Below are 248,920 nucleotides of genomic sequence, written 5' to 3'. Positions count from 1 at the left end.
GTAACTACCACGGTAGCAGCTGCCACAGGGCCCTACGTGTCAATTTGAAAAAAAAATATATATATATTTTTTTTTTTTACTACTGGAAGCTCGCCAATTTCACAGAATATAGGGGACATGTCATTTTGGCTGCACAGTGAACGCTGTAAAACCAAAGCCCGTAAGAAAGTCGCAGAAATGCACTTTTTCTTCAAATTCACCCCATTCTGAATTTTTTTTCCAGCTTCCCAGTGCATTATACAGAAAAATTAATGGCGGAATCATGAAGAAAAATTTATCCTGCAAAGATTAAGACCTCATATGGCTCTGGGAGCGGAGAAATAAAAAAAGTTATGGTTTTAAAAGCAGGGGAGTCAAAAACGAAAATCATAAAATGCCATTGGCAGGAAGGGGTTAAAATAATACCAAATCCATCATGATAGTCCTTACAGAAATGGGGCGAGTGACTGGTGAAATCACAATTCGGCATTGAAATCCCATTGCAGATCTCAATTTCTGACAGGTTTTTAGCAGCAAATGGTTAGGGCTTTGTATGTTATTAATTTTAAAGACAAGATTCTCATCTTTTAAAATAAATCCAAGCTCATCTCCATATATCGCTAATGCATCCTGAGATATGGGGTTTCAAGGCTAGGTTCACATCTGCGATCTGGGATTCCGTTTCCTATTCCAATTTAAAAATGCAAGCAGGATTTTTCTCTCCCCATTTTCTAAGCAGATTGTGTTTCCGTTTTTCGGAGTTTCCTCCCAGACCCGAAAAGCAGAAACCCAAGCACAGATGTGAACCTAAAGTCAAGTGTCCTCCCCACTCCTGCCTGCATGGGCTGTGCATAACTTGTATGTGACTCCAGGTGGATGGGTAGTATGGACTTCTGTCCATGTTATCCCCCGACCTAATAATCGTCACATAGAGGGACAATGTAACACCCCTTTGAGCCTAATTACAGGGATATACTTATACAATCAGGAAGTTCACTGGCTCTCCGACCCAGACGTTTACCATCGTCCAGGTCTCAGCCCCAAAAGAGTTGCACCAAACATAGACATACACAAAGTCATCACTAAAGTTTACATTTGACCCTATCATGTCCATGCCTGATTTTTATAGCCAAAAATACTCCGACTGCCCCTCTAGTGATAACCATTGCACACTAAAACAATAGCAATATCGATTATTACTAGAGATGAAGGTATAAAGTTCCATCAGTCAGACAACACATTTTGACCCTTTGAATGTTTCCACATAAAATCCCAGTTTTTAGAAGCTTTCAGCTGGGTGTAATAGTATTTTTTGTAGCCACGGTACAAACAAAACATCTGGACTTCCAGAACCGCAGGAAACCAGCTTTATTTATCACATTAGTTAGGTATAGAGATTATAATTATTCATTAGAGTTATAATTTTTATAGGGGGATAGAAAATAATATTTTTATGTAAACCCTTATTTAATTTGCATGCATAAAATGGGATGGCGCATTTCTGCGATATTGACGTTTCTTTAACACCCGCCCCTGTAAATATATACATGTGTGGTATGTATGAACTCCTCACATATTGCAGTTTTTTGGAAAGTACATTTTGTACTTGAGCCGGCACTTTCGTGGCAAATTTGAATTTCTGTGCAATTTTTGTTCGTAATCTCTGTTTGCTGCAAACTTGTATGAAGGTGGTTGTATATATGAAATATTAAGTTGTGTTTTTATATACGGTATGCTGTGCAATCTCAGATTTTTAACATATTATTGAATGACAGCAAAATATTGCTCGTCTTCTGTATCAGTGTTTTTGAGGATACAAGCTCTTGTTGTAGTTGTTTACAGTGTAGATATAAATGCGTAAATGCATGTATATGTTTTAGTGCATTTTTTCAAAATGCTCGGCGTCTAAATAACCAAATAACTACGTGAGAACTAGCCCTTAAGCTATTTTTAGTCTGTGTCCTTAAAGAGGACCTTTCATGTCCTCAGGCGTGGTTTTATCAGCGTTCCCATTATGTGCATCGGGGCTGGAGATATCATTCCTTACCGCCCAGCCATAGCCCTAAGCTGAGGATTGCCCACCCTGACTGTACTCATCCATAGACTAGTACGGGGGAAGGGGGCCGTTCTTCACAGTTTGGTGTCATCGCTGGGTGGTAAGGAACGCCCCCTCTGACAGTACAGGACTACTGACGAGCACAGGAACGCCCTTCTGACAGTGGGCGGAGATTGGTGTCGAAACTAACGGCACTGATATTTACAGCCCAGGGGCACAAAATGGGAATGAGGACAGTGCACTGAATTCAGCATACTGTTGGCTTTCTAGCGGTGTTTAAAACCTCATATGCCCAAGGACAGCAAAAGTCCTCTTTAGGTTGAGGCCCCATGTTGCAGAACCGCAGATTTTTTGGCTGCAGGTTTTTTTAGCCATTTTGCAGGTGATCGCGGCGCCTGGAGCATGCTCCAGGGCCGACGTCACGTTGCCATGACAGCCAGGAGCCTTTACAAGGCTCCCAGGCATGTCTGCAATCTCTTTCTTTTGCAGGCTGCTCTATTCAGCCTGCAAAAGAAATGATGATTTATTGCACTGCATTAGCATTGTAATGCATTGCATTAGTGATCAGACCCCCTGGGGTTCAACACCCGTAGGGGGTCTAATAAATGCAAAAATAAATAAATAAAAAAAAGTAAAAAAAAAAAAGTATTAAAAATTCAAATCACCCCCCTTTCCCTAGAACACATATAAAAGTAGTTAAATACTGTGAAACACATACATGTTAGGTATCCCCGTGTCCGAAATCGCCCTCTCTACAAATCTATAAATGTATTTTTCCTGTACGGTAAATGCCGTAGCAGGAAAAATAGTCAAAAGTGCCAAACCAACGTTTTTTCACTGTTTTGATTCTGATAAAAATTTGAATAAAAAGTGATGAAAGCAATAACATTTCCCGAAAATGGTAGAACTAAAAAGTACACCCGGCCCCGCAAAAAAAAAACGCCCTATGCATCCCTGTACACTGACGTATAAAAAAGTTACGGCCGTCAGAATATGGCGACTTTTAGAAAAAAAAAAAAAACTGGGAAAACCTGATGCGGCCCAGCCTCACCCAGACTCTACCTCCAGTGGCCCTGGGGTAATTTGAGTTTGAGACCCCTGCCCTAGAGAAAACGCAAAAAGCATTTTTGCCACTTATATCTTCTCTACTCTTACACTCCTAGTGCTCAGTGACTTATTCTGTATTGAAAAGCTGACTCTAACTGGTCCTATGGTTACTGCAACAGCAAAGCTATCCCATGTAACTGTGTCTATGCTAAAAAAAAAAAAAAAAGTCCTCCAGTGGTCTTTTCTTTTCTCTGTGGCACAACCTTTAAAAATAGCATTAAAAAAAAAACAACAGTCAATGAAACCTACATTGTTCCCAAAGAGAAAATTGCAAAAATCACATCACTAGCACAAAAGTAAATTATAACCATTAAAGTGGCTTACTCTTTTATGGCCTAACCACAGGATAGGCCATAGCTATATGATTGGAAGGGTTCTGACCAGCTGTACGGAGCCACTTTTGACTCCCATCCTGTAAACAATACAGGGCCATGAGCAAAAAGCTCCACCCACTGGATGCTAGGCCCCATATTTTGTTCTAGATGGGCGCCGGGAGTAGATATCTACAGATGGTCCGTACGGGTGCCAGGTTGTCAGCCCCCTATCGATCAAATATGTATATCCTGAGGACAGACCATTAAAGAAAAAAAAAACCAAACAAAAAAAACAGCCTGGACAACTCCTTGATATGAGTATGATATAATGCATGATATACCGTATTTTTCGGACTATAAGACACACTGGACTATAAGACGCACCTAGGTTTTAGAGGAGGAAAATAAGGGAAAAAAAATTTGAAGCAAAAAATGGTAAAATATTTAATATATGGGAGTTGTAGTTTTGCAACAGCTGCAAGGCCACATTGTATTCTAGGGACAGGAGGTGATTTAGAACTCTTATTTATTTCATTTTTTTTTATTATATATTTTTAAAGCTTATTTTTTTTAACTATTTTATTAGTTCCTAGGGGGCTTGAACCTGCAGTCATTTGATTGCAAGTCCCATAGTCAGCAATACAACTATGGGACATTCTGTATATTACTAATACGGCTGGTCATAGACTAGCCGCAATGGTAATATAGCAATGACAGGCCTGGGAGCCTTCACTAGGCTCCTGGCTGTCACCCGAACAGGTTGGCTCCTGCGATATCGCCACGCAGGAGCCGGCCTGCAACTTTACAGGTATGGGGCCGGTGGGGACCGGCCTCGGGGGGGTAGTTTACACTTACAGATGCCGGGGAGGGTTAGACGCTGACACATGTGTCGGGGCCTGAGACATCGCTACGCTCCTGCCCTGCATGAAGCCAGCAGCGGCAGGAGTGTTGCTGCTATTGCGGGGAGGGACGGAGGAGCGGAACAGCAGCATCGTTCCTGCCGCTGCTGGCTTCATGCAGGGCAGGAGCGTAGCGATGTCTCAGGCCCTGGCACATGTGCCGGCGTCTAACCCTCCCCGGCATCCGCCTTTCTATTACACCGGATGCTGGGTCTGTATTGCGGCCACATTCGGACCATAACACGCACCCTTCTTTCCCCCCCCCAAATTTGGGGGGAAAAAAGTGCGTCTTATAGTACGAAAAATACGGTACATTGGACTATGCCTAAACTGGGGCTAAAACTAAAATTATTTCTTGCTTGCTGAAAGCTTATTTTTTTTTTTACTCTTTCTCTTAAATTTTATTTATTTTTATTTTATCTTTTTTTTAAAGCCATGGCGGGACCATCAATGGTGAAGCTTGACATTTTTTCAGTCTTCATGTGCAAAGAATGCAAAACCATCCTGGCAGAAGGTCGAAATGCATGTGAATACAATGAAGTATTGAATGTAATAGCCTTCATATCAGCTACTCTGCAAGTAGAGGTGGAAGAAATAAAGAGATATGCTCTAAGTCCCGATCTACAAGGCTGTGTTTATTCCTACCTGAGATGCAAATTCTGCACAGCCAAAGTAGGCATGTTTCTGTTTTGTGCCGTTGCAGAAGTGGCACACCTAAGAAAATTGTTTTGTTTGTTTATAAATTCCGTTCTGTGCTATTCAATGAAAACAAAAAAAATGCTTGAAGGAAATCGGCTTCATTTTAATTTTAGCAGTTGTGTAACACAGCTTCGAGAACTGGAGCAAGAGTTGTTCGAAACACACAAACGTGTCCAGGACTTGTCTGCCCTAGTACAGGGCCAACAGTCACTTCCGGCTGAAGACTGATGAAAGAAAGCCAATGTAGCCAAGTAAACGTTTTGTTTCTGTTAATAAGGTTTTCAACACCCTGCCTAAAGGCATTTATAAAGATCCATGTTTATTATACCTGAAGAATGTTGATTTCTCGTAGCTTGTTCTTCATTCACAGAGTAAATCCGTCTGGACGATCTCTGAAGTTCCTCTCTAATAGCTTTGTGGACCACACTGCCAAGAAGCCTGGACTGGTATCTTTGTATGTTATGTTGTTTGCACCAACCCTGGTCACTTAGCCTGATTTGTATAGCACACAAAAGACTTTAAATGACTTGACTGTGTAGTAAGATTTCTAAACTTGACCAGTCCATTTATGAGTGTTACTTTTGTTAAACTATTTTATGTGAACATACAGCTGTTTTATTGAACCAAATCAGTGTTTTTGTCTTTCTTTCACTTAACTTTGCCAGTTTTCTACTAGAAATTAGAATTCTGTTTGTAAAATGTAGATTCTCCTGTCATAGGAGCAGAAAAATAGAGGTGGAGTGCTGGGTCCAACACAATACCGAATACCACAAATGCCATATTTATATGTATTTTCCAAATACAAGTTGAACTGCCTTTTAGCAGAAACAAAAATGTTTTATCATTTGCATTGTTGCTTTATGCCATAATGTAATGCATTGCATTAGCCATCAGACCCCCTTGGGTTCAAGAGCCCTAGGGAGGCTAATAAATACAGTACAAAAAAAAATTAAAAAGTATTAAAAATTCAAATCAACCCCCCTTTACCTAGAATACATAAAGTAGAAAATTACTGAGAAACACCTATATATTAGATATCCCAGTGTATAAAAATGCCATGTCTACAAAATATTTATTAAAATATTTTTCCCATACAGTGAAAAGAAAATCAAAGGTGCCGAACCGCCTTTTTTTTTCTTTTTTTTTCTTGTTTCGCATCTGATAATTTTATTTTATTTTTTAAAGTGATCAAAGCAATAACATTTCTCAAAGTGGTATAACTAAAAAATATACCTTACCCCGCAAAAAAGGATACTCTATGCATCCCCATACACTGAAATATAAAACTAACCTGTCACAAAAGTGCACAAATGCACTGTTTCTCCAATTTCATCCCATTATGAATTTTTTTTTTTTTTTTTTTGGTCCCACAAACATTAAGCCCTCACATGGCTCTGTGAACAGAAAAAAATAATAAAGTTATGGGGTTTGGAAGTCAGAGAGTCAAAAACAAGAAGTTGATATCACTAGTAGAGGCTTAATGAAAAAAATGTAAACCTTTATAGGTCTTAGAATATGGTGACCCAAAAACAATATTATTTTTTTTGTTGTTCATTTTAATAAAAAGTCAGGGAGCCTTTGCAGGGTGCATATGGCAGGAGCTCATTTCTGTAGCAGGGAAGATCCTTGTTCTGTACAATGATGAGCATGAAACTGTTTATGCATCTCTAGCAAAACCGGAAAATATCTAGCTATTGACACTCCCCATACAACCTGAGAGGATCGGCCGCTTGGAATGAGAAAAAAAATCTCGAGTTACAGGTAGGCCAACTTTTCTGCTGAAGAAGTCCAGAAGCTGTAAGCACGGTAAAAGTGAAAGTGCTTTACAAAGTAGTGACTAAGGCTCCGTTCCCACATAGTAATGTGCCGCTCATTTATACACGTATCAGAGCGAGGCGCTTCAAAACAGATCCCATTGACTTCAATGGGTGCTGGCTTACGCGCACTACCCATTGAAATCAATAGATTATAAAGCCTCTCATTGATTTCAATATGTAGCATAAGCTGGCACCCATTGAAGTCAATGGGATCTGTTTTGAAGCGCCTCGCTCTGACACGTGTTTACATGTCTAAATGAGCGGCGTGTTACTCCGTGAGAACGGACCCTTATGCTGCTTTCACACTACCGTTAGTATGTCGCTGTGAGGCAAGAACTCCTAGCATCATGCATAACTATAATGCTGGGAGTGCTTCCTGGCGTACTGTTAAGGACCAATTCTCACTGCTGAGACTCATTACTTGATGATTAATAAGAGGGCGTTCACACTACCGTCGGTGTCTGACAGGTAGTGTCCGCTGCTAATCTTGCACAGATATTAGTATTGGACACTAGCTGTGTCCGTGACATTTTGCATTGATTTAAATGGACATCGGGTGCATTCTTTTACTGGAAAACCAAAAAAGTTAATTCCAGCTCACCATATGGAGAATCCCTTCTAATTTCCAGGAGACAAAGAGCCGCTGTGTGAACTCAGACCAGGTAACGATAAGAAGCTTTGGATAAAATGCTCTGCTCAAGACCGGAAAAGGATCCAAGAGTCGTCCAATATGTAAAATTTAACCTTTATTTCATTCCATTAAAAGGGTTACACGAGCTTTCAGATCAAGATTTTGCTACGCGTTTCGGTACCGTAGTACCTTCCTCATGGCATACCCGACATGTAGGTTTTTCTGTCCGCTTGAAAAGTCGGACATCTTTGGGAACGGACAGTTAAGGACAGGCACGGACTGTAAAAGAACGCACCTGATCTCCATTTAAATCAATACAAAATGTCACAGACACAGCTAGTGTCCGCTGCTAAAGTCTGCGCCAGATTTTGAACGGACATTAGCAGCGGACACTAGCTGTCGGACACCGACGGTAGTGTGAACGCTCCCTTACTGATTTATCTCCACCTGTATTTTAGGTGATGAATCCCTTTTTTTTCAACATTTTAATGGCATTCTTGTGATTTGGATACCAGATGACAAAGACTTGGGATGCTGGATCTTTTATAATTTCTCTGCATTAATAGCACTAACAGACAGACAATCCCCCCCCCCAAACAGAGACCCGAACGGAGATGTGAACGCATTGCGATTCTTTCCGCAGCGCTTTTAAGAGAAAGTTCACAGAGTTTTCCTCTGTGGACTTTCTTTTAACATTATTTCTATGGGAAAGCCGCCGGCGTTTCCGTAGGTATAACTGACATGCTGTGATTTGCAAAGCTGCAACAGCTTTGCAAATCGCAGCGTGTCCGCGCTGTGATTTCTTCCGCAAAGTGGGCATGGGATTCGCATGAATCCCATCCACTTTGCCAGCACTGTACAACGCCGCGATTTTTCCCGCAGTGTCTACGCTGCAGGTAAATCAGAGCATTTACGTCCCGTGGGACCCCGGCCTTAGGTTGCTTTCACACGGTCAGTGCTTGGTCAGTGATTTTCATCAGTGATTGTGTGCCAAAAATAGGAGGGGGTTAAAAACGCAGAAAAGGTGCAAATATTTCTATTAGGGTCCATTCTCACGGAGTAAACGTGCACTGATTTTTGCAAAGTACACGTGTAAAAATAAGACTCCCATTGACTTCAATGTCATTTTTTTACACGTCAAAATACACGTGTAAAATGTCATTGAAGTCCAGGGAGTCTTATTTTTACACGTGTTTTCTTTACACGTGTATTTTGCCAAAATGAGCATGCGTTTACTCCGTGTCAATGGATCCTTATACCTGATCTCTGTATAGTCTCCACTCAAAATCACTGACCAAACAGTACTGTGTGAAAGCAGGCTAAGGCCCCACAGGCCGTAATCACAGCGCTAAGAACCGCGGCGTGAACGCACTGCGGTTCTTTCCGCAGAGCTTTCAACAGAAAGTTCGCAAAGTTTTCCTCCGTGGACTTTGTTACAATTATATTTATGGGATAGCCGCCGGCGTTTCTGTAGATATAATTGACATGCTGCGATTTGCAAAGCTGCAACGGCTTTACAAATTGCAACGTGTCCGCACTGCGTTTTTGTCCGCAAAGTGGGCATGGGATTTGCATGAATCCCATCCCCTTTGCTTGCCCTGTAAAACACCGCAATTTTTCCCGCAGCGTCACTGCTGCGGGCAAATCGCGGTGTTTACGTCCCGTGGGGCCCCAGCCTAACGCATAGTATTTCATTAGATAGACGAGAAAAAATAAGTGGGCCACACCCTGCAACATGTTAACTCTAGAATCACCTTATTAAAGGTTAACCCTATATATCAAACCCGCAGTCATGCCATCAAAACATCGTTATAGTCCACAGAAACATGTACATTATTAATGAATATAAATACTTCTATAAAGCATGCATATAATACATTCTTTTCAGAAACATCCAAAATACACAGTGAAATACAGAAAGATGGATTGTGTCAACCATCAGATATCTCAACATAACGTGCTGACAAAGTGTTATATCATTTGAATACTATCCAGAAAAACTTTTTATTTTATTTTATTTTTTAAAACCATAGACTATAGAATGAATAAATCCAATTAACTTACCACCTTGTGCCCACACTACTCCCGATTGAACGGCGGACTACAGGAAGTAAAACATGGTCATGTGGCCGATCATATGATTGAATCTACTCTAGAGGGCAATTTTCAATGTCATATAATACAAACTCTGCATATGGAGACAACTAACACATTGCCTTAAAATGTAACCACACTAAAATAAGAAAAATCAATCCCATATGAAAACACATCCTAAACACATACCTGTTATATAAACTTATTAAATCTGTATATTGCTAGTATGAAAAGAACAGTAACTCTATATAAACAGCAAAAGCTGTTATAGGCTAGGTTCACATCTGTGTTCGGGGGGTCTGCTTTGGGCCCCCTGAACAGAAACTTTACCTGCAGGCTCCATAGACTATAATGGGGTCCAAGGGGTTTTTGCTCAGTTTCTGCCCGAAAAAAGCAGAGAGAAAAGTGCTGCTTCCGTGGAAATGAAAGAGGAATGGAATCCCTGTATGGAGAGGCAACGCTGGTGTGAATCCATCCCATCAATTTCATTCACAACCTACCTAGCAGTAAACCTCCATTCTTCTAACATGGGCTTTATGTATATAGTCTGCTATTACAGTAGTTACAAATATTTTTATATCGTAGTAGCAGTGTGTTAGCATAATGTAAACTTGGTTAAACACTTCTAAAAATATGACAATCATGTCAACGTAATGGGAATCATTATAACTGTATACTATATCAAAAATCATAATATCTAAACCCACAAACCACAATATCGTATAACACATCGTAGTATGAAACTATCTGTATGTGAATGAATACTACTAGATATATATGCATATTCATATCATTATTTCAATAAATGTATGCCTGAGCTGATCTAATATTCCATCTGGATATCTAGAATTTATCTTCAGAATCCAATAAGCTTCTCTTTTTAATAACACTTTTTGCCAATCGCCACCTCTGGGCAGTTTTAACACAAGCTTAATGCAAAAAAACAAAAGAAAAGGATGAAGTATCTCCATTTTGAATAATCAGCAAGATATTCTGAAATACGGATTGTAATCGCTCTGATAGATCATCGTAGATACAACAATTTACAAAAGCCACGTATAATCACATAAATAATATGGTGGCTGTTGCAATTCATGAAAGTTCAAATTTCTTATAGATGTAAATACCCTACTGCATAGAAGTTGATTGGGGGTTTTTAAGAAAATTTACATCTACTGTGACACATTTGCAAAACCTCTTCACATCCAACCATCTGGAACAGGCCTGTGTGTTAGAGTTAAATAAACTTGGGAACAAAATATTGAATAGTGAATGGCCAAGTTTCACCACATATTGCACACCATCTTGTAGAATTTTCTTGACTATAGGGTTCTACTGTAATATAGGTAAATTTTACTTAATTATCTGTATAATTTTACTATAATGGGCACTAAACAGTCAAAAAAGTAAGTTTGTTGGTCATATTTTTCTTTGAGCTATACACAGTGTTTGTTTCTAATTGGGATGTTCAAGATCTATTGTCTACAATATCCTCATTCCCTAGTGAAGAACAAGTTGGGATATCCTCTCTTTAGCCTTTTTAGGGTAAGTTCACATTGCCGTATTCGCCTCAAAATCATGACCAAAAAGACGGCTCCCATTGAAATCAAGGTGCCTCGCGATTCGGCCTGAAGACACATCCTCCTCCAGACTAGGCCCATTCATTGGGCCTAATCCAGAGCGTAATGCACGACTGGATGCCAGTGCAGTGCACCGGCTTTCAGTCGCGGCTACCCGGCTCAGGTTCAGATCCAAAAATCCCCATGTGTACTTACCCTTAGAGTCTGCTCACTTTGGGCTTCATACTCGGACTCCAATTAATTCCCCTACTGCAATAGATTTCAAAGTATGTTTAGGCTGGGTTCACATGGGGTTTTTTGGTCCGGAAAGGGAGTGCACCAGCATTAAGTCGCACACTTCGCTCCGGGTTAGGCCCAATGAACGGGCTTAGTTGGGAGGAGGGAGTGTCTTCAGGTGGATTTGCGAGGCGAGTCTGCCTGAAGAATGAGCATGTCGCTTCTTTTTTCCGGGAGCTGGAACGAATGGCTCCTGGGAAAAAGAACTGAAATCAATGGGAGCCGTCTTTTTGGTCAGGGTTTTGAGGCGGATATGGCCTCAAAAGCTTGACCAAAACAACCCCGTGTGAACTCAGTCTTAGGGTGATCACTCGATGCCAGGAGAATAGTATTCCCCACCAAGGTTTCCTATACAAGGATGTATTAACTTTGTTGTTATCGCTGTCGCCCACCAACGTAACATCCATGTTTAGACTTTGAAGAAGAAATAATCCCTAAATTTACATCTTCCTTGAAAATCTCCTGTAATGATTGTGAAAAACTTTCAGAAGGATCCTTCTCTAACTTTCTATATGTTGTGATGTCCTCCAAGATTTTTAAGCCACTACTCTTTATTCATGTTCATTATTTTACCTCACTTATCCACCACTTTTATAACTATTTCATTATTACATTTTAATTCAAACATTGCCTTTCTTTCCCGTTGGATAAAATTATAGCCAGAGGCTACAGGATTAATAGACTCCTTCAATTTTTTTCTTTTTAACTGTGATATTTATTGAAAATTTTTCATAATAAGAGAAAAAGGCTAAATGAACAAGGCATTAAATGGTAAATTCAGTGCAAAAAGCAATAATTAGATAGTAACATGAAGGCAATAGGCAACAGGACTAAAGACACACACAAAAGGAAAATACAAGGATGGGAAAGGAATGGCAGGATAATGGGGAAGGGGGAGTGTGGTCACAGAGATGTCAGAGACTTTGCAATGTACAGTAGGTGTCCCATGGAGCCCACATTGTATCAAAGGCAGGTAAAGTCTTGTGAACATCATTGACCCTGCCTTGAAAGTCAATGTCCGATAGGAGAGTACCGGATTTCCATCGCAAGGCAAAGATATAAAAATAATTGAGCAGACCTCTTGCCAATCTTTTAGGTTTAATCAAATTTGTTTTGAACATTTTTCAAAAGAAAACAAAACAGTACAGAACAGGAGCAAGTTTTGTGCTAGGGGGCCACACAGTGGCTCAGTGGTTAGCACTGCAGCCTTGTAGCGCTGGGTCTTGTTGTTCAAATCCCACCAAGGGCAAAAAACCATCTACAAGGAGTTTGTATGTTCTCCCCGTGTTTGCATGGATTTCCATCCCATATTCCAAAAAGACATACTGATAGGGAAAATGTACATTGTGAGCTCTATGTGGGCTCACAATCTACAAAAAAAAAAAAAAAAAAGGAGCAAGTTTTGTGCTAACAAATGATCAGCTGAGGCCCCTGGGGGGCCGACACACAGGAGATCAGTTGAAACGTATCACAGACTGGTGAATCAAGGAGAAATAAAGGACCAAATGACCAAGGGGGAAAAGAGGAACCAGACAAAAAAAACGCAAAAGGGACAACCAGACGGGGGAAGACAAGATACAAGAAGGGTAACAAAGGACACAGAAGGGCTACGAGGACTTGCCAAACTTTTAGGGGGCAAATTGAGTAAATATGTCAAAAGGATCAAGAGGAACGCCCCCTGTATAAACAATCTATCAGTGACTTCTCTAATCCCTCCTCTAATAGTCATACAGTATATCAGTGAACAAGCCCAGAATATATGATAGAGTGTGCCCACTATAGTGAGACACCTCCAGCAAACCTGGACGACTAGATTTTTTCAAGTCACTTTCAATTGGCAGATGATACTAAACTTTGTAAGGTAATCAATAATGAGGGGGATAGTAGAATATTACAAGGGGATCTAAGGAAATTGGAAGTATGGGCGGAGGCTTGGCAAATGAAGTTTAATGTTGACAAATGTAAGGTAATGCACATTGGTCGAAGAAATAAAATGTATGACTATGTACTAAATAGTAAATTACTGGGTAAGACTGCCAATGAAAAAGACTTGGGGATTTTGGTGGACAGCAAGCTTACCTTTAGTGGCCAGTGCCAGGTAGCTACTGCCAAGGCAAATAAAATTATGGGATGCATTAAAAGAGGTATAGATTCTCATGACAAGAACATAGCTATGCCGCTATACAAATCACTGGTCCGGCCACACTTAGAATAGTGTGTGCAATTTTGGGCCCCGATATATATGAAAGACACAAGTGAACTTGTGAAAAAGTGCAAAGACGGGCAACCAAAATTATTAGGGGAATGGGTGGATTAGAGTCAGTGCCGCACCTCTAATGAGGTGAGGGGAGGCACCCACCGAGGGGGGCGGAAGCCCAGACAACTTTTTAATTTTTCTTAACTTTTTTTTCCTTGAACCAGTGCAGGAGAGCTGCTGCTCTCCTTGCGCTAGTTCAGATGTCTATGTATCGGCGTAGGTGGCGTCATCACGCCGCTTACGCTGATACGTAGACATCTGACTGCCGAGAGAAGAGGATCGCGGAGTATAATAACATTTTTTTTGTTTTATAATAGGCCGCTACCTGCTGGAGTATCTACAGCAGGTAGCGGCCTACTTACCAACCTCCTCTGTGACCTGCTCACTGCCGCCCCCCGCTTCCCCTTGTATTATAGGCCGTGGAGGCTGGCAGTGAATAGCAAACTATTGAAAAAAGAAAATAGAGCTATTTTCTTTTTTCAATAGTTTGTTACTACTTTGGGTCCTGTATAGCTAAGACCACCAGAAATAATATATAGAAATTTATTTTTAGCATGATGGATGTTCATGGAGAAGTTCGTAATAAGAAAGTGGCCTCAGTATTCGGATCTCACAGTATGGATGATATGGGAAATTTTGGGGCATATGAACAAACTAAGGAATACATCAATAAAAAACAGAAATTGTTGACACAAGAACTTAAAACCTTTTGGGATAGAACCACGTTAAGTCAGTACATAAGTAAGAATATGATACCAAGAGGCTTACGCCTCAAAAAATATCCTACATTTGTTTATGAGGACATATTTTTGGAGAAATGGAACGAGATCTTGACAAATTGTTCTACCAAACGTATGGAACTGATTATTAATTTTGAGGATAAGAGAATAAATAAAATCCAAGAAGAGATTAAGACTGTACAAAGAAAAATTGATGATACCACACTTATCCCTTCCCTGAAAGAAATGAATGACAACATAGAGAAAGATTTGGAAATCTTGGAAAAGAAAATTATGGAAAAGAAAAAGAAAAAGTTTAACAGGGATTTAGAGGATTATAAAAGTGGAAACATCTACAAAAGACCGAATGTACAATTTTTTACCTCTTCACCTTATCCAAGGTCCATTTTAAAATCTAACAAATACAAGGGTGCACGATCACACCCCAAACGTAATGTCTCCTTCAGTTCCTTCGGGGAGTCGGAAGAATCAACACAATCTGGTTACTCCAGAAACACCTCCAGACAAACCACTGTATGCTCCTCTGATTCAGCTGACTCACCTCCCCATCACTCGAACAAGCAGGCGTCAAAAAACCAAGCGTGGAAAAGAAAAAGATCAAGAGGGGAGGAAGAAGGAATAAACACAAAAGGGAAATATCAGACCAGATCAAAGAGGACACTATTCACATAAAAAGTCCAGTGGAGAAGTTTCCGTCTGTGGTGAACCTGTCAGGGATTGAATTGGATGACATGCAAATGAGCGTGTTAAGATAAGATAAGATATTCCTTTAATAGTCCCACAATGGGGAAATTTCAGTGATACAGTTTCATAGATGGTACAGTAGTATATAACAAGAGAGAAACACATAGAAGCTCATGGCAGATAGAGAAATCCTAGGAATCATAGCAACTAAAAAAGAAAGAAACACAGACACACTGCAGGATCATTTAGTTCTCTGTGCAGATTGATGTTAATAATAATAATTATAATAATAATAATACAGCCGACTTGGTTGTAGGAAACGAGGAGGGGGGTCACAGCATGTGGATATAACAAGCAGAAATTTTTTCAGAGGTGGGGGACATATGCAGCTATCATGATAACATGTGGTAGTTCCTTTGGTAGGTGGTGAGATCTCCTGCTCACAGCTGATAGTTCGGTATCTTGCATCAGCACTATTGTCCTTTTAACCACAAAAAATGCCCCAAATGTCCTTCATCACAAGCCTAGAAAGAGGACTTAATTTTGCCCCCAAAAGGGACTTTAATTTACTGAATACAATCCTAGACATTAATAAATTTGTGAGAACTATAACTATTAGGAAACATTTTTTTGATGAATCTAGTTCTGATTCTAGCTGTGTTAATGACAACAGTACTTCTATACCTAATATTGTGTCAGAAGCTATGTATTCTCTGCCCTTAAACAGTTCCGTTATGGAACATACAATAACAGGAGATCTGATTGACAGAAATTATACAACTGCTACTCGTACAAAATCAGAGGATAGATTACCCGTTAAAAGATCCAACCCTAAGTTTTATCCTTTACAATCCAGAGCCAACAGTTATCTCTTATTTCAAAATAAAATGGAAGAAGACCTTAGAAAACTTGAGGAAACAACTAAAAAACAAAAAGAAAAAAATAGATCTAATATGTCGTGCTATGAACATCTAGCTCTTAAACAATTGAAGGAAAATCAAGATATAGTAATTAAGAGATCGGACAAAGGGGGGAAGACAGTCATACTTAAAAAAAGATTATGACAACAGTTGTCATTTGATATTAAAGGATACTAAAACCTACAGAAAATTAAGTTATAACCCCACATCAGAATTTTCCACGATACTCAGGTGTTTAGTGGAAGAGGGAGTGGCCTTGGGAATTTTTGGGGATTTGGAAAGTGAATATTTGATCAACAACACACCAACAGTACCTATATTATATGGTTTACCGAAACTCCATAAAAATACACTTCCTCCCCCCTTCGTCCGATTATTTCGAGTAGGAACTCGCTCAATGAGAGATTGGGGAGCTGGTTAGACGACATACTGTAGCCTCTAGTTAGAAGAACAGCAGGGTACATAAAAGACAGTAGAGAGGTCTTAAAATGTTTTAATAACTTTAAATGCGAAAAGGATTACAGCTGGCTTATATGCGATATCTGCGCATTATACCCGAATATTCCACACCAAGAGGCATTAGATGCTTTGGCATTCCACCTCTATAAGTATAGTGATCTAGTAGAGCCAGTATGTGAAATATGTGATTTCTGTCACATCATATCTCCTTAAACATAATTTCTTTTTATTTCAAGATGTTTTTTATTTACAGTTATGCGGAGCGCCCATGGGCGCTCTGTTTTCTCCATCGCTCGCTAACCTCTTTCTTGCTTTCTGGGAAGAAAAACAAATTTTCTCTGATGTTAACCCTCATCTGTCCTCTCTTCTCTGGTATGGGCGCTACATCGACGACCTACTTATTGTGTGGGTTGGAGATGTAGCGCCCATATATGTATATACCATATATATATATTAGTGTTTCTCTGTTTTGATTTCCTCCTCCCCTTTTCCCCTCCCCTCCCCTCTTTCAAGAAAATAGGTATACTTACCCATATGGAGAAATCGTATTGGATAGAGAGGTGGAGCATGGTATCCCTCCCACCTTTTGGGGGAGGTGTTTTCAGTCACCCACGTGGTGTCTATATTTGTTTACCTTTGTCCTGGAACTTATCAGGTAGATATGGATCATTCGCCTATTCGGACATCTGTGTAGCGGCGATTAAGAGATATTTGAATTTTAGATATCGACAATTGTGATATATTTAGTTATAGATACTGATATTGTATTTCTCTTCCCTTTCTGTGAACAGGTAAGCTCTATTCATTAACCATTAAATTTACATGGTAGAGCGATATGTTAAATATAACAATTAGTATCATCTCAGAAATACAAATATCCAATAGAGCATGTGAGATAATATGATTGATATGGGTTGTATTTTAAGTATTATATAGAAAGTAAATTTTGTGAAGGATTTCCCCATACAGGTTTTACGAAGGTCACGTGGGATTACACAGGTGATCCCAATTATTATAATGGTATATATATGGAGCAGCAACATTCGTGTAGTACCTATGCCATGACTAAGAGGTCTTTACCTCGAAACGCGTTGGCGTTTTTTATTGCTATGGGCATTTAATATTTTTTCAGTCCTTGTCTGTTTGTGGAGTATGTCTCTTTTTGTTTGCTGATAATATGTACTTTTAAAACGAACCATTAAAAGCTAAATTTTATTGAAAAGATGAGCCGTGGGAATTGCGGATCAACTTTATTGTATCATCCAACTTGGCAGTGAATAGGCCTGGGCCCGGCCGTGATCCCGCTGCCGCTATTATTATACTCGGGGGGGGGGGGGTCTTTCCAGACCCCCAAATATAATAATCGGAGCCCCAGGGGAGGTGAGGGAACATACTAAACACTGTTACTTACCTCTCCGGGATCCAATGTTAATCCTAGCAGGCTTCGGGCCTATAAGGTATTGCCCAGACGTCACGTGGTCTGGGATATTACCATATAGGCCCGAAGCCTGCTAGGATTAAAGTGGACCTTTCATGGGTTTGGGGCACAGGCAGTTTTATATACCGCTGGAAAGCCAACAGCGCGCTGAATTCAGCACACTGTCACCTTTCCCGATCTGTGCCCCGGATAAAGAGCTTTCGGTGCCGGTACTGTAGCTCTTTACAGTCAGAAGGGCGTTCCTGACAGTCTGTCAGGAACGTCCTTCTTCCCAGCAGCACCTATAGCGCTGTACAGTGTGAGTGGGGAGGAACGCCCCCCTCCCCTTCTCATAATACTCATCTATGGACGAGTACAGTCTCTCTCACAGTACAGCGCTATAGGCGCTGCTGGGAAGAAGGACGTTCCTGACAGACTGTCAGGAACACCCTTCTGACTGTGAAGCGCTACGGTACCGGCACCGAAAGCTCTTTACCCGGGGCACAGATTATGAAAGCTGACATTGTGCTGAATTCAGCGCACTGTCGGCTTTCCAGCGGTTTATACAACTGCCTTTGCCCAAACCCATGAATGGTCCTCTAACATCGGATCCCGGAGAGGTGAGTAACAGTGTTTATTAAGTTCCCTCATCTCCCCTGGGGCTCCAATTACTATACTCGGGTGTTTGAAAAGACTTCTGAGTATAATAATAGAGCTTGAAGGGTCCACTGTGGCCCCTGTAATCTCTATTAAGCCTCACAGCGGCCTCCCTGCAACATATATATATATATATATATATATATATATATATAGGGGTTGGGTGCATGGAGAAGTGAGGAGTCAAAGATGTTTGTGTTTCAAACTTTACAGAGTCAAGTCACAGCTGAAAGAAGTGGTCATGGTGGTCCAAAGTATTACTGCATTGTATTTATTGTAATGTTTCCCCTCCCCCGCTGTCTGAGGCAGACGATCAAAAGATGAACATCAATACTGTAGGGAATTGTAGGGTTATAGGTTGGACTTGATGGACTAATGTCTTTATCCAACCTCATCTACTATGTAATTGGGTGTTGAAAGTGGCTAAATGCGGATACCCGGGATTTTATAGGGTAAAATGAAGGATTACTAGCCTCAATTCTCACATTGTGAATAGATCTATCACATAATCCCTAAATTTGTTCCTGCAAGCTAATCAATACCAATATAGACACCTGTTCCCTAAATGATATACCAGAGAACACATTTGATAAGTTCACATTATGCTAACACTGTTACTGTGATATAAAAATTCAGTGAGGAATATGAAACCAATAGTAAACTATATGCATAAAGCTCATGTTAGAAGGATGGAGGGTGACTGCTAGGTATTTTGTGAATGAGACAGTAAGGGTAAGTTCACACGGGGTTTTTGGTCAGGATTTTGAGGCCGTATTCGCCTCAAAATCCTGACCAAAAAGAAGGCTCCCATTGAAATCAATGGGAGCCATTCAGGTGTTCAAGCAAGATGCTCATTCTTCAGGCCGTTTTGCCTCGCGATTCAGTCGCGGCTACCCGTTTTTTTTGGATCGGAACGGCGCCTCAGGTTCCGGTCTAAAAAACCCTGTCTGAACTTACCCTAACTGATAGGGTTTGCTGTTTACATAGAGTTAGGGCAAGTTCACATCTTTGCCCTGTCTCCGCTTTAGCCAATCTGGCCGGTTTCTGTCTTCTACCCCTAGAAACTGGACAGGGGATGGAAACCCGGCAGTCAGTTTTCCAACCCATTCACTTGCCGGGTTTCCGTCTCCTGTCCAGTTTCAATGGGAGATGTCTTTTTGGTCAGGATTTTGAGGCGATTACAACCTCAAAACCCTGACCAAAAAACCCCGTGTGAACTTACCCTACGGGAAGGAAACTAATGAAGTCCAGGGACTGCCTGGTAACGGGTAATAAAGTCAATAGCAGGAACACCTGCTTACTAAACAAAAGGTTCTCAACAACAAGACCAGGGCTAACAGAGAACCAATTGGTAGGTAGTGGTAGTATACAGAGAACGAGGCCTAAACCCTGAGTTAATAAATACAGGAGACTCAGCAAACAACAATGTCCATGTCAGGTAGGCTGTAATAAAAACAAAGTCAGATACTCATTGTGAAGACACAGTGGGCTCAGCAATGGGTGGAGCAAGGTTTGGTGGTCGTTTACACGTCGGCATCCAGGAGCAGAAGGGTCTTTGAGGCAGTGGAGCAGCAGGATCTGGTTCCTCCATCTATAGCCCTTCATATCATAGAACTTGGAGGTTGTCTTTCAGGGATTTATTGAGATAGTCTTTATACTTGAGAGGCCAGATGGAAGGGGATGCCCTAATAGTAGCATATTTTGGCTTTTTGAAGTGCTATGGTGAAAGGGCGCATAGCCCTAAGTCTGTCCACAGTAGCCGGAGTCAAATCAGTGAAGAATTGGACCATTGGGATCATACCAGATAGAGGTTGCAGGTTCCGAGCTGCTGAGAGGATTTGGTGGTGGAATTCTGAGTAATGGAGCTTAAGGATAATTTCCTAAGGCACAGTCAGATTCTTGGGGCGCCCCAGTGAATGGTGAATGTGATGTGATCCATATGCAGTAGTGTGAGGTTGATCTGCGGGAGTAAGGTAGTAAACAATGTTGTAATAGACTTATGCAGGGTAGTAACTAGAGATTTTTCAAAAATTAAAAAAAATTTGATTCGGCCTATTTGCCCCTTCCCGACATGGTTTCACAAAGGCCCATTTGCACAACTTATTACTTACCATTTATACCAATTACCTGAAATAAATCACAAACACACCAAATTCTTCATTGGATGAAAATTGGCCGCGATGCCTTTATTAAGGGGTTACATGAAAAGTTAAATAACCATAAAATACAGTCCTATGAAAAAGTTTGGGCACCCCTATTAATCTTAATCATTTTTAGTTCTAAATATTTTGGTATTTGCAACAGCCATTTCAGTTTGATATATCTAATAACTGATGGACACAGTAATATTTCAGGATTGAAATGAGGTTTATTGTACTAACAGAAAATGTGCAATATGCATTAAACCAAAATTTGACCGGTGCAAAAGTATGGGCACCTCAACAGAAAAGTGACATTAATATTTAGTAGATCCTCCTTTTGCAAAGATAACAGCTTCTAGTCGCTTCCTGTAGCTTTTAATCAGTTCCTGGATCCTGGATAAAGGTATTTTGGACAAACAATTCAAGTTCAGTTAAGTTAGATGGTCGCCGAGCATGGACAGCCCGCTTCAAATCATCCCACAGATGTTCAATGATATTCAGGTCTGGGGACTGGGATGGCCATTCCAGAACATTGTAATTGTTCCTCTGCATGAATGCCTGAGTTGATTTGGAGCGGTGTTTTGGATCATTGTCTTGCTGAAATATCCATCCCCGGCGTAACTTCAACTTCGTCACTGATTCTTGAACATTATTCTCAAGAATCTGCTGATACTGAGTGGAATCCATGCGACTCTCAACTTTAACAAGATTCCCGATGCCGGCATTGGCCACACAGCCCCAAAGCATGATGGAACCTCCACCAAATTTTACAGTGGGTAGCAAGTGTTTTTCTTGGAATGCTGTTTCTTTTTGGACGCCATGCATAACGCCTTTTTTTATAACCAAACAACTCAATTTTTGTTTCCAAAATGAAGCTGCCTTGTCCAAATGTCCTTTTGCATACCTCAGGCAACTCTATTTGTGGCGTACGTGCAGAAACGGCTTCTTTCTCATCACTCTCCCATACAGCTTCTATTTGTGCAAAGTGCGCTGTATAGTTGACCGATGCACAGTGACACCATCTGCAGCAAGATGATGCTGCAGCTCTTTGGAGGTGGTCTGTGGATTGTCCTTGACTGTTCTCACCATTCTTCTTCTCTGCCTTTCTGATATTTTTCTTGGCCTGCCACTTCTGGGCTTAACAAGAACTGTCCCTGTGGTCTTCCATTTCCTTACTATGTTCCTCACAGTGGAAACTGACAGGTTAAATCTCTGAGACAACGTTTTGTATCCTTCCCCTGAACAACTATGTTGAACAATCTTTGTTTTCAGATCATTTGAGAGCGGGCTGTCCATGTTTGGCGACCATCAAACTTAACTGGACTTGAATTGTTTTGTAGAAAGAAATGGTCCAAAATCCCTTCATCCAGGATCCAGGAACTGATTAAAAGCTACAGGAAGCGACTAGAGGCTGTTATCTTTGCAAAAGGAGGATGTACTAAATATTAATGTCACTTTTCTGTTGAGGTGCCCATATTTTTGCACCGGTCAAATTTTGGTTTAATGCATATTGCGCATTTTCTGTTAGTACAATAAACCTCATTTCAATCCTGAAATATTACTGTGTCCATCAGTTATTAGATATATCAAACTGAAATGGCTGTTGCAAACACCAAAATATTTAGAACTAAAAATGATTAAGATTAATAGGGGTGCCCAAACTTTTTCATAGGACTGTAAATATTTTATTAAATAATAAATAACCAATAATTAACCAAAATCAATATTAACCAATTAATGATCACCAAATCAATTAATTAAACACAGTCCCCCCAGCATTAGCTAGGGGACAATTCCCCACTAACAAAGCATCGCGACAGGTAGAAAAATAGGATCCTCAAGGGAGGGGGGGGGCGGGTGCTGTTCCATCTGGATCCTGGGTAAGCTGCCACAGATCCCTCACAAACTGCTCCTTATAAAGCTCCATTTTCCCGCCACTGAAACCAACGGACCAATCATCTGCTGTATCCGCTACCAGGCAGAATACCCTCATAACCTGCTCATGCCTTAGAGACACAGCTGACCCAATCAAAACATCTGCCACAGCTTCCAGCTGTCCAATCAGCTGATGCTCCTGCTGCTGGGCAAACTTCAAGAAACTTCTAGAACCTGCTCATGCCATGGCACAGCTGACCCGAAGATGACCTCCCATAAGGTAAAATCACTGTGAACATAAAATAGGGAGGGAGAACACACAGAACTACCATACCATATAATTAACAAATTCATCAAGACACCGTGCCAGGGCCTGTGAAACCATGGGGCCCATTCCTTATGATTCCATGGGCCCTAACATTCACCCTAATAGTACAGCGCTTCCTGGAAGGAAACCGCAGAAGCATGGTGCAACTACAGAAACAGAAATGCTAGTCCATGCCCTCATAATTTCTCTCTTAGAGTATTGTAACACCCTTCTCCATGGCCTCCCAGCAAATACTCTCGCCTCCTCCAGTCCAGTCCAAATTAAACTGTGCTGCTCGCTTAATACACCTCTCCCCCTGTTCTTCACTCCCCCAATCCCTTCACTGGCTACCCATTGCCCTGCGAATAAAGTTCAGGTTGCTAACGCTGACATACAAAGCCATCCACAGCCTGTCCCCTCCATATATCTCAGACCTAATCTCCCACTACCTGCTCACATGTAATCTCCAATCCTCCAAAGACCTCCTACTCCGCTCTGCTCTCATCCACTCTTCACACAACCATCTCCAAGATTTCTCCCATGTATGTTCCATATTCTGGAACTCTTTACCAAGACACATAAAACCGACCCCCACAATCACAAGCTTCAAGAAGGCCCTGAAGACTCGCCTATCGAGGAAGGCCTAAAACCTCCAATAACACTACTGACTCCACACCGCCATCTGAACAGTATCTCCCCTCACCTTCTGTCTCTATCCCTCTTCCCTCATAGACTGTAAGCTCTTGCGGGCAGGGCCCTCTGCCAGTCGGTCATTGTTAGTATTTTATTTGTTTGTATATTTTGTGTTCTATACGTAAACCTTCAAAGGTAAACGTATGTTCACACAGAGTTTTTTGCAGGTGGATTTTGATGCGGAACCCACCACAAAATCTGCCTGCAAAAAAGTCTCCCATTCATTTCAATAGAAGTCCTTCGCATTTTTTTCCCACTACCAATTTTTTTCAGCTAGTGGGAAAAAGAAACGACATCCCCTATCTTCCCACGGATTCTGCAGATTCCCACGGCTCGAGATTCACTCCTGATTAGGCCCATTCCTTCAGGCCTAATCAGGAGCGAGATGCATCCCATTGTGCCTGGCCACACGGAAAAGTCACAATGCGGAAATGGTTTCTGCCATGTGAACATACCCTAAAGCACCATGGAATTTATATAAATAAACAATAATAATAAAAATAATAATAACTGTGTGCGCACCCTGCTTTGCTGTCCTCTAACACCCCCGGTTGGAGCTCCAATTACGGGTGTTAACCCCTGAGATGCCACGGTCATCTCAGGTGTTTTATTATATATTGGAGTCCCAATCAGCTTCTCCGCGAAGTTTTTTGGGGCTGTCGCTGCTCCTGTTCAGCAGCCCGGGGTCTGACCAGTAACTGCTGTCCATCCGCATACCTGGTTGATCCTGCCTTAAATGGAGACTGTCAGCCTATTCTTCTGCATGGGCTAACCGCCTCCTATACACTGCAATACATGTATATTGCAGAGTATATCTATTGAAGCAGCGATCAGAATATCGCTGCTTCGATCCCTTATGGGGAAAAAAAAATGTAAAAATAAAAGTAGTGGCCCTACACAGTATTATATGCTCCTAAGACTCTCTTCAGACCCCAGAGTATAATAATCAGAGGCCCAGGGGAAGTGATTAAAAATAATAAACACTTATACTCATCTTACCTCACCTTCTTCCTTGCAACTGAGGTCCTGCTCCTCAGACGTCACTGTTAGGGCCTGTGATTGGTCCCCACCAGTCATGTGGAGCGCGCTGACATAATCACGTCATCATGACCCCTGGGGCCCAATCACAAGCCCCAGCAGTGAAGCCTGGGGAGCAGGACCTCAGACACTGGATGGAAGAGCTCCGGAGTGGATGCTGAGCCCAGGACAGGTAAGCATCAGTATTTTTTTATTTTGAATCACCTTCCCTGGCCTGCAATCTAATGAAAAGGGGCCTGGCCTCTTCATCAGCAGTATGTATAGCGGTCGGGGAACCAGGCTTTCCCCGACCACTAACATGGTGGTCTGGGGCCACAGCCATTTCCAGCTGGCTGCAAGCCTCGCACCCTATGCCTCTTCCAAAGCATGGCGGAAACCCTTGGATGCCATGGTCATGCCGTGGAGCTGTGCTCCAACAGAGAATTATGGAGAAGGGTGTTAGCTGTCAGTTACATATCAGTAGTTAACTAGATATCAGGGGTGTGGTAATCGTACACCAAGGAGCAATTGGAGGCATGATTGAGGTCAGCAGTGTACCTCGGTCACAGTTAAGCATGGAAAGTTCAGGCCAGTATTCCCTGGAAGGAGAAAAGAGCTGTCCGGAATATAAAGGAAAAATCCAAGATGGTCTCCCGAAATGAGGTGCTGATATGTGAAGTCCTCCTGGGAAAAGGGAAGCAATATGGTATAGTAGTTAATTCCCAGTTGAAAAGTCTAGGAAGGAAGGCAGTCCAGAAGGCAGGGAAGATCAACAAGGCACGAGGGGGAAAACCGGAAAGTATGCTGAATTTTGTAAGTGGTTTTAAATCAGAACATACCTTAACAATGAATAATACACAGCTTTCAATTTATACCGATGCACTGCTACATTCATAAGTACTTACATCTCCATGAGTACAATACTATGAATTTCATGACAGATTTCCTTTAATCACATAGTAGCCTGCTGTGAAATGATCATTAGTATTGCAACTCTGAAAGGTCACAAAATTGACTGGCTGTGAGGAAACCTTATGTAACTTGTCATTAGAATTACAGCTTGTATCCTTATATGTGAAATTGTACGTCTCTTAAATATGTCTTCAGCTTTCCAGATTATTAACACATTGATCTTTATGACTTGATGTTTAAGTGATTAACTCCTGTATGCACCCTTTGCTATAATCTTTGAATCAAACGTCTTCTGCTACTTGGGGTGCTCTGAGTGTGCGGTGCTCTCTAGGCGGTTGCGGTTTTGGGTCCCAGAATTTACCAAGTTCAACTCCACCATCAGGAGCTTTGGGGCCTGGTTCCGCTCTGGTTAGAAGAGTGTTGTACACTCGGTGCTGTTTGGCCTTGTCGTGTGAGGATTCTGGTTGCCCAGGACTAACTGTCCGTTGTTGTTGTATCAAGTTCCTAACAACTAGTTTTTGGACATAATAATGGTAAGAAGATCAGAACAATAAACAGACCACTAAAAAAGCAGACACATATGGAGCCCAGTGGACCACATTGTCAGGCGTCCGTTGTTTTTAGATTTTATTGAACTTTTTCCAATTTCAAAACAGAACAAGACAAATGATAAGCCACAGCATATATAAGGAATCAGACAAGGCTAAAATGGGGCCATCACATAGGCTGACAAGCAATTCGTTATGAGAACTGGCAAAACAAAAATAAACGAGAAAGGGGAACCAACAAAATCAGAACGACTAAGGGAAAACAGGAATAACAGAGCGGGGAACACGAGGAAGACAAGGACACAACGAGGATGAGACACAAAAGGGAACAATAAGAGTCTTAGGGCAGGCTTCAGGTAAGAAAAGGGACCTAAGGCCCCAAGGAGCCAGTAGGGGAAATCCAGGAGCAGGAGGGCTTATGCAAAAAGGGAAGAACACCGCAGATTCCTGGAACACAACCCACAGTTGCCAGAGGGCTTCAAACTTGGACGGATCAGCAGAGTCCTCCACGACCAAAACCTCCATCTTCCTGATAAGGAGGAACTCCTGAAGGCACTCCATCAAAGAGGGGGTTGTAGTACTACGCCAATGCTGGGGGATAACCCTCCTGGCAGCCACGAGGAAGTGACGCAGGAGATCACCCTTTACCTTAGAGATCCTGCCCGGGACGAGAGAGAGAGAGAGAGAGAGAGAGAGAGAGGAGAGCCAGCTGGGGGAGGGAAGTCAAAGAGCAACCGCTGACTATCGCATATAAAAAAAACACAGAGGATGAAAAAAAAAACCTGGATCTCCTCGCATTTCCGCCAGATGTGGAAGAAGGAAACAACCGCAGCACAACAGCACCAACAAGTATCAGAAACAGCGGGGTTGAATCTGTGGAGGAGGACTGGACAATGGTACCAGCGGTTAAGATCCTAAAGTTTTTTTCCTGGGCACTGCAAGGCAACGGTAACTTGACAAATAACATTAGCAGGCACCTGGTTCAGGAGAAAGGGGGTTTATCTATGCATCCCCAGCTGCTAATTGGATAAGTCCAGAGAACTTCTAACACTGTAGAAGCTTCTCAGGTCAGTACTATAACTTTAAAGGAATAGCAGCTGAAATGAGATTCCTGATAGATATCTCCAATCCTGGGTATTTATCTCCTTAGATGCTGCAGTCTGTAATAACTGTAGCATATAAGGAGTACTTCACAAAGGTGTTCCTGGCATTGCCAACCAGTGCCTGCTTGCATTGTAACATAGCAACAATCAGAAAATCATAAAGGGGCTCTATTACTAAGAAAAGTCATTTTTAACTAATCATACCTTTGTATAGCCTTTAGAAAGTCTATTTCACACCTACCTTTAGTATGTAGATTGCCTCAGTGGTTTCTGAATAATGCTAGGTTCACACTAGCGTTCTCCTGTCCGTTCTGTGGTTTCCGTCTTCTGCATGCCAGAAGACGGAAACCACAGACCGGGTCTGGCCGTGAGCGGCGGTGAGCGTTTTAGGCTCTCCGCCGCAAAACCGGATTTTTTTATCCGGACACAGAGTACTGCATGTCCGACTCTGTGTCCGGATTATAAAACCCGGTTTCGCGGCAGAGAGCCTAAAACGCTCACCGCTGCTCACGGCCGGACATCTCTCTCACACATTCAAATGAATGGGTGAGAGAGACTCCTGCAGGTTTCCGTCTCCTGCCTCTGTTTTAGGCAGGAAACAGAAACCTGAAGTACGGAGTTCACAACGCTGATGTGAACGAGCCGTAAGTCCGTTTTTATTCATATGCTAATTAGACTGTTGCACGATACATCGTGCACGCCTCTCCTGTTGTTTCCTATGGGAGGCTGCTGCTACTGATGATGGTGACTCAGCTTCCTGTTTGCCACACACATAGGAGATAATAGGAGAGAGGAGGCTGCTGGGATCTTCCTGTGCTGGCTGGAAGCTCATTAGCATATGAATAAAAACGGACTTATTCAAAAACCACTGAGTTCAGCGCACTGTCGGCTTTCCCGATCTGTGCCCGGTGTGAAGAGCTTACGGCCCGGTACCGTAGCTCATCTATGGTCAGAAGGGCGTTTCTGACCATTAGCCAGAGACGTCCTTCTGCCTCGCGGCGCCAATCGCGCTGTACTGTGGAGCGGGGAGGAACGCCCCCTCCCTCTGCTCACACAGCTCGTCCATAGACGAGCATTATCAGGAGCGGGAGGGGGGCGTTCCTCCCGGCTCCACAGCACAGCGCGATTGGCGCCGCGAGGCAGAAGGACGTCTCTGGCTAATGGTCAGAAACGCCCTTCTGACTGTAAAGCGCTACGGTACCGGGACTGATAGCGCTTTACACCGGGCACGGATCGGGAAAGCCGACAGTGCGCTGAATTCAGCGCTCTGTCAGCTTTCTGGCAGTATATAACACTGCCTGTGCCCAGATATGGTGAAAGGTCCTCTTTAAGGTGTTCAGCTTATGTTTATAGTTTAGGCATTTTTAGACACAAGGATGCCTCATATCTTTATTATGTTTATTTTTGTTTATTTTTATATGCATGCTAGGGAAAGGTGGTGATTTGACTTTCTATACTTGTTAACTTTTTAATATTTTGAAAACCTTAAAAAAGGTTGTTTTTTTTGTAGCCTCCATCCTTCAAAATTGCTGTACAGCTATTGAAACCTGCCACAAGAATATCTCAAGCATCAACTGATTATAGTACAAGGACTAAGCAAATTAAATGACATATGGTGCCAAAACCAACCTCAGGAAACAAAAAAAAAACATACTCTGGTTGAAAAAAAAGTCCATACTGTACCCTGATTAAAAAAATCTTCCTGATATATTAATGCCTGAAGCTTATTCTTTGATTATGAAAAATGCCACCCACCAGTGCCCCTCATTATAAGAAAAAAAAAGTGCTCCGCATAAAAATGTCCCCATTGAGCGCCATGAATAAATGTATGCCACAAGGTGTGCACTAAATTGAAGCAGTGCCATACCATTATAGAATACTCACCTCCCAACAATTCTACTTGTGGCTGGGTTCCAGTGAAATAGCATGGGTGGTGCAATGATATCATTGCAGTGCCTGCATCACAGAGAAGAAGCCGAGTTGTGGTGTAACTGCAGAGCTACTTTGTTTATTTATATGTATATGCAGTGTCCTCCAAAAGGGTCACTGCTAGGGACTTTACATTTTATCAATGTAAAACATGTTTGCACTGTTTTATACTGTTCTCATACTTCCTATTAGCACTTTACAGCTATTTCAGTGTCACTGTCAGAGCATAAAGGCTTACTGTATGCTCTGGGATTCCTAGAAGGTGGGAGTAGGTTAGTGGTTGCTAGGAGCCCCCTCATTTAGCCATGGAGTTACTATACACATATTTATCTCAGACAGATGTTAGTGTTAGATGAGGGAGGTAACAACTTCAGCTCTGTAGGTTAGAGAGTGCCAAATAGGGTCAATGGGGAGACAATGTCACCAGACCTGAGGCTCCCAGAATAAAGACTTTGTGAACCTGCTCATTATTGAACATCATCACTGCTAAACACTACATCTGCATCACCCCAATAGTGGATAGGACAAACTGTGCCAAGTAAACTGAGCTGAGAGCTAAACCTCTTTAAACCACCTGTCCTGTCTCCTATGCCTTCATTCACACCTAACACCAAGTGCACTTTGAAACACCAATCTATCCATCCATCCATCCATCCATCCATCCATCCATCCATCCATCCATCTATCATCTATCTATCTATCTATCTATCTACAGCACTATGAGAATAGTTTAAAGTAACTGGGGCAGTGATAAATTCTGGATGCCAAAACTGATTCGAAAATGCAGGGGGGGGGGGGGGCGTCTAGCATGGCATTACACTGTACAGGTGGTGAGTGACGTGGCATTAAATTCTTCAAGGATTAAAAGCACGATATTATGCTGTACTGGAGGAAATTAACATGCATTATACTGTACTGGGGGAAACTAATATGGCATTATACTGTAATATAGGTAGCAGTAACATGGCATAAGACTTTGCAGGGGGCACTAATGTGGCATTATACTGGGCAAGGGGCACTAACATGACATTATATTGTGGGTGGGGGAGTATTACAATGTGAGTGGAACAATGCCTCATTGTTGTGCCTCCAAGCAATATGATCTCTAGTATCCCCCCCACCCACAGTATAATTTCCCATTAGTGCCCCCATACATAAGCCAGGAATTTAAGATATTTCTTAATATTAATGTTATATAGTAAACTGCCACTACAGGGTTAAATACAGAATGTAACACTGATGAGTTGCTGACCACAGACCCTATGCTGTACTTAGCGTGGCTTGTGCAGACGTGAGCACTAAAATCCCTCTCATATGACAAGTGAGTTTGTTTCCTCTCCAGAGCTCAACAGCCTGACTTTTGTTGTATTTTAGTCCACTAACCATAAGATTTATCAGAGCATGTGTGTTAAGGGTTAGTGCCGTAGAATAGGTTTCAATCTCAAGTAGATTTTAATGTAATTATTGATAGAAAAGATCTGTGTCTGGGGGAAAAAGAGGATTCTGGGTAACAGTGGGTGTGAATTAGGAATAATTGTACTTTCCGAAAAGATATTCTTCGTAAGTTAAAATTGTTGTAAAAAAATCATGCATAAATGTTGGAATTTTCTAAACTTTATTAACTCAACCCTTTATCGAGGGGGACAGACATTGTATAACATATAGTTCTTGTTGACAATTAGGGCTCCTTCACACAGAGTAAACAGAGAGTATACAGAGTAGTATTTTTGACAAAATACACGTGTAAAAAATACACGTGTAAAAATCAGACTCCCATTGACTTCAATGGCATTTTTGTTTACACGTGTAAAAAAACACGTCAAAATACACATCAAAATACACGTCAAAATATTCGTGTAAAATGTCATTGAAGTCAATGGGAGCCTTATTTTTACACGTGTATTTTTACACGTGTATTTTGCCAAAATACACGCGCGTTTACTCCGTGTGAAGGAGCCCTTCCACTGTGTGCAGAATTATTAGGCAAATGAGTATTTTGATCACATCATCCTTTTTATACATGTTGTCCTACTCCAAGCTGTATAGGCTTGAAAGCCAACGACCAATTATGTAAATCAGGTGATTTGCATCTCTGTAATGAGGAGGGGCGTGGTCTAATGACATCAACACCCTATATAAGGTGTGCTTAATTATTAGGCAACTTCCTTTCCTTTGGTAAAATGGGTCAGAAGAGAGATTTGCCGGACTCTGAAAAGTCAAAAATTGTGAGATGTCTTGCAGAGTGATGCAGCAGTCTTTAAATTGCAAAACTTTTGAAGCGTGATCACCGAACAATCAAGCGTTTCATGGCAAATAGGCAACAGGGTCGCAAGAAGAGTGTTGATAAAAAAAGGCGCAAAATAACTGCCCGTGAATTGGTGAAAATCAAGCGTGAAGCTGCCAAGATGCCATTTGCCACCAGTTTTGCCATATTTCAGAGCTGCAACGTTACTGGAGTATCAAAAAGCACAAGGTGTGCGATACTCAGGGACATGGCCATGGTAAGAAAGGCTGAAAAACGACCCACCTTTGAACAAGAAACATAACATAAAACATCAAGACTGGGCCAAGAAATAGCTTAAGACTGATTTTTCTAAGGTTTTATGCACTGATGAAATGAGAGTGACTCTTGATGGGCAAGATGGATGGGCCCGAGGTTGGATCAGTAAAGGGCAGAAAGCTCCACTCCGACTCAGATGCCAGCAAGATGGAGGTGGGGTACTGGTATGGGCTGGTATCATCAAAGATGAACTTGTGGGATCTTATCGGGTTGAGGTTGGAGTGAAGCTGAACTCCCAGTTTCTGGAAGACACCTTCTTCAAGCAGTGGTACAGGAAGAAGTCGGTATCATTCAAGAAAAACATGATTTTCATACAGGACAATGCTCCATTTCATGCATCCAAATACTCCACATTGTGGCTGGCCAGTAAAGGTCTAAAAGAAGAAAAAAATAATGACATGGCCCCCTTGTTCACCTGATCTGAACCCCATAGAGAACCTGTGGTCCCTCATAAAATGTGAGATCTACAGGGAGGGAAAACAGTCCACCTCTCGAAACAGTATCTGGGAGGTTGTGGTGGCTGCTGCACGCAATGGTGATCGTAAACAGATCAAGCAACTGACAGAATCTATGGATAGAAGGCTTTTCAGTGGTATCGTAAAGAAAGGTGGCTATACTGGTCACTGATTTTTTTGTTTTTGAATGTCAGAAATGTTTATTTCTAAATTTTGTACTGTTATATTGGTTTACCTGGTGAAAATAAACAAGTGAGATGGGTATATATTTGGTTTTTATTAAGTTTCCTAATAATTCTGCACAGTAATAGTTACCTGCAGAAACAGATATCCTCCTAAGATAGCCAAAACTAAAAAAAAAGAAAAAAAAAAAAAAAACAACTTCCAAAAATATTAAGCTTTGATATTTCTGAGTCTTTTGGCTTGATTGAGAACATAGTTGTTGAACAATAATGAAAAGAATCCTCTCAAATACAACTTGCCTAATAATTCTGCACATAGTGTATTATCAATAGAAATTATTTCAATCAGTAATAATTATGAAAAACAGAAAAATCATAGCAGACCTGCCACAGCTATTGCCAGCGATGACCTTGCTATGTATAGACTCTTTGTCCATTTAAATTTAGAATTTTAAATTCAAATGGACCAATCACAAGAGAGCTATAGCTACTATGATTTTTTTTTCTTTTTTCACTCACTGCCGCCAATTTATTATTTTTTTACTATCCCTGTACTGTGACATCATAGTGTCCCAATACAGGGATAGATGATAGCGGGACCACTGCCGCTCTTATCAGAGGTATACAATATACTAGGAAGCTGCAAACAATTGGGGGATATCAAAATGACATGCTACCCATATTCTGCAAGTTGTTACATAGGTTTTTGTTTCGCTTTAAAACCTTAACAAAAATCTAAAACTTTTCAAAAATGATTTCTTGGAGTCGCCATATTTTGACATTTATATTTCTGGCCTACGTAAGGTGTCAATTTTTTGCAAGGCCATTTGTACTATTTATACTATTTGAGGTAATTTCTCAAGTTTTGATCGTTTTGTATTAAAATTTTTTTGCAGGAAACAATACTGTGAGGAAAAAAATTAAGCAGTTCAGCCATTTAGATTTTTTGTTCTATACAGTGTTTACCATGTAATTCACAGACTGTCCTAGCAAGTGAATGGCGTACCCCTGCAAGGGTTAATTCACTCCACTTACTCAGTCTTGCACTCACCCTTCACTGAGGCTGCAAATTAAGTGTAATTCACACCCCACAACTGTCCCACAAATACGTGACCACTACTACTGAATTGAGACTAAGCTCAGTAGAAACTCCACTCACGTATGCAAACACACATCAAAAAGGGTAATGGGCTCACAGAGCATAAACAAAGTACCTTTGAAATGCTCAGTGTTGATTTACATATAAAAAGAGACAAACAAGATGACAAAGAAGCAAAACAGTTTTTAACATAAAAGGGAGAAAAGACAAAAAATCTAATGCCCGGTTCACACATGCTGATGTGTTCCGTCCGTAAGTGTCCACATGAGGACTGCTACGGACAGAACACAAGCGCAACTGCAAGCGCTGTGCAGTTAAAACACACGGCCCCATAGACTATAATGAAGTCCGTGTGCTTGCCGCACACTGCCCGCACGAACGATTTGTGCGGGCAGTGCTCTAGCTTTCACACCGCTCCGTCAACCGAAAATAATATTAAGGCAATGAAAATATGAGGACACAAACATTTTTTTTAAATTCATTTATTGTGCAAAAGTAGTAAAACATGTAATTTCTAAAACACAATGAATGATTTCAGTGCATTATTTGTACCCCAAAATGTTTGGCATTGAAAATGACAGCTTGTTATGTAAAAAGTAAGCCATATATCATTTAAATGAATTGGCTTTTTACACATACAATTTCAGATTAACTTTGGTCACACATCTGTATGTGAAGAGGTACTCTATGACCCTATAGGTACATTGTAGCATGGAAGAGGGTATTAAAGGTAAGATTCTTCGTTCTTGCTCACACACCTTTTTGCAATGTGTTTTATTTAGGAATCACCATCATCTAGTGATCATTAAAATGCAAAATGATTACAGGTTGGACTTGATGGACTAATGTCTTCATCCAACCTCATCAACTATGTAACTATGTAATACACTTTGACATTTAAGTTATTAGGCTTCCATTTATTTAATATGGCTTCCATTTACTGTACGTTTCTCTTGAACAATATAATGTTGAAAGATTAACAGATCACAACTACTTTATACTTATATACTGCATTTCACTGGTCTGTACTGTACAAAGAGCTGTGAAAATTATAGAGACCTCATGTCACACTTCACATAGATCATAACTCAATGGAACAAAAATTAGTAACTGTGTATTCCTATCACAATCAACACTACCAATATCCTATTGGTTTGACCACTAGTACCTCATCACTGCCTAAAATGAGGGCACTGCAGCTCTCTATAAAAACTGATGCCTGGCTTTTTATCATACAATGCCCCTACAAATCATGGAATATGTAAGAAGTGGAATATAGCTACAACTTATTGTGTGTGTGTGTATATATATATATATATATATATATATATATATATATATATATATATATATATATATATATTAGTAAGTAGAGACGTACTCCAAATACGGTGGACATCCAGGGGACAGGCATTGAGATAGTCAAGACCTATAAGCACCTGAGTGTACTCCTCAATAAGGCTGAGGGCCTTTGGAGACCTCAGGCAGAGCGAACTGCGCGTGCAGGGCCGCCATCAGGAATTTTGGGGCCCCATACAGCCTACGTGTCTGGGCCCCCCCCCACGTGACAAATTTAACCCCGCCCACTTTTCTGTTGACTCCGCCCATTCATTTTCATGTGCTCCCACACAGTATAATCCTCCTACAGTCACCTGTAAATTATATACCCCCCATCTCTCCCCCAGTTTCATATACACCCTTCCTCTGCCCCCAGTTTCATGTCCCCCCTCCATCTCTGTCCCCAGTTTCATGCTGTTCTCCCCCTTTCAACAGTTTCATGTCCCCCCGTCTCTGCCCCATTGTCATGCCGTTCCCCCCTCATCTGCCCCAGTGTCATGCCATTCTCCCCCCCCTTCATCTGCCCCAGTGTCATGCCGTTCCCCCCCCCACTTCATCTGCCCCAGTGTCATGCCGTTCTCTCCCCACCCCCTTCATCTGCCCCAGTGTTATGCCATTCTCTCCCCACCCCCTTCATCTGCCCCAGTGTCATGCCATTCTCCCCCCCTTCATCTGCCCCAGTGTCATGCTATTCTCTCCCCCTTCATCTGCCCAGTGTCATGCCATTCTCCCCCCTTCATCTGCCCCAGTGTCATGCCATTCCCCCCCTTCATCTGCCCCAGTGTCATGCCATTCCCCCCCCCTTCATCCCAGTGTCATGCCATTCCCCCCCCTTCATCCCAGTGTCATGCCATTCTCCCCCCTACATCTGCCCCAGTGTCATGCCATTCCCCCCCCCTTCATCCCAGTGTCATGCCATGCTCTCCCCACCCCCTTCATCTTCCACAGTGCCATGCCGTTCCCCCCCCTCCCCTTCATTTGCCCCCCTGTTTCATGGGCCCCTTCACTTACCGCTTCCATCGCTTCATGTCACCCGCCGCTCCGCTCTCATGCCACTGAAAAAATTTAGGCGCGATGTGATGATGTCATCACATCTCGCCTACAGACGCCGAAGCCGGACAGCAGCGTTTAAAGAAGGAGCTGAGCTGTCACAGCTCCTGCTTTAATCGCGTAAGTATTCAGCTCATCGGCGTCCGACGGACGCCGATCAGCTGAAATCGGGACTGGCAAGTGCTGGGGCGGGCAAGTGCCGGGGGCCCCAAGAGGCTCTGTGGGCCCCGGCACTTGCCCGACTATGCCCTGCGCTGACGCCGGCCCTGAATGACTGGTGCAGGCGCCAGGAGGCCGGCACACGGTGGCGGGCCAAAACCGGGCCCCCACCAGTTTTCAATTTGGCCGGGCCTCTGACGCCAGTACCAGTAATACTGGCCTATCGGCGGCCCTGTGCGCGTGCCTGCGGTAATTTTACTGTGGCTGCTTACACAGTAAACTGGTGTAAGCGGCCATTTTCTTGTGGCTGCTTTCACAGCTGGGTTAAGCGGCCACAAGAAAATAGCCGCAGGCATGCGCAGTCGACTCTGCCCGAGGCCCAACGGTAGAGCCGATTGCACATGCCTAGAAGTTTGAAGCCAGTGCCGGAAGAAGATGCAAGGAGAGGCTGTTCCAGGCCAAGATAGAGGCGGTGGTGGAGAGTTCTCTCACAGCATTGGGGATGCCTCCAGTGCTGTTTGAGTGCTGGAAACCACTCCCAGTGCTGCGGGAGAACTCATTTGCATACAGAAGCCAACCAGGATTTCTACCGAAAGGCGGCGCAGAGAAGACAACTAAAGGTAGAAGAATAGCCTTTCTTAAGGCTATTCCCACGTGTTAGGGACAAAAAAATAGCATTTTAATGATAGAACCCCTTTAATGTCTCTCACCAGCTGCCCCCTTAGTTTAATGTCCCCATCCAGTTTCCCCAAGATTAAAGTTCCTCTCCAGCTGTCCCCACAGTTTATTGTTCCCCTCCATTAACTCCCACAGTTTAATGTCCCCCTTCAGCTCCCCTGCAATGAAAAGACCCTCTGTTACATATTTTCCGTCCTGTGTTTTATCTTTTGTGTATTACACCTTGTTCATATTAACCTTTTTGGCCAGGAATGCAGTATTTCTGCTCTGTAAGCAAGCCCTGTCTGTTTTATCAAAGCATGTCAGGGCTCTGACTTAATCATGTGCCCTGAGATCTAGGAGTGAAGCCCCAGCAAACCAAACTACAAACTCATTATGGTATTGTTTCTTTCCTACCTATTATTCCCATTTTATTTTATGTATTGTATTGTTCCTTTACCTTTATTTGCTTTACATCCACTGATATGTATTTCTGTATATGTTAGTGGATAGTTCCAACCCACTCGGGTTAATAAATATATAAAATGTATAGATCTCATTTCATATTACCCTATGAACTCAGCAAACTCACTGGAAGTAAGAAGGGTGATTGCGGGTGCGCCAAGCAGCTTGGCAAAGGTGATATTCTTCACATGCCCCCACAGTTTACAGTCTCCCAGTAGTTTCCCCCTCAGTTAAATGTCCCCTCCAGCTGCCTTCAGTTTAATAACCCCTCCAAATGCCCCCACAGTTTAAAGTCCCACAGCAGTTGCTCCCACAATATTATGTCGTTCTCCTGGTACAAAACATTAATTTAAACCTAATATTCACCTCTCCTGATTCCACTACTGTTTATGCTCCATGAGGTTTCAGGGAGCTGCAGGCGCAGTGTAAGTTATGACATCACATCGCACCTACAACTCCCGGTGCAGAGATGGGTCGGCTGAATGGCGATGTAGGGAGCAGACAGCTCCTTGCTTTACAATTCATTGTATTAAACTATTAATTCATATTATTCACCATTCCCATTTTTTTAACTCATCGGAGTTCTCTCCAGGCACAGATGAGATGAAACCGGGTCATACCCCCTGGTGTGTTTTTCAGCCTTATTGTAGGCATTGGGACTTCATTCATATGGAGGATGCAAGGGGCCTTTCAGTTCTCCATTCTCTTGATTTCAGGGACTCACAGCAGCTGGACTTGCAGCGAAGTGAAACACCTGTGCATATTGTATAAGTGCCCGTAATGGTACAACTCACTTAGGCTAGGGCCCCATGTTGCAAAATGTAGCTAAAAAAATACTGTGAAATAAAACACAGCGAAAACACATTGCCTTTTTTTCCTCAGCAGTTTTCATTGCGTTTTTTGCGTTTTGTTTTTCCCTTATTAAATCTATACAGAAAAATTCCATTGATATTGGGTTTAGATGCTTTGGTTACTTGAGTAACTTCAAGGTCAACCTCTCCAAGAGTGAGCCCTTCAATATCACCCTGCCTCCATCGGAGGCTGCTCACCTTGGAGTTAATTTCCCATTTAAGTTGCACTCTGAGTCTATCAAATGCCTGGGGATTCAGATTATGTTACAGGCCCGCAGTCCCATTATGTCTCTTTGACTTTCGTTACCAAGGCACGAACAAATAGTGGGTCTCTATAGAGGCTGAGGCTGCTCTCTGCCCATCTTCTATCCATGCCCTGGGTCCAGGTGCACTACCGCCCAAAATATACACTGAAGGAAATAAGTATTTGATCCCTTGCTGGTTTTGTAAGTTTGCCCACTGACAAACACATGAGCAGTCTTTAATTTTAAGAGTAGGTTAATTTTAACAGTGAGAGATATGAGAGAATATCAAAAATAAAATCCAGAAAATCACATTGTATAAATGTATTTGCATTTTGCATAGAGAAATAAGTATTTGATCCTTCTGGCAAACAAGACTTAATGCTTGGTGGCAAAACCCTTGTTGGCGCGCACAGCAATCAGACATTTTTTGTAGTTGATGATGAGGTTTGTGCACATATCAGGAAGAATTTTGGTCCACTCCTCTTTGCAGATCATCTCTAAATCATTAAGATTTTGAGGCTGTCGATTGGCAACTCAGAGCTTCAGCTCCCTCCATAAGTCTTCTATGAAATTAAGGTCTTGAAATTGGCTAGGCCACTCCATAACCTTAATATGCTTCTTTTTGAGCCACTCCATTGTTGACGACATACGTATCCACTGTAGGTTTGGGAAACAAAAACGGAAGTATGTTTGTTTGTTTTTTTTCACTGATACAGATGAATCACATTAATGGAAGTCCGTGGGTACATGAAAAAAAAAAGATGGCATTTCTGTGTCCATGAGGGTAACTACCGAGCATCTGCTATGGAGCCCAAGAAATAAGTGGGCCCATTCTCAATGTGAATGCGATCTCGGGGGCAATTATTAATAGCTATGGATGATGGAAAGGTATGTGGAAAAGTGAATGCATCTCCATTACTATACAGGGACATACCGTATATACTCGAGTAATGTGAACAGCATCCTGTGAGATGGCGGTGAGTTTTTTCCAGCAACTCCCACAGCTCAGGTGAGGTAAGCTGAAGGTGCACCAACACTACTTTTGTGAGTGAGCAAGTTCCTTTTTAAAAAAAGGTCTGTAAGGAAACAGACTTTTATGTTGAGTGCACCGGGTCTAGAGGTCAATGCTGTTTGTACTCTACCCGAAGGCTAGATCTGCCTGCAGCCATCTACGACATCTGCCTGTGGGCTGCCTACCACTTGCCTACTAACACCCACTGTGTCGGCTTGACTACCTGTTGCCTTCTTGGGCAGCCATCTGCAGCATCTGCCTGACTCGGCTACTGGTCTCCTAGTGATGGCTACCTGCCTTGAGTACCTGCTACCTCTGCTCCTGTAGGAGAATCATGAGCAAAAGCATCTTGCTGGTGCAGATTATAGACCCTCTACAAGGAGGTGGTTTGGTGAGTACGGATCCGGAATAAAAGTGAAAGTATCTCCTCACTTCTGTTAGACATCCGTACTTCCGTGTCTCAGCTCGCAAAGAAGCCTTGCCCTGAAAAGCTTTCCCTGTCGCTCCACTCTTTGAAGAGGCTCCAGGTGGGCGACGACTCAGAATCATCTGATAATGAATCTATTCATTCCAGCAGACCTATCTTCTATTATGCTACGAGGCTGCTGAAGTCCATCCGTTCTACAGTTGACCACGATGTTGACAGGGAAGCCTCCACGTCCACCTCTGGGGGGCACATTACCTTTCATGCGGACGCATCTCTGGCCAGCATCATGCATCAGCAATGGAAACAACCTGAGAAGGGACAATTCCTTTACGAGAGTCTTTGTAACATCTCTGCCTGTTCAGGCCTCTGCGCCACCCTCTGCTCGCATGCTGCGGCGCAGGAGGCGTGTGCAGTTTGATAATCTGCTTAAAGTTTTTAGTTGCACTGTGTGAACACGGCTCTAGTGTTGTAATTGGATTTGCACCACACCCGTCTTCTGCCCTTGTTCCCTCTGCCCATTCAGTGATTGACAGCTTTCCTTCCTATCAGGTTCAGGGCGGGTTCTTCCTCCCCTATTTAGTCTTGGCTCACAGTCACACTGGTGCCAGTTATTGCCCTAGCTTTCTGGTTTTTCTTGCTGTTATATTACTTGTACTCTAATCCTTGACCTCTGGCTTCTCTACTGACAATTCTTTTGGACTCCGTTTTGGCACTGCATCGCTCTCCTGTTACCGAACCCTGGCTAGCTGACCTCCCTTTGTTGTTGTTCGCCTTGTCTGCGTTTTGTGTTTCACGTATTCAGGGAGGGACTGTCTTCGTGGTTGTCGCCTATTACTTAGAATAGGGTCTGGCAATAGGAAGGGAAAGCGGGGGGCTTCAGTTTAGGGCTCACTGTCCCTTGTGCCCCTCCCTCCAGGGTTCACCAGCAGCTTCTGGGGAATTAACGTCTGCTATTCCCTAACAGTCTTCAGGTCCCTGTTCCCCATGGACCTATCACAAAGGGACAAATGCCCCCATTTGTGGGGGGTGGACCTCGCGGTGGCTAAGCTATCACGTCAGACTGTAGGGGATCAGAGAGGCGAATCTTATATTCTCCTGGGCAGAAAAGAATCTGACCCAGTTATCCACTGTTCACATCAAGGGCTCCCTGAACATAGTAGCGGATCAGTTGAGTCGGGGTATCACCATATCAAGAGAATGGTCTCTCAGTCCAGACATATTTCAACAGATCGTCCAGAGATGGGGTCTCCCAGAGGTCGATCCTATGGCAACCCGACTCAACGCCAAGGTAGGGACCTTCTGCTCTCTGTACTAGGAGGACAATCCCTTGGAAGTGGATGCCCTGTCCATCCTGTGGAGGTTCAGGCTGTTCTACATCTTCCCTCCAATTCCTATCATACCGAAGGTATTGCTAAAAATAAGACAGGACCAAGCCTCGGGAACTGCCATAATCCTGTTCTGGCCAAAAAGGGCTTGGTTTGCCCGACTCATACAAATGAGTTAAGGCATATATTGGAAGCTTCCCCCCCTCCCAGACCTGGTAACCCAAGGAGAGCTGAGATGCTAGGATTTGAGAAACCGCAACCTGACAGCCTGGAGGTTGACCAGTCCCTATTAAGGAATAGAGGACTATCTCAAGCCGTCTTGAAGACCCTTGCAAGTGCCAGAGCAGAGTCTAGTAATAACAGCTATCGAAGAATTGGTAACATCTTTAACGCCTGGTGTCTTCAACATGAAGTGAACTCCGACGATCCCCCAACTAGGGCGATCCTAGATTTTCTTCAAGATGGCCTAGACAGGGGTCTGGCTGCAGCCACATTGAAGGTACATGTAGCCGCTCTGTCCGCCTATCTGGGGAGGCAACTAGGCTGAGACCGGTAGTTACTACCCCTGTCTACCAATGGGACCTTAGTATGGTCCTTACTGCATTATTTGCACACCCATTTGAGCCTCTGGAAGAAGTCCCGCTTAAGTTTTTAACTTATAAAGCGTTTTTTTGTTGGCACTATCTTCTGCCAAAAGGGTCAGTGAGCTGTAAGCATTGTCGTCAGAGAAGCCTTATATCTCCTTCTTCCCTGACCACGTGCAGCTCCCATTTCTCCCAGGGTTTAGACCCAACGTCCCATCTACAACAAACATCAATCAGCTGATTTCCCTTCCAGCTTTTTTTTCCCTCTCTCCTCGCCTGAGGAGGAGAAATTCCACACGCTGGACTTGGTGAGGCGCTTACAGATTTACTTGCGTGCATGCATTGTAGAATCACAGCAAAGGAAAACAAAATCATTTCAAATTTTAAACTTTTAAAATTCTGATCCTGCTGCTTAGGGTGGTCATGGTAGAATGAGGCCCTATTACAAATTTCACTATTGGGATTACAGTTTATGCCCATACGTGTGTCATCTATACTTCATGGACCCAGAGACATTGAAAATTAAAAGAAATTTTTAACCTCCCCCGCCCGCTGGCATGAGCTATACAGGAAATTTAAGCAAGTCCCTGACTTTGTGAGTTCATTGAACAAGTTCAAAGAGGGCCTGGATACCTTTCTTGAAGAGAAGAGAACAATATTACGGGTTATGGATTCTAGATTTTAAGGAGACGTTGATTCAGGGTTTTTATACTGACTGCTGGATTGTTGGGAAGGAATTTTTTTCCCCTGAAATGGAGCAATTGGCATACGTCTCATAGGGTTTTTGCCTTCCCCTGCATCAACACTGTAGGGATTGTAGGGTTATAGGTTGGGCTTGATGGACTGATGTCTTCATCCAACCTCCTCTACTATGTAACTGGGGTAGAATTCCAATTTGGCGCATAAGTGTGCATCTGATCTATGAAAAAAATCCAGTATGCCACAATGTTGCTGACCACACCTCACCTCTCAGGATATAACCTTGCTGGCTACATCTCACCATTAGGCTAAGGCTCCAAGTAGTGGGCTGCAGCAAAAAAGCGCTGTGGGAAAAAATGCAATGGAAATGCACTTTGCGTGACTGTTTTGGAAATTGCAGCATTCCCGCTGCTCGTATTTTTCTGCAATGTGACTGTAATACGCTGTGGTTTTTGCCGGCCTTAAAGAGGTTGTCCAGCATAATGGGGTGTTTTCATTAGGAGGGGAAGGTAACAAAAAACCAAACCATACCCGCCTGTCCCCAGTGCTCCGATGCCTCTCAGCGTGGTGCGGTTCTGCTACTCTGATATTTTCTTGCGGCTGAAGTCCTCGCCGGCTGTGACGTCCCGGGTCCCTTTCTGTAGACCTTTAATTGGAGTTCCACCAGTAGAGAACCCCGGAGCAGCAGGACTGGTCCATGAAGAGAGACACCGGTATGGTATGGTCCTTTTTTTGTTTTATTTTTTTCAACCCTTCAGGGTAGTTTAATTTTTTTTTTTTATTCTGGACAACCCCTTTAAGCTGATATTGCGCATGTAGAAACATATGCAGGTGTAAGAGACCTGTAAAAGGAGCTGATATTTGGGGAGGCAGTGGCTGCTGAGCTCTAGAGTAGAGGGCACGCAGCATCTCCTCATCTGTGTAATACATCAGCGCCGCACAAGAAGGACGAGAGCGAGCAAGGCGGGCGGGCCCGAGAAGCGAAGGATCTAGCGTGTTTAAGGCTCCTTGCTGCCTGAGTGTCCCTTTGTCCCTCCTCTCGCTGCACAGCCCCAATGACAGCGGGGACCCCCGGACCCATGCCATCCTGATCCCGGCCCCAGCATGCCGGACACAGAGCCGGACAGAAGCAGAAAAGCCCAGCCAGAGGGTGAAAGGACAGACCCGGCTGGCAGCCAGCATGGCACGGCTGGGGTCCTGGGTAAGGCTGGTGTCAGGTTAGAATATACGGGGGGATTTGGGGACAAGGTGCGTGCCGCATCGCTGTTTCGGGGCGCTGTGGTGGGCAGGGGTCATGTGGAAGGAGACGCTGTGTGGCTTGGCCTCTCTGCAGTGCCCTGGCCATGCTTTGTGATGGGCACTGCTAAATCCACTGTTTGAGGTTACGGAGTGAGGATGCGGGAGGGTGAGCTGTGACATTCATGTGGCTTCCTGTAAAGTCATGCTTTGTGTACGGGGTGTAGTGGTGCTGAGCCCCGCCGGACCCTCCGCATTGTTAGGACGCGGCGTCTCCCCCTCCATGGCTTCTCACCACAAGCTGTGTATTTACAGCGGACTTTCTCATTGTGTGTACTATGGCGTTGCGGTACCGGAGAGGACCCCCTTGCGGTGACTACATGGGACCTAGGCTGCGCTGTGCAGTGCTCTATGGCAGATGTGTACAGGGCTCTATGACAGGAGATGTGTACAGTGCCCTATAGCAGATGTGTACAGGGCTCTATGACTGGAGATGTGTACAGTGCCCTATAGCAGATGTGTACAGGGCTCTATGACTGGAGATGTGTACAGTGCTCTATGGCAGATGTGTACAGGGCTCTATGGTAGTAGATGTGTACAATGCCCTATGGCAGATGTGTACAGGGCTCTATGGTAGTAGATGTGTACAATGCCCTATGGCAGATGTGTACAGGGCTCTATGGTAGTAGATGTGTACAATGCCCTATGGCAGATGTGTACAGTGCTCTGTGACAGGAGATGTGTACTATGCCCTATGGCAGATGTGTACAGGGCTCTATGGTAGGAGATGTGTACAGTGCTCTGTGACAGGAGATGTGTACTATGCCCTATGGCAGATGTGTACAGGGCTCTATGACAGGAGATGTGTACAGTGCTCTATGGCAGATGTGTACAGGGCTCTATGGTAGTAGATGTGTACAATGCCCTATGGCAGATGTGTACAGTGCTCTGTGACAGGAGATGTGTACTATGCCCTATGGCAGATGTGTACAGGGCTCTATGACAGGAGATGTGTACAGTGCTCTATGGCAGATGTGTACAGGGCTCTATGGTAGGAGATGTGTACAATGCCCTATCGCAGATGTGTACAGTTCTCTGTGACAGGAGATGTGTACTATGCCCTATGGCAGATGTGTACAGGGCTCTATGGTAGGAGATGTGTACAATGCCCTATGACAGATGTGTACAGGGCTCTATGACAGGAGATGGGGGTCTGACTTATGTGTACAGTGCTCTGTGACAGGAGATGTGTACAATGCCCTATGGCAGATGTGTACAGGGCTCTATGGTAGGAGATGTGTACAATGCCCTATGGCAGATGTGTACAGGGCTCGATGACAGGAGATGGGGGTCTGACTTATGTGTGCAGTGCTCTGTGATAGGAGATGTGTGCAGTGCTCTATAACAGGAGATGTGTACAGTGCTGATGTCACTGACAGCGGCGGCGGACCATGTGCGACCCAACCTGTGTGAGGATGTGTCTGTCGTCGGTCACTCGGTCTGCCTGCCTCTAATAGCTGTCTGTCTAGGTTGGGCTCACATGTTGCGGTTTTGTTGCTTTTTTCAGTCAAAGCATTTGAAGAGCTGCGTGCAGTTGTGATAGCAGTGATGAGTAGCACATGTTACTGTACGTTTCAGCTGAGTAGTACATCATTCCCATGGCAGTAAGGGTTTATTGCCCATTCATTATAATGGGAATATGTGTGCGGACCATGACGCTCCATTCTACTCTATGGATCTCAGAAAATCAGGAGGACGCGGATGTCATGTGGGTGTAGTCAGTCCTTCACATAGCCCGAGCCATTGTGAAGTATAGGAAAATAAATAGATCCATTTATCATATGGGTGAAATACGACGTAACCAAGGGCAGCACATGACCCAAAACTAAAGCCGGATCATGTGTGTCTGTGTTTACCTGGATATCACATGCCCACTATGAGCGGACAGCAGTATAATGGCGGCCACTATGCATCTCACCTGTACAGTAACATTTGCTACCCATTACAGTAATTAAAAACTGTCTGTAGTTCTTCAGAAAGAAGTGCTATGTAAACACGGCCTTAAAGGGGTTATCCAGTGTCTAATACTGATGACTCATCCTTAGGCCCCTTGCACACTACTGTATCCAGGCCACGGGTCAGATGGGTGGAACACGGATGTCATCTGTGTGCTGCCCATGCACCGCCCGGGCTTCCGTGGCGCCATTCATTCAATGAATAGGAGCAGCGCAAGCCCAGGTACAAAATAGGGCCTGTCCTGAGTTTTGCAGCCCGGGCAAGAGTTGTACAGTGTGCACCACACATATCAGTCGCTACAGCACCAAAACCCCCAGCTAGGAATCGCACGATGAGTCAGCAGCATGTAAACATTACCGGGAGCTGCACTATCCCCAAATTTAAGATTTGCAAGGTTTTTGATTGTCAGACGTTATGATAACCTATCCTAAGACCCTTTGCACACAGCCATGTGTTAGTTTAGTTTGCCATCTGGGTTTTTCCCAGATAGTACACTGACCCATTCATTTCTTTGGGCCCACATACGTGACCGCGTATTACACAGTTCCATCATAACTACATTCAGGTGCATAGGGGCACATGTACTAAGACTAGCGTCTAACAGCAGTCTTCATAACTCTGCAGCCGGCAGAGGGTGTTCCACCTCATAACTATGCACCCCCTGCCGGACAGTGTTTGTGGAAGGAAAATGACCGGTGCAGATTTCTGGCTGGATTTCAATATGTCACTTATAAGGTAAATGACCTGTGACCTCAGAACTGAGTGCAGTTATAACCATATCCAGGTACACCCCCCAAATACACTGAAGTACAAGTCCCCGGGTCTAGATGTGGCTGTAGCTTAATCCTGGTAGATTGTGTGTCACATGTAGATTGTGTGTCACATGTATTTCACTTGTATGATAATAGCCACTAATGGCATAGTAATAATGTGTAAGTCAGCTATGGATCGCAGAAAATCGGGAAACGGTCATAGATGTCATCTGGGTGGAGTCAGTCTTTCACAGACCCCAAGCCATTGTAAAGTATAGTAAAAATAGATTGGACCTTTTTTTTCACATGGATTAAAAACGGCTTAAGCAAGGGCAGCAAATGACCCAAAACTAAACAGAAGCATGTGATATCTGTGCCCACTATGAGCTAATGGCGGATACTATGCATTTCACTTGTATAGTAACATTTGCTACTTATTACTGTAATTAAAAACTGCATGCAGCTCTTCATTGATAAAGCATGGTGTAGACTCAGCCTCGAGATGTTGTAATTGAAAAACGCAACACAACTGTACCCAGCTCTAGGCCCATTCACGTGTTCCAGCAGAAAACCCTGCTCAGATGTAGCTGCACATACTGCACCTGCAGTGAAATTTACACCGCCATTGAGCTGACATAGATTTTCGGGATCATCAGATTTATCATCTTTTACACCCAAAATGAGGTAGATTCAGTTATGAACTGGTATAGATTCCCGCTACAGGAGCACAGCCCGGCCTAGAGTGTGCCTAGTCATAAGTGATGCGCACTCTCTCCTGACTTAGGGGTTATGAAGAATGGCGTTAAAAACTCCAATCTTCAAAAATCTGAACCATAGTCTTTATTTTAAGCCTATGTATTTAATAAAACAAAATGGAGCACCCCTTTAAACATGGCTTGGATAAGCATATCTGTGTCCTAACCGCACTCCGGTTTTTACTGCAAATTGGGCATGGGAATCAATAGAATCCGTTCCACTTTGCTGTGACTGTAAAACGCTGTGATTTTTTCCCATGGGGAAATTGCAGTGTCTACGCCAAGTGGGGCCCCCGGCTGTAAAAAGGAAATAATATAAGGGCAGACTAGATAGACTGCTGTCAATCTTCTATCTATTTCTACCATATATCATAGGGCTAGTTCACACGGGGCAAAATAGTCAGGATTTTGACGCGGAATCCGCGTCAAAATCCTCCTCAAAAAACCGCCTCCCGATTGCGGAAAAAAGAAGCGAGCTGCCCTTTCTTCAGGTGAATTCTGCGGCTGATTCAGCCGCAGACGTCCACTTTGCGAAACCACCCTCCGGACTAGGCCCATTCATTTGGGCCTAATCTGGAGCGGAAAACCTTGACGGGATGCTGGTGCACTGCATCGGCACCCTGTTGCAGCAGCCGCGACGGAATGTGTTCACGTGTAACCCCGTGTGAACTAGCCCTAAGTTAACATCATTGCTATATCCATTGCTTTGCTGTGTCACGGGAGTAAAAAAGCGAAAATAACAGCAGTGCCACAACTATCGCATGATATACATGACACCATTGACTATATTGTGGTCTGCCAGGCTTCCATAACAAAACAGCATACCACGGTGCAGTATTTTGTCAAGCATTTTGAATAGGATCGACGTCAACACAAATGTGAACAAAGACTTAGTACGTGTATGTGACATGGATTGAGAGTATGGGTTGGCCAATTTACCTTTGACAATTCAGCTCTTGGGTAAAGTTCATTCCATAAACTTTATAGTCTAGGATGTGTACGCATGACTTTCAGTCATTTAAGTAGCCATTTTTCGGCATCTGTTGGTTGCTAATTCTAATTTTTTTTTCCTCGTGTTCTTTTTTATGATAGAATTTTAAATAAAGGGGTTGGAAGGGGAAGAGGTTGAAAAAAACCAAAACATTAAGAAGTACTGACCATTTGGACGTTGCCTCTGCTGTGTACCAATTCTGCCACATCTGAACATGGCATAAAGCTTTCCAAATATCAGTTAAAATCCCTGTGGCACAGTTTCCTGAAAAAAAAAAAAAACAGCCATATTTTTCTAATCCCATAAAACCCCTTTAGGCTCCGTTCCCACGGAGTAACACGCCGCGCATTCAGACACATATACACATGTCAGAGTGTGAGCGTGCAAAACAGATCCCATTCACTTCAATGTGTGCCGGCTTACGGGCGCTACACATTGAAATAAATGGGAGGCTTTTTAACCCATTGATTTCAATGAGTAGCGCCCACAAGTCGACAAACATTGAAGTGAATGGGATCTGTTTTGAGTGCTCACAGTCTGACACGTGTATATGTGTCTGAAGGCGCGACGCGTTATTCCATGGGAACAGAGCCTTAGGCTAAGGCCCCACATTGCGGAAACGCAGCTTCTTTTTTTGCAGATTTTGCTGTGGTTTTTTGAGCCAAAGCCAAGAATGGCTACACAAGGAATGGGAAATATACAAGAAGTTCTTATACTTCTCCCTTCTGCTCTGTCCACTCCTGGTTTTGGCTCAAAAAACCGCACGAAAATCTGCAGCAAAAGAAGCTGCATTTCAGCAACGTGGGGCCTCAGCCTGACACTAATGGGCAGACTTACTAATGAAAATGTGCCAGAATTTCGAAATAATTTGCAACAGAAAACTGGTGTATACACCCTACACATCTTTTATTATTTGTTGTAGACTTGTGCGCCCAGGAAGTGGACACAGGTTATTGGGAAAAAGACATGACGGAACAGGACAGGGTCGCAGCTTTACAGCTCAAGACCAGGCATTCTTAGTACATGTGGTTTAGAAGGCCGTAATGTGTTTTAGTTGTTTTGCATCTATTTTTGGTGATGCACTGGGCTTTATTTTCATATCATTTTATTTATGTATTTTTGTTTAATATCCAGGATGTAAAATGTAAAAAAAGGAGATTTGTTTTTCACCTATTTTTCTCTTTTTAATAGCACAAAGTGCCACATGCTCTTCACCACATTTATTACGTCTTCAACACCACCTTTATTTCCCTGCCTCAATTAGCATCGAAAGGACAAGGCTTACGTTGCAACAGTGGCCCAGGTTTACCTGTTGTGGTAATGACTAGTGACTGACAAATGTGGCACATATTTGGCACAACTTGACACATCTAGTTTGGGCTAAAATATTTCCAACTGTGGGGGTGCCAAGATGCTCCAAAAAAATTCTGTGTCAAAGCCAAATGAAAGGTGGTATGAACTTAGACTAGACAGTCTTAAAAAGCTAGATTTACGCTAAGGCCCATGTTGTGGTATACGGCCAAAAATGCAGTGGAAATGCGTCATGTTTTTTTCCGCAGTGTTTTTCATTTTGTTTTTGTAGTTTGTAGAGAAAATGCAAGCATTTCCGCAGGTAAAATTGACATGCTGCATTTTTGAAAACACAGCTTTTCCGCAATGCATGGATGAGATTGACCAGAATCTCATTGACTTTGCAGATACTGTAAAACAAAGTTTGTTTTTTTTCTTGGTGTGTTCTCGCAATGGAGGCCTTTTTTGTTGCAAATTTTTTTTTTTTTTTTTTTTTTTTGAGACAAAGCCAGGAGTGAATGTAGAAGAAGGGAGAAGTTTAACAACTTCCAATATATTTCCCATACTTGTTGAAGCCACTTCTAATTTTTTTTTTTTTACTCATTGTATTGTCTATATAGCCACATCCAGGTACATTGTCTGATACCACCCTTATATAGTTTGCCACTTCTAGTTCTTCCTTTAACATTTTTTAAAGAGAGCTGTCATAATGCCCTTTTGGGCTTAAGGCTAAGGCCCCACTCAGTGAATCGCTGCCAAAAAACACTGCGGAAATGGCGTGATTTGCCTGTGGCGGAAACAATCGCAATGTTTTACAGTACGGGCAAAGTGGATGGGATTCTAGTGAATCCCATGCCCACTTTGCGATAGAAATTGCCGTGTGGACACACCGCAATTTCCTAAACTGGCGCGGTTTTGGAAATCACAGCATGTCAATTATACCTACAGAAACGCCAGTGGTTTCCCCATAGGTATAACTGTAACAGAAAGTCTTCAGAGAGAAAATCCGCAAACTTTCTGTTAAAAGCGCTGCGGAAAGAACTGCGATGCGTTGCCGCCACAATTTTTCCCTCAGCGCTTTATTGTTGCGGGACATCCAGTGAGGCCTTAGCCTGAAGATGCAGCACCTTCTTCTCACTTTGAGATAGCTGAAGTGAAGCAGCCATAGCGGCAGGGTTGATGGTCCCATTCAGGCCCAGTTCACATCAAGGTTCGAGTTTCAGTTCAGGGAGTCTGCTTAGGAACCCCCTGAACAGAAACCTATACGTATTAAAAAGCAGTTACCTTCAGGGGTCCGGATGGATTACACTCGTTGTCCAGACGAAACATGCGGAGAGAAAAGTGCTGCTTGCAATACTTTTCTCTCGACATTTTTCGTGTAGAAACCACACGGTTTCCACAGGTTTCCCAGGTAACCCCTTTTGAATTCATATTGGTTTCCATTCTGTAGGTCCCCAAGCAACTCCCCGAAAGGAAACACTGATGTGAACCGGGCCTCAGACAGATTGGGCTAAAAGAAATGTAAAACAATACTCACCAAGTCAAGAATGCGAGGAAAAGTTGCTTCTGAGAATCCACCCCAAGATACATCACAGTGTCACTGCCCACTTGCCTAGTAGATCCTAATTTACTCAAACACTAATGGGGTTTATATCATTTGAACCTCAGAATGAATTTGGATAAAGAAATGTTCAGGGTGACAGCACGCCTCAGATGAGAGAGGTCACTGGGGTTTTGGGATTTAGTGACAGGTCCTCTGTAAGTGCATGTGGAGTAGAGTTGCAGGAAGCTTGGCGGCATTACTCCCTCTTTTACTAGGATGGTTTTATTAGCATTGTGTGACAAGAACATATAAGAGACGTGTATGTGCTTTAGTAATCACAGGGAATTAATTGTCGGGCATTTGTAATCCCAGGTTTAAATACATTGAATGGTTTTTGATGTGGAATAAATGCCAGCTTGTGCTTTAGGATATATGCACGTTCTGCTTTGAAGTGCTTGGATGTAATTTTACTGCTAGGATTCTGTCTCTTGGTTAGTTAGAGCAAATCTTTATCTGCATGTTTGGGGGGGTTTTCTGTTTTTTTTTTTTTTTTTTTAGGCTTTCCTATTACAGTACTTCATGTCTTCAGAATGTATTTTATTGCATATTGTCCAATTCTTTGCCCTTGAGAATGTCAGTTTTTTTCTCATAGTTTTTTCAGATCCATATAAAAAAGGAAGGAGGTTAATTTAACAGATCTATATATTCATATAAGACATAAGATACATTATAATTTTACGCACCAGCCTTTTGTCGGCAGAAATGAAGTCAGTATTTTTGAATATATGCTGGGTTTTGACATTATATCGATCAATGTATTACATCAATTTTTACTTATATCAGATACATGGACCAATGGGTTGAACAGTTCTGCACCAAAGTATTTAGTGACATTAGAAACCATATGTGTCAGCATTCCTAAGGGCATGAACAAGTTGTAGAAGGAACACTTTCGATATATAACCCCTGTGGTCTTAGATCAGACAGTCCTTCTCTTTAACCCTTTCTCGCCAGAGGATTGTTTGTATTTCCCGTCTTTGACTTCCAAACCCCATAACTTTGTTATTTTTCCGTTCACAGAGCCATATGAGCACTTAATGTTGTAGGACAAATTGTTCTTCATAATTGTACCATTTATTATCCTTTACAATGTAATGGGAAACTGGAAAAAAAAATTCTGAATGGGGTGGAATTGAACAAAAAGTTTATTTGTGCGACTTTCTTACAGGCATTGTTTTTACGGTGTTCAGGGTTTTTTTTTCCTGCTACGAAGTTCACCGTATGGGAAAAATATTTTTAGAAGTTTTTAGACCAAGCATTATTTCAGACACAGGGATACCTAATGTGTTTGTGTTTCACAGTAATTTTTAACCTTTATATGTATTCTAGGGAAAAGGGGGTGATTTGAACTTTTAATTCTTTTCATATTTTTTGCAATTGCATTTATTAGAATGCAATGATCAGGGGTCTGATCACTAATGCAATGCATTACAATGGTAATGTATTGCAAAATATCTTTATTCAGCCTGTTATAGAAACTAATGCCAGACAAGCCTGGAAGCCTTCAATAGGCTCACGGGTGTCATGACAATGGGGTGCCGGCCCTGGATCACACTGTGGGTGCTGGCGACTCCCAACAAAATGGTGGCTCGCTCAGCGTTACCCGAAGCATGAGCGACCTTTATGCGGGCACTGACTGAGGGATTTAGCACCACGTCTCTGCTGATGTCAGGAAGGGGTTAAAGGGATTCTCCAGAAAATATTTGTTTTTGCGTTTTTTTCATTAAGAAAAAAATAAAACCAAAAAAAACAAAACAGTTCAGAATGCTTATAAAAATGTAAATAAAAAACCCACTTTCCCTGCCATGGATGTACTGTATATCATACATCCTGAGAGGGTCGTACTTTAGTAGCCAAAGATGTATGTAAAATGTCCTTGTTACTAAAGACAATATCGCAGGATCTATAAAAGCTATCTGCATGGTCCTGGATCTCATCTTTAGGCCCCTTGCAGACAACCGTGGTGTAGTTCAGTGTGCTAGCTTGGTTATTCCTGGTAAGCACACTGACCATTCAATTTTGTCGGCACATGAACATCATTACACGGGTGGCACACGGATGACATCAATCGCCGTCAGCGGCGAGCACACAGTCGTATGCAACTAGCCTTAGGCCGGGGGCCCCACATGGTGTAAGTGCTGTCTTTTGTGGCAAGTAACCCTGCGTTTTACGGTCAATGCAAAATGGTGAACCCCATCCACACATTTCTAAAACCGTCGTGGTGGGAGAAACGCTGGCAGTTTCTCCCACAGCAGTTTTTTCTATTTGAAAAAAAAAAAAAGCCTGATGTTATATATACTCATATATAACATCAGGCTTTCAGATTATCGTAGAAAACAGGATTGATTGAAGCTTTGAATGCAAGGTAGAATATGGCAGACTTTTATCATCAGTTTTATCTCCTGTGTGTCCAAGGCACTCAGCACTGACAAGTTGAGTAGTTCTGTATCCATCTTCTAATACAGCTGCTGATATATGATATGTCAAGTAAGTTTCCTTATGGGCTGCATACTCTTGATGGCTCAACTGTATGTAATGTATAAAGCAGAATCACTGTTATATAAAACCAATTTCATTATGCCCAAGTAGTTTTTCAACGTTTTTGCAGAATTTTTTATAGGGCGAACTTAGAAAGCTACATATAGTTCTGTGAGTCACATGTCAGCGTAAGGATTAGAGATGAGCGAGTACTGTTCGGATCAGCCGATCCGAACAGCGCGCTCCATAGAAATGAATGGATGCACCTGGTACTTCCGCTTTGACGGCGGCCGGCCGCTTAACCCCCCACGTGACGGCTACGTCCATTCATTTCTATGCGAGCGTGCTGTTCAGATCGGCTGATCCAAACAGTACTTGCTCATCTCTAGTAAGGATCTGTTCCCAGTAGCCTTATGGACCATTGGCTTGTCTAAACACTGACAGTCATTATACCATTATACTGTATATACACCTATATAAAGTGGCTTGCAAAGTATTCATACCGCTTGAAAGTTTCCACATTTTGTCACCTTACAACCACAAACTTATTATATTTTGAGATTTTCAGTTTTAGATCAACATAAAGTAGCAGATAAATGTGAAGTAGAAGGAAAATGATACATGGTTTTCATAACATTAAATAAAATCTGAAAAGTGTGATATGTAGAAGTATTCAGTCCCCTTATATCAATACTTAGTAGAGCCACCTTTCACTGCAGTTACAGCTGTAAGTATTTTGGGGTATATCTACCAGCTTTGCGCATCTAGAGACATGTTTATGCCCATTCTTCTCTGCAAAATAACTCAAGCTCAGCCAGATTGGATGGAGAGCTCCTGTGAACTGCAATTTTCATGTCTTGCCACAGATGCTCAATGGGATTTAGGTCTGGACTTTGGGCCATTCTAACACATGAATATTCTTTAATGTAAACCATTCCACTGTAGCTCTGGCTGTATGTCTAGGGTCAATGTCTTGCTGGAAGGTGAATCTCCTTCCCAGTCTCAAGTCTTTTGCAGCCTCCAATGGGTTTTCTTTCAGGATTGCCCTGTACTGTTGGCCCTATGGTTAGAGCGGCCCGGACCAAGAGGATGCTGTATGACAGCGTTGCAATGCGATTACACCATTGCTCATACCCTCAGCTGGCTTATTTAATCCTGGCTAACACAATATGGCCCCACACAACTTCTTTTGCTTATATTGCACCATGCACCACTTTTGGTAAGTTGATATACTCTTCTCCGCCTACATTGATTTCTTATCTTGTTCTCTGGTCTGGCAAAAGACAAAACCTGCTGGGTGTCATAGCAGCCAATTGGAGATTGAAAAGTGGCAAGGGAAATGCCCATTTAGATGTTGGGGGACATCATTCTGGCATCTGAGGAGCTAGATTGACAGCATATTCTGCCACCATAACAGGAACAAATTTGCAGGCTTTCATTTTACTTTTGTTAAATCGGTTTTATCTTCCTCTGGGTCAACACTGTAGGTTGAATGTGATGGACCTGCGTCTTTACTTAGCTTTAGGATTTATATATGTATTTGATCATTTTCAAACTGCAGAAATAACCCAACATGCCACATACCTTCTTTCCCAGAAATATGTTGGTCTTCAGAATTGAAAACTTTCCTTTACATGGTCAGCTTTGGAATTGCAGAAAAGATATGTAATCTCTGGTCTGGGGTATGCTGTGTGCGCATATAACGTGTCTTGCAGGTACATCTTCAGAGCTATTTTTGTGATGTGATCTTAGACTCCATGGCTTCGTGCTGAATTTGTATGTTATGAAGGCTGTGCTCACATTTGCTTTGGAGGCTCTGTTAGATTTGGTCTAAATCGGTACATAGTGTGCCATGCTGTTTTGTTTTGTAAAATGCTTTGCTGACAGATCCCATTGTAGTCATTGGGATCCACTGATGTAGCTGGATCCAACACTTCTGTGATTTTTGGTAACTGGGTATATGCGTAAAGCTGATTACTGATAGTGCTGTTAGTAGGACATACAACATAAAACAATACAATCTAAGGGTGCATTCACACTGAGTAAACGCTAGCTTATTTTGTAGAGTAAAATTACACTTGTAAATTTTGCTATCCCATTGATAGTGAAAATCTAATGTGTTTTGGTTTTTTTACCGGCTGTCACACAGCTACATTAAAATCCATTCAAGTGAACGGGGCTATTCATGTGACTAATTTTTTGATGGTCTGCTTTAATGGACCATCAAAAAATGGGTCATATCTATTTTTACCTGTTTTCACGGATCTCTCAACAAAATCAAAACTGTGAGGAATCTTAGAAAACGGGTGTCCGATCGAGTGCAAAACGTTATATCCCAGCCGTGTGAATGTAGGCTAAGTATTCTGTCTTTCTGGTTTCTGTGTGGTTTATTACTGCTTTAATGTACTCCTCTGTCCTTGCACAGCAATTGTATTGAGCCTTTGTCCATTATGAGAGTACGGAAACAGTGCCTAGTCATACTCTGGAGACATGGTCTCATGGGGTTCCTTACTCTTATTAAGTATTCTTAGCATCTGCAAGCAACTATTGTCTCAAGAGCAACCTCTTGACATATGAAATACTAGGACAGATCAAAGTGGTTCTGGATTCCTGATTAAACCATAGTACCTCTAAATTGGTGTCCTTACTCCTCACGACTCTTACAGATCCAACTGTCTGTAGCTGCGGCCTCCTCCTCCTCTGCACGTATTCATCGTGTTTACAGCCAGGGAATAACATTACAGCAACAAAGCTCTGCAGAGTAGTCCTCAGTTACTGCGAGCTATGGTTATTTAGCCATAGGGGGTTATTTATCATGTCCATTTTTGGCCATAATTTTTCACCAGTTCGCCTTTTTTTTATAGACTAGTTTTACTCTGGTACCCATTTATGATGTAAGCGACCGTTGTTAGTAAATGTGCACGCACATGTTTTAGTTTAGGTGCACCTTTATAAGCTAGTACACTTTGTTCAAAAAGGTGCAATTGCTCCTTTTTTTTTATTTTTAAAAAAGCCATTAAAAAGACAACAAAAAGGCACAATGTCGAAGGAAGGCGTAAGTAGCTTAAAGGGGTTGTCCAGGAAAAACATTTTAAACATAAGACCACCATGCAACCCCTCCAACTTTCTAAATAACATTTATTACAAACTCTTAATTTTACTGTAACATACCGGATTTTCCGGCGTATAAGATGACTTTTTAACCCCCAAAACTTTTCTGAACAGTTGAGGGTCGTTTTATACGCCGGGTATAAGGTGGAGGAGCAGGATTGCAACCTTCCTGTCTCCGCTGGCTTCCTGCAGTGGCAGGAGTGGAGCGTTGCTGCAGCCCCAGCCTCCACAGCATCCGCCGGGTATGTAAAGCTAATGGAGACCTCTCTGCTGCACTTGTGTTGCTGTCTATGGGGACTTGCAATCAAATGATTGCCGGTTCAAGCCCCCTAGGTGGGGGCTAATAAAAATAATTTAAAAAAAAGTTTTAAAAAAATATATTAAAAATAAAGAAAAGTTCTAAATTACCGTATATACTCGAGTATATGCAAACCGAATATAAGCCAAGGCCCCTAATTTTACCACAAAAAACTGGGAAAACTTATTGACTCGAGTATAAGCCGAGGGAGGGAAATGCAGCAGCTACTGGAAATTTCAAAAATTAAAATGGTCGGAGTTTTGGGTGCAGTAGGTGCTGGGAAAGGGGAGGGGGTGTTTTGGTTGTCTGTCTGCCCCTTCTTTGAGCTTGAGGACTGGGGTTTTTTCCCCCACTTGGAATTCAGCCTGGCTGAATATTGAGTATCTGCAGTGCTCCTATTAGTGTGCCGCTTCCCGACAGAACAGGAGCACTGCAGATCCCCTATATTCAGTAGACTGGGCACTTTCAGAAACAGGGATAACTAATGTGTATGTGTATCACAGTACATTACTATTGCGGCTGGTCATAGACACCCCCCCCCCCCCCCAAAAAAAAAAAAAAAAAATATATATATATATATATATATATTTTTTTTTTTTTTTTCAGCACAAAAACTATGCTGAAAAACTAGGCTTATACTATACATTCCTCCTTTCCCTAGAATACATATAAAAGCGAATACCTCGCTCCATAGGAATGAAGGGAAGCGGCTGATGCCGGCGCTTAACCCCTTGGTGTTCGGCCGCTTCCATTCATACCTCTGGCAGCGAGGTATTCGAAAATATAGTTTCGAGTACTATTCGTTCATCTCTATTCGGGACTGGAAAGCAAATAAAAAAGCATTAAAGAGTATGCCAAGGGGTAAGTATGCATTAAAAAGAGGTACCCCACAGAAGAGGGGTAGTCTTATACGGTGAGTATATATTCTATATATACTCTATATTTTAACTGGAAAGTTGGGGGTCGTCTTATACGCCCAGTCGTCTTATACGTCGGAAATTATGGTATGTGGGTCATGTGACCTACATATATTCAATTTTTTGCTTTTCCGGGACCTCAGTGGAAAGAAGCCTGTCACCTTGCCCCATTATACTTACTATTTCTCCTCGGAATATCCGGATCCTGGGACTTCATTGCTGGAAGGTCGTCTCTTTTTTGTGTGTTCCTCCCACCCGTACATGCGCAATACAGTGGGTGGCTAGCACATGTAATGTCGTCTGGGCACACAGGCTGTTAATGACACCCTGAGTCTGAAGCTGAATGGAAGCAAAGGTAAGCGTAATGGGGCTGGGGCCAGTTCAAAGAGGAGATCCCAGCTGGTACATGTCAAAACAAGGAGGTGCCAGCCAGAACCTCCATAGAGTGGGTGGCAGGGAATCCTGCTGTCATGTAGCGCCATATAATATGGACTGTATATGTGCAATCCATATTATACTGCGTGGGGACAACTGTGGAACATATTCTACTGTGCGGGGGCCAATGTGGACCATATTATACTGTGTGGGGGCCACTGTTGAGCATTATACTGTGCAGGGGCCACTGTGGAGCATATTATACTGTGCGGGGGCCACTAGGAAGCATTATACTGTTCATGTATGCATGTGTTCATAGATAAATAGATTTTTACCAAATGCCAAAAAAAAGCATCAAGAATTTATTGTTGGACGTGATTACAATATTACATCCAAAGAAGGAGGTTATAAAGTGAGAACTAGGAGTCTAATAATGGCTGCTGAGGGTATAATGGTGGGATAGCTAGAGAAACAGGGAAAAGGGTGTGAGTGAGAAACTGCAGACCAAGGAATCATGGGAGATGTAGGAAAGGCAGGGCACAGGAAGAGATGGCAAGGTAAACAAATGCAGAGAATGCCAGGAGCTCCCAGAGAATCTAGAAATCTCTCAAAACACTACTACAGCTATTTGGGCTCACGATTAACTTAATAATAACACTAACAGACCTTTTTTTGAAAATTCATTTTTTTTTCGCTGGAAAACCCCTTTAATAAATGTGCCCCAATGTCTGAAATTTTATAAACCCATTGTAGGGAGGGGAATTTAACATTAGGGGAATTTTTAAAGTCAGTTATTCTGGAACTGTGTAATTTGCACCATATTTATCAAATGTTGCACAATTGTTCATAAATTAGATGCATCTGTTTGACATCTGTCCTGAAATCTCCAGATAAACAGCGCTCAATTTTACCAACAAAAAAGCAATGTTCACATTAGTGCCAGCTCTGTCTTTTGGATCCATCGAATTTCGTCAGTCTCTGTTATGGAGTCTGCAACGGAGACTCCACAAAACAAATGTGAATCCAGCCTAACAAGTCTGTAAAAACCATTAGGCACAAGAGACTAGATAAATGTCCCCCACAGTCTGTCCGTTGTTTTTCAGAAGAGCTGTGGGGTGTGTAGAGGCAAGCAGGCCTTTTATAGCACATCTATATTGTGTCTTGAGGATGTTTGTTTGCAGTAGGACATACAGCATGCTCTGGATTGATGATACTGTGATGACGGGTGATGTTTTGCTGCTTGTACACCAATTGGTAGCACCTTTAGTCTATTGATCTTCCTTTCTACATACTAATTAGCCATAAAGTAATTAGCACTGATTATCTTGATTCAGTGGCACCTGTCATGGAGTGGGGTGCACAAGGGGGGGTGACACACTGATACACAGGGAATAGAGCAATCTGCTATCTGTCCCTTTCTTTGTGTACCAGCTGCTAAGATTGGCTAAGTGGTAGGGGTGCATGGTGTCAGACCCCCATCCATCTGATATTAGTGACTTTAGGATAGGGCTCATAATTGTTAGCCTGGAAAGCCCCTTTTACAAGCATGGCGGATCTTGTGGGATGCTCCCAGTATGTAGTAGTTGCCAACTACCCAAAGAAGTCCAAGAAAGCCCAGAAACAGAGGTAGGGTCATGGGTACACAAGGCTCATTGATGCAGTCATCACAATATTGGGCTGGTTACGGCTGATCAGTATATACCACACCGTTCTTTAGACATAAACAAAAAAGTCTTTTATATATTGATGACTCCTTTATGTTTTTGCAAGGTGACATAACACTGGAATAGGCCTTAGGATACAAATATATGTGATACAATGTGATGAGGTTACGCCAGGGGAGATTGTAGATATGTATTTGCATATGCTACTAGTGCATTACATTATACTACACTTCTTTTTTCTGGATTATTAGCTTCAGACGACACTGACCTAATTTATGACCTAGTAGGATATGAGTTTAGATGTGTAATTTTTGTTGGGAACGAGGGAGATTGGTAATCTGTGTGTGGCAGATTTCTGTCAGAGCTGGGCCTGCATGATGCAGTGGGGGGAGAACAGCAGTTTGTGTGACCTTAATCCGAGGAACCAAGGTGAGTTAGGGGCTCTGGAGGAGGGGATGGGTATGCATGATGATGAGCAGCACAGGGCCACAAGCAAAAAAAAAATATAATAAAACCATGAGGAAAGTTGACCGAAAATATTGCAGCAAAAAATGAAGGTTAGAGATGAAAGTGTTCCTGTTATTGGCCTGGGTATATCGGTCAAATGCAGCAATATTCTACAGTTAATAATATGTAGAAGCTGCTATATGTGCACCGTGTATCTCTGTAAGATTTTATTTGATTCTCTCTGATGTAAACTCTGTAGGTTGCAGTGCAGCCTGTTTAGGAAGGAGTGTCAGTGAGGTGTGACCTATAATCCAGAACAAATTGTCACTACCCGTATATTGTCTATTTCTTGTTCTGATTCTTCATGCATTCTTCTATACAATTGTGAGAAGCTGCACACTAAGCCTAGATTCACATGGACATTGTGCAAAACCGCCATGAAAAAATATATTTTTTTTCACGTCTGTTTTGCTCTAAAGGGGCGTCTGTTTTCACGGTCCCTGTGAGTGAATTGGGGGATCTGTGAAAATGCACAAAAGTAAAACATGACTTGTTTTTGAGGGTGTGTTAAAGGGATTGTCCAGAAAAAAATGGGCAACCCTTTCAACTTTTAAATCAGCCGGGAGCATTGAATAAAATAAAAATGTATACTCACCTGTCCTCAATGCTCCAGTGTCCTCCCGCACATCAGTTTTTCTGCTCCGATAGCTTCTCGCGGGTCTCTTTCAGAATTCCGCTTGCAGTGTCACTACCATTTTTGCCTGGACAACCCCTTTAACATGGACTATTAAAAATCGGTCATGTGAATTGCAATGAAGGACAGACAGTGCTTCTCTATTATCCAATTTTCTCTTGGCTTAGGCTTCAAAAACTACATAAAAATAAGTGAAGGGTATCGTTACGATTAGAATGATAGTCATTATCTGTGTAACATTATTTCAAGTATATTCAAAGCAGATCCCCCAATGCTAAAACTACTCTACATAAATGAATAGAACAGGTGAAGAACCGTTTTAGGGCTAGTTCACACGGGGCAAGAGGGAGCGGATTTTGGTGCAGAATCCTCCTCAAAATCCGCCCCCTCACAATAGAGGTCCATGTAGATCGCTAGCAGAACAAAGAAACAAGCTCCCCTTTCTTCAGGCGAATTCCACGACTGATTCATCCTCTCGATGGCACCTTCCTGACTAGGCCCATTCATTTGGGCCTAATCCGGAGCTGAAGGCCGTGACGGGATGCCATGCACTGCATCGGCATCCCGTCGCGGCAGCTGCGACGTAATGTGCACACAATCCCCGTCTGAACTAGCCCTTAGGCTGCTCTCCTCCTCATCTTCACTCAGGCTGTTGCCCTGTATAGAATCTACCTCCATGTTTAGCCTTACACACAGAAATCTATGCAGAGGGGAGTATTACTACTGGGATCCCTGTGCTATGGATAATGTGTGCAAAGATCGTTAGCACGTTTTATCATTTATAGGAAGGCTTGTGCTTGAGGTTATTCCACAAATTCATTGGGACTTTCAGACAACACTGTGTGGCTTGAGGCTTAATCTTTTACAGGGAAATGCCATTGAGTTTACAGGCAGCATATTATAGAGCAGAAGGAGCTGCACAGATGGATAAATAATTAGAAAAACGTCCTTATAACTTCTCATTTATGCACTTAACCCCATTTCCTCATTTTGAGATTAGTAGACCAATGGCTGTTGCTACTTAATGATATACACTCATACAAGAGAGGCTGTCTATGTAGAGATAGCTCAAGGATCCAACACATGGCTACTTAGTCTAGACTGAGTCAGCGCCTGAATGAATAAATGGCATAACTGTGGTACGGATAGGTCATTAATAGACGGATCTTTTCTCAGCAGCTGATACACAGGAAATCGAGCAGGAAGCAGACAGCTCTGTTATCTGTTCTACTACCCAGACTAGGTTATGGCAGATCAGCCTCCATTGACTTGAATGGAAGTTAAGCTGCAATCACTTGGTTCAGCCACTATACAAAGAACAGAGCTGTCTGTTTCCTGCTCCATTCTCTGTGTATCAGCTGCTGACAATGGATGATCAATGGGGGTGCTGAGTGTTAGACACCCATCAGTCTTATATTAATAATCTATCATTTCAATGATATTTTAACCCAGAAAACCCCTTTAATCCTCCCCTATATCAATCTGTCCAGCTCCTCCTGCTCTATACCATTCTGCTTGCATTACCTTTTCCATGTGACTAATTCTTCTTAAACAATACCATGCTTCTTCATTGTGGGATTAAATTTTGTGCACTGGTGGCCTAGTAAATATATTATAAACCTAATCACAGTACCTTGTATAGGGGGTTTTCTGTTTCCAGATAGGTCTCTTGTTGTACAGATTTGGAGCCTCCTTTCCACTTGCATATGAATCAAAAAGGGATTTAAATGAAAGCTGAATAGGAATTTGAAAGTTGTAGCATCTCCTCGACAAGGTAACGGGATGACGTTTAATAACCTATTTACTGCCTTTCTTTAAAGGGGTTGTCCAGGAATTACATATCTCTGCCAGGAGGTTGGGGAAGGTGAAATCTACTTGCCTGTCCCTGCTGCTCCCATGCCCCATACCGCTCTCCGGTCCAGCAACCAGGGGCTTGATCTGTCAGAAGTCCTTGCTACATGTGACAGTTGAGGCCAATCGGTGGTCTCAGCAGTCACAGAAAAGGACATGGGATGTCACTCACTCACATACGTTACTAGTGACATCTTCCAGGACAAGACCTCAGGTGCCGCATGGCCAGACAACAGCAGGGGACAGCGGAGCGCCAGGCACAGGTAACTATGGTTTGTTTTCTGTTTTGCTTTTTTTTTTTTTTTTTTGGGGGGGGGGGGGGGTTCACTTTCCCCGGCCTCCTGGCAGAAACCTGTACTTCCTAGACAAGCCCTTTAAGGTGTCTCCAGTACACAAAGTGGGGATTGCTATTGTTGGCCCAGTATCTGGCACTTATTTGTGATGCTTATTCATCTCGGTTGGCTTGTAATACCTATGTCTGCAGCGTGTTACTGTTGCTAATTTCCTTTGCGGCAGGAACAGTAACTTGAATATGTTCTATTAAAGACAGATTTATGATTTTTTATTTTTTTTTTGTAATCCCCCTTGGAAGTCTTAATATGCCAAGGTTTTGTGGTAAAGTAACAATTATTGATCACAACGAAGCAAATGTCCAACTTGCAGATGTGGTGGATTGAGCCAGCTGCCTGGCACTGTGTAGAAGACTTCAGCTCTTACACAATAATCCTTTGCTGTGGCACACCAGCGGTTAAGCCTGGTGCTGTTCTGTGTGACTTTGTCAGAAGGATAGCAAACACATTGTACTGCAGTCACATTCCTCAGACTCCTCCCAGCAGCATGAATGGAACAATTCACACTACAGAGAACTGACTCACGAACCAAGATGTCCAATCATGTGAAGGGATCTGGATCCATTCACCGCATGCAAAGATGCTAAGCTGGTTGGGCAGGTATACCAGGATCTGAACTTGGTGTACAAACAGCATTCCTGCACGCAGCTGCCACACTGCAGTATGTACTGCTCATATCACTGTATATACACAGGAAGATTTACTAATGTATGATAGTAGGTATTTTATGGCGGTTATACACCATATATAGGAATATATATAGAAAGTCTACTACTGGAGCTGGATAGTAGGGAACTGTAAATATTCCCTACACCTATTCTAAGGGTTTTAATACACTTCACTGTACAATAGGGTAAACCAGATGAGAATAGCCCTTTAATAGACCGTGTCTTGTGTTCAGGATTCTCTTGGTTTGGCCAGAGAGGAGAAGGATGAAAAGTATAAAGGAGAGACGTTTGCTCCTGGTTTAGGCACGTCACTGATGCAAATCAGTGACTAAAACAGTGACGTGTGAATAAGGCCCAAAGGTATCATCACTGAGGGTGATTAGTCATCTTCCCCTTTTTTTGACCATACTTTTTGCAGGTGTGCCTTTTTTTAGACTCATTATATGGCTTCCCAATGAGTTGCTGGAATAATCACGGGCACAACACGAGAAATGAGTTCAGCAGCAGGCCAGCTTGACAGCTGCCGAAACGCCAGAGCAGGCAGATCATCAACCCCAACAAACAAGCTCATTATATGACGTCACAGTGAGCTGCCGAGATGCCGGAACAATCACAGGCACGGTGTGAGGAACAAGTTCAGCAGCAGGACAGCTTGAAAGCTGCTGAAACGCCGGAGCAGGCACACCATCGATGGGAGCAATTTACTGAATATAGACGGGTCATGGACACGAATAACCCGCAGACGAAGACGTGGGCAGATGCTAGTTTTACTGTGGTGCTTATATATGATGTAGACACATCTCTTTGGATGCGCCTTTTTAGGCCGTGTGCACTTTGCGCCATTTTTGTTCAAAAAGGCAACACTTGCTAAAAAGTTTCACAATTGTCTTTTTTTTTTGGCTTTTTGACCTGACGGGCTCTTTTACGCTATCCATTTACTGAAGTGTATTTGGGCCCTTTTTTGCCCCTTTAGATGCTAGTTCTAAATATAACCTGAAAAGGATCTCCATTTAGGTCACCTCTTCTCTCAATTCTTCATGAATAAAGTGCAGGGCAGAAAAAGGCCTCCAAAACGGTTCAATTTATGCCAAAAAAGGCACAAGTAGCTTAATAAATGTGACCCAATGTGTTTTTGCCGAGTTGTCTTCCTGGAAATTCATTCTTCATTCCAGCACATCAGCAAGAGATTAAGAGATTTCCAGTCAGAAAGCCTTTCTAATGGCTTCATATACTGTTGGCAGTATAAATCCTACATATTTACAGTAAGTCTCTACATCTAACATCAGACGTATGACTATTTGTCGTCAAAACACAAGCCTTCTGAACCCTAGATCTGTAACAGTAGAGATTATCTAGAAATAACATTATTGATGCAAGTTATTACATACACACACACACATTATATATATATATATTATATATATATATATATATATATATATATATATATATATATATATATATATATACACACTCACCGGCCACTTTATTAGGTACACCTGTCTGACTGCTCGTTAACACTTAATTTCTAATCAGCCAATCACATGTACGTCGAACTTTGAGGCAGATGGGCTACAGCAGCAGAAGACCACACCGGGTGCCACTCCTTTCAGCTAAGAACAGGAAACTGAGGCTACAATTTGCACAAGCTCATCGAAATTGGACAATTGAAGATTGGAAAAACGTTGCCTGGTCTGATGAGTCTCGATTTCTGCTGTGACATTCGGATGGTAGGGTCAGAATTTGGCGTCAACAACATGAAAGCATGGATCCATCCTGCCTTGTATCAACGGTTCAGGCTGGTGGTGGTGGTGTCATGGTGTGGGGAATATTTTCTTGGCACTCTTTGGGCCCCTTGGTACCAATTGAGCATCGTTGCAACGCCAAAGCCTACCTGAGTATTGTTGCTGACCATGTCCATCCCTTTATGACCACAATGTACCCAACATCTGATGGCTACTTTCAGCAGGATAATGCGCCATGTCATAAGGCTGGAATCATCTCAGACTGGTTTCTTGAACATGACAATGAGTTCACTGTACTCCAATGGCCTCCACAGTCACCAGATCTCAATCCAATAGAGCATCTTTGAGATGTGGTGGAACGGGAGATTCGCATCATGGATGTGCAGCCGACAAATCTGCGGCAACTGTGTGATGCCATCATGTCAATATGGACCAAAATCTCTGAGGAATGCTTCCAGCACCTTGTTGAATCTATGCCACGAAGAATTGAGGCAGTTCTGAAGGCAAAAGGGGGTCCAACCCGTTACTAGCATAGTGTACCTAATAAAGTGGCCGGTGAGTGTATATATATATATATATATATATACTAGCTGTTACCCGCGACTTCGTCTGCGGTGATTGTAGGAGTGGGTATATACAGGCGTGGGTAAGGTTTTCGTACTGTGTATAAGGGATGGGATATGAAATGTAACTTTGTATCTTGTTGTTTCTGTAATTCAGAGAATACGTGAGACTTTTGTGTTGAAGGTAACTTGTATTTGAGCTGCTATATATACGGTGTTGTGAGAAACTTTACATAGTGACTTTGGTACAGAAGTATTTGAAGTTAACCCTTTCCCGCCGATGGCATTTTTTGATTTTCGTTTTTGACTCCCCTCCTTCTAAACCCCATAACTTTTTTATTTCTCCGCTCCCAGAGCCAAATGAGGTCTTAATTTTTCCTGGGACAAATTTTTCTTCATGATGCCACCATTATTTATTCTATATAATGTACTGGGAAGCAGGGAAAAAATTCTGAATGGGGTGGATTTGAAGAAAAAATGCAGTTCTGCAACTTTCTTACGGGCTTTGGTTTTACGGCATTCACTGTGCAACCAAAATGACATGTCCCCTGTATTCTGTGTTTCGTTACGATACCAAATTTATATGGTTTTATTTACATTTTGACCCCTTAAAAAAATCCCAAACTGTGTTAAAAAATTATTTTTTGAAAAGTCGCCATATTCTGACAGCCGTAACTTTTTTATACGTGTGTGTACGGGGATGTATAGGGCGTCTTTTTTTGCGGGACCGGGTGTACTTTGTAGTTCTACCATTTTCGGGAAATGTTATTGCTTTGATCACTTTTTATTCAATTTATTATCAGAATCAAAACAGTGAAAAAATGGCGGTTTGGCACTTTTGACCATTTTTCCCACTACGGCGTTTACTGAACAGGAAAAATATTTGTATATCTTTGTAGAGCGGGCGATTTCGGACGTGGGGATACCTAACGTGTATGTGTTTCACAGTGTTTAACTACTTTTATATGTGTTCTAGGGAAAGGGGGGTGATTTGAATTTTTAATCCTTTTTATTTATTTTTTTTACTTTTTGTAAACTTTTTTTTTTGCATTTATTAGACCGCCTAGGGGTATTGACATGGGTGGGCGGTGTCGCGGATTGTCAGAGCGGTGGGGGTCGGCAAACATGGCTGCTCCGGAGCGTTAAAGAGAGCCTCCTGGAGTATCGTTAAGGTGAGGGGCAAAGTGGTAAAGTATATGTATATGAGATTGTGTGGGGTTAGGGGCTAGGCTGTAGAGGGCAATATGAATTTTGTGGCTTGCTATGGTCCAAAGTGTGTGAGATTGCAGAGATGGTGGTGTGAGTTTGAGTTTTGTGGGGGTCCTGGCACAAACGTATGTGCGCTATTGTGACAAAAAGTAGCCTATTGCGCAATCGGGTGTATTAACTATGTTTGTGGAAAATTTCAGCCAAATCGGTGGAGCGGTTTTTCCGTGATTGAGGAACAAACATCCAAACTCACAAACCCACAAACTTTCACATTTATAATATTAATAGGATATATATATATATATATATATATATATATATATATATATCTTAGTCTTTGCCCGCAACTTCGTCTGCAGGTTGTTGGAGAGGATGATCTGCCTATATTCAGCAAATTGCTGGCGTCGATGGTTTGCCAGTTTCTGCGTTTTGGCAGCTTTTAAGCTGTCCTGCTACTGAACTTGTTCCTTGCACCGTGCCCGGGATTGTTCCAGCATCTCAGCAGCACGCTGGAACGCCATATAATGAGCATGTTGTTGGCATTGATGATCCGCATGCTCCGGCATTTCAGCAACCCTCAAGCTGGCCTGGCACTGAAGTTATTTTTCGCAACTGTTCCTGTAATTGTTCCAGCATCTCAACAGCTCGCTGCAATGCCATATAATGCATGTGTTGTTGGCGTCGATGATCCCCCTCAGCTCCGCTTGAGGAGAACTCTGTTGATTTATGGCTACCTTCATAGCTCTCGTTGTTTGCAAAAAATTAGATTTTCCTTTTCCAGGCATTGTTTAAAATTGACAAATTGCCAATTTGGATTAAAGGTGTTTGCCCATGTCAGTAGTACCTGGAGCAGATCAGATAATATGCAAATGTGTGTAGACACTGAGGCTTCTCAGAAGCTGAGATAAGAACATTGTAATATAGTATGTGAACATAATTTCATAACAGTCGCAAAACCGTGTCATTTACCAGGATAAAAATAAGCCTATATTTTAATTGAGGTTACAATCTATCTATGTGCCAAATTTCATTCAAATCTGTTCAGCCGTTTTTGAGTAGGATAGGATAGGAAGGATAGGATAGGATATTTTGTGCAATTTATTCTTACTGTTTCTCGTGTTTCATTCTTGGCTCTAGTATAGAGTGGTTGTTATAACCATTTTCATTACCTTTTTTGCAAATGCACTGCGTTCCAAATTAATATGCAAATTGGATTTAAGTGACATAAGGGCTAGTTCACACGTGAACTGCCCGCGCGGGTTTTGACACAGAGAGAGACGCGGCGAGCCGCGTCTCTCTCTTGTCAAAACCCGCCCGCCGCGACCATCGCTGTCGCGGCTTAACCCTCTGCTGTCGGCTCAAATGAATGAGCCGACATAGGAGGGAGCTGCGGGGGGCGGAAGCCGCGCGACTGAGACAGCGCGGCTTCCGCCTGAAGAAAGGACATGTCCTTTCTTTTCTCCGCTAGCAGCAGCTCGCCGCTAGCGGAGAACAGAAGCCCGGCGGTCTCCATAGACCACCATTATAAGGGGAGGTTTTGGACGCGAAATCCGCTGTCAAAAACCTCCCCTTATACTCACGTGTAAACTAGCCCTAAAGATTACATGTTTTGATTCTCAATTAAACTCATGGATAGTGGAAAAGTTTTGCCTGGATAATCATCATATTGTGAAGAAATTTGTGGCTGATTCAGGACACAGACGGGTTTGTGCAGATAAAGGCATAATGGAAAAGGTTTCTGCTTCTGCAAGACTGTTTTGAAATGGTTTTGTTTACTGATGCCACCCTGGATGGCCCAGATGGATGGGGTAGTGGATGGCCACCAAGTCCCAACAAGGCTGCCACATCAGAAAGGAGGTGAAATGTGTGAAAATGACCTCTGAAAAAGTATCTAAAGTTTCTGACTGACCACTTTCTTCCATGGTACAAAAAGAAGAACTATGCCTTCTATAGCAAAATCATCTTCATGCTTGACAATGCACCAAAGATACATGCAGCATGCAGAAACGAATAACTCTCAGATGTTGGCTGCTATGGGCATAAAATGAGAGAAACTCATGGTGTGGCTACCATCCTCCACTGACCTCAACCGTATTGAGAACCTTTGGAGTATCCTCAAGCAAAAAATCTATGAGGGTGGGAGGAAATTCAAATCAAACATCAGCTCTGGGAGATTATTCTGACAACCTGCAAAGAAATTCAAGCAGAAGCTATCCAAAAACTTATAAGTTCAATGGATTTAAGAAGGTGATATCAAAGAAGGGGTCCTATATTAACTTGTAAATTGTCCTGTTAAGTTGCTTTAAATTGAAATAGCTTTTGATTTCAGTTAATGTAGTCACTTAATGCTGCAAATTCAACAAATGACCATTTTCAGTTCTTTACAACCTATAAAATGTTTAAAAACGCTGTTGTGCATAATAATTTGGAACCGCGGACTTTGACTTTTTAATTTGTGAATAAAAATGATATCATTGGGATATTTGCCAAATAAAATTTGATATATTCTCTAAAGCTAGATTCACACACAAAAGTGAAAATGGGTCGTGTGACGTTTATTATTTTTTTTAACTTGGAATTTGGAACACCGTGTAGTCCTGTCTGGGACGAACCAATGATTTACTTTCCTCTGTAAAATATTAAGCAGAGGGATGTAAAATGAATAGAATGAGTACATAATGGATGCATTTGTTCTATAGTATCTAGTGGTATACGTAGATTCAATCTTCACATGACTACAGGGTTGTGGAGACGGTAGGTCAAAGAACCAACTGTGGCTCCTGCTTAGACTTCTTCATAAATTTCTGTAAGCCTTGGAGAGTCACAATCTTCTAAGTCATCAAAAAGCCAGTGATTCAATTCCTATGAAAGGAAACGTAGCACATTATGCACCTGTTAATTATACCATATTAATAATTGTATAATTTAATTTATAATAATTAATAATTTTATCTTGGAGCCAGAGTCAGTAAGGGTTTTTACAACTCTGACTATACACCCCTGCATGCGAAGTTGCATGGATTGTGGCTATGGCAATGTAATGTTACAAATTTCTTTCAAAAGCTGGTTATTGTACAGAAATATAGTAGGGCATACATTGACTTTTTTTTTTTTTTTCTTTGATGCTAAGCAAATTGTGGCATTTTTTTGGGAAGCCATATAATGGGGCAAGAGTCTCTTAAAGCATTGTTTCTTGATAGAAAATGTGTTGCCCAATAGTGGCATGCCTCACCCATAGGGATTCATATACAGTTAAAAATGTGGAGTCCTTTGTGGACCCGGACTGAGGACAGTAATAGAAAGTAGTAGTCATATGCCATCAATGTGATGTCACCCCTGCGTCCCTGTCAACAAACTTGCCAGAAGAGAATGAGTACTGAAGTGGTGAGAGATTCAGGCGTTAAGTACAGAGGTCCCTCAAGTTGCAATGCAATGGATACAATGGGGAGAATTCATTCCTTCTAAGCTAGTTTTCTTGCAAGGCTGTTTCTTGCACCAAACGTGTGCCCCAAGCTCTGATTCAAGCCTTGCCCGTCACATTGTGCAAATGTGGGTGGAACAGGAGAGTCTAAAGAGTGACTAAATTTTTTTTCATTTTTTTTTCTTCATAAATCAATAAAATGAGTGAAGGTAACAAACGTTGTATATAGAAAAATGGATGTTTCTTTGTTAATTTGTGCACAGACTGAATAGTTAACAATGAAGTCTATGGGGATGGGAAACTGGAAGTCCAAACCCCCCCCCCCATTGCCTTCTGAATAAACACATGAAATGAATGGGTACTTATAGCATGCGTATGTGGATGTGGCCGAAGTCTCCATCAGCTCATCTTCCTCATCTCCACAGACTTCCACTGTCTACAGCTTTTAGATGAACAGGTGTACGGGTGTGATCATGGACAGAAGGAGGGAAATAAGTGGAGAAGTATGCCTTTTTTTATTTCATTAAAATTTATAGTTTTTTACGTTCACCTATCGGGCTATTGATATTTTTAAATAAATATATGTTTGTTTGTTTTTTATCTTTATATGAAACTAGAAAACTCCTTTGAGCATGGATCTCCACAAAGTGAATACTGTAAACGTATAATAAACTTACAAATTTATGGTAACAGAGAATGGGCTTATTTTTCTAAAATTTTGATGCTTTCCCTTTATCATGAATGGTCTATATTTTGCCTGCCTATCACAATACAGGGTCACCAACGTTACTGAAATGTTTATATTTCTCTTTTCTCGGTTGGCCGTCCAGTTAATCTACTTGATCCTGTTTGCATCCCTAACATTTTATACTGGGGATAAACCAAAATGGAATGCAAGCACCGTAGGGATCATTGATTTGAAATGCGATGCTTTTAGTCCATGCATTAGACTAAAGTATATTCCATAAAAGGTCTTTTATCCTTGATCCCTTCTAAATGAACCCTTTTAGATTCATATCACTGCAGCCATGGCCGTACAACCATCACATGTATTTAATTATTAATATCATAGACCACAAGTTGATTCTGTCTTCAGTTTGTACTGTTCCATGAACATGTAATACTGCAGGTCACTTGTCACAGGTTTTCTTCTTGGGATATAGTTTTCCTTGGTATGTGGTTTTATAACATGGGTTCAATGTGAACAGAATGAATCGCGGTAATGTTCCCACAACATAACACTATATGGAAACGGCATCATATTCCTGACAGGATGCCAGTTCTGTCACCTAAGGGCTAGTTCACACGGGCACAGAGGGGGCGGATTATGGCGCGGAATCCATGTCATAATCTGCCCCCTCACAATGGTGGTCTATGGAGACCGCTAGGCTGAGGCCCCACGTTGCGGAAACACAGCTTCTTTTGTTGCAGATTTTGTTGCGTTTTTTTGAGTCAAACCCAGGAGTAGATTTAACAGAAGGGAGACGTATAAGAGCTTCCTATATAGTCTCCATTCCCTCTGTAGCCATTTTTGGCTTTGGCTCAAAAAAACGCAACAAAATCTACAACTACAGTAACTGCGTTTCCGCACCGTGGGGCCTCAGCCTAAATCATGTTTTCCCCTAAGTAGTATAGGATTCCTATATTTTCAAACAAAATTTTGTCTTATTTGTGGATCTATTTGATCCATACAGAGTAGGGGGAGAGCGCTTGTATACCAGTTGTCAGATAAAGTATATAGCTATGTCCGTGCCAGGCAACATGGGAAATGCTTGAACCTAGTAACAATGTGTTAGTTGTTTGTATGCTAGGCATCCTCACACCAACAACACTTCCAGTGACTCAGCCACACATCCAGCGGAGCATTCTGGATTGTTTCTTGTCAGCAGATAGTGTCTGTCAGCCAAAAATGGCTAACTTAATGTGATGGGCTTTGGTCATCTGACCTGTAAAGCTGTCGGAAGAGATCTTGCTATCAGAAGCAGCATCCTTGTGAGTGACTTTGAGCGAGTGTGAAGTCTTTAATTCCAGCGCACCACAGTTATTTTTTACTGTAGAAGTATTTCAGGTTAACAAGTGTGCAAAGAAAAAAATGTATTTTATCATAAGATGATTATTGACTGGGTGTTTTGTGGAACTGCGGGGCCTGGGAAATATACAGTATCAAGATGGCCTATAGTTTCTATTTTTTTTTATACATGTATTAATGACTTTCATGTAAGAGATGTAAGATTTTCACATGACAAATAACAATAATGTACATGGGTTGCTCTATAAAGATTTGAAATGGCATCAGAAAAGAAAAATATTTGCTAAAACTAAGGTGGTGCACATTTGGTGCAAGGTTTTTCCTTGCACCAAATGTGTGTGTCATTCACCACTTTCTGTGAAAGAAGTCATGGAGGGCCAGGGTTGAGGCACCTAAGCTCTAATTATTTTATTTTTATAACGCCTGCCATTTTTTTTTTTTTGGCATGAGCTGTACAGGAAATCTGGCATAGAAAGTCTATAGTTGGGGCAACACGGTGGCCTTGCAGTGCTGGAGTCCTGGGTTTGAATCCCACCAGGAACAACATCTGCAAGGAGTTTGTATGTTCTCCCTGTGTTTGCGTGAATTTCCTCCCATTCTACAAAGACATACTTAAATTAAAATAAATTAATAAAATGTACATTGTGACCCCTATGTGGGACTCACAATCTACATTTAAAAAGAAAAAAAAGTCTAGAGCATTTTGATAAATCAGGTGCATCGTACCAAGTCTTAAAGAGGACCTTTCATGGGTTTGGGGCACAGGCAGTTCTATATACTGCTGGAAAGCCGGCACTGCGCTGAATTCAGTGCACTGTCGGCTTTCCCGATCTGTGCCCTAGGTAAAGAGCTAACGGTCCCGGCACTGTAGCTCTTCACAGTCAGAAGGGCGTTCCTGACACTCTGTGAGGAATGTCCTTCTGCCCAGCAGCGCCTATCGCGTTGTACAGTGTGACCGGGTAGGAACGCCCCCTCCCTCCTCTCCTGATAATACTCATCTGTGGACGACCGCTGTGAGCAGAGGGAGGGGGCGTTCCTCCCCGCTCACACTGTACAGTGCTATAGGAGCTGCTGGGAAGAAGGACATTCCTTAAAGACTGTCAGGAACGCCATTCTGACTGTAAAGAGCTACGGTACTGGCACTGAAAGCTCTGGACCCGGGGCACAGATCGGGAAAGCCAACAGTGTGCTGAATTCAATGCACTGTCGGCTTTTCAGCAGTATATAAAACTGTCTGTGCCTCAAACGAAAGGTCCTCTTTAATAAATCTGCCCCACTGTTTCAGAACCCTATACACTGTAGATTGTAAGGGTGCCTTCTCACTTTCAACTATTCGCACTCTGCGACTCAAAGTTTTTTAGGTTTGTTCTACAAATCTCATTAAGATGCTGCAAACTAATTTTCAGTTCCATTCATTTTCCATTCAACACCTGACTTTGGCTCAAAAAATCTGCAAAAACAAAACAAAAAAACGCTGTGTTTCCTCAACGTGTGGCCTAAACTGGATTTACATACAGAGATGTCAGACCTACTTCATTATTATGTGTAAGACTGGACTGAAATGGAACTTTCCAGATGGATATTCTGGTATATGGCAAGTCCACTTTTCCTTGCTATGCTTGGTCATTGGCAGACTTAGTTTTGTGGCAAACATTTCATTTCACACCAGTTGGTCATTTACACAGCAATGTACGTGAATCGGTTTCTACTACTATATTTCTAGAGATTCAGTATGGAGGTAGACTAATAGCTCATTCTATAGGAGGTCTCTTTAAGAATTCTTGTACCAGAAATACTACCCTGCTCATGAGCCCTAAGGGCTCGTTCACACGGAGTAAATGCGGCACACAATGTGCCGCGTTTACGGGATGTTTGCGCCGCGATTTTGATGGTGCATGTTTGCGGTCGCATTAGCGACCGCAAACATCCACTGTCAAAATTGCGGCGCAAACATCCTGTAAACGCGGCACATTGCGTGCCGCGTTTACTCCGTGTGAACAAGCCCTTAACTGGTACATAGCTGAAATGTCTCTGGTGCCCCCTTCTGGTGTTGTTTATCTGGGTGCAAGAGTGATGTCATGTTCATAATGTGAGCCCTGCAGCCAATCACATGCCTCAGTGGTACACAGCTGACGCCATATGAGTGGCTGCAGTGATCAAGTGTATGTGATGTCATCACTGCAGCCAGATTACCAGATTGTGCTGGAGAGCATCAAGGGCAGCAATAGAGCAGCAGGGTATTCAACAGGTAAGCAATGCTTTATTTTATACAAATGCCTGCCTTTATCTTTTTTTTTCTTTTACAACATATGTCAACATATGTATATGCTTAATTGGTTTTACTACTTAATAGACTAGTTTCGGTGATCAGTTGGCAGCATCATTCATTTCTAAATCATTTTGACTGGCAGTAAATAACACTTGTGGTTGGCAGATAGGACTGTTGACCAACGTTGGTCTTGAAGGAATACTAAGAAATAATACTTTGAATTCATACTTAGTACTACAAGATACTTGGCTGGCATTCAGACTGTGAATCTGAGCTGAGATTAACCATTAAACTGCTAAGAAGGTTCTTCATGTGTTATGCTATATATAACCAGCATCTTCTTGGGTATCAGTATCAAGTTCCTTTGACCTTTGCGCTATCCAGACATCATCCCTGCTTATAGTTTTCCAGATTTTGGTCTTGGGAAAACTCTATAAATTAAACATTGATTATATGCAGTTGTGCCGCACAATGTTTTATACATTTCACCTGTCTTAAAGGGACTCGATCATTGGGAAAAGTCATTTTTAACTAATCACATCCTTGAATAGCCTTTAGAAAGTCTAATCCACACCTACCTTTAGTATGTAGCTTGCCTCAGTGGTTTCTGAATAAGTCCGTTTTTATTCATATGCTAATTAGACTGGTGCACAAAACATTGTGCACCCCTTTGTTATTGTTTCCTATGGGAGGCTGCTGATGATGATGATGACTCAGCTTCCTGTTTGCACACACACATAGGAGATAATAGCAGGGATAAGTGCTGCTGGGAACTTCCTGTGCTGGCTGGAAGCTCATTAGCATATGAATAAAAACGGACTTATTCAGAAACCTCTGAGGCAATCTACATACTATAGGTAAGTGTGGAATAGCATTTCTAAAGGCTATACAAGGATGTGATTAGTTAAAAATGGCTTTTCCCATTTTATATTGTTGTGCTAAAATGGATCGGTTGTCATTTTATGTACCTATTTACACAGATCCACTATAGCATTTGTGAACTGTTTTAATTATTCTGTCTCTCGTGTCCCTATAGATAAACTTTTCGGAAAGCGCCTTCTGCAAGCTGGCCGATATATCACATCCCATAAGTCCTGGATGAGGACAGTGCCCACGGAAAATTGTGATGTTGTTATGACCTTCCCTGGTAAGTTGCTTTATTTCATGAACAGTACACCCAGTTTTAGCTAAGGTGGCTGTGCACTTTAGATTATAGGGATACCATCTTAAAAACGCATAGGCCACGAGAAAATGGCCGCTTACAATACTGTGTAAGAGGTCATTTTCTCGTGGCCTGTGGGCATGCGCAGTCTGCTCTGTCCGAGGCCTAGAAGTCTGAAACCTGCGCTGGAAGAAGAGGATTAAGAGGACGTTGCTGACGAAGATGGAGGCGGTGTTGGAGAGGGTTCTCTCACAGAGATATTTGTCAGCTGTGTATTTACCCTCTCCACATTGAAAGCACATGCACAACTATCTGAACTGAGCTTGCATGTGTATGGGAGATAACATTAGCAACATCTATTGGAAGTGTATAACCACCTTTAGGATAAGGCCCCACACGGCAGGAACGCATTGAGGTTCTTCCCGCAGCGCTTTGAACAGAAAGTTCGTGGAGTTTTCCTCTTCGGACTTTGTTACAATTATATCTACGGGGAAGCTGCTGGTGTTTCCATAGATATAATTGACTTGCTGCAATTTCCAAAATCGCGTCGGCTTTGGAAATCGCAACATGTCCATGCTGCGGTTTTAAATGCAAAGTGGGCATGGGATTTGCATGAATCCCATCCACTTTGCAGTTACTGTAAAACGCCGTGATTTTTCCCGCGACGTTTCCGGCCTGTGGGTTCTCAGTCTTAGGCTGAAGCCCCACGTTGTGGAAAAGCAACTTTTTTTTTGTTGCAAAGTCTACTGCCTTTTTGTGAGCCAAAACCAAAAGGAATGAGAACTATATAGAAAGTACTTATACTTCAACCTTCTGTTCAATCTACTTCCAGCTTTGGCTCAAAAAACCACAGCAAAATCCATAACAAAGCTGCGTTTCCGCAATGTACGGCCTCAGCCTTTTATTCACACTGAGGGTTTTTTTTTTTTTAGTTTATTCTAACTTTGTTTTTTTAAGAAAAAAATCTTTAAGGCTGAAGTCCCATGGGATGACCCACAGCAATAAAGAGCTGCGGGAAAAACTGTGTTGGGAACGCATCGCAGTTCTTCCTGCAGCGCCTTAAACAGAAAGTTTGCGGAGTTTTCCTTCTGTTACAATTATATCTATGGGGAAACTGCTGGCGTTTCCGTAGCTATAATTGTCATGTTACGATTTCCATAACCGCGCCCGTTAAAGAGTTCCTTGATTTTGAGGTTTTCCTGCTGGCAAAGTTCTGCCATTTGCTTTGCTGTTCCATTAAGATACCATTTCTGATTTGCAAAGAGCCTCTGGAGTTTGAGGCAACATTCACTATGCCTTCCAACTTGTGGGTCTCCTGTTATTGTGAAACTACAGGATCATGCCTTGACAGTGTTGTATGTCCACAGCAGCAGATTAGTAGCTCCTGCCATAGTGAGGACCTATTTAAAGTTGTAGTATTGGACCACACCATTACATGTTTTGATATAATATTTTTCTATAATTGCAGATACCACTGATGACCATACTCTGCTCTGGCTGCTAAATCATGTACGACTAGGAATACCTGAGCTAATAATGCAAATTCGCCATCATCGACATACGAGAATTTATGCCTTCTTTGTCACAGCCACATATGAGAAGTAAGTGTCTAAAAAAAAAAAACAGTGTGTCTGAAATGTTTTCTTGGTATCTCGGCTTATTTTATCAGACAAGAATAATGAGAGAGTTCTATGAACATGTGTGTTTTCATCATCAGTTACATATCTCCTATGCCAGTAGAGGGTTCGATTAATCTCTTGCTGGATATATTAGCTAGGCCTGTCAGCCTATACATATATCATCTTACTGTCCAGCACTCTACATTCCAATATAGAAGTATTGAACAAGCAATCAGAAGATTTGGCGAAAAAAAATGTTGAAAAAAGTTTTAAGAGGTAAAAAATATTGAGTATTTCAGTAAATTAATAACCTCTCCAAAATACAACTTTTGCCATATCTAACTAAAAAAAAAAAAAAAAAAAAAAAAAAAGGTTAAAGAAAAAAATGAAAGGCTGCTCAAAAAGTCATAAATGGACTAAAATAGTACTAATATAAAAGCACGTGTCCTGCAAAAAATTAGCCCTCTACTAGCTCCGTCAACAGAAAAGTAAAAATATTATGCCTTTACATTATTTTTAAAATAAACCTGGGGAGTGAATATTCTAAAAAAATCCTCCTGAAAGAATGAGCATCTTGCTTCTTTTTCAAACGGCTCCCGGAAAAAAGAACTGACCGGCCCCCATTGATTTCAATGGGAGCCGTCTTTTTACTCAGGATTTTGAGTCGGATACGGCCTCAAAATCCTAACCAAAAAAAACCCGTGTGAACTTACCCTTAGTAAACTTATCTTTTAATGCTACAGTTTTGTGGGAGCTTGGAGCTTTGCATCAGGAAAACAAGGTCCAAACCACTGAAAACAGATATTAAGAAATGTATTAGCAAAGACTGAGCCTAAAAAACGAAAAAAAAAATCTAACTGGGGTTCAGCAGGGTCACATGCTATAAAATCACTATCTCCTACGCTGCACACAACATTTTTACATTTTTAGTTTTTGTCCTTGGAGTTGGCTATTTATATCTATGTTTGTGCCAATTTGCTTGTCTTTGTTGCAGTTTACTCCGCGGTGCGGAGGAGATTGGACTTCGTAAGCCAGTAAAAGCAGAGTTTGGAGGTGGAACCCGTATTTTCTCATGTGAAGAGGATTACATTTATCAGAATATTGAAAATGAGCTGAATTTTTTCACATCTCAGGTATATTCTTCCCATTCATTTGCAGGGCATTATCGTGTGAGTTTAAAGAATATGTAACGTACCTGTTCTTTTTGCTGTATGTTTGCATCTTGTGGACAACTGAATGTAAAGTCAGAACCAATACATGTACTAGACCCATGTGTCTTGCTATACATTATATTTGTTTTATAACGTATGACTTTATAGACACACACAACTGCTAAGGACTTGTATCATTCACCTCATATTTTCTATCATTTTAAAGGAACGCCAGAGCATCATCAGGTACTGGATGGAGAACCTCAGAGCTAAACAGGGGGAATCTCTACACAATATTCACTTCCTGGAGGGCCAGCCAATCAGTGAGTGAGCTTCTGTATACTTTGTACTTGGTGTAAGAAATAGCAGCTGATAATGGGATCATACAAAGCAGTGTTGGACTGGGATGTCTAGGGCTCACCAGTGGAATTGTATCTAGTGGCCCACCGCCAGGACCTCTACAGATCAACTGTACCGAGACAGTGTGGCTACAGGTAATAACAATACCATGCTGTTCACCCGTCATACGATGCACCATTACACTACCTAAACCCACCACTACACTGTATGGAAAACAAGTAGAATGGAATTGTTAACATTACCTGTAGGCGCATTGTCCTTGAAAAACTGTTCTGCAGAGGTCCTGGCTGTTAGACCTCTGTGGATGTAATATTGATAGCCTATCCTAAGGACAGGCTATGAGTATTAGAAAAATGGTTGAGGACCATTGATGGGGCTATTATATTGTGTTTGGCGGCAATCGGAAAGTGAATGCAGCCACTTTTCCTTCTTCTACGATCTGGTTGTGTTTTTGACAAATAAATAAAACACAACTTACTGATCACCACTCCTGCTTGTTGCTTCCTCTTCAGCCTATAATGGGACCTGTGTGCCACACAACATGTTGCAATACTATAATGTGTAGCACACGGGGGTTCCCTGGAGGCTGAAGAGTAAAAATGCAGTGAGTAGGAGCAGGGATAGGTAAGTTTATAGGGGCTGTTACCGGACTCCCACTGTCTTTTAAAAGGAAGCAGTGGGGTTCGGTAGGGCCTCCTAAAGGCATGGGGGTCCCCTGTGGCGATTCCCCGATATCCTGGTGGGCAGTCTAAGCCTGATGCAAATGTTTTAGTTGGACCTTCTGCATTGTCTGTTGTCTCTGAGCCTAAGGCAACATAATAGTCTTTGTCAAATGTCTCAGAATTGTGAGTGCTGCAGGACAGCACCTTGTCCTTTTGTCATTAGCTTGCCAAGAAGTACTATACATCTTTTAGAAGTCACTAGGGCAGTCCAGCATGACACTCTGCATACATGTCAAGCCAAGTATCCGTATATGTGGGAGGGGGTTCAGAGGGACAGTCAGATGTATAGTCCCTGATTATTGGCTGTAGTTTTGTTTGTAGTTCAGCAACACATGAGCAAGATGGTAAGGTCAGGATATTATCTGTTATCTAAAGGAAATATCCATGCATTCCCATGAGCAAAGACGGCACTCCCTGGTGCTATTGTAGTTGACCGTACGCATATACAGTGGGGCAAAAAAGTATTTAGTCAGTCACCAATAGTGCAAGTTCCACCACTTAAAAAGATGAGAGGCGTCTGTAATTTACATCATAGGTAGACCTCAACTATGAGAGACAAAATGAGTAAACAAATCCAGAAAATCACATTGTCTGATTTTGTAAGAATTTTTTTTCAAATTATGGTGGAAAATAAGTATTTGGTCACCTACAAACAATCAAGATTTCTGGCTCTCACAGACCTGTAACTTCTTCTTTAAGAGTCTCCTCTTTCCTCCACTCATTACCTGTAGTAATGGCACCTGTTTAAACTTGTTATCAGTATAAAAAGTCACCTGTGCACACCCTCAAACAGTCAGACTCCAAACTCCACTATGGTGAAGACCAAAGAGCTGTCAAAGGACACCAGAAACAAAATTGTAGCCCTGCACCAGGCTGGGAAGACTGAATCTGCAATAGGCAACCAGCTTGGATTGAAGAAATCAACTGTGGGAGCAATAATTAGAAAATGGAAGACATACAAGACCACTGATAATCTCCCTCGATCTGGGTCTCCACGCAAAATCTCACCCCGTGGGGTCAAAATGATCACAAGAACGGTGAGCAAAAATCCCAGAGCCACGCGGGGGGACCTAATGAATGAACTGCAGAGAGCTGGGACCAATGTAACAAAGCCTACCATCAGTAACACACTACGCCGCCAGGGACTCAGATCCTGCAGTGCCAGACGTGTCCCACTGCTTAAGCCAGTACATGTCCGGGCCCGTCTGAAGTTTGCTAGAGAGCATTTGGATGATCCAGAAGAGTATTGGGAGAATGTCCTATGGTCTGATGAAACCAAACTGGAACTGTTTGGTAGAAACACAACTTTTCGTGTTTGGAGGAAAAAGAATACTGAGTTGCATCCATCAAACACCATACCTACTGTAAAGCATGGGGGTGGAAACATCATGCTTTGGGGCTGTTTCTCTGCAAAGGGGCCAGGACGACTGATCCGGGTACATGAAAGAATGAATGGGGCCATGTATCATGAGATTTTGAGTGCAAACCTCCTTCCATCAGCAAGGGCATTGAAGATGAAACGTGGCTGGGTCTTTCAACATGACAATGATCCAAAGCACACCTCCAGGGCAACGAAGGAGTGGCTTTGTAAGAAGCATTTCAAGGTCCTGGAGTGGCCTAGCCAGTCTCCAGATCTCAACCCTATAGAAAACCTTTGGAGGGAGTTTGAAAGTCCGTGTTGCCAAGCGACAGCCCCAAAACATCACTGCTCTAGAGGAGATCTGCATGGAGGAATGGGCCAACATACCAACATCAGTGTGTGCCAACCTTGTGAAGACTTACAGAAAACGTTTGACCTCTGTCATTGCCAACAAAGGATATATAATTATATTATATATATTTTGTTACTGACCAAATACTTATTTTCCACCATAATTTGGAAATAAATTCTTACAAAATCAGACAATGTGATTTTCTGGATTTGTTTTCTCATTTTGTCTCTCATAGTTGAGGTGGTCTACCTATGATGTAAATTACAGACGCCTCTCATCTTTTTAAGTGGTGGAACTTGCACTATTGGTGACTGACTAAATACTTTTTTGCCCCACTGTAAATTTCAACTCAGCCTGCCTACAAAATGTACAACTCTCCAATGTGTATAGAGATATCTTAACTCTACCTGGACAGCACTTACTGAGAGAGATAAGGAAGGACCAGTTAGATGTTACAATTTTTTTTTTGTCACATTATTGCCATCTTATTTGATATATTTACTATGATTAATATATTTTCCCATTGTCATCACAGTTGTGTGTCCTTCACAATCACATTTAGTTTCCCGTTTTTTATGCAATTAATATTAAAATTATAAACATTTTTTCCATTGATGATTCTTTATTTTTATTTTATATACTTCACATTTTTTATTTTCCATTTTTCTATATTATTTCATATTTAAACTTTTTATATTTTTTATTTACATTCTTTTTCCTTTTTGTTCTTTTTTTCTTTCATTAATTATTTGAATATATATATATATATATATATATATACATACACAGTATATATATATATATATATTCTTTGCTCAAGGATACAATAGTAGGAATTTATTTTATGAGTCTGACAATGTTTGTATAAATGAGTGTGACAACTAGTAGTCTGACTTGATTGTATGTATGTATGTATGTATGTATGTATGTTCCGCTGTCTCTGTTTCAACTATTGACAGAGGCTTTATTTGTAGGCACCACATATAATAGTCCTTGAGCCTGAGCCAAATACTATCAGTGGTTTAGCGTGATTAGGTCGAGGCTGGGCATAGTATATTGTTTGCAAATGAACAATACAGACAAAACCAGCATTGGTTGTCTCCTTGCTGATACTTTGGAGATTTGGAGATAGACCCCCCCCCTCCTTTTTTTTTGCTGACTCGAGTATAAGCTGAGGGGTGCTTTTTCAGCACAAAAACTGTGCTGAAAAATTCGGCTTATACTCGAGTATATACGAGTATATGTGTTTTTGTGTTTATTGCTTGATCCATGATTATACTTGTGTGTATTTAGTCTAAAGTTGTGGAAGTAGTGCTGTTGTTATTGTTGCATCCTAGTAAAATTAGGGATTTGTAGGTCAATAAATAGATGTCAACATGCCTGATCCTTTTGTTCTCGGAGATAAGCCGCTGCCAGAAATGTGTGGCATCAAGTTTCTTCCCTCTTCTCATTCACTACACTGAATAGCTCAGCCAAACCAAACATAGGGGAGATTGGGAAAGGCAGTTATCTAATGTGTATGGACAGCTTTATTGTATGTCTTGTGCTGTTTTGGGAGATCACTCCCCTGTTGAGAAGGGGACATGCCTGAGATTGTTTACCAAAATATGGCGCTGTTGGCAATTATTCATTTATTTTAACAAGCAAAGTTACACAAGCACCCATATGACCAGGTAAAGGCTTTGAACCCGTCTGCAGTATGCTTAGCAGCAATAATTGCAACCAATGTTTGAGAGAGATCCGTATGCAGATGAAAATTGTTCTGTGGCTGTGTGATATAAGAGAAGCTCTTGTCTGCCATTTACAGTATCTTAACTATATTTCCTCTGTATGGAGTAGGCAGTACACTGGATGCACAGTAATCCTTGTGTGTAGAAACAATAGCTCAATGGTTTTCTTTATATGTTGTTTTCCAAAAGAATCTCTCAAAGCGAATATTTTAATACTATTGCTTATATGAATAGTACATGAGTTAGTTTTCCAGTGAAAGCCATGTATGGTGTATAACTGTTTAGATACCATTATTCTGGACTTTTGAGAAATCCACCTGTCTTGAGAACACAACTTTTACTAGTGGAAGACGGTAGTGAGTTTCTACAATAGTAATATGTGAGATTTGCATACAGCATAGGCTTTAGAGGAAAAACTCTTTATGTGCACCCACTCCTATGTGAGGGGGAGAGCAGATAACCCTTTCCCTAGGTATCAGTGTGGGTTCTAATAGTCAGATCTAAGCAGATCAGAACAACTTGAAAAACAAATTCACTACTGCCAAGGTGCAAAATGGCTGTGAAAAATGGGTGCACTTTATGGGTACCCATTTTTATGGATGCCCTCATATATCACAGTGTATGGTGGGACTGATTAAAACGGACAAAAATAGGACATGACCTATATTTCGTCATTCTGTTACAATAGTGTCAAAATACGGATCATGTGAACTGCTCCCATTAACTGACATTGACTTTAATACTGCCATGTGATGTCCATTAAAAAAAACAGACATGACACAGCCTTTAATCATTGTTATGTGAATGTTGCCTAAATCCAAACTTCTGGAAAAGGTTAAACTGCTGCAACTTGATATTTTATCACAGAAGACAACAAAAAGCAATGAAAGGTCATTGAAAAATGTTTTTCCCAATAATTTTTCATTGTTTTTTGTGGTGTTTTCTGGTAAGATATCACACTGCAGCTGCTTGGGTTACCTCCGCTACATCTGTACCTTGATCTCCTAGATGAGCATTAGTACAAATGTCATATTCATATTTCATTGTCTTTGCTATGCATCATTGACTGTTCCATATTTTAGTCCCAGAGCTTGCAGCGCGTGGAATTATCCAGCAGGTCTTTCCTGTGCATGAACAGAGAATATTGAGCCGGCTCATGAAGTCCTGGGTCCAGGCAGTGTGCGAGAGACAGCCCCTGGGTAAGGGATTCAGTTTGTGAATAACATTCTGTTGTCATATAGTTTATGGCTATAGAATACAATGTATGCTTTGTTGTATAATGTTTATAATGCAAAGTGTCCATTCTTCCCCTTTTTACAGTATACGCCTATTTTGTACACCCACTCAGTGGTGCTTGTAGTCTGTCATTGGTGTTTGTAAACTTCTGGATTGAGCAATAACTTTCTGAGCTGTATATAATTCTCCCTAGGTTATGTAATAACACAACAGGGACTTGATAGAAGCCTGCATATCATCATGTAAAACATATGTGTTGTCCATACCGACAAGAACACAATAAGCATTCCAGCACAAAGATGCCTCTTGTTTACACGTACTTGTGTGGTAGAGATATTTGGAATTGTTATCTTGCTCCACCAACACTGTTTATATCATTTCTGTTTTTAAGAATAGGGATATAAAATGGCACAAAGTTAAATGAAATATGAATAAAATGGTCTTAAGATTAATGTAACTCTAGGGGTGTGGCTTGCGCTCGTATGCAGATGGCCGCATGTAGCTAGAGCTCCGTCCTGAGCCAGCTATATCATCCTGAATTTCAGCCTGAAATCTGGTGCCCCGGGTTCCTCTTGCTGTGGGACACATACCTGCTTCGGTCCCTCCATCTGCGGACCTCCGCTGCGGTGTTGCCGATCCTGAAGTCGTCTGGAGTAGCTGCGGCTTATTCTCCTCACACGAGGCCGGAGGCCATTTTCTGGATCATCCGGCGTGGCAGCCTGCTATACCTACCCGGCTTGCTACCCGGACCCTGCCAGTAGGCGACCTCCACTAGCCTGGATCACAGCTATTGATATCCCAGACGTCCCCAAGTCTCTGGTGGCAACTACTGCAGGCTTCGGCCTAGACACCATTTGTGACCGCGTTGCTGGTGAGTGGGGATCCTGCAGGGGACTTGTGCTGCCCGGACCATCCTACCCCCCTCATGCTTGGTTGGATATCATCACTGCCTACCTATTGCTGTGTGCCCATACTCTGCTGCTATCCATAGACTTTCTGTTTGGAGTCCCCTCACTAGTTCCTCCTGGCAGCTCACTAGCACGCGGTGGGGTGTTATATTTTGGTGCAACAAAGCTGCCTGCTCTCTCCTGATGGCCCTGCGAGGTGGCTAATATCTATCTGATTGCCCATCTGCCTGCTTGGATTGTATCTCCGTTGTCCCTCCTGGCATCCTGCTGGTGTATTGCGGATTATTGTACTTTCATATGCATGCTGCCTGCCCCGTTTTGTATTATTCTCTCATAGTCCTGGAACTGCTGCTGTTTGCCTTTAAGTGGACTCTCCTTCATATATATGTATGCTACCTGCTCCTTTTTGTGTTATCTTCTTATAATATTGGGACTGCTGTGGCCTACCTCAGTGACTTCGGACCTACTTATCCGCCATCATACCTACACTCACAGCACGCAAAAAGGGCGGTGGCAGACTCTCCACAATGAGTCGCCCGCAGTCATCCTCTACGTCTGAGCGCCTACGGGGGTTCGCTAGGCCCGCTACTCCCCCTGCTGCTGCTTCACGTGTGGCTTCCCCCCCTGACCTGCCTATGGAGGATGCTGTACCCACTCTGAAACAGGTGACTGCGCAATTGTTGGAAGCGATCCAGGCCGGCACCTCCTCCCTTACTGGCAAGATTGAGGAGGTCAAAATCGACCTTCGCCTGCTCCGTCAGGACTTTCAAACTTTGCGGGGCAGGGTGAGTGAAGTGGAGGATCATGTCTCCCAAGTGCAGGACTCTGTTCAACCCATTCCTGCTAAAATTCAGGAGTTGGAGCGGGCGGCAAATCTCTGGACACAGAGAGCCGATGACCTGGAGAATAGACTACGCCACAATAACCTGCGAATCCTGGGGCTTCCTGAACGGGCGGAGAGTGCTGATCCTCAATCTTTTGGTGGTTTCAAGATACTCTACCAGATGCACATTTCTTACCTATATACGCTGTGGAACGGGCCAATAGAGTCCCTGCTAAACCGCCCCTCCGTGCCCCTTGTTGGCTCGTCTGATTAACAGCACTGACCGGGATACTGCACTGTGGGCTGAAGGTCAATTCGGAGAGATTAAATTCAATGGAGCAACGGTGGCGATTTTCCCGGATTTTTCAGCTGCACGCCAGATAACCCGAGCATCCTTTGTGGCAGTTAAGAGAAAGCTGGCGAAAGGGCCATTCAATACTCTATGGTCTACCCGGCAAGGCTCTGAGTCATCCATGGTGACCACTCCATGTTCTTCACTTCTCCTAAAGACGCGGAAAACTGGCTGTCTCTTCTTCCCAGATCCCTGCAGCGTTGAGTTTGTGTTCTGCTGGTGAGAGGTCCTGTTGGACCATATTGCTGGACTTATGGGTTTCACAGTTATTCCTAGTTCCACTTTATCTGACATGTACTCTTCTCAATTTATTGCACTGATGTACATTATATTGTTCTAGTTGACCCATGGGCCTGGGGTACCTAAACTGTTATGGTTTTACACTTTCGGCTTTGCTACATGACCACGTTTTACTTTACCACACTATTTTATTGAGAGGGTATCCTGTACACCATTTATGCTGGGTGCATTTTCTCCCCCGTTCCCTTTAGCCACAGTACTGGTATGTCCAGTGTCTTTCATCTGTTTGTACAGTTTTTTACACCTCCTGTAGGTGTATTGTTCTGTTGTATATATGTTTTCATTTGGTTTCTGATCTGCCACACGCTGTTCTACCTCTATGTCCTGATGCATCTATTGCCGGCCTGTACCTCCTATCTGGGGTCTTGGCCCTTTAATTATAGAGATGCAAATTGTTATGCCGTCACTTAATATTTTCTCATGAACCGTGAGGGGCAGGGGCAGACCGCTTAAGCACTCCACTATTTTCTCCCAGGTTAGATAGGCTGATCCTCATGTTGTATGTCTTCAGGAGACGCACCTAGTGCCAGAGCATTCCAGATGGCTTCAAAAATCATGGGTACAATGGTCTGCCCACCACTTTCTCTAGAGGAGTGTCGATATTAGTACACCGTAGACTTAGATGAGAACCGGGCTTGGTAGAGAGGGATCCTGAGGGACGTTGTGTGTATGTCCAGGCCTGGATTGACTCGACTTTATATGTAATGCTGGGTGTATATTTGCCTCCTGCATCTGATTTTTCTGTACTCCAGGGGGCGACGCAGTTTGTGGCTAAATTTCCTGGGTCAGTGGAGACTTTAATAAGGCAATGAATGAATGAATAAAGTCTGGGAGACTTTAATAAGGCAATGAATAATGCTTTGGACCGGTTTTATACTGGCTCGGATCCTCTGCCCCCTCCCGTCCCTCCTCTATGACCAAGTTGATCCAGGAGTTGGGATGGTGGGATCTGTGGAGGATTCTGTCTCCCGACTCTAGAGTATTCTCTTGTCATTCTGCCCATAGGCATGCCCTATCCTGTATTGATTACAAATTTGGGAATGTGAAATGTTGTTCTATTTTGCAGTCGGCATCTTATTTACCCAGGGCTGTCTCAGATCACTCCCCTCTTTTGGTTATCCTCAATCATGGTGAAACCGTTGGACTGTGTCAAAGTTGCCACATACACCCCTTCTGGCTCAAATTATTTTTGCTGAATGATAGAATACCTGACCAGTTGCAGGTTTTTCTAACTGTTAATTCCCCTGATACCTCTCCGTCCCTCCTGTGGAGACCACTAAGGCGTACCTTAGGGGCTGTGTTAAATCCTCCATCTCTTTTATTAAGAGGAAGTTCTCCCTGCTGGAGACTGGTTTAGCGGCTCAGTGTACCTCCCTAGAAGCGGCTTATGTTGCTAACCCAACTGATGAGATCAGATCTCAGTGGTTACATGCGGGTAGACAATATTTACATGTGCTACATGAGAAAGCCCACAGGTCTCTGTTTTTTAACAAGCAGAGATTCTATGAATTGGGTAATCAATCAAGCAGTCTATTGGCCCATCTGGTGCATCAAAATACGGCTTCCCCTGCCATTCTTCAAGTGAACTTGATGACGGGTGATACCCTATCTAACAGTCGGGACATCTGTGACAGGTTCCACCGGTATTATAGTGAGATGTATCTTTCCAAACTTACGGTTAGTGATCAGGAGCTGGTTGCTTACCTTGACTCCATCCCCTTTCCCACTTTGTCAGACGACCAGCATGCTTTTTTAGACTCCCCCTTCACTTTGGAGGAATTGACGGAGGCGCTGTTGGATATGGCATATATGCCATTGCTGTTGGATATATATTCTCTGAGTTAATTTTTTCAAATGAAATTAAAAAATATGCAATGTCCAACCTCTGATATTTGTTCTATTGTGAATAAAATATGGTTATATGAGAATTCCAAATCATTGCATTCTTGTTTTCTTACATTTCACACAGGGTCCCAAATGTGCAATTGGGGATGTATAAATATATAACTTGTCCTTATAAAACCCAATGCATTAAATTATTTGTACCGTAAACCAAACAAAAAGTGAAAGCTCACTGCTTACGCTTAAAGGAGTTAAAATGTCTTATTTATGATCTAGCCTTAGGATAGGCCATAAATATCTGATCACACAAACCAGTTGGGAAGGAGAAGGGGGGTCTGGTCCGTGTACAATATGTTGCATGGAGCTGGAACAGTGGTTCTTAACCTTGTTTGAGGTACCGAATCCACCAGTTTCATATGCACATTCACTGAACCCTTCTTTAGTGATAAATCAAATATGATTTTTTTCCAAATTCAAGACGTAGGTATATGTTTTTTTTACTGGTACACAAAATGAACCATGCATATAGCCTAGGGTTCGATCGAACCCTGGTTAAGAACCACTGAGCTAGAAGCTGAGAGCTCCATGCCCTGTATAATAGCTGGGCGGCATTACTGCAGCTCAACTCCCATTGACTTCAGCACCTCTGGGGTTCCCAGATGCATATGAAGATTTGAGCCTCAATGCAAAATATGTTCCAGGCCCCCATCTATAATGTATTAGACCTTATATTGAGAGGAGATACCCTGCAACTACACCCTCTGCACCCCCTCAAGGTGCGCTACTGGTTCCCATCAATTACCGTATTTTTCGGACTATAAGACGCACTTTTTTTCCTCCAAATTTGGGGGGAAAAGAAGGGTGCGTCTTATAGTCCGAATGTGGCGCCTGGCACCCGCCGTAATAGAGAGGCGGATGCCGGCAAGGGATAGACGCCGGGGCCTGAGACATCGCTACGTTCCTCTGCCCTGCATGAAGCCAGCAGCGGCGATGCTATTCTGCTCCTCCGTCCCCCCGCCGCTGGCTTCATGCAGGGCAGAGGAGCGTAGCGATGTCTCAGGCCCCGGCACCTGTGCTGGCGTCTATCCCTCGCCGGCATCCACCTCTCTAGTATAGCGGATGCCGGGTCTGTATTGGCGGCCCCTTCTCCCCCGGGGCCGGTCCCCACCGGCCCCGTACCTGTGAAGTTGCAGGCCGGCTCCTGCGCGGCGATATCGCAAGAGCCGACCTGTTCGGGTGACAGCCGGGAGCCTAATGAGGCTCCCAGGCCTGTCACTGCTATATATTAGTATTGCGGCTGGGTCTATGACCAGCCGTAATACTAATAGACAGAATGTCCCATAGACGGCAATACAGTTGTATTGCCGTCTATGGGACTTGCAATCAAGTGACCGCAGGGGAATAAAATAGTAAAAAAAAAAAAAAAGATTTAAAAATATGAAATAAATAAAAGTTCTAAATCACCTCCTGTCCCTAGAATATATATATAAAAGTAGATTTTTTTTAATACAAGGTGATCTAAGCAATAGATATTCCCCAAAATGGTAAACTAAAAAGTGCTTATTATATCATATTATTTATATGTTTAAATTGGGCTCTGCAGCTTTTTTGTACTTGGGAATTCTAGAGGGAGGGACTAAAATCAAGTAAAATGTGCCATCACAAATAAAATTAGCCAGTTGGACAGTCCTTATGATTGTAAGCTTAGTAGCCATGCCGGTTTATCTCTAACTCGTGAAGGTTCTGGTTCATACAATGTCACTTATCCAGTGACGACATTGTCATACAGCTATTAAAAGCAATGTGTCAATTACATACAGCCTCTCCTAATGTGTCTAGTGTCTGTGTGGTACACAAATAGTTAAAATCATTCTATACAAACCAATGTGTTCATTCGTATGGTTTATGGCTGTGCAATTCATTTAATTAATTTGATTAATTTGCCATTTTAAAGAATGGTAATTTTGATAATTTATTTCTTTTGCTTTCTGTAGACCACCGTTAAACTCTAGTTGTAAGTTAATAGCAGTTGTTTAGTGTCAAACAAGTTAATGATGGTAATGTTATATATTCAGCACTTGTATATTTTCTTTACAGATGACATTTGTGAGTATTTTGGGGTGAAGATTGCCATGTATTTCTCATGGCTTGGCTTCTACACTTCATCACTGGTTTATCCAGCTGTCTTTGGCATGATGCTTTGGTTCTTCACTGAATCTGACCAGGTAAACGTTGTTCTTGACACAAAGATATAGTTTTGTTTAAATTGACTCTAATTATTATTATTATGCAGTAATCTATCTATCTATCTATCTATCTATCTATCTATCTATCTATCTATCTATCTATCTATCATCATACACACACACACACACACACACACACACACATTAATCTTACATTTTGGGATTTGTTTAATAAGCAGATCATGACCTACCTCTATAGCTATTTTATCTGAAGTGTTGCTTAACTGCATAACAATGTGTTAAAAATATGCTAGTAGTATTAGGAAACTAAGGCTATGAAAACTGTAAGAATTCAGGTGTCACCCTGTCCCTGACAAGTTTGAAACGCATAGTAGAAGGTTGACACTGAGATCAATGATCTGGTTTCCAGCTCTAGTTTAGTGATGTATTCTGTCAAAGCTGGCTGAGCATACTCAGAGTACACTGTGGAAAAAACAACTCTTACTGTTACTGAGGTCTTCATGGAGAAGAAGCTGCAGCTAATAAATGGTATCATAGAGGAAGGGAAAATGATTTCCTGCTAGGAGTTTGATCTCATTGTACGGGTACGTAGTGTTTATGCCCATAGGTACAAGGATGAGGGACAGGTCTTGGAAGTTTTCTTCCCTGTTTTGATCCACTGATAGAATAAAAGCAACAAGGCATTTAGATACTACCCTATATCAGACTGGACCAACATATAGCCTGGAATGGTATATGTTTCCATGAGCATCTATAGTGTATAACTAGTCATATAATAATAATAATAATAATAATAATTTTCACTTATATAGCATAACATATTTCTGTACATGAACAGAGAATATTAGACATTACAATGTGACAAAATAATTGACCTATCAAACAGGATTGAGGGCCCTGCTTGCAAGTGCTTACAATCTATGAGGATATAGGGAGACACAAGAGGTTGGAGGCCTTGTGTTGTACAATGGTCAAGTCATGTTTTGATAAATAAGGTCATATAACCATTACCAGCCTGTATCGGTGAATATACAGACACTAAGTGTATGCAGTGCAGGGTAACTTCAGGATGGAGGGGTCCATTTCTGAGGAAAACAGAATCTGTGTACCAGTTTGACAGAAAGAAGAGTCTGGCGGCTGAATTCAGGAGAGATTGTAGAGAGTTTAGTAAGAAGAAGCTGAATTAGAAGAGAATTACAATAGTCACGATGACAGTGAATCAGGGCGACATTGAGGGTTCTTGATGTTTCCCATGGTGAGAAAAGTATGGATTCTGGAGATGTTTTTGAGATACAAGTGACATGAGCGTGCAAGTGTCTGAATATGTGGGGTGAAGGAAGGGTCTGAGTCAAATACAACCCCCAGACAGCGGGCATGCTGTCTTAGTGTAATAGTAAGGCCACAGACAGAAATGGAGATGTCAGTGCTAGGTCGGTTAATGGATGTTGGGAACACAAGAAGTTCAGTTTTCGAAAGATTCAGTTTCAGATAAAGAAAATCCATGATATGAGAGCCAGTGACTGGTGCTCTGTAGTAGCGCAGGAGTGATGTCATAGGATGAGGTATATAGCTGGATATCATCAGCATAAAGATGGTACTGAAAACCAGATATGGTGATGGTTTGGCCAATAGGGGCTGTGTAGAGAGAGAAGAGGAGGGGGCCTAGGCCGTAGCCTGAGATAAATTGACGTATGCTGATGTTTTAAAAGCTTATAACTTGACTTATTCAGCAACAGAAATCAACTGAAATTGTATAATCCGTGATTGTTCTGTTACTAATCTGTTGCTCCTCGCCGAACTTTTATCAGTATCTGTACTTGATTGTTTCAACGAACTATGTATAATTGTAAAATGTTCAATAAAATCAGAATTTAAAACAAAGAAATCTTAGTGAGGGACACCATAGGAATGGTTATTACTTGATGTTACACATGCTGGGGCCAGTTTATAGTAGAAAAACCACCTGACAGGTTCCCTTGTAAACCCAAATTTCTTGCGAGTACCATATTTTCTGTTTCTCTCTCTCAGACCAGCCGTGACATCTGCTGTGTGGTCTTTGCACTCTTCAATGTAGTTTGGGCTACTCTATTTCTAGAAGGATGGAAACGGAGAGGAGCAGAGCTAGCCTACAAGTGGGGTACATTAGATACCCCTGCAGAATTTATTGAAGAGCCACGACCACAGTTCAGGGTAAGTGATGAAATATTTTTGGGAGATTTCTTAGTTGTTTGGATACCTTTCATTGTATTAGCGATAAGGTGAATAGTTTTCTGTATACAGTATCTGATATACTGTCTTTTTATAGTAGCAACGGCAACATTTTCTCTATTTATAATTTTTATAATGTTCAATAGGGTGTCAAGAGGATCAGCCCAGTGACCAATTGTGAAGAATTCTACTATCCCCCATGGAAACGACTCCTCTTTCAGTCCTGTGTCAGTCTACCTGTCTGCATGTCCTGTCTCTGCTTCGTCTTTGTTGTGATGCTTGCTTGCTTTGAGCTGCAGGTAAGTGAACCTTAAACTCTCTCAGTCTCTTCATAGGAGCTCAGTCATTATGTCATACCTTAACCCTTTTAACATCAGTCTTTTCAAAGTAGTGGTCTTTTGGAGAGGTTTCACTATGTAAGAAATAAAAAGGGTGGTGAGCTATGATGAAAGTCCGGAGAAATCCAGGGAAATCAAACATATCAATACATGTCAGGACCTGAAGGACCCCATTTTCTAAAAGCATTTAGCTTTGGGGTTTTTTGTTTCTATCTCTTGCTATTGTGTCATTTGCATTTTCTATATTGTCAGCCCTAACTGTCTGATATCACTAGCATAGCAATTGCTTATAGTTAGCTTTAGGAATGTGTTATGTTATAACTGCTGACACCAGACAGATTGAGCTGTGAGGCTGTATTATATGCAGAATGTATAAATCATATAGAGAACTGCGAGGTTTACTGTATTATATTGTATAAATCTAGAAAAGTTGCTCCAGTAAGGTCTAGATTTCGGCTTTAAGGGGATTCTACCATTAAAATCAAATTTTTTTGTGCATCACACATAGGAATAGCCTTAAGAAAGGCTATTCTTCTCCTACCTTTAGATGTCTTCTCCGTACCGCCGTTCAGTAAAAATCCCGTTTTTTGTCAGTATGCAAAGGAGTTCTCTCGCAGCACTGGGGCTGGTCCCCAGTGCTCAAATAGCACTGGGGGCGTCCCCAATGCTGTGAGAGAACTCTCCAGCCCTGCCTCCATCTTCTTCAGGAACATACTCTTCACGCATCTTCTTCCGACGCCGTGGGTCAAACTTCTAGGCCTCTGGCAGAGCCGACTGCGCATGCCCACAGGCCACAAGAAAATGGCCATTTACTTACTATGTAAGCATTCATTTTCTTTTGGCCTTCGGGCATGTGCAGTCTGCTCTGCCCGAGGCCTAGAAATTTGACCCACATCGTCGGAAGAAGACTTGTGAAGAGGATGTTCCTGAAGAAGATGGAGGCGGCGCTGGAGAGTTCTCTCGCAGCATTGGGGATCGCCCCCAGTGCTGTGAGAGAACTCATTTGCATACTGACAAAAACCAGGATTTTTACCGAATGGTGGTGCGGAGAAGACATCTAAAGGTAGGAGAAGAATAGCCTTTCTTAAGGCTATTCCTACGTGTGATCCACAAAAAAAATCGATTTTAATGGTAGAATTCCTTTAATGAAAAAAAGCTTGAAAAAAGTCTTACATTTAATGTAGAATGAAAATTCATTCTTTTAGTTTTTCCTGTTTTCTTTTGTAGTAATACTAGTAAAGCAAAATTGTGAAGCCTGTTGGAGCCCATTGGATGCATTTCTGGCAGAACAGATGTGAAAGCAGATAGGTCTGATTGTAGTTATTTAAATAAAAAAGACACATGATCATAGGCCAAAAAGGTTGATCCAGGGGAAAGCAAAACAAGAACTTCTGGTGTCACTAGCCAAAGTTTGTTTATGGGCCAAAAAAAAAAAATCCTTCTTGACCACGCGAGGATGGACAGATAATTTGTCTGAGTCAACAGGATAACCCCACCCTATAAATGATACATTTCTGTGTACTTTTAGTCACGAGATTAAAATCTAGAACTTAATATTCTGTAACTGTTTTTCCATCTCTTGGAGAGGGTTCACAAATCTGAATTTTTTAAACTCTTGTTTTGTAGGAGTTCGTCCTCAGTATCCGAGAGCTCCCAAGGCTTGTGCGATTCTTTCCCAAGATCCTTCTGGCTGTTATAGTTAGCTCCTGTGACGAGGTGTACAGGAAGATTGCATACTGGTTAAATGATATGGGTATAAGCCATTAATTTGCTTGTTACTGCCATGTCTTACTTTTCTCCTTTTCATCCTATTATCATTTCCAACTTTGTTTTTTATCTTCCCTGCATTTTATTACAGGGAGTCTGTCAGCAGCAATATCAGTATCAAACTAATGACAGTACCTTGTAGAGCAGCTTCTACACTTTCTAAAGATGCCTTTCTTATTTCTGCATTGCAGCTCCATTGTAATGAAAATCAGTGTTTTATTTTTACGAAAATTAGCTGAAAACAGACTTTATGGGCATTTCTTCTCCGGCTGGGGCTTTATTCTTTGCTCTAAATAATCATTCCTAACTACTTCCCAACTACTCTGCATTTCTTGAGTGACATCTGCCAATTTACCACATTTTGTTTGCATTTAGAAGTGGTTATCTAAAGTAGAGATCATAGACCCAACAAGGGAGGAAACACACCTAAAGCGCTTTTTCAGCGAATCTGCTTAATAATAATAAAACACAGAATTTCATGACAATGGATCTGCAATGCTGAATAAGAAAGGCATTTCGGAAAAGTGTAGAAGCCACTCTACAAGGCACTGTCATTAGTTTGATACCAATTTTCCTGCTGACAGACTCCCTTTAAGCTGAATATGAACATTAGACTTGACTTGGCACTAAAGTCTACGAGACCTTAACGAGAATAATAATAATGATACTCCTATCTGCCTGAGGGGGAACAAAATTCAGACAGATTGTATTTTTAGCCGTCAGATTCTTTGATTTCCCAAAAGAGACATTCCAGGAAGAGTCCGGCAGCAACTTTTGGAGGCGTTATCCACTTTCAAATAATGATGACCTATCAGTAGGATAGACTATCAATATTAACGGCTTTAGGCAGGCCATGAAAAGTCTATGGGGCAACGCCGCAGTACCTTAACCCGCCACTATAATTTGTACAGTGAGCAGTATGGTCCCGAGCATGTAAATATTATTGGGTTTTACACTGTCCCAGGATTGATCTGCGGATAATATGGGGTCCTGGGTGTAAGACATTTGCTGATGTATGTATTATTGATAGCTTATCCTAAGGATAGTCCTTTTAAAGGGGCTCTATCATCGAGAAAAGTCATTATTAACTAATCACATCCTTGCATAGCCTTTAGAAAGGCTATTCCACACATACCTTTAGTATGTAAATTGCCTCAGTGGTTTCTGAATAAGTCCGTTTTTATTCATATGCTAATGTACTTCCAGCCAGCACAAGAAGTTCCCAGCAGCACTCGTCTCTGCTATTCTCTCCTATGTGTGTGTGCAAACAGGAAGCATCAGCAGCAGCAGCCTGTGCTGTATACACCCATAGGAAACAATAGCAAAGAGGGTGCATGATGCATCGTGCACCCAGTCTAATTAGCATATGAATAAAAACAGACTTATTTAAAAAACCACTGAGACAATTTACATACTAAAGGTAGGTGTGGAATAGCCTTTATAAAGGCTATGCAAGGATGTGAGATCCCCTTTAATATTAGAAAGTGGATAACTCCTTTATGCTAGGTTCACACCAGCGTTTGATCTCCGTTCTGAGGTGTTCGTCTTCTGCATGCAGAAGACAGAAACCTGTCAGACCGGGTCCGGCCGTGAGCGCCGGTGAGTGTTTTATGCTCTCCGCGGCGAAACCGTTTTTTTTTAAACCGGACACAAAGTCCTACATGTACAACTCTGTGTCCGGTTAAAAAAAACAGGTGAATGGGTTTGAAAAATGCCTGCAGGTTTCTGTCTCCTGCTCAGTTTTGGGCAGGAAAGGGAAACCTGCAGAACGGAGACCGGGCACAGATGTGAACGAGCCTTTAACTGAACTCAGATTTGGTTAAATACTCATGAAACTAATTCAATACAATATAGCTATATTGTAGAAAAATTCACTACACTGTACTAGTCGCACTTAGATACATATAGGATATTACTTTGTGATTCAATATAATGAAACAGTGTTGTCTTGAAAATTTAATCTTGTGACACAAATAGTGAGGTGCTTGAACGTTTGTGAACCCTTTTTCTGTATTTGTGCATAGATTACACATAAAACTACCAGATTTCACACAAGTACCAAAAGTAAATAAAGAGAACCAATTCAAAAAAAATCAGTCATAAGTATAACACTTCTTCATCTATTAGAAGAAACTGTGAGTGCCAAAAGCATTCCTTTTTCTTTTAGTACTTGATGTGACCCCCTTGTGCAGCAATAACTGACCTAAACATAATTGTTGATTAGTCTATTGCTCCATACAAAGCAGCATCAACTCTGTTATGCTCCTGCCATGAAGTACTCATTTCAGACCCTTCAACGACATTCCTATTGGATTAAGGTCAGGACTTGAGTACTTAGGGTTGTAGTCTTGCTGCATGACCCACACTGTTGAGATTTAGCTCATGGACAGATGCCTTGACATTTCCTTTAGCATTTGCTGGTGTAATTCCGAATTAATGGTTCCATCACCACCGTAGTTCACAAATGGTATGAGATTTTTATGCTGATAATGTTCTCCAAACATTACACTTTTCATTCAACACAAATAAAAAAAAAAAGACGTCTACCTTCAACTGTGTTTCTTCTTCTTTTAGAAGGTGTCTCTAGGTGCAGCATGGTCGAAAGAAATTTCACATTAAATTATAAACATAAAGCTACCTCTGCACTCAACTAGAATTTATGGGAGCAGTTACTGTGCAAGCGTCTACTTGCAGACAATCAGAGTCCAGGGAAAATACAAGGAATTTCCTCTAGCTTGACCTGGCCTTTCCACTGTTTATTTGTCTCTACACACCTCTTGATGTAGAAAGAGATTGTGTGGCACAGCTTCAAGTGGTTAAAAGAAACAGTTCCAGCTTTATTATTTTCACAAACATGCTTTCAGGCACATCAAGTAAAGTTAAATCAGATTAAAAGTCCAACTGGAGCATGTGCTAGTCTGCAGGCCGACTTGAGTATCATCTGCCATCTTCTGCTGATGCCCTAGAAGACTTTATTTGCCTAGGAGGAGACTCCTGCACAACTATTGATCCCATAATTAGAAATGAGCGAACACTAAAATGTCCGAGGTTCGAAATCCGATTCGAACAGCTGCACACTGTTCGACTGTTCGAACGGATTTCGAACCCCATTATAGTCTATGGGGGGAAATGCTCGTTTCAGGGGTAGGCAACATTCGATAAAATCATACTTACCAAGTCCACGAGTGACGGTCGGGCTGGATTCTGCTTGAAGTCTTCTCCCGGCGCAGGGTCCCCGCATCTTCTTCCGGGTGGAATGCGCAGTCGGCTCTGCCTAGGCCGGATGCCTAGGCAGAGTGAATTCCACCCGGAAGAAGACGCGGGGACGCAGCGCGGAGAAGACTTTGGAAAGGTAAGAGAAGAACCAGCGTTGATTGGCAGAATGTATAGCATTCTGCCAATCAACGCTGGTTCTGCATCGAACCTTAAACTTCGAACAGCTAGTAGTGTTCGATCGAGTACGAGTATTTCGAGTACCATAGTATTCGATCAAACACCTACTCGATCGTACACTACTCGCTCATCTCTACCCATAATCTTTTGTTGTGTGCAGAGGTAGTTTTATGTTTGTACACCTCTTTTAAACCAGAAAACTCTAGTTTGATCTAGTACATCCCCAAAAAAATTGTTCCAGTAACCTTCTGGCTTGTCCAGGTATTCTTTACCAAACAGCAGATGGTCAGCAATGTTCTTTTTGGAGAGCAGTGGCTGACACTGATGAGCCTCAACAACTCTTCTTCTGCGGACCTCAGAAATCTCTTGTTCATGTCACAACAAATTTCCACAAACATGTTATGAAGATCAGACTTTGATAGATCACTTTTCTTTAAACAAAACTGGTCGCCCATTCACCATGATTGTCAATCCATAGACTGAAAACACTGGACTTTAATTTCACAATCAAATTATCTGATTATCCTAAAGGTTCACCTACTTATGCCACTTACAAATATGTGATATTGGATCACTTTCCTCTCTAAATAAGTGACCGAGCCTAATATTTTTGACTCCTTTGATGTGATCTCTATATGTGATGTAGTGAGACTCTCGTGTAGTTTTAGGTCAGATTTGGACAGAAAGAAAATTCTGAAGGGTTCTCAAACCTTCAAGCACCACTATATGTGGACATGTCTAGCCAGAGAACAATAAAGAAAAAAAAGGCCGGGGGTATATCCGAGTGCTACTAGGAAAATCAGAGAATTGTAAACTCAGTGATACTAAATACCATTTATTCCACATAAAAACCCTCCACACAGTCACAGTGTAAAATGGCAACGCATTTCGATGTCTGTTGGATGTCTTTGTCACACCAACATTAGGAGGCTCAGGGGAGTATATGTCCAACCAGGACACACATGTACCTTCCTATCTGTACTAAAATAATACTAAAATAAATGAAGTTCTGTTTGATTTTTACTGCCCACTTTTCAGGTACCTATTGCTAGATTTATGACTTTGTTCATACAGTTCTAGAGATTTTTTCCTATTCCATGCTAATCTACCTTCTCTCCTCTTCCATATTTCCAGAGAATTACCGTTTACAGAGTGCCTATGAGAAACATCTAATCATCAAAATTGTTTTAGTAAGTAATACTCCAAATAAGTGGGTTGTCTGAAAGGTTGGGAAAAATTTAAGGGTATGTTCACATATATCAAATGAATCAGTATCAGTTTTTTTTGTCATTTAGTCATTACAGCAGATGCAAAAATGCATTGGTTGTCATCAGGCTTTATTTTTCCCACAAACTTTTACTCCAAAACTCTAAGTTTTCATCAGTTGTCATCAGTTTTTACCATGATGGTCCACGAAGCATGATGGGGCTGTCATGGTCATTAGAGTAGTACTGAACTATTATTAGTAAAGGTCCATTGACTGTGGTGTGCCATCAAGTAAAGGTCCGAGTTGAGCGTCCAGTATTTACGGTATTTTTAGGATTAGGCCGGGGGCGACTAATGTGGCATTATACTGGGTGGGGAGTGACTAACATGGCATGACTCTGTGTGGGGGGGTGGCTAATGTGGCAATATACTGTACATGGGGCAACTTACATGGCATTATACTGTGTAGAGGGCACTAAGGGGGCATTCACACGGAGTAACGCCGGGCGTGTATCACAGCCGTACACGCCGGTGTTACAGCAGACTGCCGAACACTTCCCATTCACTTCAATGGGAGCGCTCGTAACAGCGGCGTTTACGAGCGCTCCCACTGAAGTGAATGGGAAGTGTTCGGCAGTGTGCCGTAACGCCGGCGTGTACGGCTGTGATACACACCCAGCGTTACTCCGTGTGAATGCCCCCTAAGAAGCATTATACTGTGAGTGGGGGCTTTAAGGAGCATTATACTTTGGAGGGCTCTGATGGGACATTAGTGCCCTCACACCAGTATAATGCCCCATTATTGTACTTTCTCAGTATGCTCCTTAGTATCCCCCACTCACTGTATAAATCCATGCATTGTTACATTATTATTCAAATTATCCATGCATAATTTACATTAATAGCGTTCGGGAGGAACCTTCACCTCCCACCCACTGTCCTTCCCCAAGTCCCCGTCCCTTACATTAAAAAGCAACAGGTTTTGGCATTCATCCCTGCTCCCTTCACAAGTGCTCACGTTTGAAGGCAGCAAGGATGATTACCGATCCCTGCTCCCTCTGGTGCAGTGAATCGGGGTTTGAAAAGGGACAGTGGGTGGGAGATGAAGGATTCTTCTGCCCACTGTGAAAATGCTCCGGCACAGTAGTGAAGCATTTGCTGGCTTTCACCACTAGATAAGTGGGGGTTCGGGCTGCAGCACCTACAGGAGGAGCTGCTGAGCCCAGAAGATCAAGCCCTGCTTGGGTACAGTAGTGAAGTCAGAGGGAAGCTGATAGCTGTACACTCCAAGGGTATATTCACACAGACTTTTTTTTGTATTCTGTAAAAATCTGCTTCAGCAATTAGGAAACATTTTTTGATGCAATTTTTTTCAATGATGCCGTTTTTATTGCATTTTTCGTCACCGTTTTTTTCCCCATCAAAAAGTTTTATTAGATTTTTCAAAACGTTAATACAAACACAATCCATAAAAGAAAATAAGGCAAAATAATTCCAGAACGTCCGGCAAGGTAGAATGGGAAAAACTGGATGGAAATAAAGAGGAATGATGAGACAAGGGTAAAAGAGATCAAACAATGCAAAGGGGATTGGGAATACGAAGGGAGGGCCGCTTCTGATGCAGCAGGGCAATGTACAGTAAATCAAAGAACAGCAAAATAGAGTTACTACAAGAATATGTATAAGAAAAAGGCAAAATCACTGAGACTGAGAAGGGGCTCTAAGAAAAGGACTGGAAGGAGGAAGAATAATAGAAGACATTCCATACTTTGTTTTGGGCACTATGATCCTGTTGGAAGTGCTGCAACCAGGTCCTCTTAATGTTTAAGATCTCCTGAAGCCAAATAGGACATAGATGGGGTGAAGTGGCTTTCCAAAGAAAGGGAATGACAGACCTGGCCGCTATCAGCATGAAACCAACCAGCTTACGAACTTTCATTTGTATCTTGGGAAAAATAGAAAGAAGGAGAGGGGCTGGTCCTCCAGTGCTACACCCATAACACCCCTAATGACTTTACAGACCTTGTGCTAAAATGGATGGAGATTGCAACAGTTTCCCCAAAATTTGCAGAATCGTAGCCAAAGATCCTCTCTAACATTGGGCGGAAACAGAGGGAAACATGTCATGGAGGACAGATGGGACTGTATACCACTGAGAAAGGATCTTGAAATTATTTTCCTGCTTTGTCACCACAGCTTTGTCGCAGTTTTTGCTGCATTTTTTGCTACAGAACACTGTATGGTCCTGGAATCTTCCCTTTTAAAAAAAGAAAAGTCTAGCAGTTTTTGATGCCAGTTTTGCAAAAACTGCATTAAAAAAACAAGGTAGAATCTGCCTGAAGATAGAGGCCTTTTTTTTTTTTTTCCTCTAGCTGAAAAAATCTGCTACTGACTTCCATTTGGAATGAGTGAGGAGTGTTTTTTGAGGCAAATTCTGTCTCAAAATCAGCCTGAAAAACTCAATGTGAGCATACCCTCAAAGGGGTATTCCCATGAACATAATCATATCTATATTTGTAGACAATTAAAAGTTAAGCATTTTTGAAATTATAAGTAGAGATGAGCGAACACTAAAATGTTCGGGGTTCGAAATCTGATTCGAACAGCCGCTCACTGTTCGACTGTTCGAACGGGTTTCGAACCTCATTATAGTCTATGGGGGGAAATGCTCGTTTCAGGGGTACGCAACATTCGATCAAATTCTACTTACCAAGTCCATGAGTGAGGGTCAGGCTGGATTCTTCTCCCTGCGCAGCGTCCCTGCGTCCTCTTCCGGCCTTGAATTCACTCTGCTAGGCATCGGGCCTGGGCAGAGCCGACTGCGCATGCCCGCACTACAAGCGGACATGCGCAGTCGGCTCTGCCCAGGCCCGTTGCCTGGCAGAGTGAATTCAGAGCCGGAAGACGCCGTGGGGAAGTTGCACGGAGAAGACTTCTAAAGGTAGGAGAAGAACCAGCGTTGATTGGCCAACTGTATAGCATTCTGCCAATCAACGCTGGTTCTGCATCGAATCTTAACTTCGAACAGCTAGTAGTACTCGATCGAGTACGAGTATTTTGAATACTGTAGTATTCGATCGAACACCTACTCAATCGAGTACTACTCGCTCATCTCTAATTATAAGTAGTTAAAAATTTTGCAGAGTTTTAAAGATTTTCTCTAACTATCTTAGTGGTGACAGTCTGTTGTCTTGATCAGTTGCCAATGGATACGACCACAAATGCCGAAAATTTCTGTGGTCTGGGACTTGTCAAAAACCCAGCCATGATTTTCTTAATGTAGCTGAGTTATCAGGCAGGGACACTACATGTATCAGGAGATATCCCGGCCACAATAAGGAAATAATGGTGGGTTTTCTGACCTTAGAAAGGTCCAGCATTTGTGGTCGTTTCCACCAGCAACCGATTAAAACAACAGACTGTGACCACAAGATATTTAGAGAAAATCTTTAGAACTCTGCAAAATGTTTAATTACTTATATCTACAAAAATGTTTAACTTATAATTATCTACAAATTTAAAGAGGACCTTTCATCAGATCGGGCACATGCAGTTTTATATACTGCTGGAAAGCTGAATTCAGCGCACTATCGGCTTTCCCGATCTGTGCCCGGTGTAAAGCGCTATCGGTCCCGGTACCGTAGCGCTTTAGTGTCAGAAGGGCGTTCCTGACAGTTAGCCAGGGACGCCCTTCTGCCCAGCAGCACCTATCGCACTGTACTGTGGAGCGGGGAGGAACGCCCCCTCCCTCTGCTCACAGTGCTCGTCCATAGACGAGTATTATCAGGAGCGGGAGGGGGGTGTTCCTCCCCGCTTACACAGTACAGCGCGATAGGCGCCGCGAGGCAGAAGGACGTTCCTGGCTAAGTGTCAGAAACGCCCTTCTGACTGTAAAGCCCTACGGTCCTGGGACCGATAGCGCTTTACACCGGGCACAGATCGGGAAAGCCGATAGAGCGCTGAATTCAGCGCACTGTCAGCTTTCCAGCAGTATATAAAACTGCATGTGCCCGATCTGATGAAAGGTCCTCTTTAAAAATGTTTATGTATCTGGGAATACCCCTTTAATGGGTGATCAATGTCAGGATGGCATGGATGCTTCTCTCAGCTATATTTGTAAAGGGGAGCACAGAAGTTGCATGAGCTGCCTATAATTTAGAAGTCATGTAATAACACTTTTTATGTGTACTCCATAATATGAATTGTGATTTAATAAAAGGACTTCCACATTTTGAAAAATGAGTTCTGTCTTTGGACTGAGCAGGTATTGCAGTTTAGTCCTGCTCACTTGAATGTAGTTAGCCTGCAATACCAGACACAGCCTATGGACAGACTTGGCACTGTTTCTGCATCAAAAAGATACTTTTTCTAACATGTTTTAAGACCAAATCTTAAACGTTTATTCAAACAGTGCTGTTTTTCTTTATTTAGTTCCAGTTTGTAAATTCCTACCTGAGTCTTTTCTACATTGGTTTCTACCTCAAGGACATGGAGCGACTCAAGGAGGTTAGTGGGAGCATCCTTATCCAGCATTACCTGTTTGTTTGCATTTCTAGATAAATGGTGTTGGTCTTGTGATGATTGACATTGGAACCATTGCTTCTTAACATTTTTATGAATCTGCTGTATTACCACTGACCTGAGAGCACTAACATGACATGTTTTAACCAATAAAACATGTTTTAGCTTTACTATTAAATTAAAGCCAAGATCCACTGTATGGCCTTAGCAAGGGTTGAATGAGACTATATACACACATACTTAGCGTAGTCTATTAGTATCGGCCCAGTGACATGGTTTGTAGGTTTAGTTCCTAATTCCATCCCATTAGATGTGTAATAAGATTGTGATTAGTATTGTCTGAACTTTCTGTTTGATTGTTTATTTGGTTATTCATGCATCTTTTATCTGGTGCAGCTCCCTTTCCTCATCCAGCCATTTTATCAGCTTCTTCCTGCTTTCATCATGTACAAGGTCACTGATGGGGATGGACATGCATGGCTGGGAAATGAAATGGCTTACAGGATAAGTTCAGTGTTTGTAATTTTTTTTTTTTTTTTAATATAAATACCCTGCTTATGTAAGGATTATTGTACTATAGAATGCCCATCTCTGGCTGTACCTTATCTTAATTTACATTAGGTGCTGAGTCTTGCTTCTCTTAGGTTGCTATTCAGGGCTTGATTTGCACAGTCAGCTTGAATGCCGCATTCCCTGCCCCCAGCTTTGTATTCTGGTCCCGGATGAATTGCAGTTAATCATCCACTGCTTTCAGTCAATGCTGTGGAGGATCAGAACTCAGTTCTTTATGATCAGGCTTACAACCAGACGTGTGCATTCTCTGTATGCATGTGGTAAATGATATTAAATTCATTGTGCTGCCTTCATCTTGATCAACAGTGATCGGTTAAAAACAGAATCACATGTCACAGGCTTTCCACTGAAATCTCACTTTGATTCCTGAAACTTCAATGGTCCCCTGTTTGGAGAAGTTGTAGTAACACTAATTTACCTGACTAGGCAAGAGAGCTATTTAGGCTAGACCTACACAGCTATTACATGTCCAAAGATCACTGTCCTGTCCTGCAACATCACAACTAATGTAAGTGAATGGGGCTGCATTGTGACCCCAAGGTTATTGTAACTGACTTTCAGGGTTGCAATGCAACTCAATTCATTAAGTTTGCATTAACACTGCCATTATCTGTCCATTGTCCTCATCTGTCAGAGAATCAAAACAACAGAAAGAAAAGGATTCTCTTATTAAAGGGGTATTCCCATATCTCTTGTTCTGCAGCCTGCAGGCTCTGTGCTCTGTTCACTTCCTGGATTTCTTGGCACATTGGTGGGCGGGGTTTCACTTGCTCTGCTATCTGCTATGTTTGCAGTCATTAATGAGGGATCTAGCTGATGTAGAAGCTGATGTAGCAGAGCAGTTTTGATAAAGCAATGTATTTAGGAAAAGTCTTAAATCCACATAAACTAGCAGTATAGATAGGATGCTTTTCATGGGACAACCCCTTTAATTGATACAAACAGAAGACTTTCCATGTGTCTGTCATAGTTTGATGCAATGTAAAACTAAAAGTGGATAGGTCCTTCTTCCCCATTTCTATTTTTGATTTTTTTTTTTTTTTTTTTAGACCAAAAGAATAACACTTCTGTCTCTGTTCTTTATTCTGTGTAAAGAACAAAAAGGACTCACCCATTTTTATTTCTGACATTGAGATGAATAAAAATGGCACCAAACAGAATATCTTCCATTTGTATCCGTTAGGTTCATAGCATTTTTATTATATTACTTACTATTATTATTATTGTAGTGGGAAAAAGAAAGAAGAGATAAGGAAAGTTTGTATCCATTTATAAGGAAAACTCTTCTGAAAGCAATGACAGTGTTAGGGTGCATTCACACGATGTCTTTTGGCACGTAATGTGCCACGTAGACGCCGCGGGATCTTTTGCGGGCCGTATACGCTCCCATTACGTGCATTACGTGCCAAAAGACATCGTGTGAATGCACCCTTAGGCTGCGTTCACATGGAGTAACGCCCGCTCATTCTGACACGTAAACACGTGTCAGAGTGAGCGCTGTAAAACAGAATCTCATTGACTTCAATGGGTGCCGTCTTACGCACGCTACACATTGAAATCAATGGGAGGATTTTTAACCCATTGATTTCAATGCGTAGCGCGCGTAAGACGACGCCCATTGAAGTCAATGGGATTCTGTTTTTCAACGCTCACTCTGACACGTGTTTACGTGTCAGAATGAGCGGCGCGATACTCTGTGTGAACGCAGCCTTAATATAGTCTCAGCCGTCATGCACACGACCAAGTGTGCAGGCCAAGCGAGTTCTTCAAAGGAAAGCACTCTGATCACACTCGGATGACATCTAAGTCTCATCAGAGTTCCTTTTCTATTACATTTATAGTGTCTTGCAATTCTGTCTCCTTACAACCACAAACTTAAAATCCCAATAAAATACATTTAAGTGATAGACGAACACAAAGTAGCAGATAATTGTAAAGCGGAACGAACATGATACACTGTTTTCAAAATTTTAATCAAATAAAAATCTGAAAGGTGACATGCAAAAGTATTCAGCCCACTGTACTCTGATACCCCAAAGTAAAATCCAGTGTGATCAGTTGCTTTCATGGGAAGAATATGCAAATCTGTCTCCCAAGATGTAAATAGGGAGACAGTGCCTCTGTTATGCTGCCCTCTATAGCAAGCACCCTGAACAACATGCCCGACTTCCCAGAAGCCTTCACTGCATGATGCGAGGTTATAACCAAATCAATTTCTCAGCTACGGACGGCACTGTTTCTGTCTCTTTGGACTTCATCAGCGCAGCCTAGAGAGAATTGATTTGGTTTAAGTGAGACCCTGTTCAGGGTGCTTGCTATAGAGGGCAGTATAACAGAGGCACTGTCTCCCTATTTACATCTTGGGAGACAGATTTGCATATTCTTCCCATGTTCCTTTGCAATGGAGCAACTATGGCTGTATAAGTCTCCACACACCTGAGAAGGTGGTCTCTCCCTAAGGATAGACGTTATCCCCACAATCTGGTCTCAGCCTCACACTTAAACCAAATCAATTCTCTCTATGCTGCGCTGATGAAGTCCAAAGAGACAGAAACGGTGCCGTCCGTAGCTGAGAAATTGATTTGGTTATAACCTCGCATCATGCAGTGAAGGCTTCTGGGAAGTCGGGCATGTTATTCAGGGTGCTTGCTATAGAGGGCAGCATAACAGAGGCACTGCCTCCTTATTTACATCTCGGGAGACAGATTTGCATATTCTTCCCATGTTCCTTTTCAGTGGAGCAACTATGGCTGTATAAGTCTCCACACACCTGAGAAGGTGGTCTCTCCCTAAGGATGGATGTTATCCCCACAAACAGTTGCTTTCAGTCACTTAATTAGTTAAGAGTCCAGCTGTGTGTAATTTAGTCTCAGTATAAATACACCTGTTCTGTGAAGGTCTCAGTGGTTTGTTAGAGAACACTAGAGAAGAAACAGTATCATGAAGACCAAGGAACTCACCAGAGAGATTTAAAGCAAAGTTATGTTATAAAAACATATCCCAAGGTTTCAGCATCCCAAGGAGCACTGTTCAATCCATCATCAAAAAATGGATAAAGTATTCTACAACTGCAAATCTTCCAAGACATGGCTGTCCACCTAAACTGACAGATTGAGCAAGGAGAATAGCCATAGACATAGCCATAGTTGAAGAAATCCACAGCTCTTTGTCCACAGGACAACTACACTCACCGGCCACTTTATTAGGTACACCATGCTAGTAACGGGTTGGACCCCCTTTTGCCTTCAGAACTGCCTCAATTCTTCGTGGCATAGATTCAACAAGGTGCTGGAAGCATTCCTCAGAGATTTTGGTCCATATTGACATGATGGCATCACACAGTTGCCGCAGATTTGTCGGCTGCACATCCATGATGCGAATCTCCCGTTCCACCACATCCCAAAGATGCTCTATTGGATTGAGATCTGGTGACTGTGGAGGCCATTGGAGTACAGTGAACTCATTGTCATGTTCAAGAAACCAGTCTGAGATGATTCCAGCTTTATGACATGGCGCATTATCCTGCTGAAAGTAGCCATCAGATGTTGGGTACATTGTGGTCATAAAGGGATGGACATGGTCAGCAACAATACTCAGGTAGGCTTTGGCGTTGCAACGATGCTCAATTGGTACCAAGGGGCCCAAAGAGTGCCAAGAAAATATTCCCCACACCATGACACCACCACCACCAGCCTGAACCGTTGATACAAGGCAGGATGGATCCATGCTTTCATGTTGTTGACGCCAAATTCTGACCCTACCATCCGAATGTCGCAGCAGAAATCGAGACTCATCAGACCAGGCAACGTTTTTCCAATCTTCAATTGTCCAATTTCGATGAGCTTGTGCAAATTGTAGCCTCAGTTTCCTGTTCTTAGCTGAAAGGAGTGGCACCCGGTGTGGTCTTCTGCTGCTGTAGCCCATCTGCCTCAAAGTTCGACGTACTGTGCGTTCAGAGATGCTCTTCTGGCTACCTTAGTTGTAACGGGTGGCTATTTGAGTCACTGTTGCCTTTCTATCAACTCGAACCAGTCTGGCCATTCTCCTCTGACCTCTGGCATCAACAACGCATTTCCGCCCACAGAACTGCCGCTCACTGGATGTTTTTTCTTTTTCGGACCATTCTCTGTAAACCCTAGATATGGTTGTGCGTGAAAATCCCAGTAGATCAGCAGTTTCTGAAATACTCAGACCAGCCCTTCTGGCACCAACAACCATGCCACGTTCAAAGGCACTCAAATCACCTTTCTTCCCCATACTGATGCTTGGTTTGAACTGCAGGAGATTGTCTTGACCATGTCTACATGCCTAAATGCACTGAGTTGCCGCCATGTGATTGGCTGATTAGAAATTAAGTGTTAACGAGCAGTTGGACAGGTGTACCTAATAAAGTGGCCGGTGAGTGTATAAGTCATGCACTCCATAAATCTGGCCTTTATGGAAGATTAGTAAGAAGGAAACCATTGTTGAAAGAAAGACATAAGAAGTGCCGTTTCCAGTTTTCCATAAAGGGGACACAGCAAACGTGGAAGAAGCTGTTCTGGTCAGATAAGACCAAAGTTGAACTTTTTGGCTTAAATACATAGCACTATGTGAGGCGGAAAAGTAACACTGCTCATCACCCTGAACACACCATCCCCACTGTGACACATGGTGGTGGCAGTATCATGCAGTGGTGATGCATTTCTTCAGTAGGGACAGGGAAGCTGGTCAGAGTTGATGGGAAGATGGATGGAGCTAAATACATGGAAATCCTGGAAGAAAACCTGTTAAAGGCCGCAAAGGACTTGAGACTGGGAAGGAGATTCACCTTCCAGCAAGCCAGTGACCCTAAACATACAGCCAGAGCTACAGTGGAATGGTTTAGAGAAAAGAATGTTCATGTGTTAGAAAGGCCCAGTAACAGTCCAGACCTAAATCCCATTGAGCATCTGTGGCAAGACATGAAAATTGCTGTTCACAGACAATCTGCATCAAATCTGGCTGAGCTTGAGCTATTTTGCAGAGAAGAACGGGCATAAACATGTCTCTAGATGGGCAAAGCTGGTAGATATACCCCAAAATACTTACAGCTGTAATTCCAGTGAAAGGTGGCTCTACAAATTAATGATATGGATGGGTTGAATACTTTTACACATCACACTTTTCAGATTTTTATTTGATTAAAATTTTGATAACCATGTATCATTTTTGTTCCTATTCACAATTATCTGCTACTTTGTGTTGGTCTATCACTTACAATTTCAATAAATACACAAGCCACTGTATCTGTATGGGGGGTTCTGTTCCAATCCAGTTTGGACCTGCTCTATAATTATTGTATTATAACGGAGCATCGGAGCCCTACAGCAGGTTGTGTATGAGGCCAGGGAATGGTTGTGGTTGTGTGAATGGGGATTGCATTGTGACCTTGAGGTTGCCGCATAGATGTATTTTAGTTGGGATGTTGCAGGGCACACAAAAGCTGTCATGGCCAAAGTCGTTTTGTGTAGCTTTAGCTTTACTTTAGCATTCATAAAATGAATGAAATAATTGGATATGGTAATTGTAGCACATTACACAGCTTGTATTAGTTAGACTTCATTGAATATTAGCTGGCACCGCTAAGTGATGGCAGATCTGTCACAATGAAGTGATGCCTTTCCAACTCTGACCAGCTTCCCTGTCCCTACTGAAGAAATGCATCACCACTGCATGATACTGCCACCACCATGTGTCACAGTGGGGATGGTGTGTTCAGGGTGATGAGCAGTGTTACTTTTCCGCCTCACATAGTGCTATGTATTTAAGCCAAAAAGTTCAACTTTGGTCTTATCTGACCAGAACAGCTTCTTCCACGTTTGCTGTGTCCCCTTTATGGAAAACTGGAAACGGCACTTCTTATGTCTTTCTTTCAACAATGGTTTCCTTCTTACTAATCTTCCATAAAGGCCAGATTTATGGAGTGCATGACTTATACACTCACCGGCCACTTTATTAGGTACACCTGTCCAACTGCTCGTTAACACTTAATTTCTAATCAGCCAATCACATGGCGGCAACTCAGTGCATTTAGGCATGTAGACATGGTCAAGACAATCTCCTGCAGTTCAAACTGGATCCAACTGGATCTCTGACAGATGGCTTAATACTAGAATCATTCCCATCCCTTTTTCTCTTTTTATAACTGTCAAGGCTGTAGCCAGTGAACAACTGTCATGCCAGTGCTTATGTGCAGAAAAGCATACTTATGTCATGTATGTAAGTTATTAGGGCTACCTTATCTGAATGTAAATGATATCTTAGATAACAGACACACTTTTACAATGAGGTTTCTTATGTACAGTGTTTAACACGCTTGTACAACAATCACCCCATTCTGTCTCTGTTGCGATGACCAGGTTGAGACAAGAGACCTCCATTCTGGGGACATATGTAGATCCCAACGGTGGAGCTGCATGTATCAGACATTTATGGCAGATTCTGTGGATATGCCATAAGTAAAGTAATGAGATTCTGCACCCCATATGTATGGTCATTGTTCTTACATTACTAATGTTATCTGTAGTGCCAGTACTCTTTGTGGTATAATGTTACTGTTACACTTTGTATAGCACACAGAGCTGTCACTGTTACTTTATCTGGATGGTTTTCATTTAACTGTTCTGAATATCCGAATAATAATACGGAGGAGACATCTTTAAATCCTAAAGCAAAAATATAAAGGTTGATGCAGCAAACATAAATACATACACAAATAGATGGCTTTTAACAGTCTGCTGTAACAGAACTATGGTAATGCGGCTCCTGTTGTTTTAGCAGCAGCAGCCTCTGTAGTGCTATATCACGCTGCTCCTTCCAAATTTCACATGCTCAAGTATGGATTTTGTGTGCCAAGTTTTAGAAGCAATCCTGCTTAGTACGTATTTTCTAGAAAAAAAAATTAGGAAATCCTTATAACCCAGACATGTGATTCTGTTTTAACCCTTTCATTTCTCTTCTTTTCTTCCACTTTTCATTATTTATTCTCCTTTTTTTTTCTTTCTCTCTCTTTTCCCTTATGTTTTCCTTTACCTTTCACCTTCCCTTCCCAATGTCCCTGCAGCTCCTGCTCGTTTTCTCTCTACCCCACAGCTTCACCCGTCAGATTAAAGATGCCCTTCTCCCTTTCCTCACCCTCCAGTTTCACCTGTTCCTCATCGTCCTCAGGGGGCTTCTCAGATCAGCCCGGCGCTTCACCAGGTCTAAAGTATGAGAATGGGAGATGGAGTAGTGGATCCATCACCGGCTACCAATGTTAAAATGTTTGATACATTTCATTTAGGAATAGGCAAATTGTGTTCAGATTCCTCATTTTGTGCCAAGGTAGTAGTTCTAGGTCAGTCTTATTTAGGTGTGTTCACTGATCCTTTAAGTTCTTTAACGTCCTTTAAAGGAAAGCTCTAGTTTTGTACTGTAGGCGGGAGCTACATGGCAATTTTTGTAAGAAACATCTATCATGTGACCAAACATCACAATGTCACCCTGTAAGGGAATGGGTTCTCATTGTTAACCTGATGTTGCTGCAACTGTGTTTCAATCTTTGGTTGCAATGCAGAAGTTGTGGCCAAAATCACTGTGCTGATCCAATTCTCAATCCGATTTTCTTGTTACTAGTGCGCAGTACTTTGTGGGAATTTCTACATTAAGGATCAGTGCACAAAGAGTTCTATTGGGATTCTTTTTTGGAGGCTCATTTTGAGGCAAATTCAGCGTCAAAATCAGCGCCAAAAAACTCTGTGTGCACTGACCCTTAGAGAAACTTTCTTGGGTAATATGAATGTCTGATTCAAGCAGACGTTGGGATTTTAGAATAAAATGTAGGTTAAACTCACATTTAAAAGGGTATTCAGATCAATGACATCTAGGACATAAGAATATCACATAGCTGTCTGACCAATGATATCTAGGACATAAGAAGGATATCATATAAGCTGTCTGATAGGTGTGGACCATAGTTTGCTTTGTTAGGACTGACCATTGGTTGTTACAGACAGGCCGGTATCAGACAGCGTTTTCCAGACCAAATGTCAGCTATATTTCCTGGATCAAATATTGTGCAGGGACCCAGACACCAAGTATCACGGTCATTTATGGGCCTAGGAGTCCCTGCATCCCTGGAGAACTACTGCCCCATACTGAAAAGAAAAAGCTGCAAAAAGGAGGGAACTTCGCTCCAGTGCATAGACAGCATAAATGCCCCCTCCCGAAATATCTGACAGCATTGAAATCACAATATCCATGATGTGAATTTTCTACAAGATTTTATGATGCAGTTGTGCCATGTTAGTAAATAATGCACAAAGAACAACAAAGTATAAAAAAAAGGCGCAACCCTCAAAAACATTGCGCACCTTTGACTCACCCAGGAGGGTAGAAGATGCCCTAGAGAGAATATCTGAAGGAGCGCAGGAAAGCTGAGGGAAGGTGGGTTTGTCTGTTTATTATTTTTCTGCACCTCCCTTGCAGTTCTCTAAAGAGCCCCCAGAGTTAAAGAGGACCTTTCACCACTTTGGGCACATGTGGTCTAATGCACCGCAAGAAAGCCGATATTGCGCTGAATTCGGCTATCGGCTCTGTCGGCTTTCTAGTGGTGTATTAGACCGCATGTTCCCTAGGAAGTGAAAGGTCCTCTTTAAATAGTGATTAATTGGTGCCAACCCCTCAAAAAAAAAAAAATCCACTTTACTCATTTCTGGCAATTGTGACCGATCTAGTGTCTTGTGTGAAGATCAGATAATTTTAAGATTTTTTTTTTCTGAGTATATGTTGCTTATTATGTTTCAACTAAAAATACTTTGGTAGGGTTCATGCTACCATTGGTGTCCGCTCAAAAATTATTTTTTTTTAAAAACAGACACCTATCAGAACGAACACAAACGGACAGTAACTGATGGCTGTCAGTTACTGTCCGTTATATGTCCGTTGCCCATAGACCTCAATGTTAAAAAAAATAGACACTAGCTGTCCGTTTTTTTAAACGGACAGAAAAGTCCTGAATGTGGGATTTTTTTTTGAAAAAACGGACATGGTTGTAAACGGACACTAAAGGACACAAGAAAAAAATCCCATTGAAATGAATGGAAATTGCAAACGGACCAGCGAGTTTCTGTTCCTAAAATATTGTACGGACAATAGCCACAAAGATAAGATAAGATAATCTTTTAATAGTCCCACATTGGGGAAATTTCAGCATGTTACAGCAGCATAGTAATACAGGTACAGGATAATACACAGTAATATAATACAGACGTAGGCACGCATATGCTGAGAAGAGAAGATATACTAGGAGTCCATAGCAGCTAAGGAAAAACGGAAGAGAAAGAGGAAGACCTCATGGTCATCGTCATAATCATTAGTTTTCTGTGCGGAGTGATCTACGCTTGGTTTGATGTAGATTATACAGCCTGGTCACGGTTGGAAGGAAGGACCTGCGATAGCTCTCCTTCTCACACTTGTGGTGAAGCAGACGGTCACTTACAGTGCTGCCAAGTGCCATCAAGGTCCCATACATGGGGTGGGATTTGTTCTTCTGCATGGAGGTCACCACAGACAGTATCCTTCTGTCACCCACCACCTGTACTGGGTCCAAGGGGCTCCCCAGGACAGAGCTGGCCCTCCTGATCAGCCTGTCAAGTCTATTTCTGTCCCTGGTTGATATACTGCTCCCCCAGCAGGCCACACCGAAAAAGATGGCTGAGGCAACCACAGAGTTGAAGAAGGCCCTAAGAAGTGGCCCCTGGACTCCGAAGGCAGGTAGAGTCTGCAAACACTGCTGAGTGGACACCAACGGTAATGTGAACACCCCCTTAGAAAAATGTCGATATGTCCACATAAAGCTCAGCTTCTATTTAGGGAGACATTAAGCAAGAACGAAAACACTACTTTCTGAAGGATAACAAACCTTTTTGGCAGTGCTTTTTATTCTCAACTAGTGATCTACAGTAATCTCAGCATTTGATTTACAAGCTGCATAGGATAAAATGGGATTTTGTGAGATTTTTTCAAGAGTACTAGGGTTTATCATTGCCTGAAGGAGCTAAAAACTCTTAATGGTTATAGTAAATGCACAGCGGAACACATTGAACACAGTAAACGAACCAAAGATAAAGCAGGTAAGGCTGCATGTCCAGAACAAACCGGACTCTTACTTGTGGTGACAGCTAAAGCTCTTAGGCTGCGTTCACACGGAGTAATGCGCAGCTCATTCTGACACGTAAACACGTGTCAGAGTGAGCACAGTAAAACAGAATCCCATTGACTTCAATGGGTTCGGTCTTACATACGCTACCCATTGAACTCAATGGGAGGCTTTTTTTTACCTATTGCTTTCAATGTGATACGCGTGTACTTTACTGTGCTCACTCTTTGTCAAAATGAGTGGCGTGTTACTCCGTGTGAACGCAGCTTTAAGGCTAAGGCCCCACATTGTGAATCACTGCGAAAAAAATGCAACTGAAACCCATCCTGTGACATAGTCAAATATACCTTTTGCTTTGTCAAAGAACAGTGTTGCGACTGAGAAAATCAACTTTTAATCCATGTGCAAATTAGGTTTTTGGTGCTGTTTGACTGCATCTGCCCTAGCCCCTGTTTATACCCCTTAGGTTTGAGATTCTGGAACATGAAGCGCAGGAGGCACATCTTGCTTAATCGCATAGGAGTTCAAGAATGGCATAGTGAACAGATCGCTGCAAATGCCTGTTCATGACACGTCGGACTTAATGTTTTGAGGGTGGTGACCATAAAAGTTAAATGAGAGCTCCACCCCAAGTGCACCAAATTCCCGTATGGAATAAAAGTTGAATTTTTCATCTACAAGACATATAGAAAAACCAAGATGGCGTCTGATCAGGCGCGAGGAGAAGCTGGATTAGAGGGATATGAGAGCAGTATACATAAAAGAAGCCTGGAGAGGGATAGGACTTACATAACACATTTATGACTGTCTATGTGCTCAGTTTGGCAGTTTTTACCCACTGTGATGCATCCCCATTCTGTTGAAAATTTTTCAGAGTATTATGGTGGCCGATGAATCAAAGAATGTGAATATGAACATAAATCTATTCTCATAGTATAGTAGTGTAAAATAAGAGAAAATGATGGAATGCTGTTTGGAATTTAAAGAGCGATCCACTGTAAAAGCTAATTATGGTATTCATTTCAAGGTGTAAATTCACGTCTCTAACTTTCAATAAGAAAATGAGTTCTCTATGTTGTATATAAGCTATTTTCATTTACAGGCTGGATATTGCCTTTATTTCAGGTTTGGCAGAGCAGAGGTCTCAACTTACTGCAGTCCTTTACTTACTCCCTGCTGGAAACAGGTGGAAACTCATCACGTTTTTTGCCATAGCATTTTTATTTTCCTCTGTGGACTCTCTGCCCTTACTATACCTAAAGGGAAAACAGCAATATTTCCACAGGTATAATTTTATAATGCAACTTTTCCGCTGCAGATTTCTTTTCCACAGTGATGGATGGGATTAGCTAATCCCATCCTCACATTTTAGAAAAAAATCTGTGGTGGAAATGCATTTTCAAAAAATGCTGCGTTTTTATAAATCACAGCATTTCAATTATACCGATGTAACCACTAGTGTTTAACGTATAGGTATAGTAGAGGCAGAAGGTCCCCAAAGGAAAACTGTTTTTGGCTGTGGTTTGTTATGCAGGGCCTTAACTTTAAAAGCCATACATAATTTAAGGCATGTCCTATTTATTGAGAGGAGTATAAGGTGCCAGGTAATCTATTTACACAGGCTTCTGAGATGCTGTGTATCCTGTTTTGGATATAGCTTAAAGGGGTCTTCCGGGCAAAATTTTTTTTATTTTTTTTTAAAAAGGTCTGTTAATGCTATTAATGGGTTAATAAGTGCACACTAATGCCTTTAGTAGTGTTTTGAGTGATTTCTGGGTTTCTCTGGGAGCTCCTGGCATCTTCTGCATTTGTTTATATGGTGTAGCTTTCTGCTCTCCTATCCTACAACTACCATGATGCATTGCTCTTCACTTAGATTACTCCCTCTCGCACACCCCTTCCCTGTTTCCCTAGCTAGCCTGCAGACTACTAGCCCTACCTACCTAACTCAGTACACCCCATCATGCTTACCTCTCTTCCTGTTGGGATCTTCTGGGCACATGAGATCTTTCGGTTCTCCTCCTCTTCCTCTTGCCAGCTCCTGCACAATAGAGGGGGAGTACTCTGGCTCTGTTGCACAGGCATGGAAGGCTGGCTCATTCTCCTTGTCACATCTGTCAGTGTCTTACATCATCCTTCACTTCTGCCAGCTCCTGCAGGCAGCTCTATTGCGCAGGCCCTGGCAGAAGTGAAGGAAGTGACGATTCGTGCTCAGTATATCACATAAAGAAAGGTAAGTATGATGGGGTGAGGAGAGTATTTGTGCTGTTTCGTTTCCAAAAACAGGGAAACGGAACATCATCGAATAATCAGAAAATGTGCCTGGGGCGGTCACGTGACTGCCCCAGGGATATGGGTAAATATACATTTTTGTTAAAGTAAGCAATTTAGACTGTATGCAGGGGAAGGTGCTTGGATTACTGTAGAAATTGCATTTTATCCCGGACAACCCCTTTAAGTAACTTTTATATTTTACCAAAACAGTACATTTTTTTCACAGACAGTTTGTGATTCTCTAAGTCCTGTGATTCCAGCAGTTCCAGTGCTGATTCAAGCCTGCATTTCTCTGTGCCTGCAGAATGAAAGAGGATAGAGGATTGCCAATTGTAATATGAGCTTGTAGATTGAGTGACTGGGACTTGGATGTAGCTCCACCATATCTGTCATCTGTTATGATAGTAACTTTCTACATCACAAAAATACGGAGCTTTGAAGGAAAAAGGCTTTACGTTGATCTAAAGGTGCCTATACAATTACTAGCTGTCATAGGCACCTCCTGCGGGTGCAGAACTAGCAGCCACATACAAGGTCTTGGTGCCCAAAGGTCACTCTGCTACATGACAAGATACCATTAGATAACGCATGGAGTAAGTGGGGGTTCTGTTTCAGGTTATGTTTTCGGGCCTAGAGGCATCAAGTTATGACTCCGAATGGAGTATTGAGAGTCATATTACGTGAAGGTTAGGTAATGCAGTTAAAAGTGGAAGCTTGTTTGTTGAGGAAGCATTTTTGTTAAGGTAATCATAAACCATGTTAGATTATAGTTCTTGGTGTTCCAGTTGACTATACTAGGTCATTGCACCATGTATCATCTTGGGATACTTTATATGACTACATTTGTGTAACTAACTTCATGTGCACTTACAGTCCTATGAAAAAGTTTGGGCACCCCTATTAATCTTAATCATTTTTAGTTCTAAATATTTTGGTGTTTGCAACAGCCATTTCAGTTTGATATATCTAATAACTGATGGACACAGTAATATTTCAGGATTGAAATGAGGTTTATTGTACTAACAGAAAATGTGCAATATGCATTAAACCAAAATTTGACCGGTGCAAAAGTATGGGCACCTCAACAGAAAAGTGACATTAATATTTAGTAGATCCTCCTTTTGCAAAGATAACAGCCTCTAGTCGCTTCCTGTAGCTTTTAATCAGTTCCTGGATCCTGGATAAAGGTATTTTGGACAAACAATTCAAGTTCAGTTAAGTTAGATGGTCGCCGAGCATGGACAGCCCGCTTCAAATCATCCCACAGATGTTCAATGATATTCAGGTCTGGGGACTGGGATGGCCATTCCAGAACATTGTAATTGTTCCTCTGCATGAATGCCTGAGTTGATTTGGAGCAGTGTTTTGGATCATTGTCTTGCTGAAATATCCATCCCCGGCGTAACTTCAACTTCGTCACTGATTCTTGAACATTATTCTCAAGAATCTGCTGATACTGAGTGGAATCCATGCGACCCTCAACTTTAACAAGATTCCCGGTGCCGGCATTGGCCACACAGCCCCAAAGCATGATGGAACCTCCACCAAATTTTACAGTGGGTAGCAAGTGTTTTTCTTGGAATGCTGTTTCTTTTTGGACGCCATGCATAACACCTTTTTTTATGACCAAACAACTCAATCTTTGTTTCCAAAATGAAGTTGGCTTCTCCAAATGTGCTTTTGCATACCTCAGGCAACTCTATTTGTGGCGTACGTGCAGAAACGGCTTCTTTCTCATCACTCTCCCATACAGCTTCTCCTTGTGCAAAGTGCGCTGTATTGCTGACTGATGCAAAGTGACACCATCTGCAGCAAGATGATGCTGCAGCTCTTTGGAGGTGGTCTGTGGATTGTCCTTGACTCTTCTCACCATTCTTCTTCTCTGCCTTTATGATATTTTTCTTGGCCTGCCACTTCTGGGCTTAACAAGAACTGTCCCTGCGGTCTTTCATTTCCTTACTATGTTCCTCACAGTGGAAACTGACAGGTTAAATCTCTGAGACAACGTTTTGTATCCTTCCCCTGAACAACTATGTTGAACAATCTTTGTTTTCAGATCATTTGAGAGCGGGCTGTCCATGTTCGGCGACCATCAAACTTAACTGAACTTGAATTGTTTTGTAGAAAGAAATGGTCCAAAATACCTTTATCCAGGATCCAGGAACTGATTAAAAGCTACAGGAAGCGACTAGAGGCTGTTATCTTTGCAAAAGGAGGATGTACTAAATATTAATGTCACTTTTCTGTTGAGGTGCCCATATTTTTGCACCGGTCAAATTTTGGTTTAATGCATATTGCGCATTTTCTGTTAGTACAATAAACCTCATTTCAATCCTGAAATATTACTGTGTCCATCAGTTATTAGATATATCAAACTGAAATGGCTGTTGCAAACACCAAAATATTTAGAACTAAAAATGATTAAGATTAATAGGGGTGCCCAAACTTTTTCATAGGACTGTATCTATGTATTGTGCCTTCTGTGTATGCCTAACGGTCTGTACATACTACACTCCCCATGTACTGTTGTTTAAGGAGTCTAGTTGAATATCAGACTGTCAGCTTACTGTGGATCTGACGAAGGGGTATAGCCCCGAAACGCGTTATCCTAATAAATTCAAAAAAAGTATATACAATGTTTTTTGGTGTGCGCCACCAGGTTTTTTCTTTTCTTTTGTTCTTATTATCTATGTATTGTGTTAGGTTTATCCCAATTTATTGTCTGATTTGAGTACCTTTCCTTTTGTTATGGTCCGCTCACTGTATTGACATAGGGAATGGCAACACTCAGTTATCCATTTCTTAATAGATTTCCAGGAAGAACAGCACCATGCAGAGGATAGATTCTCTAGAGTTGAAAATTTCTGAGAATACGGGAATTTAACAAAACAGCCAAGTCAGGCGAGGAGACATGTCCTGTGTAAAGTGCAGAACCCATTTAAATAAAATATTCAGGATAGCGTACTTAGTTGATAGCACCACTGCTATTTCTATTAATTGAGAAGAAGGAAGAACTGTTTAGTATCAGAGACTAGCTTGGATACAGAACAATATTAGGACCTGTCCTTTGAAACTTGTGTACCAGCAGTGTCTATCATCATAGGGACTAATGATGGTAACGGATATAGTACTACTGTTAAATGGCAATACAAATAAACATCATTGTGGGGTTTTTTTTATATTAAAGTTGTTTCCATCCAGTGCAACTCCCCGGTGTTCTCTTATTTCCCAGTTTCCCTTGACCCACAGGAAGAGACTGCTCAACTGATCGCTGAATGAGATGGGTCACTACTGTGGCCATTCCCTGGAAGCATCAGAATCACACCGGCACAGGCTCTGTGAGATGAATTACATTTATTATGTATTATACACCATTGTAAACATATAAAACATATAAATGGCTAGACAGTCTATTTTAGGCTCCATTCACACAGAGTAACGCCAGGCGTCATTTGTATGTAATTTGTGTGTCTTTTACGGCCGTCATAAAACGTTTACATAGAGTTCTATAGGAAAAGACGTCTGTAATTTACGGCCGTCATTTACGGCCCTCATTGTAATGACGGCCGTAAATTACAGACGTCTTTTCCTATAGAACTCTATGTAAACGTTTTATGACGGCCGTAAAAGACACACAAATTACACACAAATGACGCCTGGCGTTACTCTGTGTGAATAGAGCCTAAAGGTGTTGTCCATTATTAGATTAACATGGTTGCTTTCTTACAAAAACAGCACCACTCCTGTCCATGGGTTGTGTCTGGCATTGCAGCTCAGCTCCATTGAAGTAAATTGGACTAATTATGCAATATTTTTTGGAAGAATGCAGCCATGTTAATCGAATTCTGGACAACACCTAGAAAAGGAATTGTCCAGCCAGTTATATATATTTTGATATGTTTAGAATGGCATATAATACAAAATAAATGTTATTCATCTCACTGATCCTGTGCCGCTCAGGTTCTGACCCCTCCAGGAATCCAGCTTAGGGTAAGTTCACACGGGGTTTTTTGGATTGGAACCTGAGGCGGAGGCTGCATCAGGTTCCAGTCCAAAATACGGGTAGCTGCGACTGGATGCCGGTACACTGCATCGCGCACTCCGCTCCAGATTAGCCCCAAATGAATGGGCCTAGTCGGGAGGGATTGTCTTCAGGCGGATGTTACGAGGAGAATCCGCCTGAAACAACGAGCATCTTACTTCTTTTTCCGGGGGCTGGAACAAACGGATATGACCTCAAAATCCTTACCAAAGAACCCCGTGTGAACTTACCCTTAAGGTCACAGCAGTGACCATTTTTTGTCAGTGATCAGATGATCAGTCTTTTCCTGTGTGTCAAGAGAAATAGAGAACATTTGGGAACCAGGAAGCCTTGGAATGGGAATGCAGGTGAGTAATGCTGCTTCTCTTTTATATACCATGCTGAGAATCTTTTTCTTTTGTTAAAGTACTGGATGACAACTCCTTTAATGAAAAGCAGAATAATAATGATTTTTTTGTATTGCCACATGTATTAACATTTAACAGTAGAACCATATCCGTTATTTGTAGAACCCATAATAACATTTTACTTGTCTTTCTTTATTATTACTCCATAGATGCTGGCCACACTCCTGGTCATACGTCAGTTCCTACAGAATGTGAAGGAAGTTGCGCAACCCCATTTGTACCAGAAAGTTCAGCAAGGAGAAATTAATCCAAGATCGATTATTCTCTTTGTTCGGTATGCACTAAGGAGGCTTGCACAGAAATACGCACTCCATCAGCGCCCAGTACGGACACCCGGGGATCCTCTAGATCCTGGCTTTGGAAATCGGAAGAAATGCTTGAATGGAGGTTGTGGTGTACCAGAGGAGGAGGAGGAAGGAATCTCAGAAGAAGACGAGTTAGAAGAAGAAAGCATCATGGATTGTGGACTGAAACTCAAGAGGGTTAGCTTTTTAGAAAAAGAAGAGAGGCGTGTAGAAGAATGTATATCATCTCAGCAGGATGATGATATTGGCTTTTTACAAGAAGGGAGTCCTACACTTGTTGAGAAAGGCAGCGACCCAGCATCCGTTTTTCAGTTAGGAGAGGATGAGGAAGATGAGAAAGAAGTCAGCGGGGAGATGCAAGATATTGAGGAGCAGGAAGCTGCTGTAAAGCTGAGGCCACATCGGAGGAGAAAGAAGAGGCTTAATGTGGAGCAGGAGTTGGGCAAGGAAGTTTATGAAGAGGATGAAGAAAGTGTAAGAAAGCAGAAAAGAGAATCATGGATGGATCCTCCAGAGGACCACTATCCTACAAAGCTGACACAAGCTGAGGTTGAAAGCTGTATGAAGAAGTATGAGGTGAGACATGGTGAGATCACTGCACTGTACTTAAAACCTTAACAGAATTCTATTAACTAGGTTATCCAAGTACTTAAATCTATGAATCCACCTAATTTACATTGTATAGCACTTAGAAATGTGTTTTTCACTATTATTTACCCTTTATTATGCATTGTATACACTTTCTTATACGATGACACATTTGTGGTTTAGAAAGAGATCATTTTATTGAATTATGGATTTAAACCTTAGTAATATTAGCAACCTTTGAAACCAGCTGGATTTTGCAGTGGTCGGATCTGCCATGGGATGTTGGCTGCAAACATTCAGCTGTGAGTATAACACCTGTAGTCTTATCCTTGAAGGATAAAAATTGTGCTGAAAAGAATTTTTCTAAATGAGACCACATAAAAAATTCCTACCCTTTTGCAGAATTGTTTGAGCACCACAGTCTGTTACAATCACTTCCTTGGTGTTCCTGATCATGTGCCTTTCATTATGCATTAATCAGTTGTTATATGTCCGTTGCCCATAGACCTCAATGTTAAAAAAAATAACGGACAATTGCTGTCTGGTTTTTCAAATGGACAGAAAAGTCATGCATGTAGGATTTTTTTGTCCGCTTGAAAAAATGGACATGGTTGTAAATGGACACAAACGCACAAGATAAAATCTCATTGAAATGAATGGAAATTGCAAACGGACCAGCTAGTGTCCATTGCTAAAATTTTGTATGGACAATAACCACGGACACTGCAGAGCGGAAACCAACGGTAGTGTGAACACCCCCTTAGCAGCGTTTGTCTGAACTTTACTTCCAGGGCAGGCAGGAGGAGGTGGGGATGGTCCTAATCCAGCACCTTCTTCACACATGTAGATGATCAAGGAAAGTTAGACACATATTTTATTTGTTTATCTGTAAAGGGGTATTCCCATGTCCCTTGCTCACCAGTCTTCGCTGCTGCAAAGCCTTCTTTCTTCCTTTCTTCGTTTTTGTCAATTGGTGGGCGGGGTTTTATGTGCAAAGCCACACTGTCCGACTACTTCCAGTTTAGCTCCACCCACCACATAGCATGATCCTATGGGACGACTGAAGGGCCTGTGATCTCATCAAAGGTCCTATAACACTTGGATTTAGCTTGTTCTATATAGAGTTGGCTAAATCCTAGTGGGCTAAGGGACCAGGTCCTTCTGCCCACTAGCTTTTAGCCTGCTCTATATAAAAAAGCTAAATCCTAGTGAGCAGAGAGACCAGGTCCTATAGCCCACTAGGATTTAGACTGTTTTATATAAGAAAGCAACACTCATTTCTCCCTCCTTTATCTGAGAGCAGGAAGCTAGGTCACATGTGTGGTGTAGACACAGGAACAGCTACAGACACAGGCTCGCTCCCGTGCACTTAGCCCCTCCTCCTTCCCCCCTGAGAGCAGGCAGCTACATCACTTGGGAAATGAGCAGATAATCCCAAGGGCCATAGAAACGCAGTGTCAACAATGAAGTGAATAAATTAAGATAGTGGACAATCAAAGCAGTTTTGCTGAAGCAGTGTATTTAGGAAAAGTCTTAAATCCACATTAACAAGCAGTATAGAGAGGATTCTTGTTATGGGACAACCCTTTTAACTATTCAAGCCTCTCATCTGCGTCCATTGGACATGCATTCTACCATGAGTTGGGGGGATGGTTTTATGAGCACTGACAGGCTGGCAGCACAGTAGATGCATAGAGAGAGTGAAGGAGATGAGCAACATGTCAAATAGATGTGTGTGCTTGATTATCAGCATCAGGTCCTGCTCTGGCTGTGTTCACACAGTGTATTTTTGCCCAAAAATCTGAAAACTGCATGTGTTTTTGAACAATGTATACCATTTTTAAAACCGCTTGCATTTTAAAACAAAACAAAACAGATGCATCATGTGAACACACCTGGTGGGAATGATTGTATCATGGGACCAGATTGTGTGAAATGGGTGAAAAGTCAGGTGGTCTCTCACCTTAACAAGTTGTGAGCTTGGCTACAACTACCATATCAAGCCAAAAGCAGCGGAAGCTGCAGTGAAGGTATCCTGGTCTTGAAGTAGCAGCAGGATCCAAAATAATCTCCTTTATAACCCGCCTTCATTTTATGATAAAGTTTATAAAGATACAAATATAGATGGCAAATAATGATTATAACAGTATCTAATAATGTCTGTATATATGTGCTTTTCTTAGGATACCTTCCAGGATTATCAAGAAATGTTTGTGCAGTTTGGATATGTGGTCCTCTTCTCGTCTGCTTTTCCGCTTGCCGCAGTATGTGCCCTTGTTAATAACATTATTGAAATCCGCAGTGATGCCTTCAAGCTGTGCAGTGGACTTCAGAGACCATTTGGTCGCCGTGTGGATGGTATAGGACAGTGGCAAGTAAGGAGCTGGTGGGTGTGGACAGCAGTGAGAGATTTCTAAAGGGCTTCAATGTCTTTTATTCTAGTACTAGAATAGGAGAATTGATGTACAGTATGTTGCAAGGCCTGCAGCTTTATTTTGTGTATATACATAATCCAGTAGGTAACAACCAAATATTTGTTTAAAAAAAAAACAACTAAACTGCAGAAAGAAAGCCTTTTGTTTAAAGAGGACCCCTCATGCCGTTACTGATCTCTGCCCACTGTCAAAAGGGTGTTCCTGCCAGTTTAACTGGACTGTGAGTAACGCTCCCCCCCCCCCCTCGAGTGTACTCGTCCATAGTTCTGTACTGTACTGTCAGAGGGGGCGTTCCTTACCATCTAGCAGTGACGCTGAGCTGTGAGGAAGGCCCCCCCCCCCCTCCCCCCCGTCCTCCCCCGTCCCCGTCCTCCCCCGTCCCCCAGTACAAGTCTGTGGATGAGTACAGTCAGGAGGGGCGTTTCTCACAGCTAGACTGGCTGGAATTTCCATCTGACAGTGGGCAGAGATCGGTGCCAAAATTAACAACATTGAAATCTCGAGCTTTGGGGCACATAACAGGAAAGCTGCCAGTGCACTGTCGCCTTTCTAGCGGTATATAAAACCGCATGTGCCTGAGGACATGAAAGGTCCTCTTTAAGAAAGATTATGGTCATGATTGATGCTAAGGTTTGTGTCTTTGTATTGCAGAATGTGATGGAAGCAATGGGCGTCATTGCCATTATTGTGAACTGTTACCTGATTGGACAGTGTGGGCAGCTTCAGAGATTAATACCATGGCTGGGTCCTGAATCAGCCATCATATTTATTGTTGTCTTAGAGGTAGGTAACCATGTCTTATGTGCATTATAAGATGTAGTAGTATGTAGTTACACCCATTATTCCTGCTTGTCTATTCTCATGTGTCATTCATAGGAACACTGTAAGAAATTAAGTTAAAGCAATGGTTTTGTTTACAAGGTTACATCTGACACATATATGGAATAGCCACAGGATATTCCATAATTTTTTAACCCACAGAAAAGGTGAGATCAGAACAGACAGCCTTGGCTATTTGCATTGGCCCCAAACAGAGGTCAAGGAATTCCATTTTTTTTAACTTTTAATTACCGTTAATTACTCGAGTATAAGCCAAATTTTTAAGCACAGTTTTTGTGCTGAAAAAGCCCCCCTTGGCCTATACTCGAGTCAAGCAAAAAAATAAAAATTATTTTTTTGGGGTGTGTGGTCTATGACCAGCCGCAATAGTAATGTATAGAATCTCCCATAAAATAGTGAAAAAAAAAGTAGCTTTAAAAAAATATAATAAAAAAAAAAGTTCTAAATCGCTCCTTTCCCTAGAATACATATAAAAATAGAAAATGCCTGTGAAACACATTATACACATTAGGTATCCCTGTGTCTGAGAGTGCTCGGTCTACTGAATATAGGGTATCTGCAGTGCTCCTGTTCCATCGGGAAGGGGTTAATAGGAGCACTGCAGGTACCCTATATTCAGCCAGGGTGAATTCCAAGTGGGGGAAGAAAAAACAGTCCTGAAGCTCAGGGAAGGGGCAGACAGACAACCAAAACACCCCATCCCCTTTCCCAGCAACTACTGCACCCACAAACCATTTTAATTTCTGAAATTTTCCAGTAGCTGCTGCATTTCCCCTCCTCGGCTTATACTCGAGTCAATAAGTTTTCCCAATTTTTTGTGGTAAAATTAGGGGGGTCAGCTTATACTCGGGTTGGCTTATACTCGAGTATATACGGTATTTTAAATTGTCAAAATTTTGCTGTTAGTCACAATATTTCTGAACCTAACAATAGACCGAACCTTCTTGTTCTGTAGTTGTCACTTTTCAGTAATACCATTAGCCAAACCTGTATAAAAATTTTATGTTATTTAACAAATTTACATTAAAAGAATACACCGGTTTAATAGAATTCTTTAGTTCCTACTTGTATGTTTTAATGTTTATATATTTCACGCTACGTTTTTATGCTATTTTTTTGCACATTTCAGTAGTTTTTAAATAGTTGCATTTTTCCCTTTTGTAGCACTTTGCACTGCTTCTGAAGTATATTATACATGTGGTGATTCCAGACATCCCTGGGTGGGTAGCTGAAGAGATGGCAAAATTGGAATACCAAAGGCGAGAAGCATTTAAGGTACAAAATTTAACTTGTATTGGTTTATACGCCCTGACAGTCATTGAGATGTTTACATTGGTGGAGGAAAATTTGCAAGAAATCCAATCATCTAAGTGAACAAACAACATCTTACTGTCTCCTCTGTCCTAAACAGAAACATGAACGTCAGGCGCAGCATCGGTATCAGCAGCAACAGCGTAGGAAGCGAGAGGAAGAAGAGCGACAACGCCACGCGGATTATCATGCTCGAAAAGAACGGGAGAGGGGAGGAGAGGAAGGAAGGTCTGGTCAGGATTCTCAAACACATGAGAAGAACTCAAGTAAAACTAAGCAATGTGGTTCCCAAGGAGGGAGCACTCATGACAAACCGAAGAGGCCCAGCTCCCTGCTGGCCAGCAATAATGTGCTCAAACTAAAGCAAATTATACCCCTGCAAAGCAAATTCTTGTCGGGGACCAATGCCAAATCCCCACAGTCTCCTCCAGCGGGAGATACCAAAATACCTAGCTTCCTGAGTTTCAAGTTTTTGAAATCTCCTGAAACACGTAGAGAGGCAGCACCAGAAAGGGCCCATTCTCCAACCAAACCTTTCCACCCTGGGAAACTGTTTAACTTTGGTAAAGGTGAAGGGCAAATGGGAGGCAATGGTTTAGGAGCACCTATTTCAATGCAGCCTCGGGGGGCAACAGCTGTAATAGCCTCATCAGATGGGACAGTTCCTGGAAAGTCGCAGCTAAATGGTGTTTCAGAAGACATGCCTGTTGTGGAGGATGCGGATGACCAGGGGAGGGCACATAAACAGTGAGCGCCTTTGACCTTTTAACTGCCTCCATCCCTTTAATAATACAAGGGCATGGAAGCACTGCAAGTGGTGGAGGTGGGTTACTATTACGGGGAAATGATTTCCCTTCTGATAATGTCTTGAGTGCATATCCGAGAGGATTCCAATGGTCTGGAGATGCCATCTTGCGTAATGAGCTACGCCGGTGCAATATGCTATATACACATGTATCACCTTGTGACAAGAAGGTGCTGCGTTGTATAATGATGCTAAGTATCACTATACACTTCCAGCCTTACTGGATAATGAACTTTCTGTACTGTGTTATGATGCTGAGTATCCATATACACCTCCAAGATTATAAATGAGTGGATTTCATTATTCAGACATACTGAACGGTACCATGATGATGATGATGATGATAAGTATCATACACATATTGAGTCTTCTCATCATAATGATGTCATGGTAAACACAGTAACATATTCTATCCAATACATATCTGAGCCCATAATAGTGAAATTCCTGAGGTGTATAATGATGCAGAGTAAATCTTTACTGAACATTACCTTGTCTATTTCCTTCTGATCAGATCCAGATGGCAAACCTGAACTAAGCTCTTGCTGCATGGCAGTGGTTATGGAATGGAGAAGGTGGTAGAGCTGGTACCCGCTCCTGCAGTGCCTTATTGCAGGCCAGTCTGGCTGTGGAGAGGACATTAGCCTTGTCTCTACAACAGTTTACCATTGACCGGCTCCTCTCCACATCTCTGTGTAATAACTCTAACACCTTCTTCAATCCTGTAACTCACTTGCCGATCTAGAGGCCATATATACATTTCAGTAGTAAACCGCCAACAATAAAGCAGAGAGAGTTGTTCTTTCTTTTTTTACTATTCTGTTAGGGGTGTCCTAAGTATATAAAGTGTATATGTAACAGTCTTATCATGTCACCGTATGATAGTTATGGGATGGGTGAATGAAAAGAACTATACAGTGAATGATGGGGGTTGTACTTCTGAACCCCTTACTACACTTTTTTCCTCTATTACGTGATGACTTCAGTCATTCACATCTTGTATAACTTATCTGGAGACATTTACATTACAGGAAGCAATTTCACTTATCATACTTGGCTTCCTGTTCTGTACTAAAAAATGTGCTTGTTCTTTGCTCATCGTTGTGTCCCATACTCGATACTGAACGGTTTGACACCTTGTTGTATTTATTTTTCCAGGGTGGGATGTTATAGGTTTCGTATAATGGGTTTACAAGAATGGGTCTTGAGACAAGATTTGCTCACCATTATTTAGCTTCTATATTGGTGTGGCATAAAGCTCCATATCTGTATCTGACATGTAGTCTTAAAGTGCACCAACATTTTGGTCCTGTTAGTTTGCCTGTCTTTGCCAACATTCAGTCAAACTGTAGGAGGCTGCAAGTACATGAGCATTAGGTCGATATTGATAGTGGAGCATTCAATAAGTTGAAGCTACTTGCTTGCGTCCATAATGCTTTGTTATAGAGAACATGTCACCTTAACTGATATTTTTTTTAAGTTACTTTATAGCACTAAGTGCAAAAAGAAACCCTGCTCGTGTAGGCAAGCATGTCAGCTCATGGACTGCACGTTTCCCAACAGGCTTTATATAGTCATTAAAGCAATAGAGATCTGAGCGGTGGTCCTGCGGCCATAGACATGCACACATGGCACAACTTGGAATGAGTTCACAACTGATAATTTATCTTACTTTGCTTTACTATTGTGATATACATCAGTGGTGGGTTTGAACTGGCTCTTAAATATCTCTTCTAAGATACGCACATTGTGTGTGTTCCACACTAGAGGTTAGATCCGTCAAACATCTAATGTGTATCAAGGTGGTCCCTGGTTTTCTCCCTATGGCACTTCAATATGCCCAGACCTTATGGTTCTCGTAGTAGATGAGCTGCTTCCAGAAGCTTGGGATAAAAACGGCTCATGAAAAGGTAACGTGTAAAACATAAAAAACAAACAAACTGAATACTACTTCCTTCCTAAAACCCCTGATGGGATGGGCTGCCGCACTGACAACATGACAGCTAGTGACTGCTTTAGGCCTTAACTCTGAGGCCCGTGAATGGCTGCAGTCTATCAACAAACACTGGCATTGGAGCAGCAGGGGGATTCAGAGGGTAAGTAGTCCACACATTCCCTGCCCATGGGCTATATATATATATATATATATATATATATATATATATATATATATATATACCTTCAAGCCACATTCCTGCTGCACCATTCTACAGCAGTGTTGGCATTAGCTTACTGATCCCAGAACAAGTGTAATGTGCCTTGTTATGGGCTAACTGGCCCACATTTACTAATGCTTAAATACAGGCAGTCTAAGGCTGAGGCCACACATTGCGGAAACGCAGCTTTTTTGGTTGCAGATTTTGTTGCGGTTTTTTGAGCCAAAGCCAAGAATGGCTACGAATGGAATTGAAAATATATAGAAAGTCTTTATACTTCTAATGTCTGCTCAATCTAGTCCTGGTTTTGGCTCAAAGAAAACACAACAAAAAAAAGCTGCGTTTCCGCAAGGTGGGGCCCTGGCCTAAAAGTGCACCAGATTTATAACAGAGGCCGGAGTCTAGATTAGGTATATCTTTAGACAGTCTAGTCTGGAGTCTTATGTACATGGCTGTGCCATTATTCATGGACCTAATGTCAGTGAAGAACAGCTGTCTGTGCAAGTCCATGCTGATGACCAGGATGATGTTGAGGTTTGCGTATACAATTTTTTTTCTACTGAAAAGGTGAAAGCATTCAGGGAAGGTTTATACTTGTATCTTTAAAGAGGTTGTTGAGCCTTTAATATCAATATCAGATTTGCGGCATCCAAAACCTTGCACCCCTACTGATCAGCCAGTGTCAGCTGCTGCCAGCACTGGAACTATACAGTGTAGAGGTGGAAGCAGATGGCTCCATACACTATGTAGTGGCCAATGCAGATTATTGTAGTTTAGCTCCTATTCAGTTGAACTGCTAGTACTACTACAGACTACTGTGGTGGCAAAATGAAGAGGTAGGAGATATTTCTAGAACAGCTGTAAACATTTTTCCTGAATGTGGGGATAAATGGATGCATTGAGAACAAAATACAGAAGACCATCGAAAATGCAATTGAGTAGGGCTAGATATATATATTCCATTTCATTCTGGTAACAGACAGACAGATTCATTATGCATATAATATCCATGTAAATGCAAGGGGATTGAAATATGGAGAAGCAGTAACATGTAAGTTATACTTAGGTGGGATTCAGCAGCCACAAGTAAATACTCCGAGATGTTACAAGGGAGGAAGTATTTATATAAGGACAGTGCAGACTAGTGAATTGTATATTCATAATGCAGGACAACAGGTCTACCAAGACTTGTAGGGGCAGGAAGGTGCCTTGATGTTTTGGGAGGGAGAATCTCGCCAAAATGATGAATACGTATTTTCATTGCCAGCCTTTCCTTGTGCCATATGGAAGGTAAACATTGTCTCTGTTGTCTGACTTGTTCTGCAATTCCCTGACTTGAAGATGTTAAGTTTAGGTTAAATTTGGCGGATTTTTCTTTTGTAAAAGTTACAAGGCAAAGGATCACCAATGTGAGACAAGTAAAAATGTCAAAGTAAGCTGATTTACTATTAAAGCCTTGTTTTACAACATGCTGTACCCAGTGTTAGACATTTTACTTCAGCATGTTAGGCCCTGTTCAGATTACGTTACTGGGCTCAGCTTAGTGTGTATGCCAGGAAAAGCTACCAACATACCTATTAAGCATGTCTGAAGAACTCCATTAACCCAAAAGAAGTCATCAGAAAGTCCTTTTGGCCTCTTTTAGGTTGGTATACAGTAAAACTACACAGTGTATCATTTTTCCAAATAGGAGCCTATGGTTGATGTATTCCATTGTACCTTGGAAGCTCTTCCAAGCACATACATTACATTATCATGATGTGAACATGGCCTTAAAGGGGTTGTCCAGTTTCAGACAAATATATTGAGCAACAAATATTACTGTTTGTATAATGAAGTTCTGCAGTTTTCCAATATATTTTCGGTATTAATTCCTCAGTTTTCTAGATCTGGAAGTAAACAGAAATCTAGGAAACTGTGAGGAATTGATATATAAAGTATAGTGGAAACCTCTCATATATAACCTCTCATTATACAAACAATAACCTTTGTCTCTGTACGGGCAAAGTGATTGCTGATCTTGGCAAGTTGATGTTGGTGACTTGCAGAATTGTAATATACGTGTTTTATGGCTAGGACTTGTATGTTTAGGAGAACTAGGCCATAAAGGGGTTTTCCGACCACAAATGGAATCTTCAAACTGATGTCCATAGGATGGGGCATAAGTATGTGATCTGTTGGGGCCCGTAACCTGAACCCCACAAGCTAATCTGTTCTACTGTCCTAGAGGTGCCAGAAGCTGTTACTGGACAGAGAGTGAGTGTAACACTGCTTCTATATAAAGACGTTCTCCAGGCAAACCTTTTATATTTTAAATAGGCTGGGGAGGTGAAGGAAAAAAAATAAACTATACTCGCCTGTCCCTGGTGCTCTGGAGTCTTTCCAGCATGATTCGGGTCTTCTGCTGGGATATAGCTGTGACGTCCCAGATCCCTTCTGCTGATTGGCTTCAGTGGTCACGTGACCGCTGAAGCCAAAGTGGCCTCAGTAAGAGACTCCGGGACGTCACGTGCCGCCGCTGAGGCTGATGATTGGCCTCAGCAGTCACATGTGTCAGAAGTTAACAATGGACTGGGAGGACCGGACCCCACATCGGGGGAAAGGCGAGTATGATTTTTTTTTTCACCTCCCTAAGCATATTTTACATTTTGCCTGGGCAATTCCTTTAAGCAATAGACGCAATACAGCAGCCCCAGTAAATTGTTCAGCCATTGCTATTACTTGAATAGAGGCGACGCTGCTTGTCCATTAGCAGTTTTTGGTGTGGCATGTGATGTATGTAAGCATCGGTAAAGGGTTATGCATGTGGTCTGTGAAGGAACGTTAGACAAAAGTTGGTAGTAAACTTTGGAACATAATTGAATATATTTCCAGATATTTTAAGGAGAGTATACGGCCCACAGAACATTCTCTGTAAGTGTCAAAGGACAGAAAACAATGTCATTAATGGGAGACTGACTATGGACTAATTGAGTCTAGAAGAAAGATAATGATCTCTTCATCCAACATTCAGCCGCAGTGTAATGGACAGTTGAAGGGGTATGTCTAAGCCTGTATATGAAAGATAAAAAATAATAATAAAAACCCAGGATATCTATAGAGCGCTACTGTGTGACAGTAAAACAGAAGCCAATTGCATGAAAAAATAAAACCAAATTATTGAGTCTTTATTGATTCCAATTGACAGTAGAAAAATAGGCAAAAATATAGGCTACGCGTTTCAACGCCGAACGGGCCTCTTCCTCAGGCCAAGATGTCCTAAACTGTCAGAGCATGGGAATCAGCGCTGTATATGGCAGAGATTGGAAGACCCCTCTCAGCAGTGGCCTGAGGTGGTCAGGAGTACACAAACAGCTGGGGGAGCCATCTTACGCCTTATTCTTAGCGCAGTGAAAAACGCATTGGAGCAGATTTATGAAAACTATTTGCCCTTGGCAAACAATCACAGCATTGCTTTCATATCTTATAGTGCTTTTAAAAAATTCAAGCTGTGTTGTGATTGGTTGCTTTGGGCATTTTTTTTGTATAAATCTGCCCCATTGATTTAATTGGGGCTATTCAATATGCTGTATTTCAGTATTAAATGTCTGATAAATAGAAATCCTATAGAAATTAATTGACTGTGATATATGTGCATTTCCTTACGCAGTTTCTCAGACATTTTGAAGAATGTATATGCATGAAATAATACTTCTAAAATAAGCTGTTGCTGAATGAACACTCACACAGTACTCCTATAGGCCAGCCTCTGCCTAGTGGTGTAGTCTTTTATTGTGTTCTAGGATATGCTATAACGCCCAGATCTGTGAGAGGTCTGAATGCCGTGTCCCCGCCAAGCCTTAGAATGGAAGGCCTGCAGTACTAGTCTACTTCTCTTACTCTCTATATAGGTTACCCTGAGCAGTAAGGCTCTTGGCCATGCGTTGTGCATATAGCTACTGGCCTTGAATGGAGGTATACTGAAGTGCCCCACCAAGTGCATGGCCCTGGGCACCACTATGTAGGAGAAAAAGTGATAGGGTCTCCATCCTTTCATTCTCAGGATCAGTGGGGTCTTAAAGGGATATACCAAAACATAGGGTCGCCGCATTACTCTAGCCATAAAGGTTGTTCTGGTCACTATCAGAATATTTGATAGATTAGTCTACATGACATATCTTTCATAATGATGACATCATTGCGTTTCTTGTAAATATCATCCATCTCTATGGCTCTTTGGGAATATTTTTGGATGATCGCAGTATATTCATCACATTAGATCTCATGCACCTTATCATATCACCAATATGTGATTCATGGACCATTATACAGTACAAAATAACCTACTTAGGGCCCATACTGTCCTTTGACAATCCAGAATAAAAACAAATATGTGGTATGTTAGCAATGTTTCTTGGGGAAGGCTATGGCAACTCTTTAAAAGTCTGTTTTCACACTAACTAATCCTCAGATGTGAGATTTTCTCCAAGTGTGAGCTTGGTTTACCGGCCTGTACACGGTGTAGGAAGATGGACTCCTAACATTATAGTTATCTATAGTTATCTATAATGCTACAAGACCCTGCCGCCACACAATATACTGTCCTGGAGTGATTACAGTATGTAGCATAGAGGCAGAGACTCCTAGCATCTTATATCACTAAGCCCCTATGCACCTGAATGTTTGCGTTGTCAGTGTCCTAGCCATACTTATAACATCTCACACATCTCATAGCACACAGACATCAATACAGGCCTTGTACACCCTACCATGTATTATCACAGGTCTGTGTGGGGGCCATGAGCCCGGGTGTAAAACTCAGGACACCTCCTATTCCTGTCTGTTTTGCGGCCCAGGCTCATTATCAAGATGTATGGGTCACAAATGGTACACAGATATCACCCATGTTATCTCACAGGCATGTGTATGGACACATTTGTATACGAGTCGAATAATACTAGGAGTCTGTCTTCAGACATTGCGTACAGGCTAGTAAATCTGATGCACACATGGTCCAAAGCCTCATGTCCGAGACTTGGTTAGTGTGAATCTAGACTCATACAAGTAGATGAAATTGACATTGTTCAGGAAGGTTTACCGCTAGGTTTAGCGTTCTAGTAAGTCGTCGTGTTCTCACCATTTTTGGAAATAACTCAATTGCTGACATGGAGTGCAGTAGCAATGGGAGAATTCTGTCTCTTTATTGGGCTTGTGACAATAAGTGGAGTCCTATAATAGAGCTTGTGTCCTGAGGAGATTAACCTCTCATGTTAAGCTGGTGAATCCCTGCTTAAGTAGGAATCTGGAGAGTTGGCCCATATTTGACCCTGGCAGTCAACAGTTGTGTACAGGGGTTGTGCCATTTTTTTTTTGTCATGAATGAAACCTGCTTTGTCATCAGGGCAATGGACGCTATTGCCGTGTTATCTTTCTCATGTTTCTGTCCGCCACGGTAATCTGTTTATATGACTATGACCTGGCCTGCTTGGATGTATGTCTTCTATTTCTCCATAAGTCTCTATAAGCTGGCATGTGTTGATAAGACAGCCCTTTTCTCTTATATGTAAGATAAGAGCCAATATCACCACCCAACTGTCTAGAAACCCATTAGGAACCCCTTAGTTCTCCTAATGTGCTTAACTTCTATTACAACTAATGCCTCCAACACCTTTCTGGAAGGTTGTGTGTTTCAGATGACAATACAATCTCAGAGTTAAGCTAAAAATCAAAGAATCTATGCAAGGAAAAAAATAAACTGATGTAACTACTAGTGCTTAACACATATGGAACGGAAATGATCTATGAAGTCTTGGAGCCATTTTTGGTAAACTTATAACCATCTACATCCGCTATAGGTGTGGAGGTACCAAAACTGTTACAAGTGTACTTGAAACTCCCGTATCCAGCAAGGGGAATGACAGCTTGTTCACAGTTATTTCTTTTGCACAGTAATTCCATATATTTGTGTGAAAAAGTACTAAAGTGGTAGTCACAATGAAGACTTGGGCATCATACATTTTGTGAAGACTGTGTCCTAAGTGACCTTGTGTACTAATGATTCTGTGTGACTTTGTAATGAAAAACTCACCTGGCCCCAGACAGAAAAACTAGAGCATACAAAATGGGACGCGATTGTTTTTTTTAACCATGTTTATTAGAAGCAGGAGACCCGCCGTTCCCCAATTATACAATTTTCTAATATACTTTTTTGTATCAATTCCTCCTTTCATCGGATAAAAATCATGCAAGGCCCGGTTCACATCTGCTTTCAGGTTTTCGTTTGAGGAGTCTGCCTGGGGACCCCCTGAACGGAAACCTAATCTGCATAAAAAAGCGGTTACCTAAGGAAATCTGCGGACCCCATAGACTGAAATGGGGTCCATGTGGTTTCCGCTCTGTTTCTGCACAAAAAATGCAACAAGAAAAGTTCTGCTTGTAGGACTTTTCTCTCTGCATATTTCATGTGAATAGGGGAATGGAATCCCCAAACATAGATGTGAACGGGGCCTAAGGGACACAAAAATGCACAGCTTGTTACAATACTGAGCGGACTTCTGTGCTGGGACAAGCTGTGTAAGGGCTAGTTCACACGGGGGCAGGTGGGGTGGATTTTGGCAGCAGGAGCGTCACTCTTGGGACAAAACCCGCCTGCCACGACCGTCCCGGTCGTGGCTTCCCCCTCCGGAGTCGGCTCAAATGAACGGGCCGACACCGGAGGTTGCTGCCGCCAGGCGGAAGCCGCGGCTCACCAAGCCACAGCTTCCATCTGAAGAAAGGGCAGCTCCATAGACCACCATTGTATGGAGGCAGATTTTGAGGCAAAATCCGCTGTCAAAATCCACCTCTTTGCCCCCGTGTGAACTATCCCTAACTGTGTATTCATGGAATGGAATATACAGAAAGTATATTGGAAAATTGTGTAACCTTTTAGTATACAAACCTTTATTTACTGAAACTGAACAATTCCTTTAAGGCTAAAAACCCCAAAGTTGCCAAAAAGTTCTTTTTTTTTGTTACAGATTTTGCTGAGGTTGAGCTAAAGCCAGGAATGGACTTAATAAAAAGGAAAAGTATAATTACTTCCTGTAGATCTCCCATTCTTTTTCAAGCCATTCTTCACTTGGGTTAAAAAAAAATGCTGCAAAATCTTCAACAAAAAGTTGCTTTTTTGCAATGTGGGGCTTTAGCCTAAGGCTGAGGCCTCAACGTTGTGGAAACGCAGCTCTTTTTGTTGTTTTTAAGCCAGGAGTCGATTTGGCAGAAGCGAGAAGTATAAGACTTCCTATCTACAGTGGCGGCCAAAAAAAACGCACCATTTCACAAAATGTAATGATTGTAGCGAAAATGTTTTCTTGTCTTTTTCCATTTCTATCTTCTTCTCTCCTGTATGACGAGTATTTGAAAAATGCCACGTGACATGTACAAAATTGCCAGTCGATTTTCGTAGTAGGAGGTATACATATCATCTGCAGGGACTCAATTTATACACATCACATACATTGGACAAAATCCACTGGTGGTGCATTTTTTTGGCTACCACTAGAGATGAGCGAACACTGTTCGGATCAGCCATTCCGAACACCACGCTCCCAAAGAAATGAATGGAAGCACCTGTGACGCTGACTTTGCCGGCGGACGATTGCCGTGCCAGGTGCTTCCATTCATTTCTATGGGAGCGTGGTGTTCGGAACGGCTGATCCGAACAGTGTTTGCTCATCTCTTCATCTCTAGCTACCACTGTAGAACCTAAAGCAGCTGAAATACTTCATGTATATGCCCCCCCTCCCTCCAAGTCCATGAATGCTGGGAAAGCATAGCTAGTGACTAGTGGAAGGCTTTATTTACTTGAATAGGGCAGAAGATTCTTTTGTCAATGGAAAGACACAGATGGCGTCCCCTAGAGGCCGTACTTCATACACTGCATACTAGGATACTGTACTGATAATACTAGATGTCTGTCATTAGTACACATTGGTCCTGGGGAATATTAATAAAGTGTCGTTGCCACAATGTAACAGTCATAAGTGTATTAAACCTAGAGAGTTGTGCTCAGCCTGAGTTTGGCTCCTGTGTACTATAGTCTCTTGTCACTGTGCAGTAGCTTTGGCCTGACACAAGGTGGCACTGCATCTAGATGGTAACTGTCTACATGATTTCTAATGCGCCATCACAGAGAAAAGTAGTTGCAATTCTTCCATAAATGTTCTTTTTGCTGCAGCGGTACATTTAGCCTTCTTATTGGTCTTATAGTTAAGCACTAGATACAATTGATCAGATAACAAGCCTTGTCTCTACTATAGGCCTGCAGAGCTTTGCGTGATATCCTTTATACACCTCCCACGGTGGAGACCCTGAACACATACTCAGCTTACCTTCTTTAAAAAGGAAAAAAAAAAAAAAAACAGCCTGGGATAGGGGATATTTATTTCTTTAATTTATTTTCTCATATTTTTGTAAAATCAGCAGAAATGCAATAAAATTATATTTCAACAAAAGCCAGTCTAATGGTTTTATTTCTGAGCCCTGCTAGAGACTTCCAGAAAAAATGTGAGCTGGGAACAACTATAGTGTTACACTGGATACATGTTCACGTAGAAAAACATGAGCATGTATCCTACCGACACCGTGTTACAGATTACAGTGATAAACTGTATACCTTTCTTATGTACGTCACTATTGTAGATTTGGAGAAAACCACTCTTCTACAAATAAGGCACTTGGTGCTCCCAGGAGAACTGCTCTTACCACTCAGACCCCTTCCATCTTCTGTCTGCACCACTCATCCTACTTAAGCAGAAAGAACAGAGCTGCCTCATTTGCGTAACACTTCAAAGTTTTTCTCGAAATCTACATGAGGTGACCTGCATAACAAAAGGTATGAGACTTATCAATTATACCTACAGAAATGCCAGCGGTTTCCCCATAGGTATAATTGAAACAATCCGCAGAGAAAAATTCTGCAAACTTTGTGTAAAGCGCTGTGGGAGGGACCATGAAGTGTTGTCGCAGCACTTTTTTTTGCTGCAGAACGCTACGTGGAGCCTTAGCCTAAAGGGGTTTCCAATATCTACAACATCTACAACGATGGTATATGGCTGTAAGGGCTGCAGAGCTAAAGTCTGAACCAATTTTGGGTGGAGTCAAAAATAAAAAAAAGTTCCTTGGACTTGGTTAATTTTTTAACTGTAATTAATGTAGTTTGTTCCATGTTTACTTTCAATTAGGAACTCAAATCGGTAGATTATTTTTGTGACAGAGCTTTACTGCTTCTCATCAATGGCCATCAGCCATTACAAAGGAGTCTGGGGAAAAATGGAAGAAGTGGTAGTTTGCCCAATTCCACCTGTTGGCTAACACTTCATAAAATTGGCACATGCTCAGATTTAAAGTCTCTGGTCCTACCCTTACCAATGACCGCATCTCTGCTAGTCTGTTTACGATATTGGACTGGCAACACCCAGCTTGAAATTACTGCTGCAGTCACTGACTGGCCACAAATATTTATCATAGCCAAAAGAAGCAGACAACACCTCAAGGGTCGCACATCTACTTATAATAAGGCAGGGTTTAAAGGAGTTAAAAATTCCTTGATGCCAGGGATATACTGAGCAAATCTGCCAGAGGATCAACTGCAGCAATTTACAGTTGCAATATTAATATTGGACAATCCATCCCATATGTCTGCAGGGGCTTTGTTCTGCAGAGTGGAAATTTTGGAAAGCCACATTCGGTTGGCTAGATTGGCCACAAAAGTTTCAATAAATCTGCCATATGTCAATAAACCCTTTAATGCAAAGTTATCTAAATGGCCATAGTTCTAGTAGATTTGCTACCATGTGTCCAAAAGTACCGTATATACTCGAGTATAAGCCGACCCGAATATAAGCCGAGACCCCTAATTTTACCACAAAAACCTGGGAAAACTTATTGACTCGAGTATAAGCCGAGGGCGGGAAATCCACCATTGCAGAGAAAAAGTCTGGTCATGTGCATTGCAGTTTAGTAACTCCATGGGGAACATAGTAATAGCAGTTAACCCCATTATATCCCTTACATTAACCCCCTTTATGCAGGTCCTTACATGTCTCTGTGCTCCGTGGACCCTGACTCAAGTATAAGCTGAGGGGGGGGGGGGGGGGGGGCTTTTTCAGCATAAAAACTGTGCTGAAAAAGTCGGCTTATACTCGAGTATATACGGTACTTGTCAACATTCTTTATTCTGCCACCCCAAACACTTCTCGCCCTGCTCATTTGCTTCTTACTGTGTCATCCAACCAGAACACAATGAGTAGAGATAATAAACCTCCTTAATTCACTGCAAAGTCCACATTAGAAAATTCTCAGGTACCATTAACCATTTAATCCAAAAATGAGCACAGAGGAGCACTATGGAAATGCATCCCATTACCCTAAGGAATGTTAAACTATAAATTCACCTAAGACTGTGGCCAGTAATGCATGCACTGTGTAAACCCAGCCTTAGGTTAAGGCCCCACCTAGAGAGAAAAAGTGCTGCAGAAATGCAGGTTTTCACAGAACATCCACAGTTTCCTCTGCAGACTTTCTACTTCAATTATACCTATATGGAAACGGACAGCATTTCTGTAGGTTTAACTGATATGCTGCAATTTACACAAATACAATGCTTTAGAGATCATAGCATGTGCACAGTGGGGCCCCAGCCCTACAAGGGTTTTCTGAAAGTTAACCATTGAGGATCTATCCTAAGAATAGGCCATCAATATTTGATTTATTTTTTTTTAAATGTAGATTGTGAGCCCCACATAGAGCTCACAATGTACATTTTTCCCTATCAGTATGTCTTTTTTTGGAATATGGGATGGAAATCCATGCAAACACGGGGAGAACATACAAACTGCTTGCAGATGGTTTTTTGCCCATGGCGGGATTTGAACACCAGGACTCCAGCGCTGCAAGGCTGCAGTGCTAACCACTGAGCCACCGTGTGGCCCCATCAATATCTGATTCTTGAGATGCTGCAACCCTGCACTTTAAAGAGACGGCCATTGTTGGATTAGTGCTGTGATCTTTTCAACAAATACCAGGTACAGCACGATATATTACATGGAGGTGAGTTTGGGACCTATGAAGGCGTCACATCTCCCACTAAGTCTGATATTGGTGACCTGTCCTAAAGGAAACCTCTAAGAAGCACAGTTACAAGGCTTCCTTTCCCTGCATGGCCCTCTATGACAAGGTGTAAGGTAGTGCTGTAGCTAGTCTTCACACAACACTCACATGTCTGTTGACATATTGATGAGCTGGAGACTACACTACATACTACCCAGCATGTAAATCACAATCCCTCCTTAGACCAAAGGTAAGGGAGCAATGGAGACAGTAGTTAATAGCAAAGTGACTAATCTGGCTGCATTCGCAAACTTTCAAAGACCAATGTGAACACTTAAAGGGGTTGTCCCATCACAAGGATCCTATCTATAATGCTTATTAATGTGAATGTAAGACTTTTCCTAAATACACTGCTTCAGCAAAACTGCTTTGTTTGGCCACTATATCACTTTATTCATTTTTTTGTGGCCACAGCCCTGACCTAGCTGCTCCTGAGTCAAGTGATGTGTCTGCCTGCTCTCAGGGGGGAGGGAGGAGGGGCTAAGTGCAGGGAGCGAGCCTGGAGGGGATGGGGGGTAGTTTACCCTTTGGGGGGACAGGTGAAGCCAGCAACATCTCTATGCTTCTGCCCTGCATGAAGCCAGCAGCGGCAGAAGCGATGCTGCTATTCTGGGGGGGGATGCTGGGGACTGTTAGACGCCGGCACAGGCACATCGCTATGCTTCTGCCCTGCATGAAGACAGCAGCGGCAGAAGCGCTGCTGTTCCGCTCCAGGGTCACATATGCAAAGCCAAGCGGCGAGATGCCGCCGGCCCTGCATGCAAGCTCATACACCAGTCTAGCCTTCACAATGTGAATACAGACCCGCAGGGTGTCGGGTCTGTATTCGCATTGTGAAGGGTAGACTGGTCTATGAGCGCGCACGCAGGGCCAGCGGCATCTCGCCGCTTGGCTTTGCATATGTGACCCCGCCCACCAATGACGAGACAAAGCCGGAAGACAGAAGATTTTAGAGGAACGAAGATGGGTAAGTATGCGACGTGGGACAACCCCTTTAAGTAGTGTGCTGGAAATTATGTTACTAGAAACAGAATGAATGCTTCTAGAGGAGAAAGTGGGCTAAATCATTGTGCATGTAGGTCAGACATTATCATTTATAGAGATTTAATGCAGAACTAGTAGAGAGCAGCAGCAGTTAAAAAAAAAAAAAAAAGCAGGCACTTTGTAAAGACGTTTTTATTCTTCAAACATTTGGTAACCTGGGTTAGAGTGAAGATCTACATGTAGGGAATTAAAAATAACGCTGATGCTTTCTTCCAAACATTCTTGGTCAGTAAATCTCTATGACCAAGTGGCTAACCAGTATAAACTCCCACATCACATGAGCCCTAGAAAGATTACACGTGGGAAGGAACTAAATACTTGTTTTAGAAGCTGAAATGACTTGCCACTTCTGCTTACTTGGAAGTAGGCCAACACTCCTATACTAATAAATCCAAACAGGAACAAGTCCAACATGCCAAAACGTAACCCCCTTAACTTTGACACCATATTGTCATTCACTGTAACCTATGAGTACTACCTGTAATGTCCAACTCATTACATCCATAGTATACCATGCCATCATGTGAATTAGAAACTGTTCCGGCCATTTTTTTTTTTCACACTGTTGAAAGGTTTTGTTTTTTTGTTTTCTTTTTTTATTTCAATTCAAGATTACAAAAACTTACTTTGAAACCAGGCTACCTATCCTGATGCATCCTGTTGCAAATGGCTTCCACCTGGTTCCTGTTCCTCAATAGGGCAAAGACCTGCATGTTATTGGAGTCATGTTGTACAATGTTTTACTGGTGAATTTGGCAGTAAAACAAATCTTTCTACAAGAGGGAAAATGTACTATATACTGGCTTTAATGACTCCGCACTGATCTGTAATAACAGTACTAAAAGGCAAGCATAATTTTAGGGCCAGGAGGTCTTCCTTGTGTTAATGTCATGTTCAAACCCATAGAACTAAGATCAGATGTAACATCTAAATATCCCTGAAAAGGTATTATACACAATAGGAACTAAAAATACAGGCACTCTTCTTCAGAGGCTTTATTGGAAGGCCACAGGATTATTCCTTACCACAGAACTGGGCTATCTACTGTGCAACAGAACATTTCTAATCGGGAAGCACTAGTTGAGATTTATAGGCAAATGACTTAAGGGCTTCAAAACATGGATGACCGTGTTACTAACAGACCACCACTTCAGCTGCTCTTTCCAAAAGATCATAAAACAGAATTGCATAAAATGTGCACAAAAAGAACCCACAACAGATTGGCTGAGATGAAGGAGATTATCGCTGATTTAATTCAAGGTTCCTGTTGAGATGTGGACAATGCAGTGGAAAATTCCCAGATAACTGTACTAGTGGCCGTTGGTGTGTTATGATTGCTTAACAGTCTAGATGACATATAGCTTGTTGTTGGCTAGTGATACCAGTGTACAAACACAAGGGCTCTTTGTGGAACGTAGTGCTGGGAGGTACAACAGTTACACAAATCCAATGCCTCACAAAAAGTATGTTAGTCATGCAGGTACCTCTAGAATGGACTATTTCTATGGATTATGGCACACCAGTCACTGAGTGGTGCAACTACAAGAAGTTCAGAACTGAACAACCCAATACTGAACTGATAAGGTTGTGTTTTCCAAGAAGTGGATGTTCTCCCAGAGGCTTGGGGTGTCCAATATGAAAAACGAAAGAAACCGCATGCAAAAAAAAAACAAAACAACTGATTCAATGGAAAAAAAAAGCACTAAGGCTGAAGCAGTTTTCAGGAGAAAAGAAACTTGCGCTCAAAACATCCACCACAGCCATCAAAACATTTGCTGCACTGGATCACAAAAATTCCAGCCACACATTCTAAAGCAGAGTCCGGCATAACCTGGCAACTTAATTTAAAACCAAAAACACAGTTTAGGGAGCAGCAGAAAAAGGGTTAAAAAGGAAAGGGCGAACAGGGTTTTAAATCTTTCACATCCATCTGTTCCCAGAGGAATTTCAGCACAGCATAAATAAAATCTTCAAGAAATAAATACAAATTTGGCTCCTAGGAGATCAGAAGAAAAATAAGTTGTATCCACGAGGAAGGCTGTGATACATCCACCCACATAGCAAGGTGCTGTGAGGAAGGAAACAAAATGGAGGAGTGGGGTGCAAGGTTGGTTAAGAAGTTTGTCCGTGGTGCTTATGTGTCTTCATTCATTTCTTGGCTGTCGGTTCGGGCAATCTTTCGTGGGGGCGCAGACGTTTCTCCTATTTCTAACTGGTCTTGGTCTCTTTTCTTTGCAGCATTCTGCACAAAGATAGGATTGAAGATAAACATTTTTGCACCTCTAGTAACGAATGAATTTTTACAATTTTGACACATCCAAATAAAACCTTACCGACAATACTTAAAAGGGATTCTACCACTAAAACAACATTTTTTCTATTTACTACGTCGGACTAGCCTTAAGAAAGTAGGCTCTGGCCCGCCGTTCCGTAGAAATACTGTTTACTGGTATGCAAATGAGTTCTCTCGCAGAAATGGGGGCGGGCCCCAGCACTCAAACGGCAAAAAAAAACAAACTGTATTTCTACGGAACGGCGGGCTGGAGGCGACTGAGCAAGGTAGGAGACAAATAGCCTTTCTTAACCCCTTCCCGCCGATGGCATTTTTTGATTTTAGTTTTTCGTTTTTGACTCCCCTCCTTCTAAACCCCATAACTTTTTTATTTCTCCGCTCCCAGAGCCATATGAGGTCTTAATTTTTGCGGGACAAATTTTTTTTTCATGATGCTACCATTAATTATTCTATATAACGTACTGGGAAGCAAAAAAAAAAAAATTCAGAATGGGGTGGATTTGAAGAAAAAATGCATTTCTACGACTTTCTTACAGGCTTTGGTTTTACGGCGTTCACTGTGCAGCCAAAATGACATGTCCCCTATATTCTGTGTTTCGGTACGGTTCCAGGGATACCAAATTTATATGGTTTTATTTACATTTTGACCCCTTAAAAAAATTCCAAAACTGTATTAAATTTTTTTTTCTAAAAGTCGCCATATTCCGACGGCCGTAACATTTTTTATACGTAAGTGTACGGGGATGCATAGGGCGTCTTTTTTTGTGGGGCCGGGTGTACTTTTTAGTTCTACCATTTTCGGGAAATGTTATTGCTTTGATCACTTTTTATTCAAATTTTTATCAGAATCAAAACCGTGAAAAAACGGCGGTTTGGCACTTTTGACTATTTTTCCCGCTACGGCGTTTACCGGACAGGAAAAATATTTTTATAGATTTGTAGTGCGGGCGATTTCGGACGCGGGGATACCTAACATGTATATGTTTCACAGTTTTTAACTACTTTTATATTTGTTCTAGGGAAAGGGGGGTGATTTGAACTTTTAATACTTTATATATTTTTTTTTATATTTTTTTCACTTTTTTTTAATTTTTTTTTTGCATTTATTAGACCCTCTAGGGGTGTTGAACCCCAGGGGGTCTGATCACTAATGCAATGCATTACAATGCTAATGCATTGCAAAAAATCATCCTCTCTTTTGCAGGCTGCATAGACCAGCCTGCAAAAGAGAGGATTTGCAGACAAGCCTGGGAGCCTTGTACAGGCTCCCGGCTGTCATGGCAACATGACGTCGGCCCTGGAGCATGCTCCAGGAGCCGGCGATCCCGGACAAAATGGCGGCGCCCATGCGCCGCCGGGAAAATGGCGCCTCCGGCGCCTTTGACCGCAGCACCGGAGGGGTTAATGCCTCCGATCGGTCCGGGGACCGATCGGAGACATTAGAGCCGGTTGTCTACTGCTTAAAGCAGTAGACACCCGGCGGCTATGGCGGCCACCCGGCTCCCGAGCGGTCGACATAGTTACAGACCCGACATGCGCCGTACTATTATGGCGCATGTCGGGAAGGGGTTAAGGCTATTCTGACGTGGTAAATAGAAAAAATGTTTTAGTGGTAGAATCACTTTAAAACAGAGTGACATTAGGAACCATGAGACCTGTGATTGGGCCTCATCAGTTCCTGATGATGGACAGAAACGGTGAAGGGAGTCCTGTCACAGCCCAGAAGTGGAGCGTTTAAAAAAAAAATATATATAATAAATAAATATTATGATTAATGATAATAACAACAACAACAACAAATACACACCCAGATCACTTTTTTAATCCATTTTTGTGATGTGGATATGACCAAATATAAATAAAGTTGTATTTAATGGCATTCACCATGTAGCTTAACTACTTTAGCTTTATTTTACAGGATGTTTTAGACACATACCAAATATGGATTTTTATTTTTTAAATAACAGCATATAGTAAAATTACTATTTCATATTTTACTTTAGCTTGTTCACTAGTACTAAGGTATCGCAGTGTCTACAATGGCTGATAGCACTGACTGACACTGGCATTTAAAGGGGTTATCTAAAACTACAGGTGATGTGTGTCAGATGGATGTTACAGCTCGAGTGGGTGCCATGCACATGCCCAATATTAAGGCATTTATGTGTCCATTATTTAACTTATATAGTGATTATTGTAGCGCTTTACAGACACTGATTGATAACCTACATGGGGTTATTGCTCAGATCAGAATTACCGTATATATTCGAGTATAAGCCGACCCCCTAATTTTACCACAAAAAACTGGGAAAACTTATTGACTCGAGTATAAGCCGGGGGGGGGGGGAGGAATATAGGGGCTGAATATAGGGTATCTGCAGTGCTCCTATTAACCCCTTCACGACGGAATAAGAGCACTGCAGATACCCTATATTTAGCCTGGCTATAGTCAGACTGAATTCCAAGCGTGTGGGGGGGGGGGGGGGGGGAACAGTCTCAGGGAAGGGGCAGACAGACAACTTTCTTTTCCAGCTACGGCGTTTACCGTACAGGAAAAATATTTTTATAGATTGGTAGAGCGGGCGTTTTTCGGAAACAGGGTTACCTAATGTGTATGTGTTTCACAGTATTAGTTGTATATGTGTTCTAGGGAAAGGAGGGGGTGATTTGAATTTTTTATACTTTATTTTTTTACTTAATTATTTTTTTTGCATTAGACCCCCTAGGGGTCTTGAACCCCAGGGGGTCTGATCACTAATGCAATGTATTACAATGCTAATGCATTGCAAAAATCGTCATTTCTTTTGCAGGCTGCATAGAGCAGCCTGCAAAAGAAAAGCACTGCAGCCAGGGAGCCTTTACAGAGGAGCTGAGGGGAATCCCCGGCCACAGGCAGGAGCGTGGACCTAAAGGAAGACCTCTGCCGCCGGACCTGAAGGGGAACTGTGGCCGGCCACCGGCAAAAGCGCTGAGGGGAATCCCCGGCAGACTCAGCTGCCTGGATTTCCCCTCAGCGCTTCTGCCGACGGCAGTTCCCCTTCGGATCTGACAGCCGAGGTCTTCCTCCAGGTACGCGCTCCTGCTGGCAGCTGGGGATCTCCCCTTCATCTCTGGAGGCCGGGGATCTCCTTCACGCTTCAGGGCCGCATTTGAGAGCGGTCGCATCCGCTCTCTCCAGGGGCATGGCGGCGCCTGCCGCTTTCCCGCAGCGGAGGGCATCTCCACTGTAACTCCGGCATTACCACTGTAAGAGTTACAGTGGAGGTGCTGATTCTAATGGCGACCGCTCTGGAGCAGAGTGGTTGCTATTATAGCTACAGACTACGCAGCTACCGTAGTTACAGACCCGGCATACAGACACCGGGGCGGGTGCCAGGCCCACAGCATCGCCATGGCGATGCTGTTCATTTCAAACTGCAGAAGTACTTACGGTACTTCTGCTAGAAGGCCCCAGTACTTTTGCCAGGAGCGTGGGGCGATGCTGCGGCCCGGCACCAGCCCCCGTGTGTGTAACTACGGTATTACCATAATGACCCGAATATAAGCAGAGGCAGACTTTTTCAGCACAAAAACTGTGCTGAAAAACTCTGCTTATACTCGAGTATATATGGTAGATATTATGGCAAAGAAGAAAAACCTTTTAAAGACAATTATTTTCATGCATAACAACCATTCATTTTAAGGGAATTGGACTGAGCTGTAACACCAGGCATAGCCAAAAGTACATAACTGTGCCCGGTAAACAAAAGAGGAAAAACAATACAAAATGAAGCTCCATCGTCGATTTAATCAGCTGCTCCATACACCCAATACTGAAAACCTTTAGAATGATTTGGATGGCAATATTGTTATTCAGGAAAACCTCTACCTGTGTGATGTTTTAAATGATGGTCTAAGGCCCATTCACATCTGCGTTTGGGTTTCTGTTGAAACCTAGGAAACTCACAGCCACCAATATAGTCTATGGGTCCACGGATTTCCCAGGTAACCGCTTTTTAAAGAGTATAGAGTTCCATTTGGGGGGTCCCCAAGGAGACTCCCTGATCAGAAACCTGAACACAGACATGAATGAGGCCTAAGAGCGCAGTGTTCAAAATTGGAGGGTTACTGCCACCTCAAAGGAAAATAAAGCATGTCAGCTAGCCACAGACTAGTCAGATAACAAGACATTCCCGCTAAAACCTTAAAGTAAAAAGCATCTTAAATATAAAAAGGTCTCACCTTCTTGTCCCATTGCTGATGCAGATAACGCAAAAGTATATTTGTTTTCTCTGTTACTATGACTTGGGGAGAGAAGAATTATAAAAAAAAAAAAAAAAAAAAAAAAAAAAAAAAAAAAGTTAGATCATCACTTGCTAAGAACCCACCCTATCAACACAGGAATAGAGCACACTTACTTTGGTCAGAAGGGTACTCTCTTGTGGGCAGGTAAACGGAAGGTCGTCTGTTCTGCAAAACAAAGGTTACATCAGACAGGATAGAGAAGGACACTTCATATTAAAACACTTCAAATAAATGGCAGCAGCAGAATAAAGTGCAGTGGAGAAGTGACTCAGAGGTATTTGTTCGAAGTTTGTACCACAGACCTTTACGCTTAGTTAAAGGGGCTAGTGTATGGGAGGCAGGATACATACTTATTAAAAGTTAGTCAAGGCTCACATCTGTGTTGGAGTCTCCACCTAAAACCAGAAGAGAAAAGCCCTGCAAGGAGGATAAGTATTAATCCACGAAAACCAGACAGACTCCATTATAGTCTATGTGATCCTAGGCTAACTGATGCAGAGCAGAACTGAGGCACAAACGCTAATGAAAACCTAGTGTAATGTGTCATTTTCTTGAATTTGAAAGCCATGGCCCTTGTACCTTGTAGAGGTGAATCTTTAGTTTCCAAATATGCCTGTTTAGTTTTTTAGTCCTATTTTTAGTAAAATACTTTTTAATATGCACACATTGGGATAAGTACTTTGGAGGCTTGTCTAGCTATAGAGGCAGCTATAACAAATTGGCTAGGGCTCCAGAGCTACCCAGTTATTCTTGGCAAAAAAAAAAAAAAATCATCACAGTATTACTTCAGTGTTTCTGTATAAGAGGAGAGAAAAATTACAAGTTTTTAGCTGGACAAATGACTTACTGAGGCTTTACACACAGAGTCTGCATGAAATCTGCTAAAGTTACTCTCATTGTATACTGGTAAGCCTTTTAGAAAGTCCGCCTAGAAAGAGAGGAGGGGAAAAAAAAAAAAACGTTATATTGCATAGATTTCAATAACCATAGGCTATAGATAAAGATCTGTCAACAAACACTGTACAAGCCTGTGTCTTATTTATAACTCCACATGACAAATGCTAGCATTTATTATCTGCCCCCCCTATCAGATTTGATCAGTGGGAAAAAATATAAACCATGCAAAGAAAAGGTACCTCCAGAACCCAAGAAAGACACGTTGAATAAAAGACTCGCCCCACTGAGCATGAGAATTTGGATCCCCAAGGATCCTGTCTACATGGAACGAAAGTGTGTGCATGTGTGACCACCACACCGCTGAAATCTACAGGACTTGAGAACTACTGTAACCAGCTTCCTCCATCAGTCCCTTAGAAGCGAAAGGAGTGGTGGTCAAGCATCACCCCTATATCCACACAAGAACCAGGCATTTATTCCTTATTCACTGTTGAGCCTGGGAAAGCCCAACACCTGAGGTGCTCCAACATCTCCAAGTCAACCTATTTAAATCAGTCAATAGTCAGATTCTGGCACAGTTGGAATTTACTCTAGCCCCCACCGTTCTCAAGCAGGTGCGCTTTTAAGTTATACTATTTGGAGGATTTGCTATTGCTTTGATCACTTTTTATTCAAATTTCTATCAGAGGCAAAACAGCATTAATATTTGTATAAATTTGTAGAGCGGGCGTTTTTTGGACACAGGGAAACCTAATGTGTAGGTGTTTCACAGTATTTAAGTACTTTTATATGGGTTCTAGGGAAAGGAGGGCGATTTGAACTTTTATTAATTTTTTTTTACAATTATTAGACCCCCTAGGGATCTGGTCACTAATGTACTGCAATGCTTTGCAAAAAAAAACAAAAAACAAAAACAGCAGTTCAATAGAATATACTGAAAGACAGGCCTGGAAGCCATGACAAAGCTCTCAGTTGTCATAGCAACGGGACGCCGGGCCCAGAGCTTGCTCCAAATCTTGGTGATCCCCTGGAAAATCTTGGTGCCCACGCGCCGCTGGTAAAATGGCACCTTGGTTAGCTTTGACTGAAGCGCCAGAGGGGTTCATGCCTGCGACCGGTGTATAAAACAGCAGACACCTGGTGGCTATGGCAGTTGCCTGGCTCCCGAGCACCAGCCATCTTTAAACACTCGGCATGTAGGGAATGGGTGAAAGAGGTTTTCCGGGCATAAATGGGTTTTTTTTTTTGTTAAATGTCTGTTAGTGATGTTAATGCACCCATATACCTTTAGCAGTGTTTTGAGTGATTTCTGGGAACTCCTGGTATCTCCTGCACTTGTTTACATAGTTCAGTTTCCTACTATGTAACTTTCACAGTAACTCCCTCTCACTTCTCTCCCCTACTTTTCGTTCCCTCTCTCTCATACACCCCCTCCCGGTCTCCCCACCCACTACTAGCCCTTCCCTACGTACTGCAGACACGTTCTCTACTCCAACACTGCAATGATGCGCCTCTACTGAGAAGAGCGAGTGCCTGCAGAATCAGTAAAGAAGGTAGAGCCGCTAAGTATAATGGGGTGGATGGGGGCGGCTAATAGTGACGACCCGTTTCCAAAAATAGAAAAACGGATCAACACCGAATAGTCAGGAAATGTCCTTGGGCAAGGGGAGGCGTCCCCAGGGATATGGGCAACTATACATTTTTTTTAAATTAATTCTGTTATTTAGAAAGTAGGAGTGAGGGGGTTAGATTACAGTAGGGATTTCCATTTTGTTAGGACAACCCTTTTAACGGTAACATATTAGTTATGCTCTGCAAATAATTTATTTGTTAAACAATTCAATGCACTGTCGGCTTTCTAGCAGTATATAAAACCACACTTTTATGAGGACATGAAAGGTCCCCTTTACAAAGTTTAAAAATTATATTATATACCGTATTTTCCGGACTATAAGACGCACTTTTTCCCAAAAAAATCTGGAGGGAAAATGAGGGAGCGTCTTATAGTCCGATTGTGACTTCATTTGGTGTATAGCGGAGACCCGGTTGCTATGGCGGCCGCTCTGCAACAGAGCAACCGCCATTATTGTTACAGTCCTGGCAATAGAACGGCAGATGCCGGGAAGGGGTTTTTAGACACCAGCACAGGTGCCGGGGCCTGCAGCGACAGGAGCGTGGCAATGCTGCAGGCCCCGGCACCTGTGCCGGCGTCTAAAACCCCTTCCCGGCATCTGCCGTTCTATTGCCGGGACTGTAAGAATAATGGCGGACGCTCTGCTGCAGAGCAGTCGCCATAGCAACCGGGTCTCCGCTACACGTGGAGGCCCAAAGCTAATGCCCACAATTAGAACGCATTCTAATTGCGGGCATTAAAACTTAACAACCCCTTCCCCCCAAAGTGTAGAATACACCCCCATACCTTTAAAGTTGCAGGCCGGCTCCTGTGCGGCGAGGTCGCAGGAGCCGACCTGTTCTGGTGACAGCCGGCTCCCAGGCATGTTATAACTATATTACTATTGCGGTTGGTTCATGACCAGCCATAATAGTAATGTAGAGAATCTCCCATAGACGGCAATACACTTCTATTGCTGTCTATGGAACTTGCAATCAAATGATTGCAGGTTCAAGTCACCTAGGGGGAAGGGGCAATAAAATAGTGGGAAAAAAAAATAAAATAAATAAAACTTCTAAATCACTACCTTTCCCTAGAATACATATAAAAGTAGAAAATTACTGTGAAACACATACACATTAGGAATCCCTGTGTCTGAAAATGCCTGGTCTACAGATATTTTTCAAAACGCCGTGTTTTTTTCTCTCACCGTTTTGCCTCTGATTTAAAGGGGTATTCCCACCTCACATACTCATCAGTCTTCACTCTTGTAAAATCTTCTTTCTTCCTGGTTTCTTGCATCATTTGGTGGGCGGGGTTTCACATGCAACCTGCCGTTTAGCGCCGCCCCCAAATTCGCATGTAGCTCCGCCCATCCATATTGGACTATGAAGTACAGGCAGCAGCAACTCCTTTCTGTGTTACATACAGAGACTGCCTGTCTCTGCCATAATGAACACAATTGAATTAGCTAGCCTGATAACTGGGAGAACAGAAGATATGAAAGCAGCTCCTCTCCTCTATCTGATAGCAGGGAACTAGGTCACGTGGTGCAGACACAGGAATAGCTAGATACACAGGCTCGCTCCCTGCACTTAGCCCCTCCTCCCTCCCCCCTGAGAGCAGCAGATACATCACTTGACTCATGAGCAGCTAAGTCAGGGCTGTGGCCACAATGAATTGAATAAAGTAATATAGTGGACAAATAAAGCAGTTTTGCTGAAGCAGTGTATTTAGGAAAAGTCTTACATCCACATTAACAAGCAGTATAGATAGGATCCTTGTGATGGGACAACCCCTTTAAGTAAAAGGTGATCTAAGCAATAGACATTCTTCAAAATGGTATAACTAAAAAGTACTTCTGGCCCCGCAAAAAAAAAACGCTCTATGGATCTCCGTACAGCTGCAGGGTCACCTGTCAATGTGGCCTTGCAGCTGTTGCAAAACTACAACTCCCATATATTAAATATTTTACCATTTTCTTGCTTCAAAATTTTTTTCCTTATTTTCCTCCTCTAAAACCTAGGTGCGTCTTATAGTCCAGTGCGTCTTATAGTCTGAAAAATACGGTACATCTTGAACAATGTGAAGAAAAAAAAACAAAGCAAAAATCACCAAATCATTAGGACAAAACTGACTGCAGAATAAAGCAAATGTATAAGTCCAAGCATGTATAAGAATACACCCCCATACTTATGAGGGAAAACATCAGGAGACCTCAGACCCTCTGCAATTACTCACCTATATAGTGTAAAATACCAAATTATGCCTCAAAAAGTGCAGTGTGTCTATTTCTGAGCCCTGCTGTATTTCTAGACAAAAGATTATGGCCACATGTAGGGTGTTCCCAAAATCAGGAAACAGCATAATTGGAAAGCTGATTTTTCACATTTCCATAAGGGCTAGTTCACAAAGGGTCAGTGGGGTGCAATTTGGACACAGAATCTGCCTCCAAATCCCCCTCCATACAATAGTGGCCTATGTAGACTGCTAGCGGTCGTTTTTCCACTAGCGTTTTTTTGTCGCTAGCGGAAAAAGTAGTAACATGACCTTTCTTGAGGCGGATTCCGGCTCAGGAAATCAATGCAAGTGAATGGGAGGCGGAAAACTGCTAGTGGTTTTTGGTAAAAACCACCTCAAAAAAAGCGCCAGGCATTTTATCAAGGTCCATTAACTGTGCTGGAGGGAAAAGCCGCCTGGCAGTTTTTTGAGGCAGTTTTTGCCAAAAACCGCTCCAAGAAACGCCTCATGTCCAAAAAAAACGCTTCCCAATTCCTGAATTTTTTTTTTTTTTTTCAGGACCAAATTCCGCCACTCCCTATTCACGTGTGAACTAGCCCTAAAATGAGCATGACATATTAGGCCATTTCAGTGCTAATCTGGAAAAATGTCAATATCTATTTTGCACCATCTGCTGTCTCTTTTTGGAAAGCATCTCTGGCATCAAAATGCATGCTATTGGAAGTAAATTTGGTGAGACAGCAGTGGGTGCAAAATGTTGACTATACCCCTTGAAGGGTGTAGTTTCCAAAATAAGCTCATTAGTTGGGTTTTTGCTTCCGAAGAGTGGCTGTCTAGTTCTGCAATGATGTACGTCAGCTGTAACTTCACCCGAAGTTCCCCTAGAGAAGGCAGGGAAGGTTTATTACTGTCCAGGCCATCCCTGGTTGCTGTGAACACAGCAATCAATGAGCGCTGTATACGCAGCTATGGGCCCCGCCATGATGCGGCTCCCCTCTGACCAGGTGGTCACGTGATCTGCCGAGATCAGTGTCTGTAAGATATGCAGAGTCCTAAAAGACCCTGATCAGCTCTACTGATATGGGCAGGAGTTTGTTTTCCTCCTGCAACTGGGGTAACTATACCAGTCCCAGTTATAGTGGAAACCAGCCTCTCCCCAAAAAAAAAAAAAAAGGCTAAGGCCCCACGGGCCAGAAACGCAGCGCTAAAGCACCGCAGGAACTCATCGCGGTTCTTCCTGCAGCGCTTTGAACAGAAAGTTCACGGAGTTTTCCTCTGCAGACTTTCTGTTATCATATCTATGGAAAAGTCGCCGGCGTTTCCGTAGATATAATTGACATGCTGTGATTTTTCCTGCAAAGTGTGCATTGGATTTGCATGAATCCCATCCACTTTGCCGATACTGTAAAACGCCGCAATTTTTCCCGTGCAAATCGTGGCCTTACGCAGCTTTTTTAGTAGCACTTTTTGTGCTAGTAAATAAAAAAAAAAAGTGAAAAGCAGACACGTTTTCCCTCTTTTGTTATTTCCCTGGACATAAAAAAAAATGTAATTAAAACATATGCAAAAATAAAAATAAAGCCCTATGTGTCACCGACAAAAGGCGCAGAAATTAGTTGAATAACCCAAATGATAAAAATGATACAGCCCTGAAAACAGAACATACAAAAAAAAAAAAAAAGTCTGGTACTGAACCATAAATTGGTTTGGTACTTAAGTGGTCAAGGGGTGCAGTTTTGGAAATGGGTGGATAATTTATGGGAATTTCTAATTTAGAAGTGAATTAGTCCCTTTAAAAATGGCATTCAAAAGATTTTGAGGAGATAAAGCGTTCCAAAGTTATTACCACATGAAGTCACATTTGAAAAATCGAGCCCTGTCAGAAAGTCAAAAACTGGCTGCTACAGGAAGGGGTTAATACCGTTCTCATTCCCACTGCTTAGCACTAGTGTTAACCTGTTGTTGGTGACAAGTTAAAAAGTTAGCATCCCAGAAACACTGGAAACGTAAACCCAAAGTCCTCAAATAGACAGCTCAGGGCTCATTCACATCTGCGCCCGGTCTCCGTTCTGCAGATTTCCGTTTCCTGCACAAAACAGGGGCAGGAGACTGAAACCTGCAGGATTCTTTCATACCCATTCATTTGAATGGGTTTGAAAGATGTCCGGTTGTGAGCGCCGGTGAGCATTTTACGCTCTCCGCCGCAAAACCGGTTTTCTTTTTAAATCGGACACAGTCGGACATGCAGTACTCTGTGTCCAATTTAAAAAAAAAAAAAAACAGTTTCACGGCGGAGAGCATAAAACGCTCACTGCGGGACCCGGACTGACAGCTTTCCGTCTTCTGCATGCAGAAGTCGGAAAGCTGAGAACGGAGATCGAACGCTAGTGTGAACCTAGCATCATGATGTGTAAGCCAGCAAAACTGTATTCCTGCAATGTAATCCTATAATATTTTCCTCTAAGCAGTTATGTGCATAGTGGACTTCTTCAACTGCACCGCTCTTGGAAGGAAGTAGCATGCTGAAGTTGCTAGCTAAGCCATTGAATTTCCTTAGGCCAAGGCCCCACATAGCAAGCTCCAGCCAAAAAGCGCTGCGGGAAGAACAGAGGTGGAAGCGCTTCATGGTTTTTCCCCACAGCACTTTTCACATAAAGTCCAGAGTTTTCCTTTGCAGACTTTCTGCTTCAATTATACATATACGGAAACCGCCAGGGCTTCCATAGGTATCATTGACATGCTGCGATTTCCAAAAATGACGGTTTGGGAAATCACAGCATTTTCACTGTGGGAGTTTTTCTGCAATGTGTGAATTGGATTCACTGTTGTTGGAATTTTCTCTCGAGTCCCGACATCTCCAAGCAATCAATGCTGTTAGTTTTGGTGCCTGATATGCCATTTAGGCTCTGTACCACCAGGAGAGTCGAATCAGGCAGGAGCAGACAAGGGGTGTGATCCTGAGCTTTGAATCACAACTCCCTTGGTTTTAATCCATTTGGGGTCTACATAGCTTTCGTGCCACACAAAAGATATACGGAAGCGTAATAGCCATAATTTACTTGAAAATGGGAAACCGCATGCCCCATTGGGGACAGGGACTGATATGAATGACAGTTTGTACGGCACTCAAGTTTGTTAGCAACAGCAGAAAATAAAACCGATAGATATGCCTGAATGTGACACACAATGTTAGGCTAGGCTCACATCTGGATTCAGGGAATCTGCTTGAGAAACCCCTGAATGGAAACAAACCGCACTAAAGGAAACCTGCGGACCTCATAGACTCTAATGGGATCCATATGGTTTCCATTCAGTTTCCACTCGAAAAATGCAGAGAGAAAAGTGCTGCTGACATTTTTCATGCAGAGAGGGGAACAGAATCCTCATACAAAGTACATGTGCTGGTGTGAACCAAGCCTTAGTGGTCCAGGCTTCTGGGAAGTAAAAACCAATATGGCTCAAGAACTGTCATCCAGCTTTTCCAGAGGCCTGAAAAGTGCACAAGACTACTCCAGTATAACAAGATAGAACTCTGGAGCTCAGGTTGTTCAGGCAGCCATGTTGTCTAGAAGATTTTCTCAGGAGAGATACATAAGAAGTGCCTGACAGAAGAAACCACTCACTAGATGAAGGCAGAGACTTCTGTTCATTTAGCAGGATGACCACAACAACCTCTGTGCAGACAGAACTGCAGGCCTCTCAGCGTGCACACGACGTGCTCCTCACAGCCCATAACCAACGTGTAGGAAGGAGCCCTGCTCCCCTCCCCACAACATGGCCCCTGTGTCGCTCTACAAACCCGCGCTTACCGCCCTCACTAAACCCTAGTGCTCTTACTCCATACTAGGTCCTGGTCACACACATCCAGCACCTTCCAAACTTACAGGTCCCTGCGTACCCACATATACACACCATCATCAGCCACCTTCCCTCAGATCCAGCCTCGCCCGCTCACACAAACCACCGCGAGAGCGTCTCCAACAAGCCACGCCTCTCATTGGACGCCGCGAGAGAGCTTTGCATTCAGTACTTCTCACCTATTGGTTAATTCTCCCTTCGATCATATTTACAGCGTTTCAATTGGCTCTTCGTGTAGACTACCACGGGCGTAAAAGGCACTGTCATGTTAGGATGCGCTGGAACAGGCATGTGTTCTTGTCGCTGAAGTTGTGATTGGTGTACAGATTGTCGCAGGCGATCATGGGAATTGTAGTTTATCTAGAGTTTGTGTGACGCCGTTGGTTTTCATAGACTTTCGACGCTCAGAGCTGTGTTTGCTATGTTGTTGCTTTTTTCTGTCACAGAAGTTGCTGTTTTAAGCGTCACTATAATATATGAGAAATAGTAATGGAGACTATGCCTATGCTTTTTTTGTGTGACCCTTTTGTGCACACACATTTTTGGGGTCTAAATGTTGATGAGGGGATACCAAATATGGGGGTGGCTTATTTTCATATTGTGTCTGTTATAGGGGTTGTCAGGGATAAAATACAAAACTTTCCCTAAACTAAACCCTCTCCCCCCCCCCCATTAACCCCTTAAGGACCAGGCCATTTTTTGGTTTCGCATTTTCGTTTTTCCCTCCTCACATTTCAAGAGCCATAACTTTTTCATTTTTCAGTTCACAGAGTCACATGATGGCTTATTGTTTGCGGGACAAATTGTACTTTGTAATGGCACCATTCAATATGCTGTGCAATGTACTGGGAAGCTGGAAAAAAATTCATTTAATTTTTACAGCGTTCACTGTTTGGTACAAATGACATGTTACCTGTGTTCTACGTGTCAGTACGAACGCGGTGATACCAAATTTATGTAGTATTTGAAATGTTTTGATACTTTAAAAAAATGATAAACTTTGCAAAATAGAAAAAAAAAAATTGTGTCATCATGTTCTAACACCTGTAACTTTTTCATATTTCCATGTATGGAGCTGGTTGTGGTGTCTTTTTATGTGGGACAAGATGACGTTTCTATTGATACCATTTGGGGAAAGATTTGATGGTTTGATCACTTTATATTCAATTTTTTATAGGAGGCAAAGTGTTGAAAAAAACGCTATTTGGCTATTTTTATTTTTTTTGCCGCTACGTTGTTCGCAGTACGGGATAAATGTTTTAATATTCTAATAGTTTGGGCATTTTGGAGCGCGGGGATACCTAATATGTTTATGTTTAATGTTCTTTAATTACTTTTATAGCTGATCTAGGGAAAGGGGGGTGATTTGAACTTTTATATTTTTTTAATTTTTTCAATACTTTTAAAAACTTTTTTTTTTCTTGTTATACATTTATGATCAGACCCCTTAGGTACCTTGAAACCTAGGGGGTCTGATCGCTCATACTATTCACTGCAATACTACAGTATTGCAGTGAATAGCAAAATCCCAGCACTTCTATTACACGATGCCTCTGGCATCGTCTAATAGATCTAGTGCAGAGACAAGCCTGGAAGCCTTCAATAGGCTTCCGGCTGTCATAGCAACCGATCACCGCCCTCATGTGACGTTCAGGAGGGCGGCGATCGGCAAAACATGGAGGCGCCCGTGCCGCCGGCGCCGTTTACACACTGCGGTCACGTTTGACCGCAGTGTGTAAAGGGTTAACAGCAGCGATCGGCTCGGGCACCGACCGCTGCTGTTAGTGGCAGGTCCTGGCTGTATGATACAGCCGGCATCTGCCCTGTATAGAGCGAGCTCAGCGTGTGAGCTCGCTCCATACATCCCCATGCGACCCATGACGTACAGTTACGTCAAGAGTCGCTAAGGGGTTAACTTCTAATTTACTTGTATTAAAACAATGTATAACTATCCATAACCATGGGGCAGTCAAGCAAATTCAGCACTTCTGAAACTGAATATCACCAGTATTCTCTCCCCCTCCCAACCCCATCAATACCTGCCTTCCTGTCCGGAAACGGCTTCTCCTCTCTACCTCTCTTGAAGCGCCTGCGCAGTCTGTAGGTGATTGCAAGACATGCACAGTAGAGATGGCACTCCATTTCTACTGCGCAGGCCCCATAGGTACTTCTGATCTGTATGCAGCGTGTCCAGGCTGCGCACAGGGAAGAGGAAAGGTGGAGCCGGCTCCCAGAAAGGAAGATAGGTAAGTATGATACGGTGAGGGAGTGGGCTTAGATTGTTACTTTTGAAGGGCTAGTAGTGGGCAGGATAGCTTATCTAGGGAGACAGGGAGGGGGGCAGTGGCATAACTAGCAAAGACTGGGCCCACAGCAAACTTTTGACTTGGGAGTCCTCCCTTGGCATAGCGCACCCTTTCCTGGCCCCCAAAAAGTAAAACGCACCATTTACACACACTATAATTTCCCAAAGTGTCCTCCAGACAGTATAATGTCCCATAGCAGCCCCTCCACATGGTGTAATGTCTCATAGTGGCCCCTCCAAAGAGTATAATGTCCCACCGTGGCCCCTGCCCACACACTATTATGCCCCATAGTGTTCCTTCCACACAGTATTATTCCCCATAGTGACCCCTATACATATTATTATGCCCCATAGTGGCCCCTCCACACACAGTATTATGCCCATTAGTGGCCCCTATACACATAGTATTATGCCCCATAGCGGCACACCCATGAATAATTAATATACTCTGGGGTCTATCAGATCCCACAGCATAATGATCGGAGACCCAGGGGAAGATACAAACATAAGAAACACTGTTACTTACTTCTCTCTGGCTCTGGTGCACTCCCCGCTGCTTTCAGATCTCTTCAATGTCGGTACAGATGTCATAATGACTTAGCAACGCATAACGCTGGTCTGACCCACGAGATATCTGGAACGTCACCAAATAGGCCCGAAGACTGCTGGAGCACAGGAGAGGTAAATAAGTGTTTTTTTTATGTTCCCTCGCCTTCCCTGGCCCAATGGTCATTATACTCTGGGGTCTGAAAAGACCGGGCTCACTGTTTCATTTACCAATCCTCCCTTCTGATCACACCTCGCCCCGATTTTTAGGCAGCCACTGCATCAACTCTACAGCAGATGTTGCTAACATTGACACTGCTATCATTGAAGTCTGTTGTTTTTACACATAATAGCAACAAACTGAAATATCAATAGAATGACTGGTACAGACGTAGCACCAATTATCTTCCTTCTCCATTCCCCGTAATGTTAAAAACTAGATGGAAGCTTTCTTATGTCTTGTTTGTTTACTTTTCTAACTGGAAGAAAATCTTCTGTAGTTACTTCTTTCTATTCCATTAGAAATGTAAAATAAAACATCAATCCAGATGATACGAACAATGGATGTCAATGAAGGTAGTGCGAGCTTAGCCCAAGCTATAGTCTATTTACAAAGATGTAATTAAAATATTTTGTCTGGTTTTTTTTTCTCTGTAATATTTAAAATTTAGCAAAATAAAGTGATAAATACACTCTTTAACATTGAAATTGAAAAACCAAGAAGGAAAAGTCTTGGAATTATGAAAGTCAATAGACATGTTACATAAAAACAAAGTAGATGAGGGTGGATGAAGACACAGGTCTATAAAGTCTAACCTATAAGCCTATAGTGATGATCCAGAGGAAAGCAAAAAAAAAAAAAAAACCCAATAAGGGTGATGCCAATTGTCAAAGGGGAAAAAAAAACAAAAAAACAATGTAAAACCTTGTACCAACTTGTGTAACATACAGGCTGTCCTAGCATGTGCCACGAGTGCGACTGTCAGGGTTCAATTCACTCCACTCACTCAATACGGCACTCACCCTTCTCTCAGGCTGCAAACTGAGCATAAATCGCACTCCCACGCAGTCCTGGCACCCCTAAATACACACTGCTACCACTGTGGACTAGGACTAGAAGATTGCAAGGGGAATCCCCTGAAGAAGTGGAATATCTGAACAGAACAAAAACCTTTCAGTAGAGTGTTGATTGGAATACCTGTGGAGAGAGGGAGTGGTTATTAAAGGGGTTGTCTCATCTCAAGGATCCTATCTATAGTGGTAGCTTATGTAAATTGAAGATTTTTCCTAAATAGATTGCTTTAGAAATTCTGCTTTCTTTGCCTGCTATATGACCTTACTCCTTCCATTGTTTACTCAGTGTTGCTATAACCACGGACCTGGGAGATGGGACAAGTGACATCACTTACTCAGTGCCGACAGGACAATCGTTCAGCTAATTGCACTTTGCTGATAACGCTGAGTATTTTATCCCCCTATGTAAACACACAGATAACACTGAGTCTATCCTGTACAAGCATGTACATATTATCTGAGTTGCGGAAATATTGTGTGTCCCGTTCAGCAGCGGGAAGAGCAAGGAGAAATACAGGAAGCGAGAAGCAGATGCTGCAGGCAGCCTGGCTGATAAACTTAAAGGGGGTTTCCCATTTTAGTGTAATATGTCTGAGGTGCTGTTGTATCTACCAAAGAAATGGCCTAGCGTCCAGGCCAAAAGGAAACATAGGATTATTAAGAGCTGACAAGATAAGTGAAGAAAGGGTCGGGAAGTTGTACGGAAACCTGGACTGGCACCAAGGACAGGTTATCAGGCAAGGGTCTCATACTCCAGAGCAAACCCGAGAGGGTGTAGGGAGAGGTAAGGGAGGACTCAAGGCGAACAAACCTGGGGGCAGTTGAGCTAATTGGACAGCCCTGTAGTACAACACAAAGTTAGGAAGTGAAAACCACCAGCAGCAGTCTCCATAGGAAACAACAGGAGAGGTGTGCACGATGTATCGTGCAACAGTCTAATTAGCATATGAATAAAAAACGGATTTATTCAGAAACCACTGAGGCAATCTACATACTAAAGGTAGGTGTGGAATAGACTTTCTAAGGGTGCATTCACACTGAGTAAACGCTAGCTTATTTTGTAGAGTAAAATTACACTTGTAAATTTTGCTATCCCATTGACTTCAATGATATTTATTTACAAGTGTAAAAATACGCCTGTAAAAAATACGCCTGTAAAAAATACGCCTGTAAAAATACGCCTGTAAAATGTCATTGAAGTCAATGGGATAGCAAAATTTACACGTGTAATTTTACTCTACAAAATAAGCTAGCGTTTACTCAGTGTGAATGCACCCTAAAGCCTATGCAAGGATGTGATTAGTTAAAAATGACTTTTCCTAGTGATAGAGCCCCTTTAACCCCTTCCCGACATGCGCCGTAATAGTACGGCGCATGTCGGGTCTGTAACTATGGCGACCGCCCGGGAGCGGGGTGGCCGCCATAGCCGCCGGGTTTCTACTGCTTTAAGCAGTAGACAACCGACTCTAATGCCTCCGATCGGTCCCCGGACCGATCGGAGGCATTAACCCCTCCGGCGCCGCGGTCAAAGGCCCCGGAGGCGCCATTTTCCCAGCGGCGCATGGGCGCCGCCATTTTGCCCGGGATCGCCGGCTCCTGGAGCATGCTCCAGGGCTGACGTCCCGTTGCCATGACAGCCGGGAGCCTGTAGAAGGCTCCCAGGCTTGTCTGCAAATCCTCTCTTTTGCAGGCTGGTCTATGCAGCCTGCAAAAGAAAGGATGATTTTTTGCAATGCATTAGCATTGTAATGCATTGCATTAGTGATCAGACCCCCTGGGGTTCAACACCCCTAGGGGGTCTAATAAATGCAAAAAATAAATAAAAAAAAAAAAAAAAAAAGTAAAAAAAATATAAAAAAATATAAAAAGTATTAAAAGTTCAAATCACCCCCCTTTCCCTAGAACATATATAAAAGTAGTAAAAAACTGTGAAACATATATATGTTAGGTATCCCCGCATCCGAAATCGCCCGCTCTACAAATCTATAAAAATATTTTTCCTGTTCGGTAAACGCCGTAGCGGGAAAAATAGTCAAAAGTGCCAAACCGCCGTTTTTTCACTGTTTTGATTCTAATAAAAATTTGAATAAAAAGTGATCAAAGCAATAATATTTCCCGAAAATGGTAGAACTAAAAAGTACACCCGGCCCTGCAAAAAAAGACGGCCTATGCATCCCCGTACACTTACGTATAAAAAAGTTACGGCTGTCGGAATATGGCGACTTTTAGAAAAAATTTTTTTTAACACAGTTTTGGAATTTTTTTTAAGGGTCAAAATGTAAATAAAACCATATAAATTTGGTATCCCTGGAACCGTACCGAAACACAGAATATAGGGGACATGTCATTTTGGCTGCACAGTGAACGCCGTAAAACCAAAGCCCGTAAGAAAGTCGCAGAAATGCATTTTTTCTTCAAATCCACCCCATTCTGAATTTTTTTCTTGCTTCCCAGTACATTATATAGAATAATTAATGGTAGCATCATGAAGAAAAATTTGTCCCGCAAAAATTAAGACCTCATATGGCTCTGGGAGCGGAGAAATAAAAAAGTTATGGGGTTTAGAAGGAGGGGAGTCAAAAACAAAAATCAAAAAATGCCATTGGCGGGAAGGGGTTAAGGGATTGTAAAAATAAATAAATAAAGATCAATATGGGAGTCAGAAAGGGGTCAGCAGACACGCATAATGAGACTGGTAATATTGGTGGACAATACGGTATATCTTATCAGGATGTGAGGTAATAATCCCCTCGATCCCTAATAGAGAAAACTGAGTTCAGAGACTCCCAGCTCCTGAGTTTGCGAGCCAACATTTTATCCATCTTAGCATATCTGTAAAAAAGAGCCTGTGTCCAGTGTAAGGCCCTCTCCTTGCAAGACATGAGAAGGGCTCAAATATGAACTTTCAGGTCATAGATCTGCTTGCCCAGGTGCATGGAGACTGCATGTCAATCCATTCAAAGTGCCCATAATAAACTTTTTATGAGCCATCCACACCGATACCTCTTCTGAAGCATTAGTGGAGAAATATTAGCAAAGATCTAGCTCAACCTGGAGCTTCATGGCAGGCTCATAAAGGATAGACTCATTAAGCCTCCGTCTATTAAATGGTATTGTAATTTAAAGTCACTAAAGACTGCATTGTGGTCAGACCAGGATGAATGTAAATGCATTGAATATAGGAGGTAGGGTAATGAAAGGGTATTCGTAAGAATCTTATCAATTCTTGAATATGTATGATGAACTTGTGAATAATACGAATAGCCTCGCCAAGTATCAGCCCAAGAGTAGGTGCGGAATAAATGCTTCAAGGAATTCTTATCTTTGTGAGAGAGTGCTTTCCAGGTAGGAGACATACTATCTATATCAGGATTAAGAGTAAAATTAATATCCCTACACCATATCAATCTCCGAAAGGAGATTCTCTGCAATTGAGAGCAGACAGCGCAAACTGTAATTGAAATGTTGGACGGCCATAACTATTGACAATACAAAGGGATGCTAGATAAATCCTAGATAATTGAGCATGAAAATAGGAGGGGTGTGTGAGATGGTGACAGGGAAAGTTCTAGAAGGGCGCTATATTTCCCCCAGATTCCTCACATATGTGTGGTGAGTGAGGGTAACACAGGGCTGTATCAAAACCTCACCTGTGATTAACCACTTCTTGTCCTACTGCAGGAAGGAGCTCATGCACAGGTGGGAGCTGGGGCTCTTCAAGGCCCTATAAAATCCTGTTAAAACCTCAGTCCTGGGCAGTTCCTGGGGGAGAGAGGAGGTGCCGGGTCCTGTCACAACAACCTGACCTCTGGTGAGAGCTGTTTGGTTTTGGTTTTTCGTGTGGCTGGAGGAAGCCACACGTATAGTCAGTGTTTCTGTGTTTAGTTAGTAGCTCAAGTGAGCAGGTTTTGTTTTATTGTTTTTGCCTGAAGTTAAGGCCTGTTTTTGTTTCTGTCAGTTTTTGAAAAATAAACGTACAGGGTAAAACCTGTTTGTACCAGATTTTGGTGTGTCTGTCTCTGACTTTCTAGGCCGCTGCTGCTACCGCTGAGCCTACTCCCCCACAGGTGTGAGGACCGTGAGAAGGCACAGCATCATTTAAGGGGAGAGTTATACCGCCTCACATTATTGGATAAAACTCTAGTCATGGAGAACGAACTTGAAATACTGTAAAAAACCACCAGTACAGATCACAACAATAGTCGAGTAGTCAGTATTATAACAATTAGTAGTGGTGTGGTGTGCTTTCTCCCTTGGGGAAACAGAAGAAAGCATGGGGAAACCTAAAACACTAAAACAAACAAAACCAGGACTACAAGCCCAGAGGATATTGAGATAGGGAAGCAGTCCGATTAGGGAACAAACCCCTTGAAATCTCATAGAGAAGGCAACGCTAAACCCTCAGACATCGAACTACTAGTAGTATCATAATGTAAAGAAAACGGGAACCACCCGTAAACAGGCAAGTAAGAACAGGTCCAAGCATATCAAAAGGTTCCTAGAGTCTAAAAAAAGAAAAAGGGAGAAGTCCAAAAGACCAAAAATAGAAAAAATCTTGTCAACACAGCGGGCAAGTTGAAGAGGTTGTGCAACTTCTCACAGTCTGCCACGCTCTAGTCAATCAGAAAGTACGTTGAGGTATGGATTGATCGTTCTATGGGATACCTGCCCTTCTTGCTTTTTTCCATTGATTTAGCAAAGATAAGTTATGTGTAAATGAAAGTGCAAATGGGAATCCCCATCTATATTTAATCTGTGCAGACTGCAATGCTAAAGTGATTGGTCAATTAGCTCACCTCCAGGCAAGTGTAGCCTGGCTTAAATCAGTTTACAGTTGTACCGTCCCTGATAGGTCTGGTAATGCTGGGTTCTCTCGAGCAGCAGTAATTATCAGGTAGAGAAGTCCACATGATGAAGTTTAAGGACCACATCCCTAGAGGTATCAGCATTTCGAGGGTTGCCAATGCACAGTGTATCCTGGTAATGTGCAAGATGGTGGGGTTGGCCTGTGGACACAGCGATGAAAACAGGTTCATAGCTGTCTCCCAAAGATCGGTAAAAGACACAGGTAGGCCCCTGATCATAATATTCCCCCTACAGGATCTGTTCTCGAAGTCCGCACAGCATAGTTCAAGTTCCTCTATATGAGCAGTATGGTGTTTGTCTGAATTGATCTTCCTCAAAGGCATTGGCTGTTTAATCCATATGGTGTTGTAAGTCTGAAGTACACTAGATGACATTTTGCAATTGTTGTGCAAAAGTGGCCAAGGCCAAGTTTAGCTCAATACGAAAATTCTCCTGAATGCTCTTCAAAAAGTCCACCGTAGCAATTACAGAGGCCGGTGGGGCCAATATTAAAGACCGCGTCAATTGAAATGGCTGTGGCATAGCTGGAAATTGTGAGGTAGGTTGTTGGCAGAGCAACTTCGCAATAGAAAGGCTATTCGGTGAGTCATTTTTTTCTTTTTTCTGATAGGGTGATAGTCTAAGACAGAGGCAAATGCCGTTGAGTAAGGTGCAGACAGTCACCTGAAACATTAGATAGTTACCATCCGAGGTACGGAGCTCAGAGAAGCATGTTTGTGCTTAGAAAGCTCCGCGCATGCACCGTCATGTCCTATTTTTTTTTTTTAAATCAGGAAATTCACATTGTTTATTACAAAAAAATCCCCAGACATGAATAGCCCCATAGACACTCATCGTTTTGAAAACACCCATTTATCACTGTTGTGAACAAGATGTTTCTTGTAGGAAGATAGTATGTTTACATGCCTGCAAGTCAGTATAATTTTCCGTTTATGTGCCTATAGATGTATCTGCATATACACATTATATGACTGTAATCCAATGCAGTAAAACACCAGCATTTATCCATGGTATTGTAAAAAAAAATAACAATTATAGATTAAAAACCAACTGTATAAATGTAAATGCGTGCGCAACCAGTGGCGTAACTAGGAATGGCGGGGCCCCGTGGCGAACTTTTGACATGCCACCCCCCCCCCCCCCCCCGCATTCCTGCGTGCTCTATTATGCCCCATAGTGGCCCCTGCACACACTATTATGCCCCATTGTGGCCCCAGGACACGCTATTATCCCCATTGTGGCCCCAGGACACGCTATTATCCCCATTGTGGCCCCAGGACACGCTATTATCCCCCACTGTGGCCCCAGGACACAATATTATCCCCATTGTGGCCCCAGAACACGCTATTATCCCCCACTGTGGCCCCAGGACACACTATTATCGCCCATTGTGGCCCCAGGACACGCTATTATCCCCATTGTGGCCCCAGGACACGCTATTATCCCCCACTGTGGCCCCAGGACACGCTATTATCCCCCACTGTGGCCCCAGGACACGCTATTATCCCCCATTGTGGCCCCAGGACACACTATTATCCCCCATAGTGGCCCCTGCACACACTATTAAGCCCCATAATGAACACCCATGAACAATTATTATACTCTGGGGTCTTTTCAGACCCCAGAGTATAATATTCGGAGACTGAGGAGGGGATACAAACATAAAAAACACTGTCAGTTACCTATCCCCGGATCCGCTGCAGTCCTTGGTGGTGTTTTTCAATGACGTCACACAACTAGGCCCAATGCCCGTATGGAGCGCAGAGAGTTAAGTAACACGTTTTTTTTTTTATGTTCTCTTACCTCTCCCAGGTATCCGATCATTATACTCAGGGCTCTGAAAAGACCTCCGAGTATAATAATGATTTTTGTGGGGCCCGTGGTGTCACTTACCGATCCCGGCCCCTTCCAGGATCGGTAAGTAAATAGGGCCCATTACCATCTGGAGTAACTCCAGCTGGTAACGGCCTATTAAGAAAAAAAACAAAACAAAAAAAACCACAGTGGTAGTGGCTATAAGCCGGGCCCCTAATGTCCCAGGCACTGTGGCAGCTGCTACCCCTATTACCCCGGTAGTTACGCCACTGTGTGCAACCTAAACTAAAAATTTATGTTGAAAGAAAAACATAGGGTCCAATAAAATTGGATATGGTGCTTTTATATTTCCTGTTTGCTGGTTCAATACATACAACATTAAAAACATAGAAATCTCCATCAGGTAGTACTAGTACTAATAATAACAAACTCTGTGGAATCCTAACCTTGTAACACAGAACTGCAAATGCAATTCTACAGGCCTCAGAACTGCAGTCTAAGGGTGCATGCACACTACGTAACGCCGGGCGTGTATGAGAGCCGTACACGCCGGCGTTACAGCAGGGCTGCCGAACACTTCCCATTCACTTCAATGGGAGCGCTCGTAAACGCCGCTGTTACGAGCGCTCCCATTGAAGTGAATGGGAAGTGTTCGGCAGTCTGCTGTAATGCCGGCGTGTACGGCTCTCATACACGCCCGGCGTTACGTAGTGTGCATGCACCCTAAGGCTGTGTGATGTCATTTTATTTGATGGATGTCATATGGCATTAATTTAGTGAATGGGGGGCTATTCAGATGGCTCATATAGGGTCATGTCCTATTTTTATCCATTTTCACAGATCCCACCATACACTCAAAAGTCGTGAAAACGGGTAACCCTTGGGTACAAGATGGCCACGAAAAATTTACGTTTTTCACAGCCATTTTGCACCTCTTTCATGTGAATCTAGCCTAAGGTGACAAAATCTGGGATCAATCATCCTTACACCAGGCAATCTACTGTGTTTCTCCAAAAATAAGACAGTGTCTTATATTAAATTGTCGCCCTACCTATAGGACCTGTCTTATTTTCGGGGTACATCTTATTACAACCGGCAGTCATGCCGGCACTTCCTTAGCGGAGCGTCAGCATAACTGCCGGTTGTAGGTAGTGTAGGGGAGGGGGGGAAGGTATCCTACTTACCTTTCCCATCTTCCTAGCAGCGCTGGTGCTGCTGTTCTTCCCGGAAGTGATGGGCGGGTCTTAGCGAGGCTCTTGGGGGCGGGGCTTAGTGGAGCTTTCGTGGGCGGAGCTTAGCAATCCCCACTTCACTGACACAGCAGTCGGCTAGATGCCGTGCTCTGTGCTCCGTGTGCACAGCAAAGCCGGCTGCTGTCTCTACTGTATGCCGGCTGCTGCCTCTGGGATGAGCTGGGAGAGCTCATCCTACAGAAGCAGGGACAGTGGACACAACAGCAGAGGCAGCAGCCGGCTTTGCTGTGCACACGATTTTTGGGCAGGCCTTATTTTCGGGGGGTGCCTTATATTAGGCAATTCAACAGAAATCCCCCGCATGCCTTACTTTCGGGGGTATCCTACTTTTGGTGAAACACGGTAGAAGCACTTTATGCCACAGGTCAGCATTTTCCATCAGTGATTGTGTGCCAAAACCAGGAGCGGGATAAAAAAAAAAAAAAAAAAACATTGGTGCTGGTATATATATTTTTTTCCTCCTGAACACAACTGGTTAATGATAGGTCTTTCCCTGCTGCAGCATATTTCTTAAAAGCTGAACCTCACACCCAGGGAAACAGAGCAGGATCAATAATAAAAGACAACGGCCGGCTGTTACAGTAAAAGAAGGTCCATAAACTAATGAATCAGCAATAGAATATCTCTATCCATTACCAATACATAACAGGGCACTTACTTGGGATTGAACTGGAGCCAGTGCTGCAGAGCTGAAACCAGAGACATGGATGTTTGCCAGCTACAAAAGACCCAATATCATTATTAACCCCTGAGCAGCATTAGAGGCCAAAAAAAAAAATTATACCAATCTTTTCATTATACTAGTATTGACATTGAAACATGCTACTTACTTACAAAGCACACTCATGTTTAAATGTGCACATTTCTGTGTAAGGAGGTAGCATATCCCTGCATACATGTGCACATTTCTACTTCCTTGCATAGAAATGTGCACATGTATGCAGGGGTAGATAGAGCCAACTTCACTTACATTATTAAAAAGTAGACAAAAAAGAAAACCTTAGATGCCAGTACACTTTTCAGGTATATTGGCCGTTAGTTATTGTCATACTCTGGATGTATGTACTCCAGGCTTTCCTACCGGTAGGAGAGAACATTGCTTTTCAGCACAACCTTGTGCTGACCACCCACCTCCCAACTGGGGGTATTTGACTGCCACTGTACTAGAAAGTGGTTACAGTTCACAACCAAGGAGAGGTGGACTGAACCTGCAAGTGGCTCTTTCCACGGATTTATGGAAAACCACCACTTACTCTGTACTTAGGAGGTACTCAATTTTCCCAAGTAGTGGTCCTAGAGTTGAATTTCACCCATCAGACATTTATGGCACATACTTTCATTATATATCAGCAATGTCTATGGTGGGAAAACTCCTTAATAGGTATATGCAATAAGCTGGTAACAGGTTATAATTAGTCAGGGAACGTGAAACAAGATTGTAAATCCTTAAGGCTGAGGTCCCACTTTGCGGAAACGCAGCTTTCTTTGCTGCAGATTTTGTTGCAGTATTTTGAGCCAAAGCTGGCTGCTGCCTCTGGGATGATTATATATATATATATATATATATATATATATATATATATATATATATATATATATCATTCCTCTTGTAGCCATTCTTAGCTTTGGATCAAAAAAACGCAACAAAAAAAGCAGTATTTCCACAACATGGGACCTTAGCGTGAAAAAGATGCATGTCTATTTATCCAGGAGGTAACTAACTCTACCATCAGATTTACCTGGTGCAGCCATCCAAAGAAGGGCATACATTAAAATGAACACAAAGAGAGAATCTCCTCTTTCACAAAGTAGATAGTAAAAGTTATCAACTACTCTCCATTGATATGAAAAGAAAACAAGATGACCACAAGTTGTCTTTAGATAACTAAGAGTTTACTCTGGAACAAACAGAGCTTCCATATGTCACCAACTTGGTTTACAAGCCAAAACTGGCACCGGTAACAGTAAAGATATTCACATAAGCATAATACACAAGACTGGATTTAAAGTGGGAAGTAACATCCCAGCTATGACTGGTGGACAGTCAATGATTTCCTTCCTTTTAACATCCTGCGAAGGATCACCTCGATGCCACCTCTTGTACTTAAGCGCTTTTCCCATCCATGAGTCCTTCGACGCTTCAAGAATTTAGGTTGGTATTCCATACCCCTCTTCTTGGTCCGGACTGGCAGTGAACTCAAGTTTGAAGGTAAAGTTCGGGAAAGTATCCCACTGCCTGAGGAAGTGACTTCTGTCTGATTGAAGCCCCGGAACAAACTTACAAAGGTTCTATGTTGTGCACAGAAGGCAGGTATTGGAGCCCTCAGTGTAATAAACCTTTAATAGAAAAGGGAATAATTAATATTTACATAGAAGGTACAACAGAGAGCAACATCAAATTTGTTTCCAACTGCAATCTTCTCTCAAAGGGGATGTTTTTCTTTGGCCTATCCCTTAAACACGCCATTTAAAAAGATGTCTACAGATTATTAATTAATTCACTTCTTCCTGTGTTTTTTTGAAGCTAGACCTGGAGTTTCTGGGCTGATTTTGATCTTAAGTCATATGAACGGAACAAGCCCCCACCCCGGCTCATGCAAAAAGTGTAGTTGGGAAAAAGAGAAAAAAAAAAGGAAGAGGAGGAAACCGGGAGAAAGCAGAGAGACCCAAGGATAGGGGGCTTGTTCCAATCATGGGAATCAGCGTTGGAACCAGTCCTGAACTCCCAGGTCCAGCTTCAAAAAGTCACTGAAAGAAGTGAATTAAATTTACGCTCCCTAGACAACCCCTTTCAAGTTTGTAAAAGTAATCAGAACCCCCTCTGGGACACAGGACATAGCAAACACAAAGTATTGCGAGTGAGCATTGCAGCCCACACTATCACAAGGAAACAGCTGATCTGTGGGGATCCAAAAGGTCAGACCTAACTGATCCAAAATAGATGTCCTATCCTATGGATGGGATATCAATTTTGAAAAGCTGAATAACTCCTTTAGTTTTAGGTGCATGCCCACCTTTGAACTGTGCAATATGTCATTTCTTAAAGGGATGCTATCATTAAAATGACATTTTTTGTCCCTAACACGTAGGAGTAGCCTTAAGAAAGGCTATTCTTGGCGCCGCCGTTCAGTAGAAATCCCGGTTTTCTTCGGTATGCAAATGAGTTCTCTCTTAGCACTGGGGGCGCCCCCAATGCTGTGAGAGAACTCTCCAGCGACGCCTCTAACTTCTTCTGGAACGCCCTCTCCCTGTGTCTTCTTCCGTCCTGGGTTTTAATCTTCTAGGCCTCGGGCAGAGCAGACTCTGCATGCCCATGGGCACAAGAAAAATGGTTGCTTACACAGTAAGCTGTGTAAGTGGCCACAAGAAAATGGACTGCCATAATCTTCTCTGTAAGCAGGGGTTGTAGTGGAGCAGTTGTAATCCTTCTTAGGGTAAATCCACAGAGAGTTTTTTTGCAGGAGTATTTTTGAGGTGGATCCACATATTTTAAAAAAAACAACAAAAAACAAAAAACAAAAACTATAGAGAAAATACAAAATCTTCATGATCCATTTTCAGATAGAAAATGCAAAATCCATTGAAATGAATGGGAGAGGAAAGAATGCAAAAAACAAACAAACAAAACTTTCAATGGGCTTTGCAAGGCGGAATCAGCATGAAGATAGATCATGACACTTTTTCCAGCCAGAGGAAAAATTTGCTACTCACTCCCATTGAAATGAATAGGAGAGTTGGGATGAGGCCACCTGCAAAAATCACCCAGGGAATCCTGACAGGAATCTCCATTAGAGATAAGCGAACACTATTCGAAACGGCCGTTTCGAATAGCACTGTTTCGAATAGCACGCACTCATAGGAATGAATGGAAGTGGCCGGCACATAGACTTTGCCGGCGGCCAGCCGCTTAACCCCCTGCGTGCCAGCTGCGTCCATTTATTCCTATGGGTGCGTGCTATTCGAAACGGGAGTTTTGAATAGTGTTCGCTCATCTGTAATCTCCATGATCACCCTCAGCTTTAAAGGGAGTATGTCACAAGGTTGGAGCATATTTCCCCATGAAAATGTGTACCTTTGTTGCTGAGATATTTATTTATTTCACAATATGCAAATGAACAATCTGGAGCATGGAGGAGAGCTCCATTGCTCAAAGCTAGAACACCCCAAACTACTCTAAGGCCGGGGCCCCACGGGACGTAATAAATGCCGCGATTTGCCCGCAGCAGAGACGCTGCGTGAAAAATCGCAGCATTTTACAGTGCAAGCAAAGGGGATGGGATTCATGCGAATCCCATGCCCACTTTGCTGAAAAAAACGCAGTGCGGACACTGCGATTTGCAAAGCTGTTGCAGCTTTGCAAATTGCAGCATGTCAATCATATCTACGGAAACGCCGGCGGCTTTCCCGTAGATATAATGTTAAGAGAAAGTCCGCAGAGTAAACCTCTGTGAACTTTCTCTTCAAAGCGCTGCGGAAAGAACTGCAATGCGATCACGCAGCGGTTCTTTCCGCAGCGCTTTAGTGCTGAGAATACGGCCCATGTGGCCTTAGCCTAAGTTGACACAGGGCTTTTTGGTCCGTAATCTGAGGCGGAGGCCGCCTCAGGTTCCGGACCAAAAAACGGGTAGCCACGACTGAATGCCGATGCACTGCATTGGCATCAAGTCGCGCACTCAGCTCCAGATTAAGCCCAATGAATTGGCCTACTCAGGAGTGTCTTCAGGCTAAATTGTGAGGTGAATCGGCCTGAACAATGAGCATCTCGCTTATGTTTTCCGGGAGACGAAAGAAACGGCTCCCGGAAAAGAGACCTGACTGACTCCCATTGATTTCACCGCACATGCGGTTTTATATACCGCCAGAAAGCCAACAGTACGCTGAATTTTCTGCGCCCTGGGGCTGGAGATACCAGTGCAGTTAGTGTCGACACCAATGTCTGCCCACTGTCATAAGTGTGTTCCTGACAGTCTAGCTAGGCTATGAGGAACATCTCTGCTGACAGTTCTCTAACATAGCCACCAGGCCTTTTAATACAACAATAATAATATTAGGCTGGGCGGCCTCTTTAAAGCCTTTTACCACTAATTTGCAAAATTTGAAAATGGAGCTGTGATGTAGAATTAAGCTCTACTGACGCTAGGTTCACACTAGCGTTCGGCAGTCCGTTCTGTGGTTTCCGTCTTCTGCATGCAGAAGACGGAAACCTGTCAGATTGGGTCCGGCCGTGAGCGTTTTATGCTCTCCGCCGCAAAACCGTTTTTTTAAAATCGGACACAGAGTACTGCATGTCTGGTTTAAAAAAAAAACGGTTTTGCGGCGGAGAGCATAAAACGTTCACCAACGCTCACGGCCGGACATCTTTCAAACCCATTCAAATGAATGGGTTAGAAAGAGTCCTGCAGGTTTCCGTCTCCTGCCCCTGTTTTGTGCAGGAACAGAAACCTGCAGAACGGAGACTGGACGTGGATGTGAACGAGCCCGTAGATCACATTTTTTTAACAGATGTAAAAAACGGATGAATGGCCATCCGTTTACATAGACATCAATGTTTACAAAAAAAAAAAAAAAAAAACCACACAGATCCACTGCTGTCCTTTTTTTTTTGGACGGACAAAAAAGTATATACTACATATATGATTTTTTTTAAAAATGACGCATATGTAAATAGCTATCCATTTGTGCCCGATTGTAGATCTGTTAAATGGATGTAAACTAACGTGATCTGAATATAGCTTTAAAAAGTGGAAAGTGTAGGTGGAGCCCTTCAAAGTACTGTCATTAGTTTGATATCAGATTTTCCTACTGACAGACTCCCTATCATCATCTTCCCTTCTACAGGATACTGAACCTATGCAGACAACTACACAACGCCATAAAGTAGATGCTAGAATGTAGTGGGTAAAATAAAGGTCATAGACAGAACAAGATGCCTCCCTAACTGTATATATGGCTATAGCTATCACAGAGTCCCTGCACCCTGTGTACACTGACTATATGACCTTCTCTCACCTGCCAAGCGCGCCCCACATCGCCATGATGCCAAAGTAGATACTACTTCCTAGTCAGCGAAAGGACCTGTGATGACGTCACGACCATGTGATCAGACTGGTATGGGCGGAGTTATTGTGAATCGTCCTGCACAGCATAAGCTGCGCTGAGCGGAGACTGCTGAGAGGTAGGAGGCGTGTGTGAGTGTGTTAGTGTGTATACATATCCTACACACCCATATCCCTCTCTATTTTATACACAGCCTTACATATACCTCTCTCTACTTCTGGGAATGGGGAGACGTGGGTGGAGGCTGCATGAGGTAAAAGAGGGGGAGTGGGGGTGCAAGCTGTGTGAGAATTAGAGGGAAAAGTGGGGGTGCAGGCTGTGTAAGAAATAGAGGGAGATGAGGGGGTGCAGGATGAGTAAGGATGGTGGGAAATAAATTACAGGTTGTGTTGGAGAGGGAAACATGGTTTGAGAGAAGGGGAATTGGGGTGCTGGCTGCATGAGGGTGTGGGAAATGAGTTTTTGGGTTGTGTGACAAAAGGCGCAATCTTACTAGGGGAATATTTAAATGGAGTCTATCATTTGAAACACACATTTGTAACTAATAGCAACATGCCCGTGTGTTTTTCGAATGATAGACTCTCTTTAAAAAATGAGGGGAAAAGGTGTCTGCTGCAGTAAATTATTCTTCATGCGGCTTGTGCAGAAGTCACAATACTGCTATTCAGGTTTCATAGACTACAAACACTAGCACTTTAAAAGCAGGGCTTGAAGTTGCCTTAAAGGGGCTCTATCATCACATTTTAGTGTTCTGAGATAAAGATATGCCTGAATAGCCTATAAAAAAGCTATTCAGGTGCTGTTAGTCGTTTTTAAAAGGACCCCTCCCCCCATTTTTTTTTTTTTTAAATTACCTTTGAAATAGTTATGTAAATCACTGTCTTTGTGCACGGTGGGTGTTCCGTGCACCCCCCAGCATCATCTTGCTTTTGCTGCATAACTCCTGCTCCTTTTTCTTCACCGCCTCCAGCATTGTCCTTCCCAGTGGTTCCTATTGAAATTTTGCGTGCGCGCAGTGGTGCTTCCTCCGGAGTGCTACTGCGCACACTCCAGCACCAGCTTGCAATGTTCTTTACAGGAAAATGGCGCTGGAGCATGCGCAGTAGCACTCCGGAGGAAGCACTACTGTGTGCACGCAAAATTTCAATAGAAACTGCCGGGAAGGACAATGCTGGAGGCAGTGAAGGAGGGGTTATGCAGCAAAAGCAAGATGACACTGGGGGGTGCATGGAACGCCCACCGTGCACGAAGAGAGTGATTTACATAACCATTTCAAAAGTAATTTAAAAAAAAATGGGGGGGGGGGTCTTTTTAAAAACGACTAACAGCACATGAATAGACTTTTTATAGGCTATTCAGGCATATCTTTATCTCAGAACACTAAAATGTGATGATAGAGCCCCTTTAATTTACTGTGACCTTCCTTATTTTTCCCTTTCCTTTTTGTTTCTTGTCTTGTCTTATGTTTTCCCCTTAATATGTACTTATTTGAGAATTAATGTAATTTTACTGCCATCAGGAATTTTAGGGTCCCATATCAGGGAAAATTTGTGGGACCCTTCTCTCTGATTTATCTTAGTTACCTGTACTATGGACCTCACACAATATATAACATTACCAAGTGCCTTCCACACTATATTGTTCCTACCATATCATGCACAACCGTGGTTGGAAGCCTCAAACCTCTTCATTAATAAAGGTGGGCAAACTCCACAAGATGTGCTTCAATGAATATTCATCAGTCGTCCACACACACACACATCCCCGAGGATCGTTTTGGGGAATTATACTCCTCGGACTCCAAATCATAATACAGCTAGGTCCAGAAATATTTGGACATTGACACGAGTTTGGAATTTTAGCTGTTTACCAAAACATATTCAAGATAGTTATATAGAGTCTTACAGTGCAGACTCTCAGCTGTAATTTGAGGGTAGTCACATCCTTGTTGTAGGAAGGGTGTAGGAATTCTTACCTAGTTCTGGAACAGCATTCTTTGGACAGATGAAACTAAGGTCAACCTGTACCGGAATGATAGGAAGAAGAAAGTCTGGAGAAGCCCAGAGAAGGTTAGTATAGGTATTTCTTATCCAGTCACCTCCCCTGGCCTGGCATCTATTGGAAAGGATCCTGGAAACATCTATGAGCAATATGTATAGTGGTCAGGGAACCAAGCTTTCCCCGACTACTATCGTTACATCATTAAAGCACACTGCATCCTCTGTAAAACCTGGTGGAGGCAGTGTGATGACATGGGCATGCATGGCTTCCGATGGCACTGGTTCACTAATTTTTGATGATGTGACAGCTGGATGAATTGTCATGTACAGGGATATACTTTGTGCTCAGATTCAACCAAATGCAGCAAGCTTCACAGTACAGATGGACAATGACCCAAAACATACAAGAGTTTTTAAGGGCAAATATGTGAGTCAGCCATTGCAGAATATTCCAATCGTCAAATCTCAATCTGATTGATCATGCCTTTCACTTGTTTAAAGGGGTATTCCCATGTACATAATCATATCTATATTTGTAGATAAAAGTTAAACATTTTTGAAATTATAAGTATTTAAAAATTCTGCAGAGTTTAAGATTTTCTCTAACCATCTTAGCGGCGACAGTCTGTTATCTTGATCGGTTGCAAATGGATACGACCACAAATGCAGAAACTTTCTATGGTCTGGGACTTGTCAGGAACCCAGCTATGATTTTCTTATTGTAGCTGAGTTATCAGGCAGGGACTCTACATGTATCAGAAGCCACAATAAGGAAATCATGGCGGTTTTTCTGACCTTAGAAAGGTCCTGCATTCATTGTCATATCCACTGGCAACCAATCAAGACAACAGACTGTGACCACAAGATAATTAGAGAAAATGTAAAAAATTTTTGCAAAATGTTTAATTAGTTATAGTTGCAAAAATGTCTACCTTTTAATTATCTCCAAATTTAATAATGGTTATGTTCGTGGGAATACCCCTTTAAGACAAAACTTTCGGCAGAAAGACCCACAAACAAACAACCACTGAAGTTGGTTGCAGTAAAGGCCTGGCAAAGCATCACAAAGAAAAAAAAACAGCATTTGGTGATTTCCATGAGTTCCAGACTTCATGCAGTCATTGCCTGTAAAGGATTCTCTACAATATATTAAAAATTAACATTTTATTTATGTTAGTATTAAATTGTCCAATTACTTTTGAGCCCCTGGTATGAGAAGGCTTTGTAGAAAAATGGTTGCAATTCCTAAAGGTTACCCAGGATATTTTTGTTCAACCACTTGCATTAAACCAGAAATCTCACTTCAATTAAATCTCAGCTCCCTGCCTTATCATTGTAGGCAACATTGGCAGCCTTAGGACAGTGATGAGCTAAATTTGGGACAGCAAATATAGCACTGTCCCAAGGAGTCCCCCGCTACCATAGGGCCCAGTGCATGTGCACCATTGGCCCTATGATTAAAGTGGCCCTGACAGTTATAGTAATTGTTTCCCTGTTTAACTAGTGAGCTCTCAGCATTATTATACCTACATATAATTTATTTCCATTGCTGCAAACTTTGTACTCTTTCTTGGTGAAAAATACTCCTCTGTGGCTAAAATACTTCTGATAAGAGAAATAGTTTTACTCTTCTGGAACGATAAAAATATTGTAACCTGTGGGCCTATACCTCAGATGTCACAGGGAATTCTGTACTCTTCTCTGGTTTTAATGTATTTTTTAATTGTATGACAAAAAAACTAAAACCGTGTTTACATTTTTGTGGGGTTTTTTTTCTTTCTTTCTATGTTAGTATGGCTAGAAGAACTAGATGTCCATGGTGTGAATACCCCAGTACAAGGTCACTAGGTGCCAGTTCTTTAGACTGATGATGTCCAGGGTTCAGCCTTTTGTCCTGTAATATATTTTTTGGAAGAAAAGGACCAGCCTCCAAAGGAAAAGCCAAAGACCAGCGCTAGCCCATATACAATAAAGGACTTTATTAAGCACAACGCGTTCCGGGCCAGGATGCCCTCTCAAGTGCAGATAAATCTTAAAACAACCACATACATTTACTTCATTAACATAAAACTCAAGGTACATACAAATATTCCAGATTAAAAAATGAAGAAACTCTTTCATAGTTATTCAATTTCATTGAAAATTGATAATTATAGTCACTGGAGTAAAATGGGGGATACAAATACATAAATAGATAAAAGAACAAACATATAAACAAATGGAAAATAATATGTATATACAGTATATGTATTGAATAGAAAAGGTCCATTCAATCCCAAAGAAACCAATAAAGTCGTATCCACCCACTATACAGGTTAGCTTTAGAACACTCAATGGGATTTGTATGGCAGCACAACCAGGCAGGAAAGAGAATTATAAACCAAAAAAACAACAAAAAAAACAACTGACCAATAGCATAAAAGCATAGCATTTTGCTGATATGAAACACTTACCTAGCCGCGGTGGGCCAAAGACATGGAAACCCCTGTGCTGGCAGTGTATAAATAGGGCCCATATGCTAATTCAAAAGGCCAGAATCGACGTCAGGCGCCAAAGAGCTGCCCACATGCCGCTCCAGACCTCGTGGCCGCAGCGTCCGGATGGTGGGAGTGGTTCAGGGTTCAGCCTTTTGTCCTGTGATATATTTTTTTTCTTTTTATAAATGTCACCTGTTCCAGGTAGTATATTTTCTACTAGATTTCTCTAGTATTACATTTTGCTCTTGTCTTGTTTTGCTTTAAATGTAAAATTAAAATAGATGTTTACTAAAAGTCTTTCATTGTCCTGTTTTTATTTTTGTTTTCTCTGTATTTATAAACACTTTCATTAACCCTTAAGTGCACCAGTTGTATTCTGGTACACGTGACTAAATATGGCGGTCGCTCTGAAACAGAGCAGCCGAACTAGGTGCCAGGTCTGCACTTTTGCATACAGCAGGGGTTCGGTAGCATTGCTTGAGATGACTCTGGTCACGGGCATTTATCCACTCAGATGCTGTGGTCAAATGTAACCATGGCATCAGATTGGTTACTTTCACTTTCCTTATTAGAAACGGTAACTTTGCAGCCCCCCCGCAGCAAGAACGTGAGAGGTGTCCCATTACCATGGAAGACAGGAACTTTCTGAAGGTTCTGTCAACAGACACAAGATAAAATCCTATTGAAATGAATGGAAATTTTAACGGATTACTCATGGTTTAGCTAGTGTCCATTGCTAAAATCTTTTAACGGACAATAGCTACGGACACTGCTGACTGTCACCAACGGTAGTGTGAACACCCCCTAGAATGATAAGGAAGTAAGCAAGCACTGAACTGTATCTATATGTTACTCCAAAATGGAGAGTACAAAGGCATCTGCAGCCTCATCTACAAACTTTTGTCTGCTCATTTGTTATTTGGGACACAGAGTCTCCATTGTCATTCTTCATAGTACCATGCTAATATTGGGAGAAAATACAAACTCCTTGCAGATGTTGTGCCTGCAAGGCAGCCGTGCTAGCCACTGAGCCAGCAAGAGATAGGGGGAACATGTTGGGTATCTTGAAGATATCTTGGGGCTAGGTCTTCTGAAAGAGATGGCAAGTATTATGTGACACAATTAACTAGACACTTTCATACAAGGGTGTATTCAGGTTTCCATATGTGGTCCTTGTAATGGACTCATTTTGACATCTGCATTTTCCTGACTGCACTTTGTCTGAACCAAACACACTGTGTCATATTGATCTTATACAATGAGTTTGGCTCAGCTGAGCCTTGGTCAATCCAGGAAATGTGGCCAACACATGGACCATTTAGTCCAAGCCACACACATGCATCTAAATTTAACCCATAGACTTATGTTATTAGAATGATGCATGAGAAACAATCAGTATGGATTACGGGGTAAGAAGAAAGAGACACACTGACGTAGTGGGATTTAGCATTCTTATATAGAACAGGCTATATCCTACTGGGCAGAGGGACCCAGTCCTTTATCCTGCTAAAATGTAGCATTCTTATACAGAGCGGGCTAAATCCTTGTGGACCTGGTTCTATTGTTCAAAACTAGCTATTTGTAGTGGGCAGAGGGGCACAATCCTTTAGTCCACTAGGATTTAGCATCCTTTTATAGAGCAGGCTAAATCCTAGTAGTCAGATGGACCTGGTCCTTTTGTTCAAAACTATTTCTAGCAGGCAGAGAGACCCCGCCCTATAGTCTTCTAGGATTTAACTTTCTTTTATAGAGCAGGCTACATCCTTCTGGGAGGAGAAACCTAGTCCTTTTGTTCAAAACTGGCTATCTCTAGTGGGCAGAAGGACTTGGTCTTTTTTCTCAAAACTGTTTCTAGTGGGCAGAGGTATTTGGTCCTTTAGACAACTAGGATTTACAGTCCTATGAAAAAGTTTGGGCACCCCTATTAATCTTAATCATTTTTAGTTCTAAATATTTTGGTGTTTGCAACAGCCATTTCAGTTTGATATATCTAATAACTGATGGACACAGTAATATTTCAGGATTGAAATGAGGTTTATTGTACTAACAGAAAATGCGCAATATGCATTAAACCAAAATTTGACCGGTGCAAAAATATGGGCACCTCAACAGAAAAGTGACATTAATATCTAGTACATCCTCCTTTTGCAAAGATAACAGCCTCTAGTTGCTTCCTGTAGCTTTTAATCAGTTCCTGGATCCTGGATGAAGGTATTTTGGACCATTTCTTTCTACAAAACAGTTCAAGTTCAGTTAAGTTTGATGGTCGCCGAACATGGACAGCCCGCTCTCAAATGATCTGAAAACAAAGATTGTTCAACATAGTTGTTCAGGGGAAGGATACAAAACGTTGTCTCAGAGATTTAACCTGTCAGTTTCCACTGTGAGGAACATAGTAAGGAAATGGAAGACCACAGGGACAGTTCTTGTTAAGCCCAGAAGTGGCAGGCCAAGAAAAATATCAGAAAGGCAGAGAAGAAGAATGGTGAGAACAGTCAAGGACAATCCACAGACCACCTCCAAAGAGCTGCAGCATCATCTTGCTGCAGATGGAGTCACTGTGCATCGGTAACAATACAGCGCACTTTGCACAAGGAGAAGCTGTATGGGAGAGTGATGAGAAAGAAGCCGTTTCTGCACGTACGCCACAAATAGAGTTGCCTGAGGTATGCAAAAGCACATTTGGACAAGCCAACTTCATTTTGGAAACAAAGATTGAGTTGTTTGGTTATAAAAAAAGGCGTTATGCATGGCGTCCAAAAAGAAACAGCATTCCAAGAAAAACACATGCTACCCACTGTAAAATTTGGTGGAGGTTCCATCATGCTTTGGGGCTGTGTGGCCAATGTCAGCACTGGGAATCTTGTTAAAGTTGAGGGTCGCATGGATTCCACTCAGTATCAGCAGATTCTTGAGAATAATGTTCAAGAATCAGTGACGAAGTTGAAGTTACGCCGGGGATGGATATTTCAGCAAGACAATGATCCAAAACACCGCTCCAAATCGACTCAGGCATTCATGCAGAGGAACAATGACAATGTTCTGGAATGGCCATCCCAGTCCCCAGACCTGAATATCATTGAACATCTGTGGGATGATTTGAAGCGGGCTGTCCATGCTCGGCGACCATCAAACTTAACTGAACTTGAATTGTTTGTCCAAAATACCTTTATCCAGGAACTGATTAAAAGCTACAGGAAGCGACTAGAGGCTGTTATCTTTGCAAAAGGAGGATGTACTAAATATTAATGTCACTTTTCTGTTGAGGTGCCCATACTTTTGCACCGGTCAAATTTTGGTTTAATGCATATTGCACATTTTCTGTTAGTACAATAAACCTCATTTCAATCCTGAAATATCACTGTGTCCATCAGTTATTAGATATATCAAACTGAAATGGCTGTTGCAAATACCAAAATATTTAGAACTAAAAATGATTAAGATTAATAGGGGTGCCCAAACTTTTTCATAGGACTGTATATATATATATATATATATATATATATATATATATATATATATATATATATATATATGTATAGACACAGCCAGGTCCTCACCAGTCCAAATACCAGAGAAAAGTTCAAATTCTTATGACTCCCCTTGCAGGATACCCACAGGGGAGGGGATAACTTGTCGCAGGTAGCCCCTGTAAGTCTACCCCCGCACTGCTAGCAGTTATTTCACCAATAGCTATATATTTCCTGTGCACCCCCAGACAAACATTCTACATCTCTCTAGTGCACCCCCATAGTGTTAATAAGCACTCCACAGCTCAGAACACTCCAAACAAGATTCACACAGCTCCCCATGTGTCTTTTATAGCCGAAGCCCAACGTTTGCCTCTCATGGAAACCTAAGGCTTAGTTTACACGTAAATTACGTGTGGCTTATTTTGGCACCAAAAAAAACGCTTCCTAATTAGGAAGCGTTTTTTTGGACCTTGGCCTGTTTTTGTGGAGCTTTTTTTTAAAAAAAACTGCTTCCAACAAGGCCAGGCGGTTTTCCCATCCCTTAAAAGAGAACGGGCCGCAAAAACCGCGGTGCGTTTTTACTGCGCGGTTTTTGGAGAAAAAAAAACGCGACGCATTTGTTTGCAAAAAAACGCACGGTAAAAAAAAGCCTGAAGAAAGATCATGTAGCTTCTTTTTTCGTCTAGGGTAAAAAAACGCTAGCAAAAAAAAAAAAAAAAAAAAGCCTCTACATAGACGGAGGAGGATTATGACGTGGATTCCGCTTTCAAAATCCGCCTCCATGTCCCCGTGTGAACTAGCCCTAACACAGATATGAAAGATTCCTCCATTCTTCATGAGCCTCTTGTACATCGCCAAGCCCCCCCTTCCTGAATGTATCTTCAGTGCAAGGAGCACACACAACCACCCCCCAGCTCTCCATGTGCCTCTCTACTATGCACCCCACATCTCTACTCCATGGTACACCATGCACCCCACATCTCTCTCCCCACAGTACACACTACACCCCACATTATACAATCTCTCCACCTCCACACTACAACACGCACCCGACAACTCTTACCCCATAGTACACCATGCACTCAAGATCTTTACCCCCCCCACAGTACACTACACAATGCACCCCAAATCTGCCCCCCCACAGTACACCCCATATCTCTCCCCATTAGACAATGCACCCCACATCTCTCCACCTCCACACTAAAACATGCACCTTACAACTCTTACCCCATAGTACACCATGCACCTGAGATCTGCCCCACTACACAATGCAGGTGCATAAGATTCATGAAACATCTTTTGGAGAGATTGGCTGGTCTTCTAATGTGTATGGCATTACACCCACAAGGAATCAATTGCTTTCTCTCCGCTCCTGATTCTTCTCTCTGGCACGATGCTGCCATTTCTACTGGAGGGTTACTGTGCAGGAAATGCTTTGGTGACAGTGGATTCAAAAGGAACAGCGGCTAATCTGGAACCGTCTTGATTGATATTTTCACAGTTGCTTCCACCATTTTTGACCAATCTGTGAGCTCAAGTGCCATCCGACTGCAGAGTATCACATTTCATATGAACCGGCACTAGCTGTACCAATCTAGCAAACTTGCTATTATCTAGCCACCTGGGGTACATCAGTGTCAATATAGGGATGTGAGCAGGGAGTGATCAAAAGCACATAGTAGATCAAGCGATATATTCATGTTAACCAATGCAATCCTACCCAACCAAGACACCGTCAAGGTATCCCAATGGCATGGGTTGTCATAAAACTGAGGAGAGAAATGACAGAAAAGCCTCATAAAGGGTGGTCACTGATAGGGTCATATAGATGCCCAAATAGAGTAATCTCGACTGATTCCACTAAAAGTCAACGTTCAGTTTCAAGAGTTTGACCACCTGTGTAGGTTGAGTAAGAGCTTTAGATTATACAGCATTGAGCTCTAAGACAGATATTGGAGAGCTTTGATATCAGATAGAACAAGTTGGAAAAAAAAGTTAAAGGGAACCTCAACAATAAATTGTCAGCAAACAGAGCACATTTATGTTTGTTCCTTCCCACTATAAAACCTTTAACATTATGGCTGCTACTAGTGGCTCCATTACCAACATGAGTAAAGCAGAGAACAGTAGGCATCCATGCCTGGTCCCTCTAGCTATGGGAATAGTAAAATGTGGTCCAAAGCCCCATCTTCTCAGAATGTACCTCCATAGCATTGCATAGGGGCCTTCCCAGTTTAATGTCACCCTCCATCTGCCCCCCAGTTTAATGTCCCCCCTTCATCTGCCTTGAGTTTAATTGCTCCCTACATCTGCCCCCAGTTCCATCCTCTTGCTCACACATACTCTCTTCTCTCGTCTTTATCTTCCATCAGTCTCCATTCCTGGCAGCTTGCTCTTTCTGTGTAACACCTACCACACTGTCCTGTACAATCAAGAATAGCTCCGCCCACTAAAGGGTACATCCTAGTGAGCTAAAGGACCTTTGAGGACGTCTTCAAAGGTCCTTTAGCTGACTTGCCTTTCATCATCTACCTTTATCCTGCATTATATATATCAGAGGCAGTTAGAGGGCTGGATGTGGCTCGTGGGCCGTACAATGCCCAGGTCTGTTCTAAATTATACAAGATAGTGACCCTAACCAATTAGTATCTCCCTAACCAGGAAATTGGAATGGGAAACTTCTTTGTGAACTTATTTATCTGAGGAGGTGCTAGTAACTGTTATAAATAACAGAGATACAAGGAGCAGCAAGTAACATAAAGCCAAACATAAGCTGAGCAAGGGAACAGTGAGTATTTTGCACTCCTGTGGATGTATTTGCAGATAATTTTTGGAACCTGGATAACCCCTTTAATGCATGGTTTTCAACGAAACCTAAAGCATACTCTGAGAATAATAGCCAAGCCACAATAAGTGACTCCTGTGGTGTAGACCAGGGCCGCACCTCTAATGAGGCGAGGTGAGGCGACGACATTTTGGAGGGGGCTGCAGCTGGGCCAATTAGATTTTTTATTTTTTTCTAAACCAGCCCAGGAGAGGGCTGCTCTGAAAACAAACTGAGCAGCCTGGCAGCCCTCTCCTGGGCTGGTTTAGACCTCTGCGGTTCTACTGACCGGTCTCTGCACTCACAGATGGATCCACCGTATTCTCCTCCTTCTGAGGCTCCGGTACCAGATAGATGCAAATATCGCCATGAGTATCACAGCACCAGAACTGGCCACATGCTGCAGTGTGATCCGGACACTTGCTTATGTATATGTATAGATGTGTATATGTGTTTACATTATGTGTTTTATATACTGTTTGAGTCCTGTATGTGCGTAGATAGGTGTGTGTATATGTTGTATATGAATGTACGTGTGTGAATAAATGGGTATATGTGTGGGTATATACAGCATATCAATGTCTGTCTGTCTGTCTGTCTATCTATCTATCTATCTATCTATCTATCTATCTATCTATCTATCTATCTATCCAGTGGCGGATCCAGGCTTTGCGGGGCCCTGGGCAATTGGCTTCGGCGGGGCCCTATTTACCGGGGGGTCTGGGGTTCCCCCCCCCCAGGATTTTTTGTAAAAATTAGCCCTAAAAATGCGGTGCATTCACACTGAGTAAACGCGCGTGTATTTTTGCAAAATACACGTGTAAAAATACACGTGTAAAAATAAGACTCCCATTGACTTCAATGACATTTTACAGGCGTATTTTTACAGGCGTATTTTTACATGTGTAAAAAATATCATTGAAGTCGATGGGATAGCAAAATTTACAAGTGTAATTTTACTCTACAAAATAAGCTAGCGTTTACTCAGTGTGAACTTGAGGCATTTTTTAAAATAGTTAGCTGTGTGTGACCAACTTATAAAACTAACCTTTTTGTGTACTATTATAGTAGTTTCTAATGTGCATGCATGTGCATCGCGAGCGCGCACGCAAGGCCAGCGGCATAGAAGCGACATCATCTTGCCACTGGCTTTGCATATGAAACCCCGCCCACCAATTGACGCAAGAAAACCAGGGAGAAAGAAGAGTTTACAGGGCCGGCTCCAGGTTTTTATGGGCCCTTGGGCGACAGAGCCTCAGTGGGCCCCCTTATGGAGCAAATCATGTAGCGACAGTAAAACAGCAGGTATCACAGAGACCCAAATATTTTATGCTATACACAGATACGCTATATTCAGCCAGGCTGAGTTCTAAGTGTGGGGAAAAAACCCCAGTCCTCAAACTCAGGGAAGGGGCAGACAGACAACCAAAACAGGCTGAATATAGCATATCTGCAGTGCTCCTATTAACCCCTTCCCGACAGAATAGAAGCACTGCAGATACGCTATATTCAGTAGACTGGGCACTTTCAGACACAGGGATACCTATTGTGTATGTGTTTCACGATAATTTTCTACTTTGAGGGCTGGTTCACACCAGCGCCCGATCTCCGTTATGCAGGAGAAACTTGGCAGGAGACGGAAACCGGCAGGCAGCTTTCAAAGCCATTCATGGGTTTAAAAAGTGTCCGCCGATGTGCCTCTTCTACTCTCCGCAGCGAAACCATTTTCTTTTTTAACCAGACACAAAGCCGGACATACAAAACTTTATGTCCGGTAAAAAAAACAAAACCAAAAACCCGGTTTCTCCGCGGAGAGTAGAAGACGCTCATTGGCGCTCACCGGCGGACACTGAATGATGGTTTCTGTCTTCTGCAGACAGAAAACGGAAACCTGCATAACGGAGATCGGGTGTTGATATGAACCCGCCCTTATATGTATTCTAGGGAAAGGAGTGATTTACAGCTTTTATTTATTTTAAAACTTTTTTTTTTTTCACTATTTTAATAGCCCCCCCAGGGTACTTGAACATGCAATCATTTGATTAGAAGTCCCATTTTGTGCCACTTCGATTAGAAGTGTATTGCCGTCTATGGGAGATTCTATACATTACTATTGCGGCTGGTCATAGCCGAAACAGTAATATAGCAGTGACAGGCCTGGGAGACTTCATTAGGCTCTCGGCTGTCATCGGAACAGGTCGGGTGGGGGGGAAGAGGACATCTCCTGAGGGCATCTCCGGTGTTAACTCTTACAGCGGAGATGCTAGGCCGAAGCTCGTGCCTGCGGCACTTACATTACACTTGCATACCCGGCATCCGGACCCGGCATACAGACACCGGGGCAGATGCCGGGGCCTACAGAACGGCAGCCAGGCATCAGCACAGAACGCTGCACCTGCGTTCTGTGCTGGGGCGGACAAGTGCTGGGGGGCCGCCAGAGGCTCTGTGGGCCCTGGCACTTGCCCGACTATGCCGTGTGCTGATGCCGGCCCTGGGTCCGGGCCGCACCGCGGGGGCCCTGCTGGGCGCGGGGCCCCAGGCATTTGCCCGGCCCTGGATCCGCCCCTCTATCTATCTATCTATCTATCTATCTATCTATCTCTCTCATATCTATCTATCTATCTATGAAGTGGAAAAAATGGCAGCACTCCAACATTTAGAAAAAGGGTGGGTTTATTCCAAGCAGCGACGTTTCGGTTCTTATCTGAACCTTTTTCAAGCAAAGAAGTGAGGAAAACCACCAGTTTAAATAACAACCACATCATATTAATTACAATTAATTACTCAGAATGTGGAAACAATGTATCACAACATCAAAACACACTTAGGTGGAGTGAAAGATGCAGTGTAACAAAATGCTATAAATGTACGATGATCTAGTAACAATTTTTAGATCAATATAAGTACACATATATATAAAAAAATCACACCATATAAAAATATTTATAACTATGAGGAGGAACATCCACTTACTTTCACTAGTATCATGGACGTTTATTCATACATCGCAGTGTCCACAAGTGACTACTGCGCAAAATCAGAAAAAAACATGCCTTCCCAGGCTGAATATATCAATCATAGTATATCCCTGCAGGCACAGAGTAAACTAAAGTCATGTGCGGCATACCAAATGCTAGCATCCACCCAGACTACCCAGTGCGCATGTGTAAACCTGCATGCTGATAAACAAACAGCAGACACAGCGCATCTACATAGTCAGGTGTTACTATATCCACTAAATAAATAAAATAAATAAATAAAGAAATAAATAAATGAGTAAATAAATCAAAAACATATATAGTTTAATCTAAACCATAAATTATAAATATAAATGATAATAACATTGCCCAAAATCAAAGAAATATTTAAAAAAAAAAACATTTTTTTTTAGCTATAGTCCAATTAAAGGGTATATTATGGCAGACCTACATCGGCGTTGCTCAAACAACCCGAATATATTACTGCCCAAGATTTCATTGTACACCTCGATAGATCATTGTAGAGGTATGGCGGCGGTGTGGAAAAAATTGGGTTCTTCCAATTATCCCCCAGAGATAAGTGACTTGATCTTGAGATTACTTGAATTGGTATTGACGCACAATTATTTTCTTTTTGGAGATGATTATTTTTTACAGTTAAAAGGGACAGCGATGAGCACCAATTTGGCACCCACGTACGCTAACATTGTTATGTCCGTCCTGGAGGAGGATTTTCCTATGTGTCCCACCACTTCACACATGTGCTTGGGTGGTGGCAATACATAGACAACGTCTTCCTCCTTTGGACTGGTACAGTATTACAACTTGATGCATTTCATAAATATCTTAATACTATTGATCCAGACATTAAATTTACGGTGACATATACAAGAGATCAGTTACAATTTTTGGTTGTCTTAATTGACTATGATAATGGGAGTTTCTCTACCCATGTCAAAAACCTACAGATAGGAATAACTTATTGAGATACAAAAGTGGCCACCCTCGATCAATGGTCAGGAGCCTTCCCCTGTCACAATTTTTACATGTGAAGAGGATTGATAGTCAGGTTGAACAACTGCAGGGTGATTTGGATAATATGGCAGTTAAATTCAAAAATAGAGGATATCCCATTGATGTTATTTCTAGAAACAGATGTAGGGCTGAGCAATACAGTAGGGAACAATTACTAAGGGGATGAGCACTCAGATTTCAGACATTGTACGCAAACATTGGGGAGTCTTACGTATGTTTGCAGTCAATTTGCTTAGAATTTCGTGCCCCTCTACTTTTTTCTTATAGGCGAGTGTTAGGATTGTGCAGAAGCTGCGGCCATGAGATGGGCGTCGCTGCCTGTTCTTCTGTGCAGTCCAGGGTTGCAGGGGTTAACCTGCCTTGCAACAGCCGGGTGTGGTTGAGTCTTTGATGGACTTATGTGTCGACCAATGGACGCTCGGATTGGGCAGCTGGGCTATTTGCTGGTGATCGCCCCTTGTCTATATAAGGGGGCTGGTCTGGACGCCCGGCGCTCTATGATCACATTCTGAAACCTGAAATAATGTGTGTGTGTGTGAGTGTGTATGTATGTATGGGTTCCAGTCTGTAAACCTTAGTTGCCCTAGCTAGTAATCTTCCCTGAGTCAGCAAAGTCACTATAGTCAGGCAGCATGCTGCCATGTATGTTGTGTGATAGTACTCAGTAGCCTTAGCTAGCATCCCTTCTCAGTCTGGGGCCACTGGAAGTGGGCTTGGCAGTAGTTGCCTTGGTGGTTGGGTGGAACGGCATCACACAGGGTTTAGTTGGTCTCTGGCTAGTCCAGGAGTTCTGGCTAGTCAGTTAGTTTATTTGGGCGGCTGCTCTGACTGCACAGGACTCTGTGAATTGTTAACATAGCACACCTGGTCCTTTAATTTAGCTGGCAGTGACATCAACTGTCAGACAGTGTTCACACTAGGTGTTGGCAGTTCAGAAGCCCAGAGGGCTCCGCAGGGTTTTCATTTGTTTAGTTGTTTTTTTTTTAATAAACCCTGCTGACCATAACAGCGAGCTAGAAATCTGAAAGACCAATTGGTCTGTTCAAATGTAGGCAGTTTTAAGAGCAGCAGACAAACAACTTTAAACAGGACTAGTTAGGAAGGGTTGCTACCCTTGCTGTGGGTGTGTGAATTGTTCCCTTATGATTAAGGGGAATAATTTTATACACAATGGAGTAGAGTATAAGATTAAGCATTACTTGACTTGTGATTCAGACCATGTCATATATATGCTTTCCTGCCATGCGGGTTGGTATATACAGTATAGGCGAAACGACTCTTGATGCAAAGACAAGATTGAATCAACACCGAAATACTATTCGGAAACGAAAACAAGACCTGCCAGTTTCCAAACATTTCTCAGATCTTAAACATTCTGAATCTCAACTTAGATTTAGGATCATTGATTGTGTCCCCCCCTCTCAGGAGAGGAGGTGATAGAGAAAAGATACTCAAAAGAAAAGAGAACGAGTAGATCTTCAAATTAAATACTTTAAAACCTCTGTGGAGTTTCTGCAAAAAGCGTTGCAAGAAAAACTGATGTGTTGACGCCAGGGGTTTTCCCACAGTGCTTTTTTGCTGCGGGACGCTGTGTTAGGCCTTATCCTTATAGTGTGATGTACAGTATATTGAGATGTTAAAGAGAACCTTTCACCTCCTGGGACTCATGCGGTTTAATACACTTCTAGAGAGCTGACAGTGCGATGATTTCAGACAGTCAGTCTGGAATGCCCTTCCTCACAGCAGCACCTATAGCACTGTACTGTCAGAGCGCTATAGGCGCTCAGTGTCATCGCTGGCTGATAAGCAACGACCCCTCTCACAATACAGTGCTATAGACGCTACCGTGAGGAAGGGCGTTCCTGACTGACTGTCTGAAACGCCCTTCTGACGATGAAGATCTACAGTACCGGCACAGAACGTGAAAGCCAATAGTGTGCTGAATTCACCGCACTGTTGGCTTTCTAGCGGTGTATTAAACCACATGTGCCCCAGATGGTGAAAGGTGCAGCTAAAAAAACGTGGGAAAAAAATTACAGTGAATTTCAATATATTTTTTCCACAGTGTTTTTCACTGAGCTTTTGTCCCCAGCACTCCGTTGTCCCCTGCATATGTCTGTTAGGTCTCATGGCCTCATTTCTGGAAATCCTTTATCTAATTGGTTTCAGTGGTCCCATGAGGTGCAGGACTCCCAGCAAGGAGGCGCCGGCGCGAGACTGAATGGACACTGGCAGCAACAGGAACAGGTGAAGGCGCTTTTTATTTATTTTTGTATTTTACACCTCCCTCCCAGCACATGGGTCGCTCCAATTCCTGGACAAATTTTTAAAGGGTTTATCCATCTTTGTAATATTGATGGTCTGTCCTTGGGATAGACCATCAATATAACATCTGTGATGACACAACAGCCAGGACCTCTGCAGATCAGCTGTTCCAGGACAGCGCGGCTATAGGTAATGGTAACATTTCTAGGAGCTGCTCTGTTCCCTTTCCATACAGTGTGTAGCAATAGGTTTAGGTAGTGCATTGTTGCATATCGTATGGCGGGTGAGCAGCATGGCTCCTGATATGTTATTACCTTCAGCCGCCCTGTCTTGGTATCGCTGGTTTGCAGGGATCCTGATGGTGGGCCCCTAGAAATAATTCCACTGGTGGGCCCTAGACACCCCAGTCCGACACTGTCTGTTTGTTTCTATACATGTGTACCATTATACATACTATTTTATAATGTGAAGTTTCACATCTGCGTTCAGGTTTCCATTCGTGGAGTCTGCTTGGGGACCCCCCCAAACGAAAACCTATATGCATTAAAAAGTGGTAACCTTCAGGAAACCCGCGGACCCCATAGAATATAATGGGGTCTGTGTGGTTTCCGCACAAAAAATGAGGAGAGAAAAGTGTTGCTTGCAGGATTTTCTCTCCACATTTTTCATGCAGATAGGGGAATGGAATGGCCCAAATGCAAATGTGACCCAGGCCTTTGTATATTGAGATGTTAAAGGGGTTAGCCAGGAATTACAGTTTTCTGCAAGAAGGTCAGGGAAGGTGCAAAATAAGAAAGAAAAAAACCCGTACTCATCTGTTCCCAATGTCTCCCGCGGCTGTCTGGTCCAGCGGCGGGGTCTTTGTCTGGCAGAAGTCCTTGCTACACGTGACTGCTGAGGCCGATCAGCAGTCAAAGGAAAGGACACGTGACATCACAGGTGACTTATGTGAGACATCCCAGTTCCTTTCTTTAGGCTGCTGTGGCCCCTGATTGGCCTCATTGGTTATGTGTGTCGAGGACTGCCGCTGGAACAAGCCCTTGTGTGCCATTGGACCAGACAGGGGTGCAAGGACCAGGGACAGGTGAGTGTGGGTTTTATTTTTCACCTTCCCCGGCCTCCTTGCTGAAACCTGTAGTTCCTGAACAACCTCTTTAAGGCCGGGACCCCACGGGAAAAATCTTGGCATTTTACAGTCAGGGAAAAGTGGATGGAATTCAGAGTCAAGTCACAGTTTGAAGAAGTGGTCATGGCGGTCCAAAGGGAAGAGACGGGAAATGTGGGAAGACTTCTCCTGTGAGTATTACTGCACCAAATATTACTGCATTGTATTTACTGTAATGTTACCACTAGCACTCCCCCCTCCCCCACTGCCTGAGGTGGATGATCAAAAGATGGACACATTCCCCCCGGTATTCAGTCCGGGGGGGGGGCGTCTTTTGATCGTCCGCCTCAGGCAGCAGAAAGGCTAGGTTCACCATTGGTGTAGACTATAGAACATCTGCTGCTTATTGACAATATAATGAGCATGATGTGAATGTGAAAATGTGTACAATGCTGATCAGTGCTGATTATTTTCCCTGCTACGTGTTGATGGCATTTTGAAAGCCCCATCCACATGTATTACTATATACAGTATGTACTGTATATTGCCACAAGGTACCAATTCCACATATACAGTACATATGGACCAGGCCTAAGATATCACACTATTATAGAAGGAAGAAGCCGTGTAGTGATAAATGTACTGAAGGAAACAAAACATAAAGCAGAGTGACATGTGTAACTGCTCCCAACTATCATGTGCTATTTATAATATACGCTAATCACTTTAGCGTATCAATTTAGTATCACTGCTACCCCTGAATACCCTATAGATAGAAATCTGCCATACAGTGCAGCTTAGTTGTATTGTAGATATGAAAAGTTGTGGCCGACTGTAACTGCTCTATTAACTTTATTTGGGAGTCAGAAAGAACCTAATGAATAAAATGGGACTCCCGTTACACAACTCTCACTCACATAATCTACATTCTGGGTTTAGTTTTAAAATATTTTCACACACACATTTTTCACAAACAAAAATAGAATAAATAATGCAGACACAATAAAGAAAGTTAATGGGAAGTTTATTCTATGTATTTTATTCTATTTTTATATGTGCTGGTTACCTCCCATCACTCACGAAGAGCGTACAGCGACACTCAGGGCAGGAAAAACCCCCAGTGGAGGAAACCTGCAGGGAAACCATGGCCACTGTATTGCCCCTCCTCTGGGCATACTAAGGGAGGCGACCGCTAGAGCATGTATTAGTGTATATGTGTATGCATGTGTGTGATGATTGTGTGTATGTGCAGTGACTGTGTATAGTGATGTAGCGAATGTATTTATGTGTGTGTGACTATGGAGGATACTTCTCTCCTTGGTTTAGGTCTTCATCCATCCTGTGTTGTTCTTCTCTTTGGACGTGTCCATCGTGTCTTCTTAGTTCTTCTTCTTGGTCTGGTTGCTGTACATTTAAGTAGAAATGATAGAAAGAAAACTTTAGTAACACATTTATTATAGAATAGAAGCAGAGCAAGGTTACCAAGATCTTCTATATCAACTTCTTATTGAAAAGGTATTTCAGGTCCTACAATATGCCATAACAATCCCATAGATGTGGTTCCCAACCTCCAGTATGAAGAATAAAGGGGTAGGGGTCTCTGCAACATTGCCACAGAACCTCATTCAACTGTTAGGGTTTGGCTTCTAAGATTTGTATGTTAGGATACATTTACATCACATTTTTTTCTTTCAGTTGTGCAGACACGTTTGAATCCAAAAAAAGTAAAAATGTGTTGTTCAACATCCCCATAGACTTCTGTTTGTAAAACAAATGTCGAAAGTGTATACTATACTTCTGACTCAATTCTACCTCCAGTACGTCATATTCTGTTGCATTTAATGGACAGAGAAGTGCGGCATACCTCACTTTTCATCATCCTTCCAAATAAACAACGGATAGAAATATATACTGTGGGGACCTCTCAGACCCTAGAGTATAATATGTGGAGGCCCAGGGGAGGTGAATGAAAATAACAATCAGCTATTTCTCACTTCTCCAGCCGCCTCCTGGCATCTTTTTTGGTGTCTTTTGGTCCCTGGATGATATTATGCACCTCCAGGTCACCACTGAGGCCTGTGATTGGCCCTCATCGGTCACATGGTGTGTGATGTCAGAATGCCCCATGTCACCACTGAGGCCAAAACACAAGTCTCATCTGGGACCCAGGGGCACGTAATGTCATCCAGCGACTGGATGAGGCCAGAATAAGATGCAATTGGACTGTTTGTTATTTTCATTCACCCCCTTGGTCTTATTATATTTTGGGGTCTGAGGTGACCCAAGAGTATAATAATAGCACTTTTGGAAACCATGTGAGGAAGGGGTGACCCTCACGAATATTTGTCAAAAGAAATCTTTTGAGAATTGTCCATGACTACACACCAGTATTCATGGCTCTGTTCAATCAAACTGATATGTTTTTTAATGTAAAAACAGATGAATATTTGTATTTCTATCCATTTTTACTATTTAAAAATCATATTTGTTGAACAGATCTGCTTAACAGACAGCAGAAACGTTATGTGTATGGCCCCTTACTTGAAGTTCTCTATCACACAATGGATACACTTACCAGAGACGATTATAGCTGATGTTCCGGGTTCCTCCTCTGCGTCTGTCCGATGATGAGTGTCTTTCTCCTCTTCTTCCTTGCTCGAGTCTAGAATGGGGTTACAAAGAGAGCAGGTTGGAAGGGTGGTCCATGGGCCTCTTATGCTGAATTCTCTAAAATCCCTCCTGAACCAGCGTATAGCCAGGCTGTGATGGTCTTCTCTCTGTCTCTTCCATGCCCAGTGGTCGGGGTCTTGTGCCATGATCTAGAATTTAACATAAAATAGAATTATTATAATCATCACAAGCTTTAGTTTAAAGTTTATATCTTTCTGTTTTATGCTACACACCAGATCGCAGGTTTCCTTTTCTACCCAAGCTCTGAAGTCCATCTTGATGAGCATTAGGTCACGAAGGTGAAGCAGCTGGATCCTCTTCATCTTTAATGTCCGTCCAGGGGTCCAGGCGTAGATCTCCCGTTGAAATTCCAGATCCTCTTCAAACTGGTTGGCTAAAAACCTGGAAGAAATAAAAAGTAGGGCAAAGAAATGATAGAACATGTGAAAAGAAGATAATGAGGAGAAGAAGGTGGTGATATCACTAATGTTAAATGGGTTCCAAGGCAATTAAAATAATTAAAAAAAACAACTCAGTTTTGTAACAAATAACACAAGACGTACTTACCGTATCGATCCCCTCCTGCTCCAGTTGCAATGCTGCTATGGACCCCACTGGTCTCTGCTGTGCTGCAGCAATGATGTCCTAACACAGGAAGATGTGACCACTGCAGCCAGTCACTGGCCAGAGATAGGGTGTGGTGACATGTTCTGGTGTCAGGATGTTATTGCTAATATACTGCTGTTATGTAGTAGTGTAGGTACAGATAGGGTTAATAATAATAATAACAATAATAATAGAAACTTACAGAGAAGGAAAGAAATACTGGCGATATTCCTCTACACGTAGCTTGGCTCTTCTGAAGTAGATCAGGACCATCGCCAGGAGATACTAGTGGGATAAAAGGAGAGTTAGTAGTTTGTCATAGATTTCCTAATACATAATAGTATGCAGTACAGATATATGAGCTCAGTATATTCTTGTATTTACTGATATCTAGTTACAACCTGACTGCCACATAGATTAGGGTTATATTTCTTTGTATAGCATCTACTACTGATATCAGGTCATAGTTTGCAGAGCTCAGGAATACTTTCTATTCTTTCCCTCTATATAATAATACCTTGTCCGAGATCTTAAGACATCTGTCCCTGTCTAGAAATAACTTGATGTCCTCGTCGTCTATCAAAGTAACAAAAATAAGATAATAGGTTAATGTATTTCATCAATACCTTCTGATATGTTCAGAACACCTTTATATCTACAGCAAAGGAACAAACTGCTTTATCTTTGTGTATACTTTTACTGATACATTATATTCTATATACTATACTATATTCTGTATATAAGTATACTAAATCTCCATAATATAACACATTGTAATAATAATAATAAACTTAATGAATAAACATAAACTCCACAGCAGTTCTGCAGGGTGAACAGTAACTTTCCTGAAGAACAGCGGGGGATTTGGCTTCAAATGATATTTATTACAATACGTCAATAAGAGAAATTGTAGAAAAAAGAACAACCTCAATATAATCCTCGGAAATACTCACATGTGCAAAATAAGATTTTCTAAAGAGAAGCTTTCATGTCCTCAGAGATGTGCAGTAGTACATACCGCTAAAAAGCCGACAGCTGAATTCAGTGTGCTGTTGGCCTTCTGGGTATGTGCCAGGTACTGGAGATATTAGATATTAGTCATGAGTTTTGGTACCAATATCTCTTTACTGTCAGAAAGTTGGGCCTTACAGCCTATCATCATAGCTGGTCAGTGAGGAACGTCCACCCCCCACCTCCCCGACAGTACAAGGCTACAAAAGAATACCTACCCCATGTCATTGTTTAAAAAATAAACAAATATTTAATTGAATTAATAATTAATATAAATGACATGGGGGTCCAAGCAGTTTTTCAGCCAGATATGACAAGTAGCAGAAGTCTGAAATTATCAGGGTGGGAAAGGTCATGGTTCAGTCCTTCCTAGCCTTATAATAGTAGCCTGCGGCCGTCCCACTATCCAATAGTCTCTTTAGACCAGGGGTTGGCAGCTTTTTTTGTATGGTGTGTCGTTTTAGATTAAAAATACAAAGATGAGGTACTTTGGGTGCCGCACAATAATTGTAAGACTGACGACCCCTATACTAAAGTCATATACCACAATCCATAACACAGAAGTGCTGCCATGAGATGCTTCTGGACGCATGCATGCGCTTACTGCTATTTCCCGGGATGCACCTGTACTTTCCCATTATAAGCAATGAAAGTCCATGTATAGCCCCCAATTGGTGGTAAATGTATGTGTCCAGGAGCACCGTGTGGCAGCATCCTTACAGTGGTGACATACTATGTATCTGAATGTAGCTATAGCTGCATACAGTCTTAGGCCACTGGTACTTTCACTTCACTGTAAAGTTGCGTTCACATGGTGCGGTTTTGCACAAAAAATGCATGCATTTTTTACTGGAAAACTGTCTGTGTTTTTCTGAGAAAACAAACAGTCATACGGAATAATGTTCCATAGTGGCCCCTCCACACAAAATAATGATCCATAGTGGCCCTTCCACACAGTAAAATGTGATATAGCGGCCTCTTCACACAGTATAATTTTCCATAGTGGCCTCCATACACATTATAATGAACCATAGTGGTCCCTTCACACAGTATAATATCCCATAGTGGCCTCCCACATGGTATATTGTCCCATAGTGCTCCCCTATATGTTATAATGTGCCATAGTGGCTCCTCCTCACAGTATAATGTCCCATAGTGACCTCACCACACACTATAATGCCCCATAGTGGCCCCTCCTCACAGTATAATGTCCCATAGTGAACCCACCACACACTATAATGCCCCATAGTGACCTCACCACACACTATAATGCCCCATAGTGGCCCCTCCTCACAGTATAATGTCCCATAGTGAACCCACCACACACTATAATGCCCCATAGTGACCTCACCACACACTATAATGTCCCATAGTGGCCCCCTCATATGGTATAATGTCCCATAGTCGCCTCGCCCACATAGTATAATGTCCCATAGCGGCCCTTTCACGTGGTATAATGTACTATAGTAGCCCTTCCACACAGTATAATGTTAAGTAATGGCCCCTTCACATAGTATAATATCCATTATTAGCCCCCTCCACACAGTATAGAACCCCCTTGTGGCCCCAACAAATTTTTAAAAATTTCAGGTTCAACTGAACTTGAAATTTTTGGGGTTTGCCACAGGCTGGAAGGAGTATCTTACCCAGGAGTTTGAAGAAAGCAGTCTGTTCTCTCTGCAAGCTGTCATCCATATTCCTCTTCTTGGATTCCACCTCGGGGTCAGGCCGTGAACTGTGAGAGAAGAAACAGATATTAATTCCCATATGACCCATTACGGTTTATCCAAGTTGCATAATATGGTAAAAAAGGACATGTATGGGACTATAGTGGGCCACAACATGGCTATGAATTAATATTATGGCATATAGAGGTTTTTACTATTTATTCTTATGATATCTGAGAGATTGTATATAGAGCCATGTGTCATCAGATGCCATTTTAATATTTATTCTTCTTAAATACAGTGCATTCATCTAGGAGAATAATCTTCCATTGTAAAAAGGGCCCATTCATAGGTACAAGGAGTGCATATGGCTCTGTAGTTTAGAACCCTACAAACCCCAAGTGACAAAATAGGTGAATCTGTATATAAGTCTGGTTTTTGCAGTATAGTACCCTGTTTCCCCGAAAATAAGACAGTTTCTTATATTAAATTATCTAACGAAATATATGACCTTTCTTATTTTCGGGGGATGTCTTATGCAGCGGCTGGAGTGGGGAACAATCGGCAGTCATGCTGATGCTTCCTTAGCGGAGCGCCGGCATGACTGCCGGTTGTATGTGTTCCAGAAGATGAAGGGGGGGTGTCTTATTTTCGGTGAAACAGGGTATGTGTAAGGTGCAGACACTTAATAACAAAGGGCAACATTCATCCTGGTCTCATGGGTAAATCTCGTATTAAAGTGTCTGTCCAAGATTAGATATTGATGTGCTATCCTTAGGTTAGGTCATTAATATTACTTCAGTAGCTCCAACACCTGACCGCCCCCCTTCCCACATGGATCAGATGATATGGGTACAGAGTTGCAAGTAAATGGCTCCTTAAACTGTGTAAGAAAAAATGCCTTTGTACCGTTTTAGTCAGTGGATATTAAAAATTTCTTTGATAGAAGTCCTCAGTAGTTGATACCTTTATTAATGACTAACTTAAAAAAAGATGACAAATAGACAAAGCTTGCAATTTGTCATCTTTTTTTAAACTGTGTAGTGTCTGTGCTATAAGTGAATGGGAGCTGAGCTGCCATAGAACTACAAGGCCAATACATAGTGGATGAAGCCATCTTCTACTGGCTCTGTGTGGAAATTAGATGATAGGTGGTGGTGTCAGATGGCGGACTCTTACTGATCTGATATTGATGACCTATTCTAAGGACAGGCCACCATTGACAGATCTTTGTAATACAGTGATAAACACTATTCCACTTACGTCTCCTCTTCATACTGGGCAATACGTTCTCTCTTCCTCTTCCGCTTCATCTTCTCTTCATCCAGGGAAATGTAAAGAGAAAGAAAATTGTACACAAATACTTGGTAATATGACTTAACAAGACCTTGTAGAGAAGTTTAAGCATAAACTTAGGAAAATCTAACACCACAACACCGGTCAGTTCACCAATATGGAGGTAGTAGCTTGGTGAGGGGGATGGGACCTACAAGGTCCTGTGGTAGCTTAATATTGATTATTCAGATGACAGACTCCCTTTAAAGATGTCTCATAAACAATATAAACTTTTATTAGTGACAGACATGAAATGTTAACCAAAAGGATCTGCTTTTTTGTGAACAATATCAGCTAATGGTTTGTCTGTTATATCAGCTCAGCTCCATGTACTGGATAGGGAGTAACAGTGTGTCTAATAAAAAAGACTTTTCCTAATTCCATACAATCTCTGTAACAATTATTATATCAGGAATGACTGGAATGATCCTCCATGTTTCTCTATATCATCAATAAGCCTCCAATATTCCCCACATTACACTATGAGCACCCAATTCAGTTATGTTTTCCCTGTAGTCTCCCAGGCTTACCCATGTACATCCAAGCCATCTACTATATCTCACACAGTGTAAATCATTTCTATTATCTAATTACAGGGGGCCCCTCACTGTCACATTTCAGGGGACATAAATCCGGATTTCACAATAAAGTGATGCTATCTTACCTCTGGTGACTCGCTATTAGCGGTTCTCTTCTTAATCCGCAGGTATCGATCAGGAATCTGTAGTAAAAAAAACTGTTGCTTTCTCGCAAGTGGGAGCAATAGGGAGCAATAGGGAGCCGGTCTAATCTCTATAAGAGCAATCGCTGACTGGCACCAACTGACGTTTCTTTTCCAGGTTTGTAGCCGCATGCTGGGATTCTATTGCGGCACATGCCAGGATAAGTCATGCGGCACATGCCAGTGCCAGTTATACTGCAGTAAAATATATTACATGGATTCTGTATCATGAGATCTTGCTAATTAATAGAAATTTAGAAAAAAAAACAACTCAGCATTGAAAGTCACATATAAAAAACAGATCAAAAACATTAACATTAAAGTCATGTCAGGAGAGAAATGTAAAGAGCTTGAAATATAAATATGTTACACATGGCTGGTAGTGTGTGCATCTTCATTCTTATTATGCAGTAAGGCTTCATGCACACAACCAGGCGCACAGTCAATGTGCTAGCCGTGTTTTTCATGACCCATTTATTTCTATGGCGCCATAGGCACGACAGAGTATTTTCATAGCCTGGTGTATGGGGTCGCAAGTTGTGAGCAAAACTCAGGATAGGCCTTATTCCTGTCCATTTTGTGGACTGTGATCACTGGTCCTAATGAATAGAGCCGTGGAAGTATGGGTGGTGCACATGCACCGTCGTGTTTAAGTTGCCTAAAGCTCTGTTCACATTTTCAGCACATTGGGTGCGCCGACTAATACCGGTTGACGCAATGATGTATAATTGATCCTTCAATTTGTTCTTTTGGAGACTTTCATTTAGTATGCAGGCCTGGGAGGCTTGACACGCCAAAGTATTTATGACTATTTTTTCATTGTTAGATTATATTTATTTTTTTATTTTATTTTTTCATTATTATTTTTTTTTCAATTTTTGTCTGGTCCTTTTATTCATCTAACCTCCCTATATAGTTTCATTATATAGCTCTATACTAAGTGTTTTCCCTCTAACTAATAAATAGAGATGAGCGAACAGTGTTCTATCGAACACATGTTCGATCGGATATCAGGGTGTTCGCCATGTTCGAATCGAATCGAACACCACGTGGTAAAGTGCGCCAAAATTCGATTCCCCTCCCACCTTCCCTGGCGCCTTTTTTGCACCAATAACAGCGCAGGGGAGGTGGGACAGGAACTACGACACTGGGGGCATTGAAAAAAATTGGAAAAAGTCATTGGCTGCCGAAATCAGGTGACCTCCATTTTAGACGAATAGTGGATTTCAAATCCGGGTCATATGAGAATGTGAACTTTGTGACTATGAGACAGGGATAGCTGTACAGGCAGGGATAGCTAGGGATAACCTTTATTTAGGGGGGAATGTTATTAAAAATAACTTTTTGGGGCTCTATCGGGTGTGTAATTGTGATTTTTGTGAGATAAACTTTTTCCCATAGGGATGCATTGGCCAGCGCTGATTGGCCGAATTCCGTACTCTGGCCAATCAGTGCTGGCCAATGCATTCTATTAGCTTGATGAAGCAGAGTGTGCACAAGGGTTCAAGCGCACCCTCGGCTCTGATGTAGCAGAGCCGAGGCTGCACAAGGGTTCAAGCGCACCCTCGGCTCTGATGTAGGAGAGCCGAGGGTGCACTTGAACCCTTGTGCACCCTCAGCTCTGCTACATCAGAGCCGAGGGTGCGCTTGAACCCTTGTGCACACTCTGCTTCATCAAGCTAATAGAATGCATTGGCCAGCGCTGATTGGCCAATGTATTCTATTAGCCTGATGAAGTAGAGCTGAATGTGTGTGCTAAGCACACACATTCAGCTCTACTTCATCGGGCTAATAGAATGCATTGGCCAGCGCTGATTGGCCAGAGTACGGAACTCGACCAATCAGCGCTGGCTCTGCTGGAGGAGGCGGAGTCTAAGATCGCTCCACACCAGTCTCCATTCAGGTCCGACCTTAGACTCCGCCTCCTCCGGCAGAGCCAGCGCTGATTGGCCGAATTCCGTACTCTGGCCAATCAGCACTGGCTAATGCATTGTATTGGCTTGATGAAGCAGTGCTGAATGTGTGTGCTTAGCACACACATTCAGCTCTACTTCATCGGGCTAATAGAATGCATTGGCCAGCGCTGATTGGCCGAATTCCGTACTCTGGCCAATCAGCACTGGCTAATGCATTGTATTGGCTTGATGAAGCAGTGCTGAATGTGTGTGCTTAGCACACACATTCAGCTCTACTTCATCGGGCTAATAGAATGCATTGGCCAGCGCTGATTGGCCGAATTCCGTACTCTGGCCAATCAGCACTGGCTAATGCATTGTATTGGCTTGATGAAGCAGTGCTGAATGTGTGTGCTTAGCACACACATTCAGCTCTACTTCATCGGGCTAATAGAATGCATTGGCCAATCAGCGCTGGCCAATGCATTCTATTAGCGTGAACTGAGTTTGCACAGGGGTTCTAGTGCACCCTCGGCTCTGCTACATCAGATTGCTACATCTGATGTAGCAGTGCCGAGTGTGCATCAGATGTGTAGTTGAGCAAAACTGACTCAGCACTGCTAAGTCTGCATTCGCATAGGAATGCATTGGCCAGCCTTCGGCCAATCAGCGCTGGCTCTGCCGGAGGAGGCGGAGTCTAAGGTCGGACCTGAATGGAGACTGGTGTGGAGCTATCTTAGACTCCGCCTCCTCCAGCAGAGCCAGCGCTGATTGGTCGAGTTCCGTACTCTGGCCAATCAGCACTGGCCAATGCATTTCTATGGGGAAAAGTTAGCTTGCGAAAATCGCAAACTGACAGGGATTTCCATGAAATAAAGTGACTTTTATGCCCCCAGACATGCTTCCGCTGCTGTCCCAGTGTCATTCCAGGGTGTTGGTATCATTTCCTGGGGTGTCATAGTGGACTTGGTGACCCTCCAGACACGAATTTGGGTTTCCCCCTTAACGAGTTTATGTTCCCCATAGACTATAATGGGGTTCGAAACCCATTCGAACACTCGAACAGTGAGCGGCTGTTCGAATCGAATTTCGAACCTCGAACATTTTAGTGTTCGCTCATCTCTACTAATAAACTATGGAGTTTTTTAATCATATATAATAGACGTTTCTTTTTTTTTTTTTTTTTAGAGATACAATATCAATTTTAATTTAGTGCTAGTAACTGGCAATACAAAAAGAAAAAAGTATGTATCAGCTCACCGTATAGAAAACTTGATCATATAGAGTCCTCCGGGGAGCACGGCTTGCAGGTGGACACAACCCTGCTGGTAATAATTTCCAAAAGATCCAAGATAAAACTTGCCAGCTACTGCCGAAGAGACTTCAATGGAAAACAAATATCTGTAGCTTTAAAATTTAACTTTTATTTTCGTCCATAGGTTAAAACAGTTACATAGTAACTTGGAGTCTGGCCTGCTGTATATAAGGCGACGCGTTTCGGAACTACACGTTCCTTCGTCTCGGCTCCGAGACGAAGGAACGTGTAGTTCCGAAACGCGTCGCCTTATATACAGCAGGCCAGACTCCAAGTTACTATGTAACTGTTTTAACCTATGGACGAAAATAAAAGTTAAATTTTAAAGCTACAGATATTTGTTTTCCATTGAAGTCTCTTCGGCAGTAGCTGGCAAGTTTTATCTTGGATCTTTTGGAAACTAGTAACTGGCAGTCATCTGCCATTAGTTGGTCATCTATAATTAAAGCACTTACTCACTGCTCTGCCGGCAGGACAATCTGCTCAACTAATTGCAGTTTGCTGATAAACCTATCGCTCTATGTAAACACACAGATAACAGATTACAGTCAGAAGGGCGTTCCTGACAGTCAGTAAGGTACGTCTTTCTCCACAGCAGTGCCTATCTCGCTGTACAGTGTGAACGGGGAGGAACGCCCCCTCTCTCTACTCACAGTGCTCGTCCATAGACGAGTATTATCAGCAGGGGAGGGCACATTCCTCCCCGCTCACACTGTACAGCGCGATAGGCGCTGCTGTGGAGAAGGATGTACCTCACTGACTGTCAAGAGCGCCCTTCTTACCGTAAAGAGCTACGGTATCGGGACCAATAGCTCTTTGCCTGGGGCACAGATCGGGAAAGCCGACAGTGCGCTGAATTCAGCGCACTGTCAGATTTCCAGCAGTATATAGAACTGCCTGTGTCCAAATCGGTGAAAGGTCCTCTTTAAGGTTTTGGACCTCTGTCTCTGTTCCAAGATTAAAAAAAGAATAGAAAGATGATAATAAAGGGCTTGTACATGGGCAAATTATTTAGCTTTATCTATAGTTTTAGTTCTCTTTTGTGGAAATGTTAGCACCATGTGAATTAGAATATATTGAGTTTGTACCCAAACCAGAAGTCCACCTTAAAAATGAGAAAATGTCAGCATTCCAATGACTGTAATAAAAAATAAATCTGTTATCATTCAGTGCCGCACGTTGACTATATTATCTATATAGTTATGTTGTCAAATTCATAGTCTTAAAGGGGTTGGCCACCCTTAAGCTGAAAAAAACACAGTGCCTCAGGCAACTCAGAAAGATGGTTATAGGACAAATGTGCGGTAAAAATGAAATTTATCTTACCTGTTCCCCATTAAAATGAGATATTGCAGTGTGAGCTCAGCCGGCCTATGTGGGCGGGACATCAATAAACTGAAAGTAAAACTCCTGGTCTGCATGCCAGGCTGAGGCGTATCACAGCGCTGCCCACACATAGGATGTGATCACACAGCTTCATTCACCTCAGCACCTCCGGCTAGCAGAATGCGCTCACAATGGCTGTCACTGTCACAACACTGGGCTGAATCCTAGGGGTCCTGCACAACTAATAGCCGCTGAGGGCCGCTATGTTTCATCCAATATCAAAGGAGCCCCAAAACACCTTCTTTAGCGCTAAATTCAAATGGACTAATCAATAAAATGCCACTGGACACCATCGATTACAATAGGGTTGTGACTAAATCCTATACTCAGTAAGGACCTGCTCCTTATCACTTATAGTATTAGCCGCCTCAGTATGATCTATTTCACATTACTGGTCAGGACCTTTTTCCCCCCTAGTGGTCAGGATCTGAACTGAAGCAGTATTTAGCCAGCTCACAGTAAAATGGCTAAATCTCCTACTCCAGAAGGACCAGGTCCTCACCAGTGACTATATATGTGTATATATATATATATATATATATATATATATATATATATATATAGACACAGCCAGGTCCTCACCAGTCCAAGTTCCAGAGAAAAGTTCAAATTCTTATGACTCCCCTTGCAAGATACCCACAGGGGAGGGGATAACTTGTTGCAGATAGCCCCTGTAAGTCTACCCCCGCACTGCTAGCAGTTATTTCACCAATAGCCATATATTTCCTGTGCACCCCCAGACAAGCATTCTACATCTCTCTAGTGCACCCCCATAGTGTTAATAAGCACTCCACAGCTCAGAACACTCCAAACAAGATTCACACAGCTCCCCATGTGTCTTTTATGGCCGAAGCCCGTTTGCCTCTCATGGAAACCTAAGGCTTAGGTCACACGTACATTATGTGTGGTTTATTTTGGCACCAGAAAAAAACGCTTCCTAATTAGGAAGCGTTTTTTTTGGACCTTGGCTTGTTTTTGTGGAGCTTTTTTTTGTAAAAACTGCTTCCAACAAGGCCAGGCGGTTTTCCCATCCCTTAAAAGAGAACGGCCGCAAAAACTGCGTTGCATTTTTACCGCGCGTTTTTTTTTGTAGAAAAAAAATGCAACACATTTGCATGCAAAAAACCGCGCGGTAAAAAAAAGCCTGAAGAAAGATCATGTAGCTTCTTTTTTCGTCTAGGGTAAAAAAAAACGCTAGTGAAAAAAAAAAAAAGCCTCTACATAGACTATCATTGTATGGAGGCGGATTATGACGTGGATTCCGCTGTCAAAATCCGCCTCCATGTCCCCGTGTGAACTAGCCCTAACACAGATATGAAATATTCCTCCATTCTTCATGAGCCTCTTGTACATCGCCAAGCCCCCCCTTCCTGAATGTATCTTCAGTGCAAGGAGCACACACAACCACCCCCCAGCTCTCCATGTGCCTCTCTACTATGCACCCCACATCTCTACTCCATGGTACACCATGCACCCCACATCTCTCTCCCCACAGTACACACTACACCCCACATTATACAATCTCTCCACCTCCACACTACAACACGCACCCGACAACTCTTACCCCATAGTACACCATGCACTCAAGATCTTTACCCCCCCACACAGTACACTACACAATGCACCCCAAATCTGCCCCCCCACAGTAAACCCCATATCTCTCCCCATTAGACAATGCGCCCCACATCTCTCCACCTCCACACTACAACATACACGTTACAACTCTTACCCCATAGTACACCATGCACCTGATATCTGCCCCACTACTCAATGCAGCCCAGATCTCTCCCCCAGATTTGTCCTCCCCTCCACACCATGCACCCTACATCTCACCCACACTACACAATAAACCCCACATCTTTCACATCCCCACAGTACACCAGGCACCTCACATCTCTGCATGTTCCTCCACTGCAATGGGATACAACTTTTATACAGTACATGTTCAAGGACCTTCCTGCAATCACAGACACGCCTACCCAGTAACAAGACTAGAGAGTCATGTGACTGTGACATCATAAGGTCCTTGCTGAGTAGTGAAAGACCAGGCAGAAGAGCAGAGCAGGCACAGACACGTGACATGGTCAAGCTGTGTCACATGCCCCTCCATGTCACGAGCTCAGTGGTCAGAGAAGGAGTGTCAGAGAGCCGGCAGAGCCAGGGAAGCGGGGGGGCGTGGCTTCAAAAATAAAGAGACAGGTGTAGAATTGAAAATGAATGTCTATGAGAAAGTTTATTATTTATCTTTGGGCTACACATTACACACTGTTAGTTATAAAGTGGACAACCCCTTTAAGGGGTTATGCTCCATATTACTGAAGAAAGCATCTTAATTTATTTATGCAGAACAGGGATTATTTTGCCATCATTTACTAGTGACTTTAGAGTTATTGGACAAATCTTGCACCTATGAATATACCCTAACAAGTAGATGATGTTGCTTGTTACCATGGAGCATCATTTGTAAAATAGCTGTTCTTGGACCCTACACAGATCTGCTGTTTTAGCAGCCTCCAGTGTCGGAAACTGCTAGTGGAAGGGGAGCACATGCAGCACGGTTTGTGTTTAAGTAATAGGAGTGGTGCCACAGCAACTAACCTGTGTAGGGTTCGGGTGTCGGACTCCAACAGATGACATACTGGTGACCTATCCTGTAGGTAACATGGGAAGGCAACAGACTGTGGACCAACCATGCTACCAAACTGACTTGTTTTGGGGCCACCTCTAAGAGCATTGTCTTTGCAGACTCCTGATCTTCACCCTTTGACTTCCATGCCGGATCCAGTGTTCACTGTGGGGAGTCCACCAAACTACTGTCTCCTGAGGTGGTCTGCTATCTCCTGAGGTTTGTAGCAGAGTTATACTACAGAAAGCCCAGGGGACAATCAGGGAACAGAGTATGTTGCAAAATGCCCAGGGGTGAGATGGGTAGCAGAGTATATTGCAGAAAGCCCAGGAACAAAGCAGGTAGCAAAGTATAATGCAGAAATCTATGGGCCAAACAGGTATCAGTGATATAAACGGACACACCAGGTCTAAAAAAGCAAAGCATGGTAGATAAAGAGTCCAGCAATAAAACAAATGAGTAGAGATTTGCAAACTGAATTGTACTGAGTTGGGTTTGACCCAAATATTCCAAATTGCTGTTTTTTTACAAAACCAAACAAATGGAGATTTGTCTTGGGTGACTCCAGAGTAGAATACGTGAAGATATTATGCTCTTCAGATCCCAAATTATAATAGGTGAAGGCCCAGGGGAGGTAACAAAAGCAAAAAAAAAACATTCATACTCACCTTCCGTTAACTCTTTTGGGCCTCTTCGTAGCATTTGCCACTCTCCTGTAATGTCCTGCACCCTGGTGTCACTACTGAAGCCTGTCATTGGGTCATGCTGAACATTATGTGATAGGGCCTTAACCGAGGAGACGGAGACAGTGCACTGGACTTCGGCTGTGTTTGTCATTAAGGGTATGTTCACACATCAGTATGCCATCAGTTCGTTTGAATTCAGTTTGAGACTTTAAAACGGACTGATGCACATACTGATTGTATACTGACACCTTTTTATGCTGATAGCAAACGCTGTCCATCCCCTAGAGGACAGATAAGGGGATTAAAAGAAGAAAATTGTAAACAGAGTAGAGATAGGGACATTTATTATATGAGATAAGGACATTTATTATACATCCTTATCTCTACTCTGTTTACAATTGCTACTTTTAATCCCCTTATCTGTCCTCTAGGGGATGGACAGCGTTTGCTATCAGCATAAAAAGGTGTTAGTATTCAATCAGTATGTGCATCAGTCCGTTTTAAAGTCTCAAACTGAATTCAAACAGACTGATGGCATACTGATGTGTGAACATACCCTTAGAGAGCTAGACGTTGAATAGATAGATTTCTAGTAGCCCTGGGAGTGTTCTACACTGTGTTTTAAGCCATTTCAAGCTATGGTTCGTACTAAACTTGTTTCAACTCAAAAGTAATCTTGGACCCTAGCCATCTGAAGCCAAATAAATCCTGAGAGGTTCAACTATCTCTACAAGGCACAATGCATGCACACAGAAAAAAACTCAGGATTTACCAAACAGGACTGACAGACTGCATGCGTGGATCACAATATATTGCTCAGCCAAAGTGGGATTAAAGATACAGAGACACAGGGATAGAATGGAGGAAGTTTAGTTGGTGCAAACACTAGGGCTCGTTCACACGGAGTAAACGCGCCGCGCATTGTGGTGCGTTTACGGCGCGTATACGCCGTGTTTTTTTATGGTGCGCGATTACGCCGCGTTAGCGGCGTAATCGCGCACCGTAAAAAAACGCGGCGTACACGTGCCGTAAACGCGCCACAATGTGCGGCGCGTTTACTCCATGTGAACGAGCCCTAAAAAGACAGGATCAGGAATAAAACACAGAGGCAGTAATTTAGGTCTGTTCAGAAGGGGAATTTATCAGTGAACAAAGAGAACATGCATTACACTGTGAATAGGTCATCAGTATGAAAAATTAAATTTGGGGTAGGGAAACCCTATTACTAGGTTACTTAAAATTGTACGTCCCCTCAGGTCTGATTGGGTTAGTATTGTTTTGTCTATAGACTGTAAGACTATTCTATGTTCTCCACCACAGAATAGCAATCAATGGTCTCACCAGCCAGATCCTCACCTATCAAAACTTGACTCAATGATATGTCAAAAGTTTGTTGTTATTATAATTGCCATTTAAGACTGATCCACAAAAAGTATAAAAGCTACTACCAAGTCAAATACTCTATAGTAAATGTTATTTTGATTCATCTTTTGCTGGACCTCATAGGCTCTCATTATTTCAGGCCCTATTATTTTATTACAAACTAGAACCATCATTTACCTGGGAACATCCTTCTTTTGTATTTTCTGGAAAACAGACAAAAATCACATCTGAAAAAACTATTACACATAAATATCAAAGATATGTAAGTAATACAGGTCTATAGGACAGATATTGATGAACACAATAGATGCATTAACTGTAAAATTATATTACAATCATACAAGCGCCTTCAGCTTCACAAAACTCACTGACACAACAAAAAAAGTCTATAATTGATATAGTTTATGTTAGTTTTATGTTCTGACAACCCATAAGCCTATAAAAATGTAGAAAAGATTTTCAGATGGAACAGACGTTACTGGCAGACATTGCTTCTTAGGTTAGGTTATACATTTGGATTCATTTGATTTTGGATTTTCAGTTTGGCATATAACATTAAATGGTCCTGCAACATTGGAGTAATTGAGGAATGTTCCTATAAAATTAGGTTACTTTGCTGTAAACCATATTTTGTAACTGGCAGGAAGCAAAGAATCCTTAGCTAGGAATGTCTTAACCTTCATTAAATAATAAATTCCACTGACAGGGAGGAAAAGTGACAACCTACTTGTGAGTCAGCACTCAGTGTCAACCTGTTCTGTCCTAGGGAAGTCCTTCAACCCAGCATTCTCATTCATATGCTAATAAAGTAAATTTATATCTCTGACACACAATAAGAAATAAGGAAATATTTATTATAAATATGTTACTTTTTTTTGGAGTTTTAGGCTCGGTTCCCATCTGCGGTCGGTATTCCGTTCGGGGAGTCCACTTGGGGACTCCCCCAAACGGAAACCTATATGCATTAAAAATCGGTTAGCTAAGAAACCACATGGACCCCATTATAGTCTATGGGGTGTCTGCATGAAACAAGCAGAGAGAACAGTGCTGCTTGAGATGGGAATACCCCTTTAACTCTGTGTATTACTGTGTGAAGTGAAGTTGGAGCAGGTCTGCAAAATGGTGCTGCCTATCATGTGGCTGTTGGGTTAGGAAGAACCCAGTCTAGATTGACCGCACTCCCTATTTTAATGGGTGGTACTTGTCTTAAGGCTAAGGGTAAGTTCACACAGAGTTTTTGGTCAGGGTTTTGAGGCCGTATCTGCCTCAAAACCCTGACCAAAAAGACGGCTCCCATTGAAATAATTTTTTCCGGGACCCGTTTCTTCTAGCTCCCGGAAAAAAGAAGCAAAATGTTTATTCTTCAGGCCGAGTCACCTCGCGATTCGGCCTGAAGAAACTCCCTTCTCCGGACTAGGCCCATTCATTGGGCCCAATCCGGAGCAGAGTGCGTGGCTGGATGCTGGTGCAGTACACCGGCTTTCAGTTGTGGCTTCCCGATTTTTGGATCAGAACCTGAGGCGGCATTTCTGGCCTGTGGGGCCCCGGCCTAAAGGGTGCATTCACATGGAGTTTTGTGGCGCTGATTTTGCCACAATAACTCGACTAAAGAATCAGTGATAAAAAACAGACTCCCGTTGAGTCCAATAGGTTCTGTCTTCCGTGCGGAACACATTGAAATCAATGGATTAAAAAGCCTCCCATTGATTTCAATGTGTACCGCGCAGAAAACGGAACCCATTGGACTCAACGGGAGTCTGTTTTTCAGTGCTGATTCTTTACTCGAGTTATTGTGGTAAAATCAGCGCCACAAAACTCCATGTGAATGCACCCTTAGAGGTAAGTTAGTGTTATATTAATCTTTCCTGGTAACTACTCATACAGTATTTGTATCCAGTAACTGGTGAGAGATAAGAGAGGACTGTCCTCCTTTGTGTTGCACATATTCTGGATCTATGAATATATCAAATTGGCATGTTCACACCTTCACTTAATTATTACCAAAAGAAAAAAAAAATTTGACAAAGAAAATCTGAATTATCCATGTGTATTAAGTCCTTCAGCCATGTCTATAAATAGAAATCTTTCATTGAGGATGACAAAAGCCTAAAAACTGGAGAGAAGGGCTCGGGAAAGTACATCTATATAATACAAAAGCAGACAGATCATTAATGATGTTCTATTTCTTAGTTCCCTCAGTAGAAATCTTATGTCATCACAACACTAAACACTCAAGTATAAGCACAAGGAACAGGCATTCAGCGGCACATGGAAAGCAGCATGAGCAGCTGAACACGCTGAAAGAGAATAAAAAACACGAGGACCTTAGTCTGAACAGTTAGGGTAAGTTCACACAGGGTTTTTTGGTCCGGAACCTGCTACGATTCCGGACCAAAATATGGGTAGTTGTGATTGAATGCCGGTGCAGTGCACCAGCATCCAGTCGTGCACTCCACTCCGGATTAGGCCCAATGAATGGGCCTAGTCGGGAGGGAGGTGTCTTCAGGCAGATGTCACGAGGCGACTCGGCCTCAAGAATGAACATATCGCTTCTTTTTTCCGAGAGCCGGAAGAAACGGCTCCTGGAAAAAAGAACTGACCGGCTCCCATTGAGTTCAATGGGAGCCGTCTTTTTGGTCAGGATTTTGAGGTGGATATGGCCTCAAAATCCTGACCAAAAAACCCTGTGTAAACTTACACTTATTTTTCTATTTCTACACATAAATATGTCCAACTAAATACTTCGCTTCATATATTCTTTCTAGCTTCTAGCGAAACTTATTTTTTTATATTTACCCAGTTCACTGTTTTTTGTTATCGTTCAATTTTCCTAAAAAATCATAGACAGACTTTTCCTTTGGACAAATTTGAAAATTAAATTGAGGCTAAGGTCCCGTGCAGCATAATGCAGCTGAAATACTCTGCAGAAAAAAACGCAGCAGAAACGCATCACGTTTTTTTTCTGCAGCATTTTTTATTGAGTTTTTGCAGATTTCTTTGCTGCAGCTTTCCTACCTTTATTAAACCCATAGGGAAAATGCCAGCGTTTCTACAGGTATATCTGATATTCTGAGATGTACAAAAACACAGGCGTTTTGGAAAATGCAGCTCTTCTGCTGCAGATTTTTTTTTTCTAATGTGCAGATGGGGTTAACCAGAAAATAATTCACTTTTGCAGGTACTGTAAATTGCAACAGCAAAAATGCAGTGTTTTGGAAATGTGGGGTGGAAATGCAGCTTTTTTGTTGCAAATTTTGCTGCATTTTTTTTGTGACAGCCAAGAATGGCTACAAAATTAATGGGGAATATATAGAAAGTTCTTATACTACTCCCTTCTGCTCCATCCACTCCTGGCTTTGGTTCAAGACATCACAACAAAATCTGCAATTACCACAATGTGGGGCTTTAGCCTTAAACTTCTGGTGGGAGACAGATGTAGGAGCTATTCTGGATGTACCGTATTCTTCTATGAAATCACAATATTTATATCACCCAGCAAACTGCTGAACTATCCATTTCTGCAGCTCTGAACAAGAAATAGGTTTATCCACAGCTCAGAAAATGTGAAAATAAACTGTTAACCTGGGGGAACAGATAGCAGAAACATTTCCTTTCTAAAATGCGGCTAAACAGCACTGCAAACACTGTTTCACCATTACAATACAGGCTATCACTGTGTCCTCTCCATAGCTGGAAACTAGTAAAAGTAAATATCTGCCCTTAAACTTTGGATGGTATTGTATGTGTAAAGTTTTTTTTATGGATCATCAAAAGATATCCTGTATTTTTGTCAATTTTCATGGATCCCTCCACACACTGTTAGGCTAAGCTCACATCTACGCTGGTCTATCTGTCGCTCAGGTCCATTGGTGGACCCAAACATCAGAGAGCCAGACAGCCAAAATAGTGGACATCCGCAGACACTGGTGGACCCCTTAACTATAGTGGGGTCCACTGGGTGTCTGCTGTTTTTATACTAAAAGCAGCAGAGTAATGCAACAGGGACCAATCCTATTCTTCACTCGGAAAAATGGGAACAATAGGAATCACGCTTCCACAGTGGATCAAATAAATAGAGTTCATTGGCAATAGTCACACAACGCGTTTCAAACACGTAGCCGCCCTTTTTCAAGTGTAAATTGCTGTTCCAGTGAGCCAGATGCATTCATTCTGCCTGGTGAGTCAGGCGTGGGCTGATAAAGTCTACTAGAACCAATTACAAAACCTATCCTCCTAACCTTACCGTGAACTGATGGTACAAAGGGGACCGTTTCAAGAGCATTATTCCTTCTGTTTACTAAAGTGATGTGGGAGGAATATGCAAATCTGTCTCCCAAGATGTAAACAGGGAGACAGTGCCTCTGTTATGCCGTCCTCTATGGGAAGCACCCTGAACATCATACTCGACTTTCCCAGAAGCCTTTATTGCATAATGGGGGGTTATAACAAAATCAATTTCTCAGCAACCACCGTTTCTATCTGGTTGGACTTCATCAGCGCAGCCTAGAGAGAATTGATTTGGTAGAAGTGAGAGGTTGAGAGACCAGATTATGGGGATAACGTCTATCCTTAGGGAGAGACCACCTTCTCAGGTGTTTGGAGACTTATACAGCCATAGTTGCTCCACTGCAACGGAACATGGGAAGAATATGCAAATCTGTCTCCCAAGATGTAAGCAGGGAGACAGTGCCTCTGTTATGCTGCCCTCTATGGGAAGCACCCTGAACATCATGCCCGACTTTCCCAGAAGTCTTTAACCCCGCATTATGCAGTAAAGACTTCTGGGAAAGTCGGGCATGATGTTCAGGGTGCTTCCCATAGAGGGCAGCATAACAGAGGCACTGTCTCCCTGTTTACATCTTGGGAGACAGATTTGCATATTCTTCCCATGTTCCCTTGCAGTGGAGCAACTATAGCTGTATAAGTCTCCACACACCTGAAAAGGTGGTCTCTCCCTAAGGATGGACGTTATCCCCATAAAGTGATGTGTGCAAGAGTTAACATTGCCTTATGCAAGTGTTAGGTAAAATTACCATAATGTTGCTGCAGTTCAGATTATACTCTCCTTTAAAGAGGCGAAGTCCCACTAATAAGGACTTGGACTACATTCTGCCACTCTTTCACCTGGGAGCCATACTCCTGTGTTGTAAAAGGTATTTTGCCATGTGCATGTTGTGAACTTGCAGTTGAGGGAGATCAGGATCCATGAAACATTGTGAAGTAGCCGCCACGAGGACCTGTGGAGGTGTAGAGCAATTCCTATACTAAGTGATTGGTTTATCTCCATCAGTTATGTATAGGCAGGGCAAGTTGTGGTAGACAGCAGTTTTTCTGAGACTCATAGCAACTCAGTAGACTAGGCTATGAGCCAACATTTACTTGGTACAAATTCCTACCGAGATTGATATCCCTGCCCAGGATGGCATGACAGCTCTGAAGGTGGTTGGTGCTTTGTTAATAAACAAGGTTGTTTATCTGAGTGTCTATATGGGGTCAACCATACAACGGAGGATGGTGGACCTTTACTGATCTCAATTAATGTGGCTGGATATATATATATATATATATATATATATATATATATATATATGTAAATACCATTCGTATAACAAAAAGAAATATTTCCCAAGTAAAGCTTTGCCTGCCTCCTGGATTCTAAATCTTTATAATACGATGTTTTCATGTAATCATAAGAATAATTACCAGGGCACAATGTAATGTTTGCCATATTTCCGGAAAATACATTAGTTATTGGTAATTGTACAGTAAGGCTGCTCCTGCGGTAGCAAAGGGTTAACTGTCACATCGCATTGAAATGACAGGACGCAGCACTGTTACTAAGTTACTCTCCTTTCCTTATCCTATTGGATGATGTCTTCTGTCTGCAATGGCGTCTGATAGGAGCTTCATCTTCTGTGCTGCTCAGCGTACACACCTCTAAGGAGGGATACAGTGAGATTCTGTATGGCAACAGCATGTAGGGGGGCAGGAGAAGGTTTACATCTTTAGGGGGTAAAGGAAAGCATAGATGGGAAACAACAAGCAAGTATCCAAGCTGCTAGATTCAGCTCAACAGGCCACAATGTGGCTGTAGACACAGGCATTGGGTTAGGATAAGAGAATTAGCCTCAGGAGCAGATTGCCACTGCAGGATTTTCTCTCTTTATCCATCTTTCACCCTGATCCTTGTCTGCAAACAAATCCAATTCAAAAGAACCAAAAATCGTGACAATAAATGAGGTAAGCAATGACATCCGTATGCTTATATTATCAATCCCTACCAAACCCTAATGCTGACACAGGTCCGACGGTAAAAATATTGTGCTGTTTGTTATGTAGCTGGATCATGGCTAGGCGTTAACCCCTTCATGACACGCTTTTGGAGAATACTGTGAGCAATCACAAACGCCACTATCTATTAGGCTGCGTGAACATGTTTATTATCAGATTCTGCTGGTCCTGATGTTATTAGTGTGCTATTGTGCTATTGTTATATTATTATCACTACACTATTAATTATAGTAGCTTTAAGTCATTTCGGCATTTTCATGCAGTGTTTTACAAAATCGTTGCGTTTAGCCCAGGAAATATTGAAATGCACTGTTTCTAGATGTTATGCAGAATTAAGATTATATGGTGCACATATATATATACTCAGAGCCCGGTGTTGCTGTTTGTGCAGCACATTCCATATTGCTTTTCATATTGCCCTGCAGACTATCTCTCTGTTATCTTTGGTTGCATTTCTGCAGCATGTTGCGAATGGTTATGTAGCAGACTATTATTACAGAATCATTTGAATTGTGCCTCTATGGTTGACTGCTATTGCTGCAGACACCGAGTGGGCTTGATAGTAATGATGATTCATATGTAGAAGCATGTTCAGCCCTGACCTACTTATCTGGGAAGAGGTAACATAGGGAAGTATACGCAGCAGATTATATAAATTTACATGTACTGGTTAGAAGAAAATATAGGTAGGCTAAACTCCATTTAGGATTATAAACCACTGTATAGATTGGACCGTGATAAACATCATATGTATATATAACTGAAAATGGACTGTAGACATTTAATATGGAAGAGACGGAAATGGATTTTTACAGTAGTGAGAACAGAAAATATGCTATTATTCTGCAGGCTTTGGACAAGTATACAAGGGACATATTTGCAGGTCTTGTATAAGTGTGATGTTAAGAAAGGACAAATTCAGTAACACAAATAATGAATATACCATTGCAAAGCAACTTCTCTAGAGTAAATAGCAAAGCAAATACATGCATCTGTATACCTGCATAGAAAAAATCCAGGCAGGATGTTCTGCAGACCAGTACAGAAATAGTTGGCTAGCCAAGAAAGGCAGTGAAAAATGCAATGTAATGCTGTGGTGCAGGCCATGAGAGAGTGCTCTGCAGAACTGCAAGGACATATCATAACAAAAATAGGTTACTAGACGTGACTGGGCTTCTGGATGCTACAATGAATTCATGCTACAGGCCTTCAGTAGCTGGTGATTAGACATCTTCCCATAATCTGACATATGGTTGTTTGTCCTGGGTTAATGGACATTTGCACTTACTGTACATTAGTAAATGAAGGTAGAAGGCTTACTCAGTAACATATCTATGTTATACCAAGCCAGTGTAAGGCCTAATGCACACATACATATATTTTATTCTGTATGCTATCTGTTGTTGGACTGTGGATCAGATGTACATCATACAGACACCATATGGGTGTCATCTATTCCATTTCTTCATGGACTCATACATGCACTTTATGGTACATCAAGAGACCGAAAGTTACATAATGATAGACCTCTAGCCAGAAATGCTGTAATGTTGTTAGAAATATTTTGGCTCAGTATTGAGGCATGAGTAGTTTCATGGAATATAAAGAGAGATAGACAATTGGGGGAATAGATAGACAGAAAGTTATGATAAATATATTAAGATATAGTAATGTGCAGTTCCCTTAGCTTTACCACATAACCTCTTTTTATGTGTAAGTAGGTCAGATTTACGTCTGGGTGCACAAATTTGTATGTAAGTGACTCATCACATCCAGCGCAGCCCACTCGCTGGCAACACAAATAACAACTTTTATATATAAGATGTCAGACATAACAGTGTACATTATTTTGGCTGGTTGGACTTCTCTGCTCAGAGCCTACTCCTGCGTGCTTCCTACAAGATGCATTTATTTGTCCAGTGCTGTCATCTTTTCCAGATGGATTTTTATGTTCCTCACACACATTTGTGGCTATTTCTCCCAACCCCCCATCCATATATATGGATACTAAGCTCATTGAAGTTTGCATGCCTTCCCAACGGATTGAGGGCAGCTAACAGACACCTATGGCGGTAGCTTATTTCTTCTAAAGTATGGGAGATGGGTCATTGACCAAGGGAGTTATTCTCATTGCCATTTTTAGTCAGAAAAATTAGATTCTGCCTTATGGGATTGTTTCTTCTTATCTATATGGTCCTAACATTTTTCAGAGCCATAGCTACCTACACATTTGCGCCTGTTTCCTAATTGAGTTTACCATCACAATCTCCCAGTTTTCCTTCATCAAACCACACATGGACTAGGGCCAAACTGTGTGATTGAAATGTTGAAGATAGAAATAGTGCATGGGAGTATGTACCTTCAGTATAAGAATTTGAGCAAATGTGGCCAGTAACATCTATCAGCCCCAAATGCCCTATAACGTTAGCTCAGATGAAGTATAAAAGATTCTATTTGCCAGATAAAAGTCAGCTATAGACATAAGGCTGAAATCAACAAGAACCTCAAACTGAGGTGCAGGGTCAGATACAAAGGCCTAAAGTTACTGAGATACTTTGTAATGGCTCTGCCTGTTCAGGTCTCTGCGCCACCCTCCGCTTGCACGTTGCAGCGCAGGAGGCGAGTTAAATTTCATTCTTTGCTTGATATTTTTTGTTGCACTGTGTGAACACTGCTCTATTGTCTGTCCTCTGTGGTCGAATGCCCACCACACCTATCTCCTACACCTTGTTTCCCTCTGTTCAACAAATGGTTAATTCTAATTGCCTGTGCGATTAACAGCCTGTGTACCAATCAAGCTTAGGGCAGGTCTTTGGCTTCCTATATACAGGCCATTAGCCCACACAGCCTTGCTGGCTATTGTTACTCTGTCCTGTGACTTTCCCTGCTAAGCTTCACTTCTGCTACTATTGTATTGCTGACCTCTGGCTTACCCTTTGACTACTCTCTTGGATTTGATTCTGTACTGCGTTGCTCGACTGTTACCGGACCCTTGGCTAGCTGACCTACCTTTGTTGTTGTTTGTCTTGTCTTCGTTCTGTGTTGTCACTTATTTAGGAAGGGCCTGTCGACCAGTTGTCGCCTATTGCTTAGTATAGGACCGTCAAGCAGAAAGGGACAGTTGGGGGAATTCAGCTTGCGGCTCACTGTCCATTGTGCCCGTCCCCCCAGGGTTCACTGGCAGCTACTGGGAAATTGCTGTTCTAGCAATTCCCTTACATACTTCTTTAGAGTTTGCTATGCATTGCCTCATTTTCCCAACTGTATATTTGGTGCCTATACCATGCTGTAAAATGTTACTTGGTAAGGAATTGTACATTTGGTCACAGTGGTAGATTATCGTTTACTGGAAAGGTGCTGCATGTGTGGGAAGCATGGAAAATATTGGCAAAGTATTGGCATTTATTTTGCGCGTCCTGCTTGGTCTTAACATGGACTGAGTCGGATTCAGCTGCAGAACCATACAGTAGATGCAAGCCTTTCCGAGATTAGGCCCATTCATCTGAGCCAAATCAGTGAAAGTGGTGGCAGAAAGTGAAGATTGGAGAGAAATTTGAGAGATTTTGCAGATAGAAACTAAACAAGCTACCTATAATCCTACACCACTCTGATATAAAGAGTCTAAGGTCTCGCCAAAGTAGTTACCAGAGTCTGCAGGAGGGGGTTGGATTCTTGGAACCCCAACCAGGTTGCAACCCCAGAGCTAGTTGCCAGAAAATAAGTGCACTTGCAGGCAGAGAGAGTAATATACAAGCCAGGATCAAAAACCAAGAGAGCATGAGAATTGCTAAAATGAAAGCAGAGGAATAGCAAAAGCCCAGGAGGTCACAGATTATTATTATTTATTTATATAGCACCATTAATTCCATGGTGCTTTACATTTGGGGGTTAAATACAATACATAGAATATACAGGTAGATATAATACTAACAATGACCGACTGGCACGGTGGGGTAGAGGGCCCTGCCCACAGATAGAGCCAAGTCAGCAAGAGAAGTAATAACAAACCAAACCCAGTAATCCAGGGAATCTGAAGAAAACAGAGTAAGGGTAAGTTCAGACAGAGTATTTTGGACTGGAACCTGAGGTGGAGGCTACCTCAGGTTCTGGTCCAAAATATGAGTAGCCGCGACTGAATGCCGGTGTACTGCACTGGCATCCAGTCGCGCACTCCGCTCTGGATTAGGTACAATAAATGGGCCTAGTCGGGAGGAGGGAGTGTCTTCAGGCCGAATTGCGGGGCCTGAAGAATGAGCATCTCGCTTCTTTTTCTGGGAGCCGTAACAAAAGAACTGACCGGCTCCCATTGATTTCAATGGGAGCCGTCTTTTTGGTCAGGATTTTGAGGCGGATACGGCCTCAAAATCCTGACAAAAAAACTCTGCGTGAACTTACCCTAAGGTACTGGGAGCGAATTCTGAGAAGGCAGGGCCTAGAATACTGACGCAATAGCAGGCCCCTGAATAAGGAAAGAGGTTAAAATACCCTGCCTCAGCCCTGGGTTAGATGTTGAAGTACAGTACGCGCTGGCTCTACATCTCAAACCTCTGACTGCCTAAACAGACCCAGCCAGAGTTCGACTGGTAGACAAAGCAATCTTAAAGCAACAGCCATGTGGCAAATGCCATACATAATCTCCTACAGTAGCACAGCACGGAAGAAAATGATGACAGAAAAGTAGAAGTGCGGATATATAGATTCAGCCCTTGACTCTACATGCCTTAGGCCTAAAGTGACCTGAGACCCTCATCCTCATTGATCATTCTATATATACCTTTATCTATATATACTGTATATGCAGATTGACCTGAGAATCTCATCCTATGCCTCATTATTCTACCCGCTTCTATCATGTTTGTATAGTATACATATATACCCGTATCTATCTAAAAACCTCTTGTCATGTTTACTGAATGTGAGTTTAGTCCAGGTGACTTTTCTATTGTGCGGACTAGGTCTCTACATCTTCTTGATATACTGTGACAGTAAAGAGAATAATAACTCCTATTGCGGGGTCTTTTATGCTATTCAGTCATGAGTTAAAATGTTTCTGGTGCCAATATAAAGTAGGTCGTGAAAGAGAATAGTTCAGGCCAAGTGGTCCTTACATCACGGAAACTGTAACCATAGCTACTGCATCCTGTCACTAAGGCAACACCTTTTCACTGTCAGCATCCATCCACATGTGTTACTTTTCAATTTACTTGGCAGGAATTACATAAGGGGCTCCATTCTGCTAAGTGCCTGGATTCAGATAACTAGCTCGGAATCAAACACTTAACCCTTTCTCATACGCTGCACTGTGACATCATGGTAAGGGGTTCATTCTTGCAAAATAGTATGTAATGGTACATCATAAGCATGACACAGTATTATTAGACAGCCATCACATGGTCTGATTCTATTCCCAGGCAATGCTGACTACCGAATTGACATTATTTGTCAGATAGAGGGGGCTCCCTCTGTAAGCTCATCAGTTCTCCACAATGCTATTGCTATGGCAGACAGGGGCCTAACAACAATCCTCCTATCTTAGCTACACCTATTACACTGACAGGCTTCATGCACTGCATTACAGTCGTATTACAGTGTATTGCCGTATTTTTCGGACTATAAGACGCAAATTTGGGGGGAAAAGAAGGGTGCGTCTTATAGTGCGAAGGTGGCGCCCGGCATCCACTGTAATAGGGAGGCGGAAGCCGGAAAGTGATAGACGCCATTACAGGTGCCGGGGCCTGAGACATCGCTGCCCTGCCCTGCATGAAGCCAGCAGCGGGAGGAGTGATGCTATTCCGCTCCTCCGTCCCCCCGCCGCTGGCTTCATGCAGGGCAGGGCAGCGATGTCTCAGGCCCCGGCGTCTATCCCTCCCCGGCATCCGCCTCTCTAGTACAGCGGATGCCGGGTCAGTATCAGCGGCCTCTTCTCCCCCGGGGCCGGTCCCCACCGGCCCCGTACCTGTAGAGTTGCAGGCCGGCTCCTGCGCGGCGATATCGCAGGAGCCGACCTGTTCGGGTGATAGCCGGGAGCCTAATGAGGCTCCCAGGCCTGTCACGGCTATATTAGTATTGCGGCTGGTCTCTATGACCAGCCGTAATACTAATAGACAGAATGTCCCATAGACGGCAATACAGTTGTATTGCCGTCTATGGGACTTGCGATCAAGTGATCGCAGGTTCAAGCCCCGGGGGGGGGAATAAAATAGTAAAAAAAAAAAAAAAAAAAAAAAAGCTTTAAAAATATATAATAAAAATATGAAATAAATAAAAGTTCTAAATCACCTCCTGTCCCTAGAATATATATATGTAAAAGTAGAAAATCATATATCATAAACCACCGGTTTTTTTTTTCAGGTGATCTAAGCAATAGATATTCCCCAAAATGGTATAACTAAAAAGTACTTCTGGCCCCGCAAAAAAAAACACTCTATGCGTCCCCGTACAGCTGCAGGGTCACCTGTCAATGTGGCCTTGCAGCTGTTGCAAAACTACAGCTCCCATATATTAAATATTTTACCAGTTTTTGCTTCAAAATTTTTTTTCCCTATTTTCCTCCTCTAAAACCTAGGTGCGTCTTATAGTCCAGTGCGTCTTATAGTCTGAAAAATACGGTATATGAACAGTCAAGCTAATAGCAGTTCAGGTAACCAAGGGGGACTAAAATTAAGAAGACAAAAAGTTAAAACGTATAAAAAAAAAAGTTAGAACCAATCCTCTTCCCTCTTAAGCTGCTTTATAAAAATAAAAAAGTAGGTATAAAAACTACATATCACTGGTATTGCCATATTCATAAGGACCAAAATACAGTATAAAATGATCAGATCAGGGGGCCACACGGTGGCTCAGTGGTTAGCACTACAGCCATGCAGCGCTGGAGTCCTGGTGTTCAAATCCCACCAAGGGCAAAAAACCATCTGCAAGGAGTTTGTACGTATGTTGTATTGTTTGCATGGATTTCCATCCCATATTCCAAAGATATACTGATAGGGGGGGGAAAGTATATTGTAAGCCCTATGTGGGGCTCATAATCTACATAAAGAAAAAAAATAAAAAAAAAATGATCAGGTCAATACCAGAATTGCTATTTATTGACTATCTCACAAAAATTGGAATACAATTAAATCAATAAGTCACATGTACCCCAAAATGGTACCAAGCAAGAAGGATAGCTGCATGTTGGTTAGAAGACTTTGTGCTGGGGGTTTTAAACTAGCAGTAGGATTTGGGTTTAGGATTTACCCACAGATGTGGGGGTGGGGGTCATGGCTGCAGGTGAGCTGTAGGCAGAAATCACCCAATTTTGGGGGCATTCACACAGAGTAACGCGACGCTGATTCTGCCACGAGTTATCACGCTGATAAAAAGACTCCCATTCATTTCAATGGGTTCCGTTTAACGCATGTAACACATTGAAATCAATAGTAGGCTTTTTAACCCATTGATTGTCAGACTGGGTTGCTCATATTTCTTCACATCTTGTATCCTTAGAAGCTGGGGGTTGTGACAGTCTTGTGAGGTGGTCAGTCTTCTGGAGATAAATAACTCTTTGTTGCCTGCACCAATTAACCTCTTTAGTGCCTTGTATTACACTCTCAGTGTACCATAGGGCCATACAAGTCATTGTGTGAACTTTACAGAATATCTCAATGATATCACCAAGGTCACCAACTAGACCACTAAGAATCAATAAGAAGACTATAATAGTCACTCTCATTGTGAGTGTACATAGTGTTGAATAGACATTGATTGACCATCAAAAGGAATGCCGCCCAACCACATCTGCCATGCATAATGCACAATGACGTGGGCACAGCCTGGCACTAGAAATGTTAACTGAATGTACCCAGGTACCTAATTTCCTAAACCTTTAATATTATTATCATCATCGCATACATTTCCACATCAACCACATCATGTAATGAGTTTAGTATTTATTATTTTGGCTTTGGGGAATTTGACAGAAGTCAATAGCTTATCCAATAAATGTTGACTTTCCCTTGTTGAAGTGTTTTCATGAGTTACAAGTGGCTGAGAAATGTAACAAATGTTCTAAGAGATATTTCTTGGAATCTGAGAATAAATGTTAGTAGCTGCCAGAACTGCAGTCTGATTCTAGATGCATTTAAATTGCAAATGAGAAAAGTCAGAACATTGTGTATTGTGGGGGTGGTACAAGATTCATACACCTTAAGTGTCACCTAGTAACAAGAAGTGACATTGAACATTACACCTAAATGAAAAGCATATTATATGATATATGTGGTTCTGTGTCCATTGTGTCATCAAACATAGTCTTGTCTATTGGCAAAGTATTTTCTCATGATAGATGCCTAGATGGATAATGTTAACAAAACATAATTGACACACACACAAGAACAAGAAGTCACTTCAAAATGCCGTTGAACAATGCTGCCTTTTCTTGAACTTTTAACTATTTGACTGCATTGAATACTGGTTCTGTTCTACAAAACTGTTCTACTGTTGTGCAAATAGGCAGATCAGACCAGCCATCTCAGTTCTGATATTAGCTTCAAAACCCATAGTTGGCGATACTCAGGACCTTCCCTAATCCTATTCCTTCGTTCCTGGTCACAAGTGTGAGAATAAGGGCTAGTTCACACGTGAACTGCCCGTGCGGGTTTTGACACAGAGAGAGACGCGGCGAGACGCGTCTCTCTCTTGTCAAAAACCCACCCGCCGCAACCATCGCTGTCGCGGCTTAACCCTCTGCTGTCAGCTCAAATGAATGAGCCGACATAGGAGGGAGCTGCCGGGGGCGGAAGCCGTGGGGCTGAGACTGCGCGGCTTCCGCCTGAAGAAAGGACATGTCCTTTCTTTTCTCCGCTAGCAGCAGCTCGCCGCTAGCGGAGAACAGAAGCCCGGCGGTCTCCATAGACCACCATTATAAGGGGAGGTTTTGGACGCGAAATCCGCTGTCAAAAACCTCCCCTTATACTCACGTGTGAACTAGCCCTAACAGATGCAGTTCTGAGCCAAAGTGAGAACCGGTACTAGATATACTGATCAAAATGGTTAATATGGTGCTGTGTGTCCAACACCCCCTGGGCTGCACCAACTCCAACCCCACAATGGTTTTCACCAGAGCTCCAGATGGTGGGGATGGACTTGACTGCACTGCTGGGCGGAATGGTACGGGTCAGGAAACGCCAAACACACAGGGCACCACAAATCATGGTAAACCAGACACTGAGAACTCTTACCAGCAGATGTTTCGGGTAACTGTGCAGGTCCAAGGATCCAGAAGACTGTGGCGGGTGGTCAGCAGATGGCAGCAGAGAGTCAAAGCATAGTCGTACGGTCCGGGTCGTCAACAAGAGGGCAATGCAGTACAGTGGGAAATCCAAAGAGAACGTCAGGTAGGCCGAGTCGGTAACAGGAGTGGTGGATCAGTACAAAATCGGTATACAGGAAGCAGAGGTTTAAAGGAAAGCCGAGGTCATAAACAGGAGTAGGCACAGTACAAAAACCAAGAGGCAAAAGGCACGGTCAGAGGTCAAGGCAAGAGGGACAGAGCATAGGCAAAGAGGATAAGAGAATATTTACTACCAGGACATGGGGTACAACTGAATAGCCAGCAGCGGTCTGAAGCCAGAGCCCTCCTTAAATAGGCTCCGACCCGCTGCTAGGTTGAAAACCGGAAGACCCCCATCAGGCTCAGGAGGAGACCGGCAACCCCCGCACAATGCTGTGGAGGTTTCTGGCTTGCCTCCCGAGACCCGGAAGCAGAGGACTCTGGAGCGCAGGAAGGAGGGGGCAGCAGTCTCGGTACAGCACTTAGGAGCGTCCAGCCTTGCTCCTGACACCAAGCTTTACAGAGGACTAGAACTCACCTCCCTTCAAGTCAATGAGGATTTATTGCAGTTCCTTGCACATTAAAAAAAAATAAAAAAAAAATAATCTGAAAACCCCCCAATTATTTGCAATTTCTTTATTCTTTGGGTTCGTAAAGGTCCCAGCAACCTTCTCCCATTGAAAAAAAAAGTAATGGCATATCCTAGCAATGCAAAGAAGGGATAGATTTCCATATGGAAAATTATTCCCATTATTGTAGTACAATATCCGATTAAATAGTACAAATGTTCTATCAGTAGTGACTGAAAATAAAGTGAATTGGAATCAATAAAAACATAACAACCATCATCAAGTCTTCTAATAGAATGCTAAGTGGTATCGGTAGTGCATTGTATAATACAGCCGATCAGAAGATCGCAAGCTAAAGTCCCCTGGGTCAGTGGTTCTCAACCATACCAATGCTGTGACCCTTTAATACAGCTCCTCATGTTATGGTGATCCCCAAAATAATTTTTTTTTTTACCTCTAATACTGCTGTTTTCAACACAGTAGCTGCTTTTAATAGAGTAGCTGCTTTAAACACAAAAGCTGCTCTCTACACATGTGTGACTGGTCGCATAGGAACCTGTATTTGTACGGGGTGTATGTGATGGGGTTGGCGCGATGATGTTATCACGCCAGATACTCGTATGTGGGTATAACTGCATGTGGGTGGACCCACCTGGAGACAGATAGTGGAGTGGTGTCTCGGTTCCTAAGACCATCAGAAATATGTGTTTTACAAAGGTCTTAGGTGATCCCTGTGAAAGGGTTTTCAACCACCAAAGGAATTGCGACTCACAAGTTGAGAACCGCTGTACTAGGGGGATTAAAAAATAGCATTCAAAAAATTTAATCAAGTAAAAAAAACACAGTGAATTCATAGCAACACATTAACGCTCAGCACGGCTTAGTAGGACGATGAGAGATCTGTGGTGGATTCCACCACTGGCCCCACCACTGAGCTGCAGTGCTGCCCCTTATTTCCACAAAAAAAAATAAATCATATAATAGAATGAATTATTATGATCTTGGCAGTCTAAGAATCACTATGTGTAATACTAAATCAAATGGTAGTTGTGAGAGCTCAATGCCTTATTTTATTTTTTTTGTAGGACACACCATGTTGACCAGCATAGCAGAACGGATAATGTACTGCCTAACAGGCAAAACCCCAAATTCTGTGGGTCCTTCAGACATATCAGAAACCAGCGATGGCTTCGATTTTCTCGAGGTGAAACCCGGCCGTGTTTTAAGAGTACGACACATCTTGCCTTGTCGATCTGGAGGTGGAGAGGAAGAGGAAATAGAGGATGTGAAGAATTCAGGCCGAGGACTGATCCATTGCAAGCGCCGAATAACAGTCTATCGCAATGGGCAGCTTGTGATAGAAAATCTTGGCGCTGCCCTTCGTTCTGAAATCTTACACTGCCGCAATGGGAATACTGAGCCAGCTGGTACATTGGAAGTAGAGCTATCAGATTATACTAGCACAGGTAATGAAAGTGCTGGAGGAAAAGAGAGTGATTTACCATCTGGAAGGCGCAGAAGACGTAAGCCAAAGAAAGTCGTGCAGGTCGACTGCCAGAGACGTGTCACTAGCTGCAAAGGCACACATTCTGATGTAGTCCTGTTCTTCATTCATGGTGTTGGAGGTTCTCTTGACATTTGGAAAGAACAACTGGATTTCTTCTCAAAACTTGGGTATGAAGTTGTAGCACCAGATTTGGTAGGGCATGGCTCAAGTGCTGCACCACAGATAGGTGCTGCTTATACCTTTTATGCCCTTGCTGAGGACATGAGATGTGTGTTCAAGCGCTATGGCAAGAAAAGAAATATCTTGGTGGGACATTCATATGGGTAAGTTAGCAAACAAAAACATTTTTCACTTTCTTCAGTATTTTTGCTTTTCATGTTGATATTATACTAATTTTGTGACACAGCATATTTTCCAAGTATAACATATAACGGATATGTAGATTTGAAAGAATCAGATTCTTACCATACCATTAAGTTCTTACCATACACACTGGCACACATTTACACATATGGCGAAACGCGTGGCAGGCGCGTGTAATACATGGTAAGACACCTTCATACTGACATCTAGTATATGCATGCTTGTAGAGGCATTTTCATTATATCTTTTTCATTTACTTACTTATGACACATTCTTCCATTGGCATCTTATATAATTAACCTTTGGTTTTTATAATTTATGATGTGTTTATGTTTTGTCATAGTTCTATCATTATATAATGCAATATTCATTATTTTTTGTCTGGTGTTCTTTACATGTTTGTACATTATGGATTTGTTTGTCCTCCTTTTTCATGTTTTTGTGTATAAATGTGTTTGAATGATTTTTATGATTTTCAATAAAATTTTGTATTTTGTACAATAATTTTCTGGTAGTGTTGCCTTGCGTGGCATTGTTTCTGGTATATTCATGGTATCTACCTTGTTTTTTGATCCAGTTTTGCATATGGTGTATATCTTCCTAATTTCTCATATGGATAAGTCTCTGTATGATCCTTCCATGGACTCTGGATCGTTCCCTATATGAACATAGCTCTAACTTTAGCTACCTTGACGTGTTATGATGTGTAATGAGACTTTTTTATATCTACTCAGCATTTCACGACCTCCCTAAGTCAGCCAGGAATGATAGGCCAAACACAAATGCTACTTGCATTCTTAGACTCTAACTTTAGCAAATCATGAGATTTAACAGTAAGTAATAAATCAATTGGGAAGCACAACAGTGTAGAGAAACCTATTTGCACTTGTCTAGACATGCGGTGTGGTCTTGGTCAGTCCTAAATTGCGCACGATTTATTTCTTCACCTACGTTCATGAAAGAGGTGCCATCTCTATCACACGGCATGCACCACTCTGAGGACTTCAGTGCATCTTATGACTGCGGGGTATAGGTTTATGTTGTCTAGTAATAACTAATAAACAGCACAGGGGAATGGGGGGGTCACTGTTTTTTGATGTCACACAGCCAGTTATCTAAGCCTTTCAAGAATGCTACAGAAATGCAGTTTAATAGAAAACCATGCAGCCATGTGTCAGTTTACATCCACTGAAAACATTTCGGCCAGATAAGTAGCTCTTTGTGAGTGTCGTGAATTACGAAGCAGGAGAGCCACTGTCTGTATTGCTTCATAACCAGGTGGAGCACTGCTCTGACTTTCAGGCACTAGAAGCTCTGTTCACATTTTTCCACTATAGATAGAGGGATTCTTTGACAATAATCTGACCATAAAGTGATAAATGAATTTATCAACTGTAAACAGTGACTACTGACAAATGGTTTTTACATAGACACTATTAATATCTTGCAAAGGGCTTTTGGACAAGTAGGGAAGAACAGGAAAAGCGCTAACTATAAAGTAATCACGCAAAAGAAGACATTTTTTATGTAAGAATAAATGGTGTTTAATTAGAAGATATTTTGGGTTGGGGGATAGGAATGTGTATTTTCTACCAAAGTGTATGATGTATTTCAAAAAGTAAACGTGTTCATAAGGGTACATGCACACACAGGGCCAGCGTCAGCGCACGGCATAGTCGGGCAAGTGACGGGGCCCACAGAGCCTCTGGGGGCCCCCCGGCACTTGCCTGTCCCAATTTTAGCTCATCGTCAACTGTCGGACACCGATGCACTGAATACACAGGTGATTAAAGCAGGAGCTGTCACAGCTCAGCTCCTGCTTTAACGCTGCGGTCCGGCTTCTGCATTTGTAGGTGCGATGCGATGACGTCACATCGGGCCTACAACTATGTGAGTGGAGTGAAAGCGGAAAGATCGGTGGGGGAGCGATGCAAGGTGAGTGTGTTTGTTTTGTGTTAAACATTAAGGTGGAACATAATGAAGGGGGTCCATGAAACTGGGGGCAAATGAAGGTGGGGGAGAACGGCATGACACTGGGGCAGATGAAGGGGTGGGGGGGAGAATGGCATGACACTGGGGCAGATGAAGGGGGGGAGAACGGCATGAGACTGGGGCAGATGAAGGGGGGGAGAACGGCATGAAACTGGGGACAGAGATGGAGGGGGGACATGAAACTGGGGGCAGAGGAAGGGTGTATATGAAACTGGGGGAGAGATGGAGGGGGCATATAATTTACGGGTGACTGTAGGAGGATTATACTGTGTGGGGGCACATGAAAAATGAATGAGAATGGGCAGAGTCAACATAAAAGTGGGAGGAGCTAAATTTGCCATGGCGCGCACCGCACATTTTGTCCCTCTTTCTACTCTTCAAAAGTTGGGAGGTATGGCGTAGGTGACGCCATGCTCCTGCATGACGTCACTCGCTTTGTCCGGCGCACAGTGTTCCGACTCCCGCCTTCTCCACAAGGGGGCCCACTGAGGCTCTGTTGCCCAAGGGCCCATAAAAACCTGGAGCCGGCCCCGTGCACCAGGGGTGAACCATGGGTTTCTGCCGCCTGAGGCGGACGTCAGAAAGCCGCCACCCCCCTGAGGAGGGGGTGGGGCTGAGAGGAGCAAGGGTCTTTAGCAGAGAGAGGACCTGCTCTCTGCCTGAGCGTGAGGGGCGGCCGCTGGAGCAGCACTGCTCAAGCGGCCTCCCAAATCCACCGCTCAGTGACAGTGACCCTAAGCCAGTCCAGGACAGCTTGTCCTGGACTGGCTTAGGTCAGCAAAAATGCCGCCCTCCCTGGGGCCCTGGCATAGCGCCGCCTGAAGCGGTCGCTTCAGGTTGCCTCATGGTAGGTGCGCCGCTGCTGTGCACACAACTGTATGCTGTGTCCGTGTGCTATCGGTGTTTTTAACACATAGCACATTGACCTATTATTTTCTGTGGCCTCATATACACAACCATGTACTATCACAAGTGTAAGTTTACATTGTCTGGCTAATAACTAATAGACATAAGGATACATGTGCATTACAGTATGCTTTGCCAGTGTACTATCCATGTTTTTAATGGCACACTCACTCATCCCTTTCTATGGCCCCATACTAACAACCTTGTATTATTGGGATGCAAGTTTACATTGTCTAGCTAATATCTAATAGACAACATTAGTGAATGTGGACCACTGTTCTTTGACATAACACAGACAGCTACCTAAGCCTTTCAACATTGCAGCAGGAATGCGTTTGGATGAATGTGCACAACTGTATGTTTTATCAGTGTGCTATTCATGTTCTTAAAGAGGACCTTTCATCAGATCGGGCACATGCAGTTCTATATACTGCTGGAAAGCTGACAGTGCGCTGAATTCAGCGCACTGTCAGCTTTCCAGCAGTATATAACTTTCCCAACCTGTGTCGGGTGTAAAGCGCTATCGGACCCGGTAAAGTAGCGTTTTACAGTCAGAAGGGCGTTTCTGACATTTAGCCAGGGACGCCCTTCTGCCCAGCAGCGCCTATCGCGCTGCACAGTGTGAGCGGGGAGGAACTCCCCCTCCCGCTCCTGATAATACTCATCTGAGCAGAGGGAGGGAGCGTTCCTCCCAGCTCCACAGTACAGCGTGATAGGCGCTGCTGAGCAGAAGGGCGTCCCTGACTGTCAGAAACGCCCTTCTGACACTAAAGCGCTATGGTACCGGGACCGATAGCGCTTTACACCGGGCACAGATCGGGAAAGCCAACAGTGCGCTGAATTCAGCGCACTGTCAGCTTTCCAGCAGTATATAGAACTACATGTGCCCGATCTGATGAAAGGTCCTCTTTAACAGATAGCACACTGACCCATTCTTTTCCATGGCCCCAAACAAGCGACTATGTATTATCATGGGTCTGTGTAGCGGGATGTGAGCCCAGGGGCAAAACTCAGGACAGATCCTATTCCTGTCCATTTTTGTGGTCTGGGTTCATTCATTGCAGTGTACAGGTAGAAGGCACAAACAGCACACTGATACCATCCTTGTGCTCTCCATACCAATTTCTCACAAATCCTTAATACACATGTTCATGTATTCCTAAAAAACTCATATCTGCCAAAAAATAAATACTATAAAAAAGTCACAATGCCTGCTTATTAAAAGTGTTCCAGAGTTATGATTTTGATGACCTTTCTTTAAGATAGGTCATCAATATAAGATCAGTTGGTATTCAACACTTTGCAGACCAGGAACTACACGGTGGACGGAGCACAATGTCTTCAACACCTCTGTATACTGTGTAGTTCCAGCAGCTGCTGCAAACAAATAATCATAGGGGTGTTGGATACCCAATGTTCTGGTATTGATGACCTATCTTAAAAGGGTATACCCATATACATAGTTATTTTTACATTTGTAGATAATTAAAAGATAAAAATTTTTGCAAATATAAGTAATTAAACATTTTGCAGAGTTTTAAAGATTTTCTCTAAATATCTTGTGGCCATGAGTTGTTATCTTGATCTGTTGCCTGTGGGTACGACCATGAATGCAGGAACTTTCTAAGGTCAGAAAATCAGCCATGATGTCCTTATTGTGGCCGGGATATCTTCTGATACATGTAGAGTCCCTGCCTGATAACTCAGCTACAATAAGAAAATCATAGCTGGGTTCCTGACAAGTCCCAGACCATAGAAAGTGTCTGCATTAGTGGTCGTAACCATTGGCAACCGATCAAGATAACTGACTGTCACCACTAAGATAGTTAGAGAAAATCTTTAAAACTCTGCAGAATTTTTAGTTACTTATATTTGCAAAAATGCTTAACTTTTAATTACTACAAATATAGATATGATTATGTACATGGGAATACCCCTTTAAGGATTGATCATCAGTATCTTATCACTGGAAATCACCTCTAGGCTAAGGCCCCACATAGAGAGCCGCAGCTGGGAAAACGCTGCATAAAAGACGGCAGTGGAAATGCATTATGTTGCTTTCTGCAGCATTTTTCACAGAAAGTCTGTTTTTCTCTGCAGACTTTCTGCTTCTATTATACCTTTTCGGAAACCGCCAGCGTTTTCGTAGGTATAACTGACATTCCGTTGTTTACAAAAACACAATGGTTTTTAAAATCACAGCATTTCCGCTGCAGATTTTTTTCTGCAATATGTGCAGGTACTTTAATATGCAGCATTTTTTGCCATGGCATCTTTTTTGAACAGATTCTGCTGTAGTTGTTTGTGCTAAAGCCAGTTGTATATTTAACAGAAGGGAGAAGTATTGGTGTTTCTTATATATTCCCTTTCCTTTTCAAGCCACTCTTGACTTTGCAACAAAAGGAAAAACGCTGCAAAATCTGCCACAAAAAAAACAAAAAAAAACAAAAAAAAGTCTTTTTGCCTTTTACAGTGATTGTGAAGTTTCTGCGAGGTGATCGCACAGTTATGGTTTGTTGGAGTCTTATATAACATAATACAAATGAATCAAGAATGTTTCAGAGAAAAAAAAAACTAACATGGAATCTGAAAGGAGTCAACCATTTAGATTTGTTTCTGGTATACACGTGGTTGTGTTAATCCACGGATCTTGGGCATGATAAGAAGGCATATTTCTGTCAATCAGCTTGCTACCACTTATGACAATATACTAGGTTTGTCTTATACTACTGATGTTAGGGAGTTTACTTGTAACAATGATTAAAATACTTTAACACTTCTATTTTCTATTGTACATTTACAGAGTCTCCTTTTGCACTTTCCTGGCCCACGAGTTTCCTGATTTGGTCCACAAGGTGGTCATGATTAATGGTGGTGGTCCCACAGCTCTTGAACCCAGTCTCTGCTCCATCTTCAACATGCCCACTTGTGTATTGCATTGTCTGTCTCCTTGCCTTGCGTGGAGCTTCTTAAAGTGAGTTAAGCTGAATCACTTACTGCCTGCTCCAACATAGATCTCTGACTAGCTCATCTATTTACCAAATTCTACTTCTCATGTACAATATTGAGATGCATTCTTCACTTTTAGGGTGTGTACCCATGGTGCTTTTACACCCAAAAAATTCATGTGGTTTTTTAAAACCAAATGAGTTGTTCAGAAACGGTTTGTCTATGAAACGGCTTGCTTTTTTTTGTATGCTTTTCTGAGCAAAAATGCACCATGTAAACCCAGCCTTGGCAAAAGCAGAATATGTACTGTATATGAAGTAGAAAATTCCAAATATAATATGACAGATATAATATCACATCTTCAGTATTTCCTATGTTCACTCTTAGTGCTTACAATAACTTTCATTGTTTTTGGAATTCTGAAGGGCTATTTTTCATGCATCTTGTAAACATTTATATAGCTCGGTCTTACACATTGCACACATTTTCTGGAAATTGTTTATAGATAGTTGTGCAAAAAAATCACCTGGAGTTGCATTAGCAACAAAAAGATGATTTTTCACTCTGCATGCCCTCAAAGGAGATGGATGGTGAGGCTGTTGGAGACTGTGGTCTACAGTGGTCTCCAAGTTCATGTCCTCCATAAAATGGGTTCCAGTAGTGGTGCATGCTAAAAAATTTTTTCCACACTGACCAATTGCAAGCGCTGTGCAGTAAAAGCACACGGACCCCAGAGACTAGAATAGGGTCCGTGTGCTTGCCGCACGCTGTCTGCACGAATCATGTGGACAGGAAAGTAGATTGAGAACTACTTTCCTGTCTGCATGTTCTGTGCGGAGATCTGGCAGCAAGCACACGGATTCCATTATAGTCTATGGGGATCCGTGTGCTTTTACTGCACGGCGCCTGCAATTGCGTTTGGTATTCCGTTCGGGAGAGTCCCCATATGGACTCCCCCGGATGGAATACAAACGCAGATGTGAACCAACCCTTTCTCGAACCAGGAGCAGCCTGCATGTGCTCCCTGTTAACTAGCAGCTTTTGGTGCTTAGAGGCTGCTAGGATGATCTGAGTGTCCACCCCTCCTATGAATAGGTCATCAATTTGTAAACTACATTTGGGGCCAGAAAACCCCTTGGCAATATCAACTGGTAATGAAAGGGTTTTTTTTAAGTGAATAATGTGACATCTCTTAATAATATAAGTGATATATATTTGATCAGTGGGAGTCTAACTGCTGGGATCACCATTTATGCCCAAGTCCATATAAGTCTATATGAACAATCAAACCTTCCCACCATTTTAATAGGAGAATCCACTTACATAAATAAAACGGTGATCTCTGAATTTACATAATACAGTTATGGGCCAATATTAATGAACTTCTTTAAAAAGACTATTGTTTTCAACACAAGTCTTCATATCCCCTGTGCTGGCTGAGGATGCTCCTCATTTATGATGAAGCCAAAGGATTTCCTCGCACGCCCACTTTTTGTACTTTTTCTAGCCATTCTCTTTATAAAACACCAGTAAAGAGTAACTGAGATTGCTAATGCACAAAATAATTGGGTATATAATTGAGTACATTTATGTGACCGGTTCTGTTACTTTGTCATACTAGGGCTGGCTTTGCTCGACAAGGTGCCAAAGAAAAACAGCTCTTACGAGAGGGTAATGCCTTCAATGTATCATCCTTTGTACTACGAGCCATGATGAGTGGACAGTACTGGCCAGAGGGAGATGAGGTTTACCATGCAGAACTAACTGTCCCGGTCCTGCTGGTGCATGGCATGCACGACAAGTTTGTTCCACTCGATGAAGACCAAAGGATGGCAGAGGTAAATTTACTATATGTCAAACTTGGGTGAATGATATATGTTGGTTTTTTATGTCATTATTTGAATGCCTTGTCTATATGTACCTACAGCAAATCCTTAGATGACAGGTCTGATAAAATAGACTGAGTGTAAGGGAATTGCTAGTTGTGCAATTACCTAGTGCTGCTGCTGGAACAATGGAAGAAGGGAAGACAGAGACAGTGAGGCCTAAACTCAACCCAGACCATGTCCCTACCTAATTGCCACAACTATCCTAATGAAAGGAGCAACTGGGCGGTGATCCCTTCTCTGAATAAGTGTTACACAGGAAAACACCAGACAATACAACACAGAAGCGAAGTCAGAAAGCAAGAGTCAAAGCCAGAGATGAAGCAGTACAAAATCGTAATCCAAAAGAGTAGTCACATTGGAAGCCAAAGGTCAGAGGTCAGTAATACAATAGTAAGACCAGTAGGAAGCTAGTGAGGATAAAGTCACAAGACAGAGTCAAAATAGCCAGCAAACCTGTGTGGGCTAATGGCCTGTATATAGGAAGTCCAGGACCTGTCCCAGAATTTATTGGTAGACATGCTTTCAATCACACAGGCAAAGCTAAGAATAACTATTTAATGGACAGAGGTAAACAAGGTGCAGGAGATGGGTGTAGTGGAAATTCAATTACAGAGGAGAGGTAATAGAGCAGTGTTCAGATAGAGCAACAAAAAACTCTAAGCAAAGAATCATTCTGAACACAGCTCCTGTGCCGCAATGTGTGAGCGGAGGGTGGCAAAGAGACCTGAACAGGCAGAGACGTTACAGTGAGACAGTAAAGGCTTATTCACATTACCAGCGATTTGTCATTAACACACAGGCCCATGGAATTCTAAACCATACCCATGCAAAACAGTGTGGCAAATTTATGTCAACTATCTAAAAAAAATCTGTCTCAGTTGTCCATAAAAACCTATCACATGGAAAATTAAAGCTAAGTTATGATTTGTTGATATTGGATAATTTATTGTTTTTGTTGCTATGATAACTTTCTTTATTCACATCTCCAGATCCTTCTAGTCAGCTTTCTAAAGATCATAGAAGAAGGCAGTCACATGGTCATGTTGGAGTGTCCAGAAACTGTTAACACTTTGCTTCATGAGTTCTTCTTATGGGAGCCTGAGGCACCGAACACAAGTGCAGAAGAAGCTGTGAATGAGTGAAGAGGAAAAGTCAAGCAAAGAACGGAAGAGACTTTTCTGTTGATTGCCCAAACAGCGACATAAGTCTACGTTTGGAGAAGACGCCTGATGGTCTGCAAGCTAATAGCCAAGGTTTTAGACTTTGGTTCGCAGTGAAGATGGCGTCCAGGGAGAATATGGTTTCTGACAATTCAGGAACTTTAGATAATACAGCTTTTGAAAGAGGTCCTCCACCATTTGACCTCCTATTCAGCCATAATAATTTGCAGGACAAATAGTGGTTGTTCAAGGTTCCTTGTGGGTAACATATCAGATTGACCGTTATTGTAGAATTATGATATGTTACCTCTCAAAGAACCTTGCTGGTCATGGGCCAGTGTAAGAGAAATGTTTTTTTAGAAGTGTTAAGTACTGGTAAAGCTGAGAATACAGAATTAATAATATCATAAATAAATCATATTATAGTTCACCTGTAAAATAACTGGGGTGTACACAGATGGTTGTGTATGAGTTTACCGCCATAATCAATCGCAGCGGAAAATTGGTGGAGTAATAGGCCCAGTGGATAAAAAGAGGCGGTTTGTAGAAATTGCTGAAGTGGCATAGAGAATATGTAAAGATATATAAATAATGTTGATAAAGTATTTTCTGTGGCTCTTATTTAAGATGACTGCCTTGTCCTTTTCCTTCTGTTGTAAACATGGAGGTTGTTTGAAGGCAGTATTAAATCAAAGTAAACATGTCATTTCTAAGACGTTTCTGACTATTATTCTATTAGTCTCTGAGTATAATAGTGTAAAAAGCATTTCAGATAAGCTGAATATTTTAGCTGTGTTTATCGCCTACAGAAAAGCGGATATATAAAAGTGTTTTATCTTACATGATTTATTCATCAACTAGACGTTCCCTGCATACAGTATTGTGGCGGCATTATATGCAGCCTCTGACTTCATAAACGGGCTGCAGATCACATATAGCCAAGGACAAGTGAAAAGATGTCCATAAACTAAAGTGATCCAACGATGGGTGAAGTTCATATTGAATTGTACATTACCTACTACAGCACAAAAAGTTACAAGGGTCAGATGCAAAGTGTGTCCTAAATCACGACAGTTATCCCATTAATCTGTAAATACGGCACAGACACAGTGCAGCTTTTAGACATTTGTCGGCAAAGCACACCACTGGGGTAAAGACCAAGTGAAGGGATACATGGGATATTTCACCATGATTAAGGAGGTACCTCCCATCCAAAAACGTTAGTACCTAAGATTGATCAACATAGAATTCATAGATTGGGAAAACATGGGTATATAGAAGCCTACACATGCATACATAAAAATACATCCAACAGTGCTTCCCATATGAACATATGAAAGCTTATGCCTTACCCTTGGAACCCCTTGGCATGAGTTTGTGTGAAAAACAGGCTGTTATGGTGTGCCCCTTCTAATATATAGGGTCTAATAGCTATTGATGTTGGGTTCCCTACATGGGCACAAAGATACAAGTCAACAGTTCGCTTGTAACGCTTTACTGATATCGGCAACACTTTACTGTCACTATTGACAGAATTGTCATTTGTACTAATTCAGTCTAGAACACTTTCCATAAGCTCAGCAAATATCAAGAAGCTCAGTCGCAGCAACTCTCTTGTGGTCACTTCTGCCTGGCAACAATGTACTGGCAGTAACTGGTTTGGATTCGCTGCACATCGTACTGCAATGTTGTGCACTTGACTGTCTACCTTGTCAGCAAGGCCGATTCTAGGATTCTGCTGACTGAAGCAAAAATTAAAATGCCATTTCAGCATGTCAATTACACATACGGAACCTCCGGTGGTTCCCCTATAGGTATAATTGAAGCAGAAAGTCCACAGAGGAAACCTTTTTCCCTCTGCACTTTATTGCTGTGGCCCACTACAAGGAACCTTAGCCTTTCTCTTCATATTCCGCCATGTGAACGGGCCACAAGTAATAGGTCCCGCTACGACAGATAATAGTGTTCCACAGGTAATAACCTATGTGGGGGGAGCTTGGATTTTCTCTATGGTGTACCGAGTACTACTCAAACTCGGTTGCTAGCTATGGTGCAGGATGCTGGCAGTCTTCTCAGCACAACCTCTTGTGAGCTGAGCTGCTCTTCTGACCCCTACTGGCATGAATGTCTCTCCTTATATTTAATCTCAGGTGCTCAAGGTTGTGTGTTTTAGGGCAGCTACAATATATAAATTTTAAGGCTAGGGCGAATACCATGCCCACTTTGCAATTTAAACCACAGCGCGGACACACTGCGATTTCCAAAAAAGGCAGCTCTCCCGTAGATATAATGGTAACAGAAAGTTTGCAGAGGAAAACTCTGTGAACTCTCTGTTCAAAGCGATGCGCGAAGAACCACAATGTGTTCCCGCCGCGATTGTTCCCGCAGCGCTTTAGCGTGGCATTTCCGGCCTGTGGGGCCTTAACCTAAAGGAGTTTCTGGGCAATTTTTTTTTAAAAAGGTCTGTTAGTGCTATTAATGGGTTAATAAATGCACCCAAGTACTTTTAGCAGTGTCTTGAGTGATTGCTGGCTTTATCTGGGAGGTCCTGGTTTCCTCTGCAATTGTTTACATGGGTAGCTTCTTGCTATCTTAGCCTGCAACTACCATGATGCATTGCATATCTTGGTTGTAATGTTCTGTCACTCGGTTTCACCGACATTCAGGTGCTCAGAAAAGGCATCTCACCGCCATAATCAATAGTAAATAATTTCTGGCACTCATAAGTACTTCTAAAAGAAATGTGCTTTATTGCATCTAAATAGAGATACGTGTAAACGTTTCGGTCTTGACGACCTTCCTCAGTACAACTTAAACAAACAGAAAAAGGCATGTTGTGGTACATAATAAATTAAAAATATAGGATAATCTATTTTTTGTTTCGGGACTGTATTTTTAATTTATTATGTACCCCTGGATCAACACTGTAGGGGATTGTAGGGTTATAGGTTGGACTTGATGGACTAAAGTCTTTATCCAACCTCATCTACTATGTAACTATGTCTTTATCTTTTTGTTTAAGTTGTGCTGAAGAAGGTCGTCAAGACCGAAACGTTTTCACGTACACTATGTGATCAAAAGTATCCAGACACCCCCAAAAACATACGTTTTTCATATTAGGTGCATTGTGCTGCCACCTACTGCCAGGTACTCCATATCAGCGACCTCAGAAGACATTAGACATCGTGAGAGAGCAGAATGGGGCATCCGTGGAACTCACGGACTTCGAACGTGGTCAGGTGATTGGGTGCCACACATCACGCAGGTCAATGCCAAACGACGCCTTGCTTGGTGTAAGGAGCGTAAACATTGGACGATTGAACAATGGAAAAACGTTGTGTGGAGTGAAGAATCACGGTACACAATGTGGCGATCCGATGGCAGGGTGTGGGTATGGCGAATGCCCGGTGAACGTGATCTGCCAGCACTTGTAGTGCCAACAGTAAAATTCGGAGGCGGTGGTGTTATGGTGTGGTCGTGTTTTTCATGGACGGGGTTTGCACCCCTTGTTGTTTTGCGTGGCACTATCATAGCACAGGCCTACATTCATGTTTTAAACACCTTCTTGCTTCCCACTGTTGAAGAGCAATTCGGGGATGGCGATTGCATCTTTCAACACGATCGAGCACCTGTTCATAGTGCACGGCCTGTGGCGGAGTGGTTACACGACAATAACATCTCTGTAATGGACTGGCCTGCACAGAGTCCTGACTTGAACCCTATAGAACACCTTTGGGATGTTTTGGCACGCTGACTTCGTGCCAGGCCTCACCGACCTACATCGATACCTCTCCTCAGTGCAGCACTCCGTGAAGAATGGGCTGCCATTCCCCAAGAAACCTTCCAGCACCTGATTGAATGTATGCCTGCAAGAGTGGAAGCTGTCATCAAGGCTAAGGGTGGGCCAACACCATATTGAATTCCAGCATTACCGATGGAGGGCACCACGAACTTGTAAGTCATTTTCAGCCAGGTGTCCGGATACTTTTGATCACATAGTGTATCTCTATTTGGATGCAATAAAGCACATTTCTTTTGGAAGTACTTTTGACTGCCAGAAATTCTTTACTAATGATGCATTGCAGTTCACTCAGATTCTCCCCTCTCACTTCCTCCCTCACAACACCGCCCTATCCGTTTCCCTAGCTAGCACGCTGACTACTAGCCCTACCTACCTAGTCAACTAACTCAGTCCCCCAACCCCATCCCTACCCCATCATACTTACCTGTCTTCTCATCCTGGAGATAACTTTCGTTGGTGGCACTGTCCCCTCTTCCTGCTTGCACCTGGGAGCCGGAGCTGGCGCCTGTGCAATAAAACACTGACAGAAGTGGTGAGAAGCAGCCACGCATGCACAATAGAATGCTGCTTCTCTTCGCTTCTGCTGGCATTCTATTGCGCAGGCGCTGACTTCCTTGTGTGCCCAACAGAAGAAGAGGAGGTAAACCTTGGTGAGTTTGATGTGGATGGAGGGGTTGGAGTACTGGCAACCACCCATCTCCGGATCAACGGAACGTCACTAGAAAATGTGCTTGGGGTAAATATACTTTTTTTTTTTTTAAAGGGAGTAAATTAGAAGTTAGGATGGGGGAAGGGGGTTTAGAATAGTGTTAGTGTTTTAGTTCATGCCGGACAACCCCTTTAACCCCTTCCCGACATGCGCCGTAATAGTACTGCTTTAAGCAGTAGACAACCGGCTCTGATGCCTCCGATCGGTCCCCGGACCGATCGGAGGCATTAACCCCTCCGGCGCTGCTGTCAAAGGCGCCGGAGGCGCCATTTTCCCGGCGGCGCATGGGCGCCGCCATTTTGGCAGGGATCGCCGGCTCCTGGAGCATGCTCCAGGGCCGACCCCCCGATGCCATGACAGCCGGGAGCCTTGTTAAAGGCTCCCAGCCGGTCTGCAAATTCTCTCTTTTGCAGGCTGGTGTATACAGCCTGCAAAAGAGATGATGATTTTTTGCAATGCATTGCAATGCATTAGCATTGTAATGCATTGCATTAGTGATCAGACCCCCTGGGGTTCAACACCCCTAGGGGGTCTAATAAATGTAAAAAAAAAATTAAAAAAAAAAGTTAAAAAAAATATTAAAAAATATAAAAAGAATTAAAAGTTCAAATCACCCCCCTTTCCCTAGAACACATATAAAAGTAGTTAAAAACTGTGAAACATATACATGTTAGGTATCCCCGCGTCCGAAATCGCCCGCTCTACAAATCTATAAAAATATTTTTCCTGTTCGGTAAACGCTGTAGCAGGAAAAATAGTCAAAAGTGCCAAACCGCCATTTTTTCACTGTTTTAATTCTGATAAAAATTTGAATAAAAACTGATCAAAGCAATAACATTTCCCGAAAATGGTAGAACCAAAAAGTACACCCGGCCCCGCAAAAAAAGACGCCCTATACATCCCCGTACACGCACGTATAAAAAAGTTACGGCCGTCGGAATATGGCGACTTTTAGAAAAAAAATTTTTTAACACCGTTTTGGAATTTTTTTTAGGGGTCAAAATGTAAATAAAACCATATAAATTTGGTATCCCTGGAACCATACCGAAACACAGAATATAGGGGACATGTCATTTTGGCTGCACAGTGAACGCCGTAAAACCAAAGCCCGTAAGAAAGTCGCAGAAATGCATTTTTTCTTCAAATCCACCCCATTCTGAATTTTTTTCCTGCTTCCCAGTACATTATATAGAATAATTAATGGTGGCATCATGAAGAAAAAATTGTCCCGCAAAAATTAAGACCTCATATGACTCTGGGAGCGGAGAAATAAAAAAGTTATGGGGTTTAGAAGGAGGGGAGTCAAAAACGAAAAACGAAAATCAAAAAATGCCATCGGCGGGAAGGGGTTAAAGGGGCTCTATCAGCAAAATCATGCTGCTAGAGCCCCACATATGTATGAATAGCCTTTAAAAAGGCTATTCAGGCACCGTAAATGTTATATTAAACTACCCCCCCGTTTAAAAAAAATAACCTAAAAAAGAATGTGCTCTACTTACGGATCGTGCATGCTGGGCGGGCATTCAGGGTGTGTCTTCATCTTCTTCCACGCCTCTTCTTCCTCCAATGTCCTCCGGTCCCGTCTTCTTCCAGCGCTAGCTCGCGGACACTGATATGAAAAAGCGGCCTGGGCGCATGTGCAGTAGCATGCGGCTTCTACTACGGCTACTGCGCATGCGCCCCGGCTATCACTGTCCGTTCGCGGGCGCTGGAGGAAGACGGGACCGGAGGACATCGGAGGAAGAAGAGGCGTGGAAGAAGATGAAGACACACCCTGAATGCCCACCCAGGGTGCACGTTCCGTAAGTAGAGCACATTCTTTTTTAGGTTATTATTTTAAAACGGGGGGGTAGTTTAATATAACATTTACGGTGCCTGAATAGCCTTTTTAAAGGCTATTCATGCATATGTGGGGCTCTATCAGTATGATTTTGCTGATAGAGCCCCTTTAAGTGAATAATACATCTCTGTTTTTGTATGATCTCTTTCTTAGGACAAACCAGACACAGCATCTTAGGAAAGTATGTAGCATCCCAGTGGACACTGCTTATATGTTCTTATTTTAGTATTTTCTCTGACACTGAGAGGTATTTTATATAGTTTTCTATTGTTTTATATGTGTTTCCCTTTTGTTGTTTATGTTTTGCAGCTTCTCATTTGTTACTGTTTTTAGGACAATTCTACTGTGGTTTGGCATCCTTCTGGTTTTAGAGGACTTGGTACATCCCTGGCCAATCACTAGTCATTATGTAAGGCCCAGTTCACATCTGCATTCGGTTTCCGTTCGAGGAGTCTGGTTGGGGACCCCCTGAACGGAAACCTAATCTGCATAAAAAAGCGGTTACCTAAGGAAATCCACGGACCCCATAGACTGTAATGGTTTCCGCATGAAAAATGCAGAGAGAAAAGTGCTGCTTGCAAACAAGAGCAGGGTGGCGGGTGATCCTCACACCGGTTGCTGAGGGTAAGACGCTGCCTACGGCCCTCCACAGACTTTTATACACTCTCCCCCTCTCAACTCTTTATTTACTAAACGTCACCAGTCCATGGCCCTTTCCTTAGGCAGGTCAGGGCATTGCAGAAGTTGAGGGTGTGAAACCTACCATACATGCAGAACCCATAACCACATGCCACCATCTCATATTCTGGGCATCTGTCAACCTAAGACTGGGATTACCCACCACAGTGGAATTTCTAACTACAACTCACATTAGGAAGCGGCTCTTACCATTAGGACCCGTCCAAACACCACCACATGGCTCCGAGTATGAGAGCACCCCTCTTCAATTGGAAGTGCCCCAGGGGAAAACAACCACCACCACCAGGTACCTCGCAGGCCCCCTTAAATGTTGTTTGGCCTAAGAGGTGGGCTGGAAGAGTTGCTCGGGTGTCTTCGGCCTACCTATTACATCACCGCCACCACTACAACTCCTATTGGGTTGCTGCAAGTCCACTATGAATAACATGATACACATAAAATAAAAGTTATCTTTTGTGTTGTTTAAAATGAAAGCGCATTGTTTTCATGCTATATTGAAATCCCATGAAATGAAATGGTGACATCATGTGGCAAAGTTTAATACTGCAGATTGTGCTTCGTATTTTTTTTTTTTTTTCCCAGAATGCTACCACCATCTATATCTATGATACCAAATGATGGTCTAGGAACCTATACACACCTAGCTCAAGGGAAGGGAAAGGTATTTTCAGGGGGTGCATTACTTTACCTAATGTAATAATAAGGAGCTTTTATGTGCTCTGGCAAAAGATCTGTCATCCTTTGTTACGGGATTACACTGTATAATACACCGCTAGAAAGCTGATCGTGTACTATTGGCTTTCCCGTTATGCATACCTCCCAACTTTTGAACAATTGAAAGAGGGACAAAATGTGCTGCGCGCCGCGGCAAACTTAGCCCCGCCCACTTTTATGTTGACTCCGCCCATTCTCATTAATTTTTCATGTGCCCGCACACCAGGGCCAGCTCCAGGTTTTTATGGGCCCTTGGGCGACAGAGCCTCAGTGGGCCCCCTTGTAAAGGAGGTGGGGGAGTTGAGACACTGTGCGTTGCAGATGAAGTGAGTGATGTCACGCAGGAGTGTGGTGTCACCAATGCCATACCTCCCAATTTTTAAAGAGTAGAAAGGGGTAAAATGTGCGGTGCGCTCTGCGGCAAATTTGGCTTCACCCACTTTTATGTTGACCTTGCCCATTCTCATTTATTTATCATGTGCTTCCACACAGTATAATCCTCCTACAGTCACCCGTAAATTATATGCCCCCCTCCATCTCTCCCCCAGTTTCATACACACCCTTCCTCTGCCCCCAGTTTCATGTCCCCCCTCCATCTCTGTCCCCAGTTTCATCACGTTCTCCCCCTTCATCTGCTCACAGTTTCATGTCCCCCATCTCTGCCCCAGTGTCATGCTGTTCCACCCCCCCATCTGCCCCAGTGTCATGCTGTTCCACCCCCCCATCTGCCCCAGTGTCATGCTGTTCCACCCCCCCATCTGCCCCAGTGTCATGCCGTTCCCCCCTTCCCTTCATTTGCCCCCCCAGTTTCATTGGGCCCCCTCCTTCTCTGTCCCCAGTTTCATGCCGTTCTCTCCCCACCCCCTTCATCTTCTCCAGTGTCATGCCGTTCCCCCCCTACCCTTCATTTGCCCCCCCAGTTTCATTGGGCCCCCTCCTTCTCTGTCCCCAGTTTCATGCCGTTCTCTCCCCACCCCCTTCATCTTCCCCAGTGTCATGCCGTTCCCCCCCCCTCCCCTTCATTTGCCCCCCAGTTTCATGGGCCCCCTTCATTATGTTCCACCTTAATATTTAATACAAAACAAACACTTATACTCACCTTCCATCGTTCCCCCGACGCTCCTCTCTCCGCTCTCACTCCATTCACATAGGCGATTTCAGCAGGAGCTGAGCTCAGCTCCTGCTTTAAAGCTGCGGCCCGGCTTGCATGTGTAAGCGCAATGTGATGACGTCATCGCGCCTACACACGCACGCCGGGCCACAGCTTTAAAGCAGGAGCTAAGTTCACAGCTCCTGCTTTAATCGCTGATGTATTCAGCTCATCGGCGTCCGACGGAAATCGGGACAGGCAAATGCTGGGGCGGGAAAGTGCCGGGGGGGCCCCCAGAGGCTCTGTGGGCCCTGGCACTTGCCTGACTATGCCGTGCGCTGACGCCGGCCCTGCCGCACACAGTATAATCCTCCTACAGTCACCCGTAAATTATATGTCCCCCCTCTATCTCTCCCTCAGTTTCATATACACCCTTCATCTGCCCCCAGTTTCATGTCCCCCCTCCATCTCTGCCCCCAGTTTCATGTTCCCTCCATCTCTGTCCCCAGATTCATGTCCCCCCCATCTCTGCCCCCAGATTCATGTCCCCCCATCTCTGCCCCCAGATTCATGATCCCTTCAACTCTGCCCCCAGATTCATGTCCCCCCATCTCTACCCCCAGATTCATGCCCCCACATCTCTGCCCCCAGATTCATGTCCCCACATCTCTGCCCCCAGATTCATGTCCTCTCCATCTCCGCCCCCAGATTCATGTCCCCCCATCTCCGCCCCCAGATTCATGCCCCCACATCTCTGCCCCCAGATTCATGTCCCCACATCTCTGCCCCCAGATTCATGTCCTCTCCATCTCCGCCCCCAGATTCATGTCCCCCCATCTCCGCCCCCAGATTCATGTCCTCTCCATTTCTGCCCCCAGATTCATGTCCCTCCATCTATGGCCCCAGATTCATGCCCCCCCCATCTCTGCCCCCAGATTCCTTTCCCCCCATCTCTACCCCCAGATTCATGTTCCCTCCATCTCTGTCCCCAGATTCATGTCCCCCCATCTCTGCCCCCGGATTCATGTCCCCTCCATCTCTGCCCCCAGATTCATGTCCCCCATCTCTGCCCCCAGATTCATGTCCCCTCCATCTCTGCCCCCAGATTCATGTCCCCCCATCTCTGCCCCCAGATTCATGCCCCCACATCTCTGCCCCCAGATTCATGTCCCCACATCTCTGCCCTAGATTCATGTCCTCTCCATCTCCGCCCCCAGATTCATTCAAACTGCCCTCAGTTTCATATACACCCTTCATCTGCCCCCAGTTTCATGTCCCCCCTCCATCTCTGCCCCCAGTTTCATGTTCCCTCCATCTCTGTCCCCAGATTCATGTCCCCCCCATCTCTTCCCCCAGATTCATGTCCCCCCATCTCTGCCCCCAGATTCATGTCCCCCCATCTCTGCCCCCGGATTCATGTCCCCTCCATCTCCATCTCACAGTTGCAGGCGCGATGTGACGTCATCACATCGTGCCTACATAGCCACTAGCCGCAATGCAGCGGCGAAAGAAGGAGCTGAGCTGTGACAGCTCCTTGCTTTAGCCGCGTATGTGTTCAACTCAGATCTGCGTCCACCGGACGCAGATCTGAATTGAAATCAGGACATACCTCCCTCCAACCGGGACCGTGGGACACGTCACCGAAATCGAGAATGTCCCGCAGAAAACGGGACGGTTGGGAGGTATGCATTATGTGTCCCTGCTGAACGCCCCACCTCACAGTACTGTCTGTAGCTCTGTACTGTGATGAGGCATTCCTTACTGCCCAGCAATGACGCCCAGTACTAGTCTATGGGCGAATACTGTCAGGAGGGGGAGGGGGCATTCCTCACCACTCAGCCTCATGGCTGGGTGGTAAGGAAGGCCCCTCATAGTACAGAGCAATGGACAGTACTGCGAGGAGGGGCGTTCCTCACAGGCAGTCAGTAACGCCCTTCTGATACTGAAGAGCTACTGTAATGGCACCGATAGCTCTTTAGCGGGGGCACATAATG

General features: G+C 42.5%; 5 protein-coding genes across 8 annotated transcripts; 2 read left to right on the top strand and 3 right to left on the bottom strand.

Annotated features, from left to right (window-relative positions):
* Window positions 1-43,196: 43,196 nt before the first annotated feature.
* ANO8 (anoctamin 8) lies at window positions 43,197-138,871 on the top strand. Of its 3 annotated transcripts, none has more exons than XM_075280415.1 (18): window positions 43,197-43,420; window positions 75,988-76,098; window positions 77,582-77,714; window positions 78,727-78,865; window positions 79,110-79,206; window positions 84,490-84,606; window positions 90,966-91,093; window positions 93,104-93,265; window positions 93,430-93,582; window positions 95,248-95,374; window positions 99,916-99,971; window positions 104,419-104,493; window positions 112,166-112,309; window positions 122,113-122,844; window positions 125,040-125,231; window positions 125,943-126,074; window positions 127,296-127,406; window positions 127,543-138,871. In XM_075280415.1, the coding sequence occupies exons 1-18, from the start codon at window positions 43,324-43,326 to the stop codon at window positions 128,191-128,193; spliced, it is 3,357 nt and encodes a 1,118-aa protein (XP_075136516.1). In that variant the 5' UTR covers window positions 43,197-43,323; the 3' UTR covers window positions 128,194-138,871. The 3 variants fall into 3 exon arrangements, with proteins under 3 accessions (XP_075136516.1, XP_075136518.1, XP_075136517.1); XM_075280416.1 differs by lacking the exon at window positions 43,197-43,420 and adding an exon at window positions 59,994-60,134; XM_075280417.1 differs by lacking the exon at window positions 112,166-112,309.
* Window positions 138,872-142,691: 3,820 nt separating this feature from the next.
* Window positions 142,692-157,903, bottom strand: DDA1 (DET1 and DDB1 associated 1). Of its 2 annotated transcripts, none has more exons than XM_075280395.1 (5): window positions 157,817-157,903; window positions 150,002-150,082; window positions 149,268-149,319; window positions 149,092-149,153; window positions 142,692-144,819 (listed from the first exon to the last, which is right to left on the bottom strand). In XM_075280395.1, exons 1-5 carry the CDS (start codon window positions 157,820-157,822, stop codon window positions 144,712-144,714), a joined length of 309 nt encoding a protein of 102 aa, XP_075136496.1. In that variant the 5' UTR covers window positions 157,823-157,903; the 3' UTR covers window positions 142,692-144,711. The 2 variants fall into 2 exon arrangements, with proteins under 2 accessions (XP_075136496.1, XP_075136497.1); XM_075280396.1 differs by having other exon boundaries at window positions 149,268-149,314.
* A 13,589-nt stretch (window positions 157,904-171,492) lies between these two features.
* MRPL34 (mitochondrial ribosomal protein L34) lies at window positions 171,493-175,727 on the bottom strand. Its single transcript, XM_075264074.1, has 2 exons — window positions 175,631-175,727; window positions 171,493-171,958 (listed from the first exon to the last, which is right to left on the bottom strand). Exons 1-2 carry the CDS (start codon window positions 175,654-175,656, stop codon window positions 171,649-171,651), a joined length of 336 nt encoding a protein of 111 aa, XP_075120175.1. The 5' UTR covers window positions 175,657-175,727; the 3' UTR covers window positions 171,493-171,648.
* A 19,217-nt stretch (window positions 175,728-194,944) lies between these two features.
* LOC142189610 (speedy protein A-like) lies at window positions 194,945-209,823 on the bottom strand. The gene is made up of 7 exons (XM_075262218.1): window positions 209,736-209,823; window positions 201,078-201,176; window positions 199,769-199,857; window positions 197,314-197,396; window positions 196,739-196,907; window positions 196,411-196,654; window positions 194,945-195,239 (listed from the first exon to the last, which is right to left on the bottom strand). Exons 1-7 carry the CDS (start codon window positions 209,821-209,823, stop codon window positions 195,166-195,168), a joined length of 846 nt encoding a protein of 281 aa, XP_075118319.1. The 3' UTR covers window positions 194,945-195,165.
* Window positions 209,824-228,399: 18,576 nt separating this feature from the next.
* On the top strand, window positions 228,400-238,785 carry ABHD8 (abhydrolase domain containing 8). The gene is made up of 4 exons (XM_075280454.1): window positions 228,400-229,136; window positions 234,878-235,048; window positions 236,645-236,861; window positions 237,902-238,785. Exons 1-4 carry the CDS (start codon window positions 228,400-228,402, stop codon window positions 238,052-238,054), a joined length of 1,278 nt encoding a protein of 425 aa, XP_075136555.1. The 3' UTR covers window positions 238,055-238,785.
* Window positions 238,786-248,920: the final 10,135 nt, after the last annotated feature.

This window comes from Leptodactylus fuscus, chromosome 1, assembly GCF_031893055.1.
Source record: "Leptodactylus fuscus isolate aLepFus1 chromosome 1, aLepFus1.hap2, whole genome shotgun sequence".
Lineage (NCBI taxonomy): Eukaryota > Metazoa > Chordata > Amphibia > Anura > Leptodactylidae > Leptodactylus > Leptodactylus fuscus.
Note: the sequence above shows the minus strand (reverse complement) of the source record. Positions and strands in the feature narration are given on the sequence as shown.

What these genes read in the sequence shown, in the direction of transcription:
- MRPL34 (XM_075264074.1), bottom strand. Translation starts at nt 175,656, where the DNA reads ATGGCGATGTGGGGCGCGCTTGGCAG. An exon ending in ATGTGGGGCGCGCTTGGCAG is followed by an intron (nt 171,959 to 175,630) that starts GTGAGAGAAGGT and finishes TTTCTATTAAAG; the next exon opens with GTTTATTACACTGAGGGCTC.
- ABHD8 (XM_075280454.1), top strand. Translation starts at nt 228,400, where the DNA reads ATGTTGACCAGCATAGCAGAACGGATAATGTACTGCCTAACAGGCAAA. An exon ending in TTGGTGGGACATTCATATGG is followed by an intron (nt 229,137 to 234,877) that starts GTAAGTTAGCAA and finishes GTACATTTACAG; the next exon opens with AGTCTCCTTTTGCACTTTCC. An exon ending in AAGACCAAAGGATGGCAGAG is followed by an intron (nt 236,862 to 237,901) that starts GTAAATTTACTA and finishes TCACATCTCCAG; the next exon opens with ATCCTTCTAGTCAGCTTTCT.
- LOC142189610 (XM_075262218.1), bottom strand. Translation starts at nt 209,823, where the DNA reads ATGACAGGCTTCAGTAGTGACACCAGGGTGCAGGACATTACAGGAGAG. An exon ending in TGCTTTCTTCAAACTCCTGG is followed by an intron (nt 197,397 to 199,768) that starts GTAAGATACTCC and finishes TTATCCCACTAG; the next exon opens with TATCTCCTGGCGATGGTCCT. An exon ending in AAAAGGAAACCTGCGATCTG is followed by an intron (nt 196,655 to 196,738) that starts GTGTGTAGCATA and finishes GTTAAATTCTAG; the next exon opens with ATCATGGCACAAGACCCCGA.
- DDA1 (XM_075280395.1), bottom strand. An exon ending in AGAGTACCCTTCTGACCAAA is followed by an intron (nt 149,154 to 149,267) that starts GTAAGTGTGCTC and finishes TCTCTCCCCAAG; the next exon opens with TCATAGTAACAGAGAAAACA. An exon ending in ATCAGCAATGGGACAAGAAG is followed by an intron (nt 144,820 to 149,091) that starts GTGAGACCTTTT and finishes ATCTTTGTGCAG; the next exon opens with AATGCTGCAAAGAAAAGAGA.
- ANO8 (XM_075280415.1), top strand. Translation starts at nt 43,324, where the DNA reads ATGCCGGACACAGAGCCGGACAGAAGCAGAAAAGCCCAGCCAGAGGGT. An exon ending in CCTGGAGGGCCAGCCAATCA is followed by an intron (nt 79,207 to 84,489) that starts GTGAGTGAGCTT and finishes TCCATATTTTAG; the next exon opens with TCCCAGAGCTTGCAGCGCGT. An exon ending in TAATCATCAAAATTGTTTTA is followed by an intron (nt 99,972 to 104,418) that starts GTAAGTAATACT and finishes TTCTTTATTTAG; the next exon opens with TTCCAGTTTGTAAATTCCTA.